The sequence below is a fragment of the Thalassophryne amazonica genome, unplaced genomic scaffold (assembly GCF_902500255.1).
Source record: "Thalassophryne amazonica unplaced genomic scaffold, fThaAma1.1, whole genome shotgun sequence".
NCBI classification, from domain to species: Eukaryota; Metazoa; Chordata; class Actinopteri; order Batrachoidiformes; family Batrachoididae; genus Thalassophryne; species Thalassophryne amazonica.
The window spans coordinates 232,753-517,549 of record NW_022986238.1 but is presented as its reverse complement, the minus strand read 5'-3'; the positions used below and the strand labels follow the sequence as shown (position 1 = coordinate 517,549).

The window sequence follows — 284,797 nt, the reverse complement described above, 5'->3', positions numbered from 1 at the left end:
TTTGTTTTTCCACTGCTTTAATGAGATTTATATGTTTACTGCAAGGTGGACAAACACCTATTTGTTTTTCACCATTTGGCCAAGTAAATAAATAAAATAAAATTTTGTCAGAGTTCCAATCTTTTATTTTCTTCTTCTTTCAGCTCTTCCCATTAGGGGGCGCTACAGCAGATCAATCGTTTCCATCTCACCCTGTCCTCTGTATCTTCCTCTGTCACACCAACCACCTGCATGTCCTCCCTCAGCACATCCATGAACCTCCTCTTTGGTCTCCCTCTTCTCCTCCTGCCTGGTGGCTCCATCCTCAGCATCCTTCTCCCTATATACCCTGGGTCCCTCCTCTGCACATGTCCAAACCATCTCAATCTCGCCTCTCTGACTTTGTCTCCAAACTGTCCCACCTGAGTTGTCCCTCTGATATGTTCATTCCTAATCTTGTCCATTCTTGTCACTCCCAAAGAGAATCTCAACATCTTCAGCTCTGTTTCCTGTCTTTTTGTTAGTGCCACCGTCTCTAAGCCGTCCAACATAGCTGGTCTCACTACTGTCTTGTAAACTTTCCCCTTCACTCTTGCTGATATTCTCAACTTGCTCTCTACTCTCACTACAGATCACAATGTCATCTGCAAACATCATAGTCCATGGGGACTCCTGTCTGATCTCATCTGTCAACGTGTCCATCACCACTGCAAACAAGAAAGGACTCAGAGCTGATCCTTGGTGTAATCCCACCTCCACCTTGAATGAGTCTGTCATTCCGACTGCGCATCTCACCGCTGTCACACTATTCTTGTACATGTCCTGCACTACCCTAACATACTTCTCTGCCACTCCAGACTTCTTCAAACTGATAAACTTTATTGTTTTTGTGCAAATATTTGCTCATTTTGAAATGGATGCCTGCAACATGTTTCAAAAAGCTGGGACAGTGGTATGTTTCCCACTGTGTTACATCAACTTTCCTTCTAACAACACTCAATAAGCGTTTGGGAACTGAGGACACTAATTGTTGAAGCTTTGTAGGTGGAATTCTTTCCCATTCTTGCTTGATGTACGACTTCAGTTGTTCAACAGTCCGGGGTCTCTGTCGTCATATTTTGCGCTTCATAATGCGCCACACATTTTCAATGGGTGACAGGTCTGGACTGCAGGCAGGCCAGTCTAGTACCTGCACTCTTTTACTATGAAGCCACGCTGTTGTAACACGTGCAGAATGTGTCTTGGCATTGTCTTGCTGAAATAAGCAGGGATGTCCCTGAAAAAGACGTTGCTTGGATGGCAGCATGTGTTGCTCCAAAACCTGGATGTACCTTTCAGCACTGATGGTGCCATCACAGATGTGTAAGTTGTCCATGTCATGGGCACTAACACACCCCCATACCATCACAGATGCTGGCTTTTGAACTTGGCGCTGGTAACAGTCTGGATGGTCTTTTTCCTCTTTTGTCCAGAGGACACAACGTCCATGATTTCAAAAAACAATTTGAAATGTGGACTCATCAGACCACAGCACACTTTTCCACTTTGCGTCTGTCCATTTCAAATGAGCTCGGGCCCAGAGAAGGCGGCGGCGTTTAAGATAAGATAAACTTTATTGATCTCATAGAGGAGAAATTCACATGTTACTTCAGCTCTTTAAAAAAAACACACAAGGTGGATGCAAGGAGAGGAAAATGTTCATCGAACAGCATGTGCAAGGATAAGCAATAATAATAATAATAATACTTGTAACAGTACAAGACATAAGAAATGAGGTAGGAATAGAATATATATGTACGTATAAATATACACACACACACACACATATATATATAAAGTATGTATGTGTGTGTGTGTGTGTATATATATATATAAATAAGTATATAAGTACATATGCATATATATAAACATGATTGGGATTGAAAAGGAGATAGGAGCATCTTATTTACAATATGTGAAGTGGAGTTTAGGTGTGGTAAGGTGACATTAGTGCAGGGATTTGTAAACGAGTTGTTGTGGACATATTAATATTGCACGTGATTTGTAGACGAGTTGTTGTGGACATATTAATATTGCACGTGATTTGTGGACATTAATACTGCACGTGATTTGTGGACATTAATACTGCACGTGATTTGTGGACATATTAATACTGCACATGATTTGTAGACATATTAATACTGCACGTGATTTGTGGACATTAATACTGCACGTGATTTGTAGACATATTAATATTGCACGTGATTTGTGGACATATTAATATTGCACGTGATTTGTAGACATATTAATATTGCACGTGATTTGTAGACATTAATATTGCACGTGATTTGTGGACATTAATATTGCACGTGATTTGTAGACATTAATATTGCACGTGATTTGTAGACATTAATATTGCACGTGATTTGTAGACATATTAATATTGCACGTGATTTGTAGACATAATATTGCACGTGATTTGTGGACATTAATATTGCACATGATTTGTAGACATATTAATATTGCACGTGATTTGTGGACATTAATACTGCACGTGATTTGTAGACATATTAATATTGCACGTGATTTGTGGACATTAATATTGCACGTGATTTGTAGACATATTAATATTGCACGTGATTTGTGGACATTAATACTGCACGTGATTTGTAGACATTAATATTGCACGTGATTTGTGGACATTAATATTGCACGTGATTTGTGGACATTAATACTGCACGTGATTTGTGGACATTAATACTGCACGTGATTTGTGGACATTAATATTGCACGTGATTTGTGGACATTAATACTGCACGTGATTTGTGGACATATTAATACTGCACGTGATTTGTGGACATTAATATTGCACGTGATTTGTGGACATTAATACTGCACGTGATTTGTGGACATTAATATTGCACGTGATTTGTGGACATTAATACTGCACGTGATTTGTGGACATTAATACTGCACGTGATTTGTGGACATATTAATACTGCACATGATTTGTAGACATATTAATACTGCACGTGATTTGTAGACATATTAATACTGCACGTGATTTGTGGACATTAATACTGCACGTGATTTGTGGACATTAATACTGCACGTGATTTGTGGACATATTAATATTGCACGTGATTTGTGGACATATTAATATTGCACGTGATTTGTAGACATTAATATTGCACGTGATTTGTGGACATTAATATTGCACGTGATTTGTAGACATTAATATTGCACGTGATTTGTGGACATTAATATTGCACGTGATTTGTAGACATTAATATTGCACGTGATTTGTAGACATATTAATATTGCACGTGATTTGTAGACATAATATTGCACGTGATTTGTGGACATTAATATTGCACATGATTTGTAGACATATTAATATTGCACGTGATTTGTGGACATTAATACTGCACGTGATTTGTAGACATATTAATATTGCACGTGATTTGTGGACATTAATATTGCACGTGATTTGTGGACATTAATATTGCACGTGATTTGTAGACATATTAATATTGCACGTGATTTGTGGACATTAATACTGCACGTGATTTGTAGACATATTAATATTGCACGTGATTTGTGGACATTAATATTGCACGTGATTTGTGGACATTAATACTGCACGTGATTTGTGGACATTAATATTGCACGTGATTTGTAGACATTAATATTGCACGTGATTTGTAGACATATTAATATTGCACGTGATTTGTAGACATATTAATATTGCACGTGATTTGTGGACATTAATATTGCACATGATTTGTAGACATATTCATATTGCACGTGATTTGTGGACATTAATACTGCACGTGATTTGTAGACATATTAATATTGCACGTGATTTGTGGACATTAATACTGCATGTGATTTGTAGACATATTAATATTGCACGTGATTTGTGGACATTAATATTGCACGTGATTTGTGGACATTAATATTGCACGTGATTTGTAGACATTAATATTGCACGTGATTTGTGGACATTAATACTGCACGTGATTTGTAGACATTAATATTGCACGTGATTTGTGGACATTAATATTGCACGTGATTTGTAGACATATTAATATTGCACGTGATTTGTAGACATATTAATATTGCACGTGATTTGTGTACATTAATATTGCACGTGATTTGTGGACATTAATATTGCACGTGATTTGTGGACATTAATATTGCACGTGATTTGTAGACATTAATATTGCACATGATTTGTGGACATTAATACTGCACGTGATTTGTAGACATTAATATTGCACGTGATTTGTGTACATTAATATTGCACGTGATTTGTGGACATTAATACTGCACGTGATTTGTGGACATTAATACTGCACGTGATTTGTGGACATTAATACTGCACGTGATTTGTGGACATTAATACTGCACGTGATTTGTAGACATATTAATATTGCACGTGATTTGTGGACATTAATATTGCACGTGATTTGTGGACATTAATATTGCACGTGATTTGTGGACATTAATACTGCACGTGATTTGTAGACATATTAATATTGCACGTGATTTGTGTACATTAATATTGCACGTGATTTGTGGACATTAATACTGCACGTGATTTGTGGACATATTAATATTGCACGTGATTTGTGGACATTAATATTGCACGTGATTTGTGGACATTAATACTGCACGTGATTTGTGGACATTAATATTGCACGTGATTTGTGGACATATTATTGCATGTGGTTATTTCACAGTGTTATTGTACAGTCTGACAGCAGCAGGGAGGAACGACCTGCAGTATCGTTCCTTCTTGCACTGAGGGTGCCTCAGTCTGCCACTGAACGAGCTTCCACTTTGGTCCGGTGCAGATTTTATTTTTTCCTTGCCTATTTTTTATTGTAAACATTTATTACACTTATAAAACACAACAAAAGCATATATATTCTGAAAGCACAGGTTGTCCTGAAAAAAAGAGACATAAAACTTGATTGTGAGATGCAGGGAGAGCTGTTAAGAGCAATAATAAAACATTTATGCCAGGCGAGTGAACTGTCCAAAAAATGCCCTCAGACCCCAGAAGGTTAACATACTCTTCCTTTAAAATGACCCCAACACCTTTTCTCTTCCTGTCCTTACCATGGTACAACAACTTGTACCCACCGCCGATGCTCCTGCTCTTACTTCCCTTCCACTTGGTCTCTTGCACACACAGTATGTCTACCTTTCTCCTCTCCATCATATCAGCCAGCTCTCTCCCTTTACCAGTCAGACTAACAACATTCAAAGTCCCCACTCTCACTTTCACCCTTCTAGTTTTCCTCTTCTCCCACTGTCTGTGGACACGTTCTCCTCCTCTTCTACACCCAGGAGTAGCCCAATTTCCGCCAGCACCCTGTTGGGCAACAGCACCAGTGGTGACTGCTGTTAATCCAGTGTCGCAGACCGAATGCCCCCCCACTAAAAATTGGTCCACCCTGCCTTCACTGTACAGGCATCATTTTGGATCACAACAGTACGTCTGAGGCTGACTCGCTTCACCAAAAGCGATCAAAGGGAATAATGTGATTATTAACCATCAGATGACAAAGTAAAACCTCTTAAATCATTCTAAGGTCAGTTTTAAGCAGAAACGAGGTGATGATCACAGTCACTCCATGATGCTTTGAAATGACATAGGTGCAGTGAACGCAGCAGCAGCAGCTTGTTTGGCTGCGGCGCTCTGATCGCTTCCTCCGTCTTTTATGATGAAATAATGCTGAATTTATGTGGAAATGATTGTTGTACAAAAGCTTCAGACATCTGTCGCTGAGAGAGATGATGACTGAAGGCAGTTTGAAGCAGAAACTGTTGGGAAAGTGTGGGAACACGGACCCACAACAGGGGGCGCAAATGAACGGACAATGGAGTAAGTCAAAATAACAACGCTTTACTGTTGTGAATGTGCACAACGAATACAACCAATTACAGAAATGGACAACAGTCAATACACAAAAGTGTCGTGTGGGCAGGCTCGAAGATAGGAGACGCCTCTCCAAGGTAAGACCGGAACCACACGGCTTCCTCCGCCACAGGACCCCGGGAATACTGGAGCCGCCAAGTCCCGAACTCCCAGGTGGCCACTGCCTCCGCGTGTCGGACCTGGTACTGCTGGCGAGGGAAAAAGAACAGTTAGATGGGGGCGCGTTTGCACCCAGAACTCCGAACGGCAGGAAAGGTACCTCCACCTCTCGTTGGAACAGTAATCCAATAAACTAGCTCAGTCAAGAATATGTACTCTGTATGCTTCGATAAGTTACCTCTCCGGTAGAAACGATATCTCGGCGATGAGGTGGAGATGCCGTCCTGCTGATATACCCCAGTGATAATTGCCGTCAGCTGTCTCAGGTGATGGGTGACAGCTGTTACCGAGGCTGCTCCTGTGGGGCGGCGGCGCCCTCTGGTGCCTGGAGCCCGCACTCCAGGCAGGGCGCCCTCTGGTGGTGGTGGGCCAGCAGTACCGCCTCTTCAGCGGCCCACACAACAGAAACAAGGTGATAATCAGTGAAATACTGCTGATGACGCATGCACAGTGAAGGCAGGGGGGACCAATTTTTAGGGGGGACTGTTCAATCAGAGGCGACACCAGCACTCAGCGTGGACTGTACACTCTCATGACCGCCACTAGCTTAGCTTATGGCAAGCTCAAAGTGGATGCTCTCATTTTGGCTTCTAGCCAGTTTCTGTATATTCTGTGTTAGTACGCGCCTGCGACAAACATGCTTGGCGAATTCCTGCGCAAAAAGTAGTTCCCAGATAATTGTGATTATTCCTGAGAGATAATGAGTATATCTAATCTAAATTAATTCTAAAATTTACCAGTACTAAAATTATAAAGGTAACTTAAGTTTTAAGAGTGGCCGTAATAAATATTTAAGAAACTTAAAGTTTATGAGCAACTTCACCTGTTATTGCGCAAGCACACTGTAAACATTGACAAGTTTGATGCGGAAGAGTTGAGAAAGATACGATTAGAATGTTTTGATGACCATTTACAGTTGGCAATGAAAGACTTGGGTGTTAAAGTCAGAACTGAAAGACATCTATCTGGGACAAAGAGACACATTCTGTATGTTATCGCTCCAAAGAGAGCGGCACCCTGAGCAGGGTGAGTGTACCATACTGGCTGAACATCCTATGTGACTCACTGATCTGTATATGTTACTGGATCGCTCATTAGCCCACACACACACGCAGTACAATCTGCTGAAGCAAACTGGTGGCCATCTTGCCACTCCCACCTTATGCGTCCGCACATAGACGTCAACAATTTCAAGTAATAACTGAACTGATTCTCTCATTTACTTATTTTTGTTCTTCGGATAATGTAAGATTGATCCCTCCTAATCTATGTCTGCCATGATTAGCTATTTATTTTCTTTCTTTCTTTCTTTCTTTCTTTTATTTCTTTGACACTTTCTTCCGTTCTATTCACTGGGACAAATATGATCATTCTTTAATTAAACTTTATACAAGTTCTATGGAATCATCAGCAAGCTTTTGTGTATATTATATACATGTATACACACACTCAACAAAAATATAAATGCAACACTTTTGGTTTTGCTCACATTTTGTACAACCCCTGGCAAAAATGATGGAATCACCGGCCTCGGAGGATGTTCATTCAGTTGTTTAATTTTGTAGGAAAAAAAAGCAGATCACAGACATGACACAAAACTAAAGTCATTTCAAATGGCAACTTTCTGGCTTTAAGAAACACTATAAGAAATCAAGAAAAAAAGATTGTGGCAGTCAGTAACGGTTACTTTTTTAGACCAAGCAGAGGGAAAAAAATGGAATCACTCAATTCTGAGGAAAAAATGATGGAATCATGAAAAACAAAAGAACGCTCCAACACATCACTAGTATTTTGTTGCACCACCTCTGGCTTTTCTAACAGCTTGCAGTCTCTGAGGCATGGACTTAATGAGTGACAAACAGTACTCTTCATCAATCTGGCTCCAACTTTCTCTGATTGCTGTTGCCAGATCAGCTTTGCAGGTTGGAGCCTTGTCATGGACCATTTTCTTCAACTTCCACCAAAGATTTTCAATTGGATTAAGATCCGGACTATTTGCAGGCCTTGACATTGACCCTATGTGTCTTTTTGCAAGGAATGTTTTCACAGTTTTTGCTCGATGGCAAGATGCATTATCATCTTGAAAAATGATTTCATCATCCCCAAACATCCTTTCAATTGATGGGATAAGAAAAGTGTCCAAAATATCAACGTAAACTTGTGCATTTATTGATGATGTAATGACAGCCATCTCCCCAGTGCCTTTACCTGACATGCAGCCCCATATCAATCAATCAATTTTTTTTTTAGATATAGCGCCAAATCACAACAAACAGTTGCCCCAAGGCGTTTTATATTGTAAGGCAAGGCCATACAATAATTATGTAAAACCCCAACGGTCAAAACGACCCCCTGTGAGCAAGCACATGGCTACAGTGGGAAGGAAAAACTCCCTTTTAACAGGAAGAAACCTCCAGCAGAACCAGGCTCAGGGAGGGGCAGTCTTCTGCTGGGACTGGTTGGGGCTGAGGGAGAGAACCAGGAAAAAGACATGCTGTGGAGGGGAGCAGAGATCGATTACTAATGATTAAATGCAGAGTGGTGCATACAGAGCAAAAAGAGAAAGAAACAGTGCATCACGGGAACCCCCCAGCAGTCTAAGTCTATAGCAGCATAACTAAGGGATGGTTCAGGGTCACCTGATCCAGCCCTAACTATAAGCTTTAGCAAAAAGGAAAGTTTTAAGCCTAATCTTAAAAGTAGAGAGGGTGTCTGTCTCCCTGATCTGAATTGGGAGCTGGTTCCACAGGAGAGGAGCCTGAAAGCTGAAGGCTCTGCCTCCCATTCTACTCTTACAAACCCTAGGAACTACAAGTAAGCCTGCAGTCTGAGAGCGAAGCGCTCTAATGGGGTGATATGGTACTACGAGGTCCCTAAGATAATCAATCAATCAATCAACTTTTTTTTTATATAGCGCCAAATCACAACAAACAGTTGCCCCAAGGCGCTTTATATTGTAAGGCAAGGCCATACAATAATTATGAAAAACCCCAACGGTCAAAACGACCCCCTGTGAGCAAGCACTTGGCTACAGTGGGAAGGAAAAACTCCCTTTTAACAGGAAGAAACCTCCAGCAGAACCAGGCTCAGGGAGGGGCAGTCTTCTGCTGAGACTGGTTGGGGCTGAGGGAAAGAACCAGGAAAAAGACATGCTGTGGAAGGGGGCAGAGATCGATCACTAATGATTAAATGCGGAGTGATGCATACAGAGCAAAAAGAGAAAGAAACAGTGCATCATGGGAACCCCCCCACAGTCTACGTCTAAAGCAGCATAACCAAGGGATAGTCCAGGGTCACCTGATCCAGCCCTAACTATAAGCCTTAGCGAAAAGGAATGTTTTAAGCCTAATCTTAAAAGTAGAGAGGGTATCTGTCTCCCTGATCTGAATTGGGAGCTGGTTCCACAGGAGAGGAGCCTGAAAGCTGAAGGCTCTGCCTCCCATTCTACTCTTACAAACCCTAGGAACTACAAGTAAGCCTGCAGTCTGAGAGCGAAGCGCTCTAATGGGGTAATATGGTACTACGAGGTCCCTAAGATAAGATGGGACCTGATTATTCAAAACCTTATAAGTAAGAAGAAGAATTTTAAATTCTATTCTAGAATTAACAGGAAGCCAATATAGAGCAACAAACTCTTTTTCCAGGCTAAGTGAAGATCTTCTAAATTAGTTAGACGCCATTTCCTCTCCAACTTACGGGTTATCTGCTTTAAGCTACGAATTCTATTCTAGAATTAACAGGAAGCCAATGAAGAGAGGCCAATATGGGTGAGATATGCTCTCTCCTTCTAGTCCCCATCAGTACTCTAGCTGCAGCATTTTGAATTAACTGAAGGCTTTTTAGGGAACTTTTAGGACAACCTGATAATAATGAATTACAATAGTCCAGCCTAGAGGAAATAAATGCGTGAATTAGTTTTCAGCATCACTCTGAGACAAGACCTTTCTGATTTTAGAGATATTGCGTAAATGCAAAAAGCAGTCCTACATATTTGTTTAATATGCGCTTTGAATGACATATCCTGATCAAAAATGACTCCAAGATTTCTCACAGTATTACTAGAGGTCAGGGTAATGCCATCCAGAGTAAGGATCTGGTTAGACACCATGTTTCTAAGATTTGTGGGGCCAAGTACAATAACTTCAGTTTTATCTGAGTTTAAAAGCAGGAAATTAGAGGTCATCCATGTCTTTATGTCTGTAAGACAATCCTGCAGTTTAGCTAATTGGTGTGTGTCCTCTGGCTTCATGGATAGATAAAGCTGGGTATCATCTGCGTAACAATGAAAATTTAAGCAATACTTTCTAATAATACTGCCTAAGGGAAGCATGTATAAAGTGAATAAAATTGGTCCTAGCACAGAACCTTGTGGAACTCCACAATTAACTTTAGTCTGTGAAGAACATTCCCCATTTACATGAACAAATTGTAATCTATTAGACAAATATGATTCAAACCACCGCAGCGCAGTGCCTTTAATACCTATGACATGCTCTAATCTCTGTAATAAAATTTTATGGTCAACAGTATCAAAAGCAGCACTGAGGTCTAACAGAACAAGCACAGAGATGAGTCCACTGTCCGAGGCCATAAGAAGATCATTTGTAACCTTCACTAATGCTGTTTCTGTACTATGATGAATTCTAAAACCTGACTGAAACTCTTCAAATAGACCATTCCTCTGCAGATGATCAGTTAGCTGTTTTACAACTACCCTTTCAAGAATTTTTGAGAGAAAAGGAAGGTTGGAGATTGGCCTATAATTAGCTAAGATAGCTGGGTCAAGTGATGGCTTTTTAAGTAATGGTTTAATTACTGCCACCTTAAAAGCCTGTGGTACATAGCCAACTAACAAAGATAGATTGATCATATTTAAGATCGAAGCATTAAATAATGGTAGGGCTTCCTTGAGCAGCCTGGTAGGAATGGGGTCTAATAGACATGTTGATGGTTTGGATGAAGTAACTAATGAAAATAACTCAGACAGAACAATCGGAGAGAAAGAGTCTAACCAAATACCGGCATCACTGAAAGCAGCCAAAGATAACGATACGTCTTTGGGATGGTTATGAGTAATTTTTTCTCTAATAGTTAAAATTTTGTTAGCAAAGAAAGTCATGAAGTCATTACTAGTTAAAGTTAATGGAATACTCAGCTCAATAGAGCTCTGACTCTTTGTCAGCCTGGCTACAGTGCTGAAAAGAAACCTGGGGTTGTTCTTATTTTCTTCAATTAGTGATGAGTAGAAAGATGTCCTAGCTTTACGGAGGGCTTTTTTTTATAGAGCAACAGACTCTTTTTCCAGGCTAAGTGAAGATCTTCTAAATTAGTGAGACGCCACTAATGAATGAACTGACTCTTAACTGTTACCATTTGTTGATATCGACCATGATGAGCGGAGCTCTGATATTCCCTTCCACTTGGTCTCTTGCACACACAGTATGTCTACCTTTCTCCTCTCCATCATATCAGCCAGCTGTCTCCCTTTACCAGTCAGACTACTAACATTCAAAGTCACCATTTCCACCCTTCTGGTTTTCTTCTTCTCCCGCTGTTTGTGGAAACATTCTCCTCCTCTTCTTCATCGTCTTTGCCCAGCAGTAGCCCAATTAAAATATAAATTAAAATACCCCTTAAAAATATAGCCCCTTAAAAATATATTTGACGACATTTACCAATAAACGGACTGTAGCCCCTTAAAAATATATTTGACGACATTTACCAATAAACAGACTGTAGCCCCTTAAAAATATATCTGACATTTACCAATAAACGGACTGTAACCCCTTAAAAATATATCTGACATTTACCAATAAACGGACTGTAGCCCCTTAAAAATATATTTGACATTTACCAATAAACGGACTGTAGCCCCTTAAAAATATATTTGACATTTACCAATAAACGGACTGTAGCCCCTTAAAAATATATTTGACAACATTTACCAATAAACGGACTGTAGCCCCTTAAAAATATATTTGACGACATTTACCAATAAACGGACTGTAGCCCCTTAAAAATATATTTGACGACATTTACCAATAAACGGACTGTAGCCCCTTAAAAATATATTTGACATTTACCAATAAACAGACTGTAGCCCCTTAAAAATATATTTGACGACATTTACCAATAAACAGACTGTAGCCCCTTAAAAATATATTTGACGACATTTACCAATAAACGGACTGTAGCCCCTTAAAAATATATCTGACATTTACCAATAAACGGACTGTAGCCCCTTAAAAATATATTTGACATTTACCAATAAACGGACTGTAGCCCCTTAAAAATATATTTGACATTTACCAATAAACGGACTGTAGCCCCTTAAAAATATATTTGACATTAACCAATAAACGGACTGTAGCCCCTTAAAAATATATTTGACATTAACCAATAAACGGACTGTAGCCCCTTAAAAATATATTTGACATTTACCAATAAACGGACTGTAGCCCCTTAAAAATATATTTGACATTTACCAATAAACGGACTGTAGCCCCTTAAAAATATATTTGACATTTACCAATAAACTGACTTGTAGCCCCTTAAAAATATATTTGACGACATTTACCAATAAACTGACTGTAGCCCCTTAAAAATATATTTGACGACATTTACCAATAAACTGACTGTAGCCCCTTAAAAATATATTTGATGACATTTACCAATAAACAGACTGTAGCCCCTTAAAAATATATTTGACGACATTTACCAATAAACGGACTGTAGCCCCTTAAAAATATATTTGACATTTACCAATAAACAGACTGTAGCCCCTTAACAATATATTTGATATTTACCAATAAACAGACTGTAGCCCCTTAAAAATATATTTGACATTTACCAATAAACAGACTGTAGCCCCTTAAAAATATATTTGATATTTACCAATAAACAGACTGTAGCCCCTTAAAAATATATTTGACATTTACCAATAAACAGACTGTAGCCCCTTAAAAATATATTTGACATTTACCAATAAACGGACTGTAGCCCCTTAAAAATATATTTGACGACATTTACCAATAAACGGACTGTAGCCCCTTAAAAATATATTTGACGACATTTACCAATAAACGGACTGTAGCCCCTTAAAAATATATCTGACATTTACCAATAAACGGACTGTAGCCCCTTAAAAATATATTTGACATTTACCAATAAACGGACTGTAGCCCCTTAAAAATATATTTGACATTTACCAATAAACAGACTGTAGCCCCTTAAAAATATATTTGACGACATTTACCAATAAATGGACTGTAGCCCCTTAAAAATATATCTGACATTTACCAATAAACGGACTGTAGCCCCTTAAAAATATATTTGACATTTACCAATAAATGGACTGTAGCCCCTTAAAAATATATTTGACATTTACCAATAAACGGACTGTAGCCCCTTAAAAATATATTTGACATTAACCAATAAACGGACTGTAGCCCCTTAAAAATATATCTGACATTTAACAATAAACGGACTGTAGCCCCTTAAAAATATATTTGACATTTACCAATAAACAGACTGTAGCCCCTTAACAATATATTTGACATTTACCAATAAACAGACTGTAGCCCCTTAAAAATATATTTGACATTTACCAATAAACAGACTGTAGCCCCTTAAAAATATATTTGATATTTACCAATAAACAGACTGTAGCCCCTTAAAAATATCAATCAATCAATCAATCAATTTTTTTATATAGCGCCAAATCACAACAAACAGTTGCCCCAAGGCGCTTTATATTGTAAGGCAAGGCCATACAATAATTATGTAAAACCCCAACGGTCAAAACGACCCCCTGTGAGCAAGCACTTGGCTACAGTGGGAAGGAAAAACTCCCTTTTAACAGGAAGAAACCTCCAGCAGAACCAGGCTCAGGGAGGGGCAGTCTTCTGCTGGGACTGGTTGGGGCTGAGGGAGAGAACCAAGAAAAAGACATGCTGTGGAGGGGAGCAGAGATCGATCACTAATGATTAAATGCAGAGTGGTGCATACAGAGCAAAAAGAGAAAGAAACAGTGCATCATGGGAACCCCCCAGCAGTCTACGTCTATAGCAGCATAACTAAGGGATGGTTCAGGGTCACCTGATCCAGCCCTAACTATAAGCTTTAGCAAAAAGGAAAGTTTTAAGCCTAATCTTAAAAGTAGAGAGGGTGTCTGTCTCCCTGATCTGAATTGGGAGCTGGTTCCACAGGAGAGGAGCCTGAAAGCTGAAGGCTCTGCCTCCCATTCTACTCTTACAAACCCTAGGAACTACAAGTAAGCCTGCAGTCTGAGAGCGAAGCGCTCTATTGGGGTGATATGGTACTACGAGGTCCCTAAGATAAGATGGGACCTGATTATTCAAAACCTTATAAGTAAGAAGAAGAATTTTAAATTCTATTCTAGAATTAACAGGAAGCCAATGAAGAGAGGCCAATATGGGTGAGATATGCTCTCTCCTTCTAGTCCCCGTCAGTACTCTAGCTGCAGCATTTTGAATTAACTGAAGGCTTTTTAGGGAACTTTTAGGACAACCTCATAATAATGAATTACAATAGTCCAGCCTAGAGGAAATAAATGCATGAATTAGTTTTTCAGCATCACTCTGAGACAAGACCTTTCTGATTTTAGAGATATTGCGTAAATGCAAAAAAGCAGTCCTACATATTTGTTTAATATGCGCTTTGAATGACATATCCTGATCAAAAATGACTCCAAGATTTCTCACAGTATTACTAGAGGTCAGGGTAATGCCATCCAGAGTAAGGATCTGGTTAGACACCATGTTTCTAAGATTTGTGGGGCCAAGTACAATAACTTCAGTTTTATCTGAGTTTAAAAGCAGGAAATTAGAGGTCATCCATGTCTTTATGTCTGTAAGACAATCCTGCAGTTTAGCTAATTGGTGTGTGTCCTCTGGCTTCATGGATAGATAAAGCTGGGTATCATCTGCGTAACAATGAAAATTTAAGCAATACCGTCTAATAATACTGCCTAAGGGAAGCATGTATAAAGTAAATAAAATTGGTCCTAGCACAGAACCTTGTGGAACTCCATAATTAACTTTAGTCTGTGAAGAAGATTCCCCATTTACATGAACAAATTGTAATCTATTAGACAAATATGATTCAAACCACCGCAGCGCAGTGCCTTTAATACCTATGGCATGCTCTAATCTCTGTAATAAAATTTTATGGTCAACAGTATCAAAAGCAGCACTGAGGTCTAACAGAACAAGCACAGAGATGAGTCCACTGTCCGAGGCCATAAGAAGATCATTTGTAACCTTCACTAATGCTGTTTCTGTACTATGATGAATTCTAAAACCTGACTGAAACTCTTCAAATAGACCATTCCTCTGCAGATGATCAGTTAGCTGTTTTACAACTACCCTTTCAAGAATTTTTGAGAGAAAAGGAAGGTTGGAGATTGGCCTATAATTAGCTAAGATAGCTGGGTCAAGTGATGGCTTTTTAAGTAATGGTTTAATTACTGCCACCTTAAAAGCCTGTGGTACATAGCCAACTAACAAAGATAGATTGATCATATTTAAGATCGAAGCATTAAATAATGGTAGGGCTTCCTTGAGCAGCCTGGTAGGAATGGGGTCTAATAAACATGTTGATGGTTTGGATGAAGTAACTAATGAGAATAACTCAGACAGAACAATCGGAGAGAAAGAGTCTAACCAAATACCGGCATCACTGAAAGCAGCCAAAGATAACGATACGTCTTTGGGATGGTTATGAGTAATTTTTTCTCTAATAGTTAAAATTTTGTTAGCAAAGAAAGTCATGAAGTCATTACTAGTTAAAGTTAATGGAATACTCAGCTCAATAGAGCTCTGACTCTTTGTCAGCCTGGCTACAGTGCTGAAAAGAAACCTGGGGTTGTTCTTATTTTCTTCAATTAGTGATGAGTAGAAAGATGTCCTAGCTTCATGAAGGGCTTTCTTATAGAGCAACAAACTCTTTTTCCAGGCTAAGTGAAGATCTTCTAAATTAGTGAGACGCCATTTCCTCTCCAACCTACGGGTTATCTGCTTTAAGCTACGAGTTTGTGAGTTATACCACGGAGTCAGACACTTCTGATTTAAAGCTCTCTTTTTCAGAGGAGCTACAGCATCCAAAGTTGTCTTCAATGAGGATGTAAAACTATTGACGAGATACTCTATCTCCCTTACAGAGTTTAGGTAGCTACTCTGCACTGTGTTGGTATATGGCATTAGAGAACATAAAGAAGGAATCATATCCTTAAACCTAGTTACAGCGCTTTCTGAAAGACTTCTAGTGTAATGAAACTTATTCCCCACTGCTGGGTAGTCCATCAGAGTAAATGTAAATGTTATTAAGAAATGATCAGACAGAAGGGAGTTTTCAGGGAATACTGTTAAGTCTTCTATTTCCATACCATAAGTCAGAACAAGATCTAAGATATGATTAAAGTGGTGGGTGGACTCATTTACTTTTTGAGCAAAGCCAATAGAGTCTAATAATAGATTAAATGCAGTGTTGAGGCTGTCATTCTCAGCATCTGTGTGGATGTTAAAATCGCCCACTATAATTATCTTATATATTTGAAATATATTTGAAATTTACCAATAAACAGACTGTAGCCCCTTAAAAATATATTTGACGACATTTACCAATAAACGGACTGTAGCCCCTTAAAAATATATTTGACATTTACCAATAAACGGACTGTAGCCCCTTAAAAATATATTTGACATTTACCAATAAACGGACTGTAGCCCCTTAAAAATATATTTGACATTTACCAATAAACAGACTGTAGCCCCTTAAAAATATATTTGACATTTACCAATAAACAGACTGTAGCCCCTTAAAAATATATTTGACATTTACCAATAAACGGACTGTAGCCCCTTAAAAATATATCTGACATTTACCAATAAACGGACTGTAGCCCCTTAAAAATATATTTGACATTTACCAATAAACGGACTGTAGCCCCTTAAAAATATATTTGACATTTACCAATAAACAGACTGTAGCCCCTTAAAAATATATTTGATATTTACCAATAGACAGACTGTAGCCCCTTAAAAATATATTTGACATTTACCAATAAACAGACTGCAGCCCCTTAAAAATATATTTGACATTTACCAATAAACAGACTGTAGCCCCTTAAAAATATATTTGACATTTACCAATAAACAGACTGTAGCCCCTTAAAAATATATTTGACATTTACCAATAAACAGACTGTAGCCCCTTAAAAATATATTTGACGACATTTACCAATAAACGGACTGTAGCCCCTTAAAAATATATTTGACGACATTTACCAATAAACGGACTGTAGCCCCTTAAAAATATATCTGACATTTACCAATAAACGGACTGTAGCCCCTTAAAAATATATTTGACGACATTTACCAATAAACAGACTGTAGCCCCTTAAAAATATATTTGACGACATTTACCAATAAACGGACTGTAGCCCCTTAAAAATATATTTGACATTTACCAATAAATGGACTGTAGCCCCTTAAAAATATATTTGACATTTACCAATAAACAGACTGTAGCCCCTTAAAAATATATTTGATATTTACCAATAAACAGACTGCAGCCCCTTAAAAATATATTTGACATTTACCAATAAACAGACTGCAGCCCCTTAAAAATATATTTGACATTTACCAATAAACAGACTGTAGCCCCTTAAAAATATATCTGACATTTACCAATAAACGGACTGTAGCCCCTTAAAAATATATTTGACATTTACCAATAAACAGACTGTAGCCCCTTAAAAATATATCTGACATTTACCAATAAACAGACTGTAGCCCCTTAAAAATATATCTGACATTTACCAATAAATGGACTGTAGCCCCTTAAAAATATATTTGACATTTACCAATAAACGGACGGTAGCCCCTTAAAAATATATTTGACATTTACCAATAAACAGACTGGAGCCCCTTAAAATATATATTTGACATTTACCAATAAACAGACTGTAGCCCCTTAAAAATATATTTGACATTTACTAAAAAACAGACTGTAGCCCCTTAAAAATATATTTGACATTTACCAATAAACAGACTGTAGCCCCTTAAAATATATATTTGACATTTACCAATAAACAGACTGTAGCCCCTTAAAAATATATTTGACATTTACCAAAAAACAGACTGTAGCCCCTTAAAAATGTATTTGATATTTACCAATAAACAGACTGTAGACCCTTAAAAATATATTTGACATTTACCAATAAACAGACTGTAGGCCCTTAAAAATATATTTGACATTTACCAATAAATGGACTGTAGACCCTTAAAAATATATTTGATATTTACCAATTAACAGACTGTTACTGTTATGTGGGCCGCTGAAGAGGAGGTACTGCTGGCCCACCACCAGAGGGCACCCTGCCTGAAGTGCGGGCTTCAGGCACTAGAGGGCGTCAGAGCAACCGGGAGTGACAGCTGTCACTCATCAACAGCACCAGCTGTCACTCATCATCACCACATCACCATAAAAGCCGGGCAGCAACTCCACCTCGCTGCCGAGATATCATCTACCAAACTAGGTAATATTCTCTGCTGAGTCTGAACGCTGACTTACATATGATCTGTTTGCAGCTGTTGTCCTGTGGTGCCCTGTCAGCTGGGTTGGCGGTCTGTGAGAGTGCCGATGTCTTCGCCTCTCACTCCAACCAGATAAGTGGTAACAGGAGCTGCTGACGTATTCCTATTTCGGAGGTGGAGGTGCTCCCTCCTGGAGGAACTGTTTTCTGTGTCTGAGGATTTACTGGGTGTGTATCCACACACCCACCATTAACTGTCTCTGCTTCCTGCCAGCAGTACCAGGTCTGACAGCTGGAGACGGTGGCCACCTGGAGATTCAGGGCTTGTCGGCTCCGGTGTTCTTCAGATCCGTTGGCAGTGGAAGCTGTGTGGGACCTGGCTCTTCTCTGGACGGACGTCTTCTATCCTCGAGCCTGCCCACACGTCACTTTTCGTATAATTGATTATCATTCACAAACTGCATTTGTCTGTATTCCGTTGTGCACAGTTTGCAACATTAAATTGTTATATTTTGGCTTATCCATTGTCCGTTCATTTACGCCCGCTGTTGTGGGTCCGTGTCACTACACTTTCCCAACAGAACATCTCGGCCAACGTCATGGATCCCGAGGGGCGTCAACCATTGGATGAACCACCAATGGAAACGCTAGGTGCACAGGCGCCAGCAGGAGGCGTGTTAGGTGAGCTGCAGCAAATCTTAACCGCCTTCACTGCTCGGTTGGACTTGGTAACCGAGCAGAACGTTATACTCAATCGGAGGATGGAGGCTCTCACCACTCGGGTGGAAGCGCACACACAGGGTGCTGCTGCAGCGCCTCCTCCTGCTGACCAAGTGCAAAATACAGACATTCCAGTGGTCGTTCAACAAACCCCCCCCAGTCCCCTGAAGCATACATAAGCCCTCCGGAGCCGTACGGAGGTTGTGTCGAGACGTGTGCAGACTTCTTAATGCAGTGTTCGCTCGTCTTTTCAAAGCGTCCCGTCATGTACGTGTCAGATGCATGCCAGGTGGCTTATGTAATAAATTTGCTTCGAGGAGAGGCACGCGCCTGGGCTACGGCGCTCTGGGAGCAGAATTCGCGTCTCCTAACAACATTAAAAAAAATGAGGTGGGCTTCATAGATAATTGGCAAAGCTTCTGGGGAAAACCTGGTCTTGTTAGGAGAGACGGCATCCATCCCACTTTGGATGGAGCAGCTCTCATTTCTAGAAATCTGGCCAGTTTTCTTAAATCCTCCAAACCGTGACTATCCAGGGTTGGGACCAGGAAGCAGAGTTGTAGTCTTACACACCTCTCTGCAGCTTCTCTCCCCCTGCCATCCCCTCATTACCCCATCCCCGTAGAGACGGTGCCTGCTCCCAGACTACCAATAACCAGCAAAAATCTATTTAAGCATAAAAATTCAAAAAGAAAAAATAATATAGCACCTTCAACTGCACCACAGACTAAAACAGTTAAATGTGTTGTATGGCTGGGGGGGCCTGGCTGCCTTTTTGTTTCTGTCTTTTGTCCTGTCTTTTGTTTTTCCTTCCAGGTGGCTTGCATTTGGGACTGAGTGGCTGTGTAGCTGAGTTTATCAGGACCTCACCCTGATCACCTGCGGCTCGTCAGGACTCACAGTTGTGGTGCATCTACAATGGATTGGAACATGGTGGCATTTAAGACTGGAGTACACAGTGTGTATTTGCCAGAGACTCGACCTTGTGACCAGACGGGTGAGATCGTCGTCTCGGGAGCCATCTCATCATCAGTGGATGCAGAGAACGTCCAGGTTTGATGCATGGTCTGTGAAAGAGGAGAGGGTGAGGTCTCACGCTCGTCAGCACACTTCCTGAGGTACGTTAGATTTTGTGACTAACATTTATACAGTCAGTAAATGTGGTGTCCCTCACACCTTATTATATTGAGCTGTATGTTGGTCGTTTAAATCAGCTTCCTCTGCAGTGGAGTTTTGTGAACTGGATGTTCCATGCCTGCAGGGTGGGAAGCTGATTAGTAATTAAGCCAGGAAGTGTTTGCTGTTTGTGCACCTTTGAGCGTTCTCTCTGTGTGTTGAGTGTGGACTCACATAATGATTCCTTCTTTCACAGACTCGGTTTGTCGCGGCCACCTGGGGGGTGTCGGCGGGGTCCTTGGGTCCGAACCAGTTCTGGCTCCGGACCGTTAGCGCTGCTGGGAGCGCACCACAATCCACCACGCCAGACCGCGCACTTTTATATTTTTCACAGCACTGTTATGTTCATTAAACTCTGTTATCCTTTGTACCGTGCTCTGCTTATTTTATACTGGGTCCTTCAAACGCTGGTCGGTTCTCCGGGCTGCGTCCGACACATAACAGTAGTCTCTGGCCAAACATCACGGACCCAGCGGTAGCAGAGACGGTAACGCGCCGGGAAGGCGGCAGCAGACGTTCAGAAGTTATCCGGATCAGTTGCGGGTGCTCTCCGCCCGGATGGTGCGCGTTGGAGAACCCATTACTGAATACTGATTTGAGCGCTCATGCAGCCGTGTTCCTGTGTGTGCCTTATCCGAGGGTCGTGGTGGAGTGTGACTGGCGACGGCTTCGCGTCACGCTCCGACCGGATAAGAGGTTTAAACGGGAGCTGCAAGAGTGTGTCTGTAATGGGTGCACGTGGACGGCGGAGCTCTGTGGCACGGGTCGCTGTGCTTCCCGTGTGACAGTTGTAGCCCCGTTTCCCCGGATGAAGATAACTACTGCGTCTGTTGTGTCAGCTCCGGTGTTATTTAGTTAAATCACATTTTTGGTTGTGTTGCTCACAGGAAAAGCAGCATGAATTATTTTCTGTCACCAAAGGGGGTTTTTCATTTTTAGCACTCTGGCTCCCTCTGTTGGTGACTGAGTCACATTACCGTCAAGCTCTTAAGTTGGAACAGGTGTGTTCCATTTGTTTGAGCTTGACGGTATAAATCACTTATTTGTTTTGTGTTAGTTCATTTTGTGTGGGTGTTTTTTGAGTTGGTTTTTGTGTGGGATTTTTTTTTTTACACTATTAGTGTCTGGGGTTGTGACCCTGCAGCCTGTTTGGAGCAACAAAACAGGACCCAAGCAACTTTATGTTAGTCTGTTAGTCTTTCTTTTAATTTTTTTTAGTTTCACCTCCCCAGGGTTTGATGGGACGGTCCCCTGGGGGGTGATGGGGTGGTAATTGGGTTGTTTTTTCTTTTTTCTGTTTGTTTTTTGTTATGCCCTCTCTTCTCCTCTGACTCCAGCCGGGTGTGCCGTACGTGTCGGCGTCGCTGGAGTGGTGCAGTTTGGTTATGCTGGGCGTTTCCCAGGTAACCTCTGCACCCGGGAGGGGGGGGGGGGGTTTGGGGTATTTTCTTTTTGTTCCCTCTCTTCTCCTCTGGCTCCAGCCGTGTGAGCCGTAGTGTCGGCGTTGCTGGAGTGGTGCAGTTTGGTTATGCTGGGCGTTTCCCAGATAACCTCTGCACCTGGGGGGGGGGGGGGGGGGGTTCGGGGTGTTGTTGTTTGTTTTTTTTTTGTTTGTTGATTCCCTGTTCCACCTCCGGCTTCAACGCGCCTTTGAGCCGTCTGCCATCGGCGTGGCCGAGGTTTGGGGCAGTGGGATATACCCGCAGCTGGTGGCTGGTTTAGAAGTCGGAGGAGTGGCGCCGTTTTGTGCCGTCTGCCATAACCGCTGTTCCACTCCTCCCGGTTGGCTTCTGGGGTATAGTCACTGTTGGTGACACTGGACGTGCTTCCAGTTTCCACTGCGCCAAGGGGGTGGGGTTGGGGTTGGGGTTGTTTTGTTTGTATGTTTTTTTTTTCTCCTTTTGTTTTTCCCCCCAGTTTCCGCCCTCAGGGTTTGACTGTGGTGTCCTCTGGGGGGGAAAGGGCTGTGGGTCCATCTAGCCATAGACCGCCGGGGCTGGGTCCGTTGGTCATAAGGGGAGGCGTCTCCTGGGGTTGATGGAATGGTCCTCTGGGAGGCGCTGGGAGTCCCCGTGGGTGACATTGGATCCCAGAGGGACCTCGGCTGTGGTTATTACTCCTGGAGCTGGCGGGATGTCCTCTGGGGGGTGTTGGTCCCTACATGTCGTTAGGGGGGGGGGGTGTTAGTGTTTTTATTTGTTAGCTTAAGTTTGGGTTGTTTTTCTTTTCTCCCCTTCCTGGGGTTTGATGGAACGGTCCTCTGGGGAGGGGGGGGGGGGTGTTAGCGTTTTTATTTGCAAGTTTAAGTTTGGGTTTTTCTTTTCTCCTCCTCCCGGGGTTTGATGGGACGGTCCCCTGAGGAGGGGGGGGTGGTTTGGTTGTTTGTGTTTGTCTTTTTTGTTTTATGACTAACCAGACTGTGAACATGGTTGGACAAAGGCTCAACTCACCCCTCCTTTACCGCAAACCAGGTGACTACAGCACTGCGACATCTCCACCCTAGGAAGGCTGTGGGACCTGACTTGGTTTGTCCGAGGCTCTTGAAGGCCTGTGCTGTGGAGCTGGGAGAACCGCTGCAACAGGTCTTCAACCTGAGTCTGCGGCTGGAGAAGGTTCCCTTACTATGGAAAACATCCTGTATTGTGCCAGTTCCCAAGATCAGTCGCCCTTGGGAGCTCAATGACTACAGGCCAGTCGCTCTCACGTCACACGTGATGAAAACATTGGAGCGACTGGTTCTGCAGTTCATACAGCCCCAGGTGCAGGCAGTGAGGGATCCTCTCCAATTTGCCTACAGGGAGAGGATGGGTGTTGAGGATGCGGTCCTCTATCTCCTACACCGTGCTCTTAAGTACCTGGATGGGGGGGGGGGGGGGGATGCACTGTATGCACTGAGAATGCTATTTTTGACTTCTTGAGTGCTTTTAATACCATCTACCTCAGCCTTCTCCAGGATAAACTCAACATCATGGCTGTGGACCCCCATTTAGTGAGCTGGATCTCAGACTACCTTAGCAATAGGCCGCAGTTTGTCTGGGTGGGGGACTGCAGGTCTTCAACTCTGACTTGCAGTACTGGAGCACCTCAGGGCACAGTGCTCTCTCCTCTCCTCTTCACCCTGTACACCACGGACTTTCGTTACAACTCCAATACATGTCACATGCAGAAGTTCTCAGATGACACTGCAATTGTGGCATGTATTTGGGAGGGGGATGAGAGGGAGTACAGAGGCCTGGTGAAGGACTTTGTGCAGTGGCGCCGGCTGAATAAGCTCCAGCTGAACACCACTAAAACAAAGGAGATGGTGTTGGACTTTCGCCGTGCTCCACCCTTTCTGCAGCCCATTAACATCGGTGGAGCGGAGGTGGAGGTGGTCTCCACGTATAAGTACCTGGGACTACATTTGGACAATAAGCTGAACTGGGCAGCCAACATGGACGCTATGTTTCTGTGTAGGCTCTCAGTTGTCCAGGTGGTTTCCATAGTAGAGAAGCTTGAATCTTCGACTGGACTGGGTTGCTTGACGCGAGGACGTTTTGCTTCAAATTGCAGAAGCTTCCTCAGCTAAAATTCTTGCTCTGGAAGTCTGAGTTCTGTCTGACTCTTGTAGAGATGAATAAACAGAAAGCCACAAAAGCTGGAGTTTTAAACCTAACCAGAACACACAAGATTTTGTGAACAAAATCAAGGACCTGCAGCTGGAGGCAGATGAAACATTCGTGTCATTTGATGTGACTTCGTTGTTCACCTGCATCCCCACCGCTGAGGCCGTCTCAGCTGTGAGGCAGAGACTGCTGGAGGACATGTCTCTACTTGAAAGGACCAAACTCACACCAGACCACATCTGCCAACTCTTGGAGATCTGTCTTAACACCACGTATTTCCTGTTTAGGGGGAATTACTACAGGCAGATTCACGGTTGTGCGATGGGGTCTCCGGTATCCCCCATTGTGGCCAATCTGTACATGGAGCGAGTGGAGAAGACAGCCTTGATGTCTTTCACGGGCATCTCTCCCAGTCACTGGTTCAGATATGTTGATGACACATGGGTTAAAATCAAGCAACAGGAAGTTGAGGACTTTACAGAACACATCAACTCGGTGGACGCCAATATCAAGTTCACACGTGAGGATGCCAGAAACAACCATTTAGCCTTCTTGGACTGTGATGTTACCATTGGAGAGAACAGGCAGCTCCAGACAGGGGTTTACAGAAAACCAACTCACACTGATCAATATCTGCTCTTTGGCTCAAACCACCCCCTTGAACACAAGGTCGGGGTGATCAGGACACTTCAACACAGAGCCCTACAGGTGCCCACAACTGCAGAGTGAAGGGCTAAAGAACAACAACGTGTCCGGAAAGCCCTCACAGTATGTGGGTACCCACGATGGTGCCTGGACAAAGTGCAGAAGTGCCAGAGAACAAAGAGACCAGATAGACAGGAGACGGAGATAAGAAGAAGAGGAGTATCTCTCCCTTATTTAGCAGGAGTAGGGGAAAAACTACAGAGGATCTTCAGACAGCACAAAATCCCAGTTTACTTTAAACCGGTTAACACCTTGAGACAGAAATTAGTTCACCCTAAGGACATGATCCCTAGTTACAAACAGAGCAATGTAGTGTATTCTATCAGATGTCAGGAAAACTGTAACGAACACTACATAGGTGAGACTAAACAACCTTTACACAAAAGGCTATACCAGCACCGCAGAGAGGGCGCCAGTGGACCTCAGTCTGCAATTCATCTCCACCTTAAAGACACTAACTGTTGTGTGTTGGGGGGGCGTGGCTGGCTGTGTTGGTGTTCTTTTCTTTTCTTTGCTCTCCAGGTGGCATGAGGGCTGATTTGTCTGTGGAGAAAGTGCTGGCTGAAGAGTCCTCACCCTTATTAGCGTCATGTGGAACACCTGTGGCAAGGGCTCACGTGCGGCCTTGAAGACTTGCAGCTGAAGCAGATAATTGGATGGCGTTCTGCATATAAGTCATGTGTGATTTGAGCAGAACTGCCGGGAACTCGACCTTGTGACGTTCGTTTGTGAGACGCTGAGGACCGCGCCTGGGTTTGACATATCGAGCCCGTGAAGCAGGGAAGGGTGAGGACACATGCTGTCAGCACACGCTAAAGGTAATTAAGTGATTAAGTAACTGTTGATAGTATCTTGGTGTTTTGTTACACAGTAAACTGAGATTGTGAAGAGAGTTGTGCAGCTTGCTTCTCACTGCGGTGGCGTGCAGGATAAGTGATCCTCCACTTGTTGTGAGAGGCTGCTCATTTGTATAAAGTTAAAAAGAAACATTGACCTGAGTGTGTTGCTGATAGCGTGTGTTATGCGAAAGATAGAGTTGTATCTGCTGACTCACCTCACCTTCTCTTTGCCCCACAGAGAATCGGTTCATCGTGTCCACCTGGGGGGTGTTTGGCGGTGGTAGTGAGTCCAGGAGCGCCGGGCTTTAATCCTTGTGGGTGCTGGAGAACGTGCCACTTATCACTCCACCAGAGGGACGCTTTTTATGTTTTACATTTGTAAGCACAGGTGAAAAATAAATTGTTTCTGTTGGGAACCGCCTTCTGGTTATCTTTACCGCTGGGTTCTGTCAGACGCAGGTCCGCTCCTCAAACCACGTCAACACACAACAGTAGAACAGTAGTTCCCGGCCATTCCATAATGGACCCAGCGGCAGAGGCGGTTCCTTTTGCCGAAAAGGTGCAAGAACACTTGGAGAAAATATGGGAGCAATTACAGCATCTCGCAAATCGACTTGAACAAACAGACGCCCGTGTTACGGAGCTTGCAGTGCAAACCGTTCCGCTTCCTGCAGCTCCAGCTGTGGGATCATCGATACCGGGGCAGATAACTCCGTCACCCAGGGATTCGGTGTTCGAACCGGTTATTTGTCATCCGGAGCCTTATGCGGGAGACGCCGAAGCTTGCGCTTCGTTTCTGATGCAATGTTCTTTGGTCTTTACTCAGCGACCGGCTTCCTTCTCTTCCGATGGAAGTCGTGTTTCCTATGTAACAAAGCTGCTCCGGGGCGACGCCTTGGCTTGGGTCACTGCATTGTGGAGTAACAACTCGCCATTGTTAGGGTCCTTTAAGGATTTCTCCCGGGAGTTCCGATTGGTTTTTGACCATCCGGTGAAAACGAATACCGGTGCCCAACGGTTGCTGAATCTCAGGCAGGGGAGGCGGAGTGCGGCAGAGCATTCCGTGGATTTTCGGATTTTTTCTGCTCAATCCGGTTGGAATGCCGTAGCTTTACGGGGCGTGTTTGTAGACGGGTTAAATGAGGCACTAAAAGACGAGTTGGCGGTCCGTGATGAGCCAAACGATTTAGATGAGCTAATATCATTGGTGATTCGTCTGGATGATCGGATGAGGGAGCGTGGACGCGAGAGAGGACGCCCATCAGAGCGGTTTTTTTTGTCTCGGGGCTTTCCCCGACACAGGTCTGGGCCGCCTCTTCTTCGCCCCACTGAGGCTCCTCCGACGGGACCTCCAGCTCCTCCTGTTGACGAGCCCATGCAGCTCGGACGAGTAGAGATGTCTGTATTGCCCCGACACGTAAGCGTCAAGAGAAATAACGGCGTCGTAACTCCAAGTGTTCTGGGACAGGCAAAATAACACAAAAAAAAAAAAAAAAAAAAAAAATTCCAGCACAAGTAAACATTTTGTTTTCTTTAATTAGGGGTTATGAGTGTTTGGGGAGTTAGGGGCGTATCTGGTGGAGTGATTGATGGGCTCACTTAATTGTCAAGTTTGTATGTGGTTTAGGTATTTTTCATTTGGGTTGTTGGGTCGTTTTATTTTGTTGTTTTTTATTTCTCTACATCCCTAACCACGACCTCACTTGCCCCAAGACCGTTCGTCTTGTGGGTTGTGGGGTGGTGCAGGTTGGTCACGCTGAGCATTCTCAGAAGACCTCTGCACCTAGGGGGGGGGGGGGGTGTTAGAGGCGTTTCTTTGGTTTGGTTAGGGCCCGGTTCCACTCCAGCCTCGGTGAGCCTTTGTACCGTTCGTCATTGGTGTTGCCGGGGTGTGGTGCAGCGGAGACGTACCGCAGTCGGAGGGGTGGGCCGATCTGTTGCCGTTTGCCATTTCGGCAGTTCCACCCCTCCCGAGAGGCTGGGGTATGGTCAAGTTGTGGCACTGGACGCATTTCCAGTTCTCTGCTGCGCCTTGGGGTTGAGCTGGGTTAGTTTTTTCCTTGTTCCCTTCTCCGGCTTACTATTTTTGGGCCGTTTGCCAAAATTGAGCCGCCGGGGGGCTCTGGGAGGGACCTGGGGTCTTTCGGGGTGCTGGGGAAGGTAACGGGATTTATGGTCGTTTATATCCCCCCGGGGTTGTTTTTGGTTGTCCTCCGGGGGTTGGTTTTTGATTTCGTTTTGTTTTCCTTCCTTCATGTAAATGGGGAATCTTCTTCACAGACTAAAGTTAATTATGGAGTTCCACAAGGTTCTGTGCTAGGACCAATTTTATTCACTTTATACATGCTTCCCTTAGGCAGTATTATTAGACGGTATTGCTTAAATTTTCATTGTTACGCAGATGATACCCAGCTTTATCTATCCATTAAGCCAGAGGACACACACCAATTAGCTAAACTGCAGGATTGTCTTACAGACATAAAGACATGGATGACCTCTAATTTCCTGCTTTTAAACTCAGATAAAACTGAAGTTATTGTACTTGGCCCCACAAATCTTAGAAACATGGTGTCTAACCAGATCCTTACTCTGGATGGCATTTCCCTGACCTCTAGTAATACTGTGAGAAATCTTGGAGTCATTTTTGATCAGGATATGTCATTCAAAGCGCATATTAAACAAATATGTAGGACTGCTTTTTTGCATTTACGCAATATCTCTAAAATCAGAAAGGTCTTGTCTCAGAGTGATGCTGAAAAACTAATTCATGCATTTATTTCCTCTAGGCTGGACTATTGTAATTCATTATTATCAGGTTGTCCTAAAAGTTCCCTAAAAAGCCTTCAGTTAATTCAGAATGCTGCAGCTAGAGTACTGACGGGGACGGGGAGATCGTCGTCTTCCTGTTCCGGAGCACAGCGGTGTTCTGCTGTATCTGTTAACTGTTTGAACTGAGCTGTTTGAGTTCTTTGAATTAACAGTCTTTTTCAAGACTTTTTTACTTTTTTTTTTTTTTACTTTTTCACCGTGCTCCAACGCCTAAAGAAGACCTCTAACGGTCGAAACATCGCGACGGAGCACTTTTATCAGCTAACTTTCATCAGCGTTGGCAAGCTAACTAGCTTGCTAATGCTTTCGTTTTTATTTTTATTTTATTTTTTAGCACTGTTGTCGTGCTGCTCCACAGCTTGCCTAGTGGATTTTTATTTTATTTTTTAGCACTGTTGTCGTGCGTTACCTGTGCTGCTCCACAGCCTGTTCAGTGGATTTTTATTTTATTTTATTTTAGCACTGTTGTCGTGCGTTACCTGTGCTGCTCCGCAGCCTGTCTAGTGGATTTTTATTTTATTTTTTACCACCGTTGTCGTGCGTTACCTGTGCTGCTCCGCAGCCTGTCTAGTGGATTTTTATTTTATTTTTTACCACCGTTGTCGTGCGTTACCTGTGCTGCTCCGCAGCCTGTCTAGTGGATTTTTATTTTATTTTTTACCACTGTTGTCGTGCGTTACCTGTGCTGCTCCGCAGCCCGTCTAGTGGATTTTTATTTTATTTTTTACCACCGTTGTCGTGCGTTACCTGTGCTGCTCCACAGCCTGTCTAGTGGATTTTTATTGTTTTTTGCCACCGTTGTCGTGCGTTGCCTGTGCTGCTCCGCAGCCTGTCTAGTGGATTTTTATTTTATTTTTTGCCGCCGTTGTCGTGCGTTACCTGTGCTGCTCCGCAGCCTGTCTAGTGGATTTTTATTTTATTTTTTACCACCGTTGTCGTGCGTTACCTGTGCTGTTCCACGGCCTGTCTAGTGGATTTTTATTTTATTTTTATTTATTTATTTATTTATTTTTTTTACCACCATTGTCGTGCGTTACCTGTGCTGCTCCGCAGCCTGTCTAGTGGATTTTTATTTTATTTTTTGCTGCCGTTGTCGTGCGTTACCTGTGCTGCTCCACAGCCTGTCTAGTGGATTTTTATTTTATTTTTTACCACCGTTGTCGTGTGTTACCTGTGCTGTTCCACGGCCTGTCTAGTGGATTTTTATTTTATTTTTATTTATTTTTTTACCACCGTTGTCGTGTGTTACCTGTGCTGCTCCGCAGCCTGTCTAGTGGATTTTTATTTTATTTTTGCACCGTTGTCGTGCGTTCGCTGTTGCCGTGCGTTACTTGTGCTGCTTCATGGCCTGTCTGGTGCCTTAACTAAAGCACTCCTTCTGCTGAATCACCTCTAAATTATTTACACATTATTCACTTTGCGTGTTTTTAGGAATCCACTAGGTTGCGTAGCTACTAGCTTTTAGCCGATTTAGCATGGCGGCTTCTCCTGTCTCTCCCGCACTTTTCTGCTCTGGTTGTGAAATGTTTAGCTGTTCCTCGGCCTCCTTTAGCAGTAACGGTACTTGTAATAAGTGCAGCTTATTCGTAGCTTTGGAGGCCAGGCTGGGCGAATTGGAGAATCGGCTCCGCACCGTGGAAAATTCTACAGCTAACCAGGCCCCTGTAGTCGGTGCGGACCAAGGTGGCTTAGCCACCGTTAGTTCCCCCCTGGCGGATCCCGGGCAGTCGGGAAAGCAGGCCGACTGGGTGACTGTGAGGAGGAAGCGTAGCCCTAAACAGAAGCCCCGTGTACACCGTCAACCCGTGCACATTTCTAACCGTTTTTCCCCACTCGACGATACACTCGCCGAGGATCAAACTCTGGTTATTGGCGACTCTGTTTTGAGAAATGTGAAGTTAGCGACACCAGCAACCATTGTCAATTGTCTTCCGGGGGCCAGAGCAGGCGACATTGAAGGAAATTTGAAATTGCTGGCTAAGGCTAAGCGTAAATTTGGTAAGATTGTAATTCACGTCGGCAGTAATGACACTCGGTTACGCCAATCGGAGGTCACTAAAATTAACATTAAATCGGTGTGTAACTTTGCAAAAACAATGTCGGACTCTGTTGTTTTCTCTGGGCCCCTCCCCAATCAGACCGGGAGTGACATGTTTAGCCGCATGTTCTCCTTGAATTGCTGGCTGTCTGAGTGGTGTCCAAAAAATGAGGTGGGCTTCATTGATAATTGGCAAAGCTTCTGGGGAAAACCTGGTCTTGTTAGGAGAGACGGCATCCATCCCACTTTAGATGGAGCAGCTCTCATTTCTAGAAATCTGGCCAATTTTCTTGGATCCTCCAAACTGTGACTGTCTAGCGTTGGGACCAGGAGGCAGAGCTGTGGTCTTATACACCTCTCTGCAGCTTCTCTCCCCCTGCCATCCCCTCATTACCCCATCCCCGTAGAGACGGTGCCTGCTTCCAGACCACCAATAACCAGCAAAAATCTATTTAAGCAAAAAAATTCAAAAAGAAAAAATAATATAGCACCTTCAACTGCACCACAGACTAAAACAGTTAAATGTGGTCTATTAAACATTAGGTCTCTCTCTTCTAAGTCCCTGTTGGTAAATGATATAATAATTGATCAACGTATTGATTTATTCTGCCTTACAGAAACCTGGTTACAGCAGGATGAATATGTTAGTTTAAATGAGTCAACACCCCCGAGTCACACTAACTGTCAGAATGCTCGTAGCACGGGCCGGGGCGGAGGATTAGCAGCAATCTTCCATTCCAGCTTATTAATTAATCAAAAACCTAGACAGAGCTTTAATTCATTTGAAAGCTTGTCTCTTAGTCTTTTCCATCCAAATTGGAAGTCCCAAAAACCAGTTTTATTTGTTATTATCTATCGTCCACCTGGTCGTTACTGTGAGTTTCTCTGTGAATTTTCAGACCTTCTGTCTGACTTAGTGCTTAGCTCAGATAAGATACTTATAGTGGGCGATTTTAACATCCACACAGATGCTGAGAATGACAGCCTCAACACTGCATTTAATCTATTATTAGACTCTATTGGCTTTGCTCAAAAAGTAAATGAGTCCACCCACCACTTTAATCATATTTTGGATCTTGTTCTGACTTATGGTATGGAAATAGAGGACTTAACAGTATTCCCTGAAAACTCCCTTCTGTCTGATCATTTTTTAATAACATTTACATTTACCCTGATGGACTACCCTGCAGTGGGGAATAAGTTTCATTACACTAGAAGTCTTTCAGAAAGCGCTGTAACTAGGTTTAAGGATATGATTCCTTCTTTATGTTCTCTATTGTCATATACCAACACAGAGCAGAGTAGCTACCTAAACTCTGTAAGGGAGTTAGAGTATCTCGTCAATAGTTTTACATCCTCATTGAAGACAACTTTGGATGCTGTAGCTCCTCTGAAAAAGAGAGCTTTAAATCAGAAGTGTCTGACTCCGTGGTATAACTCACAAACTCGTAGCTTAAAGCAGATAACCCGTAAGTTGGAGAGGAAATGGCGTCTCACTAATTTAGAAGATCTTCACTTAGCCTGGAAAAAGAGTTTGTTGCTCTATAAAAAAGCCCTCCGTAAAGCTAGGACATCTTTCTACTCATCACTAATTGAAGAAAATAAGAACAACCCCAGGTTTCTTTTCAGCACTGTAGCCAGGCTGACAAAGAGTCAGAGCTCTATTGAGCTGAGTATTCCATTAACTTTAACTAGTAATGACTTCATGACTTTCTTTGCTAACAAAATTTTGACTATTAGAGAAAAAATTACTCATAACCATCCCAAAGATGTATCGTTATCTTTGGCTGCTTTCAGTGATGCCGGTATTTGGTTAGACTGTTTCTCTCCGATTGTTCTGTCTGAGTTATTTTCATTAGTTACTTCATCCAAACCATCAACATGTTTATTAGACCCCATTCCTGCCAGGCTGCTCAAGGAAGTCCTACCATTATTTAATGCTTCAATCTTAAATATGATCAACTTATCTTTGTTAGTTGGCTATGTACCACAGGTTTTTAAGGTGGCAGTAATTAAACCATTACTTAAAAAGCCATCTCTTGACCCAGCTATTTTAGCTAATTATAGGCCAATCTCCAACCTTCCTTTTCTCTCAAAGATTCTTGAGAGGGTAGTTGTAAAACAGCTAACTGATCACCTGCAGAGGAATGGTCTATTTGAAGAGGTTCAGTCAGGTTTTAGAATTCATCATAGTACAGAAACAGCATTAGTGAAGGTTACAAATGATCTTCTTATGGCCTCAGACAGTGGACTCATCTCTGTGCTTGTTCTGTTAGACCTCAGTGCTGCTTTTGATACTGTTGACCATAAAATTTTATTACAGAGATTAGAGCATGTCATAGGTATTAAAGGCACTGCGCTGCGGTGGTTTGAATCATATCTGTCTAATAGATTACAGTTTGTTCATGTAAATGGGGAATCTTCTTCACAGACTAAAGTTAATTATGGAGTTCCACAAGGTTCTGTGCTAGGACCAATTTTATTCACTTTATACATGCTTCCCTTAGGCAGTATTATTAGACGGTATTGCTTAAATTTTCATTGTTACGCAGATGATACCCAGCTTTATCTATCCATGAAGCCAGAGGACACACACCAATTAGCTAAACTGCAGGATTGTCTTACAGACATAAAGACATGGATGACCTCTAATTTCCTGCTTTTAAACTCAGATAAAACTGAAGTTATTGTACTTGGCCCCACAAATCTTAGAAGCATGGTGTCTAACCAGATCTTTACTCTGGATGGCATTTCCCTGACCCTCCCTGAGCCTGGTTCTGCTGGAGGTTTCTTCCTGTTAAGAGGGAGTTTTTCCTTCCCACTGTTGCCAAGTGCTTGCTCACAGGGGGTCGTTTTGACCGTTGGGGTTTTTCATGATTGTTGTATGGCCTTGCCTTACAATATAAAGCGCCTTGGGGCAACTGTTTGTTGTGATTTGGCGCTATATAAAAAAAAAGTTGATTGATTGATTGACTAGAAGGAGAGAGCATATCTCACCCATATTGGCCTCTCTTCACTGGCTTCCTGTTAATTCTAGAATAGAATTTAAAATTCTTCTTCTTACTTATAAGGTTTTGAATAATCAGGTCCCATCTTATCTTAGGGACCTCGTAGTACCATATCACCCCAATAGAGCGCTTCGCTCTCAGACTGCAGGCTTACTTGTAGTTCCTAGGGTTTGTAAGAGTAGAATGGGAGGCAGAGTCTTCAGCTTTCAGGCTCCTCTCCTGTGGAACCAGCTCCCAATTCAGATCAGGGAGACAGACACCCTCTCTACTTTTAAGATTAGGCTTAAAACTTTCCTTTTTGCTAAAGCTTATAGTTAGGGCTGGATCAGGTGACCCTGAACCATCCCTTAGTTATGCTGCTATAGACGTAGACTGCTGGGGGGTTCCCATGATGCACTGTTTCTTTCTCTTTTTGCTCTGTATGCACCACTCTGCATTTAATCATTAGTGATCGATCTCTGCTCCCCTCCACAGCATGTCTTTTTCCTGGTTCTCTCCCTCAGCCCCAACCAGTCCCAGCAGAAGACTGCCCCTCCCTGAGCCTGGTTCTGCTGGAGGTTTCTTCCTGTTAAAAGGGAGTTTTTCCTTCCCACTGTAGCCAAGTGCTTGCTCACAGGGGGTCGTTTTGACCGTTGGGGTTTTACATAATTATTGTATGGCCTTGCCTTACAATATAAAGCGCCTTGGGGCAACTGTTTGTTGTGATTTGGCGCTATATAAAAAATTGATTGATTGATTGATTGATTCCTTCCGGGTTCCACCTCCGGGGTTGATGGGACGGTCCCCTGGGGGGGAGTTGGCTTGGGACCGCCCAGCCATGTATGACCAAGTCTGGGGTTCCGGGGTTGTGGGGTGGGTACCTCCTGGGGTTGATGGTACGGTCCCCTGGGGGGGGCGCCGTGTTGCTCCATGTGCACCTGGGGACCTTTGTTGGGCTTATGGTTTTGGCTGTTCCTCCTGGAACTGGCAATGAAGGCCTTCTGGGGGGGGGGGGGTTGGGCTCTGCAGGTCATTCTGGGGGGGTTTGTTATTCTTCTTTTATGCATTTTCGTTTGTATTGTGTTTGAGGGACTGTGTTGGGGGTTTTGCGTTTGGGAGTTTTTCTTTTCTTCCCGGGGTTGATGGGACGGTCCCCTGGGGAGGTTGTTGGGTGGGTTTTTATGTTTTTTTTTTTTTGTGTGAGTGACCTTGTTTTTGGGGAATGTTTTGGGGGCTTTTGTTGATTCCAGCCGGCCTTCCTGCTGCGGTGCCTGTCCTGCTTTCTGCCGTGGACCCTGGAGGGGGGTGCTGTTCTCGGGCCTGGTTGGTTCGGTCGCCGGGAGGCTTCCCGTTGATGGGGGGGTACTGTTGTGTGTTGGGGGGGCGTGGCTGGCTGTGTTGGTGTTCTTTTCTTTTCTTTGCCATCCAGGTGGCATGAGGGCTGATTTGTCTGTGGAGAAAGTGCTGGCTGAAGAGTCCTCACCCTTATTAGCGTCATGTGGAACACCTGTGGCAAGGGCTCACGTGCGGCCTTGAAGACTTGCAGCTGAAGCAGATAATTGGATGGCGTTCTGCATATAAGTCATGTGTGATTTGAGCAGAACTGCCGGGAACTCGACCTTGTGACGTTCGTTTGTGAGACGCTGAGGACCGCGCCTGGGTTTGACATATTGAGCCCGTGAAGCAGGGAAGGGTGAGGACACATGCTGTCAGCACACGCTAAAGGTAATTAAGTGATTAAGTAACTGTTGATAGTATCTTGGTGTTTTGTTACACAGTAAACTGAGATTGTGAAGAGAGTTGTGCAGCTTGCTTCTCACTGCGGTGGCGTGCAGGATAAGTGATCCTCCACCTGTTGTGAGAGGCTGCTCATTTGTATAAAGTTAAAAAGAAACATTGACCTGAGTGTGTTGCTGATAGTGTGTGTTATGCGAAAGATAGAGTTGTATCTGCTGACTCACCTCACCTTCTCTTTGCCCCACAGAGAATCGGTTCGTCGTGTCCACCTGGGGGGTGTTTGGCGGTGGTAGTGAGTCCAGGAGCGCCGGGCTTTAATCCTTGCGGGCACTGGAGAACGTGCCACTTATCACTCCACCAGAGGGACGCTTTTTATGTTTTACATTTGTAAGCACAGGTGAAAAATAAATTGTTTCTGTTGGGAACCGCCTTCTGGTTATCTTTACCGCTGGGTTCTGTCAGACGCAGGTCCGCTCCTCAAACCGCGTCAACACACAACACTAACCACACGTTTGAGGACAAGGAAGTTAAAATATTAGCCAGAGAGAAGAAATGGTTTGAGAGAGGGGTCAAGGAGGCATTCTTTGTGAAACGTTTAAAACCCAGCCTTAACCGGGGAGGGGGTCTGAGACACGCTTTATCCCTGTTTACAATGGGGTACTCAGGTCAAAGGAGTTTCAGTCTTTTGTTCATGGTAATAAGTCATTCACGTCATCAGGAGAGTCATCAAGGGAGCCATCATGATAGGCATCCATCCCATCATTAGGAGGGACAGCTGCCCTGTCATTAGAAGAGTGCTAACTAGAGCACAATAGTTGCTAATTAGAGCTATTGTTTAGTCACGAGCCAATAGCAGTCTGCCTCTCAGTAGGAGGGGTCTAGTTAGGTTTAAAACTCCAGCTTTTGTGGCTTTCTGTTTATTCGTCTGTACAAGAGTCAGACAGACATCAGACTTACAGAGCAAGAATTTTAGCTGAGGAAGCTTCTGCGATTTGAAGCGAAACGTCCTTGCAGCAAGCAACCCAGTCCAGTCGAAGATTCAAGCTTCTCTACAACATGGACGATGTTTATAAGAAGGGCCAGAGCAGAATGTATTTTCTCAGAAGGCTGGCCTCGTTCAGAGTCTGCCCTAAGTTAGTGCACCTGTTTTATCTGGCTATTGTGTCCAGTGTTCTTTTTTATGCCACAGTGTGTTGGTGGAGCAGTGCTTTTAAGAAGGACATTCATCGACTGAACCGGCTCATTAAGGGGGCCGGTTCTGTAGTGAGTCTGGGCTTGGACTCTGTGGAGACAGTGGTGGAGCAGAGAACACTCACAAAGACCCATGCCGTCCTGTCTAATGAGAGTCACCCTCTGAACTCTGTCTTCTCCATCCAGAGAAGCTCAGTAAGCTCGAGATTTCTCTCATTGAGATGTTCTACAGAGAGATTGAGGAACTCATTTGTTCCTTGTGCCATCAGGCTGTTTAACGAGGCCTCTGCTGGGAGGAGCAGGAGGGAGAATGTGCTTTAGCAGCTAGTTTTTAGTTATTATTTATTTATTTTTGTGGTGGGCTTTGTTCCTTCCATTTTATTGTATCTTTTAATTCTATCTATCCTTGGAGCACGGACAATGCACAATTTCCCTTTGGATGGATGGATGGATCTATCTATCTATCTATCGACTGTAGCCACTCTATCGACTGTAGCCACTTAAAAATATATTTGATATTTCCCAATAAACAGTCTGTTTCTGCTTTAAAATATATATTTGATATTTCCCAATAACCAGACTGTAGCCCCTTAAAAGTATAGTTGATATTTACCAATAAACAGACTTTCTGCTTAAAAATATAGTTGATATTTACCAATAAACAGTCTGTTTCTGCTTTAAAATATATATTTAATATTTACCAATAACCAGACTGTAGCCCCTTAAAAGTATATTTGATATTTACCAATAAACAGACTTTCTGCTTAAAAATATAGTTGATATTTACCAATAAACAGTCTGTTTCTGCTTTAAAATATATATTTGATATTTCCCAATAACCAGACTGTAGCCCCTTAAAAGTATATTTGATACTTACCAATAAACAGACTTTCTGCTTAAAAATATAGTTGATATTTACCAATAAACAGTCTGTTTCTGCTTTAAAATATATATTTAATATTTCCCAATAACCAGACTGTAGCCCCTTCAAAGTATATTTGATATTTACCAATAAACAGACTTTCTGCTTAAAAATATAGTTGATATTTACCAATAAACAGTCTGTTTCTGCTTTAAAATATATATTTAATATTTCCCAATAACCAGACTGTAGCCCCTTAAAAGTATATTTGATATTTACCAATAAACAGACTTTCTGCTTAAAAATATAGTTGATATTTACCAATAAAGTCTGTTTCTGCTTTAAAATATATATTTAATATTTACCAATAACCAGACTGTAGCCCCTTAAAAGTATATTTGATATTTACCAATAAACAGACTTTCTGCTTAAAAATATAGTTGATATTTACCAATAAACAGTCTGTTTCTGCTTTAAAATATATATTTGATATTTACCAATAACCAGACTGTAGCCCCTTAAAAGTATATTTGATATTTACCAATAACCAGACTGTAGCCCCTTAAAAGTATATTTGATATTTACCAATAAACAGACTTTCTGCTTAAAAATATAGTTGATATTTACCAATAAACAGTCTGTTTCTGCTTTAAAATATATATTTGATATTTACCAATAACCAGACTGTAGCCCCTTAAAAGTATATTTGATATTTACCAATAAACAGACTTTCTGCTTAAAAATATAGTTGATATTTACCAATAAACAGTCTGTTTCTGCTTTAAAATATATATTTGATATTTACCAATAACCAGACTGTAGCCCCTTAAAAGTATATTTGATATTTACCAATAAACAGACTGTAGCCCCTTAAAAGTATATTTGATATTTACCAATAAACAGACTTTCTGCTTAAAAGTATATTTGATATTTACCAATAAACAGTCTGTTTCTGCTTTAAAATATATATTTGATATTTACCAATAACCAGACTGTAGCCCCTTAAAAGTACATTTGATATTTACCAATAAACATACTTTCTGCTTAAAAGTATATTTGATATTTACCAATAAACAGTCTGTTTCTGCTTTAAAATATATATTTGATATTTACCAATAACCAGACTGTAGCCCCTTAAAAGTACATTTGATATTTACCAATAAACATACTTTCTGCTTAAAAGTATATTTGATATTTACCAATAAACAGTCTGTTTCTGCTTTAAAATATATATTTGATATTTACCAATAACCAGACTGTAGCCCCTTAAAAGTACATTTGATATTTACCAATAAACATACTTTCTGCTTAAAAGTATATTTGATATTTACCAATAAACAGTCTGTTTCTGCTTTAAAATATATATTTGATATTTACCAATAACCAGACTGTAGCCCCTTAAAAGTATATTTGATATTTACCAATAACCAGACTGGAGCCCCTTAAAAGTATATTTGATATTTACCAATAACCAGACTGGAGCCCCTTAAAAGTATATTTGATTCTTCTTCTTCTTCTTTGTCTTTTGGCTGTTCCCCTTCGGGGTCGCCACAGCAGATCAATCGTTTCCATCTCACCCTGTCCTCTGTATCTTCCTCTGTCACACCAACCACCTGCATGTCCTCCCTCAGCACATCCATGAACCTCCTCTTTGGTCTCCCTCTTCTCCTCCTGCCTGGTGGCTCCATCCTCAGCATCCTTCTCCCTATATACCCTGGGTCCCTCCTCTGCACATGTCCAAACCATCTCAATCTCGCCTCGCTGACTTTGTCTCCAAACCGTCCCACCTGAGCTGTCCCTCTGATATGTTCATTCCTAATATTGTCCATTCTTGTCAATCAATCAATCAATTTTTTTATATAGCGCCAAATCACAACAAACAGTTGCCCCAAGGCGCTTTATATTGTAAGGCAAGGCCATACAATAATTATGTAAAACCCCAACGGTCAAAACGACCCCCTGTGAGCAAGCACTTGGCTACAGTGGGAAGGAAAAACTCCCTTTTAACAGGAAGAAACCTCCAGCAGAACCAGGCTCAGGGAGGGGCAGTCTTCTGCTGGGACTGGTTGGGGCTGAGGGAGAGAACCAGGAAAAAGACATGCTGTGGAGGGGAGCAGAGATCGATCACTAATGATTAAATGCAGAGTGGTGCATACAGAGCAAAAAGAGAAAGAAACAGTGCATCATGGGAACCCCCCAGCAGTCTACGTCTATAGCAGCATAACTAAGGGATGGTTCAGGGTCACCTGATCCAGCCCTAACTATAAGCTTTAGCAAAAAGGAAAGTTTTAAGCCTAATCTTAAAAGTAGAGAGGGTGTCTGTCTCCCTGATCTGAATTGGGAGCTGGTTCCACAGGAGAGGAGCCTGAAAGCTGAAGGCTCTGCCTCCCATTCTACTCTTACAAACCCTAGGAACTACAAGTAAGCCTGCAGTCTGAGAGCGAAGCGCTCTATTGGGGTGATATGGTACTACGAGGTCCCTAAGATAAGATGGGACCTGATTATTCAAAACCTTATAAGTAAGAAGAAGAATTTTAAATTCTATTCTAGAATTAACAGGAAGCCAATGAAGAGAGGCCAATATGGGTGAGATATGCTCTCTCCTTCTAGTCCCCGTCAGTACTCTGTACTTTCTGAATGGTAGCTGATTTCTCGGCGGGGAGGTGGAGTTGCAGTCCGGCCTTTATGGTGATGTTGTTGAGTAGTGGATGAGTGACAACTGGTACGGATGATGAGTGACAGCTGTCACTCCCGGTCGCTCCGACGCCCTCTCGTGCTTGAAGCCCGCACTTCAAGCAGGGCGCCATCTTGTGGTGGTGGGCCAGCAGTACCTCCTCTTCAGCGGCCCACACAACAGAACCTTGGGGTAATTTTTGATCCTTCGTTGTCCTTTGGCCTCCACATTAGAAATATTACTAGGACTGCTTTCTTCCACCTGCGAAATATAGCGAAGATTCGTCCCATCCTGTCTATGGCTGATGCTGAGACCCTGATCCATGCATTTATCTCTTCTAGATTGGACTACTGCAATGTTCTATTTTCTGGTTTACCACAGTCTAGCATTAGGGGTCTCCAATTGGTTCAAAATGCTGCAGCCAGACTTTTGACACGAAGCAGAAAGTTCGACCACATTACACCCATTTTGGCGTCTCTTCACTGGCTTTGTGTCCCAGTGAGATCAGATTTTAAGGTTCTGCTACTAACCTATAAAATTATTCATGGACTGGCACCTCCCTACCTAGCTGACCTAATTAAACCTTACGTACCGGCCCGGGCTTTATGTTCTCAGGGTGCAGGACTACTTTGTGTCCCTGAGGTGAATAAGAAGTCTGCGGGTCACAGAGCTTTCTCTTATCGTGTCCCTGTTCTGTGGAATGATCTCCCTGCATCAATAAAACAGTCAGATTCTGTGGAGACTTTCAAGTCCAGACTTAAGATGCACTTATTTTCCCTTTCATATGGCTAGCATACTGGTACAGTTTTGTTTTATGCTTTTTAGTCTTTTAATTCATTTATTCAGTTGTGAAAGTGAATCACTACAGTCCTCTTCTGAAAACTGTCCAACTCCAAAGCAAATGATATCTATAATATAAATTCCTGCTTTCTCAAATGTTATAGTAACTTGTTAGTTAAACCTTTGACATACCTTATTTGTCCATTACAAAATGTAAATTTCCTTTAGGCTGGAAAAAAGCTGTGATTGTCCCAATTTTTAAATCAGGAGTCCAGGACTCTATGCACAACTACAGGCCGATAGCAGTTTTACCTGTATTGTCAAAACTTACTGAAAAAGTTGTGGCAGCTCAACTGACTGACCACTTGGAGGCCAACCATCTCCTCCATTCGCAGCAGTTTGGCGTTAGAGCAGGGTATTCAACTGAGATCGCCAACTGCTGCTTCATAGAAAACATTAAAAATTCACTAGACAAGGGTGAAGTGGTAGGAGCTGTGTTTTTGGATCTTAAAAAGGTGTTTGAAACAGTCAATCATAGCCTTCTTTTAGCCAAAATGTCCACATTTAACATTTCCTCGGAGGCGATGCAGTGGTTCACCTCTTTCCTGCAGGATAGGGAGCAGTGTGTGAGAGTGGCCCAGGATAAATCCTCCCTGATAAACATCTCGATGGGAATACCTCAGGGCTCCATACTGGGACCACTGCTTTTTGGTCTCTTTATAAATGACCTTCCACTATCTTGCCCAGGTGTTTGCTGCCAACTTTACGCGGACGATGCAGTTTTTTATGCACCCGCAAAGACACCAGAGCAAGCTGCAGATGTTTTATCTGCATGTATGGCTGAGGTTAGTCAGTGGCTTTTCAAAAATCATTTAGTCCCTAACCTCACTAAAACAGTGTCTATGTGCTTTTCAATCAAAAAACAACAATTAGAACACAATTTTAAAATAGTTTTCCAAAACAGCGAAATACAACAAGTAAATGAAATGAAATATCTGGGATTGGTTCTTGACCCGCAACTAAAATTTGATGAACACATAAAGAAAATATCCAAAACAATACAAAGAAATATAAATTGTTTTAGACTTATCAGGCACTTCATTCCAAACCAGGCGGCCCTGCTGTACATGCATGGGATGATATTCTCTCATATTTCCTATTGCATGACAGCATGGGCCCAGGCAGCTCCCTCAGCCACAAAGCACATTGGTTCACTTTACAATCAAACAGTCAAAATTATGGACAGAAAACCAATCTGTCATCATCACTGTCAAATCCTCCACAAACATAACTTATTGAGTTTTGACAGTTTTAGCAATTTCTGTTTTCTAAAATTATTTTTTAAATGCTACCACAATTTGGCTCCAGAACCACTTAGGGAATGTATATGGAAACCAAACAGCAGCAGGACAAAAAGAGGTAGCTTCAATCATAACTGTACCATCCCCAAGTGCAGAACCTCGTTTGGACAGTCAGCCTTTTCTTACAAAAGCTGTAAACTCTGGAACTCACTGCCCAGTTATTAAGGCCGTCAGCGAGTTGAAAATGTTCACCTTTAAACTTAAATCTTGGCTTAAATCAAACCAAAACTGTACCCACCAGTAAACATATGAGAGTGAATGAATGAGATGAGAGTTTGAATTGCACTGTTCTATTTATTATAGATGTTCAAATGTAAATTAAGATGTTTTTTAGGTTGTGTTAGAGTAGAAAAGCCTAACCAGGGACGGGAGTTGTAAATTAGCACTTGTTGCTATACTCTGTATGCATCACATCAGCTGCAAGCTTTGATTTGTAGCTATGTCTGATTGTATTGTCCCTGTCAAATAAACTAATAAATAAATAAATAAATAAATAAATTAGTAATTGGAGCGGGCTGCGGCCTCAACTTTACCTAAATTCTGGGTCTTTTAGTGAAGTTTAGTGCTAGTGGCTGGCGATCACCTTAGTATTTCTCTGTTTTTCTTGTTTAATGCTGGCAAATTATAATGTATTTTTTGTCTTTCTGATGCCTGATTCTGTTTTTTCTCTCTGTTTAAGGTGCAGCTCCATCCAGAGATGGGAGTTGTGTTCGTGTTGGTGATCCTGTCCTGTGCACCAATAGCATTTCGTGTATATTTGTCCGTGAATTGTTCTGTGAATTGTTTCTGTAATTTATGTTTGTATCATGGCCCAAGCAGAGGGTCACCCCTTTGAGTCTGGTCTGCTTGAGGTTTCTTCCTCAGATGGAGTTTGTCCTTACCACTGCTGCTCTGGGGGTTGGTAAGGTTAGACCTTACCTGTGTGAAGCACTTTGAGGCAACTCTGTTGTGATTTGGCACTATATAAATGAAAATAAATTGAAAATTGAAATTGAACTTTCTTCATCTCTCCGACTATCCCAAACCTTTTTCACCAACCTCTTTCTCCTTATGCTTTCTCTCCCTCACCACATCTGCAGTACTTTTCCAGTTGTCCAAACTTGCTTCCCCTCCATCCAGTGCTTCTCTCACCTGCTCGCTAAATTTCACACAACAGTCTTCCTCCTTCAGCTTCCACCATCTGATCCTTTGTTGAGCTCTCTCTCTTCTTCTTTACCTCTAAAGTCATCCTACAAACAACCATCCTATGCTGTCTAGTGACACTCTCTCCTGCTACCACCTTACAGTCTGTGATTTCTTTTAGCTTGCATCTCCTATAAAGAATGTAGTCCACCTGTGTGCACCTTCCTCCACTCATATGTTACCCTGTGCTCCTCCCTTTTCTTAAAGTAGGTATTCACCACAGCCATTTCCATCCTTTTTGCAAAATCAACTACCATCTGTCCTTCCCCATTCCTATCCTTGATACCATATCTACCCATTACTTCCTCATCACCTCTGTTCCCTTCACCAACATGCCCATTGAAGTCTGCTCCTATCACCACTCTTTCATGCTTGGGCACACTCTCCACCACCTCATCTAACACACTCCAGAAATCTTCTTTCTCCTTCATCTCACAACCTACCTGTGGGGCATATGCACTGATGATATTCATCATCACCCCTTCAATTTCCAACTTCACACTCATCACCCTGTCAGACACTCACTTAACCTCCAACACACTTTTAACATACTCTTCCTTTAAAATGACCCCAACACCATTTCTCTTGTACCCACCGCCAATGCTCCTGCTCTTACTTCCCTTCCACTTGGTCTCTTGCACACACAATATGTCTGCCTTTCTCCTCTCCATCATATCAGCCAGCTCTCTCCCTTTACCAGTCATACTGCCAACATTCAAAGTCCCCACTCTCATTTCCACCCTTCTGGTTTTCTTCTTGTCCCGCTGTTTGTGGAAACGTTCTCCTCCTCTTCTTCGTCGTCTTCACCCAGCAGTAGCCCAATTAAAATATAAATTGAAATACCCCTTAAAAATATACAAATACATTTGATATTTACCAATAAACAGACTGGAGCCCCTTAAAAATATATTTGATATTTACCAATTTTGTTGTGGTTTGCCCCTGGTCTGCTGGTTTGTCTGTCTGTGTTTCCAGGTGAAGTTGAGGTGGAGCTGCTGGGTGAAGTGGCCACGGGTGTGTCAGCTGTGGATTACACCAGGGCTCCAACTTGTCATGTTACTCATGGGCCCCGCCCCATCTGTCAAGTCAGTGCATGGAGTGACAGAGCGACGTCTCACAGCTGACTTTCATTCTGCTGAATGGAGCCTCGCAGCTGAATCTGATGGCAGCTCATCATCATTCTGCATTTAACCTTGGTGCTTCAGCCGGTTCTGGGCCAAATTCTCTCCTCACCTACCTCACCATCTCCTGAAGAACCTCCACGTTCCTCCTGGTCAGAACCGGGTTGCCACGGGTAGTGATGGGCAAATGAAGCCCCATTCAAGACTCGAGGCTTCTCATCAAACGTTTCGATACGTCTCGAGGCCTCACGCAGCGCTTGGTTTGCTGTTCTGCCATCAAGTGGAGAAAGAAATGCACAGGATGAATTTACTCTGACGACCCCCTGGATTTGATGTTTGAACTTAAATTGTGCAAATAAATACTTGAAACAATAATTTAATAAACCAAAAATAATATTGTTCATTAACATAGTGAATTAAACAAATGACTGAGTGAATTAAACAAATAAGGCCCTAGACATATTATTTTTGAGACATATATTAATGTCATTTTTTTAAATGGGTGGTTTCAAATAATAATTTATAACAATGAAAGACTATTTTGGGGAGAGAGGGGCTGCTAAGTCCATAATCAACAATTTAAAACAATCCATAAAATTTCATCCCAGCTGCAGGCATTGAACCTGTCAATCACTCTCCTCCACACGCTGGACCGGGCAAGCACCAAACCAGGGTCGGACTGGGAACAAATTTCGGCCCTGGCATTTTTCCTCTGGACCAGCTCACTATTGGCCCGATGAATCCACCCCCAAACACGCACACCCAGCCGTCCATACCGAACCCCCAATGAACAAATACTATACACCTAAACACCATGAACACACACCTAAACACACACTTTCACTGTCATTTCACCTTGATCATAGTACAAAACGGGTTCCCGGCGTCGTGATAACATTAAAGGCAATTACATATTTTGACAAAATTACAAGTTTAAATATATATATATATATATATATATATATATATATATATATATATACACGAGGGCTGTCAATAAAGTAACGGTCCTTTTTATTTTTTTCAAAAACTATATGGATTTCATTCATATGTTTTTACGTCAGACATGCTTGCACCCTCGTGCGCATGCGTGAGTTTTTCCACGCCTGTCGGTGACGTCATTCGCCTGTGAACACTCCTTGTGGGAGGAGTGGTCCAGCCCCTCGTCGGAATCCCTTTGTCTGAGAAGTTGCTGAGAGACTGGCGCGTTGTTTGATCAAAATTTTTTCTAAACCTGTGAGACACATCGAAGTGGACACGGTTCGAAAAATTAAGCTGGTTTTCAGTGAAAATTTTAACGGCTGATGAGAGATTTTGAGGCTTTCAGCTTGAAACAGGCTGATGACGGCGGCTGAGAGCGCTGAGCGACGTCTCGCACCGTGTGAAGTCTTTAAAGCGACAGAATCACCTCAAAATCTCTCATCAGCCGTTAAAATTTTCACCAGCTTAATTTTTCGAACCGTGTCCACTTCGATGTGTCTCACAGGTTTAGAAAAAATTTTGATCAAACAAAGCGCCAGTCTCTCAGCAACTTCTCAGACAAAGGAATTCCGACGAGGGGCTGGACGACTCCTCCCACAAGGAGGGCTCACAGGCGAATGACGTCACCGACAGGCGTGGAAAAACTCACGCATGCGCACGAGGGTTCAAGCATGTCTGACGTAAAAACATATGAATGAAATCCATATAGTTTTTGAAAAAAATAAAAAGGACCGTTACTTTGACAGCCCTCGTATATATATATATATATATATATATATATATATAAAACATCATGAGGTTTATGTCACAGAAATCCTACTTTACAATCACACTGCAGTCATTGTTAAATTATTTCCTTTTGCATTTATAATAAACATTTGTATTTATTTAGTGTTTGTTTTTCTGGTTAAAATAAGATATAAATAATCTACCAGACTTCAAAAAATATACAAGTTTCCATGTTATTTTATTTGTCTAAAAATAAATGCCTGAGGTTCCTTATGTTAAACAAGAAATGATCTAATATGAAATAACAGGTGGTTTTAATACAGATGAAAGGTTTCTAAAGAACCATTTATTGATTTATTTACCTATTTTAATTACAAGTGTTCTAAACTTTTTTAACAGTAATCAGAAATTTTGAGTTAACAACAAAAAAACATTTCCAATTATTTTTCTTCAGAAAACTGCTCTCTAAATGAGATCAGTGGTTTCTGCACCAATCGGATTGGTCCAATCCATTTTGTAGAGATCAGTGGTTTCTGCCACGAGTCTTCCATGTTTTGGCCCGACGCGTCGTTCCTATTGGACAATGCGAAGGTACGTCACAGCTCAGAGTGTCAAAAGTTGGCGCACCTCATCTCGACAGAACATCAGCTGTGTGGTATGTAGGAGATCACACTCTATGTTAGTCTCTTACAACGGTGCAGCGTAAATACACGAGCTTTCCAGGAGCGCACGTCTCCTCCGGTGCGCACTTTTTTGGGGGGGGGCGACCCCGCCCCCTGTGATAAACTTATCGCCCCCTTAATATATTTTTTTATCTGGCGCCGGGTCTGACAAAACGGAAGCAAATGCACACGTGTGTGAGTGAGTGAGAGAGGGGTAATGTGTAACCACTGCTAGGATTCACACAGCAGCAAATTAAGGAGCTGAAGTCCGTAGCTGTTGCATTTAAAGATTAACAAAAGTAAAGCACAGTTAATTAAGATAAAAGAAACGATTCCAACCTTGTATCAGTAGAAGAGCAGAGAGAAGTCCAGGCGCCGAGGACTCAATCCATTCACAGGGGCGGGAGCGGCCGCCTGCTCTTCCTGCAATCTGATTGGCCACCCTGTATGCTTCTCCATTGTCATTGGCTGTTGGTCATGTCAATCGTGCTCAATGTAAGTCTTTGTTGTGTGATCAAATCCTCATGTTGACAGCAGCGCGCGGTTCGAGAACACTGTATATTTCCATAATCTCTATAAATATGGGAAGGCCGGCCCGCGCACGTCTAAACGTGCAGCAGCCCACCGGGCAAATGCCCAAAATCAGATTATCAGTCCGAGCCTGCACCAAACGTTTCCTGCATTTTTCGAGCGCTTTTCAGCGAATTGATTCGCTCAACGAAGCAGTCACGTGGTTTCAGGAAACGAGGCCTCGTTTAGCTGTAGTCACGTTGTTTGATACAGGCCTCGAAGCGGGGCTTCATTTGACACGCCCCCTTTTGCTCGATACAGCCTTTGGAGCCTCGCTTCATTTCGCCCAACACTAGTCACGGGTGCCCAGCTGTGCCATTCCATCGCTCTCAGCCGGTAACCTTTATCTTCTGTTTTGTTTGGCGTTCCATCTCCACTACTGAAGCTCTTGAGTTTTTTTTCGCTGTGAACGTCCAAGCTCTTCATTTTTCCAGACTGGAGTCTCTGCACTCCCTGCTTCCAGGCGCAGAATGTAATTCCTCCTGGTTTTTTTTTCCCCCACAGGAGCTTCCAGGCGCAGTTTATGACTTGTAGTGTTTTTCCTCCCGTGGCAGGCTCGGACTGATAATCTGTGATTTTGGGCATTTGCCCTTGTTCTAGTAGTCTATGATGACATTTTCACCTTTTTTCAGCATCATTATATGCAAATATTGCCGTTTTGTGCTTGTCCCACACCCAGACTTTTGATCTTCAATGATAAAAATGGTAAAGAAACGTTTTTTCTAATGTTTTAAAATATCTCTGAATAAAATATCAGTAAAATAATCAAAACATAATTGGGGTATTCAATGTCATACAACTGTTGTGATTTTTTTTAAACAAAATGTAGTTGTCCCACACTATTGCCGTAATTTCCACCACAACACTGTAATGTCCCTTTAAACAGTTTGTATGAAAGATTGTTTGGGTAGTTTCTATGGAGATAAACAGTGACATCAGAGCACATGTATATAGCGCCAAATCACAACAAACAGTTGCTCCAAGGCGCTTTATATTGTAAGGCAATGGTGTGGTGGAAATTACATTTACAAGGCCAATAGTGCCCGTAGTTAAAGAATCACCCAGGTACGGAAGAGGCAGAGTGCAGGGAGGTAGTTTCCACAGAAAAAAAAAAAAAAAAAAATCAATAATAATTAAAATACTGATGAATAAAATTAACTCAGATGAAATTTACTCAAAATACTTAAATTAAATGACAAATTACAGTAACACAATTTGGAAATTCTAATTGATAAGCTGCATTTTTTTTATAACTGTTACACCCACCCCCACTGAATTTTATCACACAGTATACATCAAACGAACCTCTTCAAGTTCACAAAGTACGAGGGGTCAACATGAAATCCAACACTAAATGTATCCCATAAGGATGAAGTGGTATGAGAGCGCTTATCCCTCAATCCAGAAACTGGCAACAGGGTGCCTTATACAACCCACAAAACCCCATCACATAGTTTAGTTTAAACCCATGATACAGTAGAAAATGAAAACAATAGAATATTATACCACTACAGCAACTAACAGGCCCCAAAGGGCACAGGCTATCCATTTAAAGTTTTAGTCAGCAAAAGCCTGGAACACAGATTTACAAACAGGTTTGACACTAAACTTGTCTTGAACAACATCCTGTCTGGACATGGTTTGAATGAGTCTGTTCACAGGTTTGACCAGACGACCAAATCTTGACCTGTGTATGTGCATCAGAATTACCACAGTGTGTGGGTGAGGTCTGGTCAACAGTCTGCAGAGTGTCTGATGTATTGTTTGTATGTGTCGTAACACAGAGTCAGGTTTGGCTATCTCACACTGTCTGGAATATCCACAGCAGTCACAGGAGCAGAGTCACAAGTCACAAACTGATCGGTCAGACAATCCTGTGGTAAGACTGGGCAGGTCTGGGGGTCAGAGGTCACGCTTGTAATGTCAGAAACATCTGCTTCTGACAGACTTGGTGAAGACAGCTGCGTAATCCATTCTATGGTTCTCCTCTCAGAGTCCACAGGTTCTGGATCAGTTAAGGGGCCCTGTCCCTCTTCCACAATCACAGGTGAGTTCTTGTCACTTCCAGAGTTAAAGCTCTCATTAGCTCCACAAAGAGTCCCACTTTCACCATCAAACAAGGTCCCTTCATCCTCTGGAATGCCATCAGTACCTGAACCTGAGAATCCTGTGACAGGTATGGATGAAGCAGGGTCAGATATTTCACATGTGACCTCCACAGGAAAGAAATTTGCCAGCATCAGCAGGTTCCTGTGGATCACCTTCTCCTGTCCAGTGATTGTGTCATGGATTCTGTATGTGTGTGTCTCAGGGTTCATGTCCACCACAGTGTAGACAGTTGATTCCCACCGGTCAGCAAGCTTCTTCTTACCCCTTTCCTTCCTGTTTGCCAAGAGCACCCTGTCACCAATGTCAATGTTGAATCCCTTCACCTTCCTGTTGTACAGCTGAGTATGCCTTCTCTGCTCTTTGACAGCACGGCCCTGTGCAATCACCATCGCCTCCTTCAGATCATTAGCAAGGCATGTCACATACTTATCATAACTCGTCACTGCAGAGTCATGAAGGACAGCACGGAAGAGGACATCAACAGGTAGGCGGGGGACTCTGCCAAACATGAGGTAAAAGGGGGGGTAGCCTGTTGTCTCATGGGCTGTGCAGTTATACATGAAGGTCAGCGTCTGCAGGCGTCGTGGCCAATCCACTTTCTCTTCAGGGGACAATGCACGAATCATGCCACCCAATGTTCAATTGAACCGTTCCACACTCCCGTTTCCCATAGGGTGGTAGGGTGTTGTGTGTGACTTCTTGACACGCGATACTCGGAGGAGCTCACTTATCAGCTGACTTTCGAAGTTAGCGCCTTGGTCGCTGTGAATCCTCACAGGAAAGCCAAAGACACAGAAATACCGGTTCCACAGAACCCTTGCCACCTGCTTAGCTGTCTGGTCTTTACATGGAAATGCCTGAGCTAGCCTTGTAAAATGGTCTGTTATCACTAAGACATCAACAGACTTGTTTCTGGAGTCTTCGGCAGACCAAAAGTCAATACAGACCAACTCCAATGGCTTAGTTGACGTTATAGTCTCCAGGGGAGCCCTTCCCTCAGGCTCAATTGTCTTGCTGACGATGCATCGCTGACTATGACGGACATAGTCCCTAACATCTCTGTCAAGATGTAGCCACAAAAACCTCTGTCTCGTCAAGCTGAGGCTCCTGGACTGAGTCTGATGACCTGCTCCATCGTGAACTCCTTGCGGAACCTTAGTCTTGAGAGAGTCAGGTACGACATATTGGAAGCGTTTAGCCTTGGTTTTCAGGTCCCTTGAAATCCTGTACAGCACACCGTTTGTCACAGTCAATTTATCCCAGTGTTTCAAGTATTTAGTGACAGAGACAGAGTCCTTGAACCTCTCTCTTCTGGAAGGCCTACGATGTCTTTCAACATACTACAAGACCCGAGAGAGAGTCCTGTCCTCCAACTGCCTGTCATGGAGGTCTTTTTCTGTGTAGGCAGGTAAGGTGTCCTGTCCAGGTGGAACCAACTGAGGTAGATAATGCAACACTTCAACAGCACGGGACCTTGGACCAGCATCCCACTCAAGGAGCGACTGTAGTACAGCAGACACATCCTCCATTGCAACAGACTGAGTGTGCATCTGTAAGGGACTGTATGTGAACTGTGCATTGATCCTCACTGTAGAGGGTGTCTTGTGACCACTGGATGACCGAAAGGCATTCCGCACTGAAGAACTTGACACATCTTTGACCACACTGAGAAGGCCTTCATTGTGTTGTGTATTTACACAGAAAGAAAAAGAGAAGAAAAAAAAAATAGATACACTTTTGGAGCAGACAAACGGGTGAACTGTTAGCTCAAAAATACTATAAACAGCAGTAAGTACAAAAAAAAAAAAAGATTCACTGAGGCTAACACTTTCAAGCAGAGTGCCCTAAACCCCACTTTCATAAACCTAACCACATAAAATCTTGAAAGTAGCTTCTAATGACGGCACAGCATCCACGGCGATGAACATCAAGCTCATCCAGAAATCCAAAGGGTCACGGCACCATTGTCACAGATGTTATGGATAGGCACCACAGGAGATCATGGACAGTAATCACTGGCATTTATTGGGTCCTGCAGAAGACATAAAACATTTTTTTATATCTTCTGGACTCTCCCATCTGCATCTCTGCCCCCTCAGCAATGCAAAAAGGCACTGTGTGATTTCCATCTTTTTTTTTTCTTCCAAAAATACATTATGAACTATCTCAACATTACATTTTTAAATTTTTTTTTCTCTAATATTTTACTCTGTCAGGAGTTATGAAACTTTATCAAAAATATCCGATAACAGTATATTTCAAGAGCAAATATAACATTCATGAAAAACGACATACCAAAAAAAAAAAGAGAACAGTGCCACCGTGTGGCTGAAACACAACAGCATGGGGTGGAGTAGCTTAGCTGTTAATGACAAAATTTACAACAAAAATTGAAAGACATACCTGCAGAAGACATAAAACGTTTTTTATATCTTCTGGACTCTCCCATCTGCATCTCTGCCCCTAAACATGCAAAATACTTGGGTTTACACGACGAATTACAAGCTACGCTGCTTTGGTCACATGACAATGCAAATTGCGCCAAAAAAATGCAACTAAAAACGTCCATACAAGTTAAATTAGTGGTAAAAACGAAACAAAAATGACTGCCAATGCAACAACATTCATCAACAAACAATACTGATCAGAAGTTATGAATTAATTGGCTCATTTAGCAAAGAAACCAATGTAATATAGCGGCAACGTTCTCCACACCACTTACCCTCAGCAATGCAAAAAGGCACTGTGAGGGGTAGAAGGGAGGGGCTACGGAAGCCCAGGAGGTACGGAAGAGGCAGAGTGTAGGGAGGTAGTTTCCACAGGAAAAAAAAAAAAAAAAAAATCAATAATAATTAAAATACTGATGAATAAAAATAACTCAGAGAGATAAAATCCACTCAAAACACTGAAATTAAATGACAAACATTTACAGTAACACAATACTGAGTAGTTTTTTTTTTTTCTACTGACTGAACTGTTTAACCATTTGGTGTCTTCTGTGAGCAGATCCACTTACCGAACACCTCAACAGCTAAGGTCCTGAGACTAATATATTGGTTATCTGAGTGCAGCACAAAAAACCTCAACACAGACACTTGATCCTGAACTGAACTTTGGTTTTGAACTATATTCTCATCATTTGGACTTTGACTTTTAACTTAACTTTGGATTTGAACTCTGTCGTCTTTTGGAACTCTGTCCCTGAGCTGCAGCTGAAGGAACTATTTCAGTTAATGTTGAGTTTCATGTCTAATGGTGCACTTGCACATATTCATCAGCCCTCTCATCTCCCTTGCACTTCATCCAGCCCCAGTAGCTCCACAGGCTCACTTCACCTGGTCCCTGTCCAGTGTCCAGTCAGTTCCGGGTCCCAGTCCGGTCCGTCCTTGGTTGGTCCTGTTGTCCTCCTGGTCCGAGTCTTGTTGGTCCCTGGTTCGGGTCCCGGTCTCCGGTTGGTCCCAGTCCAGTCAGTTCCTGGTCCCAGTCCAGTTGCCCCATCTGTCCTGTCTACTGTGCAGTCTCCCCTGTTTGGTTAAATAAACTTTTGGTTGTTCCTCCAGTCTTTGTCTTACTGCTCCTGCACTTGGGTCCAACACGCAACCCAGTCCCCAACCAGACTGAAGCCCCTTAAAAATATATTTGATATTTACCAATAAACAGACTGTAGCCCCTTAAAAATATATTTGATATTTACCAATAAACAGACTGCAGCCGCTTAAAAATATATTTGACATTTACCAATAAACAGACTGCAGCCCCTTAAAAATATATTTGATATTTACCAATAAACAGACTGAAGCTGCTTAAAAATATATTTGATATTTACCAATAAACAGACTGCAGCCGCTTAAAAATATATTTGATATTTACCAATAAACAGACTGCAGCCGCTTAAAAATATATTTGACATTTACCAATAAACAGACTGCAGCCGCTTAAAAATATATTTGACATTTACCAATAAACAGACTGCAGCCCCTTAAAAATATATTTGATATTTACCAATAAACAGACTGAAGCTGCTTAAAAATATATTTGACATTTACCAATAAACAGACTGCAGCCGCTTAAAAATATATTTGACATTTACCAATAAACAGACTGCAGCCCCTTAAAAATATATTTGATATTTACCAATAAACAGACTGCAGCCCCTTAAAAATATATTTGATATTTACCAATAAACAGACTGCAGCCGCTTAAAAATATATTTGATATTTACCAATAAACAGACTGCAGCCCCTTAAAAATATATTTGACATTTACCAATAAACAGACTGCAGCCCCTTAAAAATATATTTGATATTTACCAATAAACAGACTGCAGCCCCTTAAAAATATATTTGATATTTACCAATAAACAGACTGAAGCTGCTTAAAAATATATTTGATATTTACCAATAAACAGACTGTAGCCCCTTAAAAATATATTTGATATTTACCAATAAACAGACTGCAGCCCCTTAAAAATATATTTGACATTTACCAATAAACAGACTGCAGCCCCTTAAAAATATATTTGATATTTACCAATAAACAGACTGCAGCCCCTTAAAAATATATTTGATATTTACCAATAAACAGACTGAAGCTGCTTAAAAATATATTTGATATTTACCAATAAACAGACTGAAGCCGCTTAAAAATATATTTGATATTTACCAATAAACAGACTGAAGCCCCTTAAAAATATATTTGATATTTACCAATAAACAGACTGCAGCCCCTTAAAAATATATTTGATATTTACCAATAAACAGACTGAAGCTGCTTAAAAATATATTTGATATTTACCAATAAACAGACTGAAGCCGCTTAAAAATATATTTGATATTTACCAATAAACAGACTGCAGCTGCTTAAAAATATATTTGATATTTACCAATAAACAGACTGCAGCTGCTTAAAAATATATTTGATATTTACCAATAAACAGACTGCAGCCCCTTAAAAGTATATTTGATATTTACCAATAAACAGACTGAAGCTGCTTAAAAATATATTTGATATTTACCAATAAACAGACTGCAGCCCCTTAAAAATATATTTGATATTTACCAATAAACAGACTGAAGCTGCTTAAAAATATATTTGATATTTACCAATAAACAGACTGCAGCCCCTTAAAAATATATTTGATATTTACCAATAAACAGACTGAAGCTGCTTAAAAATATATTTGATATTTACCAATAAACAGACTGAAGCTGCTTAAAAATATATTTGATATTTACCAATAAACAGACTGCAGCCCCTTAAAAGTATATTTGATATTTACCAATAAACAGACTGAAGCTGCTTAAAAATATATTTGATATTTACCAATAAACAGACTGAAGCTGCTTAAAAATATATTTGATATTTACCAATAAACAGATTGCAGCCCCTTAAAAATATATTTGATATTTACCAATAAACAGACTGAAGCCGCTTAAAAATATATTTGATATTTACCAATAAACAGACTGAAGCTGCTTAAAAATATATTTGATATTTACCAATAAACAGACTGAAGCCGCTTAAAAATATATTTGATATTTACCAATAAACAGACTGAAGCTGCTTAAAAATATATTTGATATTTACCAATAAACAGACTGCAGCTGCTTAAAAATATATTTGATATTTACCAATAAACAGACTGCAGCTGCTTAAAAATATATTTGATATTTACCAATAAACAGACTGCAGCCCCTTAAAAGTATATTTGATATTTACCAATAAACAGACTGAAGCTGCTTAAAAATATATTTGATATTTACCAATAAACAGACTGCAGCCCCTTAAAATATATTTGATATTTACCAATAAACAGACTGAAGCTGCTTAAAAATATATTTGATATTTACCAATAAACAGACTGCAGCCCCTTAAAAATATATTTGATATTTACCAATAAACAGACTGAAGCTGCTTAAAAATATATTTGATATTTACCAATAAACAGACTGAAGCTGCTTAAAAATATATTTGATATTTACCAATAAACAGACTGCAGCCCCTTAAAAGTATATTTGATATTTACCAATAAACAGACTGAAGCTGCTTAAAAATATATTTGATATTTACCAATAAACAGACTGAAGCTGCTTAAAAATATATTTGATATTTACCAATAAACAGATTGCAGCCCCTTAAAAATATATTTGATATTTACCAATAAACAGACTGAAGCCGCTTAAAAATATATTTGATATTTACCAATAAACAGACTGCAGCCGCTTAAAAATATATTTGATATTTACCAATAAACAGACTGCAGCTGCTTAAAAATATATTTGATATTTACCAATAAACAGACTGAAGCTGCTTAAAAATATATTTGATATTTACCAATAAACAGACTGAAGCCGCTTAAAAATATATTTGATATTTACCAATAAACAGACTGCAGCCGCTTAAAAATATATTTGATATTTACCAATAAACAGACTGCAGCTGCTTAAAAATATATTTGATATTTACCAATAAACAGACTGCAGCCGCTTAAAAATATATTTGATATTTACCAATAAACAGACTGCAGCTGCTTAAAAATATATTTGATATTTACCAATAAACAGACTGCAGCCGCTTAAAAATATGTTTGATATTTACCAATAAACAGACTGAAGCTGCTTAAAAATATATTTGATATTTACCAATAAACAGACTGAAGCCGCTTAAAAATATGTTGATATTTACCAATAAACAGACTGAAGCTGCTTAAAAATATATTTGATATTTACCAATAAACAGACTGCAGCCGCTTAAAAATATGTTTGATATTTACCAATAAACAGACTGAAGCTGCTTAAAAATATATTTGATATTTACCAATAAACAGACTGAAGCCGCTTAAAAATATGTTTGATATTTACCAATAAACAGACTGAAGCTGCTTAAAAATATGTTTGATATTTACCAATAAACAGACTGCAGCCGCTTAAAAATATGTTTGATATTTACCAATAAACAGACTGAAGCTGCTTAAAAATATATTTGATATTTACCAATAAACAGACTGCAGCCGCTTAAAAATATGTTTGATATTTACCAATAAACAGACTGAAGCTGCTTAAAAATATATTTGATATTTACCAATAAACAGACTGCAGCTGCTTAAAAATATATTTGATATTTACCAATAAACAGACTGCAGCCGCTTAAAAATATGTTTGATATTTACCAATAAACAGACTGAAGCCGCTTAAAAATATATTTGATATTTACCAATAAACAGACTGCAGCTGCTTAAAAATATATTTGATATTTACCAATAAACAGACTGAAGCTGCTTAAAAATATATTTGATATTTACCAATAAACAGACTGCAGCCGCTTAAAAATATATTTGATATTTACCAATAAACAGACTGCAGCTGCTTAAAAATATATTTGATATTTACCAATAAACAGACTGCAGCCGCTTAAAAATATGTTTGATATTTACCAATAAACAGACTGAAGCCGCTTAAAAATATATTTGATATTTACCAATAAACAGACTGCAGCCGCTTAAAAATATATTTGATATTTACCAATAAACAGACTGCAGCTGCTTAAAAATATATTTGATATTTACCAATAAACAGACTGAAGCTGCTTAAAAATATATTTGATATTTACCAATAAACAGACTGCAGCCGCTTAAAAATATATTTGATATTTACCAATAAACAGACTGCAGCTGCTTAAAAATATATTTGATATTTACCAATAAACAGACTGCAGCCGCTTAAAAATATGTTTGATATTTACCAATAAACAGACTGAAGCCGCTTAAAAATATATTTGATATTTACCAATAAACAGACTGCAGCCGCTTAAAAATATATTTGATATTTACCAATAAACAGACTGCAGCTGCTTAAAAATATATTTGATATTTACCAATAAACAGACTGAAGCTGCTTAAAAATATATTTGATATTTACCAATAAACAGACTGCAGCCGCTTAAAAATATATTTGATATTTACCAATAAACAGACTGCAGCTGCTTAAAAATATATTTGATATTTACCAATAAACAGACTGCAGCCGCTTAAAAATATGTTTGATATTTACCAATAAACAGACTGAAGCTGCTTAAAAATATATTTGATATTTACCAATAAACAGACTGCAGCCGCTTAAAAATATATTTGATATTTACCAATAAACAGACTGCAGCTGCTTAAAAATATATTTGATATTTACCAATAAACAGACTGCAGCCGCTTAAAAATATATTTGATATTTACCAATAAACAGACTGCAGCCGCTTAAAAATATATTTGATATTTACCAATAAACAGACTGCAGCCGCTTAAAAATATATTTGATATTTACCAATAAACAGACTGCAGCCGCTTAAAAATATATTTGATATTTACCAATAAACAGACTGCAGCCGCTTAAAAATATATTTGATATTTACCAATAAAAAGACTGAAGCCCCTTAAAAATATATTTGATATTTACCAATAAACAGACTGCAGCCGCTTAAAAATATATTTGATATTTACCAATAAACAGACTGCAGCTGCTTAAAAATATATTTGATATTTACCAATAAACAGACTGCAGCCACTTAAAAATATATTTGATATTTACCAATAAACAGACTGCAGCCGCTTAAAAATATATTTGACATTTACCAATAAACAGACTGCAGCTGCTTAAAAATATATTTGATATTTACCAATAAACAGACTGCAGCCGCTTAAAAATATATTTGATATTTACCAATAAACAGACTGCAGCCGCTTAAAAATATATTTGACATTTACCAATAAACAGACTGCAGCCGCTTAAAAATATATTTGATATTTACCAATAAACAGACTGAAGCCCCTTAAAAATATATTTGATATTTACCAATAAACAGACTGCAGCCGCTTAAAAATATATTTGATATTTACCAATAAAAAGACTGAAGCCCCTTAAAAATATATTTGACATTTACCAATAAACAGACTGCAGCCGCTTAAAAATATATTTGATATTTACCAATAAACAGACTGCAGCCGCTTAAAAATATATTTGATATTTACCAATAAAAAGACTGAAGCCCCTTAAAAATATATTTGATATTTACCAATAAACAGACTGCAGCCGCTTAAAAATATATTTGATATTTACCAATAAACAGACTGCAGCCGCTTAAAAATATATTTGACATTTACCAATAAACAGACTGAAGCCCCTTAAAAATATATTTGACATTTACCAATAAACAGACTGCAGCCGCTTAAAAATATATTTGATATTTACCAATAAACAGACTGCAGCCGCTTAAAAATATATTTGACATTTACCAATAAACAGACTGCAGCCGCTTAAAAATATATTTGATATTTACCAATAAACAGACTGCAGCCGCTTAAAAATATATTTGACATTTACCAATAAACAGACTGCAGCCGCTTAAAAATATATTTGATATTTACCAATAAACAGACTGCAGCCGCTTAAAAATATATTTGACATTTACCAATAAACAGACTGCAGCCGCTTAAAAATATATTTGATATTTACCAATAAACAGACTGCAGCCGCTTAAAAATATATTTGACATTTACCAATAAACAGACTGCAGCCGCTTAAAAATATATTTGATATTTACCAATAAACAGACTGCAGCCGCTTAAAAATATATTTGACATTTACCAATAAACAGACTGCAGCCGCTTAAAAATATATTTGACATTTACCAATAAACAGACTGCAGCCGCTTAAAAATATATTTGACATTTACCAATAAACAGACTGCAGCCGCTTAAAAATATATTTGATATTTACCAATAAACAGACTGCAGCCGCTTAAAATATATTTGACATTTACCAATAAACAGACTGCAGCCGCTTAAAAATATATTTGATATTTACCAATAAACAGACTGCAGCCGCTTAAAAATATATTTGACATTTACCAATAAACAGACTGCAGCCGCTTAAAAATATATTTGACATTTACCAATAAACAGACTGCAGCCGCTTAAAAATATATTTGATATTTACCAATAAACAGACTGCAGCCGCTTAAAAATATATTTGACATTTACCAATAAACAGACTGTAGCCCCTTAAAAATATATTTGACATTTACCAATAAACAGACTGCAGCCGCTTAAAAATATATTTGACATTTACCAATAAACAGACTGCAGCCGCTTAAAAATATATTTGACATTTACCAATAAACAGACTGTAGCCCCTTAAAAATATATTTGACATTTACCAATAAACAGACTGCAGCCGCTTAAAAATATATTTGACATTTACCAATAAACAGACTGTAGCCCCTTAAAAATATATTTGACATTTACCAATAAACAGACTGTAGCCCCTTAAAAATATATTTGACATTTACCAATAAACAGACTGCAGCCGCTTAAAAATATATTTGACATTTACCAATAAACAGACTGTAGCCCCTTAAAAATATATTTGACATTTACCAATAAACAGACTGCAGCCGCTTAAAAATATATTTGATATTTACCAATAAACAGACTGAAGCCCCTTAAAAATATATTTGATATTTACCAATAAACAGACTGCAGCCGCTTAAAAATATATTTGATATTTACCAATAAACAGACTGCAGCCGCTTAAAAATATATTTGATATTTACCAATAAACAGACTGAAGCCCCTTAAAAATATATTTGATATTTACCAATAAACAGACTGGAGCCCCTTAAAAATACATTTGATATCACATGTTTATTTTGGGAGTAATGAGTTATGCTGGTGATAATGGTTATACTGGTTATACTAGTGATTCTGGTTATCTGAACTGATCCATGAGCAGAGAATTCGTCAATAAACGTTTCAAACCTGATGTTCATTTATGGGACAGTGCATTTGATCAGAAAGTGGAGAAAAATTATTAGAAGTTTTTCAAACTTTAACATTTTGTTTTAAATGCTGATCTGAAACAAGCTGAATCCCTCAGTCAGATCCTTCAGGATTTAGTGACTGTGTGTGAGAACTGTTGAAGTCACACAGTGTGACCTGGGTTTGTTTGGGCCATGTTGTAAATCTGGCTCCACTCCTGGACCTGAAGCCAGACCCCTGCCGGATGTTTGTGGCCCAAAATGGCTAAAAGCTGCTCCCGGCTCAGAGCTGCATAAACACTGTTCTGTCAGAGCTTCTGAGGTTCTAAATCTCAGATTGTACGTGTCAGATTCCCAGCAGCCATCTGTTTGCACAGCACACTCATTCTTTTCCTGATAATCCAGAAGCCAAACACAGCTGAAAGAACTGAGACAAACAAACAGACCAGCGGGATGGAGGTTCCAGCCTGGTTCCTTGAAGGTCACCAGAATATGTGAGATGGAGCTGCAAAGTGTCCAACAGCAGGTAGAAGTTACAGGATCAAAGACTGCTCCAGCTCAAAGACAAATTCCTGAAAACTGGAGAAGTTATTTATGGAAAATGTAAATAAAATAAAATAATAATAATAATAATAATAATCCTGCAGTGATTTTTTTTTTTTTTTTTTTTTTTTTTTTTTTTTTTTACATTTTCTTTGTCTTGTGTTTCATTACAGACAGAATGAACTCAAGATATTTTTTTCTTCTGGTCAACTTCATTTCATTTGTTTATTTTTGCATTTCAGGTCTGCAACACTAAAGAATTTAACAGTTTGTAATGTTTTTGTTTCTTCTCAAAACACCTAAAAGATGTTTTAACATTGACATCAAGTGATGAAGTGTCTCAGGTGTTATTTTGTCCCATTTTTCCTGCAAACACATCTTAAGGTGCCATTGTTGCATTTTTCATTTCAAAGTTCTCACAGTCTCTCTTGGGGACGGGTCAGGACTGCAGGCAGGACAGTCCAGTGCCCAGGCTTTCTTCTTCTGCAGCCACGTGTTTGTAATGTGCACAAAATGTGGTTTTGTATTGTCTTGGTGAAAAATGCATGTTTAACCTCTGCATTGTTTCCCCGCCTCAGGGTGCAAATTCATGATCTCCCAGACAGGAGGCAGGCCTTGATAACTGACCTTCTTCCTGGGGCCGCCGTGGCTTGCTATGCCTGACGGCCTCCACCCTACTGGGGAAGGCGTCACCATCTTGTCTGCGAACATAGATAGCACTCCATAAGGAGGGTAACATTAGGAATTTACAGCAGGCCACGGAGCACGTGATTAGAGATCCTGCAAGACTTATGACAAATGTGGATGTGGAATCCATTAGCTTAGTGGGGAAACTAGTCAGAAAATCCACTATGGTGATAGTGCAGTTTATGTGGCTGGCTCACAGATCTGGCAACTTGCTTCCGACAGACTATTTGCTGTTTTGACACTTTCCCCTCCTCCTCGGGCCTAATTTTATGTATGTTTTGGTTGCTTTTTTTGTTGGTTTGCTGTTTATGTTGTTTTGGTTTGCAGTGTTTTTTTGTATTTAATTTGTTTTTTGTCTGAGCTGGACCCTTGCTCATCCAATATAAAATCTGGTTGAAGGTGAATAATTTAACTCTGTTAAGTGCAATATAAGATCTGGTTGAAAACTGAACAATTTAATTCTGTGCAATATAAGGTAAATGTGAAAAGCAGTGCCATGAAATGTTTAACACTTATTTTGGTTTTTAACTACAGTCCTCCTGTTGTGAATCACTAGCAGTTAGCTTGTGTTAGCTAGATTGACCCCCCATCGTTTATTTTATTGTTTTTACCAGTCCAATACTTCTGTTACTTTTTCTGTGTAACTGCTGTGAATTTTAGCTCATTATTTTACTCCTGTGTGAGGGCTGTACGCTTGAATTTTCTGGTGCACAAAGTACACTACTTTATCCATCCATCCATTTTCTTCCGCTTTATCCGGAGTCGGGTCGCGGGGGCAGCAGCTCAAGCAAAGCCGCCCAGACCTCTCGATCCACACACACCTACTTTATGTCCTACTTTATGTCCTGGCCTCTACTGGTGGTTGTCTCTCACTGCGGTATTGTATCACTTCCTGTTCCGGAGCACAGCGGTGTTTTTCTGTATCTGTTAGCTGTTTAATCTGTGCAGTTAGATTGATCTAGTTATCTAGATAACGATTTGTTTCCCAGTGTAATCGTCACGTGCCTTAACTAAAGCACTCCTTCTGCTGAATCACCTCTAAATTATTTACACATTATTCACTTTGCGTGTTTTTAGGAATCCGCTAGCTTAGCGCAGCTACTAGCTCTTAGACGATTTAGCATGGCGGCTTCTCCTGTCTCTCCCGCACTTTTCTGCTCTGGGTGTGAAATGTTTAGTTATTCCTCGGCCTCTTTTAGCAGTAACGGTACTTGTAATAAGTGCAGCTTATTCGTAACTTTGGAGGCCAGGCTGGGCGAATTGGAGACTCGGCTCCGCACCGTGGAAAATTCTACAGCTAGCCAGGCCCCTGTAGTCGGTGCGGACCAAGGTAGCTTAGCCGCCGTTAGTTCCCCTCTGGCAGATCCCGAGCAGCCGGGAAAGCAGGCCGACTGGGTGACTGTGAGGAGGAAGCGTAGTTCTAAACAGAAGCCCCGTGTACACCGCCAACCCGTTCACATCTCTAACCGTTTTTCCCCACTCGGCGACACACCCGCCGAGGATCAAACTCTGGTTATTGGCGACTCTGTTTTGAGAAATGTGAAGTTAGCAACACCAGCAACCATAGTCAATTGTCTTCCGGGGGCCAGAGCAGGCGACATTGAAGGAAATTTGAAACTGCTGGCTAAGGCTAAGCGTAAATTTGGTAAGATTGTAATTCACGTCGGCAGTAATGACACCAGGTTATGCCAATCGGAGGTCACTAAAATTAACATTGAATCGGTGTGTAACTTTGCAAAAACAATGTCGGACTCTGTAGTTTTCTCTGGGCCCCTCCCCAATCGGACCGGGAGTGACATGTTTAGCCGCATGTTCTCCTTGAATTGCTGGCTGTCTGAGTGGTGTCCAAAAAATGAGGTGGGCTTCTTAGATAATTGGCAAAGCTTCTGGGGAAAACCTGGTCTTGTTAGGAGAGACGGCATCCATCCCACTTTGGATGGAGCAGCTCTCATTTCTAGAAATCTGGCCAATTTTCTTAAATCCTCCAAACCGTGACTATCCAGGGTTGGGACCAGGAAGCAGAGTTGTAGTCTTACACACCTCTCTGCAGCTTCTCTCCCCCTGCCATCCCCTCATTACCCCATCCCCGTAGAGACGGTGTCTGCTCCCAGACTACCAATAACCAGCAAAAATCTATTTAAGCATAAAAATTCAAAAAGAAAAAATAATATAGCACCTTCAACTGCACCACAGACTAAAACAGTTAAATGTGGTCTATTAAACATTAGGTCTCTCTCTTCTAAGTCCCTGTTGGTAAATGATATAATAATTGATCAACATATTGATTTATTCTGCCTTACAGAAACCTGGTTACAGCAGGATGAATATGTTAGTTTAAATGAGTCAACACCCCCGAGTCACACTAACTGTCAGAATGCTCGTAGCACGGGCCGAGGCGGAGGATTAGCAGCAATCTTCCATTCCAGCTTATTAATTAATCAAAAACCCAGACAGAGCTTTAATTCATTTGAAAGCTTGTCTCTTAGTCTTGTCCATCCAAATTGGAAGTCCCAAAAACCAGTTTTATTTGTTATTATCTATCGTCCACCTGGTCGTTACTGTGAGTTTCTCTGTGAATTTTCAGACCTTTTGTCTGACTTAGTGCTTAGCTCAGATAAGATAATTATAGTGGGCGATTTTAACATCCACACAGATGCTGAGAATGACAGCCTCAACACTGCATTTAATCTATTATTAGACTCAATTGGCTTTGCTCAAAATGTAAATGAGTCCACCCACCACTTTAATCATATCTTAGATCTTGTTCTGACTTATGGTTTGGAAATAGAAGACTTAACAGTATTCCCTGAAAACTCCCTTCTGTCTGATCATTTCTTAATAACATTTACATTTACTCTGGTGGACTACCCTGCAGTGGGGAATAAGTTTCATTACACTAGAAGTCTTTCAGAAAGCGCTGTAACTAGGTTTAAGGATATGATTCCTTCTTTATGTTCTCTAATGTCATATACCAACACAGTGCAGAGTAGCTACCTAAACTCTGTAAGTGAGATAGAGTATCTCGTCAATAGTTTTACATCCTCATTGAAGACAACTTTGGATGCTGTAGCTCCTCTGAAAAAGAGAGCTTTAAATCAGAAGTGCCTGACTCCGTGGTATAACTCACAAACTCGTAGCTTAAAGCAGATAACCCGTAAGTTGGAGAGGAAATGGCATCTCACTAATTTAGAAGATCTTCACTTAGCCTGGAAAAAGAGTCTGTTGCTCTATAAAAAAGCCCTCCGTAAAGCTAGGACATCTTACTACTCATCACTAATTGAAGAAAATAAGAACAACCCCAGGTTTCTTTTCAGCACTGTAGCCAGGCTGACAAAGAGTCAGAGCTCTATTGAGCCGAGTATTCCTTTAACTTTAACTAGTAATGACTTCATGTGTTGTGTGGGCCGCTGAAGAGGAGGTACTGCTGGCCCACCACCACCAGAGGGCACCCTGCCTGGAGTGCGGGCTCCAGGCACCAGAGGGCGCTGCCGCCTCACAGGAGCAGCCGGGGTGACAGCTGTCACCTACGGCAGCTGTTACCAATCATCTGATCCGCATCGGTATATCAGCAAGACGTCATCTCCACCTCTTTGCCGAGATATCGCTCTACCAAGGAGGTAACGTATCCAGCCAATTGTGTTGTCTTTTTTGACCATCAGTACTTTTTTGCCTTACGCAGATAGTGAGTAAAACAGCAGGAGGCTGTATTGGACCATTCGGATAAGTACTCACATTCCTGCACTAACAGTGTTTTCCTGACGAGAGGTGGAGGTGGTTTTTCCACCATACGTGTTGCTGGGTGCAGGCGCACCCACATCTGACTGTTTCTGTTCCTCGCCAGCAGTACCAGATCCGACAAGCGGAGGCAGTGGCCACCTGGGAGTTCGGGACTTGGCGGCTCCAGTATTCCCGGGGTTCGGTGGCGGAGGAAATCGTGTGGTTCCGGCTCTGCTTTGGACAGACGTCTTCTATCTTCGAGCCTGCCCACATGACACCTTTGTGATTCGACTTTATTGTCTATTATTGTAATCGGTTGTGTTTGTTGTGCTTATTTCACAACAGTAAAAGTGCTATTTGACTTCCTCCATTGTCCGTTCATTTGCGCCCCCTGTTGTGGGTCCGTGTTCCTACACTTTCACAACATCATGACTTTCTTTGCTAACAAAATTTTAACTATTAGAGAAAAAATTACTCATAACCATCCCAAAGACGTATCGTTATCTTTGGCTGCTTTCAGTGATGCCTGTATTTGGTTAGACTCTTTCTCCCCGATTGTTCTGTCTGAGTTATTTTCATTAGTTACTTCATCCAAACCATCAACATGTTTATTAGACCCCATTCCTACTAGGCTGCTCAAGGAAGCCCTACCATTATTTAATGCTTTGATCTTAAATATGATCAATCTATCTTTGTTAGTTGGCTATGTACCACAGGCTTTTAAGGTGGCAGTAATTAAACCATTACTTAAAAAGCCATCACTTGACCCAGCTATCTTAGCTAATTATAGGCCAATCTCCAACCTTCCTTTTCTCTCAAAAATTCTTGAAAGGGTAGTTGTAAAACAGCTAACTGATCATCTGCAGAGGAATGGTCTATTTGAAGAGTTTCAGTCAGGTTTTAGAATTCATCATAGTACAGAAACAGCATTAGTGAAGGTTGCAAATGATCTTCTTATGGCCTCGGACAGTGGACTCATCTCTGTGCTTGTTTTGTTAGACCTCAGTGCTGCTTTTGATACTGTTGACCATAAAATTTTATTACAGAGATTAGAGCATGCCATAGGTATTAAAGGCACTGCACTGCGGTGGTTTGAATCATATTTGTCTAATAGATTACAATTTGTTCATGTAAATGGGGAATCTTCTTCACAGACTAAAGTTAATTATGGAGTTCCACAAGGTTCTGTGCTAGGACCAATTTTATTCACTTTATACATGCTTCCCTTAGGCAGTATTATTAGACGGTATTGCTTAAATTTTCATTGTTACGCAGATGATACCCAGCTTTATCTATCCATGAAGCCAGAGGACACACACCAATTAGCTAAACTGCAGGATTGTCTTACAGACATAAAGACATGGATGACCTCTAATTTCCTTTTAAACTCAGATAAAACTGAAGTTATTGTACTTGGCCCCACAAATCTTAGAAACATGGTGTCTAACCAGATCGTTACTCTGGATGGCATTACCCTGACCTCTAGTAATACTGTGAGAAATCTTGGAGTCATTTTTGATCAGGATATGTCATTCAAAGCGCATATTAAACAAATATGTAGGACTGCTTTTTTGCATTTATGCAATATCTCTAAAATTAGAAAGGTCTTGTCTCAGAGTGATGCTGAAAAACTAATTCATGCATTTATTTCCTCTAGGCTGGACTATTGTAATTCATTATTATCAGGTTGTCCTAAAAGTTCCCTAAAAAGCCTTCAGTTAATTCAAAATGCTGCAGCTAGAGTACTGACGGGGACTAGAAGGAGAGAGCATATCTCACCTATATTGGCCTCTCTTCATTGGCTTCCTGTTAATTCTAGAATAGAATTTAAAATTCTTCTTCTTACTTATAAGGTTTTGAATAATCAGGTCCCATCTTATCTTAGGGACCTCGTAGTACCATATCACCCCAATAGAGCGCTTCGCTCTCAGACTGCAGGCTTACTTGTAGTTCCTAGGGTTTGTAAGAGTAGAATGGGAGGCAGAGCCTTCAGCTTTCAGGCTCCTCTCCTGTGGAACCAGCTCCCAATTCAGATCAGGGAGACAGACACCCTCTCTACTTTTAAGATTAGGCTTAAAACTTTCATTTTTGCTAAAGCTTATAGTTAGGGCTGGATCAGGTGACCCTGAACCATCCCTTAGTTATGCTGCTATAGACGTAGACTGCTGGGGTGTTCCCATGATGCACTGTTTCTTTTTGCTCTGTATGCACCACTCTGCATTTAATCATTAGTGATCGATCTCTGCTCCCCTCCACAGCATGTCTTTTTCCTGGTTCTCTCCCTCAGCCCCAACCAGTCCCAGCAGAAGACTGCCCCTCCCTGAGCCTGGTTCTGCTGGAGGTTTCTTCCTGTTAAAAGGGAGTCTTTCCTTCCCACTGTAGCCAAGTGCTTGCTCACAGGGGGTCGTTTTGACCGTTGGGGTTTTACATAATTATTGTATGGCCTTGCCTTACAATATAAAGCGCCTTGGGGCAACTGTTTGTTGTGATTTGGCGCTATATAAAAAAAAATTGATTGATTGATTTATGTAAATTCTGCATGATGCTGGCAGATAGGGTGGCTCTTTTAAAGAGCCATGTTTGTAAGATTGAACAGCTTCTTAGCTCAGTGGAATTAGATGTTACGGGCACTCCAAATGAGGTTAGCGTTGGGCTGGCTAGCGTGCCCATGATCATCAGCCTACAAATGCCAGTTGTGGCGGACAGCTTTCGGACTGTGGTTAGGTGGAGGAAGTCACATAGGGCTTGGTGCCCAGTTGTGGTACCCCGATCACACTTGCCATTGTGAACTGGTTCTCTCCCTTGGATATGCCTGATGTGAGTTCTTTGAGCCCACCGGTGACTTCCACTCCTATCTCCAGGCTGAAACACCAGGGTTTAGTGATAGGGGATTCTATCACCCACAAAGTCAGGTTACAGCCGCCGGCTGATGTTAAATGTATTCCTGGGGCCAGAGCTCCCGACATTACATTTCATCTTAGGGTGCTGACGCTGCAGAAGGGAAGACAGACTAAGGAACATGACACAAGATAAAGTCACATAGTTATTCACGTTGGTGCCAATGATGTCAGGATCACAAAAATGGACATAGAGAGGACTTGTGACCTTGCCAATAAGATGTGTTGGTATCGATTAATAGTCTCTGCTCCTCTCCTGGGGTAATGATGAGGCATTTAGCAGGCCGACATCATTAAATAGGTGGCTGGTGCTATTTTGTAGACAGCAAGGCTTTAGTTTTATTGATAACTGGCCTTTGTTCTGGGGCTGCTGTAGTTTGCTGATGCCGGATGGCCTCCACCCTACTGGGGAAGGTGCCGCCATCTTGTCTGCGAACATAGATAGAGTTCTACAAGGAGGTTAACATTAGGAGTTTACAGCAGGTCACGGCGCAGGTGATTAGAGACCCTGCAAGGCTTATGACAAATGTGGATGTGGAATCCATTAGCTTAGTGGGAAAACTAGTGCAGAAAATCCACTATGGTGCCAGGGAAGGAAATTCATCAAGTTGAGACTGTGGCCTGCTTCTGTAGACGTGTCCATAAAAATCATAGAGGGATACGCTTTGCAAACTTAATACCCATTACTACATTGGATAACGTTGAAATTGAGGATGGCCCAGTGGTTGTTCCAACAATATCAAATATTTCGTGTCTGGTACCTACAGCCCACATGGAATGTCTCAAGCCTAAGCCTACTTCCAGGCATCTTATATATGCGACTCTGGAACCACCCCTAAATCCAAACAATCCAACTGTCAACCCCAATGAGGTCCTTAGTCTGGGTCTCATTAACATAAGATCACTGTCTTCAAAATCATTGTTGATTAATAATCTAATTACTGATCATCACTTAGATATGATTGGGTTATGTGAAACCTGGCTTAAACTTTAAACCTACAACTGTCCTCCCCCTAAATGAGGCCTGCCCACTGGCGTACACATTTGCTGTAGATACGTCCCTCATGATGCAAAGCAAAACAGGGTGTTGCTCTTATTTATAAATCTAGGTTTAGCTTATTCGCTGTAGGGGGTGACAAATCTAAATCATTTGAACATCTGATTCTCTGCTCTGCCCACGATGACACATATTGCCAAGGTCAGAAAATCAGCTGTATTACTTTGTCACTGTATATATAGGCCTCCTGGCCCATATTCTGAATTCTTAGATGAATTTGATGTGTTCATTTCTAACTTGTCAACTAGTGTAGATAACACCGTGATTATTGGTGACTTCAACATTCATATAAATACGCCTTCTGATGCCCTCTGCAAATAATTTATGGAAATTGTGTATGCATTAGGATTTCAGCAATGCATTCAGGACTCGACACACATTAGTGGAAATACCCTGGATTTGGTTCTCACACGTGGTATTGCTGTCACGAATATTAACATCATGCCTTTTACATCAGTGGTCTCTGATCACTCACTTATTAAGTTTACAGTTTTGTTACCGTGTTTAGTGGAACAACAACCTTATTTATCACTGCGGCGATGCATCAACTCCTCAACTACAACTGAACTCAAAGCTAGACTGCCTTATATCTTAGCTTCACATTTGGAAAATACCCAATCAGTAGACAGTCTTGTGGATAGTTTAAACTCAGCACTCAAAACTACACTTGACATGATTGCGTCACGTTTATTAATTACGGGACCTTGCTCACCTGGCTCCAGTCTCATTTACTCATGGATTTCAGTTCTCTTACAAGACTGGCTCAGGAACCTGCAGCTCCCGAACTTCCATCACTTCAAGCGGGCTGACTCTCCACTCTGCAGGCATCCCCAGTGCAGCATTACCATTTGTTTATTTATTGTAAATAAATCTCTTTTCATTCACAACCAGTTCTCTTCCTTGTTGCCTAGCATTTGGGTTTATAGCCTATGCTGGTTCAGTCTTATCCAGACCTCTAACCACAACGGAAGAAAGCCATCAAGCTCCATGGTCAGATCCTGGGAGACCTTCAGCATGGGTACTATCTGGACTATCACTATCAGTGCCCAGGTCCAGAACCTCTCAGCACAGGTGAAGCACTCTGATACTTGTTTTACTCAGTTAGCAGTTCAGGTCACTCACTCAGACACGCGCATTACACAGCTCACTGATCAACTCACACAGATCACTGGTCAACACTCAGAATTCCTAGCCTCCTCTGTTTCAGCCCCACCTCCTCCTGCGCAGTCTGATTCTTCCTCCGTGTCAGTTGCTGAAACTCCTGAACTGTTGATTAGTCATCCTGAACCATATTCTGGTTGTGTGGAAACATGCGCTGCTTTTTTGATGCAGTGTTGTCTCTTTTTTCCTCCCAAAAAGGAGAGAATGTGCTGCTTGGGACTCCGGTGAGGGCGTTCGCATCTCCTCCTCTCTCCTCTCCTCTGTCTCTCTCCAACCTTCGAAGTCCCAACTTCACCAGACTATGAATTCTTCAAATTGCATTCGGAATAACCATGGAATTGATCAGCTGGTCTCTCAACGCTATTGACACCATCTTTTCAACACGGAAATCGGGGCTGGGGGACCCTGCATACCAAGAAGGAACCTATCCTGTGGGATATGTTCTTGACATCTGGAAGGAGTGGCACGTGGCATGCTTGGCACCACTCTTCGTGGAAAACATTGAGGATTTATTCTTATTTGTCTTTATGGTAGCTGGGCTTTTGCTGTTAGGATTATGCACTGCCCTGATCTACCAGAAAATTGGCAAGACGACTGGCACCAAACCACAACCCCACGTCTGTCTGTCATGATTATTGAGGTGGGCAAGGCTGTACAGTCTCAGACTCCATTGACTCGTGAACAGAAACGCAAGGTGGAATTAATCTCGGAGCAGCTGTCTGCCCTGCAAAGGCATTGATGTTGGATACCAGTTGTTTTTTAGTTTTTAGTGAGCACTTCTCCTTTGCTGAGATAATCCATCCCACCTCACAGGTGTGCCATATCAAGATGCTGATTAGACACCATGATTAGTGCACAGGTGTGCCTTAGACTGCCCACAATAAAAGGCCACTCTGAAATGTGCAGTTTTATCACACAGCACAATGCCACAGATGTCGCAAGATTTGAGGGAGCGTGCAATTGGCATGCTGACAGCAGGAATGTCAACCAGAGCTGTTGCTCGTGTATTGAATGTTCATTTCTCTACCATAAACCGTCTCCAAAGGCGTTTCAGAGAATTTGGCAGTACATCCAACCAGCCTCACAACCGCAGACCACGTGTAACCACACCAGCCCAGGACCTCCACATCCAGCCTGTTCACCTCCAAGATCGTCTGAGACCAGCCACTCGGACAGCTGCTGAAACAGTCGGTTTGCATAACCAAAGAATTTCTGCACAAACTGTCAGAAACCGTCTCAGGGAAGCTCATCTGCATGCTCTTCGTCCTCATCGGGGTCTTGACCTGACTCCAGTTCGTCGTCGCAACTTTGCACAGCCATTGAAGAGGAGTGGACCAACATTCCACAGGCCACAATTGACAACTTGATCAACTCTATGCGAAGGAGATGTGTTGCACTGCATGAGGCAAATGGTGGTCACACCAGATACTGACTGATATCCCCCCCCCCCCCCCCCCCCCCAGTAAAACAAAACTGCACCTTTCAGAGTGGCCTTTTATTGTGGGCAGTCTAAGGCACACCTGTGCACTAATCATGGTGTCTAATCAGCATCTTGGTAAAGCACACCTGTGAGGTGGGATGGATTATCTCAGCAAAGGAGAAGTGCTAACTATCACAGATTTAGACTGGTTTGTGAACAATATTTGAGGGAAATGGTGATATTGTGTATGTGGAAAAAGTTTTAGATCTTTGAGTTCATCTCATACAAAATGGGAGCAAAACCAAAAGTGTTGCGTTTATATTTTTGTTGAGTGTATTTCTGCATTCTCGCTGCAGAGGTGGGTTGGAATTCAGTAGCGCTCCAAAGCATGTTCATCCGGGGTCTGAACAATCCGCTTAAAAATGAACTAGTGGTTCGTGATGAACCAGAGGATTTAGACAAGCTCATTTCACTGGTCATCCATTTAGACCGCCGTCTGAGGGAAAGACGCCAAGAGAAAAGCAGAGGGTCGGACTGGACTGCCTCCATTTGGGCTCCTCCCCGTACACATCTGGCTCTGTCTGTCCCAAGCTCCATTGGGATTCCCCACTCCGGCTCACCAGCTCCCCCTGTTGAAGAGCCTATGGAGCTCGGCAGGGCCAGATTATCTGCTAAAGAGAGAAAGCAGAGACTGGTAGCTGGAGCTTGCATCTATTGCGGTACGAAGGGACATGTCCGCATTAACTGCCCTGTATGGGCCAAGAGGTTGTACTTACCCGTCAGATCTGGGCTGTGGGTGAGACATACTAAATTCATGGATAGGTCATTGGGGTGCATGAAAATCCCAGCTATGATCCTTTTTCAAGATACATCCATTTCTATTTCTGCACTGGCAGACACTGGAGCTGAGGGCAACTTTTTTGACGAGAGAGTTGTTGCCCAAGCTCATATTCCTGTTCTTCCTCCTCTGGTTCCTCTTGCCATGACTTCCCTGGATGGAACCCCACTTCTGTAAGTCACACATCAGAACCGATCACTTTAATTGTATCAGTAAACCATCAGGAAGTGATTCAATTCTTTGTTATTCCCTCCATGTGTTCTTTAGTTCTTGGGCACCCTTGGTGCAAATTTCTTTACTGCACTCAATTCATCTAATATCTCATTCCAATGGTCACTACAAGCTCACACTGCATTCAATCTGTTAAAGCAATGTTTCTCCTCAGCACCCATACTCACCCAACCTGATCCTGAGAAGTAGTTTATTGTGGAGGTAGACACTTCAGAGTTAGGGGCTGGTGCAGTTTTATCACAGTGGGCTGAGAGAGACAGCAGGATAAACCCATGCGCCTTCTATCTGAACACCAATTCAGTCATTTCATGTTTCTGTCCAACGGACAGCTTCTCTGTTCTCACTGAGTGTGACCCTTTCAAGATGGCGCCGCTGTGTTTGGTTCGCCGTCCTCGTCTGCTAGACTTACTTTTGATTCTGGGTTTTGTTTTGCTTGTCCTACACAATATATCATGTCTGATTGTGTATGATCGCCTGACACTGCTAAAAATACGTGATACCTTGAACTGTTTGCCTGGCTGTACTAAAAACGGACAATTGAAGTTACCTCCACCACCACTCCTAGCTTCTGTACCTCTCTACCTGAGGCATCCTGCTTGTATGTTGCCTGGCAGGCCTCGCAGCAAGAAGCGTAGATGTGGATGAGAGGGGGATTACATGTCAGGATTAAAACCTACCTGGCCTTCTCTGGAGGGAAACATCTTGACTGCCAAACAGTGATGTCTATGGAGCGTGACGGTTTTGGTCTATGCCGCTCCGGATGCCGCTGGCGATGGCTCTGGATGGTCATTCCCAGCGCCGAGTATCCGCCTCCATCTTGCCGGCAAACGAGGACTCAGCGCTGGGGCTGCGTGCAGGAGAATCTTCGCCCGCTCAATCATGAACAAGACGTTTGTCTTAAATGACTTCATTTCCTCCCAGAAATTGGATCTGTTCATGCTCACGGAGACCTGGCTAAAGCCAGGTGACAACAGTGCTTTCTCTGAGTTCCTCCCCTCTGGTTACTGTTTCCTGAGTGCGCCCCGTACAACGAGCCGTGGAGGCGGGCTTGCTACTGTGTACAAACAGACCATCAGCTGTCGGCCCATTCTCTCTAAAGTCTACAGTAGTTTTGAAGTGCAATCATTTCTGCTTCAACTGTCACGTCCCATACTGGATGCTGTAGTTTATCGTCCTCCCAAATACAACAAGGATTTCATCTCTGAAATGTCAGATTTTCTCTCAGAAATAATACCAATTTATGACAGTTTTTTCATTTGTGGGGACTTTAACATTCATGTCTGTTGTCCTTCCAGTCAGCTGACAAATGAGTTTAAAAGCCTTTTGGCCTCTTTAGATCTGACTCAGTTTGTAAATGCTCCCACACATCAGCGCGGCCATACATTGGACCTAGTTATCTCCTACGGTCTCCCATTGTCTGTCTCTGAAATATGTGACACCTGTATCTCTGACCATTTCCCATTATATTTAATTTCACTGTCTGTCCCCCAGCAACTAAAACACTTGCCCCTGCCTGTGGTTGCCGTACCATCACTTCAGACACAGTTAAAAAATTAATTGCAGCCTTTGTGAACTCCAATATACATGTTGAACCAACTTCCCAATCCCCGGACGAATTCCTTGCCTCATTCTATTCCACCTGTTCTGGAATTCTGGACACCATTGCGCCTGTCAAATTTAAATCCACCAAACCTACACCAGACCCCTGGTTGAATGACACCACCCGGGCTCTGCGGTGTTGATGGTCTGCATTTCAGACCATCAACACCTGTATGGATGACATCAAGCACTGGCTCACATAGAATTTCCTGAGTCTAAATGAATCCAAAACGGAATTCTGTCTATTCGGCACCACAAGCCCACTTGCCGCTGTCTCAAACGGTCACTCACTTCCTCACTATAACACCGTAATCAGAAACTTGGGAGTTCACTTGGACACTGGCCTAAATCTCCATAAACAAATTGATTCTGTTGTTAAGACAAGCTTCCTTCAGCTCCGCATTCTCACAAGAGTGAAACCCTTCCTCAGTTGTTGTGACCTGGAGAAAGCAATCCACGCATTCATCAGCTCACGCTTGGACTACTGCAATGCTTTGTACATTGGACTCAGTCAAACATCTTTACACAGATTACAACTGGTACAAAATGCTGCTGCCCGGCTCCTCACAAATTCTCGTAAACATCACCATATCACACCTGTTCTGCGCTCTCTCCACTGGCTGCCAGTGCAATACAGGATCCAATACAAACTTCTCCTGTTTGTTTTCTGCTCCATCCACAGCTTCGCACCTGCGTATCTATGTGAGATTCTGACCCTTCACCAGCCCAGCAAATTTCTACGATCTGCACAGCTCTACTTGTTGGAGCAGCCCAGGTCTCAAAGCAAACAGTGGGGTGATCATGCTTTTGCAGTAGCAGGTCCTAAACATTGGAACTCGCTGCCCCTCGACTTGCGTGCCATCTCGGATCTGCCCCTTTTTAAAACAAAACTCAAAACGTATTTGTTTAGATGTGTTTATGATACTTAGTCTTTTTAGACTTGGGAATAAAATGAATCCGTGTTCCTCTTTTTAACTATATTTTAAATGCGATTTTTATATGTACAATGCTTTGGTCAACTTAGGTTGGTGTAAGGCGCTTAACAAATAAAATTTGATTGATTGATTGATTGATTCTACTCTCGGCACTTAACACCCGCAGAGAAGAATTACTATGTAGGCAATCGGGAGCTATTAGCAGTGAAAGAAGCCCTGTTAGAGTGGAGATATTGGCTGGAGGTAGCTGCAGTGCCATTCGTGGTATGGACTGACCACAAAAACCTCGAGTACATAAGATCAACAAAACGGCTAAACTCCCGGCAAGCCAAGTGGGCACTATTGCCCACTAGTGGAGTGTTTTAAGTCTCGTCTGAAGACCCACTTTTATTCTCTGGCTTTTAGCTCTGCATGAGTTGTATGGTCCTCTGTTGTCTTTGGCCCAGTGTTTTATTTATTTATTGTTTTATTGTTTTTATGTTTATTTATTTATTAGTATCTGAGTGGGTTTATTGTTTTGTATAGTTGTATAATCATTTTTATGTGCAGCACTTTGGAAACTGTTCTGTTGTTTAAATGTGCTATATAAATAAAGTGGATTGGATTGGATTGGATTATTGTTTGGCCGTTTTTAGTTCTCAATCAGCTATCAGCCAGAGAAGAAGAACGGGAAGGCCTATATCCTTTCCAGACACCCTTGGGCACATATTACAGCGTTTTGGGATTACCTTTCACTGCTATGCTGATGATAACTACTTATACATTTTGATAACTGCTGGTTGTTGTGTGGGCCGCTGAAGAGGAGGTACTGCTGGCCCACCACTAGAGGGCACCCTGCCTGAAGTGCGGGCTTCAGGCACGAGAGGGCGCATCCGCCCCGCAGGAGCAACTGGGAGTGACAGCTGTCACTCATCATCAACGCCAGCTGTCACTCATCAACCACCACCATAAAAGCCGGGCAGCATCTCCACCTCACTGCCGAGATATCGTCTACCAAACAGGTAAACTCTCAGCCATTTTCTGGTGCCAAACGCACACAATTGTCTGGATTCCTTGCAGGCGTACCTGAGTATTATCTGCAGCTGGAGGCTGGGGTTTGGGGATCGTGAGGGAGACGACGGACTTCGCTCCTCACACCAAACTAGGATAAGTCATCAGGAGCTGCACGTTGTTGTACTGTGTTTGAGGTGGAGGTGTTATTCCCACCTGAAGAACGTGTTTGTTGACTGTTTACTGGGTGTGTACACACACCCACTATTAACTGTTTCTGCTTCCTGCCAGCAGTACCAGGTCTGACAGCTGGAGACGGTGGCCACCTGGGGACTCAGGACTTGGCGGCTCCGGTGTGCTTCAGACCCATTGGCAGTGGAAATCGTGTAGGGCCCGGCTCTTCTCTGGACAGACGTCTTCTATCCTCGAGCCTGCCCACACGTCACCTTTGTATATTGATTGCATACAAATTCTGATTGTCTGTATTTCGTTGTGCACATTCACAACAGTAAAGTGTTATACTTTTGGCTCATCCATTGTCCATTCATTTATACCCCCTGTTGTGGGTCCGTGTAACTACACTTTCCCAACACTGGTAATCTTATTCATATAAAATCCTTAGAAGATTGCATCAGTGAGAAGCTGGATGTCTAGCAACTTCCTATCACTGTTAAACTGAACACTCCATTTTAATACAATAAGTTAATGTAACTCAAACTTTGAAAAAAGTTATAGTCACTCATTTCCATTAATTAAACTAACTCAAAAATGAATTGTTGTCATAACAGCCCAGTTCCTTTAAGTGCATTTAAAGTTTTGGGGCATTTAAGTATTGGTGATGTATTGCCAGTGCATTCCATTCACTCATTTTAATTGAGTTTATGTAACGGAGGCCAGAAGGTGTCGCTGTGCATATGTAGCAGTGGTGGGCACAGATAACCAAAAAATTAACTTCAGTAACAGGTAACAGGTAATCAGATAACTGAAAAGTTATTTTTGATAAAGTTAAAACGATAAACCACCCAAAAATGTATCGGAAGTTACAGATAACCGATAACCGATAAATTCCAGTATTGTCACCGGTACACTTACAACTACTAACAAGCTGATTTTGAGTTTAACTGTTATGTGGGCCGCTGAAGAGGAGGTACTGCTGGCCCACTACCACCAGAGGGTGCCCTGCTTGGAGTGCGGGCTCCAAGCACGAGAGGGCGCCAGACCCAGAGGAAGTGACAGCTGTCACTCATCACACCAGCTGTCACTCATCTACACCACTACTTAAGCCGGACTGCAACTCCACCTCCCCGCCGAGAAATCGACTACCATTACAAAGGTAATTTCTCTGCTGACAGACACTTTGTGTGTAATAACCTGAACTTCTATTGCAGCCGTTTTCCTGGAGTGTTGCCTTAAACTTTGATGTCTTCCATCGAGAGTTTTTGTAAAAGCTTCTGTTTACATTTTGCTTCTGGAAACACGAGTCCGACATGTGGTTTTTGAACATACAATGTGTGTGAGAACATAAATTGTGCGCTCTGAACTTTTACACCGTGTGGTTCTGTGGTACAGTTTGAGCTGGAACTGAGTACAGTGATTGAAAATATTAGCCCAGCTTCAGTTTGAATACTGCCATGAACACTACTGGCCATTAGATGGCAGTAGAGACTTGCCAAAACAAAATTCCAGATAATCCGTGTCTGCTATGTCACGTGCCCGTGGCTCAGAGGACAGTGACAAGGAAGAGACACAAACGAGAGGATTAGAAAAATAGAAGTATTTATTTACAATAGTTTAAGTCAATAAATTAAAAGATGCAAAGATGTGCAGCTGTGCAAAAAGGCGCTCTGTTACCGGTCGGCGCAGCGAGACGTCCTAAAAAGAGAGAGGGAGAGAACAAAATGAATTAGCTTGGCCCACTTAAATAAGAGACAGGGACACCGGGCCCAGGTGCCCCTGATTATGGGCCCGCCCCGCTACAAGAGGGCGGGGCAGTCACACCCTCCCCCTTCAAAAGGGAAGTCCACCTAAGGACTTTCCAAACCAATTGCAAACAGCACAGTTTTTTCTTTTGTTTTTAGTAGTACTACATTATATTTTTTGTTGCACCAAAATTATAATATTTACAGCTTACCTATATTCAGCTATACTTTTTTTTTCTTTACAAACTACTTTAAAATCTGATAGGACTAAGTTTTTTCTTCCATTATCAAACAAGAGAAATTCTACCATTTACAAGGAATCAAATTAGACTTAGCTATACAAGGCTAAAGATGACACCAATTAGTAAAGTCACAAACTTAGCACACATGTCCTCTGCTGCACCTCCTGAGTTCCGGCGCCTGAAACTGAGGAGAGGCAGAAAAGAGACAGGCACAAAAATTAAGGCAACTTTGCTTTTTCCTTTTTTAAACTGGCGCACGTGACAAAGCATCAGCCAACAAGTTATCAGAACCTTTAATATGACGAATGTCTAAACTGAACCCCTGTAAAAAACACTTTCACCTCAGTGACCAGAGTCATCACGGGCAACTCTGAGCACATCGTCAAGAAACATTTCAGGAACAACAATCTGAAAAATGGGCTCACCAACGAAGTCACCATAACATGGGACCCACTTGCGCACCAGCAGACCCTCCTGCATGAAGTACCCATGAGCAGCACTCTGTACCTTGTCACCTGGAAGAACATTTTCAAACAAAACTGAAAGAGTTGGATCAGACTTTTGATGCTGACTCCATTCCTTCACAGAGACAGATGCGGGGAGCTCGGGCAACAAGACTGAGCTCTCAAGCACATCCGACTCAGACGCACGAAATTGAGCGCACGTCACGACACAAGCCGGAAACACCTCTGGACACTGCTCTTCAAGCAGAGACAATGAGCGTGGCTCAGGGGTCACCACGGGCAAAGGAGACCTCGGCCACACCGCACTACCAACCAAATCATTGCCCAAAATCAATGAAACCCCAGGAAGCGGCAGAGCGGGGCGCATGCCTACAATCACCAGACCATTAATAAATCCACATTCTAACATAATTGTGTGCCTCGGCACGGAGACCACACCCAGCTCCATCCCATGCATAAGGACAGAGTCACCCGTTTCTGTAGCGAAGGAGAATGGAAGCACGGAAGCCACTATAAATGAATGTTTAGCCCCTGTGTCACGCAGCATCTTAATATGAACACGCTGCTCGCTCCCCACAACGGACACATACGCATCATGGATAAAAGGAGCAAAAGCTTTATCGAACTTTTTCCTGAACTTATTGTTTGAAGCTGACAGAGCAGGAGCTGAAGGTACGTACATTTTACGCCTGCTTTTAGACTTGAGCACAAGACACTGAGACTTCCAGTGGCCCATTGCCTGACAGTAATTATACCTGCTAGAGTGCCCTCTGAATGAAGCAGAGCTGTTATGTGTCGACGCGGGTTGAGGAGCGGACCTGCGTCTGACTGAACCCAGCGCTAAATAACCAGAAAGCGGTTCCAAAAAAAACAATTTTATTTTCCCCCTTCTGTGCAATACAAAGTGTACAAACGTAAAATGCGTCTGTCTGGCGGAGTGAAGGACGGTGCGCTCTCCATCGCCCAAAAGGATCGAAGCCCGGCCCTTCTGGACCCACGTTCACCGCCAAACACCCCCCCGGTGGACACGACAAACCGACTCTGCGAAGGATAGAAAAGGTGAGGTAAGTCAGCAGCTACAACTAATATCCTTCAAAGGCACACACTATCAGCAACACATTCAGGTCTGAATTTAAGCTTTATGTAAATGAGCAGCTTCTCACAACAGGTGGAGGATCATCAGTCCGCACGCCACGGCAGTGAGAAGCAAGCTGCACAACTCTCATCAATATTCACATATACTGCGTAACAAAATACCAAGTTACTGTTAACAATTATTCAGACAATCAAATCACCTCTGATGTGTGCTGACAGCATGTGTCCCTCACCCGTCCTCCTTCACAGGCACGATGTGTCAAACCCAGGCGCGGTCCTCAGCGTCTCACAAACGAACATCACAAGGTCGAGTTCCCGGCAATTCTGCTTGAATCACACATGGCTTAAATGCAGAACGCCATCTCATTATCTGCTTCAGCTGAAAGTCTTTAAGGTTGCACGTGAGCACCATCCACAGGTGCTGCACATCACGTTGATGAGGGTGAAGGACTCTTCTGCCAGCACCTTCTCCACAGACAATAAATCAGTTTGCATACCACCTGGAGAGCAAAGAAAAGAAAAGAACACCCAAAAGTCCAGCCAAACCCCCCAACACACAACAAGAGCGACCCTGCGCAAAGGTCTGCGAGTAGGAGCGACTTTCACTGACTATAGGCTTGGTTCTAGATGGAAAAATTTCACCCATAGCCCCCTTGTGAGTCAGGACAAAATCATCTGCCAGCTCAGCTGCCTTCAGAGCGGTGCTGGGTTTCTGTTCAGTAACATAAGTAGCTACATGCTGAGGAATACAGTTCTTAAACTGCTCCAAGATCATCAACTCTGACAAACCCTCAAAAGTGTCAATATTCAAAGCAGAACACCAACGATTAAATTGACAGGTTAAATCGCTAACGAATTCCACATGAGTTTTACGTTCATTTTTCTCAAAATTCCTGAATTTCTGACGATAAGCTTCTGGGACTAATTCGTAGGATTTTAGAACCGAAGCCTTTATTTTGGCATAATCCAGACACTCTGCAGCGCTTAACGCAGAATAAGCCTCCTGGGCACGACCAGTAAATACGGACTGCAACAACAAAGCTCTATCACAATCCGCCCAATTTTTAACATCTGCAATGCGCTCAAACAGAATGAAAAAAGTATCTGGATCTTTTTCATTAAACTTTGGCATTAGGTGCAGACTAGCACCCCGGTCAAACGCATTAGGAGCAGGCCTACAAACAGCAGAGGAAAATGATTCTTCACTCACCTCGCCTATAACCTTACCGTCCCGAATCAAATTCAGTTTATAGTGTTCAATTCCAATATCATTTTTTTCAGGCTCTTGTCTGACACGTTCCAATTGAACCTCTTTTTCAGCTTCAGTTCTCAGTCTCATTTGTTCCAATTGAAGCTCAGCATCTTTTCTGCTTTTCTTTTGTTCAATTTGCAGCAACATTAATTCCTTACGCTGCTCAAAACTCAGTCCATCAAATGAAACAGACAGCTCAGGTTTAGAATTGACATATAAACCCCACTGTTGCTCTCCCCCTCTCAGGACGCCTTTATTAAAGAGCGCAGCAGTGATTATATCTCTAACATCATCTTTGTGTGTATTATTTCCCACTGTAATGCCGTAGTGTTTAGCTATCTGCAATAAATGTTTCTTTTGACAGTTTTCCAAAAAACCTTTCAGGAGGAGTGGAGAAAAAATGCGAAACAGAAACCATGGTTACAAAAAAAAGTAATGTGAACCGAACTGAATACAAACTGCCAAACTCACATAACCGAGGCTGAGGGCCAGCGCGTCCCTCGGAGTCCCCCGCCCTGAACTACTTAACCCAAATCTACCTGCTTAACCTAGTCTTCTTGCGGTCTCATATGGTGGGTATTTATGCGCTAAAACCCGATGGGTCTGAGCAGCGACCAGCAAGCTGACAAACCCCAGAACACCACGGACGCGCTCCCAAGCCGAAGCTTGTAGCCACGTTCACCGCTAAATAAAAGCAGGCAAATCTCCTTCTGAGAAAAGCCACTAAAGCCTAACGAAGGACTCCGAAACACCATGCAGCACGAGACAGCACTTACCTTCATCTCGGATCAAAAAACACACAATTTGGCTTCAAACCTCTCGCGTGTCCCCACAAACAAACAAATGAACGAGCAATCAGCAGGTGCACACCAGATTCTAATCATGTAATCAGCGTGCGGCAAAGCCCCAACACAAAAAACAGGCCTAAAAACAAACTTTAACCAAATAAATTTACAAAAACTAAACGCGCTGACTACAAAAATTTAATTTAAAGGACGAGCCCCCACTCTTGTCACGTGCCCGTGGCTCAGAGGACAGTGACAAGGAGGAGACACAAACAAGAGGATCAGAAAAATAGAAGTATTTATTTACAATAGTTTAAGTCAATAAATTAAAAGGTGCAAAGATGTGCAAAGGCGCTCTGTTACCAGTCGGCGCAGCGAGACGTCCTAAAAAGAGAGAGGGAGAGAACAAAATGAATTAGTTGGGTCCACTTAAATAAGAGACAGGGACACCGGGCCCAGGAGCCCCTGAATATGGGCCCACCCCGCTACAGGACAGCGGGGACCGTCACAGCTACATTTAAGATGCGTGGAATTTAATAAACGCAAACACAATAACGTCTATAAACCCAGAGAATATACACTGAAAAAAGTGCTACTTTGGATCAACTTAAAAAAATTGATATAATTTGTTACAGCTATTTTTTTTAGTTTCTCACAATGTATAATTAATGATTTTGTAAAGTGATTCCAGCAGATTTAAACTGGAAACCACAATTTTCCATTAGACCAATGTAAATAAGTACTTTGAATGAAGTGCACTGTGTTTCACTTTTTTCAGTGTATTCACGAGAGTTTTAGGCACTAGAGTTTAATGCTGTTGTCCGTGGAGCCTGATCAGAGTGTCTCAAATGCATTTTTCATGTCGTGAATGTACTGAGATTAATTTAAATAACTTGTCCGAAATTAGTTTGGTTAAAAGTCTGTTTCTGGTTTCTCGTGAAGTCTGTGATTAGCTCCTTGGTTTTGGATGTGTTCAGGAGCAGGTTATTTTCTCTACACCACACCGTCAGCTCGTCCACCTCCTTGGATTGTAGTGGTGGTCAAGTCTGGTCCAAAAAGTCCAGGGCCAAATGACTGCTCCAGGCCAGCCCTGGGGCAGTAATTATTGTCCCAGGGCTGACAATGTCCTATTGTCCTAGGATGACACCACTGTGGTGTCATCAACATAATTAATGAAGATGTTGCTAGTGTGGACAGGTGCAGTCAGAGGTGCAGAGGATGAAGAGCAGTGGGCTCAGCACACAGCCTGGAGGGGAACCGGTGCTGAGTGTGAGAGCTGTGGATATGTGGGGCCAATCCTGACTCTCTGTGAGTGAACCGACAACCCTGTAGTCACACACCCACTGCTCGGTGCCCACACGTCAGCGCACTTCAGTTTTGGACACCATTTTCTGCGGTTTATAACTACTCCCTTTAATGATTTCCATTAATCTGCAGAAGAAGCAGAAATTCAGCAAAGTCTGGGCAGTTTAATTTCCCTCTGTAGCTGGAAAATGCATGATGTGCAGACTCGGTGGTGAAATGTTTTTCATTGTTTCAGCTTTTCCTGGTTTGCTCAGATTTCCAGCATGTTAATGAACATCAGCAGTGAGACGGCCGATCATCTCTACACTGCTGGTTTACACAAATAAACATTCAGTCCATGCAAGTATGGAAGAGTGGGGGAGCCAGAACACATCCCCGAGGAACACAAGAATTTACTGGTAATGTCACTGTGCTGGCACACCACAGTATCTGTCCAGTAAATAACATCCATCCACCCATTTTCCATACCCATTTACTCCAATTAAGGGTCACAGGGGGCTGGAGCCTATCCCAGCAGTCACAGGGCGTGAGGGGGGTTCAACCTGGACACATACACACAAACAAACACATTCACACCTACGGACACTTTAAAGTTTCCAGTCCACCAAACCTGCATGTCTTTGGAGGTGGGAGGAAGGTGGAGCACCCGGAGGGAACCCACACAGACACAGGGAGAACATGCAAACTCCACACAGAAAGGCCACAGGTGGGAATCGATCCCAGGGCTATCTACTAAGCCACCGTGCTGTCCCTGGCAACCAACAATCACAATAAAAAAAGGATTGGCCAAAAACTAAAAGACCTCAGGTGTCTTCTTGATGTTTCAGGTGTTGAGGAGGTGGAGGTGATGGTCTAGTTGTTAAACAGTGGTCTTCAGACCAGAGGATCCTCGGTTCAAAACCCAGCCAGACTGGAAAATCACTAAGGGTCCTTGGGCAAGGTCCTTAATCCTGTAGCTGCTCCCAGTGTGTAGTGAGTACCTTGTATGGCAGCACCATGACATTGGTGTGCGAGTGTGTCTGTGTGGCATCATTGTAAAGCGTTTTGAGCTCCTGACACAGATGGAAAAGCACATTATAAATGCAGTACATTTACCATCCAATACAGTCCCATTTTCCTCTACAGAGAAAAAGCTCTTCAGTTTGTCAGCCACAGATAGAGGACGCTGCAGAAACAATGTGAAAACAAAAGGAATCAAGCAACATAAAGGGCCCTATCTTGATAATCTTGGGTTTTGTTTGGACTGCCAGTTCAAATCAGGTTTATTGCGAATCAGTCCACATTACACATGACAAATGATGAAATCCGATCTGTGTGTTTGGTAGAACAAGCTCTGATCCATATTGGTTATTATTTAACGGCTGAGTGGATCCTTGTCATTTGATTGATGCTTTGTATGTCATGTGACATGGATAAATCCACTGAGCTGTATAGCGCCATGGCCATTATATGACATTATAATGGCTTCACTTCAGAATTTTAGCTTCTCCAGGTCAGGAGAACCCAAACTTTATGATCAAACTAAGGCAGGAACCTCTCAAGACTGCAAAACTTCCCCCACAACAAGATGTGGCCATAAATCTTTGAGTCTCTCACTAGCTACTTTCTTTGTTCTAAGTGAAGAAAGACATTCTTCTAAAATAAAATAAATATGACAGTATTCTTTTATTTTTATCAGGCTCGGTGTTGACAACTGGCTGGACACAAATGCAGAACACAAACTCACCGAACTGTAGGCTTAACTCTTTTACTGGGTTGAGTAGCAGGGGTCGGTACACGGTAAGGCAGTCAGACAGGAGCAAAAGTACAACAATCATCAGGCGAGAGACGTGGTCGAGGAAAACTAGCAGGTGGTCACAAACACAATGAGGCAACACGAAGCAAGGCAGTGGTACAAGAAAAGGCTGGAAAGAAGGCTCTAGGCACATCGATCTGGCGAAGGACCAGAGCAAAGAGAGCGTCTTAAATCCACCCAAGTGACGAGCAGCAAATCAAGGACAGGTGTGAGGGGAGGCGACTAGAACAGGGGTGTGGTCAGACAAAGGGAAACGCCCACCACCAAAAGAAAGACAGAGAGAACCCAAGCAGAAAGCAACAGACAAAGAGCCGACAACCCCCCCAAAAATAAGACAAAATATACAATAAAACGGAGCACAAACCCAAAACCTGACAATTTTATATATAAAAAGAAAAAGACTTATAATGTTTGTTTGTATTGATTATTCAAACAAAATGTGTTGTGAAAGTGTAGTGACACGGACCCACAACAGGGGGCGCAAAGGAACGGACAATAGAAGAAGTCAAATCTGAACACTTTACTGTTGTGAATGCCACAACTACACACAACAGATTTCAGAATGAATACAAAGTCAATCAATCAAGGTGTCGTGTGGGCAGGCTCGACGATAGGAGACGTCCGTCTGGAGAAGAACCGGAACCACACGATTTCCTCCGCCACCGAACCAGGAGAATACTGGAGCTGCCAAGTCCCGAGTTCCCCCAGGTGGCCACCGTCTCCGCGTGTCGGATCTGGTACTGCTGGCGAAGAGCAAAAACAGTCAGCAAGTCAGGTGGGCAAACACCTCCACCTTAACACCAGAAAGCTGGCACGTGCAGTAGTAAGTGTACTTATCAAAGGTTTGGAGTGAAGACGTCAGTCCAAACCCAGCCTCCAGCTACAAACACTCACAAAACCTACTGCAAAAATAACACAAGCAAATACTGTCTGTGGTAGACAAAACAATGGCTGAGAACAAATTACCTCCTTGATAGGACGATATCTCGGCGACGTGGTGGAGGTGTCGTCCTGCTTTTATCAGGGGTGAGGCGTAGATGATTGGTGACAGCTGGCATAGCCGATGAGTAACAGCTGTCACCTCAGCCGCTCTTGTGGGGCGGCAGCGCCCTCTCGTGCCTGAAGCCCACACTTCAGGCAGGGCGCCCTCTGGTGGTGGGCCAGCAGTACCGCCTCTTCTGGCGGCCCACACAACAAAAATGCTTTGCATGTAATCATTCCAGTTTATTGACATGTGCTCATTTTAACTGATGTGTGTGTGTGTGTGAGACCTTTCTGCATCATCTAAAATGTTGAGATTGAAGTATTTTGTTTATCCAAAGGATGTGTTTAAGTGATGATGAATAATGTGTCCATTTGAGTGTCTGAGTATTTTCAAATTAATTAATGTGTTTAAATAGTTGAATAATTTGAGTCTGGTCTGAGGACATGAAGTTTCTGTGAGATTACACACACCCTAAATGGGCGGAGTTTGGTGACGTCAGTCCCCCTTTAAGAAGTTAGGACAGAGCCTCACTCCTTCCTTCGCCTTCCCCTTCTCCCTTCGGCCTCCCTCTCTCTCTGCTTTCTTCTTTGTAAATGCTTAATTGTTATCTTTGGGCCAAGGCCCATTGCTAAGCTAAGCTAAGCTACCATGTGGCATGCATTCATTCTTTCATTCTTTGACAAACTTAAAGTTTAACCTGACACTTTAAGGCACATCAAGTCTTTTGAATTTTTAAGAGAACTTCCGAGCTGAGCTTTTCAAATTAAGAGCCAATTTACAGAAAAGCGACTGTAACCCCCGTTACAAATATGGTTCTAATAAATATGAATAAATACATAATTAAAATGTGCACTTAAAAACAGTTAAAAACTACATGATACATAAATAAATAGTGACTGCATAAATAATTCATAAGTTATTATTTTATTTAAAAAAGAAATAGCAAAGAGAGAAACGTTAACCCAGAGCATGCCCCTCCCCCACCTGCCGAGGCCCAGTGCACCCGCAGCCAGCAGAGAGACGCAAAGCCGCGGTTTGCTATCAAAGACACTTAGAAAACTACTAAAGTTTGGTGAAAACGTAAAACCTGGCCTGTAAGGAGGAGGAGTGCACTCTGGTTTTTAAGTAGCCTTCTGGAGGCAATTTGGTGAGTTTTGTTTAAGGAATACCGCTTTTCTCAAAGTTTTCTGTTAAGTAGCTAACGTTAAGCCTCGGTCCCACCGAGTGAAGAAGGAGCCACGCACCCTGTTTTTTTTTTTGTTTGTTTGTTTCGTGAGCTATCGTGGCAGTATAGTGGCTCAGAGTGGCTCTTAGAGGCATTATCTTCAGTTAACGAGGCTCCTCTCTGAGTGTGGCGCTAATTTCAAGATGTTCAAAATTTAGCAACAACAGCGTGGCGCAGTTTGTGTTCGAGTTACTGCGACGGCTTAGAAGCATTTGAGTGGTGCTTACGAGTCTGCAAAAAGCCCACTGTCCGTGCGCCTGGCACCTTCGCAGGACCTGAGAGGTCAGTGCATCTCTCGCCACATAAAGGTTCCCCATGAGGACAACAAAATACAGTTTTAAAAGGTGATTTGAATCACATTTCAAACTGCCTGAAAATTAGCCTAGAAAGGGATTTGGAGAAAATGGATCTGTTGAGCTGTTCAGACTTGCAGCAAGAAATCAGATTCAAATCAGATGTGCATATAAATCATATTGCTCCTGTCAGTCTGAACATGCTACGCTCATCACAAAGATAAACTTGGAAAACCCTTATCGGGAATGTCTGACTTCCAGAATGTGTGCGTTCACATAAAGGACATGGAAAACAACATGGACCCCTGTAGGAACATATTTTTGCTTTGCCGGTGTCTTTAGAAGGAACACGTGACGTCTCTCAGCTGCAGGTGAAACAGACGGAACATGTCTCAGGTGAGTAATTCTGCCTGTGGTCTCCACTTAAACACGGGCGACTTCCAAAATATATAGGATGACCCTACAAAGGACCTCTGTATAAAACCCAAACGTATCACAAACTAAACTCAGTTATTTAAAGAGTATTTATAACATTAATGTCTCAAAAGGCAGGACGGAGGATGCCATGAGTGTCACTCTTACGATGTCAGCAAACTCAGAGCTTCTTCCACTTCCTGACATGCAGGTTTGAGGACTGTAGGTCTGAGTGTGTCTGTCCAAGTGTCCGTGCGATGGACTAGTGTCCTGTCCAGGCTGAACCCTGCTTCTCGCCCAGTGACTCCTGGGATAGCCCCCCGTCAGTGACCCTTGATTGGTGTAAATGGATACAGAAAATGAATGTATGAACTGAGACTCTAAATTTCCAGTTCCAGTTATGGATTCTGCCAGACTGTAGACCTGGGTTCAAATCCCACTCAGGATGCCTGTCTGTGTTCTTGGACAAGACACTTTATCTATGTTGTCTCAGCTGTAAGTGAGTGCCGGTGTCGCAGAACAAACTGCGCATGCTTCATTAGCCGCGGTTCACTAATTATCACCTTGTTTCTGCTTCAAACTGAATTTAGAATGATTTAACAGGTTTTACTTTTAGTGGAGCAGATATGCGCAATATTTGAGGTGAATCGTGACTTTGATGATAAAAGCATGAAATTTGGCACACAGTTAACCCCTTAATGCCTGAATTTATCATTTTTTAATAACATTTACATTTACTCTGATGGACTACCCAGCAGTAGGGAATAAGTTTCATTACACTAGAAGTCTTTCAGAAAGCGCTGTAACTAGGTTTAAGGATATGATTCCTTCTTTATGTTCTCTAATGCCATATAACAACACAGTGCAGAGTAGCTACCTAAACTCTGTAAGGGAGATAGAGTATCTCGTCAATAGTTTTACATCCTCATTGAAGACAACTTTGGATGCTGTAGCTCCTCTGAAAAAGAGAGCTTTAAATCAGAAGTGTCTGACTCCATGGTATAACTCTCAAACTCGTAGCTTAAAGCAGATAACCCGTAAGTTGGAGAGGAAATGGCGTCTCACTAATTTAGAAGATCTTCACTTAGCCTGGAAAAAGAGTCTGTTGCTCTATAAAAAAGCCCTCCGTAAAGCTAGGACATCTTTCTACTCATCACTAATTGAAGAAAATAAGAACAACCCCAGGTTTCTTTTCAGCACTGTAGCCAGGCTGACAAAGAGTCAGAGCTCTATTGAGCTGAGTATTCCATTATCTTTAACTAGTAATGAGTTCATGACTTTCTTTGCTAACAAAATTTTAACTATTAGAGAAAAAATTACTCATAACCATCCCAAAGACGTATCGTTATCTTTGGCTGCTTTCAGTGATGCCGGTATTTGGTTAGACTCTTTCTCTCCGATTGTTCTGTCTGAGTTATTTTCATTAGTTACTTCATCCAAACCATCAACATGTTTATTAGACCCCATTCCTACCAGGCTGCTCAAGGAAGCCCTACCATTATTTAATGCTTCGATCTTAAATATGATCAATCTATCTTTGTTAGTTGGCTATGTACCACAGGCTTTTAAGGTGGCAGTAATTAAACCATTACTTAAAAAGCCATCACTTGACCCAGCTATCTTAGCTAATTATAGGCCAATCTCCAACCTTCCTTTTCTCTCAAAAATTCTTGAAAGGGTAGTTGTAAAACAGCTAACTGATCATCTGCAGAGGAATGGTCTATTTGAAGAGTTTCAGTCAGGTTTTAGAATTCATCATAGTACAGAAACAGCATTAGTGAAGGTTACAAATGATCTTCTTATGGCCTCGGACAGTGGACTCATCTCTGTGCTTGTTCTGTTAGACCTCAGTGCTGCTTTTGATACTGTTGACCATAAAATTTTATTACAGAGATTAGAGCATGCCATAGGTATTAAAGGCACTGCGCTGCGGTGGTTTGAATCATATTTGTCTAATAGATTACAATTTGTTCATGTAAATGGGGAATCTTCTTCACAGACTAAAGTTAATTATGGAGTTCCACAAGGTTCTGTGCTAGGACCAATTTTATTCACTTTATATATGCTTCCCTTAGGCAGTATTATTAGACGGTATTGCTTAAATTTTCATTGTTACGCAGATGATACCCAGCTTTATCTATCCATGAAGCCAGAGGACACACACCAATTAGCTAAACTGCAGGATTGTCTTACAGACATAAAGACATGGATGACCTCTAATTTCCTGCTTTTAAACTCAGATAAAACTGAAGTTATTGTTCTTGGCCCCACAAATCTTAGAAACATGGTGTCTAACCAGATCCTTACTCTGGATGGCATTACCCTGACCTCTAGTAATACTGTGAGAAATCTTGGAGTCATTTTTGATCAGGATATGTCATTCAAAGCGCATATTAAACAAATATGTAGGACTGCTTTTTTGCATTTACGCAATATCTCTAAAATCAGAAAGGTCTTGTCTCAGAGTGATGCTGAAAAACTAATTCATGCATTTATTTCCTCTAGGCTGGACTATTGTAATTCATTATTATCAGGTTGTCCTAAAAGTTCCCTAAAAAGCCTTCAGTTAATTCAAAATGCTGCAGCTAGAGTGCTGACGGGGACTAGAAGGAGAGAGCATATCTCACCCATATTGGCCTCTCTTCATTGGCTTCCTGTTAATTCTAGAATAGAATTTAAAATTCTTCTTCTTACTTATAAGGTTTTGAATAATCAGGTCCCTTCTTATCTTAGGGACCTCGTAGTACCATATCACCCCAATAGAGCGCTTCGCTCTCAGACTGCAGGCTTACTTGTAGTTCCTAGGGTTTGTAAGAGTAGAATGGGAGGCAGAGCCTTCAGCTTTCAGGCTCCTCTCCTGTGGAACCAGCTCCCAATTCAGATCAGGGAGACAGACACCCTCTCTACTTTTAAGATTAGGCTTAAAACTTTCCTTTTTGCTAAAGCTTATAGTTAGGGCTGGATCAGGTGACCCTGAACCATCCCTTAGTTATGCTGCTATAGACGTAGACTGCTGGGGGGTTCCCATGATGCACTGTTTCTTTCTCTTTTTGCTCTGTATGCACCACTCTGCATTTAATCATTAGTGATCGATCTCTGCTCCCCTCCACAGCATGTCTTTTTCCTGGTTCTCTCCCTCAGCCCCAACCAGTCCCAGCAGAAGACTGCCCCTCCCTGAGCCTGGTTCTGCTGGAGGTTTCTTCCTGTTAAAAGGGAGTTTTTCCTTCCCACTGTAGCCAAGTGCTTGCTCACAGGGGGTCGTTTTGACCGTTGGGGTTTTACATCATTATTGTATGGCCTTGCCTTACAATATAAAGCGCCTTGGGGCAACTGTTTGTTGTGATTTGGCGCTATATAAAAAAAAAATTGATTGATTGATTGATTGATTTATATAGCTGTATATAAAAAAAAATGTTTTGTGTGTGTTTTTGCCTTTAAGTAGATGGTAAATAATGTTGAGATTATTAATTTCACTTTTGCACAAAAAATAAATAGAAATTTTGGTATTTTGGTAATAATTTATGTTATAATGTTATAATAATGGTATGTTGCAAATTTGTGACAACAGGCATAGAGGTCAATTTGGTATGTTGCATATTTGAGTCAAATACTGTAGCATATATGCGACAATAGGCATTAAGGGGTTAAAACAACTAGAGTGCCTTTATTAGAGAGAGTTGCAATATGACAAGTTGAAAAAAATTGGTCACATCATCATCATCAATTTCATCATCAATTTAATTTATATAGCGCCAAATCACAACAAACAGTTGCCCCAAGGCGTTTTATATTGTAAGGCAAGGCCATACAATAATTACGTAAAAACCCCAACGGTCAAAACGACCCCCTGTGAGCAAGCACTTGGCTACAGTGGGAAGGAAAAACTCCCTTTTAACAGGAAGAAACCTCCAGCAGAACCAGGCTCAGGGAGGGGCAGTCTTCTGCTGGGACTGGTTGGGGCTGAGGGAGAGAACCAGGAAAAAGACATGCTGTGGAGGGGAGCAGAGATCGATCACTAATGATTAAATGCAGAGTGGTGCATACAGAGCAAAAAGAGAAAGAAACACTCAGTGCATCATGGGAACCCCCCAGCAGTCTAAGTCTATAGCAGCATAACTAAGGGATGGTTCAGGGTCACCTGATCCAGCCCTAACTATAAGCTTTAGCAAAAATGAAAGTTTTAAGCCTAATCTTAAAAGTAGAGAGGGTGTCTGTCTCCCTGATCTGAATTGGGAGCTGGTTCCACAGGAGAGGAGCCTGAAAGCTGAAGGCTCTGCCTCCCATTCTACTCTTACAAACCCTAGGAACTACAAGTAAGCCTGCAGTCTGAGAGCGAAGCGCTCTATTGGGGTGATGATGGCACATGACTCATGGTGCCATCTTTGGTTCAAAATAGCATTCGCTGTTAATCTGTCTACATGTAAATCCGGCTATTTTATTTATTTATTTGTTGAAAATGCCAGTGTTACAGACCAAATGGTCCGCCCTTAAAAAGCGGTCCGACTTTTGCATCTGCGCATGCATCATTTCGGACCACAGCAGTACGTCTGAGACAGAGTCTCTTCACCCAAAGTGATCAAATGGATTAATGGGATTATTAACCATCAGATGATAAAGGTAAAACTTCTAAAATCATTCTAAAGTCAGTTTGAAGCAGAAACGATACAAAATTCTGTGATATTTTGAAATGTCAGACGCGCCGTGAACGCATCAGCTAGCAGCTCGTTTAGCCGCGGTGCTCTGATCACTTCCGCCGCCTTTTATGATGAAATAATGCTGAATTTATGTGGAAATGATTGTTGTAGAAGCGCTTCAGATGTTTGTCGCTCAGACAGATGATGACTGGAGGCAGTTTGAAGCAGAAACGAGGTGATAATCAGTGAACCGCGTCATCAGGGAGATTGATTTTTAGGGGGACTTTTCGGTCTGTGACACCAGGTTGTTGTGCATTTGGAGGCACAAATAGACACAACAAGGGCTTCAAGATGTACAGTGTTGTGGCTGGCGTGCCTGGCTGGCTTTTGTTTGTCTTTTGTTTCTGTCTTTTGGTTTTCCTTCCAGGTGGTGCGCATTTGGGACTGAGTGGCTGTGTGGCTGAGATATCAGGACCTCACCCTGATCACCTGCGGCTCGTCAGGACTCACAGCTGTGGTGCATCTACATGGATTGGAACATGGTGGCATTTAAGACTGGAGTACACAGTGTGTATTTGCCAGAGACTCGACCTTGTGACCAGACGGGTGAGATCGTCGTCTCTAGAGCCATCTCCCATCAGTGGATGCAGAGAACGTCCAGGTTTGATGCATGGTCTGTGAAAGAGGAGGGGGTGAGGTCTCACGCTCGTCAGCACACTTCCTGAGGTACGTTTGATTTTGTGACTAACATTTATACAGTCAGTAAATGTGGTGTCCCTCACACCTTATTATATTGAGCTGTATGTTAGTCGTTTAAATCAGCTTCCACTGCAGTGGAGTTTTGTGAACGGGGTGTTCTATGCCTGCAGGGTGGGAAGCTGATTTGCAATTAAGCCAGGAAGTGTTTGCTGTTTGTACACCTTTGAGTGGTCTCTCTGTGTGTTGAGTGTGGACTCACATAATGATTTCTTCTTTCACAGACTCGGTTTGTCGCGGCCACTTGGGGGGTGTCGGCGGGGTCCTTGGGTCCGAACAGTTTTCTGGCTCCGGACCGTTAGCGCTGCTGGGAGCGCACCGCAATCCACCACGCCAGACCGCGCACTCTTTTGTTGTTTTCGTATCACTTCACTGTTATGTTTATTAAACTCTGTTATCCTTTGTACCGTGCTCTGCTTATTTCATACTGGGTTCTTCAAACGCTGGTCGGTTCTCCGGGCTGCGTCCGACACATAACAGTAGTCTCTGGCCAAACATCACGGACCCAGCGGTAGCAGAGACAGTAACGCGCCGGGAAGGCGGCAGCAGACGTTCAGAAGTTATCCGGATCAGTTGCGGGTGCTCTCCGCCCGGATGGTGCGCGTTGGAGAACCCATTACTGAATACTGATTTGAGCGCTCATGCAGCCGTGTTCCTGTGTGTGCCTTATCCGTGGGTCATGGTGGAGTGTGACTGGCGACGGCTTCGCGTCACACTTCGACCGGATAAGAGGTTTAAACGGGAGCTGCAGGAGTGGGTCTGTAATGGGTGAACGCGCACGGCGGAGCTCTGTGGCACGGGTCGCGGTGCTTCCTGTGTTACAGTCGTAGCCCCGTTTCCCCGGGTAATGATAGCTACTGCGTCTGTTGTGTCAGCTCCGGTGTTATTTAGTTGAATCACATTTTTGGTTGTGTGTTGCACACAGCTGCGCACAGAAAAGCAGCTCGTTTGTTTTCTCTGTCACCAAAGGGGGTTTTTCATTTTTAGCACTCTGGCTCCCTCTTGTGGTGACTGAGTCACATTACCGTTAAGCTCTTAAGTTGGAACAGGTGTGTTCGATTTGTTTGAGCTTGACGGTATAAACCACTGATTAGTTTTGTGTTGGTTCATTTCTTGTGGGTGTTTTTTGAGTTGGTTTTTGTGTGGGATTTTATTTTTAATTTTTTCCACTATTAGTGTCTGGGGTTGTGACCCTGCAGCCTGTTTGGAGCAAACAAAAAGGACCCAAGCAACTTTATGTTAGTCTGTTAGTCTTTCTTTTTATTTCTTTTATTTTCACCTCCCCAGGGTTTGATGGGACGGTCCCCTGGGGGGTGATGGGGTGGTAATGGGGTTGTTTTTTCTTTTTTCTTTTTTTTTGTTTGTTTTTTGTTATGCCCTCTCTTCTCCTCTGACTCCAGCCGGGTGAGCCATATGTGTCGGCGTCGCTGGAGTGGTGCAGTTTGGTTATGCTGGGCGTTTCCCAGGTAACCTCTGCACCCGGGAGGGGGGGGGGGGGTTGGGGTATTTTCTTTTTGTTCCCTCTCTTCTCCTCTGCCTCCAGCCGTGTGAGCCGTAGTGTCGGCGTTGCTGGAGTGGTGCAGTTTGGTTATGCTGGGCGTTTCCCAGGTAACCTCTGCACCTGGGGGGGGGGGGGGGGGGGGGTTTGGGGTGTTGTTGTTTTTTTGTTTGTTTGTTGATTCCCTGTTCCACCTCCGGCTTCAGCGCGCCTTTGAGCCGTCTGCCATCGGCGTGGCTGAGGTTTGGGGCAGTGGAATATACCCGCAGCTGGTGGCTGGTTTGGGAGTTGGAGGAGTGGCGCCGTTTTGTGCCGTCTGCCATAACCGCTGTTCCACTCCTCCCGGTTGGCTTCTGGGGTATAGTCACGGTTGGTGACGCTGGACGTGCTTCCAGTTTCCACTGCGCCAAGGGGGTGGGGTTGGGGTTGTTTTGTTTGTATGTTTTTTTTCCTTTTGTTTTTCCCCCCAGTTTCCGCCCTCAGGGTGTGACTGTGGTGTCCTCTGGGGGGGAAAGGGCTGTGGGTCCATCTAGCCATAGACGGCCGGGGCTGGGTCCGTTGGTCATGAGGGGAGGCGTCTCCTGGGGTTGATGGAATGGTCCTCTGGGAGGCGCTGGGAGTCCCCGTGGGTGACGTTGGATCCCAGAGGGACCTCGGCTGTGGTTATTACTCCTGGAGCTGGCGGGATGTCCTCTGGGGGGTGTTGGTCCCTACATGTCGTTGGGGGGGGGGGGTGTTAGCATTTTTATTTGCAAGCTTAAGTTTGGGTTTTTCTTTTCTCCCCTTCCCGGGGTTTGATGGGACGGTCCTCTGGGAGGGGGGGTGGTTTGGTTGTTTGTGTTTGTCTTTTTTGTTTTATGAGTGATCAGACTGTGAACATGGTTGGACAAAGGCTGACCGCACAGGTTTAAGAACTCCTGGCCATACCTGTGCTAATTGACAGACAGAAACAAAGGCAAAGATGCAGCCAGAGGAGAAGACATCAACCGTTCTGTTGGATGAAGATACGGTTTCCAGCCATGGTCCCTGGAGGGGGGTGTTTCTCCTGGGCCAGGTTTGTGTGGTCGCCGGGAGGCTTCCCGTGAGGGTGGGGTGCTGTTGTGGCTGGCGTGCCTGGCTGGCTTTTGTTTGTCTTTTGTTTCTGTCTTTTGGTTTTCCCTCCAGGTGGTGCGCATTTGGGACTGAGTGGCTGTGTGGCTGAGATATCAGGACCTCACCCTGATCACCTGCAGCTCGTCAGGACTCACAGCTGTGGTGCATCTACATGGATTGGAACATGGTGGCATTTAAGACTGGAGTACACAGTGTGTATTTGCCAGAGACTCGACCTTGTGACCAGACGGGTGAGATCGTCGTCTCTAGAGCCATCTCCCATCAGTGGATGCAGAGAACGTCCAGGTTTGATGCATGGTCTGTGAAAGAGGAGGGGGTGAGGTCTCACGCTCGTCAGCACACTTCCTGAGGTACGTTTGGTTTTGTGACTAACATTTATACAGTCAGTAAATGTGGTGTCCCTCACACCTTATTATATTGAGCTGTATGTTAGTCGTTTAAATCAGCTTCCACTGCAGTGGAGTTTTGTGAACGGGGTGTTCTATGCCTGCAGGGTGGGAAGCTGATTTGCAATTAAGCCAGGAAGTGTTTGCTGTTTGTACACCTTTGAGTGGTCTCTCTGTGTGTTGAGTGTGGACTCACATAATGATTTCTTCTTTCACAGACTCGGTTTGTCGCGGCCACCTGGGGGGTGTCGGCGGGGTCTTTGGGTCCGAACAGTTTTCTGGCTCCAGACCGTTAGCGCTGCTGGGAGCGCACCGCAATCCACCACGCCAGACCGCGCACTCTTTTGTTGTTTTCGTATCACTTCACTGTTATGTTTATTAAACTCTGTTATCCTTTGTACCGTGCTCTGCTTATTTCATACTGGGTCCTTCAAACGCTGGTCGGTTCTCCGGGCTGCGTCCGACACATAACAGTACAGATTCCCTTCAGATCCGAACAAAAGAAAAATTTGGGAAAATAAAGTCGACTGTGTTGGATGGAAGAGACTTCATCACCAAAGCTTTGAGAGGTAAATTTCTTTTGTTCAGTCCATGTAGAGTAAAACTCAACGAAACTGTCATCGTATAAACCAGATATTCAGTCACAGGACAAAAAAGTCCCAGAGTTTTTGCATTGTTTTCCATGTAATGAACATCGCATATTTTGTACAACAGATTTTCGCTCACATCTGATAAAATGTCCCGTCTGATCGCAATGTATTTCCATGAAACCCCGAACATATGCGACTGGAGTCATTTCTGTGATTAAAAGTCCGACCGTTTATTTTTTCACACGGTGCTCAGACTCAGAGCCACAGCCTGATGTGCATCTGTTAAATCCTCATGCTGTGATTTCACACATTGCTGCTTTCACTCCTTCATCTCTCATCATATTTTAATAGTTTTTCCAGTGTGCACACCAGACATGGGGTTAAATACTTTGCATTGTATTTAAATACAAATACTTTAGATTTTTCTCCCCTCAGCCCCAACCAGTCCCAGCAGAAGACTGCCCCTCCCTGAGCCTGGTTCTGCTGGAGGTTTCTTCCTGTTAAAAGTGAGTTTTTCCTTCCCACTGTCGCCAAGTGCTTGCTCATAGGGGGTCGTTTTGACCGTTGGGATTTTTCTGTAATTATTGTATGGCTTTTGCCTTACAATATAAAGCACCTTGGGGCAACTGTTTGTTGTGATTTGGCGCTATATAAATAAAATTGATTTGATTAGATTTTTGAATTCCAAATACAAATACTTCAGATTTTTGAATTCCAAATACAAATACTTTGTACTTTTTCAAATACAAATACAAATACAAATACTTTATATTTTTAGTATTTCAAATACAAATACAAATACTTTCTATGAACTATAAACAGCAAATCAACACAAAAACTGATAAACCGGTGACAATTTACTGTGAAAATAGCATGACCAAATACTATTGATAAGTAAAGGATTGAATGTTTTATCACAAATTCACTATTATAATATCACAGGCAATAATCAATCTATCACAATATATATTCTGTTTCCATCAATATTGCATCCTTTTGTATCCACCATATCACAAAACAATAACAAAATGTCATATCTGGTGTGTCTCAACATGGTGTCACAGAGATTCCCCAGTTTGAAAAGTATTTGAAAAAGTATTTGTAAAAGTATTTGGAACTACTTGGGATCGGCGATGTATTTGAAATACAAATACTTTGAATTCAAAATCAGAAAATACAAATACAAATACTCCGAAAAATGTATTTAAGTATTTTCAAATACAAATACTTGTAATACAAATACCATGTCTGGTGTCTTTAAACATCTTCAAGTCTTGGTTAAAAACCCATTTGTTTGCTCTGGCTTTCGACTCAAGCTAGCCGATTCCTGATTTGGTTGTGATTATCATTTTAGCCATTTTGTTCCTGCTGTGTTTTTATTATTATTATTATTATTATTATTATTGGGTGTGTCCAGCACTTTGGGCAGTTTTTCTGTATTAAATGTGCTATATAAATAAATTTGACATTGACATTCACATTGGTGCACGCTGATAACAATTTGAAAATGGATCAAATACCTTTGGCTGAAAAAAAAATTCAGAGGAAATTTTGACCCGGGCTATCAAGTAGAATATGATGATCCACTGTATCAAATGCGGCACTGAGAACTAACAGCAACAGAACCGTAGTGGTGTCTGAATCCATTGTAAGCAAAAGGTCATTCACCACTTTAGTGAGAGCCGTCTCTGTGGAATGATATTTTCTAAAAGCAGACTGCAGTGGCTCAAAGAGATTATTCTCAGTAAGACAGTCTACGAGCTGACGTGACACCACTTTTTCCAGACTTTTAGAACAAAATGATAGATTTGATATGAGCCGATAGTTTTTCAATACACTAGGGTCAAGATTAGGTTTCTTAAGTAATGGTTTAATCACTGCAGATTTGAAATGTTTAGGAACAGATCCAGAAGTTAAAGAAAGATTAATAATTTCCAGCACAATCGGCCCAAGAGTGGGCCACAAGTCCTTAAACAGTTTTGCTGGTATAGGATCAAATAAACAGGTTGTGCTTTTTGTTGATGTTACAAGTTTTGTCAGCATGTCTAGAGAGACACCATCAAATTCTGTAAATCCCAAAAAACAGTTTTATTTGTTATTATCTATCGTCCACCTGGTCGTTATTGTGAGTTTCTCTGTGACCTTCAGACCTTTTGTCTGACTTAGTGCTTAGCTCAGATAAGATAATTATAGTGGGCGATTTTAACATCCACACAGATGCTGAGAATGACAGCCTCAACACTGCATTTAATCTATTATTAGACTCTATTGGCTTTGCTCAAAAAGTAAATGAGTCCACCCACCACTTTAATCATATCTTAGATCTTGTTCTGACTTATGGTATGGAAATAGAAGACTTAACAGTATTCCCTGAAAACTCCCTTCTGTCTGATCATTTCTTAATAACATTTACATTTACTCTGATGGACTACCCAGCAGTGGGGAATAAGTTTCATTACACTAGAAGTCTTTCAGAAAGCGCTGTAACTAGGTTTAAGGATATGATTCCTTCTTTATGTTCTCTAATGCCATATACCAACACAGTGCAGAGTAGCTACCTAAACTCTGTAAAGGAGATAGAGTATCTCGTCAATAGTTTTACATCCTCATTGAAGACAACTTTGGATGCTGTAGCTTTAAATCAGAAGTGTCTGACTCCGTGGTATAACTCACAAACTCGTAGCTTAAAGCAGATAACCCGTAAGTTGGAGAGGAAATGGCGTCTCACTAATTTAGAAGATCTTCACTTAGCCTGGAAAAAGAGTCTGTTGCTCTATAAAAAAGCCCTCCGTAAAGCTAGGACATCTTTCTACTCATCACTAATTGAAGAAAATAAGAACAACCCCAGGTTTCTTTTCAGCACTGTAGCCAGGCTGACAAAGAGTCAGAGCTCTATTGAGCTGAGTATTCCATTAACTTTAACTAGTAATGACTTCATGACTTTCTTTGCTAACAAAATTTTAACTATTAGAGAAAAAATTACTCATAACCATCCCAAAGACGTATCGTTATCTTTGGCTGCTTTCAGTGATGCCGGTATTTGGTTAGACTCTTTCTCTCCGATTGTTCTGTCTGAGTTATTTTCATTAGTTACTTCATCCAAACCATCAACATGTTTATTAGACCCCATTCCTACCAGGCTGCTCAAGGAAGCCCTACCATTATTTAATGCTTCGATCTTAAATATGATCAATCTATCTTTGTTAGTTGGCTATGTACCACAGGCTTTTAAGGTGGCAGTAATTAAACCATTACTTAAAAAGCCATCACTTGACCCAGCTATCTTAGCTAATTATAGGCCAATCTCCAACCTTCCTTTTCTCTCAAAAATTCTTGAAAGGGTAGTTGTAAAACAGCTAACTGATCATCTGCAGAGGAATGGTCTATTTGAAGAGTTTCAGTCAGGTTTTAGAATTCATCATAGTACAGAAACAGCATTAGTGAAGGTTACAAATGATCTTCTTATGGCCTCGGACAGTGGACTCATCTCTGTGCTTGTTCTGTTAGACCTCAGTGCTGCTTTTGATACTGTTGACCATAAAATTTTATTACAGAGATTAGAGCATGCCATAGGTATTAAAGGCACTGCGCTGCGGTGGTTTGAATCATATTTGTCTAATAGATTACAATTTGTTCATGTAAATGGGGAATCTTCTTCACAGACTAAAGTTAATTATGGAGTTCCACAAGGTTCTGTGCTAGGACCAATTTTATTCACTTTATACATGCTTCCCTTAGGCAGTACTATTAGACGGTATTGCTTAAATTTTCATTGTTACGCAGATGATACCCAGCTTTATCTATCCATGAAGCCAGAGGACACACACCAATTAGCTAAACTGCAGGATTGTCTTACAGACATAAAGACATGGATGACCTCTAATTTCCTGCTTTTAAACTCAGATAAAACTGAAGTTATTGTACTTGGCCCCACAAATCTTAGAAACATGGTGTCTAACCAGATCCTTACTCTGGATGGCATTACCCTGACCTCTAGTAATACTGTGAGAAATCTTGGAGTCATTTTTGATCAGGATATGTCATTCAAAGCGCATATTAAACAAATATGTAGGACTGCTTTTTTGCATTTACGCAATATCTCTAAAATCAGAAAGGTCTTGTCTCAGAGTGATGCTGAAAAACTAATTCATGCATTTATTTCCTCTAGGCTGGACTATTGTAATTCATTATTATCAGGTTGTCCTAAAAGTTCCCTAAAAAGCCTTCAGTTAATTCAAAATGCTGCAGCTAGAGTACTGACGGGGACTAGAAGGAAAGAGCATATCTCACCCATATTGGCCTCTCTTCATTGGCTTCCTGTTAATTCTAGAATAGAATTTAAAATTCTTCTTCTTACTTATAAGGTTTTGAATAATCAGGTCCCATCTTATCTTAGGGACCTCGTAGTACCATATCACCCCAATAGAGTGCTTCGCTCTCAGACTGCAGGCTTACTTGTAGTTCCTAGGGTTTGTAAGAGTAGAATGGGAGGCAGAGCCTTCAGCTTTCAGGCTCCTCTCCTGTGGAACCAGCTCCCAATTCAGATCAGGGAGACAGACACCCTCTCTACTTTTAAGATTAGGCTTAAAACTTTTCCTTTTTGCTAAACCTTATAGTTAGGGCTGGATCAGGTGACCCTGAACCATCCCTTAGTTATGCTGCTATAGACATAGACTGCTGGGGGGTTCCCATGATGCACTGTTTCTTTCTCTTTTTGCTCTGTATGCACTCTGCATTTAATCATTAGTGATCGATCTCTGCTCCCCTCCACAGCATGTCTTTTTCCTGGTTCTCTCCCTCAGCCCCAACCAGTCCCAGCAGAAGACTGCCCCTCCCTGAGCCTGGTTCTGCTGGAGGTTTCTTCCTGTTAAAAGGGAGTTTTTCCTTCCCACTGTCGCCAAGTGCTTGCTCACAGGGGGTCGTTTTGACCGTTGGGGTTTTACATAATTATTGTATGGCCTTGCCTTACAATATAAAGCGCCTTGGGGCAACTGTTTGTTGTGATTTGGCGCTATATAAAAAAATTGATAAAAAAAAAATGATTGATTAAATCTAGGTAATACCTCAGTAGTGGTGCCCACCTCAATAGCAGGGTGTAGTGGCTGGATTAAGGCATGCTGGGATATATTTAACCTAATGTCTTCTATTTTCTTCCCAAAGTAATCCAGGAAATCTTGTGCTGTAAAAGGAGAGCGAACTACAGGTGGTTGTCCATGAATAAGTGTTGCCACCGTGTGGAACAAGAACTTTGAGTTATGCTTGTTTTTGTTGATCAAATCAGAGTAGTAAGTCTGCTTTGTAGCCAATAATGCATGCTTATAGTCTAAGATAGCATCACGCCACGCAAGGTGAAATACTTCTAATTTTGAGCAATGCCATTTCCATTCTAGACCTCTTGCTTTATGCTTATCATAATAATTGCTTTATAATAATCATTGAACCAATGTGACTGTGTTTTGGGGAGCGCGGTTTTAACACAGGTGGTGCAATCATGTCGAGTGTAGTTTTGAGCACTGAGTTTAAACTATCCACAAGTCTGTCTACTGACTGGGTGTTTGTCAGATGTGAAGCTAAGACATCAGGCAGTCTAGCTTCGAGTTCATTCTTAGTTGAGGAGTTGATGCATCGCCGTAGTGATATATAAGGTTGTTGTTCCACTAAACATGACAGCAAAACTGTAAACTTAATAAGTGAGTGATCAGACACCATTGATGTAAGAGGCATGATGTCAATATTCGTGACAGCAATACCATCAATCAGTCAATCAATTTTATTTATATAGCGCCAAATCACAACAAACAGTTGCCCCAAGGCGCTTTATATTGTAAGGCAAGGCCATACAATAATTACGTAAAAACCCCAACGGTCAAAACGACCCCCTGTGAGCAAGCACTTGGCGACAGTGGGAAGGAAAAACTCCCTTTTAACAGGAAGAAACCTCCAGCAGAACCAGGCTCAGGGAGGGGCAGTCTTCTGCTGGGACTGGTTGGGGCTGAGGGAGAGAACCAGGAAAAAGACATGCTGTGGAGGGGAGCAGAGATCAATCACTAATGATTAAATGCAGAGTGGTACATACAGAGCAAAAAGAGAAAGAAACACTCAGTGCATCATGGGAACCCCCCAGCAGTCTAAGTCTATAGCAGCGTAACTAAGGGATGGTTCAGGGTCACCTGATCCAGCCCTAACTATAAGCTTTAGCAAAAAGGAAAGTTTTAAGCCTAATCTTAAAAGTAGAGAGGGTGTCTGTCTCCCTGATCTGAATTGGGAGCTGGTTCCACAGGAGAGGAGCCTGAAAGCTGAAGGCTCTGCCTCCCATTCTACTCTTACAAACCCTAGGAACTACAAGTAAGCCTGCAGTCTGAGAGCAAAACGCTCTATTGGGGTGATATGGTACTACGAGGTCTACTACGAGTATTGCACAAAAGGGGGAAAATAAAATTGTTTTGTTTTTTCTGGAACTGCTTTCTGGTTATTTAGCGCTGGGTTCAGTCAGACGCAGGTCCGCTCCTCAACCCGCGTCGGCAGATAACACTGTGGTACATAGCCAACTAATAAAGATAGATTGATCATATTTAAGATCGAAGCATTAAATAATAGTAGGGCTTCCTTGAGCAGCCTGGTAGGAATGGGGTCTAATAGACATGTTGATGGTTTGGATGAAGTAACTAATGAAAATAACTCAGAAAGAACAATCAGAGAGAAAGAGTCTAACCAAATACTGGCATCACTGAAAGCAGCCAAAGATAACGATACGTCTTTGGGATGGTTATGAGTAATTTTTTTCTCTAATAGTTAAAATTTTATTAGCAAAGAAAGTCATGAAGTTAAAGTTAAAGGAATACTCGGCTCAATAGAGCTCTGACTCTTTGTCAGCCTGGCTACAGTGCTGAAAAGAAACCTGGGGTTGTTCTTATTTTCTTCAATTAGTGATGAGTAGTAAGATGTCCTAGCTTTACAGAGGGCTTTTTTATAGAGCAACAGACTCTTTTTCCAGGCTAAGTGAAGATCTTCTAAATTAGTGAGACGCCATTTCCTCTCCAACTTACGGGTTATCTGCTTTAAGCTGCGAGTTTGTGAGTTATACCACGGAGTCAGTCACTTCTGATTTAAAGCTCTCTTTTTCAGAGGAGCTACAGCAAATCGTTATCTAGGTAACTAGATCAATCTAACTGCACAGATTAAACAGCTAACAGATATAGCAAAACACCGCTGTGCTCCGGAACAGGAAGTGATACAATACCGCAGTGAGAGCCAACCACCAGTAGACCACTAATGTGTGTCAAGTCCTGAATGCATTGCCGAAATCCTAATGCATCCACAATTTCCATAAATGATTTGCAGAGGGGATTATTTATATGAACGTTAAAGTCACCAATAATCAGAATGTTATCTGCACTAGTTGACAAGTTAGAGATAAACGCATCAAATTCATCTAAGAATTCAGACTATGGGCCAGGAGGCCTATATACAGTGACAAAGTAATACGGCTGATTTTTATTCTTCTGATCTTGGCAATGTGTAATATCCTGAGCAGAGCGGAGAATCAGATGCTCAAAGAAGTTATATTTGAGACCCCCAGCAGCTAATAAGGTAAACCTAGATTTATAAATCAGAGCAACACCTCTGCCTTGCTTGACATCATGAGGGACGTGACTAAATGTATATGCTGGTGGGCAGGCCTCATTTAAGGGGAGGACAGCTGTAGGTTTAAGCCAGGTTTCGCATAACCCAATCAACCCCGATCTAAGTAATGATCAATAATTACATCAATCAATCAATCAATCAATCAACTTTTTTCTTATATAGCGCCAAATCACAACAAACAGTTGCCCCAAGGCGCTCCATATTGTAAGGAAAGGCCATACAATAATTATGAAAACCCCAACGGTCAAAGCGACCCCCTATGAGCAAGCACTTGGCAACAGTGGGAAGGAAAAACTCCCTTTTAACAGGAAGAAACCTCCAGCAGAACCAGGCTCAGGGAGGGGCAGTCTTCTGCTGAGACTGGTTGGGGCTGAGGGAAAAAAACAGAAAAAAGACATGCCGTGAAGGGGGGCAGAGATCGATCACTAATGATTAAATGCAGAGTGATGCATACGGAGCAAAAAGAGAAAGAAACAGTGCATCATGGGAAACCCCCCACAATCTACGTCTAAAGCAGCATAACCAAGGGATGGTCCAGGGTCACCCGATCCAGCCCTAACTATAAGCCTTAGCGAAAAGGAAAGTTTTAAGCCTAATCTTAAAAGTAGATCATTGTTGATTACATCAGTAATCAACAATGATTTTGAGGACAGTGATCTTATGTTAGACCCAGACTAAGGAGCTCAGTGGGGTTGACAGCTGAACTGTTTGAGTTTAGGGGTGGTTCCAGAGTAGCATATATAAGATGCCTAGAAGTAGGTTTAGGTTTGAGACATTCCATGCGAGTTGTAGGTAGCAGACACGAAATCTTTGATATTGATGCAACAACCATTGGGCCATCCTCAATTTCAACATCATCCAATGTAGTAATAAGATAAGATAAGACTTTATTGATCTCACAGTGGAGAAATTCACATGTTACGTCAGCTCTTAATAAACACACAAGATAAGTGCAAGTAGAAGAAAATGTGCATAGAATAGAATAGAAAGCCTTTATTGTCATTATACATGGCATACATAGTATACACAGTACAACGAAATTAAAAAGCTACTCCTTGAAAAGTGCACTCAGCACAATATGTAAATAAAAGACTAAAAAAACAATAAATGAGACACAAATACAGATAGACAGATAGATAAACAGATAAAAATGGTGCAATATGTCAATTCAGTGTAAATTTGAATTTAACATGGTGATAGCTTTGGGAAAGAAACTGTCCCTGAGTTTGTTTGTTCTGGCCAGTATGGACCTGTAGCACCTGCCAGAAGGCAACAGATTAAAGAAGTGGAAGCTGGGGTGAGTATTGTCCTTTATAATGTTCCTAGCCCTTCTGAGACAGCGAGAGTTGTAAATGGTGGATATGGAAGGTAAAGGACAACCAGTGATTTTCTGCGCGGTGTTGGTCATCCTCTGCAGCCTCTTCCTGTCAGCCTCTCTGCAGCTGGAGTGCTACACTGACACAGCATAGGTCAGCAGGCTCTCGATGGTGGAACGATAGAAGGTCACCAGAAGGTGTTTGTGTAGTTGCTCCTTAGTAAGCACCCTCAGGAAGTGCAGCCGCTGCTGGGCCTTCTTGACCAGTGCTGAGGTGCTGACTGACCAGGAGAGGTCTGCAGAGATGTGAACCCCAAGAAATTTGAAAGACTCCACTCGCGCCACACATTCGCTGTTAATGTACAGGGGGGCAAGGGCGGCACTGTTCCGCTGGAAGTGCAAGATGAGTTCCTTAGTCTTGGCGATATTCAGTGCCAGGTTGTTAGATGCACTCCACTCACAAAGTTTCAGGACCTCATCTCTGTAAGTCGCTTAATTTCCCCCTGTTATCCACCCCACCACTGTTGTGTGATCAGCAAATTTCACAGTGATGTTTTCTGGGTGGGCGAGAATGCAGTCGGACGTGTAGAGCGAGTAGAGAAGTGGGCTCAGCACACAGCCCTGGGGGCAGCCAGTACTGAGAGTACAGACGGAGGAGAAGTAAGGACCCAGTTTCACCTGCTGGGGCCGGTTAACCAGAAAGTCTTTAATCCAGGAGCAGGTGGATAGTGGGAGCCCCAGGTTGACTAGCTTGGGGATCAGAATGTCCAGTATTATTATATTGAAAGCTGAGCTGTAATCAATGAAAAGCACCCTGATGTAGCTCCCCTGTTTCTCCAAGTGACACAACGCTGAGTGGAGGGCGGTGGTTATTGCATCTGTGGATCTGTTAGTCCGGTATGCAAACTGATGCGGGTCCAGGGTAGGGGGGAGACAGGCTTTGATGTGTTTCAGAACCAATTTCTCAAAGCACTTGGTGATGACTGGGGTGAGTGCTACCGGGCGGAAATCACTGAGGCTGGTTGTGGGTGATTTTTTTGGGGACTGGGATGAAAATGGCAGATTTTAGGCAGCCTGGGATGACGGCTTGTTTAAGTGACAGGTTGAAAATGTCAGTGAAGACCTGTGCTAGCTGGTCAGCACATGCCTTGAGCACTTTCCCTGGTACTTCATCCGGGTCTGTAGCCTTCCTGGGGTTAACAGAACGGAGCACCCGTCTCACGTCCTCAGCCGCAAGGGTGAATGGAGGGAAACTGGAGACTGGAGTGGATTGTGGTGGGGGTTGAGGTGGTGTGGCTGAGTGCTGTGCCTAGGACTCAAAGCGGGCATAGAAGCTGTTCAGCTCCTCTGCCAGTGCCACATCCGAGTCCCCGGGTGTCGCAGCACAGCCCCTGTAGTTGGTGATGGACTGTATGCTCCGCCACACCTTCTTCTTCTTCTTCGTCTTTCAGCTGTTCCCGTTAGGGGTCGCCACAGCAGATCAATCGTTTCCATCTCACCCTGTCCTCTGTATCTTCCTCTGTCACACCAACCACCTGCATGTCCTCTCTCAGCACATCCATGAACCTCCTCTTTGGTCTCCCTCTTCTCCTCCTGCCTGGTGGCTCCATCCTCTGCATCCTTCTCCCTATATACCCTGGGTCCCTCCTCTGCACATGTCCAAACCATCTCAATCTCGCCTCTCTGACTTTGTCTCCAAACCGTCCCACCTGAGCTGTCCCTCTGATATGTTCATTCCTAATCTTGTCCATTCTTGTCACTCCCAAAGAGAACCTCAACATCTTCAGCTCTGCCACCTCCAGCTCTGCCTCCTGTCTTTTTGTTAGTGCCACTGTCTCTAAACCGTACAACATAGCTGGTCTCACTACTGTCTTGTAAACTTTCCCCTTCACTCTTGCTGATATTCTTCGGTCACAAATCACTCCTGCCACCTTTCTCCACCCACTCCACCCTGCCTGCACTCTCTTCTTCACCTCTCTACCACACTCTCCATTACTTTGAACAGTTGACCCCAAATATTTAAACTCATCTACTTTCACCACTTCTACTCCTTGTAACTGCACTATTCCACTGGGCTCCCTCTCGTTCACACACATGTACTCAGTCTTGCTTCTACTGACTTTCATTCCCCTTCTCTCCAAAGCATATCTCCACTTCTCCAGACTAGACTGAACTTGCTCTCTACTTTCACTACAGATCACAATGTCATCTGCAAACATCATAGTCCATGGGGACTCCTGTCTGATCTCATCTGTCAACCTGTCCATCACCACTGCAAACAAGAAAGGACTCAGAGCTGATCCTTGGTGTAATCCCACCTCCACCTTGAATGAGTCTGTCATTCCGACTGCGCATCTCACCGCTGTCACACTATTCTTGTACATGTCCTGCACTACTCTAACATACTTCTCTGCCACTCCAGACTTCCTCATACAATGCCACAACTCTTCTCTTGGCACCCTATCATAAGCTTTTTCTAAGTCCACAAACACACAATGTAACTCTTTCTGTCCTTCTCTGTACTTTTCCAACAGTATTCTCAGAGCAAACATTGCATCTGTAGTGCTCTTTCTCAGCATGAAACCATATTGCTGCTCACAGATCTTCACCTGTTTTCTAAGCCTAGCTTCTACTACTCTTTCCCATAACTTCATGCTGTGGCTGATCAGTTTTATGCCTCTGTAGTTACTGCAGCTCTGCACATCACCCTTGTTCTTGAAAATAGGAACCAGCACACTTTGTCTCCACTCCTCAGGCATCCTCTCACTTTCCAAGATTTTATTAAACAATCTGGTTAGAAACTCTACTGCCATCTCTCTAGACATTTCCATGCCTCCATTGGAATGTCATCTGGACCAACTGCCTTTCCACTCTTCATCCTCTTCATAGCAGCCCTCACTTCTTCCTTGCTAATCTCTTTTACTTCCTGATTTACTCTCGCCACATCATCCAGCCATTTCTCTCGCTCATTTTCTTTATTCATCAACTCTTCAAAATATTCCCTCCACCTTCTCAGCACACACTCCTCACTTGTCAGCACATTACCATGTGCATCTTTTACCACCCTAACCTGCTGCACATCCTTTCCAGCTCTGTCCCTTTGTCTGGCCAATCGGTACAAGTCCTTTTCTCCTTCCTTACTATTCAACTTCTTGTACAGCTCGCAATATGCCTTTTCCTTTGCTTTTGCCACTTCTCTTCTCGCCTTACGCCGCATCTCCTTGTACTCCTGTCTACTTTCTTCATCTCTCCGACTATCCCAAAACGTTTTCACCAACCTCTTTCTCCTTATGCTTTCCTGGACCTCTTCATTCCACCACCAAGTCTCCTTGTCTTCCTTCCACTGTCCAGATGTCATACCCAGCACTGCCCTAGCTGTCTCCCTCACCACATCTGCAGTACTTTTCCAGTTGTCCAAAATTGCTTCCCCTCCAACTAGTGCTTCTCTCACCTGCTCGCTAAATTTCACACAACAGTCTTCCTCCTTCAGCTTCCACCATCTGATCCTTTGTTGAGCTCTCACTCTCTTCTTCTTTACCTCTAAAGTCATCCTACAAACAACCATCCTATGCTGTCTAGTGACACTCTCTCCTGCTACCACCTTACAGTCTGTGATTTCTTTTAGCTTGCATCTCCTATAAAGAATGTAGTCCACCTGTGTGCACCTTCCTCCACTCTTATATGTTACCCTATGCTCCTCCCTTTTCTTAAAGTAGGTATTCACCACAGCCATTTCCATCCTTTTTGCAAAATCAACTACCATCTGTCCTTCCCCATTCCTATCCTTGATACCATATCTACCCATTACTTCCTCATCACCTCTGTTCCCTTCACCAGCATGCCCATTGAAGTCTGCTCCTATCACCACTCTTTCATGCTTGGGCACATTCTCCACCACCTCATCTAATACACTCCAGAAATCTTCTTTCTCCTTCATCTCACAACCTACCTGTGGGGTATATGCACTGATGATATTCATCATCACCCCTTCAATTTCCAACTTCACACTCATCACCCTGTCAGACACTCGCTTAACCTCCAACACACTTTTAACATACTCTTCCTTTAAAACGACCCCAACACCATTTCTCTTCCTGTCCTCACCATGGTACAACAACTTGTACCCACCGCCGATGCTCCTGCTCTTACTTCCCTTCCACTTGGTCTCTTGCACACACAATATGTCTGCCTTTCTCCTCTCCATCATATCAGCCAGCTCTCTCCCTTTACCAGTCATACTACCAACATTCAAAGTCCCCACTCTCATTTCCACCCTTCTAGTTTTCTTTTTCTCCCGCTGTTCGTGGCAACGTTTTCCTCCTCTTCTTCGTCCTCTTCGCCCAGCAGTAGCCCAATTTCCACCAGCACCCTGTTGGGCAATAGCACCGGTGGTATGCTCTGCCACACCTGCCGAGGGTTATTGAGGTGCTCCTCTATTATTCTCTTGTACTCTGCTTTGGCAGTCTTGATGCCTCTCCTCAGATCGGCGCGAGTGGCGCTGTATAGTGCTCTGTCACCTGATCTGAAAGCTGCATCACAGGCCCGAAGAAGCGTGCAGACCTGGCTAGTCATCCATGGTTTTTTGTTTGGAAACACCCGGATATTCTTTTCCACAGTGACCATTCCAATGCAGTACCCGATGTAAGACAGTACAGTGTCTGTGAATGTAGCCAGGTCTTCATGGTGAAAGGGTTCCCACTGTGTTTGATCAAGGCAATCCTGCAGTTGGGCGAGGGCATCGTCAGGCCAGGTGCTAATGGTCAGCTTTTTAGGCTTTGTTTGTAGGCTGAAGGAGGTATATGAGGGGGCGAGGAACAGGGAGAGGTGGTCTGACTGGCCCAGATGGGGGAGGGGTATGGCTCTGCATGATGTTAGAATATACATGGTCCAGTGTTCTCCCCTCTTGTTGGGCATTTCAAGTGTTGATAAAATTTGGGTAAAACAGTTTTGATATTTGCCTTATTAAAGTCCCCGGCAATGATATGAACGCTATTTGGATAGGCACGCTGATGGTTATTGATAGCATTTAGCAACAGAGAAAGAGCTATTTTTACATTAGCATCCAGTGGTATATAAACTGCAGTGATGACAACAGCAGCTAGCTCTCTAGGCAAGAAAAATGGCCTGCATCTCACCGACATGAAGTCTAAGTCGGGAGAACAGTATCTGTCCAGTGCTGTTATTGCACCAACCTTCATGCACGTAGATGCAGAGCCCCCCTCCTCTGTTCTTCCCGGAGTCGCTGTTTCTGTCTCATCTGTGTAGCGTGCCGCCAGCTAGCTGCACTGAAGCATCGGGGATTTGTGCGTGTAGCCATGTCTCTGTGATAATAAGCACGTAGCATTCTCGAATGCAGCGATTTCTACATAGCTGTAATTCCAAATCATCCGTTTTGTGTAACATAGATCTTTGCATCAAACAGCGTGTGCAAAGATAAGCAATGGGTATTAAGTTTGCAAAGCATATCCCTCAGTGATTCTTATGGACACGTCTATGGAAGCAGGCCACAGTCTCAACTTGTTGAATTTCCGTCCCTGGCAGATAAACTGCATGATCACCAGAGTGGATTTTCTGCACTAATTTCCCACTAAACTAATGGATTCCACACCCACATTTGTCATAAGCCTTGCAGGGTCTCTAATCACCTGCTCCATGACGTGCTGTAAATTCCTAATGTTAGTCTCCCTGTAGAGCTTTAGCTGATCTCATGTGATGGTTAATAATCCAATTATTCCCTTTGATTGCTTTGGGTTAAGAGACTCTGTCTCAGATGAGCTGCTGAGCTCCGAAATGATGCATGCGCAGTGGAGGCAAGGCGGATCGATTTTTAGTGGGGACCCTTCGGTCTGCAACACTGGCCTCCGCTGGGGAAGTAACCTGCGTCGTCCTGTTCATCTCACCCTCTTCATGCTCCAAAATCTGGAGATAAGCAGTGACACCAATGGGCCTGAGGGACAATATGGGACTGACTTCAACGTCCTCAGAGACAGGGGACTTGATATGACCTGATGTGGAGCGTGGCGGATATGGACGCTGCCGGCGGCGGTGGAGGTGTCCCATCCCGTTGTTTTTCCACGTGGCAGAGATGCTGCAGGTCTTCCTGTTCCCTGCTGACTTCCTCTTCCTCTCATTCTGCTCCAGAGCAAAGACACAAAGACACACAGACCAACAATGTCCCCAGCAGCTTTTTGACTGATTTAAGATGTTCTTGTGTCAGTGTGCTTTGACCCTTAACCTCTGCTGAGGATTTTGTTGTTGGTTTATATGGAAATATGAAGAATAACAACAAACAACTTCATCCACATCCAAACAGACTCAGACTGAGCGGACAGAGAAGAGAGTGAAGGGGCGGGGCCACAGAGCTCCTCCTCTTCTGAGGGGTCAGCTGTTTGACAGACAGACAGACACACACACATACAGACTTCTGCAGGACGACAGAGAGGAAGTGTTTGTGTCCTGACACACAGCTCATATCAGAACCACGAGAGGACAACACACTGTCTGTGCGGTGAGTCCCTCAAACCTACAGACACACAGACAGACAGACACACACAGACAGAGACAGACACACAGAGACACACAGACACACAGACAGAGACAGACACACAGACAGAGACATACAGACAGAGACAGACACACAGAGATTCACAGACAGACAGACACAGACGCACACAAACAGGGACACAGACAGAGACACACGTCTAAATTTATTTATTCAAGACGGAACGGCCACAGTCGGGCGGGAAGTTAAAGGCGATCGGAGTTTAAGAACTCCTTATTTCACATTCATGATAGCTGCTCGAGTGATTTTCATTATTGAAAATTGGCATATTTTACCATTCACTATTTTCAGGGGTGGACTGATCGAAGGTTTTGCAGACACGACACTGACAGAGAAAAAACAGGAAAAACACACGTGCTGACGTGGACTTCTGTATTTTTGTTTTTATTCTGTCTTGAATTTGCAGGGTTTTGTTTATCATCCCGCCCTACAGAGAAAATTACCAAGACTGCAAAAATGATTTCCATCATGCCCATAATTCACACACACAGAGACACACAGACAGACAGAGACAGACAGACAGACAGAGACAGACACACAGACAGAGACAGACACACAGACAGAGACACAGACAGAGAGATACACACACACAGACAGACACAGACACACACGGACAGAGACACAGACAGACAGGCAGAGACACACAGACAGAGACAGACACACAGACAGAGACACAGTCAGACAGAAAAAGACACAGACACACACAAACACAGGCAGACAGAGTCATACAGACAGAGACACAGACACACACAAAGACACACACAGACAGAGACAGACACACAGACAGAGACAGACAGACAGACAGAGACACACACACAGACAGAGACAGACACACAGACAGAGACACAGACAGAGAGATACACACACACAGACAGACACAGACACACACGGACAGAGACACAGACAGACAGGCAGAGACACACAGACAGAGACAGACACACAGACAGAGACACAGTCAGACAGAGAAAGACACAGACACACACAAACACAGGCAGACAGAGTCATACAGACAGAGACACAGACACACACAAAGACACACACAGACAGAGACAGACACACAGACAGAGACAGACAGACAGACAGAGACACACACACAGACAGAGACAGACACACAGACAGAGACACAGTCAGACACACACAAACACAGGCAGACAGAGACACAGACAGAGACACACACAGACCAAGACACACACAGACACAGACACACATAGACAGAGACACACACAGACATAGACAGACACAGACAGAGACACACACAAACACAGACAGACAGAGACAGACACACAGACATAGACAGACACAGACCGAGACACACACAGACACACACAAATACACACAGACAGAGACACACACAGACACACACAGATACACACAGACAGAGACACACACAGACACAGACAGACAGAGAGACACACAGACATAGACAGACACAGACCGAGACACACACAGACACACACAGATACACACAGACACACAGACAGAAACACACACAGACAGAGACACAGACAGACACACACACACACACACACACACAGACAGAGACAGACACACAGACAGAGACATACATACAGACACACAGAGACACACAGACAGAGACACACAGACAGAGCCACATACAGAGACACACAGACAGAGCCACAGACACACACAGACAGAGCCACACAGACAGACAGAGACAGACACATAGAGACACAGAGACAGACACACAGACACACACAGACAGAGACAGACACACAGACAGGGACACAGACAGAGACAGATAGACACACACCCACAGACAGACACAGACACACACCGACAGAGACACACATGGACAGAGACAGACAGACAGAGACACACACAGACAGAGACACAGACACACACAGATACACAGACACACACAGATACACACAGACACACAGACAGAAACACACAGAGACACAGACACACACACACACACAGACACACACAGACAGACACAGACACACAGACAGAGACATACAGACAGACAGACACACAGACAGAGACACACACAGACAGAGACACACACAGACAGAGACACACACAAACAGAAACACACAGACAGAGACACAGACACACACACACACACAGAGACACACAGACAGAGACACACAGACAGAGACACACACAGACAGAGACACACAGACAGACACAGACACACAGACAGAGACAGACAGACACACAGACACACACACACACACACACACACACACAGAGACACACAGACAGAGACACACAGACAGAGACACACACAGACAGAGACACACAGACAGACACAGACACACAGACAGAGACAGACAGACACACACACACACACAAACAAAGTTGTGTTTTTTGAAATTTTTTTTTTTATTTATATTATAAAGTAATTAATTTTGGACTTACTCCTTTTTTACCCACTCGAGGTCATCACATCAGATCTGATATGGATCTGAATGTAGATTTGGCTCAGGTTTACACCGGCTGGGCACGGGGGGGTGTTCTTGAACCAGGAACCTTCGCTGCCCTAATCAGCATTCTAAAATACTGAGTGCAAATCTGTTAGGCATCGGATATTTTACCGGACCCAGCAAACTTACAGCTAGCAATATTTTGCCGGATCTCCTATCTGACTGGCTAATTCAAATGACATCATCGGTACAAGAACCTGTGATGAAATCAGCTCCAGCAAAGTTGAACTGGACGATATTTCGCCGTACGTGGCTTGCGCTTTTTTGCTGGCCGTCTAAATGTATTTATTCAAGATGGAACGGACGCGGTCGGGCGGGAAGTTAAAGGCGATCGGAGTTTAAGAACTCCTTATTTCACATTCATGATAGCTGCTCGATACTGGTGATTTTCATTATTGAAAATTGGCATATTTTACCATTCACTATTTTCAGGGGTGGACTGATCGAAGGTTTTGCAGACACGACACTGACAGAGAAAAAACAGGAAAAACACACTGTATTTTTGTTTTTATTCTGTCCTGAATTTGCAGGTTTTGTTTATCATCCCGCCCTACAGAGAAAATTACCAAGACTGCAAAAATTATTTCCACCGTGCCCATAATTCTTTTCACCGCGTGGTGAAAATTGCCGGTGGAAATAATTTTCAACACACTGTGGAGAGAATTTCGGGCACGGCTATACCACGATTTGAGCTGCTTTTACTGTTCGAGAATCCCTCCTCCAGTAGGTGATTTTCTGTTCCGATTCAAATGACTTTATGGCACCCAAAACGGCATTTAAAGATGAAAAATTTGCACCAACACTAAATAAACTCTACGATGATGTCATTTGAAGTAACCAATCAGCGAGGAGATCCGGTTAAATATCGCTAGGTGTGTATTTGCCATGTCCGGCAAAATATCCACTGCCAAACTGTTAAGAATGTGTATTTTTTCCCCACTGATTTAAAGATGGAGGGCTTGTATGGAAGACAGGCAGTTCACATGACCAGCTCAATCTCACTTTTTCTATGATGTCGTTCAAAATGATAGCTGTGATGTCAGGAACACGCCCATATGTAATGTGGTTGTGGCAGACAGTCCGTTGTTACCTTGGAGAGGTGGGGAAGGTCTGGTTGTCTGTTCGGGTGATCATCGCCCGGGTGGGTGGTTCAGTTCTGCGGTGACACTCTGCACCAGACGTGAGGAAACTTGATGCCATTTTTGAAACCATTTTTAAAGTCGCCCACGGTGATGTTACAGCCACAAAACAAAACTTTCACCAAACATTTGTCTTCACAGGTATGGACTATCTTAACTCCACCCACCACACCACCAACCAATCAGACTTGAGCAGCGTCTTTACCCGCCAGGTCCTCCCGGTGCTCTACGCTGTGCTCTGTGTGGTGGGCGTGTCCCTGAACAGCGTGGCGGCCTGGATCTTTTTCCGCGTGTCCAGTGACTCGGGCCTGGTGGTCTACCTGAAGAACATGGTGGTGGCTGACTTCCTTATGCTGGTCACGTTCCCCTTCAGGGTGGCAGCTGAGATGGGCCTCGGTGGGTGGCGCCTTCACGTGGCTGTGTGCCGCTACAGCGCCGTGCTCTTCTACTCCTCCATGTATGTGGGAATCCTCTTCATTGGCCTCATCAGCCTCGAGCGCTACGTCAGGATTGTGCATCGCTCCTCCTCCTCATGTGCGTCCAGGATGGGTGGACCGTCGTTGCAGAACATCCTGCAGAGCATCAGCTTTGCCCGGGTTCTGGCGCTGGTCATCTGGAGCTTCCTCCTTCTCTGCGTCCTGCCCAACGCGGTGCTCACCAGCCGGCCGGCCGACGAGGAGAACGCTCGCCGCTGCATGCAGCTGAAGACGCCACTGGGTGTCCAGTGGCACCGGGTCTCCACTCTCTTCAGCGTGGCCCTCTTCTGGGTGACGCTGCTGGTCCTCGCTTTCTGTTACACCGCTATCGCCTGGAGAGTGTACTGCTCCTACCGCCAGGTGCGCCGGGATGGCAGACATGTTTGCCGCAAGTCCAACCGCAGCATCTTCAGCATCCTGGCCGTGTTCTTTGTGTGCTTTGTGCCATACCACGTCTGCCGTGTGCCGTACACCCTCAGCCAGATGCCGGCGTCAGACTTTGGCGAAGCCGCCCGCTTCCTCTTGTTCCAGGTGAAGGAGGGGACACTCTTCCTGGCGGCGTTCAACGTTTGCTTGGACCCAGTCATCTACTTCCTGATGTGCCGCACCTTCAGGGAGTCCCTGCTGAGGAAAGTTATAGGACAGGAGAGGAGACAGAGATCGCCGAGCGGCGCTCAGAGTCTGAGCAACATTTAGGAGGAGACTAGGAGAGGAGACAGGAAAGGAAACAAGAACAAGAGGAGCAGCAGAGATAAAACCAGAAAGGAACCAACAAAGAGAGTGATGAGGAAACCTGAGAAAGTGATGAGGAAAGCAAAGGAAGAGAGGAAACAAGAAAGGAGGAGACAAAACAGGAAAGGAAATAAGGACAAGAGGGTACAGGAGAGGAGAAGAAATAAGAAAGGAGATGTAGCAAAAAAAAATAAAAAATAAAGAAATAAAGAGGATGGAAAGAAGCTGGGGAGAAGAAGAGAAAAAACAGGAGCAAAGAGAATAGGAAACAAGGAGACAGAATAAGGAGAGAGGAGAACCAGGAACAGAGAGATGTGAGGAAAGGAGATAAACAAACATAAAGAAACTACCAGCTGATAAGGGAAGGAGAAAGGAGATCTCTCACAATGCTAACATCTGAGATAGGAAGAGATAAAAGAGAGCTAGGAAGCAAGGAGACATGAAAGAAGGACAGAGACAAAATAGGACAGACGATAAAAGGAAAAAGGAAGGAAACAAGGAGGAGAGGAAACAAAAATTGTTGAAAAATGAGAGGAGATAAGGAGATAAGGGTCAAGGAAAGAGGAGAAACAAAGAGCAGACAAGGAAGGAAGGGAGCACTGAGATGAAGTGAAAAGAAGGGAAGATTAGAAAAACAAGAATTTGAGAAATTACAAAGAAAAAATAAGCAAGAGAGTAAACATAAATAAATTGGCAGGATTGATTGAGTTCATTTTGTAAAATCAATGTAAACACAGAAGCGTGAATATATCAATCATACACAGACGACACAATAAAACATAAAGCTTATTTCCACTGTTAGTTAACCGCAACGAGGAGAGGATGAAGGACAGGAACCAAGGAAAGAGGAATTAAAAAAATGCAGCAACTGAAGAAATGAAAAAAGAGAGATGAGGTGAGAAAATGAAGGAGAAGAGAAGATGAAAAGAGGAAGAAGAGTAAATGTCAAAGGAGACGAAGAGATGACAGTCTGTGGAAGTGAAACTGTACACTGAACATCAAAGCATCAAAATGAACAAAAAAATTCATAACCTTTGACATTTAGTTCTTTTTCACATGACGTATGACTCACTGCTTACAAATCCATTCAAACAGCTGTTCTGGTTCTGGTTCTGACAGCGTCTCATCTCTTTTCTTCATTGAAATCTGTATTTTCACAGTGATTTTTCTTCTTCTGACTTTATATATTATTTGACTTTTTCTTGTCATTTTTCAGTGTGCAGTAACATAATTTTATGAATATCATAACTTCATTCTTGCAAGACAATTGCACCTTTATTGTCATTTTTGTGAATTTTATCTTAACCTCTCTTCATTTAAAAAGAACTTTCGATAATTTCATAAAACTTTTTACACATATACTGTTTTATTTTTGCAAAGTGACTTTTTTTTTAATGAAAGTCAATGAATGGCAGCACGGTGGTTTAGTGGTTAGCACTGTTGCCTCACAGCAAGAAGCTCATGGGATTGATTCCCACCTGTGTCCTTTCTGTGTGGAGTTTGCGTGTTCTGTTTGTGTGGGTTCCCTCCCCATCCAAAGACATGTAGGTTAGGTGGACTGGAGACTTTATCATAGTGCGTAGGTGGGAATGTGTTTGTTTGTCTGTATGTGACCCTGTGACAGACTGGTGTCCTGTCCAGGGTGAACCCGAGTCACACCCTCTGACTACTGGGATAGGCTCCAGCCCCCCATGACCCTGAGTTGGAGTAAGCAGTTGAAGATGAGCAAGCAAACACTTTACTTTGTTTTAGTTTTGTATTATATGTTTGTTTTGTAAATTATGAATTTTTCATTAAAAAAATACACTTTTATTCTTCTTATGTTGTCATCGTAAATTTGTCTTTACTTTCTTTTCTAAAATTGAATTCTGAGGTTTTTGTTTGTAAACGATGTAACCTGCATAGGACTGTCATCCAGGCCACGGAAAGTATTTGCAAAAGATGGAATAGTCCATGATTTGCAAATATTCTTTCCATTGTACAAATGGAAAACTGTTGTGGTTAGGGGTCTGGACGGGACCGGACTGTTCAGGAACTGGCCCCAAATGCAGGGAACAAGGAGGAGAGCGGGTGAACGAAAGGAGATTTATTCACAATAACTTGTAACAGAAAGAGTCAATTCATCAGGAAGCCTGGAGAGTGCAGATAGGGCCCACTCCAAGCTGTGGAAAGCTGTGAGCTGTGGTGCACGTGTGACACAGTTCAGGACACAGTTCTGCTGCAGCGCTCTGATTAGAGTGGCTCAATTAAGGCACTCTAGCTCTGATCGCCTCTCACCCCCGTCTTTTATGATGAAATAATGGTGAATTTATGTGGAAATGATCGTTGTACAAAAGCTTCAGATGTCTGTCGCTGAGATAGATGATGACTGGAGGCAGTTTGAAGCAGAAACAAGGTGATAATCGGCGAAATGCTGCTGAGCCCCGAAATGACACATGTGCAGTGAAGGCAGGGCGGACTGCTTTTAGGGGGGACCGTTCGGTCTCCGACACCGGACCATCCAGTGGAGTGAAACATATGAATCAAAAATTGACGGTCAATGACGACAGTCACACATTAAGCCATTTTTCTGTACAGCTGATATGTTTGCTCCAGGAAACATCCTTCATACTGTCACAAAGTTGTAACTCTGACAACAAAAAACATAAAACACACCAAACCAAAATGTCCTGTCAGTAATATATTCCATGAGCCAGAAGTCAGTTTTGACCTAATCAGTATCACTTCAGGGGACTAAACCACACTTAAACCCCCGTCACACGTAGAATCCAGAATCATGCAGAATGGCGTCAGAATGATGAACTGGCACACATCCGAAAAGTGTTGGCTTCCAGTTCCAAAACATTCTGGCAGCCATCTGCGAGAGTCCACGCAGTTGGTCAAAATTGGCCGGTGGCCCCGAGTATGATGCAAATATTCAAAACCCTCCAGGCACTGTTGAGATGGGACACCTATCTGACAGTGGTCCATGTGTAATCTGAGGACCATCTGACCGCAATTTACATATTCTGATGGCAGCAAAACAGGATCTGAAAAGATTTGAGCGCATACAAGGGAACCTCGAGTTGGATCTGGCAAAGCCTGCTGGTATGACCTGCACGCGCCACGTATAATAATGTCCACCCCCCACCCCCCCTGCCCGGAGCACAAGGAACTGTTGAAATGTATGGGGTACGCTTCATCATTATAATAATTATGAATTATTATCATGTACAGTGAATGTGAACAGCGGCTAACAAACCAAAAGCACTGTGCACTACTGTGCGCACGCTGCCATGAATCTGAACAGGCTGTTATATCCATAATAGACCTTACAGCACAGATATTTGTCCATTCCTTCCCATGGGTGACATAAAGAATGTGAACTATTGTCTTGATCATATCTGTATATAACACAGGTGCCTCTCCATGATGCGCAGTAATGCGTCATTGCACGCGTCAGGCAGGGAGCTGAACGGATCTCACTGCTGAAATATATGATCACCTTCTAACTCTGTAGAAGATATGACATGGAACTGTTGTGCCAGGCAGTGACAGTATTAATAAACACAAATCTCACCTCCAACAGCGGTCCAGGAGTGTTTCACAGCGCGGGCGTGGAGCCAGACTGCAGCCTGTGGTTAAAATCCTCTCACCTGGCTCCTGTGTGCTGGAATCAACCATGCAAAAATAAATCCTATGTGATAATCCAACCATCACAGTGTCCACAGTTGTGTTGTGCTCCTGAAGCGAGCAACAAAGAAAAAGTTCCCTGGAAAGGCTGTGTCTGACGCACGGTGTGACTACGGGCCCACTGCCAGCAAACTTTCAGCAAAGCTGTCCAGTGGCGCGTGTGCTTAGTGGCTCATGCAGCATTATGCGCCCACCCCCCCCCCACACACACACAAAAGTTTGCAAATTAAACATCAACATGCACAGGAGTCAATCCCAATCACATGACTTGCATTATTACACAGTTATAAACAACTGCAGAAAAAACAATGGAAGAATAAAACTGATGGACAAGTTAAAAATTTTTTTCTTGGTTTTTACTATATTCACACAAGAAAACTGCAGATGAATTCACAATTCACTTTGGTGTGAACTTGTTGTGTGGGCCGCTGAAGAGGAGGTACTGCTGGCCGACCACCAGAGGGCGCCCTGCCTGAAGTGCGGGCTTCAGGCACGAGAGGGCGCTGGAGCAACCGGGAGTGACAGCTGTCACTCATCAACAGCACCAGCTGTCACTCATCTTCACCTCAAACCACTTCACCATAAAAGCCGGGCAGCATCTTCACCTCGCTGCCGAGAAATCGTCTACCTGTCAGGTAAACCGCTCAGCCTGAGTAAACACAACAGTAGTAACGTCTTTGCTTCTGTGTGTAACATTACTTTTGCAGACGAACCTGTTTGTACGTAAGGAGTAGTCATGTGTTGGGGAGTTGGCATACTCCGCTCCTCGGTTGGGGACTACTAAGTATACCAACAGGATCTGCACTTAATTCTGGAATATTGTGATTAAGAGGTGGAGGTGTTTCCCACCCTCTTCTGACTGTTTGCTGGGTGTTCACGCACCCACCATCACCTGTCTGTTCTTTCTGCCAGCAGTACCAGATCTGACAGCCGGAGGCAGTGGCCACCTGGGGACTCAGCGCTTGGTGGCTCCGGGGTGCTCCAGATCCGCTGGCAGTGGAAAGCGTGTGGGATCCGGCTCTTCTCTGGACAGGCGTCTTCTATCCTCGAGCCTGCCCACACGTCACCTTGAATTATTGAGTGCTGTTCTAAATTGTGTTGTCTGTTGTGGACATTCACAACATTAAATTGTTGTATTTTGGCTTATTCCATTGTCCGTTCATTTACGGCCCCTGTTGTGGGTCCGTGTCCCTACACTTTCACAACAGAACTACAGTCAGATCTGTCAGTATTTGGACTGTGATACAATTTTTTGCAGTTTTGTGTTACGTGTCGGACGCAGCCCGGAGAACCGACCAGCGTTTGAAGGACCCAGTATAAAATAAGCAGAGCACGGTACAAAGGATAACAGAGTTTAATGAACATAATCAATCAATCAATCAATCAATTTTTTTTATATAGCGCCAAATCACAACAAACAGTTGCCCCAAGGCGCTTTATATTGTAAGGCAAGGCCATACAATAATTATGTAAAACCCCAACGGTCAAAACGACCCCCTGTGAGCAAACACTTGGCAACAGTGGGAAGGAAAAACTCCCTTTTAACAGGAAGAAACCTCCAGCAGAACCAGGCTCAGGGAGGGGCAGTCTTCTGCTGGGACTGGTTGGGGCTGAGGGAGAGAACCAGGAAAAAGACATGCTGTGGAGGGAAGCAGAGATCGATCACTAATGATTAAATGCAGAGTGGTGCATACAGAGCAAAAAGAGAAAGAAACAGTGCATCATGGGAACCCCCCAGCAGTCTACGTCTATAGCAGCATAACTAAGGGATGGTTTAGGGTCACCTGATCCAGCCCTAACTATAAGCTTTAGCAAAAAGGAAAGTTTTAAGCCTAATCTTAAAAGTAGAGAGGGTGTCTGTCTCCCTGATCTGAATTGGGAGCTGGTTCCACAGGAGAGGAGCCTGAAAGCTGAAGGCTCTGCCTCCCATTCTACTCTTACAAACCCTAGGAACTACAAGTAAGCCTGCAGTCTGAGAGCGAAGCGCTCTATTGGGGTGATATGGTACTACGAGGTCCCTAAGATAAGATGGGACCTGATTATTCAAAACCTTATAAGTAAGAAGAAGAATTTTAAATTCTATTCTAGAATTAACAGGAAGCCAATGAAGAGAGGCCAATATAGGTGAGATATGCTCTCTCCTTCTAGTCCCCGTCAGCACTCTAGCTGCAGCATTTTGAATTAACTGAAGGCTTTTTAGGGAAGTTTTAGGACAACCTGATAATAATGAATTACAATAGTCCAGCCTAGAGGAAATAAATGCATGAATTAGTTTTTCAGCATCACTCTGAGACAAGACCTTTCTGATTTTAGAGATATTGCGTAAATGCAAAAAAGCAGTCCTACATATTTGTTTAATGTGCGCTTTGAATGACATATCCTGATCAAAAATGACTCCAAGATTTCTCACAGTATTACTAGAGGTCAGGGTAATGCCATCCAGAGTAAGGATCTGGTTAGACACCATGTTTCTAAGATTTGTGGGGCCAAGTACAATAACTTCAGTTTTATCTGAGTTTAAAAGCAGGAAATTAGAGGTCATCCATGTCTTTATGTCTGTAAGACAATCCTGCAGTTTAGCTAATTGGTGTGTGTCCTCTGGCTTCATGGATAGATAAAGCTGGGTATCATCTGCGTAACAATGAAAATTTAAGCAATACCGTCTAATAATACTGCCTAAGGGAAGCATGTATAAAGTGAATAAAATTGGTCCTAGCACAGAACCTTGTGGAACTCCATAATTAACTTTAGTCTGTGAAGAAGATTCCCCATTTACATGAACAAATTGTAATCTATTAGACAAATATGATTCAAACCACCGCAGCGCAGTGCCTTTAATACCTATGACATGCTCTAATCTCTGTAATAAAATTTTATGGTCAACAGTATCAAAAGCAGCACTGAGGTCTAACAGAACAAGCACAGAGATGAGTCCACTGTCCAAGGCCATAAGAAGATCATTTGTAACCTTCACTAATGCTGTTTCTGTACTATGATGAATTCTAAAACCTGACTGAAACTCTTCAAATAGACCATTCCTCTGCAGATGATCAGTTAGCTGTTTTACAACTACCCTTTCAAGAATTTTGAGAGAAAAGGAAGGTTGGAGATTGGCCTATAATTAGCTAAGATAGCTGGGTCAAGTGATGGCTTTTTAAGTAATGGTTTAATTACTGCCACCTTAAAAGCCTGTGGTACATAGCCAACTAACAAAGATAGATTGATCATATTTAAGATCGAAGCATTAAATAATGGTAGGGCTTCCTTAAGCAGCCTGGTAGGAATGGGGTCTAATAAACATGTTGATGGTTTGGATGAAGTAACTAATGAAAATAACTCAGACAGAACAATCGGAGAGAAAGAGTCTAACCAAATACAGGCATCACTGAAAGCAGCCAAAGATAACGATACGTCTTTGGGATGGTTATGAGTAATTTTTTCTCTAATAGTTAAAATTTTGTTAGCAAAGAAAGTCATGAAGTCATTACTAGTTAAAGTTAATGGAATACTCAGCTCAATAGAGCTCTGACTCTTTGTCAGCCTGGCTACAGTGCTGAAAAGAAACCTGGGGTTGTTCTTATTTTCTTCAATTAGTGATGAGTAGAAAGATGTCCTAGCTTTACGGAGGGCTTTTTATAGAGCAACAGACTCTTTTTCCAGGCTAAGTGAAGATCTTCTAAATTAGTGAGACGCCATTTCCTCTCCAACTTACGGGTTATCTGCTTTAAGCTACGAGTTTGTGAGTTATACCACGGAGTCAGACACTTCTGATTTAAAGCTCTCTTTTTCAGAGGAGCTACAGCATCCAAAGTTGTCTTCAATGAGGATGTAAAACTATTGACGAGATACTCTATCTCCCTTACAGAGTTTAGGTAGCTACTCTGCACTGTGTTGGTATATGGCATTAGAGAACATAAAGAAGGAATCATATCCTTAAACCTAGTTACAGCGCTTTCTGAAAGACTTCTAGTGTAATGAAACTTATTCCCTACTGCTGGGTAGTCCATCAGAGTAAATGTAAATGTTATTAAGAAATGATCAGACAGAAGGGAGTTTTCAGGGAATACTGTTAAGTCTTCTATTTCCATACCATAAGTCAGAACAAGATCTAAGATATGATTAAAGTGGTGGGTGGACTCATTTACTTTTTGAGCAAAGCCAATAGAGTCTAATAATAGATTAAATGCAGTGTTGAGGCTGTCATTCTCAGCATCTGTGTGGATGTTAAAATCGCCCACTATAATTATCTTATCTGAGCTAAGCACTAAGTCAGACAAAAGGTCTGAAAATTCACAGAGAAACTCACAGTAACGACCAGGTGGACGATAGATAATAACAAATAAAACTGGTTTTTGGGACTTCCAATTTGGATGGACAAGACTAAGAGACAAGCTTTCAAATGAATTAAAGCTCTGTCTGGGTTTTTGATTAATTAATAAGCTGGAATGGAAGATTGCTGCTAATCCTCCACCCCGGCCCGTGCTACAAGCATTCTGACAGTTAGTGTGACTCGGGGGTGTTGACTCATTTAAACTAACATATTCATCCTGCTGTAACCAGGTTTCTGTTAGGCAGAATAAATCAATATGTTGATCAATTATTATATCATTTACCAACAGGGACTTAGAAGAGAGAGACCTAATGTTTAATAGACCACATTTAACTGTTTTAGTCTGTGGTGCAGTTGAAGGTGCTATATTATTTTTTCTTTTTGAATTTTTATGCTTAAATAGATTTTTGCTGGTTATTGGTAGTCTGGGAGCAGGCACCGTCTCTACGGGGATGGGGTAATAAGGGGATGGCAGGGGGAGAGAAGCTGCAGAGAGGTGTGTAAGACTACAACTCTGCTTCCTGGTCCCAACCCTGGATAGTCACGGTTTGGAGGATTTAAGAAAATTCTTCTAACATAACAGTGCTGTGAAAAATATAAAAGTGCGCGGTCTGGCGTGGTGGATTTCGGTGCGCTCCCAGCAGCGCTAACGGTCCGGAGCCAGAACTGGTTCGGACCCAAGGACCCCGCCGACACCCCCCAGGTGGCCGTGACAAACCGAGTCTGTGAATGAAGAAATCATCATGTGAGTCCACACTCTACACACAGAGAGACCGCTCAAAGGTGTACAAACAGCAAACACTTCCTGGCTTAATTACTAATCAGCTTCCCACCCTGCAGGCATAGAACACCCTGTTCACAAAACTCCACAGCAGTGGAAGCTGATTAAACGACTACATACAGCTCAATATAATAAGGTGTGAGGGACACCACATTTACTGACTGTATAAATGTTAGTCACAAAATCTAACGTACCTCAGGAAGTGTGCTGACGAGCGTGAGACCTCACCCCCTCCTCTTTCACAGACCATGCATCAAACCTGGACGTTCTCTGCATCCACTGATGATGAGATGGCTCTAGAGACGACGATCTCACCCGTCTGGTCACAAGGTCGAGTCTCTGGCAAATACACACTGTGTACTCCAGTCTTAAATGCCACCATGTTCCAATCCATGTAGATGCACCACAGCTGTGAGTCCTGACGAGCCGCAGGTGATCAGGGTGAGGTCCTGATAAGCTCAGCTACACAGCCACTCAGTCCCAAATGCAAGCCACCTGGAAGGAAAAACAAAAGACAGAAACAAAAAGGCAGCCAGGCCCCCCAGCCATACAACAGTTTTGCTTCTGTATGTAACCTTAATGGAGGTGAAATAAAACAATGCAGATCATCATGTTACTAGTGTTGTTGACTTTGAGCCTTAGTTCAATGGATGCAGAGTTTTTACGTGGAGATGGTCAGAGGTCCATTGTTTTTATGTAGCGATAGACCAGACAACTTCATTTCACCAAGTTCTGGTTGAAGTACACCTCCATTCCGAGAACCAGCTGAGACTGGATGTAGTTCCTGTCTATGTACATCTTCAGATGAGCATGGCTGCACACTGCCCCTAGTGGTTGGATTGTGTCTAACTGTCATCAATCAAGAAAATCTATTGAAATCTTATACTGATAACAAATACAGGTACTGAGTGATCCTTCTCCCTCAGCCTGCAGCTGACCTCTGACCTGGTGGGGTATGTGCCCCCTCCTTTTTTACGATGTCCTGTCTTTTTCCCACTGATATCTATATAACCCTGATATCTATATAACTATGATCTCTATATAACTATGATCTCTATATAACCCTGATATCTATATAACTATGATCTCTATATAACTATGATCTCTATATAACTATGATATCTATATAACCCTGATCTCTATATAACTATGATCTCTATATAACCCTGATATCTATATAACTATGATCTCTATATAACTATGATCTCTATATAACTATGATCTCTATATAACTATGATCTCTATATAACTATGATCTCTATATAACCCTGATCTCTATATAACTATGATCTCTATATAACCCTGATATCTATATAACTATGATCTCTATATAACTATGATCTCTATATAACCCTGATATCTATATAACTATGATCTCTATATAACTATGATCTCTATATAACTATGATCTCTATATAACCCTGATATCTATATAACTATGATCTCTATATAACTATGATATCTATATAACCCTGATATCTATATAACTATGATCTCTATATAACTATGATCTCTATATAACCCTGATATCTATATAACTATGATCTCTATATAACTATGATATCTATATAGTATTGTAGTTCCTAGGGTTTGTAAGAGTAGAATGGGAGGCAGAGCCTTCAGCTTTCAGGCTCCTCTCCTGTGGAACCAGCTCCCAATTCAGATCAGGGAGACAGACACCCTCTCTACTTTTAAGATTAGGCTTAAAACTTTCCTTTTTGCTAAAGCTTATAGTTAGGGCTGGATCAGGTGACCCTGAACCATCCCTTAGTTATGCTGCTATAGACGTAGACTGCTGGGGGGTTCCCATGATGCACTGAGTGTTTCTTTCTCTTTTTGCTCTGTATGCACCACTCTGCATTTAATCATTAGTGATCGATCTCTGCTCCCCTCCACAGCATGTCTTTTTCCTGGTTCTCTCCCTCAGCCCCAACCAGTCCCAGCAGAAGACTGCCCCTCCCTGAGCCTGGTTCTGCTGGAGGTTTCTTCCTGTTAAAAGGGAGTTTTTCCTTCCCACTGTCACCAAGTGCTTGCTCACAGGGGGTCGTTTTGACCGTTGGGGTTTTGCATAATTATTGTATGGCCTTGCCTTACAATATAAAGCACCTTGGGGCAACTGTTTGTTGTGATTTGGCGCTATATAAAAAATTGATTGATTGATATAACTATGATCTCTATATAACTATGATCTCTATATAACCCTGATCTCTATATAACTATGATCTCTATATAACCCTGATCTCTATATAACTATGATCTCTATATAACCCTGATCTCTATATAACTATGATCTCTATATAACCCTGATATCTATATAACTAATATCTCTATATAACCCTGATCTCTATATAACTATGATCTCTATATAACCCTGATCTCTATATAACTATGATCTCTATATAACCCTGATATCTATATAACTAATATCTCTATATAACCCTGATCTCTATATAACTATGATCTCTATATAACCCTGATCTCTATATAACTATGATCTCTATATAACCCTGATCTCTATATAACTATGATCTCTATATAACCCTGATATCTATATAACTAATATCTCTATATAACCCTGATCTCTATATAACTATGATCTCTATATAACCCTGATCTCTATATAACTATGATCTCTATATAACCCTGATCTCTATATAACTATGATCTCTATATAACCCTGATATCTGATTGGCTCGCAGGTTCTGCAGACGCTTACAGTTTATTAGAACGTCTATGTCAAGTAATAACTGAGCTGATTCTCTTATTTCCTTATTTCTGTTCTCCAGATAATCTCACCTTCATCTGTGTCTGCCATCATTAACTATTTGATTTATTTCCTTTCTTTCATTACTTTGACACTTTCTCTCCTTCTATTCTCACTTACTCACTGGGACAAATACTCAGCTATAAAAATAGTGATTCTTTAATCAAAGTTTATATATATATATATATATATATATATATATATATATATATATATATATATATATATATATAAAATGTACCATATCATGAACAAAAGTGAAAAAGACGGAAGTGGACGGATAACAAAAGTCATGATGGATAATATAGCAAGAGTGGATTTTTTTTTTTTTAAAGTTGCACTGAAAGAGTAAAAGAGCACTTAAGTAGTTACAGGAGAGGTGTTTTTTCTTTGTAATGTGAAAATTTATGACACACAGCTCTGTGAACGTCAGCGTAATATTAAATATTAAATATTAAAGCTCATAGCTCCTAAAGGTCCAAAACGCACAAATGTCTTCAAATACTTCGTCCAACACAAAACTCAACATGTGGCTACACACAAGCCGCTTATTATTATTATTTGAATTCTGCGCTTCATAAACGTGTTTTAATGTGACAGGATCCGGATTCGGGGACCCCCCCCCCCCCTCCCCCTCCCGGTTTTCCGTCCGACCCGTGACAGGAAGTCATCAGTCCAGGACCAGGACCAGGACCAGGACCAGGACATGGAGTGAGGGCGGTGCTGTTCGGAGGACTTTGTGGACATGTTGGGTCCGGCGCGGAGCGGAGACATCATCCACCTGAACGTTGGCGGGAAACGGTGAGCGAGCTAACTGCTATTAGCAGCTTCCATTATCGGACACATCCGGTTCCGCTCTCAGAGCCAGAAAACGCTTCGAAACCGATTCACGACAAGAATCCCGCCTGAAAGCACCAACCCACTTTAGATTCATGGTTCAGCTACAGAAAAAAAAAATGTGGATTTGAACAACTAATAGTACCTAGAACCGTCTTGGGTCCGAAATCAGGTGGGGACGTGGGCGTGTCCATGGGCTCATCCAATGGCAGGGGTCCTCAGCACTGAGGCACCTGAGCCTCCCTCCACAACCTTTGACCCACAGTCATTCCTGCACTCATAAGGTTTCAGGTTAATCCAAAGTCTCGTCTCGGTTCCTGGGACAGGTTCTGGTAGTTCGTGACGTCTTTGAAAACCGTTCAGTTGCAGCTGTACAGAATAGAGGAAAACGTGGAACCCCACCAGAGTTGAGCACATAGACCTGCATTTTATTTCTTGTATTTCTAAGGATGGTAACAGTTCTTTGCCCTCTACAGCTCCAGGGGACGGACAGACAGACGGACTGCTGGGGGTTTTGCGCCATCGTACGCCTGTTTGGTGATGGGTTTTTGGGAAGAGAAACGTATTCAGCATTGAAAATAACCCCTTCCACTCAAAAATATAATTATGGTGTAGGTATACTGATGATGTCCTCCTAATTTTGAGGGGCACATTTGATGAGTTACATCAATTTCTGAATTATGTTAATTCCACCTTAATTCCACCACAGATGATCTTTCTTTCACTATGAATTAGAATTTTTACTCCATTGATATATTTTTTTTTTTTAGATTTCACTATTTATAAGGATGGTAACAATTCTTTGCAATCGACTATTTACCGTAAACCCCTCAGTAGAAACACTTTATTGAGAGCAGACAGTAACCGTCTGCCTCATTTAGGTTGTAACATACCAGTGGGTCAGTTTTTGTGAGTTAGAAGAAACTGTAGTACTATTACTGATTTCATGTCAAAAGCAGCTCTTGTAGCACATCGGTTTGAACAACGTGGTTTTAATAAAATTGATATCATCAAAGCATGGGACAGAGCTCTAAATACTGATCGTGCCTCTTAAGAAGAAATCCAAATCTTCATCTAAATTGTTTTTTTTATACCTGCTATACTCCACTGGCGGGAATAATAAAAACATAATTTACAAAAATATTGGCACGTTCTTAAGAGTGATCCGACACTTAAAGACATCTGTGCCAAGCTGCTCAAATTTATATTCAGACTTGCCCATAATATTTGTCATCGACTGGTTCATTCAGATAGGACCACTCCCTTCTCGACGACTTGGCTCTCGAGTGCACCAAAAGGTTTCTTTAGATGCAGTAATTGTGTGCAGTGTTCTAATTCCACCAATGCAAAGTGCTTCTCTCATCCCTGTACTGGTAAGCAATCTTCCATTTCTTCATTTATCAACTGTAACACTACACGTAGTATACCTCCTAAAATGTCCTTGGGGATTGGCATATATAGGCCAAACAAATGTCAACTCAAATTATGGATAGCTGAACATAAAACAGCAATGTTTCTGTGTAGGCTCTCAGTTGTCCAGGTGGTTTCCATAGTAGAGAAGCTTGAATCTTCGACTGGACTGAGTTGCTTGATGCGAGGACATTTTGCTTCTAATCGCCAAAGCTTCCTCAGCTAAAATTCTTGCTCTGGTAGTCTGACTTCTGTCTTGACTGTTGTAGAGAATAAACAGAAGCCAGCAAAAGCTGGAGTTTTAAACCTAACCAGACCCCTCCTACCAAGAAGCAGACTGCTATAGACTAGTGACTAAACACTAGCTCTAATTAGCACCTATTGTGCTCTAGTTAGCACCCTCCTAATGACAGGGCAGCTGTCCCTCCTAATGATGGGACGGATGCCTCTCCTGATGGCTCCCTTGACAACTCTCCTGATGACGTGAATGACTCATTACCATGAACAAAAGACTGAAACTGCTTTGACCTGAGTACCCCATTGTAAACAGGGGTCAAAGCGTGTCTCAGACCCCCTCCGACCTCATCAGGAGAGTCGTCAAGGGAGCCGGCAGGAGAGGTGTCTGTCCCGTCATTAGGAGGGACAGCTGCCCTGTCATTAGGAGGGTGCTAACTAGAGCACAATAGGTGCTAATTAGAGCTATTGTTTAGTCACTAGCCTATAGCAGTCTGCCTCTCGGTAGGAGGGGTCTGGTTAGGTTTAAAACTCCAGCTTTTGTGGCTTCTGTTTGTTCTTCTCTACAAGAGTCAAGCCAGAAGTCAGACTACCAGAACAAGAATTTTAGCTGAGGAAACTTCTGGGATTTGAAGTGAAACGTCCTCGCGTCAAGCAACCCAGTTCAGTCGAAGATTCAAGCTTCTCTACTATAAAACAGCAATCTGTACTCAGAATCTAACTTACACCATGGCCAGGCATTATAAACAAGCCGGTCATGGCTCTCCAGCATCTTTAAAATTGTGGGGGATTGAGAAAATTACAGTTCCACCCAGAGGAGGTGACATCATTAAAAACTTTTATGTAGAGAAGCATTTTGGATTTATAGTTAGGGCACTTTGGAACTATTTGGTTTGAATGAAGAATTGAACTTTACTTGTTTTCTTTAACACTAATATTTATGGTTTTTACTCTGGGTTATTGTCATTTTGTTTCTTTTTTAATTGGGACAGTGTGTCTCTAATTATCAAATCAAATCAATTTTATTTATATAGCGCCAAAGGCGCTTTATATTGTAAGGCAAAGCCATACAATAATTACGCAAAAACCCCAACGGTCAAAACGACCCCCTGTGAGCAAGCACTTGGCGACAGTGGGAAGGAAAAACTCCCTTTTAACAGGAAGAAACCTCCAGCAGAACCAGGCTCAGGGAGGGGCAGTCTTCTGCTGGGACTGGTTGGGGCTGAGGGAGAGAACCAGGAAAAAGACATGCTGTGGAGGGGAGCAGAGATCAATCACTAATGATTAAATGCAGAGTGGTGCATACAGAGCAAAAAGAGAAAGAAGCAGTGCATCATGGGAACCCCCCAGCAGTCTACGTCTATAGCAGCATAACTAAGGGATGGTTCAGGGTCACCTGATCCAGCCTTAACTATAAGCTTTAGCAAAAAGGAAAGTTTTAAGCCTAATCTTAAAAGTAGAGAGGGTATCTGTCTCCCTGATCTGAATTGGGAGCTGGTTCCACAGGAGAGGAGCCTGAAAGCTGAAGGCTCTGCCTCCCATTCTACTCTTACAAACCCTAGGAACTACAAGTAAGCCTGCAGTCTGAGAGCGAAGCGCTCTATTGGGGTGATATGGTACTACGAGGTCCCTAAGATAAGATGGGACCTGATTATTCAAAACCTTATAAGTAAGAAGAAGAATTTTAAATTCTATTCTAGAATTAACAGGAAGCCAATGAAGAGAGGCCAATATGGGTGAGATATGCTCTCTCCTGCTAGTCCCCGTCAGTACTCTAGCTGCAGCATTTTGAATTAACTGAAGACTTTTCAGGGAACTTTTAGGACAACCTGATAATAATGAATTACAATAGTCCAGCCTAGAGGAAATAAATGCATGAATTAGTTTTTCAGCATCACTCAGACAAGACCTTTCTGATTTTAGAGATATTGCGTAAATGCAAAAAAGCAGTCCGACATATTTGTTTAATATGCGCTTTGAATGACATATCCTGATCAAAAATGACTCCAAGATTTCTCACAGTATTACTAGAGGTCAGGGTAATGCCATCCAGAGTAAGGATCTGGTTAGACACCATGTTTCTAAGATTTGTGGGGCCAAGTACAATAACTTCAGTTTTATGAGTTTAAAAGCAGGAATTAGAGGTCATCCATGTCTTTATGTCTGTAAGACAATCCTGCAGTTTAGCTAATTGGTGTGTGTCCTCTGGCTTCATGGATAGATAAAGCTGGGTATCATCTGCGTAACAATGAAAATTTAAGCAATACCGTCTAATAATACTACCTAAGGGAAGCATGTATAAAGTGAATAAAATTGGTCCTAGCACAGAACCTTGTGGAACTCCATAATTAACCTTAGTCCATGAAGAAGATTCCCCATTTACATGAACAAATTGTAATCTATTAGATAAATATGATTCAAACCACCGCAGCGCAGTGCCTTTAATACCTATGGCATGCTCTAATCTCTGTAATAAAATTTTATGGTCAACAGTATCAAAAGCAGCACTGAGGTCTAACAGAACAAGCACAGAGATGAGTCCACTGTCTGAGGCCATAAGAAGATCATTTGTAAGCTTCACTAATGCTGTTTCTGTACTATGATGAATTCTAAACCCTGACTGAAACTCTTCAAATAGACCATTCCTCTGCAGATGATCAGTTATAATTATGAACTAATTATAAATTAAGTGAATGCCTTGATTGACGGATGGTCACACCCCTTTTACGCATTATGACACCTGGCTCCTGTTTTATATTTAGGCTGCACCATCCAGGTCTTTTCAGGACTCTGGTGAAGATGTGATTTGCACATCGAAACATTAGTCTTTATCTATGTTTTCAGCACCTTATTAAACTTTTCAGGACCTACTTCTGTGTTGCACCAGCTGCTTTCCTTTTCTACAAGTCAGTCCTACCTGGTTGTACTGGATTTTTTGTGCTGTACAGAAGTGCGGAGAACTCTCCTTTTTTGTTACTCCTTAGAACCTGTCTGAACTTCTAAATCCTTCATGACACAGCACATTGATCTGTGATCAAGAACTGATCTTTTCTATAGACCCTGTCGTTGTGCTGGACTCTGGTTCCAGCAGCTCATAGTCCCTGACTGTTCCCACTGTCCAGAACCAGTACTAGATCCATGAGGACCACCCTAACAGACCCGGTGTCACCGCCTGAACGGTCGCCCTAAAAATTGGTCTTCCTCAGAAAAGGCGGCAGAAGCAATCAGAGTCAAACGAGCTGCTAGCTGATGCGTTCATGGCGCGTCGGACATTTCAAAGTGTCGCGGAATTTCGCCTTGTTTCTGCTTAAAACTGACTTTAGAATGATTTAAGAGGTTTTATCTTTATCATGTGATGGTTAATAATCACATTAATCCATTTGATTGCTTTGGGTGAAGAGACTCCGTCTCAGATGTGCTGCTGTGGTCATAAATGACGCATCCGCAGATGCAAAAGGCGGGCCGATTTTTAGGGGCGGACCATTAAGTCTGCGACACCGGACAAGGTGAACTGAGCAGGGTGACCATGTGAGAAGAATCCGGTCCTGATTATGATCTTGCTCCGTTCACTCAGACAGCATCCAGCTTTCTAGACCTCAGTGAAGCTGCGACTTTGGGGTTTGAACTGTTCCTGGTTTTGGCTCTTGTTCTGCCTGATGTGTCTTAATGAGGTGAGGTGTGTTTGTTTCACAGGTTCAGTACATCCCGGCAGACCCTGACCTGGATTCCGGACTCCTTTTTCTGCAGGTGGGTGAAGAAAACGTGTGTGCTTTATCTGACTGAAGGCCTGAAACACATTCAAAAACTTTGAGATGGAGGGAGTTTATTCTAAATATCAGGACTAAATCATCACTTTTACAGCCAGGTTCCTTCAGGGGATGAACACATGAATGTTTCCACGTCCCTGAATCTCTCTCAGACTTCATCAATCATTAAGAAATACAAACGGTCTGGGATTGTGTAGGAAATCCACGTCAAGTAGGCAGTTCTCAAAAACTGAGTGACCATTCTGGAAGAAGACTGGTGAGGGAATGTGAGGGGTTAATGTGAGACATTATTGTAAAGTGCTTTGAGCTTCTGATGCAGATGGAAAAGCACTATATAAATACAGTCCATTTACCCTTTACTGGTGAGGGAAGCCACCAAGACGCCCACTCAGCTATGAAGGAGGGAGAGACTTCTGTGGCTGTGAGTGAAGAAACTCCACATCCACAGCTTCATGTTGGAGCAGAAACGGAATGTAAAACAGGAAGACAGATCATATCTAGGCTCAGGTTTCCCATGTGCCTTCTGGCAAACAGCAGCTGAAATTTCACATATTCTTTTTAAGAAAATTCTCTTCTGTTCTACTTCATCATGAAACTGTAGAACTGCTGATGGAACAGACAGAAGTTGAACTTTGCACAGTTTCTCCACTCACATCCACAGAAGCCTGGAACTCCTTTAGAGCTGTCTGGACGTCTGGGCATCTGGACCTCTGGGCATCTGGATGTTTGGACCTCTGGACGTCTGTGCCTCTGGGCATTCTGACGTCTGGACCTCTGGGCATGTGGATGCCTGGACCTCTGGGCGTTTGGATCTCTGGGCGTCCGGATCTCTGGGCGTCTGGATCTCTGGACATCTGGACCTCTGGGTGTTCAGACCTCTGGGCATTTGGACCTCTGGGCATCTGTACCTCTGGGCGTTTGGACGTCTGGGCATCTGGGCGTGTGGATGCCTGGACCTCTGGAACTCTGGACTGTTACACCCTGGCTCTTGGAGTGCAACGTAATGGAAGACAAAACTAAGCAAAAGGTTAAACAAATTTATTGTCACAAAAATCTAGGGGAATTAACAACAAACATAATGAGGGTAAAAAGAAGAAAAAGATTGGAGCTGCTGCTGTCTTGTTGCCAGGTGGAGTGTGAGCGACCAAGGGCAGGTTCAAGGCAGGCTTTTATGTGCTCCAGGACTCTGCAGGTTGGAAAACCTGGAAACTGGAGCAAACAATTACTCTCCCACATAACACCCCCTCCCATAAGCACATTGATTTTTATCAACATGCAACATCATACAAACAAACTTACAACCTGGATAGAGCATCAGCCAAGATGTTACCACATCCTCGGATGTAGCTGATGTCCAGTGAGAAGCCCTGCAAAAACAGGCTCCATCTCATGAGGCGTTGGTTCATGTTCTTCATACATCCCAGAGCCACCAGTGGATTGTGGTCAGTATGAACCACGACAGGCCAACTGGAAGAGACATATATTTAAAAATGCTCGAGGGCAAGGATCAGAGCTAAGGCCTCCTTTTCCATAGTGGAGTATCTGCACTGATGGACATTAAATTTTCTTGAAAAATAGCAGACAGGATGTTCTGCTCCAGCTCTATCCTGTAGGAGGACAGCTCCAGCACCAACCTCACTGGTATCCACTGCTAGTTTAAAGGGCTGACTAAAGTCAGGAGCAGCCAAGACTGGAGCAGTGGCCAACAAAGCCTTCAGATTGTCAAATGCTACCTGACAGTCTTGGGACCAAATAAAAGCAACTTAAGGACTAAGTAGGTTAGTGAGTGGAGAAGCAACCATAGCAAAATTTTTGCAAAAACTGCTATAATACCCTGCCATGCCTAAAAATCGCTTAAGGTCACGTCTAGTAGTGGGAACAGTGTAGTTTACAATGGCTTTGATTGTAGCGCCAACAGGACACATCGTTCCACAGCCCACAGTTTTACCCAAAGTGTGGTTTGGGCAGGCTACTGTGACCTACACAGTAGCCTGCCCAAACTCACACTTTGCAAGATTTAGTGTTAAATTGGCAGCTACTAGTCCTGAAAAAACATCAAGTCTTGACAGATGGTCAGACCAAGAGGAACTACAGATGACCAAGTCATCCAAGTAGGCCTCACAACCATCAGCACCTTTCAGAATTGTATTGACAAGACGCTGAAAAGTGGCTGGTGCATTCCTCATACCAAAGGCCATGACAGTATATCAACAAAAATCATCTGGAGTAACAAAGGCCGAGATCTCACATGCCCTGGCAGTCAACGGAACCTGCCAATAGCCTTTTAAAAGATCTAATTTAGAGACAAAAATGGCAGAACCTACCCTGTCAATACAGTCATCAAGGCGAGGTAACAGGAAGCAATCAGGCTTAGTGACAGCATTCACTTTTCTGAAATCAGTACAAAACCGAGGTGACTCCATGGACTGGAACTGGGCCGGGCAATACCATGGTGCAGCATATAATGTACCTCTTTTTTCATCATCTGGCACGTCTCAGGATTCACTCTGTAGGGGTGTTGCTTTATGGGAACTGCATCATCAACATCAGTGTCATGGTGCAACACACTGGTACAGGTGGGAACATCTGAGAAGAGTTCAGTATGCCTGCGAATAATGGCCACAATGTCGGCATGCTTGTCACAGTCTAAATAGGAAAGATGAACATCCAGGCTTGACAGTAACTCAGAGTTTGACAATCTTCTTTCAGGAACATATTTTTTTCCCAACCACACCAACTGTATCCTCCTGTTCTGACCCTGTGGTAGTCAGCACAGCAACAGATTTCTGACCGGACAGGACATCGTTCCTGTTAAAATAAGGCTTAAGAAGATTAATATGGCACAAATGTACTTTCCTCTTCCTATCAGGGGTCTTGACCAAATAAACAGTATCACTGACTTTCTACTCAATGTCAAGAGGTTTACTTTATCCCCTGGGGAAAACACTGTATTTAGCTTTCTTGACAAATCTGTTTCATCTTTCCTTGAGCCTTCTCCAGGTTTGCCTTGGCAAGCTCACATGCCCTCTGGAGTCTGGATCTGAAACTGCACACAAACTGCAAGAGACCAGACTGAGCAGATGAGTCCTCTATCCATCTCTCTTTCAAATAAAATCAATTTTATTTATATAGCGCCAAATCACAAGAAACAAACAAGTGGCCCAAGCCACTTTATATTGTAAGGCAAAAGCCATACAATAATTACAGAAAAACCCCAACGGTCAAAACGACCCCCTGTGAGCAAGCACTTGGCGACAGTGGGAAGGAAAAAAAAGCTGGGTATCATCTGCGTAACAATGAAAATTTAAGCAATGCTGTCTAATAATACTGCCTAAGGGAAGCATGTATAAAGTGAATAAAATTGGTCCTAGCACAGAACCTTGTGGAACTCCATAATTAACCTTAGTCTGTGAAGAAGATTCCCCTTTTACATGAACAAATTGTAATCTATTAGATAAATATGATTCAAACCACTGCAGCGCAGTGCCTTTAATACCTATGGCATGCTCTAATCTCTGTAATAAAATTTTATGGTCAACAGTATCAGAAGCAGCACTGAGGTCTAACAGAACAAGCACAGAGATGAGTCCACTGTCTGAGGCCATAAGAAGATCATTTGTAACCTTCACTAATGCTGTTTCTGTACTATGATGAATTCTAAACCCTGACTGAAACGCTTCAAATAGACCATTCCTCTGCAGATGATCAGTTAGCTGTTTTACAACTACCCTTTCAAGAATTTTTGAGAGAAAAGGAAGGTTGGAGATTGGCCTATAATTAGATAAGATAGCTGGGTCAAGTGATGGCTTTTTAAGTAATGTTTTAATTACTGCCACCTTAAAAGCCTGTGGTACATAGCCAATTAATAAAGACAGATTGATCATATTTAAGATCGAAGCATTAATTAACGGTAGGGCTTCCTTGAGCAGCCTGGTAGGAATGGGGTCTAATAGACATGTTGATGGTTTGGAGGAAGTAACTAATGAAAATAACTCAGACAGAGCAATCGGAGAGAAAGAGTCTAACCAAATACCGGCATCACTGAAAGCAGCCAAAGATAACGATATGTCTTTGGGATGGTTATGAGTAATTTTTTCTCTAATAGTTAAAATTTTATTAGCAAAGAAAGTCATGAAGTCATTACTAGTTAAAGTTAAAGGAATACTCGGCTCAATAGAGCTCTGACTCTTTGTCAGCCTGGCTACAGTGCTGAAAAGAAACCTGGGGTTGTTCTTATTTTCTTCAATTAGTGATGAGTAGTAAGATGTCCTAGCTTTACGGAGGGCTTTTTTTTATAGCACAACAGACTTTTTCCAGGCTAAGTGAAGATCTTCTAAATTAGTGAGACGCCATTTCCTCTCCAACTTACGGGTTATCTGCTTTAAGCTGCGATTTTGTGAGTTATACCACGGAGTCAGGCACTTCTGATTTAAGGCTCTCTTTTTCAGAGGAGCTACAGCATCCAAAGTTGTCCTCAATGAGGATATAAAACTATTGACGAGATACTCTATCTCACTTACAGAGTTTAGGTAGCTACTCTGCACTGTGTTGGTATATGGCATTGAAGAACATAACAAAGAAGGAATCATATCCTTAAACCTAGTTACAGCGCTTTCTGAAAGACTTCTACTGTAATGAAACTTATTCCCCACTGCTGGGTAGTCCATCAGAGTAAATGTAAATGTTATTAAGAAATGATCAGACAGAAGGGAGTTTTCAGGGAATACTGTTAAGTCTTCAATTTCCATACCATAAGTCAGAACAAGATCTAAGGTATGATTAAAGTGGTGGGTGGACTCATTTACATTTTGAGCAAAGCCAATCGAGTCTAACAATAGATTAAATGCAGTGTTGAGACTGTCATTCTCAGCATCTGTGTGGATGTTAAAATCGCCCACTATAATTATCTTATCTGAGCTAAGCACTAAGTCAGACAAAAGGTCTGAAAATTCACAGAGAAACTCACAGTAACGACCAGGAGGATGATAGATAACAACAAATAAAACTGGTTTTTGGGACTTCCAATTTGGATGGACAAGACTAAGAGACAAGCTTTCAAATGAATTAAAGCTCTGTCTGGGTTTTTGGTTAATTAATAAGCTGGAGTGGAAGATTGCTGCTAATCCTCCGCCTCAGCCCGTGCTACGAGCGTTCTGGCAGTTAGTGTGACTCGGGGGTGTTGACTCATTTAAACTAACATATTCATCCTGCTGTAACCAGGTTTCTGTAAGGCAGAATAAATCAATATGTTGATCAATTATTATATCATTTACTAACAGGGACTTACAAGAGAGAGATCTAATGTTTAATAGACCACATTTAACTGTTTTAGTCTGTGGTGCACTTGAAGGTGCTATATTATTTTTTCTTTTTGAATTTTTATGCTTAAATAGATTTTTACTGGTTGTTGGTGGTCTGGGAGCAGGCACCGTCTCTACAGGGATGGGGTAATGAGGGGATGGCAGGGGGAGAGAAGCTGCAGAGAGGTGTGTAAGACTACAACTCTGCTTCCTGATCCCAACCCTGGATAGTCACGGTTTGGAGGATTTAAGAAAATTGGCCAGATTTCTAGAAATGAGAGCTGCTCCATCCAAAGTGGGATGGATGCCGTCTCTCCTAACAAGACCAGGTTTTCCCCAGAAGCTTTGCCAATTATCTATGAAGCCCACCTCATTTTTTGGACACCACTCAGACAGCCAGCAATTCAAGGAGAACATGCGGCTAAACATGTCACTCCTGGTCCGATTGGGGAGGGGCCCAGAGAAAACTACAGAGTCCGACATTGTTTTTGCAAAGTTACACACCGATTCAATGTTAATTTTAGTGACCTCTGATTGGCATAACCGGGTGTCATTACTGCCGACATGAATTACAATCTTACCAAATTTACGCTTAGCCTTAGCCAGCAGTTTCAAATTTCCTTCAATGTCGCCTGCTCTGGCCCCCGGAAGACAGTTGACTATGGTTGCTGGTGTCGCTAACTTCACATTTCTCAAAACAGAGTCGCCAATAACCAGAGTTTGATCCTCGGCGGGTGTGTCGCCAAGTGGGGAAAAACAGTTAGAAATGTGAACGGGTTGGCGGTGTACACGGGGCTTCTGTTTAGGGCTACGCTTCCTCCTCACAGTCACCCAGTCGGCCTGCTTTCCCGGCTGCTGGGGATCTGCCGGGAGGGAACTAACGGCGGCTAAGCTACCTTGGTCCACACCAACTACAGGGGCCTGGCTAGCTGTAGAATTTTCCAAGGTGCGGAGCCGAGTCTCCAATTTGCCCAGCCTGGCCTTCAAAGCTATGAATAAGCTACACTTATTACAAGTACCATTACTGCTAAAGGAGGCCGAGGAATAACTAAACATTTCACACCCAGAGCAGAAAAGTGCGGGAGAGACAGGAGAAGCCGCCATGCTAAACCGGCTAAGAGCTAGTAGCTGTGCTAAGCTAGCGGATTCCTAAAAACACGCAAAGTGAATAATGTGTAAATAATTTAGAGGTGATTCAGCAGAAGGAGTGCTTTAGTTAAGGAACGTGAAGATTACACGGTGAAACAAATTGTTATCTAGTTAACTAGATCAATCTAACTGCGCAGATTAAACAGCTAACAGATACAGAAAAACACCGCTGTGCTCCGGAACAGGAAGTGATACAATACCGCAGTGAGAGCCAACCACCAGTAGAGGTAGTAGTCTATACATTAGTGATTGATCATTAGATCAATGCAGAGTGGTGCATACAGAGCAAAAAGAGAAAGAAACAGTGCATCATGGGAACCCCCCAGCAGTCTACGTCTATAGCAGCATAACTAAGGGATGGTTCAGGGTCACCTGATCCAGCCCTAACTATAAGCTTTAGCAAAAAGGAAAGTTTTAAGCCTAATCTTAAAAGTAGAGAGGGTGTCTGTCTCCCTGATCTGAATTGGGAGCTGGTTCCACAGGAGAGGAGCCTGAAAGCTGAATGTGGCAGTTACACTCCCACCAAATCTCACAACCTTTATGTGGGATTTCCATAAACTAAACTGACACTTAACTTTGAACATGAAACAAACTCAAAGGTTACTCTGCTTCAAGTAAAACAATAACCTTATGTACAGGTCGGTCAAGTGAAACTGTTTTAGTCATGTGTTTACCATGTCTGTCAAGTGTACTCTCACTGATCAAAAGCCCAACCTTTCTCACTTTTCCATCTTCTCCAGGGTAAACCTCTATGACTTTGGCTAGTTTCCATTCATTGCGTAGAGCAAGATTTTCTTTTAGTAGAACAATGTAATTAATCTTTAAGTCTCTCTTAGACACATTCCACTTCTGTCTCGATTCCAAGTTGAGTAAGTACTCCTTTCTCCATCTGATCCAAAATTCATTCACCAAGTACTGCACTCTTCGCCATCTCCTTTGTAGGTACAGGTCTTCTTTAATAAACTGCCCTGGTGGAGGTTGAATAATGGTAGACTTCATTGTCAGAATATGATTAGGTGTTAATGGTTCGGGTCCAGTGGGATCATTTAGATGTTCTGCAGAGAGTGGCCTGCTGTTATTAATTGCCATAACCTCGTACAAGAATGTTCTCAACGATGTTGTGTCTAATCTTCTTGCTGATTGGTCGAGGATAACAGAAAGAACACTCCTTATTGTCCTTGTCTGTCTTTCCCATGCTCCTCCCATATGACTCGCTGATGGGGGATTCATGAGGAATTCACATCCAAACGCTTTGATTTTTTCTTGATCCATGTCTTTCATCAACTTTGCAGACTCTCTCTGAGCTCCAACAAAATTGGTTCCCTTGTGACATCTCAGCTGACGAACATTTCCTCTGATGGCAATAAACGTTCGTAGAGCATTCATAAATGCGTCTGTACTTAGGTCATCTACCACTTCTATGTGGATTGCTCGTGAACATAGACAAGTTAGTATCAATCCATATCTCTTCAGCTCTTTACGTCTATCCTCAACATAAATTGGTCCAAAACAATCTATTCCAACATATGTAAAAGGTGGAGTTGGTTCTGTTCTGTCAGATGGTAAATCTCCCATCTTCTGTACTTCAGTACTTCTTCTGTACTTACGACACTTGACACATTTGTAGATGTGAGACAAGACTGCACTGCTACATCCAAGGATCCACAGTCCATTAGCTCGCAGTTTGTTAGTCGTCATTCCACGTCCTTGATGCTGAACTTTCTCATGAAAATGTCTGATAAGTAGTGTAGAGATATGACTGTTTCTTGGTAGTATTGCCGGATGTTTCACATGCAGATTGAGTACAGCATGACTCCAACTCTGAGTATTCCTTCTTCATCCAAAAATGGACTCAGTTTATACAACTTACTGTCTTTGGTCTTTGCAAGTGTTTTTTTTGCTTTCAAACTCTTTATCTCCTCTGAGAATGCTTTTGTCTGAATCAGCTTGATGACTACTAGCTCAGCTTCCTTCCTTTCTTCCAAACTTGTATTCATGGCATTTCGTGTCATACCTTTGTATTTTTTGATCTTTCGCCTCAGCCTTGCTATAGCTTTGATTAGTCTGGACCAATCTGAAAATTTCTCGAAGCGATCTAGCATTGTCCTCTGTTCCTTTGCTTGGGTGTTGCATACAAATGCTTTCCGTAGTTCGGGATCATCTTCTCTAATCTCTCCCACCTTGATATCTCTTTCAGGTAGTCTGCTTTGCCAAAGAAACTTTGGTCCTATGAACCAATTAGATGACTTCATTTGCTCTGCAGTTAGACCGCGAGAAGCATGATCTGCAGGATTGTCTTCTGAAGCGATGTGAGCCAATTGTTCTGGGGTTGTACTTGACTTGATCCTCTGTATGCGATTAGCTACAAACACTTGAAATCTTCTGGCATCATTATTTATGTAGCTAAGGACGACTGTGGAATCTGTCCAGAAGAACTCTTGTAGGTCTTGAATTTCCAGTTCAGCTCGTAGTAGATCACTCACTCTGACTGCAACAACTGCCACTGAAAGTTCAAGTCTTGGAATAGTCAGGATGCTGTTCGGTGTGACTCTTGACTTGCCCATTAGTAGACAACAGTGGACTTGGTCTTGTTGATTAATGACTCGCAAATAAGTACATTCGCTGTATCCTGAAATGCTGGCATCTGCAAACTGATGTAGCTCATATTTTTTGACTTGTCCAAAATCTGGGGGAATGATACATCTCTTGATTTGTACATCAGCTAGTCTTGGCAGATCTTTGATCCATGCCTCCCACTGTGGCTTCAGATGCTCTGAAAGTTCTTGATCCCAACCCATTTTGTCTCTGCACATTTGCTGGAGTATCTGCTTGCCAAGGAGGACAAACGGTGCAATGAAGCCTAGGGGATCGTAGATTGAGGCAACCGTGGAAAGAACACCTCTTCTTGTTAGCGGATTAGCTTTGACTTGGACTCTGAATTTGAATGAGTCAGATGTAATGCACCATTCAACTCCGAGAGCTCTTTCGATGTGTGGCAGACTTAGAGACATGTCTTGATTTTTAACTATTGCACGCTCTTCTTCTGGAATTGTTGACATAACCTTTTCACAATTTGACACAAATTTGTGGAGTCTTAACCTTCCCATGGCACATAGCTCTCTTGAGTCTTTCACAAGCTGGATAGCTTCACTTTCTGTTGAAACACTTGCTAAGCCATCATCGACATAGAAATTTGTTTGAATAAAGCGGATGGCATTCTCATTGAACAGACTTTGTCCTTGTGCTGCTAGATGTTTCAAGCCAAAGTTGGCGCAGCCAGGGGATGATGCCGCTCCAAACAAATGGACCTTCATTTGGTAGACTGATGGTTTTGTGTCTAGGTTTTCTTGCTCCCACCATAAAAAGCGTAGGTATTCCTGATCTTCTTCTTTTACATAGAACTGGTGAAACATTCGCTCGATGTCACACATGAATGCGATTGACCCTTTGCGAAAGCGACAAAGAACTCCGACCAATGTGTTTGTCAAATCTGCACCAGTCAACAGATGGTCGTTGAGGGATGTGTCTTGATACTTGGCCGAACAGTCGAACTCCACTCGGATTTTCCCTGGTTTGTGTGGGTGATAGACCCCATGGTGTGGGATATACCACACTGGACTGTTGTCTAATTATTCTTCAGAAATCTTTTCTGCATCACCTTGGGAGATTATATCATCCATAAAGTTGATGTAGTCATTGTAGTATGTTTCATCCTTTCTTAATCTCTTCTCCAAACATTTCAAACGATGCATTGCACATATTTTGTTGTCCGGTAACTTAGGTTTTTCATGACGAAATGGCAATGGCATTTCATAGTGACCACTTTCACTCTGTTTGATGCCTTCTCTGAGTTTTGAGAGAAACTTGAGGTCGTCTTGAGACACGTGATTGTCGTCAATAGCCTTCTCTGAGAAATCTAACTCCAGTGCTTTCACAATTTCTGAAGGAGTGACATCCCTTACTTTAGTTCTGTTTACGTAGTGAACTTCACTGTGAAGATCAACAGAAGGATTTAGATCTGGAATAACTTTCCTCACAATGATGCGATGACTGACACCGATGGCATCTCCATAGGTCAGGCATGGACTGCTTTGCCCAACTATGCTCCAGCCGAGATCTGTACGCTGAGCGTAAGGTTCGTCCTCTTCACCTGACACAATTTCTCTTGGAAGTAAGGCTTGAGAGCAGTTATATCCAATTAACAGACCTACTTCACATTCTTGCAAAGGAGCTATTTCTGCTTGGAGATGTCTGAGATGTGGCCAAGCTCTTGCTGTCTCGTTTGTCGGAATGTGATCTTTGTTAGCCGGGATAAACTCTCGTGTGAATGTTGGCGGTAGACTGAGCCTTTTGTTGGAGTAGAAGCCACGTACTTGTAAATCTTTTAGTCTTTGAGACTGGACAACTGTAACCTTTGACGTCATGGTAGACAATTCAAGTTTGACTGATTCTTTAGTGGTGTCTAAAGATTCTGCAACTTCACTAAGAACAAAGGTTGTATCACTTTGAGAGTCCAATAAGGCGTATATGAGAAATTCTTGTGTGGGTTGTGTAATAGATGAAAGCCAAACAGGAATTATTGCTGATGTTTGCATCTTACATCTTTGACGTATGACTCTGTTTGTTGTAGCTGTGGTCGTTGCTTCTTGGGTTTGACCTTGATTTCTTTGGTTTGTTCTTTCAGTATTTGTCTTATTTTGTGGTGACCTTTGTTCTTCTTTGTTACGATCTTCGTGAAGGCAGGTAGGATGTCCTTTGTTGCAGTTATCGCAGACACTTCTGTTGTTACAGTTTTTTGAATGATAGCCATATTTAAGGCAACCAAAACATAGCTTTTCAGTTTGAATAAACGTGACTCTGTCTGTTACAGCCTTTTCCAGAAAGCTCCTGCATTTCTCAAGAGTATGTTTGGGCTTCTTGCAGAACAGACATGTTAAGGCTGTCTTCTCTTGTGAAGTTGTAGCAAATGTTTTAGCTCCAATATTTCTTTGTCTTGTAGCTCTGACTTTATCTGAATTGTCAGGTTCACTTTGCTGCAGCGATTGTAGCGATGTAACAGGGTTACAAGCGATCTTTGCTTTTCTTGTTAGGAATGAAACAAATTGACTGAAAGTGGGAAACGTATTGGTCTCTTCTTCGATTTCGATAACCTTGCGGTTCCAGCTAACTGCGATCCAATCTGGTGACTTGGAAAGAATATTTCTGTTCTCGTTGCAGTCATTTAAGATCTCTAATGACTTGATGTGAGTCATGGCTGCTTCACAACTACGTAGGAAATCTGAAAAGTCTGAGTTCAACACTGTCCTTTGATGTGATTTTGGGCCATGCTTGAAGCTTATCTCTGTAGGCTTTTGCAGTTGAGAATGGATTGCCATATCTTTCATCTAGGATCCTCCACGCAGCAGCATAGGCAGAGTCAGTTCCAAGCAGGAAGTATCCATCCAGTGCACTCTTTGCTTGTCCACTCACATATCTGCGAAGATAGAATATTTTCTCATTTTCTGGAATGTTGTTTTGGTCGATGAGTGTGTTAAATGAGAGCTTCCAATCACTATATCTTAATGGATCTCCACTAAAGATTGATGGTTCAGGGACAGGTATCCTACTAGCATTTAATGCACCTGCTAGAGCTTTAACAAGTTCTGCTGTACCATCATTTACAGGGGTGGTTGCAGCTTGTGTGGTGTTGTGCCTTTGCAGTGTAGGAACAGTTACATGTTCAATGGCTCTTCTTTCTGTTGCTGTTTTTGTTATGACCATCTTTGGCTCTTCTGTTACACTTATTTAATCATACACTTGCATTCTTGCTTGAGCTGCACGTAGATCTTTCACCTTTTCCAAGTGCTGCAACTTTCTTTTTCTTTCGAGTGATCTTTGTAGGGCTGCATACTCTTCCTCTTGTTTAGCTTTAAACTTAGCTTCATCCTCTTCTCTTTGCATTTTCATCTTAAGCTCCTCTGCTTCTCTTTCTAAACAAAGTCTTTTGGTTAAGGCTTCTTGTTCTGCTGCCTTTCTTTTAACTTCAGCTTCGAGTCTTTCGATTTCTATTTGTTCAATTTCTTGTTCTTCTAACACTTTTAGAACAGCTTGACTTGCAGCTGCTTCTGCTGCAGCTTCTTGGTGTCTCACAGAGGATTTACTAGAATGCTCAGAGATGGGTGACTTACAGATAGATGAGTCAAATAGAGAGCCTACATCTGGCCAAACTTGTTCCTCTTCTGTAGGGTTCTCGTCAATATAACTTGTTGTCTTGGATACAATAAACTTGGAGATCTGTATGCAGACATCTACTTTGCGACGTGTTTCTTGATCAGGAGGTGTTAGTTGGCGTAGCTCGTTGTATGCTAGCTGAACATCTGCAGAAAGGCCTGTAACATCACCAATAATATCATTACGCAGGTCCTCAGTTAAGAGTTCTGATTGTGACAGTGGCTGCTTAGCTGATTTTTCACATGTTCTCCATTTTTTTCAAAATTGTAGTTAAATCTCTGTTGAAGCCCTTTAATCCTTTTATCCTGCATTTCCTTCCCTTTCTCTGTTAATGTTTTGACTGTTGTACTTTTCCTTGGTTGAGTCGCAGGTTCTTGTGGGACTTCAGGGTTAGTAACTTCTTCCTCTTCTGTGTTAGGCTTGGGTTGGTCTTGGGTCTGATTTGGTTCAGTCATGTTAAATGTCAAAATTAAATAAATTTGTCAGTAAAATAGTAGTAAAGAGTGTCTCCTTTTTTTTTTTTTTAAACGTCTGATAGTCAATTGTAAGTATGATGAAGTATCAATATAAGTATGAAATAGTCGTAATATTAATGTAACCTTTAACTGTAATAGTATTTAGAATAGAAACCCAAATAGTCTCAAATTAATGTATAATGCACAGTCAATGTAACTAGTCACTGTAATAGTGTTTAGAATAGAGTCAAATTAACTTGTATAATGCTTAGTAGCCTTTCAGAAACATGTGAAAATAACATTAACCAAAATGCTTGAAAATAAAATGTACCAATATTAAATTAATATACTGGCCCTTTAACTTGAATACTTTTAACTTAACTTATACCAGCGGGGAAGCTGTCAATAATATGAACAAATGAACCAAAATGTGCTACACAGGGCTTGTTTTGAATCACAGTTTGCTTAGCAAACTTTCAACCTTGCCTCTTTTGCTTAGACCTCCTTAACTTATGAGTGTCCAAGCTTCTTATGGCCTTATCTTGAACGTTGCCTCCCAAACTGCGCTCTCCTCTGTGTGTGCTCCCGGCTCAAGCGTCTCCTCGTAGCTCCGCCACTTGCACGTGCTGTTCATGCCCCGACAAGTCTGCTGGTCCGCCGGTCCTGCTGCCTCGCCATGCACCCGCCACTTGCGCCAATGAACAGTACGAGTTTTCACTGTAATTCCCTCGAAGCACTTCCAGACACAAGTGGTTTCCTCAAACTGATGTTTATTGCAAACACAAGGTGCTTGCAACAGGTATAAACCACATCGTGAAAACTAAAGAGAAAGATTTTCAAAGTTATGGTGAAATAAAACCTAAATTAGAAAGCAAAATACAATCACAAATAAAAACATACCTCGTTGGCTGTGTGCTATCAAAAGGAATTAGATTAATTCTTCTTTTTAACTTCGTTTTTCTTGTTAAAATGTCCGTTCTTAATCAAGCTATTCTTTTCGCTGGCTTCTTCGTCTTCTTCTTCTTCTTCTTCTTGTTTAATGGCGGTTGGCAACCAGCGGCAATGGAGCATTACCGCCACTAACAGGACTGCAGCGTAGGTCAGGATTCTAACAGCTCCGCTGGCTTCTTCTGCAGGCTATACCACATACACGCTCACAGCGCCCTCTAGCGGTAGGGTGTAATAGTTACATTAAACAACACAGACCATAAGAGGCATGGAAATGAAATTAAATAAAATAGAATGTAGCAGTTACAAGAGGTCATCCATGTCTTTATGTCTGTAAGACAATCCTGCAGTTTAACTAATTGGTGTGTGTCCTCTGGCTTCATGGATAGATAAAGCTGGGTATCATCTGCGTAAGATTGAAAATTTAAGCAATGCTTTCTAATAATACTGCCTAAGGGAAGCATGTATAAAGTGAATAAAATTGGTCCTAGCACAGAACCTTGTGGAACTCCATAATTAACCTTAGTCCATGAAGAAGATTCCCCATTTACATGAACAAATTGTAATCTATTAGATAAATATGATTCAAACCACCGCAGCGCAGTGCCTTTAATACCTATGGCATGCTCTAATCTCTGTAATAAAATTTTATGGTCAACAGTATCAAAAGCAGCACTGAGGTCTAACAGAACAAGCACAGAGATGAGTCCACTGTCTGAGGCCATAAGAAGGTCATTTGTAACCTTCACTAATGCTGTTTCTGTACTATGATGAATTCTAAACCCTGACTGAAACTCTTCAAATAGACCATTCCTCTGCAGATGATCAGTTAGCTGTTTTACAACTACCCTTTCAAGACTTTTTGAGAGAAAAGGAAGGTTGGAGACTGGCCTGTAATTAGCTAAGATAGCTGGGTCAGGTGATGGCTTTTTAAGTAATGGTTTAATTACTGCCACCTTAAAAACCTGTGGTACATAGCCAACTAATAAAGATAGATTGATCATATTTAAGATCGAAGCATTAATTAATGGTAGGGCTTCCTTGAGCAGCCTGGTAGGAATGGGGTCTAATAGACATGTTGATGGTTTGGACGAAGTAACTAATGAAAATAACTCAGAACAATCGAAGAGAAAGAGTCTAACCAAATACCAGCATCACTGAAAGCAGCCAAAGATAACGATATGTCTTTGGGATGGTTATGAGTAATTTTTTCTCTAATAGTTACAATTTTATTAGCAAAGAAAGTCATGAAGTCATTACTAGTTAAAGTTAAAGGAATACTTGGCTCAATAGAGCTCTGACTCTTTGTCAGCCTGGATACAGTGCTGAAAAGAAACCTGGGGTTGTTCTTATTTTCTTCAATTAGTGATGAGTAGTAAGATGTCCTAGCTTTACGAAGGGCTTTTTTATAGAGCAACAGACTCTTTTTCCAGGCTAAGTGAAGATCTTCTAAATTTGTGAGATGCCATTTCCTCTCCAACTTACGGGTTATCTGCTTTAAGCTGCGAGTTTGTGAGTTATACCACGGAGTCAGGCACTTCTGATTTAAGGCTCTCTTCAAGAGTCTGGCCTCTTTCAAGAGTTTTAATGGCCCACACACTGTATGACCAAACATGAGCTCAGCTGGGTTAAAACCCAATGACTCCTGAGTCACTTCCTGAGCTGCATAGAGAAGCAAGGGAACACCATCATCCCATTCCTTCTCAAACTCCTTGCAGTCAGCTCTCAACATGTTTTCCAAAGTTTGGTGGAACCTCTCCAGGGCCCCCTGGGACTCAGGGTGGTATGCAGAGGATGTGCAATGTTTGATTGACAACTGCCGAAGCACCTGAGAGAAAATCTTGGACATAAAATTGGACCCTTGGTCAGTCTGCACAACCTTTTAGAAGGTCAAACAGAGTGGAAAAACCTAACGAGGGCCTTAGAGACAGTGATGGTTGTAATAAATGTGAAGTTAGCGACACCAGCAACCATAGTCAATTGTCTTCCGGGGGCCAGAGCAGGCGACATTGAAGGAAATTTGAAACTGCTGGCTAAGGCTAAGCGTAAATTTGGTAAGATTGTAATTCACGTCGGCAGTAATGACACCCGGTTACGCCAATCGGAGGTCACTAAAATTAACATTAAATCGGTGTGTAACTTTGCAAAAACAATGTCGGACTCTGTAGTTTTCTCTGGGCCCCTCCCCAATCAGACCGGGAGTGACATGTTTAGCTGCATGTTCTCCTTGAATTGCTGGCTGTCTGAGTAGTGTCCAAAAAATGAGGTGGGCTTCATAGATAATTGGCAAAGCTTCTGGGGAAAACCTGGTCTTGTTAGGAGAGACGGCATCCATCCCACTTTGGATGGAGCAGCTCTCATTTCTAGAAATCTGGCCAATTTTCTTAAATCTTCCAAACCGTGACTATCCAGGGTTGGGACCAGGAAGCAGAGTTGTAGTCTTACACACCTCTCTGCAGCTTCTCTCCCCCTGCCATCCCCTCATTACCCCATCCCCGTAGAGACGGTGCCTGCTCCCAGACCACCAATAACCAGCAAAAATCTATTTAAGCATAAAAATTCAAAAAGAAAAAATAATATAGCACCTTCAACTGCACCACAGACTAAAACAGTTAAATGTGGTCTATTAAACATTAGGTCTCTCTCTTCTAAGTCCCTGTTGGTAAATGATATAATAATTGATCAACATATTGATTTATTCTGCCTAACAGAAACCTGGTTACAGCAGGATGAATATGTTAGTTTAAATGAGTCAACACCCCCGAGTCACACTAACTGTCAGAATGCTCGTAGCACGGGCCGGGGCGGAGGATTAGCAGCAATCTTCCATTCCAGCTTATTAATTAATCAAAAACCCAGACAGAGCTTTAATTCATTTGAAAGCTTGTCTCTTAGTCTTGTCCATCCAAATTGGAAGTCCCAAAAACCAGTTTTATTTGTTATTATCTATCGTCCACCTGGTCGTTACTGTGAGTTTCTCTGTGAATTTTCAGACCTTTTGTCTGACTTAGTGCTTAGCTCAGATAAGATAATTATAGTGGGCGATTTTAACATCCACACAGATGCTGAGAATGACAGCCTCAACACTGCATTTAATCTATTATTAGACTCTATTGGCTTTGCTCAAAAAGTAAATGAGTCCACCCACCACTTTAATCATATCTTAGATCTTGTTCTGACTTACGGTATGGAAATAGAAGACTTAACAGTATTCCCTGAAAACTCCCTTCAGTCTGATCATTTCTTAATAACATTTACATTTACTCTGATGGACTACCCAGCAGTGGGGAATAAGTTTCATTACACTAGAAGTCTTTCAGAAAGCGCTGTAACTAGGTTTAAGGATATGATTCCTTTATGTTCTCTAATGCCATATACCAACACAGGGCAGAGTAGCTACCTAAACTCTGTAAGGGAGATAGAGTATCTCGTCAATAGTTTTACATCCTCATTGAAGACAACTTTGGATGCTGTAGCTCCTCTGAAAAAGAGAGCTTTAAATCAGAAGTGCCTGACTCCGTGGTATAACTCACAAACTCGTAGCTTAAAGCAGATAACCCGTAAGTTGGAGAGGAAATGGCGTCTCACTAATTTAGAAGATCTTCACTTAGCCTGGAAAAAGAGTCTGTTGCTCTATAAAAAAGCCCTCCGTAAAGCTAGGACATCTTTCTACTCATCACTAATTGAAGAAAATAAGAACAACCCCAGGTTTCTTTTCAGCACTGTAGCCAGGCTGACAAAGAGTCAGAGCTCTATTGAGCTGAGTATTCCATTAACTTTAACTAGTAATGACTTCATGACTTTCTTTGCTAAAAAAAATTTTAACTATTAGAGAAAAAATTACTCATAACCATCCCAAAGACGTATCGTTATCTTTGGCTGCTTTCAGTGATGCCGGTATTTGGTTAGACTCTTTCTCTCCGATTGTTCTGTCTGAGTTATTTTCATTAGTTACTTCATCCAAACCATCAACATGTTTATTAGACCCCATTCCTACCAGGCTGCTCAAGGAAGCCCTACCATTATTTAATGCTTCGATCTTAAATATGATCAATCTATCTTTGTTAGTTGGCTATGTACCACAGGCTTTTAAGGTGGCAGTAATTAAACCATTACTTAAAAAGCCATCACTTGACCCAGCTATCTTAGCTAATTATAGGCCAATCTCCAACCTTCCTTTTCTCTCAAAAATTCTTGAAAGGGTAGTTGTAAAGCAGAGGAATGGTCTATTTTAAGAGTTTCAGTCAGGTTTTAGAATTCATCATAGTACAGAAACAGCATTAGTGAAGGTTACAAATGATCTTCTTATGGCCTCGGACAGTGGACTCATCTCTGTGCTTGTTCTGTTAGACCTCAGTGCTGCTTTTGATACTGTTGACCATAAAATTTTATTACAGAGATTAGAGCATGCCATAGGTATTAAAGGCACTGCGCTGCGGTGGTTTGAATCATATTTGTCTAATAGATTACAATTTGTTCATGTAAATGGGGAATCTTCTTCACAGACTAAAGTTAATTATGGAGTTCCACAAGGTTCTGTGCTAGGACCAATTTTATTCACTTTATACATGCTTCCCTTAGGCAGTATTATTAGACGGTATTGCTTAAATTTTCATTGTTACGCAGATGATACCCAGCTTTATCTATCCATGAAGCCAGAGGACACACACCAATTAGCTAAACTGCAGGATTGTCTTACAGACATAAAGACATGGATGACCTCTAATTTCCTGCTTTTAAACTCAGATAAAACTGAAGTTATTGTACTTGGCCCCACAAATCTTAGAAACATGGTGTCTAACCAGATCCTTACTCTGGATGGCATTACCCTGACCTCTAGTAATACTGTGAGAAATCTTGGAGTCATTTTTGATCAGGATATGTCATTCAAAGCGCATATTAAACAAATATGTAGGACTGCTTTTTTGCATTTACGCAATATCTCTAAAATCAGAAAGGTCTTGTCTCAGAGTGATGCTGAAAAACTAATTCATGCATTTATTTCCTCTAGGCTGGACTATTGTAATTCATTATTATCAGGTTGTCCTAAAAGTTCCCTAAAAAGCCTTCAGTTAATTCAAAATGCTGCAGCTAGAGTACTGACGGGGACTCCTCTCCTGTGGAACCAGCTCCCAATTCAGATCATGGAGACAGATACCCTCTCTACTTTTAAGATTAGGTTTAAAACTTTCCTTTTCGCTAATGCTTATAGTTAGGGCTGGATCGGGTGACCCTGGACCATCCCTTGGTTATGTTGCTTTAGACGTAGACTGTGGGGGGGTTCCCATGATGCACTGTTTCTTTCTCTTTTGCTCCGTATGCATCACTCTGCATTTAATCATTAGTGATCGATCTCTTTTTCCTGGTTCTTTCCCTCAGCCCCAACCAGTCTCAGCAGAAGACTGCCCCTCCCTGAGCCTGGTTCTGCTGGAGGTTTCTTCCTGTTAAAAGGGAGTTTTTCGTTCCCACTGTGGCCAAGTGCTTGCTCATAGGGGGTCGTTTTGACCGTTGGGGTTTTTCATAATTTTTGTATGGCCTTGCCTTGCAATGTGGAGCGCCTTGGGGCAACTGTTTGTTGTGATTTGGCGCTATATAAGAAAAAAGTTGATTGATTGATTGACTAGAAGGAGAGAGCATATCTCACCCATATTGGCCTCTCTTCATTGGCTTCCTGTTAATTCTAGAATAGAATTTAAAATTCTTCTTCTTACTTATAAGATTTTGAATAATCAGGTCCCATCTTATCTTAGGGACCTCGTAGTACCATATCACCCCAATAGAGCGCTTCGCTCTCAGACTGCAGGCTTACTTGTAGTTCCTAGGGTTTGTAAGAGTAGAATGGGAGGCAGAGCCTTCAGCTTTCAGGCTCCTCTCCTGTGGAACCAGCTCCCAATTCAGATCAGGGAGACAGATACCCTCTCTACTTTTAAGATTAGGTTTAAAACTTTCCTTTTCGCTAAGGCTTATAGTTAGGGCTGGATCGGGTGACCCTGGACCATCCCTTGGTTATGTTGCTTTAGACGTAGACTGTGGGGGGGTTCCCATGATGCACTGTTTCTTTCTCTTTTTGCTCCGTATGCATCACTCTGCATTTAATCATTAGTGATCGATCTCTTTTTCCTGGTTCTTTCCCTCAGCCCCAACCAGTCTCAGCAGAAGACTGCCCCTCCCTGAGCCTGGTTCTGCTGGAGGTTTCTTCCTGTTAAAAGGGAGTTTTTCCTTCCCACTGTGGCCAAGTGCTTGCTCATAGGGGGTCGTTTTGACCGTTGGGGTTTTTCATAATTATTGTATGGCCTTGCCTTGCAATGTGGAGCACCTTGGGGCAACTGTTTGTTGTGATTTGGCGCTATATAAGAAAAAAGTTGATTGATTGATTGACTAGAAGGAGAGAGCATATCTCACCCATATTGGCCTCTCTTCATTGGCTTCCTGTTAATTCTAGAATAGAATTTAAAATTCTTCTTCTTACTTATAAGGTTTTGAATAATCAGGTCCCATCTTATCTTAGGGACCTCGTAGTACCATATCACCCCAATAGAGCGCTTCGCTCTCAGACTGCAGGCTTACTTGTAGTTCCTAGGGTTTGTAAGAGTAGAATGGGAGGCAGAGCCTTCAGCTTTCAGGCTCCTCTCCTGTGGAACCAGCTCCCAATTCAGATCAGGGAGACAGACACCCTCTCTACTTTTAAGATTAGGCTTAAAACTTTCCTTTTGCTAAAGCTTATAGTTAGGGGCTGGATCAGGTGACCCTGAACCATCCCTTAGTTATGCTGCTATAGACGTAGACTGCTGGGGGGTTCCCATGATGCACTGTTTCTTTCTCTTTTTGCTCTGTATGCACCACTCTGCATTTAATCATTAGTGATCGATCTCTGCTCCGCTCCACAGCATGTCTTTTTCCTGGTTCTCTCCCTCAGCCCCAACCAGTCCCAGCAGAAGACTGCCCCTCCCTGAGCCTGGTTCTGCTGGAGGTTTCTTCCTGTTAAAAGGGAGTTTTTCCTTCCCACTGTAGCCAAGTGCTTGCTCACAGGGGGTCGTTTTGACCATTGGGGTTTTACATAATTATTGTATGGCCTTGCCTTACAATATAAAGCGCCTTGGGGCAACTGTTTGTTGTGATTTGGCGCTATATAAAAAAATTGATTGATTGATTGATTGATTGAATCCTTGTGAGGGGAACAGCCTCAGGGAAACGAGCAGCCATACACATAACTGTTAGAAGATATTGATGACCAGATTTTGTTCGAGGAAGAGGTCCTACACAATATACCAAGATGTGTTCAAAAGGCTCTCCAATAACTGGAATAGGATGTAATGGAGCTTTGGGAATCGTCTGGTTAGGTTTACCCACAATCTGACACACATGACAGGTTTTACAATAGTGTGAAACGTCAGACTTAACCCCAGGCCAATAGAAGTGTCTCCTCACTCTATCTAGCGTTTTCTTTACACCCATATGTCCCACTAAACTATGGTCATGAGCAAGTTTGAGAATCTCAGTATGATAAACTTCAGGAACAACAATTTGATAAACAGAACTCCATTCATCCTCACAGGTCAACCCTGGAGAGGTCCACTTTCTCATGAGAACCCCATGGCTGATAAAATAAGCACAAGGGAGCTTCTTAATTTCACTCTCAGAAACAGCATTGTCAAACAAGGCAGTAAGTCCAGAATCTTTCTGTTGAGCGGACCTCAGCTCATTGTGAGAACGAAAATGTTCAGTAAAACCAAAGTATTCCCTTTGGCTAGGAATGTGTCAGACAGATCAACCTCAACGTCACTCAGTCGAGAGTTGTTTAGACATGGCACGAGTGATCGCACAGGCAGGAAAAGCATCAGGATATTGCTGCTGCATTTCACCTGGGAACTCGCACAACGTAGGAGTGGAGACCACCACAGGGGCGGCCAAAACCTAGTCACCGGCTAAGTCATTTCTGAGAATCATGGACACACCCTCCATGGGAATGGAGGAGCACACAGCTACAGGAACATTTCCAGAAACTAATGCAGTGTGCAGGTTCACAGTATGTAGAGGCAAAGCCCCCAAAACCCTGCACAATCGCACTACATTTGAAATCTGACAGCTCAGAAAAGGGAAGGACATCCTGCAAAATTACTGACTGAAAAGCTCCACTACTCTCCAGATTTTTATTGGGCACTTAGTGTTAGAATCTGAAACTAGGCACACAAAACCATCCATTAAAAATAAAGGGGAACAGGCCACTTCACTACTCGACTCGGACACAACCTTCTGACTCAAACTGAGACCTTGTTCAGTCTTTAGAAAAGCCAAAGGTTTAGATTTCTTTTTACTTAGGCTGTGACAGTCAGCAGTCAGGTGGCCAGGTTTCTTACAATAGAAACAAAGGTTCTCATTGAAGCCATTTTTAAACCAACCTTTTTAAAGCCGGGACCACGAGGTGAAGAGTTCGGCCTAAAAGATTTCAGTTTAGACTCATTCTGCTCAACGTTAAAACTTGATTTATGAGTCAACACAAACTCATCACTCAGCACTGCAGCTTTGGAAAGAGTGTTAACTTTCTGCTCGGTGATGTATGTGCAAACCAATCCATGCAAACAGTTTTTAAAGTCCTCTAAGAGAATCAACTGTTTCAACTCATCTACTGATTCAAAAACAAATTCTCCCCAAAACACACACTGAGTGTACAACATACAAATGGTCCCCTGCTACCTACCTAACCAGGACTAAAGCCTAAGCTATCTTCTGAGGAGTGCCGGGCAAGAGGTGGCTTTAAAAGCAAACATCAGTGACCGCAAGGCCCTCACTCGCTTACCCTTGACAGGGATGGATTCCCCACCCAGGATTTCCTCAAAAATAAAAAAGGCAAAACAACAAATGAGTGGCCGAAGGAAAGATGACAGTCAATCTAGCTGGCACACTCCCTGGTCTAACCAGAGGGACCAAACCAAAGGGAGACTTACCTGACATCTAACAAAAGACAACAGCACCCCAACCAAACTAACAAACTTACCATGGGAAAACTGAAAATACTAACCCAAGAACAATAAATCCCAGATGAGCCCCCGATATGTTACACACTGGCTTTTGGAGTGCAACGTAATGAAGACAAAACCAACCAAAAGGTTAAACAAATTTATTGTCACAAAAATCTAGGGGAATTAACAACAAACATAATGAGGGTAAAAAGAAGAAAAAGATTGGAGTTGCTGCTGTCTTGCTGCTAGCTGGAGTGTGAGCGACCAAGGGTGGGTTCAAGGCAGGCTTTTATGCTGCAGGAGTCTGCAGAACTGGAGCAAACAATTACTCTCCCACATAACACGGATGTCCGGACCTCTGAGCGTTGACTGGACGTCTGGACCTCTGGGTGTCCAGGCCTCTGGGTGTCTTCCCTCACAAGACTAATTCCATCATGATCAGTTCTTGAAAACTGCCTACTTGACAGATTCCTTGAGGTAAATGATTTAATCCTGATATTTAGAATAAACTGTCCCCAACTTATTCTGGAAAGTTTTGCAGGTCTTAAATGCAGGAAGTTGACCAGAAAAAAACATGAAATATCTGAAAGTCAACGTGAGAATCACTGACTTATTGTTGTTATTGTTTGTTTTTTCCATTTTGTCCCATGCTTTTCTGATTGGTTGTTGTAACTGTAGAGTCCATTGTTCCTCCTGCTGCTACTGGTGCAGCTGAACCCTCACTATCCATCATGTTTAGGTCGTCTCTGATCGGATCCCTTCAAAATTCAAGGTTTTCCTTCAAAGAAAGATAAAGAACCACTCGTCGCTTCTGTCTGTCTGTTGATCTGAGGTCTGGTTGACACTCAGCTGTCAGAAAACTGTCTTCCTGGAGTCTATTTTGGATCTGTCCTGGAGGATCTCACCTGTTTAAAACTGTTCTTTGTTCAGGAAACATGATCAAAAACATCAAAAGTATCTTTAAAACACTTGAGATTTGTTTGCAGCATTTACAAAGTATTTAAATAACATGACCGTGGGATGGGCTCCTTCCCCACGCTGGGTCGGGCTCATTGGCGACTCCAGAGTTTTTTTTCTGCAGGTGCTATGAGCGTGGCATTTTTATGATGGTGCTATGGGTTCGTGTGTTGCGACACCATATTCACGTGCGTGCATACACATTGCCACATTCTGATCTGCGACAGTCACTAATGACATACAGAATGACCAAAATCACACACAAACCTAGGCTACTGTTCAGTACAAATTTCCACAGACGGACACATCTAACCCAAGCCTACAGCCTTATGCTGCATTCACACCGGACGACACGTGAGCGATGGCGTGGCGACAGGTCGCCATGTAATCCTTATGGAAGGACGCGTTGTGGCACCACAAAAGTTCAAGCCACGCAATGCGAAGCAATGGACGTGAATGAAGCGACGTGAATGAAGCGATTTTGAGCGATTGGTGCATTTGTAGCACGATGTCGCGTCGCGTTGCCCGCTCCCCAAGTTGAAAAATCTGAACTTTTTCGTCTTGTCGCATCGCGATGACCTATCAGGGACTGGATATGTAGTGACATCCGTGAAGATTATTTTATTTATTAACTACACAGATGTATAATAAAACAAATGGTGACTGGTTTATAACACAATTATGAGAGAGTTTGAGGGGAGAGCGCAGCAGCACATGCTCTCTTCCACAGCATGTCTTTTTCCTGATTCTCTCCCTCAGCCCCAACCAGTCCCAGCAGAATCAATCAATCAATCAACTTTTTTCTTATATAGCGCCAAATCACAACAAACAGTTGCCCCAAGGCGCTCCATATTGTAAGGCAAGGCCATACAATAATTATGAAAAACCCCAACGGTCAAAACGACCCCCTATGAGCAAGCACTTGGCCACAGTGGGAAGGAAAAACTCCCTTTTAACAGGAAGAAACCTCCAGCAGAACCAGGCTCAGGGAGGGGCAGTCTTCTGCTGAGACTGGTTGGGGCTGAGGGAAAGAACCAGAAAAAAGACATGCCGAGAAGGGGGGCAGAGATCGATCACTAATGATTAAATGCAGAGTGATGCATACGGAGCAAAAAGAGAAAGAAACAGTGCATCATGGGAACCCCCCCACAGTCTACGTCTAAAGCAACATAACCAAGGGATGGTCCAGGGTCACCCGATCCAGCCCTAACTATAAGCCTTAGCGAAAAGGAAAGTTTTAAGCCTAATCTTAAAAGTAGAGAGGGTATCTGTCTCCCTGATCTGAATTGGGAGCTGGTTCCACAGGAGAGGAGCCTGAAAGCTGAAGGCTCTGCCTCCCATTCTACTCTTACAAACCCTAGGAACTACAAGTAAGCCCGCAGTCTGAGAGCGAAGCGCTCTAATGGGGTAATATGGTACTACGAGGTCCCTAAGATAAGATGGGATCTGATTATTCAAAACCTTATAAGTAAGAAGAAGAATTTTAAATTCTATTCTAGAATTAACAGGAAGCCAATGAAGAGAGGCCAACGGGTGAGATATGCTCTCTCCTGCTAGTCCCCGTCAGTACTCTAGCTGCAGCATTCTGAACCAACTGAAGGCTTTTTAGGGAACTTTTAGGACAACCTGATAATAATGAATTACAATAGTCCAGCCTAGAGGAAATAAATGCATGAATTAGTTTTTCAGCATCACTCTGAGACAAGACCTTTCTGATTTTAGAGATATTGTGTAAATGCAAAAAGGCAGTCCTACATATTTGTTTAATATGCGCTTTGAATGACATATCCTGATCAAAAATGACTCCAAGATTTCTCACAGTATTACTAGAGATCAGGGAAATGCCATCCAGAGTAACGATCTGGTTAGACACCATGCTTCTAAGATTTGTGGGGCCAAGTACAATAACTTCAGTTTTATCTGAGTTTAAAAGCAGGAAATTAGAGGTCATCCATGTCTTTATGTCTGTAAGACAATCCTGCAGTTTAGCTAATTGGTGTGTATCCTCTGGCTTCATGGATAAATAAAGCTGGGTATCATCTGCGTAACAATGAAAATTTAAGCAATGCCGTCTAATAATACTGCCTAAGGGAAGCATGTATAAAGTGAATAAAATTGGTCCTAGCACAGAACCTTGTGGAACTCCATAATTAACTTTAGTCTGTGAAGAAGATTCCCCATTTACATGAACAAACTGTAATCTATTAGACAAATATGATTCAAACCACCGCAGCGCAGTGCCTTTAATACCTATGACATGCTCTAATCTCTGTAGACTGCCCCTCCCTGAGCCTGGTTCTGCTGGAGGTTTCTTCCTGTTAAAAGGGAGTTTTTCCTTCCCACTGTCGCCAAGTGCTTGCTCACAGGGGGTCGTTTTGACCGTTGGGGTTTTTCTGTAATTATTGTATGGCTTTTGCCTTACAATATAAAGCGCCTTGGGGCAACTGTTTGTTGTTATTTGGCGCTATATAAATAAAATTGATTTGAGTTGACATGCGTGCATGAACGGGACAGGAAGTCCTCAAATGGAGTCCTGGAGAGGCAGAAGTACCGCTGAAAGTGGCTGTCATCCAGATGCAGCTCCTGCAGCATTGCGTGGCGTCTGGTGTGAACGCGGCTCAAGCAAAGCGACGGGCGATGGTGGCGCGTTCATCGGCAGGCAAGAGATGCGAATTTGTGGTGTCGCATGGCGTGCAGTGTGAACGCAGTATTACACTTGCACGACTTTGAGCCATGCACATCGTCGTGCACACGTCATCATCACAGGTCTTCATATCAAACCACGGTCCTACGCACGGGCGGTAACAGATGAGAGCGGAGGGGAGCCCAGTGAACAGGAGGTCAGCTCTGTGGAAAAACAGGTTGCTGATTTCCTCCTATCTAAAGGTATAGAAATGGATTTAAATAACATTGAAGCGTGCCACCCTCTGCCCCGGAGAAATGACGGTGATAAACGAACCGTCATCATGAGATTCATCAACAGAAAACACAAAACAGCACTGTTAAAACAAGGAAGAAAACTGAAAGGGACAAACGTATTCATCAATGAACATCTCACCAAACGGAATGCCGACATCGCCAGGAAAGCACGCTTCTTGAAGAAACAGGGAAAAATCCAGCACACATGGACTTCAAACTGTAAAATATTCATCAAACTGAACGGATCACCAGAACAAGCAAAAGTCATGGCAATAAGGAACATCGAGGAGCTGGACAAATATGAACAATAGTGTTTCTTAAAGCGAGGATCTGGACAAATATGACCAATAAGGTATGAGGACACAAACACATCACAACACCATGACACAGACCAGAGGAACCTATTCATCTACTACCTATTCATCTACATCTGGAGACAAGAAGGATATAACTCAAAGGATTGCTGATCATGGAAAAGTAGAACTGAGAACATTTAAATACACAGACCACAATGTACTGGACTTGGAGCACGATATCGATCCGGACAATAATTTCTTCTCAAATATCAATGACAGTTGTTGCTATTATACAGATGAACAGTTTAATCGGATCATTAAAAGGGATAACAAATTATCAATAATCCATTTCAACAGCAGAAGTCTATATGCAAACTTTAACAACATTAAAGAATATTTAAGTCAGTTTAAAAAAATATTTAACATAATTGCTATATCAGAAACATGGATCAATGAAGATAAAGGAATGGATTTTGAACTGGATGGATATGAATTTAATTGTGTAAACAGAAAAAATAAGAGTGGAGGAGGAGTGGCTGTGTATGTGGATAAGAACATGGATTATAAAATAGTAGACAATATGACAACTGTGATTGATAACTTATTAGAATGTATAACTATTGAAATATGTGAAGAAAAAAGCAAAAATGTATTAGTCAGCTGTATATATAGAGCACCAGGATCTAGTATTGAAACATTCACTGACTGTATGGGAAAAATGTTCTCAAAAACTAATCAAAAAACTGTGTTCATTTGTGGTGACTTAAATATTGATCTGCTCAATCCAAATAAGCATAAAATAACAGATGAATTTATCAGTATAATGTACAGTATGAGTTTATATCCAAAAATCACCAGGCCAAGCAGAATTACATCCCATAGTGCCACCTTAATTGATAATATATTCAGCAATGATATTGAGAATAACACTGTGAGTGGATTATTAATCAATGACATTAGTGATCATCTACCAGTTTTCATCGTTTATAATAGAAACCATCGGCGGAATCAGCCAGAGGAGAAAATAAAATACAGGCGAGTGCGGACAGAGGAAAACATGAACACACTAAAGAAGGATTTACAGGAGCAAAACTGGGAAAAGGTATACAGTGAAAGTGATGTTGATAGTGCATATGAAACTTTTTACAAATATTTACATCATTATATGATAAAAATTGTCCAATTAAACAAGACTACAGAAAACAAAAAATCCAAGCTCGACCATGGATGACGAAAGGGTTACGAAATGCATGTAATAAGAAAAATACACTGTATAGAGAATTCATAAAACTAAAGAATAAAGAGGCAGAAAATAGATATAAGAAATACAAAAATAGATTAACTAATATGATACGGGTATGTAGGAAGGAATATTATAGTAACATATTATATAATAACAAAAACAATATTAAAGGAATATGGGATATATTAAATAGCATTATCAAAAATGGTAATAAAAAACAGAGTTACCCTCAGTATTTCATTGATAATAATGTCAAGAAGGAAAATAAGGATGAGGTAGTCAACGGTTTTAATAATTTTTTTGTAAATATTGGACCAAGCTTGGCAGAAAAAATTCCCGATTCCCAACCTGAGGATTGGGATAATAATCTCATAGAAAGAAATCCCTGTTCAATGTTCCTCACAGCAGTGGATGGAAATGAAATTATAGACATTGTGAATAATTGTAAATATAAAACATCTACCGATTTAAATGAAATTGATATGGTGGTGGTAAAACAGGTCATTGAATGGATTGTAGAACCATTAACATACATCTGTAACTTATCATTTCAAACCGGTAAATTTCCCAATCAAATGAAAATAGCTAAGGTTGTGCCGCTGTATAAGACTGGGGATAGACACCACTTCACAAATTATAGACCTGTTTCTTTGCTTCCACAATTTTCCAAATTATTAGAAAAGTTATTCAATAATAGATTAGACAAATTCATAAATAAACATAAATTACTTACTGATAGTCAATATGGATTCAGAGCACATAGTTCAACATCACTTGCATTAATAGAATCAGTTGAGGAGATTACAAACGCCATAGACCACAAATTACATTCAGTTGGAATATTTATAGACCTTAAAAAGGCTTTTGATACAATCAATCATGACATATTAATCAATAAACTTGAACAGTATGGGATTAGGGGGTTGGTGTTGCACTGGGTGAGAAGCTACTTAAGTAACAGAAAACAGTTTGTGAAGTTGGGGGAATATACATCATCATGCTTGGACAATGCTTGTGGCGTCCCACAGGGGTCAGTATTGGGTCCAAAACTGTTTCTAATTTATATAAATGATATTGTCAATGTTTCCAAAATATTAAAATTAGTATTATTTGCAGATGACACAAGCATTTTTTGTTCAGGGGGGGATTTGCAGGAGTTACTGAGGAGGATCAGTATAGAAATGGGAAAATTGAAAATATGGTTTGACAGAAACAAATTATCATTAAACTTAAGTAAAACAAAATACATGTTATTTGGCTATTGTAATACACACATACAGGTTCAGTTACAAGTCGAGGGGGTAGATATTGAAAGGGTACATGAAAATAAGTTTCTGGGGGTGATAATAGATGATAAGATAAACTGGAAGACTCATATAAAACATATACAAAGTAAACTGTCAAGAAGCATTTCAGTTCTAAACAAAGCGAAACATATTCTGGACCACAACTCACTCCGCATTCTTTACTGCTCACTGGTTTTACCATATTTACAGTACTGTGCAGAGGTATGGGGTAATACTTATAAAGGTACAACACAATCACTATCAGTAATGCAGAAAAGAGCTATAAGAATTATTCATAATACTGGCTATAGAGATCATACAAATCCACTATTTTTACAATCCAAATTCTTAAAATTCACAGACTTGGTTCATTTTCAAACAGTACAAATTGTGTATAAAGCAATAAACAATTTACTTCCAGCAAATATTAAAAATATGTTTTTTAACAGATCAGGGGATTACAGTCTGAGGGGGAAATTTAATTTAAAGCATCAGTGGGCACGAACAACATTAAAAGGTTTCTGTATTTCTGTCTGTGGGGTGAGGATGTGGAACAGATTGGGAGTGGGGCTCAAGCAATGTCCAAGCATGAACCAGTTCAAACAGCGGTACAAAAATATGTTTTTTTCTGGGTATAGGGAGGAGGAAGGGTAATGAGGGTTAGGGTGTTTTTGTTTTTTGCTTCGGCTTGTAAATATATAGTATTTTGTATGTAAGTAGGTATGTGTAGGTGTATATTTATGTTTGTGTATGTATATGTGTGTATATGTGTATGTATGTTGATGTGTGTATGTATATATGTATGTGTATATATATGTATATATATATATATTGATATCGGTTTAGGTGTGTAGGAATCTATGTGTATATGTGGCAAAGGGTATTACTGGTTGTGGGGAAGAAGGTGTAGGGATAAATAAGCTGATGCTTCACCCTACCCCTTTTCGGACATGTTGGGTACACAGTAGGAACTTTTTTGTTGTTGTCTTTACTGATCTATCTTGTAATTGTTGTTGTATCAAATGTTCGAAATAAACAGTTTTCATTCATTCATTCATTCATTCAAAAACAGTTGCATTTTCATTTCTTCTTGTGTGAAGCTGTAAAAGTACATTCATGACAGATTTAACATCTCGTTATAATCGTTCAGATGAGCTGCACACTGATGTGGTGCGTCGATGCAATCGCTCGCACTCACAAAGTGTTTTTGAGTTGTTTGCGTAATGTTCATGTGAAGTTCATGTAATTAATGCGTGATGGAGATTTTGAACATTTCAAAATTTTCTTTGCGCACTTGCACGAAGCTGTGCACAGTTTACAAGTTTGAGACGAGTTTACGCTCATGAACAGCAGAGTGCGTGCAAGTGTCAGGGGGCCTTCACCCAGAGCAGACAAACGCTGAGGGGCTTATTTAAAAAAAAAAAAAAAAAACCCTTAACAAGTAATGTCCATCATAAGGAATTAACACATTTCCAGACGTCATCTTCCAAAACAAGAGTGTCATGTGGAGAACAACTTTCATCTGTGATGATGAATCCAGGCAATAGGTCTGATTTAAAAAAAACAAAACAAAAAAAAACAAAGACTTTATTTAGTCCCTGAGCTGATTTGTAAAGTTTTAGCTTTTGTTCGTACATTGATTAGCCCCACGTTGTCTTCTCCATTTTTTTGTAGTTGCAGCGCTACACACAGGCCGAGCATGTGTACTACAGCATTTTCCCACCGTTTCACAGGATCTGTGAGAATGGAGACATTTCTTGAATGGAACACTTTTTGAAAATTACAAAGAAAAAGACTGTGTACCAGAGGTTCAGTTTCAGTGTAGACAAGGACATAAAAACACGGGATGAAATTAAATTAAAATAATAAATGAGGAATTCTTTTCTTGGGGGTGCTATGGGGGTGATATGACAAATCCAGGGGAAGCTCTAGCACCCCTAGCTCCCCCCTGGTGCTGCCCATGGACAGGCTTCAGCAAATATTCTCTCATTGTCTTAATAACCGACAGCGTTGACAGCAGTCGTATGGTTGATCACGGTGCAGTGAATCGTTTTAGCCATGAAGTCGTCATCATGTTGGCTTCTGTGTAATTCTGACGTGCATACAAGAAAAACATGTTTGATGGTTGTTTTTTTTTTTGCTTTCAGTCTCTTGAGCGGTCGGATTTCAACGCTGAAAGATGAGACCGGAGCTGTAAGTACCACAGCTGCTTTTGGACATCCGGAAATGGTTTTTAATCACTGACTGAGCACAGAACGCAGTTAGACCATGTGACTGACGTAAACCCGTAGGGATTACGCTAGCTGCTAGTGACTCAAGGCGCTAGCTAGCCTGGCTCTGTAGTATTTAGCTCATTTGAAAACAAGCATAGCCCTTTTGAAGGTGGTGGTCAAGGGGTTAAAGCAGTGGACCTGTGCCCAGAGCATCCTCTGTTCAAATCCCTGTCAGACTGAAAAATCACAAAGGTCCTCAGTGCTGAAGGTGCCTTGTGAACGGGTGAATGTGACTGTAAATCACTTTGCTTGGTGCCAGGGGCGTAGCACCAAATTCTGGTCCCTAGGTACTAGCCATATTCAAGCCCCCCCACTGTTATTTTCTTTTTTATTAATGGAAACACAAGATTTCTAATGCGTAGTCAAACCAGGTCTAAATCATGTATACTTTAGATCACACCTGGGAGTCAGAACTCTTTTTAAAAATGGGGGAGCAATATTGAGTTGGGGGGTCTGGGAGACCAAATTGCACCATTTTCTAGAAAAATGGTGCAGTTATATCTAATTTAACACAATTTTCCAAAATAAGTAATTAAATAAAAGTAAGTGTAATTCATGGCTTAACCTTTGTAAAAAAAAAAAAAAAAAAAATACATAATACAATATTCTACAATCAAAACATTAAAGAACAGATTATTCATCTTATGTCATTCAGTAAACTCAGTCCATAGTATAATTATTTTATATAATTATTGTATGGCCTTGCCTTACAATATGGAGCGCCTTGGGGCAACTGTTTGTTGTGATTTGGCGCTATATAAGAAAAAAGTTGATTGATTGATTGATAGTAAGTCCCTTCAGCTGCTCCCTTGTTTGCACAGCAAATCCAAGGTCGATCTGCATGTTGAATTGGCACAGGTTTTACGCCGGATGCCCTTCCTGACTCAACCCCACATTACATGGAGAAATGTGGCAGGGGTGGGATTTGAACCCGGAACCTTCTGAACTGAAACCAAGCGCATTAACCACTTGGCCAGCACCCCTGCTAAACTCATTCCATATTAATAACAAACAGACTTTTCAGAATACACACACACACACACACACACACACACACACACACACACACACACACACACACACACACACACACACACACACACTCATCTTCAACCGCTTAGTCCAGTTAAGGGTCGCAGGGGGCTGGAGCCTATCCCAGCAGTCATAGAGCGCGAGGCGGGGTACACCCAGACTTTCAGAATATTACTTCCTTAACCTACAACTTGTAGGTTAAGGAATTACTGGACTGTCTTATGAGGTAATATAAAATAATGTCAAAATAATTACATTTTATAACAATGTATTTGAAAAAGAAGGTAATTCTAGTTATTTCTTAACAATATTAGACTGAATAAATCAATGCAGTATATTTTTGTTTGTTAAAAAATAAGGAAAAAGGTTAATTCATATGTATATACTCTGTAGCAGAATCAGGAAGAATACGAGGTCTGTGAGAAAAGTATCGGACCTTTTTATTTTTTTTCAAAAACTATATGGATTTGAATCACGTGCGATTACATCAGACAAGCTTGAACCCTCGTGGGCATGTGAGAGTTTTCTCACGCCTGTCAGTTACGTCATTCGCCTGTGGGCAGGCTTTGAGTGAGCACTGGTCCACCCCCCTCGTCGGAATTCCTTTGTCTGACTTCTTCCTGAGAGACTGGCGCTTTGCTTTATCAAAATTTTTTCAAAAACTGTGAGGCAGATCGAAGTGGACACCATTCGAGAAATTCAGCTGGTTTTCGGTGAAAATTTTAACGGCTGATGAGAGAGTATGGAGTGTTGCTGTCGCTTTAAGGACTTCCCCCGGAGCGGGACGTCGCGCTGCGCTCTGAGGCGCCGTCGTCAGCCTGTTTCGAGCTGAAAACCTCCAAATTTAAGCCTCTGTTGACCCAGGATGTCGTGAGAGAACAGAGAACTTTCAGAAGAGGTTGGGATCAGCAGTTTATCCGGACATTCCACTGTTAAAGGAGATTTTGTAATGAAAGACGTGCGGACGGATTGGCACGTCGGCAGGCAGCCGGCGCTGCGTGCCGCCACAGGAAAAACACCTCCGTTGGAAGCCTTAAGGACAAGTTGGAACATGTTCAGCTGTTAAACAATTTCTCAGATACTCACTCTACTGAAAGCCATCAAAAGCCGCCTGGTTTTTACAAATGGTTATCAACACGGAGGTGTTTTTCCTGTGGCGGCACACCGCGCCGGCTGCCTGCCAACGCACCAATCCGTCCGCACATCTTTCATTACAAAAACTCCTTCAACAGTGGAATGTCCAGATAAACTGCTGATCCCGAGCTCTTCTGAAACTTCTCTGTTCTCTCACGATGTCCTGGGTCAACAGAGGCTTAAATTTGGAGGTTTTCAGCTTGAAACAGGCTGACGACGGCGCCTAACCCTAACCCTAACCCGTCCCGCTCCCTAGGAAGTCCTTAAAGCGACAGTAACACTCCATAATCTCTCATCAGCCGTTAAAATTTTCACCGAAAACCAGCTGAATTTCTTGAATGGTGTCCACTTCGATCTGCCTCACAGGTTCCGAAAAAATTTTGATAAAGCAAAGTGTCAGCCTCTCAGGAAGAAGTCACACAAAGGAATTCCGACGAGGGGGGTGGACCACTCCTCACTCAAAGCCTGCCCACAGGCGAATGACGTAACCGACAGGCGTGAAAAAACTCACGCATGCGCACGAGGGTTCAAGGTTGGCTGATGTAATCGCACGTGATTCAAATCCATATAGTTTTTGAAAAAAATAAAAAGGTACGTTATTTTTCTCGCAGACCTTGTATAATATGTGTTTTAGGATATTTGAAATTATCACTGGTGGATAATTTTACCTCAAATACTGGGGGCACCACCTATGAATGAATGATGTTATAACAAGGTTATAATATCGCTGAGTTTAGGGTCAGTCGATAGGAAATATTAAAATCAGTCTCTAATCTTCAGGAGTAAGTTCTGCATGTCAGATCCGACACCCTCTGTAAAACCATACAAAATCACAGACAACTCCACGTTTAAGATATTTATTTAACTCTGGCAGGAGTTAAATAACAGGACATAACCACCGTAAGCAGTTTGATGATGATGAAATTCAATGAGCAGTGATTATATGACGTTCAGATAATTTGGTTTCGTAGTGGGACTTTTAGGAGTTAAATTCATTCTAATCAGCAGGGAATTTACGAGGTCTATTAGATAATAAACCGACCTTTTTATTTTTTCAAAAACTATATGGATTTGAATGACGTGCGATTACACCAATCATGCTTGAACCCTCGTGCGCATGCTTGAGTTTTTTCACGCGTGTCGGTGACGTCATTTCCCTGTGGGCAGGCCTTGAGTGAGATGTGGTCCCGCCTTCTCGGCTGAATTCCTTTGTTTCACACGCTGCTCGAGACGGCGCGCGTTGCTTTATCAAAATTTTTTCTGGACCTGTGAGGAATATCTGAGTGGATACTATTCGAGAAATTAAGCTGGTTTTCGGTGAAAAGTTTAACGGCTGATGAGAGATTATGGGGTGTTTCTGTCGGTGTAAGGACTTCCCACGGAGTGGGAAGTCGCGCAGCGCTTCCAGGCGCCGTCGTCGGCCTGTTTCGACCTGAAAACATCCTAATTTAAGGCTTAATTCACCCAGGACATCGTGAGAGAACAGAGAAGATTCAGAAGAGGCCGGCATGAGGACTTTATGCGGACATTCCACTGTTTAAGGACATTTTTAATGAAAGACGTGCGCGCAAATTCGCCGAGTCGTTTCCGTGACGACTCGGCAAATCTGTGTGCGCCGCGACAGGAAAAACACCTCCGTGTTGAAAACCATTTGTAAAATTCAGGCGGCTTTTGATGGCTTTCAACAAGTGAGTAACTGAGAAATTGTTTAACAGCTTGGGCATGTTCCAACTTGTCCGTTAAGATTTCCAACGGAGGTGTTTTTCCTGTCGCGACCCCCCGCGGTCGGGTCCGGCCCGACATGCGACTCTGCCCGCACGTTCTTTCATTACAAAATGTCCGTTAACAATGGAATGTCCGAATAAACTCCTCATGCCGACTTCTTCTGAAAGTTCTCTGTTCTCTGACGACTTACTGGGTCAACAGAGCCTGAAATGTGGAAGTTTTCAACTTGAAACGGTGAGACGCTGCCGCCTCGAAGCGCAGATCGCCGTCAGGCGCCGTGGGCCGTCCTTACGGCGACACTACCAGACCAAAATCTCTCATCAGCCGTTAAAATTTTTACCGAAAACCAGCTGAATTTATCGAATGGTGTCCACTCAGTTGTGCCTTACAGTTTTGAAAAAATTTTGATCAAACAAAGCAGCAGTCTCTGAGCCATTCCTAAACAATGAAAAAATCGACGAGAGGGTGGGCGACTCCTCACTCAAAGACTGGCCACAGGCGAATGACGTAACCGACAGGCGTGAAAAAACTCTCGCATGCCCACGAGGGTTCAAGCATGTCTGATGTAATCACACGTGATTCAAATCCATATGGTTTTTGAAAAAAATAATAAGGTCGGATACTTTTCTAATAGACCTCGTACTTTGGTATTTATTAACATGAGAGAAGCTTAATGATTTTGAATAGAATTAAATGAAGCCACTCTGTTTATCTCTGACATGCCCCGGTCTTACTTGGAGGCGCAGTGCAGCTGGTCTCTGTGAGGTCCGATGCTGGAAGCCGTCTGGTCAGTCGAGGAACCGTCCCTCTGCACAGCTGTCTCTGGTACTTTGCAAAGAGACTCTGTCGGTCACCGCGCCCGGTTTAGTGGGTTACCAGGGGCGCTTTCCATTGTAATTGCTGTGACTTGCGACTCACTCTCTGTTGCGGCTTAGCTGACCTGCACGTTTTTATCTCTGCAGCGCTCGTAGTCTGGGCCGTCAGAATAGAGGTTTGAGCATTTTATTTTCTATTCACAAAAACAAAAATTCGTCTTCCGCCGTCATTTTTAGAAGCCGGACCAAATCACAAAAATCGCTACAAAAATAGTTGAATTTGTGAAAGCAGAAGTATGTTTCGCAACATTTATACATTCATTCTAATTATATTCTTTTACAACATGAATTGTATGGACATTAATAACATCCAACACAAAAATGTCAGTTTTTTGTTGGGCTCCCCCATATTCTGGCTCCCCTGGGTACATAGTACCCTTTACCCCCCAGTCTGACGCCCCTGCTTGGTGCCATGCCGTCCTCTGCCTTCTACAAACTGTGTATTTGTTCTTAGTCCCTCATTTCCCAGTCCCAGCAGAGGACTGCCCCTCCCTGAGCCTGGTTCTGCTGGAGGTTTCTTCCTGTTAAAAGGGAGTTTTTCCTTCCCACTGTAGCCGGGTGCTTGCTCACAGGGGGTCGTTTTGACCGTTGGGGTTTTACATAATTATTGTATGGCCTTGCCTTACAATATAAAGCGCCTTGGGGCAACTGTTTGTTGTGATTTGGCGCTATATAAAAAAAAAATTGATTGATTGATTGATTGATTTGTGTTCGTAGATCTTCATCGACAGGGACCCCTCGCTGTTCGCCACCATCCTCAACTTCCTGCGGACCAAAGAGCTGTACCCCAGATCCATTAATGTGCACATGCTCATGCACGAGGCCGAGTTCTATGGTATCACGCCGCTAGGTGAGACACAGACATCAGCTGGGTTCATTATAACCAATTAAAACGCGTCAACAGACCGACTTGTGTTTTGGCTCAAAAAAACAACAAAAAAAAAACCAACAAAAAAACATACAAAAAAGGCATTTTGGAGAAAATCCAAGACTACAAAATTTTGAGACACCACATCATTATGAGAAATGATGTCTACACATAGTCCCCCAACAGACACAGTAACAGACGTGTAGTTTTATATGATTGGAGGAGTCAGCTGAACATTAAATAATGTAGATGCCACCCAAAGGACAGGAAGCCTCCAAAACACTTGACCATGTTTATTAAGACGGTCTCTGCCGCGATGCAGCGGGACTTCCTGTCAGATCGCAGGAGGTCACGACCAACACCCACATTTATCAAGTCAGGCACAACCCTCTGATAGCTGGATGGACTAAGACTGTCCAAGTAGACAGACAAGGTGACATGTCCGGGAATCAAACCCAGCTTGAACGTCAGATAGTCCAGTTTTACAAAGTTCTGCTCAGCCAAAGTCCAAGCTGGTCTGAAAATGTCCTGTTACAAATGGACAGTCTGAGCGTAGATACAACTCACTGTGTCTCTGTGTTAGTGCGGAAGCTGCAGCTGTGTGAGGAGCTGGACCGATCCTCCTGTGGAACCGTACTGTTCAACGGCTACCTGCCACCTCCAGGTACCAAACGCCCCGCCTCCACCCTCTGCCCCACTCCATCATGACAAAATGCCCCGCCTCCACCCTCTACCCCATTCCATCATGACGAAATGTACCGCCTCCACTCTCTACCCCACTCCATCATGACAAAATGCCCCGGCTTCACCCTCTACCCCACTCCATCATGACAAAATGACCCTACTCCACCCTCAACCCCACTCCATCATGACAAAATGTACCGCCTCCACTCTCTACTCCACTCCATCATGACAAAATGCCCCGGCTTCACCCTCTACCCCACTCCATCATGACAAAATGTCCCGCCTCCACCCTCTACCCCACTCCATCATTACAAAATGCCCCGTCTCCATCCTCTACCCCACTCCATCATGACAAAATGTCCCGCCTCCACCCTCTACCCCACTCCATCATTACAAAATGCCCCGTCTCCACCCTCTACCCCACTCCATCATGACAAAATGCCCCGTCTCCACCCTCTACCCCACTCCATCATGAGAAACGCCCCATCTCCACCCTCTACCCCACTCCATCATTAGAAACGCCCCGTCTCCACCCTCTACCCCACTCCATTATGAAAAATGCCCCGTCTCCACCCTCTACCACACTCCATTATGAGAAACGCCCCATCTCTGTGAGGTCCGATGCTGGAAGCATCATCTCATCATCTGGTACTTGTAATAAGTGTAGCTTATTTGTAGCTTTGGAGGCCAGGCTGGGCGAATTGGAGACTCGGCTCCGCACCGTGGAAAATTCTACAGCTAGCCAGGCCCATGTAGTCGGTGCGGACCAAGGTAGCTTAGCCGCCGTTAGTTTCCCTCTGGCAGATCCCGAGCAGCCGGGAAAGCAGGCCGACTGGGTGACTGTGAGGAGGAAGCGTAGTTCTAAACAGAAGCCCCATGTACACCGCCAACCCGTTCACATTTCTAACCGTTTTTCACCCCCCGACGACACACCCGCCGAGGATCAATCTCTGGTTATTGGCAACTCTGTTTTGAGAAATGTGAAGTTAGCGACACCAGCAACCATAGTCAGTTGTCTTCCGGGGGCCAGAGCAGGCGACATTGAAGGAAATTTGAAATTGCTGGCTAAGGCTAAGCGTAAATTTGGTAAGATTGTAATTCACGTCGGCAGTAATGACACCCAGTTACGCCAATCGGAGGTCACTAAAATCAACATTGAATCGGTGTCTAACTTTGCAAAAACAATGTCGGACTGTGTAGTTTTCTCTGGGCCCCTCCCCAATCGGACCGGGAGTGACATGTTTACCCGCATGTTCTCCTTGAATTGCTGGCTGTCTGAGTGGTGTCCAAAAAATGAGGTGGGCTTCATAGATAATTGGCAAAGCTTCTGGGGAAAACCTGGTCTTGTTAGGAGAGACGGCATCCATCCCACTTTGGATGGAGCAGCTCTCATTTCTAGAAATCTGGAGTTGTAGTCTTACACACCTCTCTGCAGCTTCTCTCCCCCTGCCATCCCCTCATTACCCCATCCCCGTAGAGACGGTGCCTGCTCCCAGACCACCAATAACCAGCAAAAATCTATTTAAGCATAAAAATTCAAAAAGAAAAACTAATATAGCACCTTCAACTGCACCACAGACTAAAGCAGTTAAATGTGGTCTATTAAACATTAGGTCTCTCTCTTCTAAGTCCCTGTTAGTGAATAATATAATAATTGATCAACATATTGATTTATTCCATCCAAATTGGAAGTCTCAAAAACCAGTTTTATTTGTTATTATCTATCGTCCACCTGGTCATTACTGTAAGTTTCTCTGTGAATTTTCAGACCTTTTGTCTGACTTAGTGCTTAGCTCAGATAAGATAATTATAGTGGGCGATTTTAACATCCACACAGATGCTGAGAATGACAGCCTCAACACTGCATTTAATCTATTATTAGACTCAATTAGCTTTGCTCAAAATGTAAATGACTCCACCCACTACTTTAATCATATCTTAGATCTTGTTCTGACTTATGGTATGGAAATTGAAGACTTAACAGTATTCCCTGAAAACTCCCTTCTGTCTGATCATTTCTTCATAACATTTACATAACATTTACATTTAATCTGGTGGACTACCCAGCAGTGGGGAATAAGTTTCATTACACTAGAAGTCTTTCAGAAAGCGCTGTAACTAGGTTTAAGGATATGATTCCTTCTTTATGTTTTCTAATGCCATATACCAACACAGTGCAGAGTAGCTACCTAAACTCTGTAAGTGAGATAGAGTATCTCGTCAATAGTTTTACATCCTCATTGAAGACAACTTTGGATGCTGTAGCTCCTCTGAAAAAGAGAGCTTTAAATCAGAAGTGCCTGACTCCTTGGTATAACTCACAAACTCGCAGCTTAAAGCAGATAACCCGTAAGTTGGAGAGGAAATGGCGTCTCACTAATTTAGAAGATCTTCACTTAGCCTGGAAAAAGAGTCTGTTGCTCTATAAAAAAGCCCTCCGTAAAGCTAGGACATCTTACTACTCATCACTAATTGAAGAAAATAAGAACAACCCCAGGTTTCTTTTCAGCACTGTAGCCAGGCTGACAAATTTTATTACAGAGATTAGAGTATGCCATAGGTATTAAAGGCACTGCGCTGCGGTGGTTTGAATCATATTTATCTAATAGATTACAATTTGTTCATGTAAATGGGGAATCTTCTTCACAGACTAAGGTTAATTATGGAGTTCCACAAGGTTCTGTGCTAGGACCAATTTTATTCACTTTATACATGCTTCCCTTAGGCAGTATTATTAGACGGCATTGCTTAAATTTTCATTGTTACGCAGATGATTCCCAGCTTTATCTATCCATGAAGCCAGAGGACACACACCAATTAGCTAAACTGCAGGATTGTCTTACAGACATAAAGACATGGATGACCTCTAATTTCCTGCTTTTAAACTCAGATAAAACTGAAGTTATTGTACTTGGCCCCACAAATCTTAGAAACATGGTGTCTAACCAGATCCTTACTCTGGATGGCATTACCCTGACCTCTAGTAATACTGTGAGAAATCTTGGAGTCATTTTTGATCAGGATATGTCATTGAAAGCGCATATTAAACAAATATGTAGGACTGCTTTTTTGCATTTACGCAATATCTCTAAAATTAGAAAGGTCTTGTCTCAGAGTGATGCTGAAAAACTAATTCATGCATTTATTTCCTCTAGGCTGGACTATTGTAATTCATTATTATCAGGTTGTCCTAAAAGTTCCCTGAAAAGCCTTCAGTTAATTCAAAATGCTGCAGCTAGAGTACTTACGGGGACTAGAAGGAGAGAGCATATCTCACCCATATTGGCCTCTCTTCATTGGCTTCCTGTTAATTGTAGAATAGAATTTAAAATTCTTCTTCTTACTTATAAGGTTTTGAATAATCAGGTCCCATCTTATCTTAGGGACCTCATAGTACCATATCACCCCAATAGAGCGCTTCGCTCTCAGACTGCAGGCTTACTTGTAGTTCCTAGGGTTTGTAAGAGTAGAATGGGAGGCAGAACCTTCAGCTTTCACGCTCCTCTCCTGTGGAACCAGCTCCCAATTCAGATCAGGGAGACAGACACCCTCTCTACTTTTAAGATTAGGCTTAAAACTTTCCTTTTTGCTAAAGCTTATATTTAGGGCTGGATCAGGTGACCCTGAACCATCCCTTAGTTATGCTGCTATAGACTTAGACTGCTGGGGGGTTCCCATGATGCACTGAGTGTTTCTTTCTCTTTTTGCACCACTCTTTTTCCTCTTTTTGCACCACTCTTTTTCCTGGTTCTCTCCCTCAGCCCCAACCAGTCCCAGCAGAAGACTGCCCCTCCCTGAGCCTGGTTCTGCTGGAGGTTTCTTCCTGTTAAAAGGGAGTTTTTCCTTCCCCTGTCGCCAAGTGCTTGCTCACAGGGGGTCGTTTTGACTGTTGGGGTTTTTACGTAATTATTGTATGGCTTTGACTTACAATATAAAGCGCCTTGGGGCAACTGTTTGTTGTGATTTGGCGCTATATAAATAAAATTAATTGATTAATTGATTGATTGATCTCCACCCTTTACCACACTCCATCATTAGAAACGCCCCCTCTCCACCCTCTACCCCACTCCATTATGAAAAAATGCCCCGTCTCCACCCTCTACCCCACTCCATCATAACAAAATGCCCCTTCTCCACCCTCTACCCCACTCCATTACAAAACGGCCCGCCTCCACCCTCTACCCCACTCCATCATGACAAAATGTCCAGCCTCCACACTCTACGCCACTCCATCATGACAAAATACCCTGCCTCCACCCTCTACCCCACTCCATGACAAAATGCCCCGCCTCCACCCTCTACCCCACTCCATCATGACAAAATACCCTGCCTCCACCCTCTACCCCACTCCATCATGACAAAATACCCTGCCTCCACCCTCTACCCCACTCCATCATGACAAAATGCCCCGTCTCCACCCTCTACCCCACTCCATCATGACAAAATGCCCCATCTCCACCCTCTACCCCACTCCATCATAACAAAATGCCCCTTCTCCACCCTCTACCCCACTCCATCATGACAAAATGCCCCATCTTCACCCTCTACCCAACTCCATCATTACAAAAAGGCCGGCCTCCACCCTCTACCCCACCCTATCATGAGAAACGCCCTGTCTCCACCATCTACCCAACTCCATCATTACGAAACGGCCCGCCTCCACCCTCTACCCCAATCCATCATGAGAAATGCCCTGTCTGCACCCTCTACCCCACTCCATCATTAGAAACGCACCATCTCCACCCTCTACCCCACTCCATCATTAGAAACGCCCCGTCTCCACCCTCTACCCCACTCCATTATGAAAAATGCCGCGTCTCCACCCTCTACCACACTCCATTACAAAACGTCCCGCCTCCACCCTCTACCCCACTCCATCATTAGAAATGCCCCATCTACACCCTCTACCCCACTCCATCATGACAAAATGCCCCGCCTCCACCCTCTACCCTACTCCTTCATTAGAAATGCCCCATCTACACCCTCTACCCCACTCCATCATTAGAAATGCCCCATCTACACCCTCTACCCCACTCCATCATGACAAAATGCCCCGCCTCCACCCTCTACGCCACTCCATCATGACAAAATGCCCCGCCTCCACCCTCTACCCCACTCCATCATGAGACATGCCCCGTCTCCATCCTCTACCCCACTCCATCATGAGACATGCCCCGTCTCCATCCTCTACCCCACTCCATCATTACAAAATGCCCCGTCTCCACCCTCTACCCCACTCCATCATGAGACATGCCGCGTCTCCATCCTCTACCCCACTCCATCATTACAAAATGCCCCGTCTCCACCCTGTACCCCACTCTATCATGAGAAACGCCCTGTCTCCACTATCTACCCAACTCCATCATTACGAAACGGCCCGCCTCCACCCTGTACCCCAATCCATCATGACAAAATGCCCCGTCTCCACCCTTTACCCCACTCCATCATGACCAAATGCCCCATCTCCACCCTCTACCCCACTTCATCATAACAAAATGCCCCATCTTCACCCTCTACCCAACTCCATCATTACAAAAAGGCCGGCCTCCACCCTCTACCCCACCCTATCATGAGAAACGCCCTGTCTCCACCATCTACCCCACTCCATCATTAGAAACGCCCTGTCTCCACGTTCTACCCCACTCCATCATTAGAAACGCCCCGTCTCCACCCTCTACCCCACTCCATTATGAAAAATGCCCCGTCTCCATCCTCTACCCCACTCCATCATGACAAAATGCTCCGACTCCACCCTCTACCCCACTCCATCATGAGAAACGCCCCATCTCCACCCTCTACCCCACTACATCATTAGAAACGCACCATCTCCACAATCTACCCCACTCCATCATTAGAAACGCACCATCTCCACCCTCTACCCCACTCCATCATTAGAAACGCCCCGTCTCCACCCTCTACCCCACTCCATCATGACAAAATGCCCCGCCTCCACCCGCTAACCCACTCTATCATTACAAAATGCCCCGTCTCCACCCTCTACCCCACTCCATCATGACAAAATGCCCCGTCTCCACCCTCTACCCCACTCCATCCTAACAAAATGCCCCTTCTCCACCCTCTACCCCACTCCATCCTAACAAAATGCCCCTTCTCCACCCTCTACCCCACTCCATCATGAGAAATGCCCCGTCTCCACCCTCTGCCCCACTCCATCATTAGAAACGCACCATCTCCACAATCTACCCCACTCCATCATTAGAAACGCCCCGTCTCCACCCTCTACCCCACTCCATTATGAAAAATGCCCCGTCTCCACCCTCTACCACACTCCATTATGAGAAATGCCCCGGCTCCACCCTCTACCCCACTCCATCATTAGAAACGCACCATCTCCACCCTCTACCCCACTTCATCATTAGAAACGCCCCGTCTCCATCCTCTACCCCACTCCATTATGAAAAATGCCGCGTCTCCACCCTCTACCACACTCCATTACAAAACGTCCCTCCTCCACCCTCTACCCCACTCCATCATTAGAAATGCCCCATCTACACCCTCTACCCCACTCCATCATGACAAAATGCCCCGCCTCCACCCTCTACCCCACTCCATCATGACAAAATGCCCCGCCTCCACCCTCTACCCCACTCCATAATGACAAAATGCCCCGCCTCCACCCTCTACCCTACTCCTTCATTAGAAATGCCCCATCTACACCCTCTACCCCACTCCATCATGACAAAATGCCCCGCCTCCACCCTCTACGCCACTCCATCATGACAAAATGCCCCGCCTCCACCCTCTACCCCACTCCATAACAAAATGCCCCTTCTCCACCCTCTACCCCACTCCATAATGACAAAATGCCCCGCCTCCATCTTCTACCCTACTCCTTCATTAGAAATGCCCCATCTACACCCTCTACCCCACTCCATCATGACAAAATGCCCCGCCTCCACCCTCTACGCCACTCCATCATGACAAAATACCCTGCCTCCACCCTCTACCCCACTCCATCATGACAAAATACCCTGCCTCCACCCTCTACCCCACGCCATCATGACAAAATACCCTGCCTCCACCCTCTACCCCACTCCATCATAACAAAATGCCCCTTCTCCACCCTCTACCCCACTCCATCATAACAAAATGCCCCTTCTCCACCCTCTACCCCACTCCATCATAACAAAATGCCCCATCTCCACCCTCTACCCCACTCCATCATAACAAAATGCCCCATCTCCACCCTCTACCCCACTCCATCATAACAAAATGCCCCATCTTCACCCTCTACCCCACCCAATCATGAGAAACGCCCTGTCTCCACCATCTACCCAACTCCATCATTACGAAACGGCCCGCCTCCACCCTCTACCCCAATCCATCATGAGAAACGCACCATCTCCACCCTCTACCCCACTCCTTCATTAGAAACGCCCCGTCTCCACCCTCTACCCCACTCCATTATGAAAAAGTCCCCGTCTCCACCCTCTACCACACTCCATTATGAGAAACACCCCATCTCCACCCTCTACCCCACTCCATCATGAGAAATGCCCTGTCTCCACCCTCTACCCCACTCCATCATTAGAAACGCACTATCTCCAGAATCTACCCCACTCCATCATTAGAAACGCACCATCTCCACCCTCTACCCCACTCCATCATTAGAAACGCACCATCTCCACCCTCTACCCCACTCCATCATTAGAAACGCCCCGTCTCCACCCTCTGCCCCACTCCATCATTAGAAACGCACCATCTCCACAATCTACCCCACTCCATTATGAAAAATGCCCCGTCTCCACCCTCTACCCCACTCCATTATGAGAAATGCCCTGGCTCCACCCTCTACCCCACTCCATCATAACAAAATGCCCCATCTTCACCCTCTACCCAACTCCATCATTACAAAAAAGGCCGGCCTCCACCCTCTACCCCACTCCTTCATTAGAAACGCCCCGTCTCCACCCTCTACCCCACTCCATTATGAAAAATGCCCCGTCTCCACCCTCTACCACACTCCATTATGAGAAACACCCCATCTCCACCCTCTACCCCACTCCATCATGAGAAATGCCCTGTCTCCATCCTCTATCCCACTCCATCATTAGAAACGCATCATCTCCAGAATCTACCCCACTCCATCATTAGAAACGCCCCGTCTCCACCCTCTACCCTACTCCATTATGAAAAATGCCCCGTCTCCACCCTCTACCACACTCCATTACAAAACATCCCGCCTCCACCCTCTACCCCACTCCATCATGACAAAATGCCCAGCCTCCACACTCTATGGCACTCCATCATGACAAAATACCCTGCCTCCACCCTCTACCCCACTCCATCATGACAAAATGCCCCGCCTCCACCCTCTACCCCACTCCATCATGAGAAATGCCCCATATCCACCCCTTCCCCAACTCCATCATTCGAAATGCCCCATATCCACCCTTTACCCCTCTCCATCATTATAAATGCCCCATGTTCACCCTCTACCCCACCCCATCAAATCAAATCAATTTTATTTATATAGCGCCAAATCACAACAAACAGTTGCCCCAAGACGCTTTATATTATAAGGCAAAGCCATACAATAATTACGGAAAAACCCCAACGGTCAAAACGACCCCCTGTGGGCAAGCACTTGGCGACAGTGGGTTGGGGCTGAGGGAGAGAACCAGGAAAAAGACATGCTGTGGAGGGGAGCAGAGATCAATCACTAATGATTAAATGCAGAGTGGTGCATACAGAGCAAAAAGAGAAAGAAACACTTAGTGCATTAGGGGAACCCCCCAGCAGTCTAAGTCTATAGCAGCATAACTAAGGGATGGTTCAGGGTCACCTGATCCAGCCCTAACTATAAGGTTTAGCAAAAAGGAAAGTTTTAAGCCTAATCTTAAAAGTAGAGAGGGTATCTGTCTCCCTGATCTGAATTGGGAGCTGGTTCCACAGGAGAGGAGCCTGAAAGCTGAAGGCTCTGCCTCCCATTCTACTCTTACAAACCCTAGGAACTACAAGTAAGCCTGCAGTCTGAGAGCGAAGCGCTCTATTGGGGTGATATGGTACTATGAGGTCCCTAAGATAAGATGGAACCTGATTATTCAAAACCTTATAAGTAAGAAGAAGAATTTTAAATTCTATACTAGAATTAACAGGAAGCCAATGAAGAGAGGCCAATATGGGTGAGATATGCTCTCTCCTTCTAGTCCCTGTCAGTACTCTAGCTGCAGCATTTTGAATTAACTGAAGGCTTTTCAGGGAACTTTTAGGACAACCTGATAATAATGAATTACAATAGTCCAGCCTAGAGGAAATAAATGCATGAATTAGTTTTTCAGCATCACTCTGAGACAAGACCTTTCTAATTTTAGAGATATTGCGCAAATGCAAAAAAGCAGTCCTACATATTTGTTTAATATGCGCATTGAAGGACATATCCTGATCAAAAATGACTCCAAGATTTCTCACAGTATTACTAGAGGTCAGGGTAATGCCATCCAGAGTAAGGATCTGGTTAGACACCATGTTTCTAAGATTTGTGGGGCCAAGTACAATAACTTCAGTTTTATCTGAGTTTAAAAGCAGGAAATTAGAGGTCATCCATGTCTTTATGTCTGTAAGACATTCCTGCAGTTTAACTCATTGGTGAGACTTAGACTTAGACTGCTGGGGGGTTCCCATGATGCACTGAGTGTTTCTTTCTCTTTTTGCTCTGTATGCACCACTCTGCATTTAATCATTAGTGATTGATCTCTGCTCCCCTCCACAGCATGTCTTTTTCCTGGTTCTCTCCCCTCAGCCCCAACCAGTCCCAGCAGAAGACTGCTGGAGGTTTCTTCCTGTTAAAAGGGAGTTTTTCCTTCCTACTGTCGCCAAGTGCTTGCTCACAGGGGGTCGTTTTGACCGTTGGGGTTTTTCCGTAATTATTGTATGGCTTTGCCTTATCAATCAATCAATCAATTTATTTTTATATAGCGCCAAATCACAACAAACAGTTGCCCCAAGGCGCTTTATATTGTAAGGCAAGCATTAGTGAAGGTTACAAATGATCTTCTTATGGCCTCGGACAGTGGACTCATCTCTGTGCTTGTTCTGTTAGACCTCAGTGCTGCTTTTGATACTGTTGACCATAAAATTTTATTACAGAGATTAGAGCATGCCATAGGTATTAAAGGCACTGCGCTGCGGTGGTTTGAATCATATTTGTCTAATACATTACAATTTGTTCATGTACATGGGGAATCTTCTTCACAGACTAGGGTTAATTATGGAGTTCCACAAGGTTCTGTGCTAGGACCAATTTTATTCACTTTATACATGCTTCCCTTAGGTAGTATTATTAGACGGCATTGCTTAAATTTTCATTGTTACGCAGATGATACCCAGCTTTATCTATCCATGAAGCCAGAGGACACACACCAATTAGCTAAACTGCAGGATTGTCTTACAGACATAAAGACATGGATGACCTCTAATTTCCTGCTTTTAAACTCAGATAAAACTGAAGTTATTGTACTTGGCCCCACAAATCTTAGAAACATGGTGTCTAACCAGATCCTTACTCTGGATGGCATTGCCCTGGCCTCTAGTAATACTGTGAGAAATCTTGGAGTCATTTTTGATCAGGATATGTCATTCAAAGCGCATATTAAACAAATATGTAGGACTGCTTTTTTGCATTTACGCAATAGCTCTAAAATCAGAAAGGTCTTGTCTCAGAGTGATGCTGAAAAACTAATTCATGCATTTATTTCCTCTAGGCCTTACAATATAAAGCGCCTTGGGGCAACTGTTTGTTGTGATTTGGCACTATATAAATAAAACTGATTTGATTTGATCATTATATAATGCCCCGTCTCCACCCTCTACCCCACTCCATCATGAGAAACGACCCATCTCCACCATCTACCCCACTCCATCATGAGAAACGACCCGTCTCTGCCCTCTACCCCACTCTATTTGAGAAACGACCCATCTCCACCCTCTACCGCACTCCATCATGAGAAACGACCCATCTCCACCCTCTACCCCACTCCATCATTTTATAACGCCCCATCTCCACCCTCTACCCCACTCCATCATGACAAAATGCCCTCTCCCCACTTAACCAGGTCTTGCTGTGGCAATCCCCTTCCTTTCTAACTCCATGCTTTGTTGACCAGTCTACCCAGCAAAGCGACGTAACCGTCATAGCGTGGCGGGATCCCAGCTCACAGTGGGCCGAGTTGTTCCTGTGGAACGAGTGCCAGTCAGACGCAGCAACACCATGCCGCCAAACCTGGGGAACTCTGGGATGCTTGGCAGAGTTGGTCCTGAGGAGAAGATGTCTGGCGGTAACAAAACACTGATCTAATCTTTGTCTGTGTTTGCACTCTTCTCATTTCTGCTGATGTGTGTGCAGGTCTGGCACTGGATCCAGGCATGGTTCGGATAATATGCGGCCATCATAACTGGATTGCTGTGGCCTACGCTCAGTTTGTCATCTGCTACAGGTAAACCACCTGGTAGGTGGATTCGCAGTCTGTGGGTCCTACCTAAACACAGAGAAGTAAAATATTCTCACATTACATTGTGTGTCAGGTTTAGTTTGGTCATAGTTCATATTTCATTTGTCTGACGGCATATTAATCAGGAAAGCAGGTGATGCGTCTGAGCTCAGTGAGGTGCAGAAAGAGTCTATGTGTCATTCTGTTGACATCATCACCTTCTGATGCAATGCCTGAAAAGGTGGCTTGTGTGGATTATTATTCTCTTGTACAAAATAATAATAATAATAATTAGTTGTTATGGCCTATAATAAAGCATGTCTGTGTTTTTGCTCTGGGGGTTGGTAAGATAAGACCTTACTTGTGTGAAGCACCTTGAGGCAGCTTTGTTGGGATTTGGCGCTATATAAATGAAAATAAATTGAAAAATGAAATTAAATAATACTGCTAATAATGATAATAATAACATTAAAGTAAAGTCCCTTCGGCTGCTCCCTTGTTTGCACTCGGGGTCGCCACAGCAAATCCAAGGTGGATCTGCATGTTGAATTGGCACAGATTTTACGCCGTATGCCCTTCCTGACACAACTCCACATGACATGGAGAAATGTGGCAGGGGTGGGATTTGAACCTGGAGCCTTCTGAACTGAAACAAAGCACATTAACCACTTGGCCACCACCCCTGCCTAATGATAATAATAACATTCATGGTAATAATATGATACATAGTAGTAGTAGTAGTAGTAGTAGTAGTAGTAGTTGTTGTTGGGAAAGTGAAGTACACGGATCCACGACAGGGGGCGTAAATGAACGGCCAATAGAAAGTCCGAATAAATAATTTATTCTGCAAATGTGCACAACAACCAAATATGCTTTTAGTCTGTCAATCAATCTATACAAAAGGTGACATGTGGGCAGGCCCGAGGGTAGGAGACGCCTATCCAGAGAAGAGCCGGGACCCACGAGGTTCCAATGACAACTGAGACCTGCAATACACCGGAGCCGCCGAGTCCTGAGTCCCCAGGTGGCCACTGCTTCCAGCTGTTAGATCCGGTACTGCTGGCAGGAACAGACACAGGTTAAAGGTGGGTGTGTATACACCCAGCAAACAGTCAGCAAAAATACAGTTCCTTCCTGAGGGAAAACCCTCCACCTCCAAACACAGGAACACAGAGTACGTGCAGTGCCTTATGAATCACTTAATCAAAGTCTGAAGTGAGGAGTGGAGACGCCAACTCCTCCAACTTCCACAAACTCGGCTACAAGCTGCAAGTGTTCAAAAAGGTTAACGACTGCAAAAAGCTCTGCTGCAAAAACGTGTGCGTACGGCACAAAACAGCTGAGTAAGTTTACCTGACGGGTAAGCTGATAACTCGGCAGAGTTATGTCTCTCCCAGGCTTTTATGGATGTGATGTGATGAATGAAGATGTGTGACAGCTGTCAGCTCCGAGCACCTGGCGGACTCCTGTGGCGACTGCGCCCCCTGGTGCCTGAAACCCGACGACAGGCAGGGCGCCCTCTGGTGTTGGGCCAGCAGTACCTCCTCTTCGGGTTGGCCCACACAACAAGTAGTAGTAATTTTAGGCATGTATTATAATAATAATAGTAATTGTTATTTCTTCTTCTTTCGGCTGCTCCCATTAGGGGGCGCTACAGCACATCAATCGTTTCCATCTCACTCTGTCCTCTGTATCTTCCTCTGTCACACCAACCACCTGCATGTCCTCCCTCAGCACATCCATAAACCTCCTCTTTGGTCCACCTCTTCTCCTCCTGCCTGGTGGCTCCATCCTCAGCATCCTTCTCCCTACATAATAATAATACATTTTATTTCTAGGCGCCTTACAAAAACTCAAGGATACATTACAATGCAGCAATAAACAAATTTAAAAACATAATATACAAATTAGAAGTAAAAACTTAAAAGGAGGACATTAAACAGTTAAAAACAAATTATGTAACAATTTACAAACAGAGGTCCTGCAGTACAGTGAGTGGAACTCACAGTGAACAGGCTTTTTTGAACAGGTGTGTTTTGAGACGTGATTTGAAAATGGCCAGTGAGTCGGTGTTACCGATGTCAGGTGGGCGGGAGTTGGAGAGGTGGGGGGCTGAGCGGCTGAAGGCTCTGGACCCCATAGTGGTCATGTGGGGAGGAGGAATGGTGAGGCTGAGAGAGGAAGATGATCTGAGGTTGCGGCTGGGTGTGTTTATGTGGAGAAATTAAATGAGGTACGGAGGGGCGCGGTGATGGAGGGCCTTGAAGGTCAGGAGGATGGTTTTATAGTCAATGCGGTGAGTGATTGGAAGCCAGTGACGTTGAAGAAGGGGGTGATGTGGTGAATAAATGGTGTTGCTGTGATAATCCGAGCTGCTGCATTCTGAACCAGTTTGAGCTTATGAAGAAGACTTTGGGGGAGACCAAAGAGAAGAGAGTTGCAATAATCCAGGCAGGAGGTGACCATAGAGTGGACCAGGATGGCAGCGCTGACAGAAGTGAGGGACGGACAGAGACGGTTGCCGTTTCAAAGATGGAAATAAGCAGACCGGGTGACGTTATTGATGTGAGTTTGGCATGACAAAGTACCATTGAGGACGACACCCAGACTCTTGACCTGAGGGGAGGGGGAGGATTTCAATTTCAATTTATTTTATTTATATAGCGCCAAATCACAACAAAGTTGCCTCAAGGTGCTTCAAACAAGTACGTTCTAACCTTACCAAACCCAGAGCAGCAGTGGTAAGGAAAAACTCCATCTGATTATTTGAGGAAGAAACCTCAAGCAGACAATACTCAAAGTGGTGACCCTCTGCTTGGGCCATGCTACAGACATAAATTACAAAACATTTCACAAAATTAATATACAGGAAGTGTTGCTGGTGCACAGGACAGGAGGGTTTCAGGAACAGATGCCACACCCCTCTCAAGAATAATGGTGAAACAGTTTTGTCACTGAGTTTGATAAAGTTGGAGGAGAACCAGGAATTGATTTCCTGTAGGCAGTCACAGGGGGAGAGAGGTGGGAGGGAGAGTGGAGGTGGGTTTGGTGGAAAGATAGAACTGGGTGTTGTCTGCATCGCATTGAAATTGAATTTTTTGTTTCCAGAATATATGGCCTAGGGGGAGAAAATAGATTATGAAAGAGATGGGACTGAGGACAAAGCCTTGGGGAACACCGGAAAAGAGGGGAGATAGCTGGGATGTGAATGTTTTTAACTGAATGAACTGAGTGCAGCCAGAGCAATATGATGAAAACCAGTCGAGGGGTGTGCGTGACAAACCAATAGATGCCAGTCTGTGGAGGAGGATGGAATGGGAGATGTAATGTACCCTGGGTCCATCCTCTGCACATGTCCAAACCATCTCAGTCTCTCCTCTCTGACTGCCTCCACCTGAGCTGTCTCTCTGATATGTTCATTCCTAATCTTGTCCATTCTCGTCACTCCCAAAGAGAATCTCAACATCTTCAGCTCTGCCACCTCTAGCTTCACCGTCTCTAAGCCGTCCAACATAGCTGGTCTCACTACTGTCTTGTAGATTTTCTTCTTCACTCTTGCAGATATTCTTTGGTCATAAATCACTCCTGCCACCTTTCTCCACCCACTCCACCCTGCCTGCACTGTCTTCTTCACCTCTTTACCACACTCTCTATTACTTTGGACAGTTGACCCCAAGTATTTAAACTGGTCTACTTTCACCACTTCTACTCCTTGTAACTGCACTATTCCACTGGGCTCCCTCTTATTCACACACATGGACTCAGTCTTGCTCCTACTGACTTTCATTCCGCTTCTCTCCAGAGCATACGCGGTCTGTTAGAAAAGTATCGGCCCTTTTCATTTTTTGCAAAAACCTGATGGATTTGAATCATGTGTGCTTGCATGAGCCAACCTTGAACCTTCGTGCGCATGCGTGAACTTTTTCACGCCTGTCGATGGCGTCAGTTGCTGGTAAGCAGCCTTTGTGTGAGGACGTGTGTTGTGCTCTCTGCGGATTTTCGTTGAATGGAAAATGACGGAAGGACTGGAGCAGTGCTACTGAATCAAATTTTGCCAGAAACTGGGCAACAGCCAGGTGGAAACCATTCGGAAGATTCAGACGGCTTTCGGTGACTTTTCATTCGTGTGACTATCCAAGAAATTGTGGAAGAGGTGGACATCATTTCCAGCATGTCCTGTGAGACTTCAACATGAAGGTGCTTTTGCTCCGCCGTCAGCTTCGGCACGAATTTCACCTCCGCTCTTTTCATGGCCAAATCTTCGGTCACAGTGGAATTTGCCGAAAAAGTGCTGATGTCCACCTCTTCCGCAATTTCTCGGATAGTCACACGATGGTCCCGCATCACCACAGCGTTCACTTTGGAAATGATCTGGTCATTTCAGCATGTTGATGGCCGGCCAGAGCGTGGCTCACTCTCCACCATTGTGCGACCGTCTATAGCGTCGTCACCGAAAGTCGTCTGAATCTTCCGAATGGTTTCCACCTGGCTGTCGCCCAGTTTCTGGCAAAATTTGATGCAGTGCTGCTCCAGTCGTTCCGCCATTTTCCTTGCAATGAAAATCCGCCGAGAGCACTACACATGTCCTCACACAAAGGCTGCTTACCAGCAAATGACACAATCGACAGGCGTGAAAAAGTTCACGGACGCGCACGAAGGTTCAAGGTTTGCTCATGCAAGCACACGTGATTCAAATCCATCAGGTTTTTGCAAAAAATAAAAATGTCCGATACTTTTCTAACAGACCTCGTATCTCCACCTCTCCAGGCTAGACTCAAGTTGCTCTGTACTCTCACTACAGATCACAATGTCATCTGCAAACATCATAGTCCATGGGGACTCCTGTCTGATCTCATCCATCACCCTGTCCATCATCATTGCAAACAAGAAAAGATTCAGAGCTGATCCTTGGTGTAATCTCACCTCCATCTTGAATGAGTGTCATTCCCACTGTGCATCTCACCGCTGCCACACTGTCCTTATACATGTCCTGCACTACCCTCACATACTTCTCTGCCACTCCAGACTTCCTCAGGCAATACCGCAACTCTTTTCTTGGCAAAAGCTTTCTCTAAACCCACAAACACAATGTAACTCCTTCTGTTCTTCTCTATACTTCTCCAACAGTATTTTCAGAGCAAACATTGCATCTGTAGTGCTCTTTCTTGGCATGAACCCTTATTGCTGCTCACAGATCTTCACCTGTTTTCTAAGCCTAGCTTCTACTATTCTTTCCATAACTTTGTGCTGTGGTTGATCAAGTTTATGCCTGTGTAATTACTGCAGCTCTGCACATCACTATTTTTCTTAAAAATGGGAACCAGTACACTTTGTCTCCACTCCTCAGGCTCGACCCACTCCTCGTCTCAATTTCCAAGATTTTATTAATCTGGTTACAAACTCCACTGCCATCTCTCCTAAATATTTCCATGCCTCCACTGGAATGTCATCTAGATCAACTCTCTTTCCACTTTTCATAGCAGCCCTCACTTCTTCTTTACTAATCTGTTGTACTTCCTGATTTACTCTCACCACATCATCCAGCGTTTTCTCTCTGTCGTTTTCTTCATTCATCAGCTCCTCAAAATATTCCTTCCACCTTCTCAACACACTCTCCTCACTTGTCAGCACTTTACCATCGGCATCTTTTACCACCCTAACCTGCTGCTCTTCCTTTCCAGCACTGTCCCTTTGTCTGGCCAATCGGTACAAGTCCTTTTCTCCTTCCTTACTATTCAACTTCTTGTACAGCTCGCTAAATGCCTTTTCCTTAGCTTTTGCCACTTCTCTTTTCACTTTTCACCGCATCTACTTTCTTCATCTCTCTGACTATGCCAATTATTTTTCACCAACTTTTTTCTCCTTATACTTTCCTGAACATCTTTGTTCCACCACCAAGTGTCTTTGTCTTCTTTCCGCTGTCCAGATGTCAATTTCAACTTATTTTAATTTATATAGCACCAAATCACAACAAATGTGCCTCAAGGTGCTTCACACAAGTAAGGTCTAACTTTACCAACCCCCAGAGCAAGAACACAGGCGACAGTGGTAAAGAAAATCTCACACAGATGTCATACCCAGTACCTTCCTGTCTGTCTCCCTCGCCACATCTGCAGTACTTTTCCAGTTGCCCAAAATTGCTTTCCCTCCATTCAGTGCTTCTCTCACCTGCTTGCTAAATTTCACACAACAGTCCTTCAGCTTCCACCATCTGATCCTTTGTTGAGCTCTCACTCTCTTCTTCTTCCTATGCTGTCTAACAACACTCTCTCCTGCCACCACCTTACAGTCTCTGATTTCTTTTAGCGTGCATCTCCTATAAAGAATGTAGTCCACCTGTGTGCACCTTCCTCCACTCTTATATGTTACCCTGTGCTCCTCCCTTTTCTTAAAGTAGGTGTTCACCACAGCCATTTCCATCCTGTCCTCCCCATTCCTATCCTTGATACCATATCTACCCATTACTTCCTCATCACCTCTGTTCCCTTCACCAACATACCCATTGAAGTCTGCTCCTATCACCACTCTTTCATGCTTTGGTTCACTCTCCACCACCTCATCTAACACACTCCAGAAATCTTCTTTCTCCTTCATCTCACAACCTACCTGTGGGGCATATGCACTGATGATCCAATCCACTTTATTTATATAGCACATTTAAACAACAGAACAGTTTCCAAAGTGCTGCACATAGAAATGATTATACAACTATACAAAACAATAAACCCACTCAGATACTAATAAATAAATAAACATAGAAACAATAAATAAATAAAACACTAGGCCAAAGACAACAGAGGACCATACAACTCATGCAGAGCTAAAAGCCAGAGAATAAAAGTAGGTCTTCAGACGAGACTTAAAACACTCCACTGTGGGGGCTGTTCGAACGTGGAAAGGCAGAGTGTTCCAGAGTCTGGGCCCAGCCACAGAGAAGGCCCTGTCCCCCCTGGTCTTAAGTCTCGTCCTAGGCACCACAAGCTGGAGCTGGCCCTCAGACCTCAGAGCACGCGCTGGGGAGTAAATTTGGAGGTCTACAATATATTGTGGGGCCAGTCCATTTAAAACTTTAAAAACAAATAATAAAATTTTAAAATCAATTCTAAAATTAACAGGGAGCCAGTGCAAAGACGCAAGAATAGGTGTAATATGTTCATGTTTTTTGCTCCCAGTTAAGAGGCGTGCAGCAGCGTTCTGGACTAACTGCAATCTGTGAAGTGTATTTTGATTAATTCCATAAAAAAGTGAATTGCAGTAGTCCAGGCGTGAAGAAATAAAAGCATGCATGACGCGCTCCAAGTCAGAAAAGGATAAAATTGATTTAATTTTGGTTAAAAGACAAAGCTGATAAAAGCTGGATTTAACAACCGCCTTGACCTGCCTGTCCAGTTTAAGATCAGATATTCATCATCACCCCTTCAATTTCCAACTTCACACTCATCACCCTGTCAGACACTCGCTTAACCTCCAACACACTTTTAACATACTCTTCCTTTAAAATGACCCCAACACCATTTCTCTTCCTGTCCTCACCATGGTACAACAACTTGAACCCACCGCCGATGCTCCTGCTCTTACTTCCCTTCCACTTGGTCTCTTTCACACACAGTACGAGGTCTGTCCATAAAGTATCGTACCTTTTTATTTTTTTCAAAAACTATATGGATTTCATTCATGTTTTTACGTCAGACATGCTTGAACCCTCGTGTGCATGCATGAGTTTTTCCACGCCTGTCGGTGGCGTCATTCTCCTGTGAGCACGCCTTGTGGAAGGAGTGGTCCCACCCCCTCGTCGGATTTTCATTGTCTGGAAATGGCGGAATGAAAAGGAATTTTTTCAGAAGCTGTTAGAGACTGGCACCTGGAAACCATTCGAAAAATTTATATGGCTTTCAGTGAAAATTTTACAGGCTTCACAGAGAATAAGGACTTTAACTACAGGTTTAAGGACCCCTTTAAGGACGGTCGGTGCGCCACGCTGTGACGATGTGGCACAAACCACTGGATTATTTCTAAGCTGATGGCTCTGTGGATACAAGACCGTCGTGTGCTCTTTCTCTGGTTATCACAAGACCTGGACATCAGCCATTTTCCGGCAGATTTCACTTTTAACAAGAGATTTTGTCATGGAAAGCCGCACGGAGGCTTCACGCGTTACGACCGATTCGCTGATGAAGCGAGACAAAGGAATATCTCCGTTTCGGAGTGTTAGAGGACAAGTTGGGACATGTCCAGCTCTCCACAAGTTCTTTTATACTCACTCGACTGGTATGCACTGAAAGCCGAGATAGACATGTCCGTGAAGATTATTTTATTTATTAACTACACAGATGTATAATAAAACAAATGGTGACTGGTTTATAACACAGTTATGACAGAGTTTCAGGGGAGAGAGAGCGAGGACCTACGGTGCCCTGGGAAGTGTCATCGCAAAATGTTTTGCATGTGGAGAGAATGTGCGCACGTTTTATTATATCGTGCATGTTTTATGATATTGTGTGCTTGTTTTATGATACTGTGCGCACGTTTTAAGCATTGTTTGAGTAAAACAAGGGCACAATCTACTTAAATGTGGCCACAATTTGTAAAACGTGCACTCAGTATTGTCTTGACACATAAATGCTGACTATTAGCCAACAAACCAGCAGACAGTGTAACACATTTCCCCATTAGAAATGGATCTGGTCAGAGTGTATCATCATGGTTTGGGCGCACAAGGACATAGAGAGAACTCCAGCTGCCCAGCATGGCATCATCTGGAGTTTAAGCACATTAAAAAGGATGCTGAGGGTGAAGCATCTCCCCATCGTCAGGATGACAATTTAGGTCATATTATGGAGTTCATTTTGAACGAAAGGAAAACGTGCGCATGTTTTATTAATTCGAGGGCTCAATTAAAGGAAAACGTGCGCACAAATTATCATGGCCAAAAAAAATATAACATTTTAAGTGACCTCTCCCGGGTTCCGTAAAGGAACCGCAGTGGCAGCCAGTTTTTTTTTTCAAGTGCGCGTGTGCGAACTAATCGTCCATGAAGATAATTTTATTAACTACACAGACGTATAATAAAACAAATGGTGACTGGTTTATAACACAATGATGACACCGCAGCCAGATTTTTTTTTCTTTGTTTATATGCGTGCGCGCGAACACAACAAATGGAGCACAGCAACTCACTCCGTGTGTCTGAGTCATAAAATGCTGGAAGACGAAGACAACACACTGGAAATTGTTTTTTTATTTATTTATTCCTTTATTGGTTCATTCTACTGGTGCTTATAGTTGATAAAGCTTGGATAAAGTTACTTGCACTTGTGCAAGTGCAGTATAAAATTGCGTGCACAGCTCAAATAATACGTGCACAAACTAGCATATGCACGTACTATTTCGAGCCCTGAACTGCCAACATTCAAAGTCCCCGCTCTCACTTCCACCCTTCTAGTTTTCCTCTTCTCCTGCTCTCTGTGGATACATTCTCCTGTTCTTCGCCCAGCAGTAGCCCAATTTCCACCAAGACCCTGTTGGGCAACAGCATCGGTGGCGGTTGTTGTTAACCCGGGCCTTGACTGATCTGGTGTCGCCAACCAAACGCCCCCCCCCCCCCCCCCCCAAAAAAAAAAATTGGCTGGACCCGCTTTCACTGCGCATGCGTCATTTGCGTCAGCAGTATAATTTTTGAGTGTCAGGACCGATTCACTGATTATCACCTCATTTCAATTTTTCAATTTATTTTCATTTATATAGCACCAAATCACAACAAAGTTGCCTCAAGGTGCTTCACACAAGTAAGGTCTAACCTCACTATGCCCCAGAGCAACAGTGGTAAAGTGGTAAAAAACTCCCTCTGAGGAAGAAACCTCAAGCAGACCAGACTCAAAGGGGTGACCGTCTGCCATAGGTATTAAAGGCACTGCGCTGCAGTGGTTTGAATCATATTTGTCTAATAGATTACAATTTGTTCATGTAAATGGGGAATCTTCTTCACAGACTAAGGTTAATTATGGAGTTCCACAAGGTTCTGTGCTAGGACCGATTTTATTCACTTTATACATGCTTCCCTTAGGCAGTATTATTAGACGGTATTGCTTAAATTTTCATTGTTACGCAGATGATACCCAGCTTTATCTATCCATGAAGCCAGAGGACACACACCAATTAGCTAAACTGCAGGATTGTCTTACAGACATAAAGACATGGATGACCTCTAATTTCCTGCTTTTAAACTCAGATAAAACTGAAGTTATTGTACTTGGCCCCACAAATCTTAGAAACATGGTGTCTAACCAGATCCTTACTCTGGATGGCATTACCCTGACCTCTAGTAATACTGTGAGAAATCTTGGAGTCATTTTTGATCAGGATATGTCCTTCAATGCGCATATTAAACAAATATGTAAGACTGCTTTTTTTACATTTGCGCAATATCTCTAAAATTAGAAAGGTCTTGTCTCAGAGTGATGCTGAAAAACTAATTCATGCATTTATTTCCTCTAGGCTGGACTATTGTAATTAATTATTATCAGGTTGTCCTAAAAGTTCCCTGAACTTTGCAGCTCCATCCATCTCTGGATGGAGCTGCACCTCAAACAGAGAGAAAAGAAAAAGCAGAATCAGGCATCAGAAAGACAACAAATACAGTGCAATTTGTCAGCATTAAACAACAAGAAAAACAGAAGAAATACTAAGGTGATCGCCGGCCACTAGCCCTAAACTTCACTAAAAGCTCTGTTTCCTAATAAAATGAATTAAAAAGAGTAAAAAGCATAGTATCATACTATGCCAGTATGCTGGCCATACAAAGGGAAAATAAGTGCGTCTTAAGTCTGGACTTGAAAATCTACACAGAATCTGAGTGTTTTATTGATGCAGGGAGATCATTCCACAGAACAGGGGCACGATAAGAGAAAGCTCAGTGACCCACAGAGCTTTCTCAATTTCTGCTTTAAACTGCCTCCAGTCATCTGTCTCAGCAACAGATATCTGAATCATTTGTACAACAATCATTTCCACATAAATTCAGGATTATTTCATAATATAAGATGGGGGAGGTGATCAGAGTGCAGCAGCAGCACGTCAGACTCAGACACCTACGTCATTTCAAAGCCTCAGTAGCGAGTCACCAATTATTGTCTCGTTTTCTGCATAAAGCTGACTTTAGAATGATTTAAGAGGTTTTACTTTGTCATCTGACGCTTAACAATCACATATTTGTCTAATAGATTACAATTTGTTCATGTAAATGGGGAATCTTCTTCACAGACTAAAGTTAATTATGGAGTTCCACAAGGTTCTGTGCTAGGACCAATTTTATTCACTTTATATATGCTTCCCTTAGGCAGTATTATTAGACGGTATTGCTTAAATTTTCATTGTTACGCAGATGATACCCAGCTTTATCTATCCATGAAGCCAGAGGACACACACCAATTAGCTAAACTGCAGGATTGTCTTACAGACATAAAGACATGGATGACCTCTAATTTCCTGCTTTCAAACTCAGATAAAACTGAAGTTATTGTACTTGGCCCCACAAATCTTAGAAACATGGTGTCTAACCAGATCCTTACTCTGGATGGCATTACCCTGACCTCTAGTAATACTGTGAGAAATCTTGGAGTCATTTTTGATCAGGATATGTCATTCAAAGCGCATATTAAACAAATATGTAGGACTGCTTTTTTGCATTTACGCAATATCTCTAAAATCAGAAAGGTCTTGTCTCAGAGTGATGCTGAAAAACTAATTCATGCATTTATTTCCTCTAGGCTGGACTATTGTAATTCATTATTATCAGGTTGTCCTAAAAGTTCCCTAAAAAGCCTTCAGTTAATTCAAAATGCTGCAGCTAGAGTGCTGACGGGGACTAGAAGGAGAGAGCATATCTCACCCATATTGGCCTCTCTTCATTGGCTTCCTGTTAATTCTAGAATAGAATTTAAAATTCTTCTTCTTACTTATAAGGTTTTGAATAATCAGGTCCCATCTTATCTTAGGGACCTCGTAGTACCATATCACCCCAATAGAGCGCTTCGCTCTCAGACTGCAGGCTTACTTGTAGTTCCTAGGGTTTGTAAGAGTAGAATGGGAGGCAGAGCCTTCAGCTTTCAGGCTCCTCTCCTGTGGAACCAGCTCCCAATTCAGATCAGGGAGACAGACACCCTCTCTACTTTTAAGATTAGGCTTAAAACTTTCCTTTTTGCTAAAGCTTATAGTTAGGGCTGGATCAGGTGACCCTGAACCATCCCTTAGTTATGCTGCTATAGACGTAGACTGCTGGGGGGTTCCCATGATGCACTGTTTCTTTCTCTTTTTGCTCTGTATGCACCACTCTGCATTTAATCATTAGTGATCGATCTCTGCTCCCCTCCACAGCATATCTTTTTCCTGGTTCTCTCCCTCAGCCCCAACCAGTCCCAGCAGAAGACTGCCCCTCCCTGAGCCTGGTTCTGCTGGAGGTTTCTTCCTGTTAAAAGGGAGTTTTTCCTTCCCACTGTAGCCAAGTGCTTGCTCACAGGGGGTCGTTTTGACCGTTGGGGTTTTACATCATTATTGTATGGCCTTGCCTTACAATATAAAGCGCCTTGGGGCAACTGTTTGTTGTGATTTGGCGCTATATAAAAAAAAAAATTGATTGATTGATTATTCCCTTTGATCGCTTTGTAGGCCAGTCAATATGGTGACATGACCTCCAACTAATTCCAACAGAAATTATTCCACTTGCAATCATTCAGTAAAGGGGTCTCAAACAACATATTAAAATTGTAGGAGCGTGAAAAATAGGGATCATGGTAAAGTATGCTAATTTATGTTAATTAGCCCGCGTCAATGGAAAAATCTTCAAATGCCCATAAAACATAAAAAAAATCACCCTATGAATGCAGTCAAGGTGTCTAAACATATGTTTTCGGGGTCAAGGAATTCATTTCAGGTGGTTCCAAGACTATTACTGGCATTGCATTGTGGGAAATATGCAAATTACGCTCTACAAACCATGCCATATCTTGGAAAATCTCAGATTATTTGCTGAACTACTTCAGTTTCAGCTAGAAAATAATTATTAACCATTTAAATGTCTTTCTCATGCTTTCTGGTATCCAAAAAGATCTCAGTTTGCAGGGAAAGTGTTCATTAAGGAGGTTTAACTCTAAAAGCTGAATCAGTCAGTTATGTGCTACTTTCGTAATGTGTTTTAACCTCCTAAAATGTAAAAATAACACATGCTCTGGTCTATTAATCAGACACTTCATCATCATCATTGTCTGTTTCAGTTATCATGTGCAAGTTCGTGCAGTCAAGTCCCTTGCAGCTGCCACAGGCAGACGTACACTCTAGTCCATGCTTACGACATGTGCACCTCATAGTGTTACATCCCGTTTTACAGGCACAGCGAAATAGCTCAATGAGTTTCGATGGTGTTGCTGGTAGATCAGTTGTGACAGGTAGCAGTTGCCCGCCACTTTCTTTCCAGCCCCATTCCTCTGGCTCTAGACTGGTGTTTCCTTTCCAAACATTTATTTGGAGAAAGACTCTCAAACTGTGGTAATGTGAAGCTGCCGACGTTGGTGGGAGGCATTTTGCTTCCACTGCCTTTGATCCTGATTTTACTTTCTCACAAAACCGCCTGTAGCGGAGGCTGTCAAGGCTGTCTTCCTCAGACCCATTGTAAAGATGAACCAGAACATCTTCTCCTGCCTTGACTATGGCTTCCTTTGATGTAGTATCTGCATCACCACAGAACAAATGTGCAAGACACAAGAACTGTTCATTGTTTGTAACCATCTTGAGTGCTGAGGTTTTGCCAATTCCATGCAATCTGGATATCGTATCACAGCCAAGGATTGCATGGACAAAAAGAATGACTTATATGACCTTATCACCAAGCACTGTTTTTGTTTTCCTTAGGTCCCAAACCTTGTGCTTTGCAGTGTTGGCCTTAGGCTCTGGTTGAAAAAAGACATCGTGTGAACTAAACTCATAATGAGAGCATAGTAACACTTTGAGACCCTTTAAGAGGTCGTCCTCGTTTTGCTTTCTTAGCCACATCGTCTGAACAAAACTGCCACGGTATTTCACATCCTATCCTGAAATTGACGCTGCATGTTTGATGGTACACTGCCTCTTCAGATGGCAGGTCATTCACATAAGCAAGTCGCCCAGCTACAATTTGAGACCAACTGTCTTCACTATTTTTACTCTGCTGCTTTCTGCAGTCTTCTAAAACTGTTTTTTTTATTTTATTTTAATGTCCGTACACAATAAACATCAACCCCCCTTTTGTTACACTTATGATATTTTGCCGGAGTACCACAGTATAAACAGTGTTCTTTAAAGTCAAACTTCGGAGACTCAGACCTTAAAACATTAGGGACTGCAGAGTGAGATTCATCTGGCCGATGCAAATCTCGTTCTATGCAGAGAGGATTCACATGCTGTTGCCGACAATCCTCGTGAACCATTTGTCCAGGCTGGGTTACGACATTACAACTGCATTTTTCACTCGCTCCCCTTTTGACGAAGAACAGTTGTCCGCCTCCCATCTGATAAACTCTCGGAACAAATTGGACAGTCTTCCATCTTGGTCTTTTGTGTGAAACAACCTGAAATAGAAAATACAGGTCTTGAGCAAAATTATTTACTCCAGAATTTTACTTGCTATATTCAGATACAAAAAAGCAAAGAAGAATTCAAGGCTTAGGCTGCATTGTCAGCCTCAAAATTGCTCATGGTTTTATCCTTTTTAAGCAACAAAGGCGTTCCTGGGGATGAAATGTCTATCTGACATAAACTTTTCCCTTTACATGATTAATGTACAAGCGGCTTTCCATATATCTCAAGGAGCTGAAACCACATGTTTTTTAATTGGATCTACAGATTAAGTCTAGATTGAGATGTAATGCTTTCAGTTTTCACTATCTAAAGCTTACCTGCATGGTCTACATGTTTAGGCCATGAATAGGGTCTATTCTTTGACCAAGTAACCGGACTTGTTTTGATTTTTTTTCTTCAAATTTGGTATATGTAATTAAACTATTGTCTTAAAATAATTCACCATCAAAATCACAGATGGCAGCACCATGCAAGCTAAACCCATGGGGAGCCAATACCAACAAAACTTTTGAAAAAAAGAAATTAATCACAACTGGCAGATACTTTTAGTTTATTCACACTCCTCCTCCATGTCACATGGTTTCTTACCGGTACTAATGATAACTTTTGTACACTTGCACAATACATTCCAGGTGCTAGTGCCTTCAACAATTAACACACTGATTGAATCAAAACTACATTTTTATTACAAAAATACTTATGATGAACCTGAAAATAAATTTTAAATGTTAACTTATATCATTGCAAAAAATGTTTGGTTTATCAAAAAATTATCATTTTTTCATGGTAATTTGCATATTTCCCACAATGCAATGCAGACAGTCCACTTTAAACCATCTAAAATGAATTCCTTGCCCCTGAAAACATAGGTTTAGACACCTTGACTGCATTCATAGGGTGATTTTTTTTTTTTTTTTTTTTTTTTTTTTTTTATGTTTTATGGGTATTTAAAGATTTTCCAATTGTTGCGAGCTAATTAACATAAATTAGCATAATTTACCATGATCCCCATTTTTTACACTCCTACAATTTTAATATGTTGTTGGAGAACCATTTCCTGAATTATTGCAGGTGAAATCATTTCTGTTGGAATTAGTTGCAGGTTGAGCCCCAATATTTGCTAGATTGACTGGCCTATTAGGTGAAGAGAGTCAGACTGAGAGAGTCAGACTAAGAGTCAGTCTCAGACGCAGGTGCAGTGAAGGCAGGGCGGACCATTTTTTAGGGGCAGATCGTGCGCTTTGTGGCACCGACACTCAGAATGTACTGGCTGCACACCCCATGTAGCCGAGTTAATAATAATAGTTGTTGTTGTCGGTAAGAATAATCAGTTATTATGGTTCATAATAATAATAAAATTGTCATAATGATGATCACTTGTCATCCAGCATCTTGAAAAATAAAGTGATTTTTGGCTAAATCACATCTTTATGAACATTGTTAATCAGCTGCAGTGTTTTAAGACACATGGCGAACTGTGAGTCATCTCTGTTTCGTTGTTCATCTCGTCTCAGGGTGAAGGAGTCAACGGGGTGGCAACAGGTCTTCACCTCCCCTCGTCTGGACTGGGTGATTGACAGGGTCGCCCTCAACGCCAGGGTGATGGGTGGCTCGCTGGGAGACAATGACAAGATGGTGGCCGTCGCTTCAGTTACTGAGATTATTTTGTGGGCAGTCTGCCCAGATGGCACTGGAAATGAAATTGGTGAGAAAATGTTTGACTGCCACCTGTCTGTGGACAAGATTCTTTGTTTGGAGCACTGGGAAGAACTGATGAACTTTTGTGGCTGAGCTTCATCTTGATCCAAGTTTTGTTTTGTTCTGTTTTTTTTTCCCCTGTTTTCCATGACTTGTAGAATAGGTAGCTCAGTGACACGAGGAGCTGGACTCGTGACATGTAGACCTGGGTATGATTCCTGGTCACACTAGCCGTCTGTGTCCTTCATCTATCTGCATTGTTTCAGTCCACCCAGCTGGAAATGGGTACTGAGCTGTCATGGACTGGAGTCCCCTCCAGGGGGTGCTATAGATGTACATCCACTTCACACTACAGAATCAGAGTTAAGCACCTGGATCAACGGGCCTCAGGGCCCAGATAGGAGTTACAGGAGTTCTACTTCTGAGTTCAAGTTCTTTGACTTTTTTCTTTATATTCTTTGAATTTGTGTTCTTGTTCTTCTTCTTTGAGTTCTTCTTTAGCTTGTCTTGTTCTTCTTGTTCTTTTTCACATTTATCTTCTAGTTCTTTTGCTCTTTCTTTTCCACCACTTGAGCTTAAGCAGAACTCCAGCAGGCAGCATGAGGGTTGTGAAAACGAGAGTTACGAATGTAACTACGGTTCTATGAATTCCGGATGACTGCCAGAGGGCGGTGCTTTAGCACCTGGATAACTACATGTGCGCAGCACAGAGGTCGAGAATATATACCAACAAAGTCACACCATTGAATGTGACCTGGGTGACGTCACTGGTTGTCTTTATATACCAGACGCACCCAGCGCTCGCTTCTTTTCGGAATGAACTCTCAAGACTCTGAGTGACAAGCAACTCTGGCGGTCATCCGGAATTCATAGAACCGTAGTTACATTCGTAACTCTCGTTCTATTTCATTCCTCCTGACCGCCAGAGGGCGGTGCTTTAGCACCTGGATGACTTAATACCAACAAGGTCACAAAGAGTCACTCTCACCTCGCATCAGCAGTGGGGAGTGGAGGCAGACAACACCGCCGAAGTCACCGCAGGAGGAGCGGCCACATTCAGTCTGTAATAGCGGGCGAAGGTACAGGACGAAGCCCACGTAGCAGCAGCACAAATATCACTCAAAGGGACACCTCTCAGTGCAGCCCAGGAGGTGGACACCCCTCTGGTGGAATGGCACGTAACCTTAGGAGGCTGAAGACCTCTGGACCTGTATACTTGTAAAATGGCATCCACGACCCAATGCGAGAGTCGCTGCTTTGAGACAGCACAGCCTCTTTTGTGATCACCGTAACACACAAACAGGGCATCCGTTTTCCGGATCCCGGCAGTCGCACTAATGTACTGCTTCAACATTCGGACAGGACACAGGGAACCTGAAACAGATAATCCTGGATCAGAATGCGGGTGTAACTTTTGTTTCTCACACCACCGCGCAAACAGCTTCCATCTGTTGTCATACAAAGCCCTGGTAGAAGCAGCACGTGAATTAAGGATAGTCTGAACAACAGCCTGGTCACAAGAACTTAACAAGGAGTCTGGCCCCTCAACGGCCACACATACAGTTGAAGGCGTTCTGGGTGAAGGTGCCAAATCCTCCCCTGTAGCTGTGACAACAAATCCTTCCTCTCCGGGAGAGCCCAAGGTTCTCCCTCGAGGAGTTTGTAAATCATGGGAAACCAAATCCTCCCAGGCCAGAATGGAGCAACCAGCAGCACCCTGTGGCTGCTTGGATCTATCCTGTGCAGTGTCAACATCAGCAGCGGGAGAGGAGGGAAGGCATAAAGGAGGCAATCCGGCCACGGGTGAGCCAATGCATCCTGCCCCAGCGGGCTGTCTGGTTCCAAGAGGGAGTACCATCGTGGGCAATGTGTCGAGGTGCTTGAAGCGAAAAGGTCCATTTCCGCTGCACCATATTTCTGCCAGATCATTTGGACCACAATCGGGTTCAGTCTCCACTCTCCCAGTGGTGGTTTCTGTCTGGAGAGTAAATCCGCTGCACTGTTCTGTACACCGGGCAGATGAACTGCTCCGACACTCTGAAGGCGAGGCCACGCCCATAAGAGAAGCTTCCGAGTTTCTGCCAATGAGTGATTGGACCTGGTGCCCCCTGATGGTTTATGTGATAGACTGTTGACGTGTTGTCCGACCGGACAAGAACATGTCTTCCTCTCAGGGCTGGGAGGAAATGCTTGAGAGCCAGTTGCACAGCGCGAAGCTCCAGCACGTTTATGTGTTGGAGTCTCTCCTGGGGACTCCAGACACCCCTCACCATCCTGTGATTCCACACGGCCCCCCAACCTTTGAGTGATGCATCTGTAACAACCACCTCTCGGCGAGAAGGAACAGAGCCTAGAGGGACACCCTTGCAGATGAAGTCCACGTTCCCCCAGGGTTTGAGGTGCAGAAGGCACTGGTTGGAGAGTCGTACAAGCCTGTGCTGATGCAACTTCGAGTTGAGGCCTAGGTTGTTGATCCAAATCTGTAGGGGACGTAAGAACAAAAGTCCCAAAGGTACCACTAGCGCCATTGCAGTCAATTTGTCCATCAACCGGAGCAGCAAACCAAAAGGCAGCGTCACAGCCCGTTGAATGTGTGAGACGAGACGAATTACATTGTCCACTCTCTGCGGGGAAGGCGATGCAGTCATAGTCAGGGAGTTGATGGCAATGCCGATGAAGGTCGTTTGTTGACTGGGAACAAGAGAACTCTTTGCAAAATTCACTGTGAGTCCTAAATGAGAGACATGGTTCAGTAGAAGAGCTGTGTCGTTGTGCGCCTGCTCCTGAGTCGGAGCGCAGACAAGCCCATCGTCTAAATAGGGTAGGATTCTTAATCCAAGAGCTTGCAGTGGAGCTAGTGCTGCAGCCATACATCTGGTAAATGTACGAGGGGCAAGAGAGAGGCCAAAAGGAAGCACCCTGAACTAGTATGCCTGACCTTCGAAAGCAAAGCGGAGAAACTGCCTGTGATGAGGCGCCACTGGCACATGGAAATAGCCGTCTTTTAAGTCGACACTTGTGAACCAGTCTCCTGGTGTGATAGTTTGAAGGACGTCTACTGTGCGGAGCATGTGAAACTGCAGCACTTTGATATAACGATTCAGACGTCGGAGATCAAGGATAGGATGAAAGCCACCATCCTTCTTTGGAACAAGGAAGTAAATTGAATAGAACCCCCTGAGCTGGTCTGATCTGTGAACTGGCTCTAAGGCCCCCTTCTCCAGGAGTTCCAAAATCTCCCGTTGTAGGGCAGCAGACTGTACCGAGTTGGAAACAACAGTCATCCTCACCCCATTGAACTTTGGAGGACGACATCCGAACTGAATTCTGTAACCTTCGAACAAGGTTGAAATGACCCATGGGTCTTGAACTTGAGCCTCCCAGTGGCTGAGTTGATTTCGTGAAAAACGGCTGGGGGCCAAACATTGGCAGTCAGACCCGACCACCTCTGCCTCGCATCCCTGAGGACCTCTGGGCGCGATTACTGGAAGCTCTGCAAAACCGTTCAGTTCTGGGGGGTCTGCCCATAGGCTCACGAAAGGCAGGCTGCTGGGAGAGCTGGCCCTCAACTGCAAAAGCACGTGCAGCTCTGGGAGTCGGCGGAAGCCTGGATGTAGAGTGAAAAGCTGTAGCACGTCTGACTGGCTGAGGTCTGGAAGAGCGGTGTAGGTCAACAAACTGTTGCAGAGATTTACTAGCCTCGACAGCATGCTCTAAAGTTTGTTGGGCCGCAGGTCCAAATACTTGGCCTGGAAGAACCGGCAGCAAACGGAGTGTGCCTCTGCAGGATTCGGAAAGGGGGGACTGCGCAAGCCACACCTGACGTCTAGTGATGGTAAGGGTTGACATCAGTCTGCCAAGCTCTCTGGACATATAAGCAAAGGTTTGGAGTGAGGCATCACTAAGACTTTGCGTAGCATCATCAACCTCTGCCTCCCTCAAAGACTTTGAGAGGGCAAGGGCTAAATGGGACAGTGAGTTGCCTAGGCGACCGATGTGAGCAGCTATGTCATAGCTTTTGGTGAGGAGGTCATCAATGACCCTACACTGAGGGCATGGGCAGCGGGCATCCGGCCGAGCAGCATCAGCTGGAGCCACAACCAGGTTCGCAATAATGCTGTCAACGGCGGGCATATGGTTCAGACCATACTGCGCTGAATCACACATAGAGCTAAGGGCTCTGCAGTCATGTGATAGATGGGTCAATGATTTGGGGTCCGCCCAACATCGGTGGAGCTCCTCGATATATGGTTGTGAAACTGGAACGTTGAACTCAGGCTTCTGAGTGACTTTGAAAAAGGCCCTTGAAGCCGTGGTTTCCGCAGGGGGATTGTCGACCCCAAGCCTGGATAAAGCCAACTGAACAGCTTGCTTGACAAAGGATAGTCCAGGTTCGGTTTGCGGCATGGACTCTGCCTCGGAGGTATGAGAGCCCACTAATGAATGGCTTGGAGAAAGACTTCTCTCATCCTCATCCTCCACACAGTTGATATCACTTGTCATGTACAAGGAATCAGTTGCAGCAGTAGACATGACATCGTCCTCCTGCTGAGTAACTACATTGGTCTGATCAGCCTCATTAGGGACAACAGGAACTGTCAGTGCATCCCTAGGCTGTAGATTCAGAAGCAAGGACTTAATCTGAGCAAACTCAGAAGTCAACGTTTCGACCTTTTCAGCCAAAGCATGGTCATGAGTAACCTTCTTAGCAGAAGGGGCTCCTGCATGTGGGCGTTTACGGCGCTTTGGGTCCTTCCTGGGGCTGGAGGCCAAAGTCGCACTAGATATTCCACTTTCCAATGCCGCAAGTCTGGCAGATCTCTCTGCCAGTGGCATGCTGGCACAATTAAGGCAGGCATCGCCAGTCAGGGCTTCCCTCAGGTGTCCGATCCCAAGACAGGAGGGGCAAAACATATGTCCATCATCTGGGCTCAGGGGAGCCAAACAGGTACTACAGCCATGCAACAAAGGCCCTGTCAACATTGTGGACTGTGTGCAGATGGCTAACGCAAGCCCTGATGGTTACAAATGGAAAGACAAAGCGTGAATCACACGCAGTGTAAATAGTAACACGAGGCATGGAGCGTGAAGCACTCACAGCCGTCGACTTGACACGAGGCACAGAGCGTGAAGCACTCACAGCCGCAGACTCGACACGAGGCACGGAGCGTGAAGCACTCACAGCCGCAGACTCGACACGAGGCACGGAGCGTGAAGCACTCCAGCCGCAGACTCGGCACGAGGCATGGAGCTTGAAACACTCACAGTGTAAAAGCTAATACAAGGCCCGGAGCGTGAAACACTCACAGCCACAGTAATAACACGATGCACACAGCCGAAAAAAACTCACAGCCCAAGTGCTAAGTCACTTAGAGCAACGACGACAACACTAGCTGCTAGCAGAGCTGTTAAACTTAGCAAATGGCGGCAGTGCAGACGAAGTACTTCAAGGAGTGGAAAACACTCACGGCAAGCCCAACACAGTACACTATACTGGTTCTGATACACACACTACCACGTAGTTAACGGGGTTAGCGACACAACTAAACAAATAGCCAGCTTTCATCGAAACAGCACAGCTAATGTGCACAGAGTAAAATATCCAGCAGGGCAGCGGCAAGGTGCGCACCCGGCGTTTAGGAAGGTGTACTCACGACAGGCGTCAAAGAATACAAAAAACGGTGAAGCCGTGTCTCGCAGCCTCTGGAGGACGTGTGCAGTGCACGTAGCTCCAACCGAAGGTGGGTTGCGAGGCTACAAGCGAGAGCGGCAATCACAGCTAAATGCGTTCTCAACCTCTAAGAATGCGAGAATGTAGAAAAGAAGCAAGCGCTGGGTGCGTCTGGTATATAAAGACAACCAGTGACGTCACCCAGGTCACATTCAATGGTGTGACTTTGTTGGTATATATTCTCGACCTCTGTGCTGCGCACATGTAGTTATCCAGGTGCTAAAGCACCGCCCTCTGGTGGTCAGGAGGAATGAAATAGAACTTCAGCTTCACATAAACCCTAAAAATTCACTTTTCACATTTGTGTCATCACTTTTTGATTGAATGAACTGTTGAGGTCTGATTTTTAAAAGAAGTCATCATGTGAAAAAGCTCCACCATTCTGAGAACAAGGTCAGAATTTTGGGTAAGAACTCATGCTGACACATGTAGATTTTTTTGCTGGTAACTTTCCAGCTGCGTTTCAACTGTTGAAAATGAATTTTTGATTTATACCTCTAACAGAGATTTGTGACGTCAAAATGCAGTGGTGGGCACAGCTAACCAGAAAGTTAGCTTCGATAACAGATAATCAGCTAACTGAAAAGTTATCTTTTATTCACCTTATTCAGCCCCGCCCACTTTTACAACAGAGGCATTTCCCTTTTGTCTTAGGACTTCCGGTGAGCGGTGTTTTCAATACAGAACAACAGAAAATATTAGATGGGTAGAAACAAAAATCTTTTTGAAAAACTCAAAGGAATCGACTCTGGCTCACCCACGGGTCATAACAGAGCAGGAAGAGGACATGAAAAAGTGACCCTCGATTATTTTTAACTACTTTGTGTTGTCACTTGGCGTGGACGGTTTGGCTATGAGGAAGTACGTGCTCCGTGCCGCACAGAGCTGCTGAAGCTCATATAAAAGCACAATCAAGTTAAAATACTACCTGATAAGTAGTACCACCGTAATGCCAAGATTACGTAACGTTAATATACGTATGATGTTATTTCATGCAGTGCTTGGTTGTATCAAACACCAGAAAATGCTACAAACCTACAAACACAGCTTACCTGTTTGTCCCACTGGCATCCGCCGTGGCATCTTCAACGGAGCGTTGTAGTCCAACCATTTCTCTGGGTAAAGATCCAGTGGTGTGGGTTTTGTTCTCCATAAAATGAAAAGAACAGACATAGTGACGTCTGGGTGGATTTTTCAAATTCAGCGCCTTTAGCGAGCACCGGAGAGCCTCATCTTTCGATGGAGGAGGGAACAAGTTTAATGCTCGTCCACAGCACTCAGATCTCTACTTTCCATGTTCAAAACATTGCTCTGAAAGTGATAGTTTCCTCTTGTTCCAGTTGTTGTGGCACCCACGAACTGAACAATTTATGCTGATCACGCTTTGACACTTCTAACGTACTGTGTTCCTACGTAGCTATCATCGACACAGTAGCAAGCAGGAAGTTGCTTGACAAAATGGAGCCGCCCACCCTGACTTCCTGAATAAGGTGAATAAAGCTAAACCAATAAACCACCCAAAAAGTTATTGGAAACTACATATAACCGATAACTTCCAGTATTGTCTCCGATACACTTGCAACTACTAACAAGCTGATTTTGAGTTTTAGCACCATGATCGCTTCTGGTAGCATCAAAGGCGACCACAGAACCAAACAATGAGTCAGCACTTCTGTCTTTGAGCGTCCTGCCCCCTGCTGGAAGCTCCTGTTTACTACATGGCTCCTCGCAGTGAAGCAGTTGAGAGGAGCAGTGAAGCTCAACTCTCTACTCAATAACAGTGTCACCGTGAGGCAGAGGTCTTGGAAAATAAAGCAGTGCTGACTTATGGTTTGGTTTATAAATAAAATTAATACCAATAGAATAACTCCATTAATGTCAATTCTGTCATATGTACAAAGTTAAAATATAACGCATATCTTTTAATTTTAAATAATGCACTAATTCTGCAGTTCTGTAACAAACACAGACAGACGCCAAAGGGATTATGGGAAAATGAGCCTTCACTAACACTGATTGGTTGACTCATTCATTCTACATATGTAAAAACCAACACGTTAATGTGACGTGACGTGTGTGTTGGTATTTAAATGTGCTTTTGTAAAATATGCCATTTTAATTATATGTAAAAAAAAAAAAGAAAAAAAGAAGCAATTTGTTAAAGCCATAACTAAGTCAAGTTGTGATTTGACAACCGTCTGATGCAACTGGGGTCAAAATGCATAGAACACTGCCATCTACTGGTGCCCAGCTGCTCAGACACTTACCCATAATCCTTTGCATACAGTTTTGTTTTTGGTTTTTTTTTTAGCGCCAGAGAATTCTGCGGTTTAAACAACAGAATCCATGACAACAATTGTAAATGAACATTATCCATCCAAAATGTAGATTTTTTTCTTTAGCTGCAGCAAGAGGCTGCAACAACTATCAGGCGCGCAAAGAATTATAATTTATGGGATATCTCAATACATAGGGCGAATACTGCCATAAACACTACTGGCCAGTAGATGGCAGTAGAGACTATAGAGCAAACAGGAAAATATTAGATAAGCAACCTGAGCTTCTTCTGACATTTAAAACAAATACAATAACAAGTAACGTCTATAAACCCAGAGAATATATTCATGAGTGTTTTAGGCACAATATACAAAGAGTTTAATGCTGTTGTCCATGTGGAGCCTGATCAGAGTGTCTCAAATGCATTTCTCCTGTTGTGAATGTACTGAGATTACCCACAATGCACCACTTGAACACAGCATGTCCACACTAAAACCTTCAAAATTAGTGCAGTACTTTAAAACTAAAACATATAGCTGATATTTTCGCTTTATAAAACTTCAGAAGTGACGTTAATTTAAATAACTTGTCCAAAATTTGTTTGGTTAAAATTTTAACCATAAGTTAAAACTGTATGCCTCTGGATGACTTGGGTGATATTGCCAGTGAGTTGGTATGGTGTCATGAGGAATGATCTTGTGACCAGTTCTTCTCTGACTGCAGAGGATAGAGTGGTTTCTGCTGAAACTAGCTCTCCTCTGTTTACAGTGAATAGAGCAGTTTTTTGACTACAAAACCTTTAACAGGCAAGCACTGAAATCTTTGATATCAGACTTAACAAAGGTTTTTAACTGTTAATGCTTGATTAACTTTATCTGCTAAAACATATTAGCGATTTAAAAATTATCGGACCAAAATTTATCGGAAGATAATTGGTCCGATGATGCTTTTCAAAGTTATCTGAAAAGCTAATCCGATAATGAAAACATTAGCTTCGATAATTAGTGGTTAGTGGATTAGCGGAACTGTGCCCACCACTGTCAAAATGTAACAGAAAAACTCTGTGTTGTAGATACTGAAGATAAAAGCTAAATATCTGAGGTGGGTTCAGAACACTATCATTGTAGTCGATGAGCATCAGAGGCGAGTTTACATGCTCCGCCCTCTTGATCTCATTTTTGATTTTTTTTGATTTTTTTTTAGTAAATATCAGATCTCTTCCTTTTCAAAACGGTGTCTTTTTCCACAGGTGTCTTCAGTCTGAATGTGCCAGTGGAGGCGCTCTTCTTTGTTGGTAACCAGCTGATTGCTACCAGCCACACCGGGAGGGTCGGTGTGTGGAACGCAGTCACCAAACACTGGCAGGTGGGCATGGAGGGAACAACTGGCATGATGGGTGTGGCCACTCTGATGAAACAGTTCAGATAGGATCACTCGAGTCCTCATTAAGGCCAGGTCACAGAGACTAAACGTACCCTGAAGTGTACAGGTGAACCAGACTAACACATGGCGAGATGGAGAGTAGCTGACTGTAAATAAATCAAACTCTGAGTAATACGTTACAACAGACTGAAAAATTCCATTGGTCAGAGTCAGGCAATACTGACGTGTCCGACGGGTTCATCGACTGGTCAATGAACAGTCTGCCAGTAAGATGCCAATAAGTGCATCTGGAAAGTATTCACAGCCCTTCACTTTTTACACATTTTGTTATGTTACAGCACATTTTTTTTTCACCTCAAAATTCTACACACAACACCCCATAATGACAATTTTATTTTTTTAGATTTTTGCAAATTTATTAAAAATTAAAATTCACATGTATGTAAATATTCACAGCCTTTGTTCAATACTTTGTTGATGCACCTTTGGCAGCAATTCCAGCCTCAAGTCTTCTTGACTATGATGCCACAAGCTTGGTGCACCTATCTTTGAGCAGTTTGGTCCGTTCCTCTTTGCAGCACCTCTCAAGCTCCATCAGATTGGATGGGGAGCGTCGGTGCACAGACAGTTTCAGATCTCTCCAGAGATGTTCAGTGAGATTCAGGTCTGGGCTCTGGCTGGACCACTCAAGAACATTCACAGAGTTGTCCTGAAGCCACTCCTTTGATATCTTGGCTGTGTGCTTAAGGTCATTGTCCTGCTGAAAGATGAACCATCACCCCAGTCTGAGGTCAAGAGCGCTCTGGAGCAGATTTTCATCCAGGATGTGTCTGTACATTTCTGCATTCATCTTTCCCCCAATCCTGACTAGTCTCCCAGTTTCTGCTGCTGAAAAACATCCCCACAGCATGATGCTGCCACCACGCTTCACTGTAGGGATGGTGTCTGGTTTCCTCCAAACATGATGCCAAAGAGTTCAATCGTTGTCTCATCAGACCACAGAATTTAGTTTCTCCTGGTCTGAGAGTCCTTCAGGTGCCTTTTGTCAAACTCCAGGTGGGCTGCCATGTGCCTTTTGCTAAGGAGTGGCTTCTGTCTGGACACTCTACCATACAGGCCTGATTGGTGGATTGCTGCAGAGATGGTTGTCCTTCTGGAAGGTTCTCCTCTCTCCACAGAGGAATGCTGCAGCTCTGACAGAGTGACCATCGGGTTCTTGGTCACCTCCCTGACTAAGGTCCTTCTCCCCCGATCACTCAGTTTAGATGGGCGTCCAGCTCTAGGAAGAGTCCTGGTGGATCTTCTTCCATTTACAGATGATGGAGACCACTGTGCTCATCGGGACCTTCAAAGCAGCAGAAATATTTCTGTCCCCTTCCCCAGATTTGTGTCTCCAGACAATCCTGTCTCTGAGGTCTTCAGACAATTCCTTTGACTTCATGCTTGGTTTGTGCTCTGACTGTCAACTGTGGGACCTTATATGTAGACAGGTGTATGTCTTTCCAAATTATGTCCAATCAACTGAATTTACCCCAGGTGGACTCCAGTTAAGCTGTAGAAACATCTCAAGGATGATCAGTGGAACCAGGAAGCACCTGAGCTCAGTGTTGAACTTCATGGCTGTGAATACTTATGGGCACGTGATTTTGTTAGGGTTTTTTTTCTTTAATAAATTAGCAAAAATCTAAAAAACAAAAAAAAAAACCTTTTTCACATCGTCTTTATGGGGTATTGTGTGTCGAATTTTGAGGGAAAAAAGAATTTACACCATTTTGGAATAAGGCTGTAACATAACAAATTGTGTAAAAAGTGAAGCGCTGTGAATACTTTTTGGAGGAACTGCACCAGCAATTTATAAACCGTATGGAGGTTCAAGAAACAAGCTAGATACCATAAGGTTGTGAGGTCAATCACCCACCCAGGAAGACAAAATATTGCTGGGGAAAGTGAAAGAACAGCAGAATCTGTGAACGAGAGAATGTCAGCTTCCTCACAAAGTGCTCCGATTTACAGTGAAGCAACCATAACTCAACAGATTTGATGTGACCATTTGTCTGTCGACGTGAAGTAACACTGAAAATAATTGTGCCGACTTTCTTTATGTTCCCCACAGAACCAGGATGTGGTTCCGATCAGCAGTTACGACACCGCTGGGTCCTTGTTGATCCTGGGCTGCAACAATGGATCCATCTACTACATTGGTGAGACACCTGGAGTCACCTGACCCACATTGCGGCGTGGAGGTCGACTCTTCATAAACAAAACCCCTGTGTTATGTGTCGGACGCAGCCCGGAGAACCGACCAGCGTTTGAAGGACCCAGTATAAAATAAGCAGAGCACGGTACAAAGGATAACAGAGTTTAATAAACATAACAGTGAAGTGATACGAAAACAACAAAAGAGTGCGCGGTCTGGCGTGGTGGATTGCGGTGCGCTCCCAGCAGCGCTAACGGTTCGGAGCCAGAAAACTGTTCGGACCCAAGGACCCCGCCGACACCCCCCAGGTGGCCGCGACAAACCGAGTCTGTGAAAGAAGAAATCATTATGTGAGTCCACACTCAACACACAGAGAGACCACTCAAAGGTGTACAAACAGCAAACACTTCCTGGCTTAATTGCAAATCAGCTTCCCACCCTGCAGGCATAGAACACCCCGTTCACAAAACTCCACTGCAGTGGAAGCTGATTTAAACGACTAACATACAGCTCAATATAATAAGGTGTGAGGGACACCACATTTACTGACTGTATAAATGTTAGTCACAAAACCAAACGTACCTCAGGAAGTGTGCTGACGAGCGTGAGACCTCACCCCCTCCTCTTTCACAGACCATGCATCAAACCTGGACGTTCTCTTCATCCACTGATGGGAGATGGCTCTAGAGACGACGATCTCACCCGTCTGGTCACAAGGTCGAGTCTCTGGCAAATACACACTGTGTACTCCAGTCTTAAATGCCACCATGTTCCAATCCATGTAGATGCACCACAGCTGTGAGTCCTGACGAGCCGCAGGTGATCAGCCTCAGGTGATCAGGGTGAGGTCCTGATAAACTCAGCTACACAGCCACTCAGTCCCAAATGCGCACCACCTGGGAGGAAAACCAAAAGACAGAAACAAAAGACACACAAAAGCCAGCCAGGCACGCCAGCCACAACAGCACCCCACCCTCACGGGAAGCCTCCCGGTGACCACACAAACCTGGCCCTGGAGAAACACCCCCCTCCAGGGACCATGGCTGGAAACCGTATCTGCATTGGTCTTCCAACAGAATCTTCATTTAACAGAACGGTTGATGTCTTTTCCTCTGGCTGCATCTTTGCCTTTGTTTCTGTCAGTCACTTAGCACAGGTGTGGCCAGGAGTTCTTAAACCTGTGCGGTCAGCCTTTGTCCAACCATGTTCAGTCTGATTAGTCATAAAACAAAAAAGACAAACAAACAACCAAACCACCCCCCCCCCCTCCCAGAGGACCGTCCCATCAAACCCCGGGAAGGGGAGAAAAGAAAAACCCAAACTTAAGCTTGCAAATAACAATGCTAACACCCCCTCCCCAGAGGACCGTTCCATCAAACCCCGGGGAAGGGGAGAAAAGAAAAAACCCAAACTTAAGCTTGCAAATAAAAATGCAAACACCCCCCCCCCCCCCAACGACATGTAGGGACCAACACCCCCCAGAGGACAGCCCGCCAGCTCCAGGAGTAATAACCACAGCCGAGGTCCCTCTGGGATCCAACGTCACCCACGGGGACTCCCAGCGCCTCCCAGAGGACCATTCCATCAACCCCAGGAGACGCCTCCCCTCATGACCAACGGACCCAGCCCCGGCCGTCTATGGCTAGATGGACCCACAGCCCTTTCCCCCCCAGAGGACACCACAGTCAAACCCTGAGGGCGGAAACTGGGGGGAAAAACAAAAGGAAAGAAAAAAAAACAAACATACAAACAAAACAACCCCAACCCCACCCCCTTGGCGCAGTTGGAACTGGAAGCACGTCCAGCGTCACCAACTGTGACTATACCCCAGAAGTCAACCGGGAGGAGTGGAACAGCGGTTATGGCAGACGGCACAAAACGGCGCCACTCCTCCGACTTCCAAACCAGCCACCAGCTGCGGGTATATCCCACTGCCCCAAACCTCAGCCACGCCGATGGCAGACGGCTCAAAGGCGCGCTGAAGCCGGAGGTGGAAAAGGGAATCAACAAACAAAAAAAAAAAAACAACACCCCCCCGAACCCCCCCATCCCCCCCCCCAGGTGCAGAGGTTACCTGGGAAACGCCCAGCATAACCAACCAGCACCACTCCAGCAACGCCAACACATACGGCTCACACGGCTGGAGTCAACTTCAATCAACTCAATCAACTTTTTTCTTATATAGCGCCAAATCACAACAAACAGTTGCCCCAAGGCGCTCCACACTGTAAGGCAAGGCCACACAATAATTATGAAAAACCCCAACGGTCAAAACGACCCCCTATGAGCAAGCACTTGGCAACAGTGGGAAGGAAAAACTCCCTTTTAACAGGAAGAAACCTCCAGCAGAACCAGGCTCAGGGAGGGGCAGTCTTCTGCTGAGACTGGTTGGGGCTGAGGGAAAAAACCAGGAAAAAGACATGCCGTGAAGGGGGGCAGAGATCGATCACTAATGATTAAATGCAGAGTGATGCATACGGAGCAAAAAGAGAAAGAAACAGTGCATCATGGGAACCCCCCCACAATCTACGTCTAAAGCAGCATAACTAAGGGATGGTCCAGGGTCACCCGATCCAGCCCTAACTATAAGCCTTAGCGAAAAGGAAAGTTTTAAGCCTAATCTTAAAAGTAGAGAGGGTGTCTGTCTCCCTGATCTGAATTGGGAGCTGGTTCCACAGGAGAGGAGCCTGAAAGCTGAAGGCTCTGCCTCCCATTCTACTCTTACAAACCCTAGGAACTACAAGTAAGCCCGCAGTCTGAGAGCGAAGCGCTCTAATGGGGTAATATGGTACTACGAGGTCCCTAAGATAAGATGGGACCTGATTATTCAAAACCTTATAAGTAAGAAGAAGAATTTTAAATTCTATTCTAGAATTAACAGGAAGCCAATGAAGAGAGGCCAACACGGGTGAGATATGCTCTCTCCTGCTAGTCCCCGTCAGTACTCTAGCTGCAGCATTCTGAACCAACTGAAGGCTTTTTAGGGAACTTTTAGGACAACCTGATAATAATGAATTACAATAGTCCAGCCTAGAGGAAATAAATGCATGAATTAGTTTTTCAGCATCACTCTGAGACAAGACCTTTCTGATTTTAGAGATATTGCGTAAATGCAAAAAGGCAGTCCTACATATTTGTTTAATATGCGCTTTGAATGACATATCCTGATCAAAAATGACTCCAAGATTTCTCACAGTATTACTAGAGATCAGGGAAATGCCATCCAGAGTAACGATCTGGTTAGACACCATGCTTCTAAGATTTGTGGGGCCAAGTACAATAACTTTAGTTTTATCTGAGTTTAAAAGCTGGAAATTAGAGGTCATCCATGTCTTTATGTCTGTAAGACAATCCTGCAGTTTAGCTAATTGGTGTGTATCCTCTGGCTTCATGGATAGATAAAGCTGGGTATCATCTGTGTAACAATGAAAATTTAAGCAATACCGTCTAATAATACTGCCTAAGGGAAGCATGTATAAAGTGAATAAAATTGGTCCTAGCACAGAACCTTGTGGAACTCCATAATTAACTTTAGTCTGTGAAGAAGATTCCCCATTTACATGAACAAACTGTAATCTATTAGACAAATATGATTCAAACCACCGCAGCGCAGTGCCTTTAATACCTATGACATGCTCTAATCTCTGTAATAAAATTTTATGGTCAACAGTATCAAAAGCAGCACTGAGGTCCAACAGAACAAGCACAGAGATAAGTCCACTGTCCGAAGCCAAAAGAAGATCATTTGTAACCTTCACTAATGCTGTTTCTGTACTATGATGAATTCTAAAACCTGACTGAAACTCTTCAAATAGACCATTCCTCTGCAGGTGATCAGTTAGCTGTTTTACAACTACCCTCTCAAGAATCTTTGAGAGAAAAGGAAGGTTGGAAATTGGCCTATAATTAGCTAAGATAGCTGGGTCAAGTGATGGCTTTTTAAGTAATGGTTTAATTACTGCCACCTTAAAGGCCTGTGGTACATAACCAACTAACAAAGATAGATTGATATTTTTTGCCGCCGTTGTCGTGCGTTACCTGTGCTGCTCCACAGCCTGTCTAGTGGATTTTTATTTTATTTTTTACCACTGTTGTTGTGCGTTACCTGTGCTGTTCCACGGCCTGTCTAGTGGATTTTTATTTTATTTTTTTTTACCACCGTTGTCGTGCGTTACCTGTGCTGCTCCGCAGCCTGTCTAGTGGATTTTTATTTTATTTTCTACCACTGTTGTCGTGCGTTACCTGTGCTGCTCCACAGCCTGTCTAGTGGATTTTTATTTTATTTTTGCACCGTTGTTGTGCGTTCGCTGTTGCCGTGCGTTACTTGTGCTGCTTCATGGCCTGTCTGGTGCCTTAACTAAAGCACTCCTTCTGCTGAATCACCTCTAAATTATTTACACATTATTCACTTTGCGTGTTTTTAGGAATCCACTAGGTTGCGTAGCTACTAGCCTTTAGCTGATTTAGTATGGCGGCTTCTCCTGTCTCTCCCGCACTTTTCTGCTCTGGTTGTGAAATGTTTAGTTGTTCCTCGGCCTCCTTTAGCAGTAACGGTACTTGTAATAAGTGCAGCTTATTCGTAGCTTTGGAGGCCAGGCTGGGCGAATTGGAGACTCGGCTCCGCACCGTGGAAAATTCTACAGCTAACCAGGCCCCTGTAGTCGGTGCAGACCAAGGTGGCTTAGCCACCGTTAGTTCCCCCCTGGCGGATCCCGGGCAGTCGGGAAAGCAGGCTGACTGGGTGACTGTGAGGAGGAAGCGTAGCCCTAAACAGAAGCCCCGTGTACACCGTCAACCCGTGCACATCTCTAACCGTTTTTCCCCACTCGACGATACACTCGCCGAGGATCAAACTCTGGTTATTGGCGACTCTGTTTTGAGAAATGTGAAGTTAGCGACACCAGCAACCATTGTCAATTGTCTTCCGGGGGCCAGAGCAGGCGACATTGAAGGAAATTTGAAATTGCTGGCTAAGGCTAAGCGTAAATTTGGTAAGATTGTAATTCACGTCGGCAGTAATGACACTCGGTTACGCCAATCGGAGGTCACTAAAATTAACATTAAATCGGTGTGTAACTTTGCAAAAACAATGTCGGACTCTGTTGTTTTCTCTGGGCCCCTCCCCAATCAGACCGGGAGTGACATGTTTAGCCGCATGTTCTCCTTGAATTGCTGGCTGTCTGAGTGGTGTCCAAAAAATGAGGTGGGCTTCATTGATAATTGGCAAAGCTTCTGGGGAAAACCTGGTCTTGTTAGGAGAGACGGCATCCATCCCACTTTAGATGGAGCAGCTCTCATTTCTAGAAATCTGGCCAATTTTCTTGGATCCTCCAAACTGTGACTGTCTAGCGTTGGGACCAGGAGGCAGAGCTGTGGTCTTATACACCTCTCTGCAGCTTCTCTCCCCCTGCCATCCCCTCATTACCCCATCTCCGTAGAGACGGTGCCTGCTTCCAGACCACCAATAACCAGCAAAAATCTATTTAAGCAAAAAAATTCAAAAAGAAAAAATAATATAGCACCTTCAACTGCACCACAGACTAAAACAGTTAAATGTGGTCTATTAAACATTAGGTCTCTCTCTTCTAAGTCCCTGTTGGTAAATGATATAATAATTGATCAACGTATTGATTTATTCTGCCTAACAGAAACCTGGTTACAGCAGGATGAATATGTTAGTTTAAATGAGTCAACACCCCCGAGTCACACTAACTGTCAGAATGCTCGTAGCACGGGCCGGGGCGGAGGATTAGCAGCAATCTTCCATTCCAGCTTATTAATTAATCAAAAACCTAGACAGAGCTTTAATTCATTTGAAAGCTTGTCTCTTAGTCTTGTCCATCCAAATTGGAAGTCCCAAAAAACAGTTTCATTTGTGATTGTCTATCGTCCACCTGGTCGTTACTGTGAGTTTCTCTGTGAATTTTCAGACCTTCTGTCTGACTTAGTGCTTAGCTCAGATAAGATACTTATAGTGGGCGATTTTAACATCCACACAGATGCTGAGAATGACAGCCTCAACACTGCATTTAATCTATTATTAGACTCTATTGGCTTTGCTCAAAAAGTAAATGAGTCCACCCACCACTTTAATCATATCTTAGATCTTGTTTTGACTTATGGTATGGAAATAGAAGACTTAACAGTATTCCCTGAAAACTCCCTTCTGTCTGATCATTTTTTAATAACATTTACATTTACCCTGATGGACTACCCTGCAGTGGGGAATAAGTTTCATTACACTAGAAGTCTTTCAGAAAGCGCTGTAACTAGGTTTAAGGATATGATTCCTTCTTTATGTTCTCTATTGTCATATACCAACACAGAGCAGAGTAGCTACCTAAACTCTGTAAGGGAGTTAGAGTATCTCGTCAATAGTTTTACATCCTCATTGAAGACAACTTTGGATGCTGTAGCTCCTCTGAAAAAGAGAGCTTTAAATCAGAAGTGTCTGACTCCGTGGTATAACTCACAAACTCGTAGCTTAAAGCAGATAACCCGTAAGTTGGAGAGGAAATGGCGTCTCACTAATTTAGAAGATCTTCACTTAGCCTGGAAAAAGAGTTTGTTGCTCTATAAAAAAGCCCTCCGTAAAGCTAGGACATCTTTCTACTCATCACTAATTGAAGAAAATAAGAACAACCCCAGGTTTCTTTTCAGCACTGTAGCCAGGCTGACAAAGAGTCAGAGCTCTATTGAGCTGAGTATTCCATTAACTTTAACTAGTAATGACTTCATGACTTTCTTTGCTAACAAAATTTTGACTATTAGAGAAAAAATTACTCATAACCATCCCAAAGATGTATCGTTATCTTTGGCTGCTTTCAGTGATGCCGGAATTTGGTTAGACTCTTTCTCTCCGATTGTTCTGTCTGAGTTATTTTCATTAGTTACTTCATCCAAACCATCAACATGTTTATTAGACCCCATTCCTGCCAGGCTGCTCAAGGAAGTCCTACCATTATTTAATGCTTCAATCTTAAATATGATCAACTTATCTTTGTTAGTTGGCTATGTACCACAGGCTTTTAAGGTGGCAGTAATTAAACCATTACTTAAAAAGCCATCACTTGACCCAGCTATTTTAGCTAATTATAGGCCAATCTCCAACCTTCCTTTTCTCTCAAAGATTCTTGAGAGGGTAGTTGTAAAACAGCTAACTGATCACCTGCAGAGGAATGGTCTATTTGAAGAGGTTCAGTCAGGTTTTAGAATTCATCATAGTACAGAAACAGCATTAGTGAAGGTTACAAATGATCTTCTTATGGCTTCTGACAGTGGACTTATCTCTGTGCTTGTTCTGTTGGACCTCAGTGCTGCTTTTGATACTGTTGACCATAAAATTTTATTACAGAGATTAGAGCATGTCATAGGTATTAAAGGCACTGCGCTGCGGTGGTTTGAATCATATTTGTCTAATAGATTACAGTTTGTTCATGTAAATGGGGAATCTTCTTCACAGACTAAAGTTAATTATGGAGTTCCACAAGGTTCTGTGCTAGGACCAATTTTATTCACTTTATACATGCTTCCCTTAGGCAGTATTATTAGACGGTATTGCTTAAATTTTCATTGTTACGCAGATGATACCCAGCTTTATCTATCCATGAAGCCAGAGGACACACACCAATTAGCTAAACTGCAGGATTGTCTTACAGACATAAAGACATGGATGACCTCTAATTTCCTGCTTTAAACTCAGATAAAACTGGTTATTGTACTTGGCCCCACAAATCTTAGAAGCATGGTGTCTAACCAGATCTTTACTCTGGATGGCATTTCCCTGACCTCTAGTAATACTGTGAGAAATCTTGGAGTCATTTTTGATCAGGATATGTCATTCAAAGCGCATATTAAACAAATATGTCGGACTGCCTTTTTGCATTCACGCAATATCTCTAAAATCAGAAAGGTCTTGTCTCAGAGTGATGCTGAAAAACTAATTCATGCATTTATTTCCTCTAGGCTGGACTATTGTAATTCTTTATTATCAGGTTGTCCTAAAAGTTCCCTAAAAAGCCTTCAGTTAATTCAAAATGCTGCAGCTAGAGTACTGACGGGGACTAGCAGGAGAGAGCATATCTCACCCGTGTTGGCCTCTCTTCATTGGCTTCCTGTTAATTCTAGAATAGAATTTAAAATTCTTCTTTTTACTTATAAGGTTTTGAATAATCAGGTCCCATCTTATCTTAGGGACCTCGTAGTACCATATCACCCTAATAGAGCGCTTCGCTCTCAGACTGCAGGCTTACTTGTAGTTCCTAGGGTTTGTAAGAGTAGAATGGGAGGCAGAGCCTTCAGCTTTCAGGCTCCTCTCCTGTGGAACCAGCTCCCAATTCAGATCAGGGAGACAGATACCCTCTCTACTTTTAAGATTAGGCTTAAAACTTTCCTTTTCGCTAAGGCTTATAGTTAGGGCTGGATCGGGTGACCCTGGACTATCCCTTGGTTATGCTGCTTTAGACGTAGACTGTGGGGGGGTTCCCATGATGCACTGTTTCTTTCTCTTTTTGCTCTGTATGCATCACTCCGCATTTAATCATTGGTGATCGATCTCTGCCCCCCTCCACAGCATGTCTTTTTCCTGGTTCTTTCCCTCAGCCCCAACCAGTCTCAGCAGAAGACTGCCCCTCCCTGAGCCTGGTTCTGCTGGAGGTTTCTTCCTGTTAAGAGGGAGTTTTTCCTTCCCACTGTTGCCAAGTGCTTGCTCACAGGGGGTCGTTTTGACCGTTGGGGTTTTTCATAATTATTGTATGGCCTTGCCTTACAATATAAAGCGCCTTGGGGCAACTGTTTGTTGTGATTTGGCGCTATATAAAAAAAAAGTTGATTGATTGATTGATATTTAAGATTGAAGCATTAAATAATGGTAGGACTTCCTTGAGCAGCCTGGCAGGAATGGGGTCCAATAAACATGCCGATGGTTTGGACGAAGCAACCAATGAAAATAACTCAGACAGAACAACCGGAGAGAAAGAGTCTAACCAAATACCGGCATCACTGAAAGCAGCCAAAGATAACGATACATCTTTGGCATGGTTATGAGTAATTTTTTCTCTAATAGTCAAAATTTTGTTAGCAAAGAAAGTCATGAAGTCATTACTAGTTAAAGTTAATGGAATACTCAGCTCAATAGAGCTCTGACTCTTTGTCAGCCTAGCTACAGTGCTGAAAAAAAACCTGAGGTTATTCTTATTTTCTTCAATTAGTGATGAGTAGAAAGATGTCCTAGCTTTACGGAGGGCTTTTTTATAGAGCAACAAACTCTTTTTCCAGGCTAAGTGAAGATCTTCTAAATTAGTGAGACGCCATTTCCTCTCCAACTTACGGGTTATCTGCTTTAAGCTACGAGTTTGTGAGTTATACCACGGAGTCAGACACTTCTGATTTAAAGCTCTCTTTTTCAGAGGAGCTACAGCATCCAAAGTTGTCTTCAAAGAGGATGTAAAACTATTGACGAAATACTCTAACTCCCTTACAGAGTTTAGGTAGCTACTCTGCTCTGTGTTGGTATATGACATTAGAGAACATAACGAAGGAATCATATCCTTAAACCTAGTTACAGCGCTTTCTGAAAGACTTCTAGTGTAATGAAACTTATTCCCCACTGCAGGGTAGTCCATCAGGGTAAATGTAAATGTTATTAAAAAATGATCAGACAGAAGGGAGTTTTCAGGGAATACTGTTAAGTCTTCTATTTCCATACCATAAGTCAGAACAAGATCTAAGATATGATTAAAGTGGTGGGTGGACTCATTTACTTTTTGAGCAAAGCCAATAGAGTCTAATAATAGATTAAATGCAGTGTTGAGGCTGTCATTCTCAGCATCTGTGTGGATATTAAAATCGCCCACTATAATTATCTTATCTGAGCTAAGCACTAAGTCAGACAAAAGGTCAGAAAATTCACAGAGAAACTCACAGTAACGACCAGGTGGACGATAGATAATAACAAATAAAACTGGTTTTTGGGACTTCCAATTTGGATGGACAAGACTAAGAGACAAGCTTTCAAATGAATTAAAGCTCTGTCTAGGTTTTTGATTAATTAATAAGCTGGAATGGAAGATTGCTGCTAATCCTCCGCCACGGCCCGTGCTAGGAGCATTCTCACAGTTAGTGTGACTCGGGGGTGTTGACTCATTTAAACTAACATATTCATCCTGCTGTCAGAGGAGAAGAGAGGGCATAACAAAAAAAAAAAAAGAAAAAACAACCCACTTACCCCCCCATCACCCCCCAGGGGACCGTCCCATCAAACCCTGGGAAGTGAAACTAAAAGAAATTAAAAGAAAGACTAACAGACTAACATAAAGTTGCTTGGGTCCTTTTCATGCTCCAAACAGAACTGCAGGGTCACGACCCCAGACACTAAATAGTGTAAAAAATAATCCCAGACAAAAACCAACTCAAAAAACACCCACACAAAATGAACCAACACAAAACAAATAAGTGACGTATACCGTTAAGCTCAAACAAATGGAACACACCTGTTCCAACTTAAGAGATTAACGGTAATGTGACTCAGTCACCACAAGAGGGAGCCAGAGTGCTAAAAACGAAAAACCCCCTTTGGTGACAGAAAATTATTCATGCTGCTTTTCCTGTGAGTAGCTGTGTGTAACACACAACCAAAAATGTGATTCAACTAAATAACACCGGAGCTGACACAACAGACGCAGTAGCTATCATTACCCGGGGAAACGGGGCTACGACTGTAACACAGGAAGCACCGCGACCCGTGCCACAGAGCTCCGCCGTGCGCGTTCACCCATTACAGACCCACTCCTGCAGCTCCTGTTTAAACCTCTTATCCGGTCGAAGTGTGACGCGAAGCCGTCGCCAGTCACACTCCACCACGACCCACGGATAAGGCACAAACACAGGAAACACGGCTGCATGAGCGCTCAAATCAGTATTCAGTAATGGGTTCTCCAAAGCGCACCATCCGGGCGGAGAGCACCCGCAACTGATCCGGATAACTTCTGAACGTCTGCTGCCGCCTTCCCGGCGCGTTACCGTCTCTGCTACCGCTGGGTCCATGATGTTTGGCCAGAGACTACTGTCATGTGTCGGACGCAGCCCGGAGAACCGACCAGCGTTTGAAGGACCCAGTATAAAATAAGCAGAGCACGGTACAAAGGATAACAGAGTTTAATAAACATAACAGTGAAGTGATACGAAAACAACAAAAGAGTGCGCGGTCTGGCGTGGTGGATTGCGGTGTGCTCCCAGCAGCGCTAACGGTCCGGAGCCAGAAAACTGTTCGCACCCAAGGACCCCGCCGACACCCCCCAGGTGGCCGCGACAAACCGAGTCTGTGAAAGAAGAAATCATTATGTGAGTCCACACTCAACACACAGAGAGACCACTCAAAGGTGTACAAACAGCAAACACTTCCTGGCTTAATTGCAAATCAGCTTCCCACCCTGCAGGCATAGAACACCCCGTTCACAAAACTCCACTGCAGTGGAAGCTGATTTAAAGGACTAACATACAGCTCAATATAATAAGGTGTGAGGGACACCACATTTACTGACTGTATAAATGTTAGTCACAAAACCAAACGTACCTCAGGAAGTGTGCTGACGAGCGTGAGACCTCACCCCCTCCTCTTTCACAAACCATGCATCAAACCTGGACGTTCTCTGCATCCACTGATGGGAGATGGCTCTAGAGACGACGATCTCACCCGTCTGGTCACAAGGTCGAGTCTCTGGCAAATACACACTGTGTACTCCAGTCTTAAATGCCACCATGTTCCAATCCATGTAGATGCACCACAGCTGTGAGTCCTGACGAGCCGCAGGTGATCAGCCTCAGGTGATCAGGGTGAGGTCCTGATAAACTCAGCTACACAGCCACTCAGTCCCAAATGCGCACCACCTGGGAGGAAAACCAAAAGACAGAAACAAAAGACACACAAAAGCCAGCCAGGCACGCCAGCCACAACACCCTGTCCTTTGTGTCCAAAGTACTCGAGCTAAAAATCACAAAGACATCATTGTAGTACTCAGTAGTACTCTGTGTATGTTTGTGCAGATGTACAGAAGTTTCCCCTGAGGATGAAGGATAACGACCTGCTGGTGACTGAACTTTACAGAGACCCAACTGAAGATGCCATCACTGCCCTCAGTGTCTACCTCACACCCAAAACCAGTAAGAAACTACAGTACCATGACTGAACAAAACATTAAGGAACTGCATGCAGGAACACTGCTGCATAACACTACTAGAGAACAACAGTACTACCCCGATCAGGTCAGAAAGCATGTCCTGGTGCTACTTGTTGGTACATCTACCACACTACAGAACCGCCTTGGGTCCTTGATGGCAACCCTGCAGACAGATAACTGGTCCATCCAAACCTCTCCAAAGTATCCATCTGTCTGCTGCGCTACATGGATCTTATGTGGCTTGACATGGATCATATATGGTGACATGAGCCAATCGAGGCTGGACGGGGCTCAAATGACAGGTCGGTCTTGGCTGATTAGAGGCTGATGCCTGGCACATGCGAGGGTCCTGGCACATGCGAGGTACTTAGAGGCACATAGAGGCTTCTTAGTAGCACATGCTTTTTGTTGTGCGCCATTGCGGCTCCGTCCCGACGCGCGAATTCCTCCGCACGTCTTTCATTACAAAATCTCCTGTAACAGTGGAATGTGCCGCAAAAGTGCTGATGTCCAACTCTTCCACAATTTCTCTGGTAGTCAGACGACGTCCCGGATCAACACATCCTTCACTTTGGAAATGATCTGGTCGTTTCAGCCTGTCGATGGTCGCTCGGAGCGCGGCGTGCCCTCTGCCACTGTGGGCCGTCTTTAATATGGTTGTAATGCTCCTTAATCTGTGTGACGCCCAGAGTATCTTCACCGAAAGCCGTCTGAATCTCCCAAATGGTTTCCACCTGGCTGTCTCTCACAGTTTCTGGAAAAATTTGATTCAGCGCTGCTCCAGTCGCTCAGCCATTTCCCTGACAATGAAAAGCCGACGAGGGGGGTGGACCAGTGCTCACTCAAAGCCTGCCCACAGGCGAATGACGCAACCGACAGGTGTGAAAAAACTCACGCATGGGCACGAAGGTTCAAGCTTGGCTGATGCAAGCGCACATGATTCAAATCCATATAGTTAAAAAAAATATATATAAAGGTCGGATAGTTTTTTAACAGACCTTGTATTTACTGGTAGCTCAACAACATCAAAGTTTTGTAATGTTTCGATAAATTTGGATATGATGAGTGGTGGGCACAGCTAACCAAAAAGTTAGCTTCGATAACTACGAATTCGCTAACTGAAAAAAAAAAAAAATAAAAATTAGCGGCAGTTACAGCTAACCGCTAACTTTTAGTACTGTCGGTTACTGATAAGCCACTTTCAAGTTTAAGCACTGCCAAGGCTTCTGAGTAAAGTCAAAAGCGATCACAAACCCAAAATCAATCAATCAATCAATCAATTTTTTTTTTATATAGCACCAAATCACAACAAACAGTTGCCCCAAGGCGCTTTATATTGTAAGGCAAGGCCATACAATAATTATGTAAAACCCCAACGGTCAAAACGACCCCCTGTGAGCAAGCACTTGGCTACAGTGGGAAGGAAAAACTCCCTTTTAACAGGAAGAAACCTCCAGCAGAACCAGGCTCAGGGAGGGGCAGTCTTCTGCTGGAACTGGTTGGGGCTGAGGGAGAGAACCAGGAAAAAGACATGCTGTGGAGGAGAGCAGAGATCGATCACTAATGATTAAATGCAGAGTGGTGCATACAGAGCAAAAAGAGAAAGAAACAGTGCATCATGGGAACCCCCCAGCAGTCTACGTCTATAGCAGCATAACTAAGGGATGGTTCAGGGTCACCTGATCCAGCCCTAACTATAAGCTTTAGCAAAAAGGAAAGTTTTAAGCCTAATCTTAAAAGTAGAGAGGGTGTCTGTCTCCCTGATCTGAATTGGGAGCTGGTTCCACAGGAGAGGAGCCTGAAAGCTGAAGGCTCTGCCTCCCATTCTACTCTTACAAACCCTAGGAACTACAAGTAAGCCTGCAGTCTGAGAGCGAAGCGCTCTATTGGGGTGATATGGTACTACGAGGTCCCTAAGATAAGATGGGACCTGATTATTCAAAACCTTATAAGTAAGAAGAAGAATTTTAAATTCTATTCTAGAATTAACAGGAAGCCAGTGAAGAGAGGCCAATATGGGTGAGATATGCTCTCTCCTTCTAGTCCCCGTCAGTACTCTAGCTGCAGCATTTTGAATTAACTGAAGGCTTTTTAGGGAACTTTTAGGACAACCTGATAATAATGAATTACAATAGTCCAGCCTAGAGGAAATAAATGCATGAATTAGTTTTTCAGCATCACTCTGAGACAAGACCTTTCTGATTTTAGAGATATTGCGTAAATGCAAAAAAGCAGTCCTACATATTTGTTTAATATGCGCTTTGAATGACATATCCTGATCAAAAATGACTCCAAGATTTCTCACAGTATTACTAGAGGTCAGGGTAATGCCATCCAGAGTAAGGATCTGGTTAGACACCATGTTTCTAAGATTTGTGGGGCCAAGTACAATAACTTCAGTTTTATCTGAGTTTAAAAGCAGGAAATTAGAGGTCATCCATGTCTTTATGTCTGTAAGACAATCCTGCAATTTAGCTAATTGGTGTGTGTCCTCTGGCTTAATGGATAGATAAAGCTGGGTATCATCTGCGTAACAATGAAAATTTAAGCAATACCGTCTAATAATACTGCCTAAGGGAAGCATGTATAAAGTGAATAAAATTGGTCCTAGCACAGAACCTTGTGGAACTCCATAATTAACTTTAGTCTGTGAAGAAGATTCCCCATTTACATGAACAAAAACGAACAACAAGCCAGAGCTTCTGTCTTATGTAGTCAGACAGCTGTGAGCTCAGTCCTCCTTCACAGAAGAGAGTGGCGCGGGCTGCTGAAAAGCTAAGCTGCTAACAAAAAAGATAGCTTTGCTAATCAGCTTTTAGCAGATTAGCGGAACTGTGCCCACCACTGGATATGATAAATATCAGTTGTTTTAACATAAACATAAGAATATTGTAGAAATACTTAAAATGAAGACTAGCAGCTGCTACCAGTTAGTTCAGAACTTAATAAGTGCTTTTTGAATGAAAACAGATTAACACAAAAAATGACTGAAAATGCCACAATGCAGTGTCCAGAGAATGACTTTACTGCAGCTTTAGCAGTAGCTTCATTTGTCCACTTGTAGCTGTCCAGCTCATGCAGTAGCTGGTTCATTGAGCTACCAGTAAATATCCATATATCTGAATGAAACTTGTAGCAGTTAATATGCTTCATAAAAGGAAAAAAAAAATTAGGGGGTTGGACCTGGAAAATGTTTAAATTTTTGGGGGTATAATATTGAGTGGCACCCTACAGGACAGTTATTAACAGGGATTAAAGTTCTCCGTCGCTATGGTGGATTTCTGTCAACTGGTCAAAGCAGAGTTTGTACTGATGCAAAATCACGGCTTGATGCATGATATAAAATTTACCACATCCACAGGCCACATGCTCACCATGTTCAAAAACTTTCACAAATTGATTTTTATACTAAAATCTTTTGTTTTTCTCCTCATTGCTGTCAGCGAGTTCCTGTGTCTGTCCCCTTGTGTCTGTTCCTCTGTGTTTGAGTGTCTCGCAGCGCAGCAAATAGCAGAGTTTCACAAACATGTTTTTAAATGTTTTTCTTTTCTTTCAAAGTTTGCTCTGAGTGTCTGTCTGTGTGTCCTCGCTGTGGTTAAACTAAAAACATAGCTGCAGACCTGCAACGCATTAACATCAAACAGTAGTGCTCTATAATCTCTGACTGAAGACGGCATGATGAAAAATGCACAAATACAACCTTCTTACTTGCCAACCAGGTTGTGCTTTACACAAAAAATACACAAATTCTTGATTATTCCTGCTCGGAGACTGTAAACCAGGGGCACATCCAGATGGAAAGAGGGTGTTGTGGGGGACGTGCCCTCCTAGTGCAGCAGATAACTGAAACAATCCTTCACTTGGTGATACAAGCATTAGATTTGGCATGAATGTTTTTCATAAATCAGTGTTTGAGAAAAAAGTGCGGGCCACTTGAAAATCCAATTTGGCGGCCAGGTTGGGGTCAATGAAGAATTACACAGGGGTCTGTTGGGTATTTTCTCCTCCAAACATTTTTAAAACCTTTAACAAGACAGAGTCAAGAAACACCAGTGAGACAGAAAGTCAAATTTTACGCGCGGAGTGCAGTCAGGCTGTACACCAAGGCTACACTAAAGTCTGGCCTGCTTTTCCGCTCTTTTTATTAAGAGACGCCCTCATCACATAAACAAAAAACTTGTCCTAAGGGTGGGGGTGATGACGCAAGACAAGTTTCTTCCCGTAACATAAACGCATACGTCAATAAGTGCAGCTGTAAGGAAGAACACTTTCTTTTACACAGGTCAGCACATCTCGTTCGTCTGTTGCAGTTATCAGCTGTTCTGCATCTGCCTGAAGTGTCCTGTCCTTCACACTCCTTCACACTAAGCACCACATCACAACAGTCAAAACGTTCTCTTACTCCCAGTCGTTAGAGGCTGCGAAAACAAAGTTATATTATAATAATAAGTACATCCAGCCCTTCATTCCCAGCTCAGATTGACCCCAGAGTGCTAAAACAAAATTGAATTCTCAGGCTTGGTTAAGACAGGTGCAAAACAGCACAACACCGTTCTCATGAGAAAGAAGACAAAGCTAAAACAAGGTTGAATAACACGTACATTCTCAGGGTGAAGTGCAAAACAGCACAACACCGTTCTCATGAGAAAGAAGACAAATGTACAAATGTTTAACAGTGATAACATATATACAAAATCTTTAACATTCCCCTCCTGTTTATCGCCTGTTAAACATACAGTAGGCATCACTCAGCTTAGCACTTCTTTTTGAGATTTTCACTAAGAGGTTCATCATGGTATGTTTTCTCTATAGGCTTACACCCCAGAGGTGATGTCATCATTGTCACCATCATCGGTGTCTGGGTCATCATACTTCCATTGGTCTGGGTACAGGTCAGGAGAGCCATCGTCCTCCTCGTCGTCGTCTGTCCCCAGAAGTGGATATGATGCCGGACCCCCTCCTGGTCCTGGACTTATTGCTGTGGTTATCATTCTATTTACAAGGCCTCGGAGACATGGAATACAACAACATCCACACAATGTTAGAATTGCAGTAAATACTGCTATAGACACTAATAGTGAAGAAATCAAAGACCTCCATTTTCCCATCCCTTCCAGCCACCAATCCCAGCCTTCGGTGTTTACTCCACTGTGCTCTTTCATCTTCCTGTTCAACGTCCTCAGCCCGTCAATGGCTTGAGTGAGACTGCCGTCTGCAGCCGTGTTGTTGGGAATGAATGTGCAGCATTGTTCTCCGAACATGGCACAAACACCTCCTTTCTCTGCCAACAACATATCCAGAGCAATACGATTCTGGAAGGCCATAAGGGACGTGGCTTCTAACTGTGAATGGACAGCCTTAAATCCTTCCTCAGTCCAATTTCCTAATTTCTGTACATTGTAGTGGATGTAGTTTATTCTGTCCACGTTTTTATTAATTGAACACCACCAACAGATGGAAGATTCGAATCCAGCTGCTATTTGATCAACCAGTTTATACTCGTCAGGCACTCCCCTGGGGACTCCTATTGCGTCAATATATGTTGGATTTCCCACTCCTTTCCAATCTCTTTTCACTCTATGTCTGGCTATGCCTTTCTGCCAATCTTCAGGAATAAGAGAGGCTGCATATGTCGTAACGTCTTCAGGGGTCATGGGTATGGCTTCAACTGGTAACAATAATGATATTAATGCACAATAACCTGACACATTCCGTGGCAGTCTGTCAAAGATTCTGTTATCCCCACACCACCACCATACGTCACTCCTCCCAACAGGTTTGAATGTGGGAGTACTATGGACCACATTCTTACACCAGGCGGTGTGGTTTAAGCTACCCAAAGTCTTACTTGTCCCTGTCAAGTGTACACATGTATGGTTAGCATGCCCAACTTTGCTTGAGAATAAAGGTTTAATCTTAGTCAATTTGGTCACTGGATAGATCATGTCCCACTTAGAACAATTGTTGTTTGCCGCAATGTATGTCTGTGTCATAGCAGTCAGTAGACAGTCTTTGGGTAATGCTGCCGGTATTACCTGTAATATAGGTCTGGGTCCCATACACACAACACAGTCCTTCTTTGCTGCTAGTCCTGCTTGTTCTGCCATTAAAAGCCAATTGTTATTTTGTCCACTAATTCCTGTAGTTACTAGGAACCAGTCATCTGCCTTCATGTCTTTTGTGCCTTGTACAGACACCCCCTTTGCTTGTATGGGCACCCCCTTTGCTTGTATGGACACCCCCTTTGACGTACTTAATTCGGTCAATATTGGTTGCTGTACTCTATCTGTTTCACAGAGGAAGAAATGGAAATACGGATCTTTTCCTTGTTTGTATACCCAAAGCAGGAACAACCAACAGTCTCCCTCTATATCAGGTGGGAATATGGTTCCTTTTTCTGTGGTATTCACCACTATAGACAGCTTATCATCTGTTTGATACATTTTGAGAATTTGACTCTGGTACTTAGCCCACTCGGTTTGTGCCCATCTTGGTGTCCATCTACTCCATTCATCGGCTACCAACGTTTCCCATCTCCTATCTTGTTGATCGTTGGTCATATACCAGGAGAAACTATTTCCGTAATTAGTCCCTCTGTCACCATCCGGCATTCCATGGGTAAGACCACTATATGGTACATAGATGATCACAGAAGTATTTCTAGGAATGCAGGCTTGTACACCAAATCGGTACGCATTATTCCCATTACAGCTATGTACTGTGGCATTTATTATCAGACTGGGGTCTTCGTTACTTCTTTTTGGTCTCTGCAATCTGCGGATGTGATCCTTATTATCATGTCCCATGCTTATGGCTTTTAATAATAATCCCAATTCAAAAAAGAAAAGTAGCATAACAAGGACTGTCCGTGGGGTCCAGAAACCCTCGTTCTTTTTATTTTTTCCTTTTGCCATTTCTGCACACTACAGCACACCTATGTTCAGAACAGTGGCTTCTTAATGTCTTCTGCTAGCTTTCGTGTCTAACCTGGATCTTAACACCAAGCTCACACACTATTACTAGTCTTGTCCTACTGTTCTTACTGTTTGTCTGTGTCTGCAGAAATGACTTTCTTACAGTGAGTTAAATGAATCCATGTACTTCTTTCCCCAATTTTCAAAGCTGTGGGTGTTGTGAGTAGTACTTGATAGGGCCCTTCCCATTTAGGTGAATGCCAGTGTTTTCTCTTGATGCTTCTTATCAACACCCAGTCTCCAGGTACCACTTTAGGGTCCTCCTGTGGAGAAATGGGATCATCAGTGTTTGGAACTCTCCCTCGTTGTCCTTCTAACATTTTTCTCATGTAATCCGCCAAATTTGCTTCCTCAGGTACATCCCAAATTTGTCCATAATATGGCAATTGATATTTTCTGCCAAACAATGTTTCATACGGTGTCAACCCCATGGTACTAGTTATGTTTATATACATTTTTACCAAATCTACACAATGCGTCCATGGTCTGCCTGTTTCCTCCATTGTCTTTCTAAGTCTGTTTTTTACTGTTCCATTCATCCTTTCCACTAATCCGGCGCTTTGTGGATGATAAGCACAATGATTTTTGAGATTAACCTGTAGTGCTTCTCCCACGTATTGCACTATTGTATTAACAAAATGCGCTCCATTATCTGAATAGACTGTTTCTGGTATTCCAAATCGTGGGATGATGTCTTTGCATAATGCTTTAGCCACTGTAAGTGAATCTGCATGTTTTGTAGGGAACAATTCTACCCATTTTGAGAAGGCATCAATTATGACTAAACAAAATTCCTTCCCTTCATGTTTACTCAGCTGTATATAATCCATATGAATCACTTGAAAGGGATATTGTGTTGGAAATTTACCTCTTTGGGGTCTCAAATTGCCTTGTGAGTTGTGTTTTGCACATATCATGCATGCTCTACAATGCTGTTTTGCATATGCATCGAACCCATAAAGACAAAAAATAGATTGCAATTGCGATATCATACCCCCTGATGAGACATGCGTCACGCCATGGCTCATAATAGCTGCCCATTTAAACATATTTTTTGGCAATATGGGTTTCTTTTGTGGTCATACGTACAAGTCATTTGCATACGTAGCTCCTTTAGCTATCCACATTTGTTTTTCTCTGTCTGTTGCCTGCTGTTGCATGTCAGCAAGCAGTGTATGACCTAAATGCAAATCTGGAGTAGTTTCCTGTACAACAAAAATAGAAGAAGCTGCTGCTGCCTCTTTTGCTGCTCTGTCAGCAAAATCATTTCCTTTTGAAACACTGTCAGAGCCATTGGTGTGAGCCGCACATTTGCATATAGCAATTTGTTGAGGCAACTTCACAGCTTGCAGTAGGGCAGTTAGGAGAGTGGCATGAGTCACTGGCTTTCCAGATGATGTCACCATTCCACGCTCCTCCCACAGTTTTGCAAACACATGCACTGTGCTGAAAGCGTACTGCCTGTCTGTATAAATTGATACGGCCATACCTTGAAACAGATAGCAAGCTGCAGTTAAAGCAACTAATTCAGCTGCTTGTGCTGAAAATGACGATGGCAATGAAGCAGAATCTAATACTTCTGAATTTGTGACGACAGCATATCCAGATTGCGTTTGTCCATAAGCATTTTTAGTGGAAGAACCATCCACATACACCATTGTACTGTTTGGGATGGGTGTGTCCCGGAGGTCTGGGCGTGCTTTCGTACAGACTGTTGCTACATCAAGACAATTGTGCGGCTCACCATCCTCAGGTAAAGGTATCAATGTGGAGGGATTCAATGTTGTACAGCGCTCTACCGTAAGGTGTGGTTGTGATAATAGCAAGGACATGCACGAAAGATGTCTTGCTGGGGACAAAAGGCTCATGTTTGTCTGCAACAGAAGTGCAGAGACTGCATGTGGAACTTTCAATGTCAGCTGATGGAATAGAACAACATTACTGCTACTTTGAACAGCCATAGAGGCTGCAACAACAGCCTGTACGCATGGTGGTAAAGCACTTGCTACTGCATCCAATTTAGATGAGTAGTAGGCAACTGGCCTCAATTTTGAGCCATACACTTGAACCAAAACACTAGTCATGAACTTATTCTTACAATCAACTGTTTGAATGAATGGTTTACTATAATCTGGTAGTGCCAAAACTGTGGATGACACTAATGTTTGTTTTACTTTTACAAAAGCTTCCTCAGCTTCTTTGTTCCATTCCAACACGGTTGACATTGAAATATCATCTTTGTACATCAAATCAGAAAGTGGACTAGTCAACTCTGCATAGCAGGGAATCCATGCCCTGCAGTAATTTGTCAATCCAAGAAATGACATCATCTGCTTTTTGGTTTGTGGTTTTGGAGCGTGCAAAATTGCTTCCTTCCTGTCAGACAGGATCGTGCGCCCTGTGGCTGATAACTCATGTCCTAAATATTTTACTTTATACCTACACAACTGAACTTTGTTTCTACTCACTCTGTGGCCATTATCAAATAAGAAACATAATAATGCTACTGTGTCAGTTATGCAGTTTTCTCGTGTGTCAGAGGCAATCAAAATGTCATCAACATACACTAATAGTTGGCTATCTGCCGGTGGAACGAAATTGGCTAAACATGCTGACATGACTTGAGAATAAATAGTTGGGCTCTCTGCGTAACCCTGCGGTAATCTGGTGAATGTATATCGTTGTCCTTTAAAGGTAAAAGCAAACCAGAATTGACTATCTGGGTGTACTGGCACAGAGAAAAATGCATTATTTATGTCAATTACTGAGAAACTATTAGAATTTGGTCTCAGCGAATTTAACAAGGTGTGTGGATCTGGGACACATGGTGCTCTTTTAATCACAGCAGCATTTACTGCCTGCAGATCTTGAATCATTCTCCACCCCACTGAGGGCGGAGCCTTTTTTACAGGAAATATGGGTGTGTTACATGGTGAATCTGGACATGGCACTATTACTCCTGCTGTTAATAAATCCTCTATTACTGGCCTGATTCCGTCAATTGCATCAGGTTTCAATGGATACTGTCTTACACATGGTCTGTATTCTGTTTTTGGCCTTATAACTACAGGTTGTGCATTTTTAATCAGTCCTACGTCTGAAGGACCTGTTGTCCACAATCCTGACGGTACTGAAGAGAGAAGAGCATCTTCTTCAGGACTCAACTGAAACACTCAGGATTGTGAAGTGGACACATCAATGTGTGTTCCAGCTGCCAGCACCAATGAGACATTAACTGGCACTTTATACAACTTGGTTGATGGACTGAACTCCGTTCGTGGTCCAACTCTGCTCCAATCAGAGGCTGACAAAGCTGTTATGACTGTCAGTCCCAATTCTTGCCATTCTGTCAAATATGGCTTACAAAGTGACATATGTAATGGCATACCTGTGAATCTCAATTTTGATACATCTTCAGTGGCGCCTGTTACTGTTATGACAGCTGTTGAGTTGCCATCATGAATCAAATCGGTCATTGTCAGTTTCACAGGTGAAACATTTTTCAATTTGTTTTCATAGTCACCATCCGGACCTGGAGGATCTTTATGCCACATTGTGACATGCAGGTCAGGTGGTGACATCTGTTGTTCAGGATTTTTCAGTAGGGCTGTCGCTTGCAAGACGACATCTTTACCCCATCCTGCAGCATCTTCTTCTGAAATGTCAAATGTATAGTAATAGTGGAATGTGGGGTCATCGCTTTCTTCTCTTACCATGTTAACGCCTCCTGTGCGTTCAACAACTAATTTCCCTTGTTCCACAATTATGGACAAGCCCAATGCAGTCAATCCGTCTCGTCCTAGGAGGTTAACTGGACATTGTGGCATGCTCAACACTGACATAGTACACGTCAGGCCAAATGGATCTGTCAACGTTATGGGTTTGGTGATAGGGACGTCTGATGTTTGTCCATTTGCAGAGCGAACCCTAAAGATTTCGTTGCTTAATTGATGGACAGGTATGTTGTCATTACATGTGGTTCTACATGCTCCTGTATCACAAAGGAATGTCACTGGTCGTCCATTTACCAACAAAGTCACTTCTGGTTTTGGTACCGGATTTCCCAGCAAGGCACACAGATCCATATCACAATCAGACTGCCTATCTGATGTGGAATCATGGATTATGGATTCTAGTCATTGTGGATACTGTGGCTGCGGAGGATTATTCCGTTGTGGAATTCTCCCTGCTGCTCCCTCAGTAGGTGGATTCGGACAATTTCTATACATATGTCCCTCTCTTCCACAGTTCCAACAAATCAGGGGACCACGTGGTGGCCCTCCCTGTCTGTGCTGCTGTTGTGGTTGCCAGGGTCCTTGATGTTGTGGCTGTCCACCTTGTCTATTTTGCCATGGCTTTTTGGGGCGTTTGTACTGCTTCTGCTGTCTTAAGTTACCCTGCTGGTAATATATTTCATCATCTCCATGTGCTACATACACTCCTTTGTCGCTGTTTCTTGTCTTTTTCTGTTTTAAGACTTCTTCTGCATGACAGCAGTGTGTATGTGTTTCTTCCAATGTGCCTGTAGGCAATCCAATCCAATGTTTCTGTATCCAAGCTTTTATATCCTTATTGGAATGTTGGATCAGAGCGTTTTTCAATTGTTGTTCATACACAGGTGTTCCTGGCAATATGCCACTATGGACCCTAAATACATTCTCAAATCTGCACCTAAACTCTGTCCATGGCTCTCCTTCTTTCTGAGTTGTCCTGGTAATTTCAGTATAATTTATCTTTGGTCCTAACACTCCTTTTGCACGTGTAATCATAGCTTCCACTCTTGTGTCTAAGACTATATCATCATGTGTCAGTGGTACGCCTTGTTGATCTGCAGGATTCCAGTCTCCGCGTACCTGACTCCATTTAGGGCCACATGCTTTCATCCACACCTGTTGGACTTCAGGTCCATTAAGGTGGTAAGATGTTCTAATGTTTTCTATATCCTGCAGAAAGCCCTCGATATCGACATGTGGCGATGGTATCATGTCGACTGCTGCTTTGATATCATCAGCATTCCATGTCCGATAAACGAGCATGGTTGATAGCTGTCCTGCTGTTCCTGCACGAGGATTTGGTACTTCTATCATAGGATAGGCACCTCCCTGATCACTATGTTCCACCATGGGAGGGGCTGTAGGCACTTTCGCTTGACTGCGTGTTTGTGGTTTTTCTGGTTTTTCTCTTTTTACCTTAGGTTTTACTGCCAAATCATACTGTGGTGGCGGTACATCGTCATCCTCTGGTAGAGGAGATAAAGGTCTCTTTGTCACCGACGATCCAGCCGGCGGTGATTGTTGAGGCTGTTCTGGCTCTCTGTGCTGAATTATCACATCTTCTTCTGCCTTACCTACAGCTTTCTTTTTCCTTGCTTTCTCTAATCGTCGCTTCTCTGCTCCCTTCTGTCTGTTCTCTGCTTCCTCCTCCCAAAATGCCACTAAATCTGCCCCTACTTTCTGCATCTTTTTCTCATCACCTTTATGTTCCTGTTCTAACTCCTTCTTCAGCTTTTGTATGCTGATCAGGTTCAGTCGTCCGTCAAAGTCATGTTTATTTATCCAGGTCTCCAATTTCTTTGTTGCTTTTGGATTTTTTGCCTCCATAAATTTCCAGTCGTCAGTTGATAAGTTTTCCTTATTTTTAGACGTCTTACCCCCCATTTTTATTATATTTTTTATCCCTTGTTATAATTTGGACTTCAGACGGGGGCACACCTAGGGTGTTCTAAATCTGAAGTTTTCACACTTTCTTTGGACGTGACAATTAATTTGCCGTCGTGTGGTTGATTCCTTTCACCTCCCCGTAGGAAGCGGAATCACTTGCCTCTGCTTCCACCCGCACGGTTGTCACTAACGTTGTCCAAAGTATTACACTTTCACACAGTTATTTACACTTACACAAAACACTATTTACACATGGAAACACTTTTAATAATCGTACGCGTATTCTTATGCCAGGGGAGCTCGCCCTCCCGTGAAATTTAACTAATGTCCTGCAGTAGGGGACTCCGCCGTCCCTGCCAAATTTAACTGCTTTTTTACAGTGCACGTATTTCTACCCGGGATTTCCTTTACGTATTAAAACAGAGGAGTCCGTATCCTCCTTCCGGAATTTAACTACGTGCGTCCCTCGCAACCGTAGAGGAGTCCGCCCTCCTTACAGAGTTTAACTGTGTTTCATTAACAGACGATTCTGTATCATCGCTTACGGAGTTTAACTGTTTTATGTGATCACTTTTATCCCCTACCGGTACGCGTATATAATCAATCAATCAATCAATCAATTTTTTTATATAGCGCCAAATCACAACAAACAGTTGCCCCAAGGCGCTTTATATTGTAAGGCAAGGCCATACAATAATTATGTAAAACCCCAACGGTCAAAACGACCCCCTGTGAGCAAGCACCTGGCTACAGTGGGAAGGAAAAACTCCCTTTTAACAGGAAGAAACCTCCAGCAGAACCAGGCTCAGGGAGGGGCAGTCCTCTGCTGGGACTGGTTGGGGCTGAGGGAGAGAACCAGGAAAAAGACATGCTGTGGAGGGGAGCAGAGATCGATCACTAATGATTAAATGCAGAGTGGTGCATACAGAGCAAAAAGAGAAAGAAACAGTGCATCATGGGAACCCCCCAGCAGTCTACGTCTATAGCAGCATAACTAAGGGATGGTTCAGGGTCACCTGATCCAGCCCTAACTATAAGCTTTAGCAAAAAGGAAAGTTTTAAGCCTAATCTTAAAAGTAGAGAGGGTGTCTGTCTCCCTGATCTGAATTGGGAGCTGGTTCCACAGGAGAGGAGCCTGAAAGCTGAAGGCTCTGCCTCCCATTCTACTCTTACAAACCCTAGGAACTACAAGTAAGCCTGCAGTCTGAGAGCGAAGCGCTCTATTGGGGTGATATGGTACTACGAGGTCCCTAAGATAAGATGGGACCTGATTATTCAAAACCTTATAAGTAAGAAGAAGAATTTTAAATTCTATTCTAGAATTAACAGGAAGCCAATGAAGAGAGGCCAATATGGGTGAGATATGCTCTCTCCTTCTAGTCCCCGTCAGTACTCTAGCTGCAGCATTTTGAATTAACTGAAGGCTTTTTAGGGAACTTTTAGGACAACCTGATAATAATGAATTACAATAGTCCAGCCTAGAGGAAATAAATGCATGAATTAGTTTTTCAGCATCACTCTGAGACAAGACCTTTCTGATTTTAGAGATATTGCGTAAATGCAAAAAGGCAGTCCTACATATTTGTTTAATATGCGCTTTGAATGACATATCCTGATCAAAAATGACTCCAAGATTTCTCACAGTATTACTAGAGGTCAGGGTAATGCCATCCAGAGTAAGGATCTGGTTAGACACCATGTTTCTAAGATTTGTGGGGCCAAGTACAATAACTTCAGTTTTATCTGAGTTTAAAAGCAGGAAATTAGAGGTCATCCATGTCTTTATGTCTGTAAGACAATCCTGCAGTTTAGCTAATTGGTGTGTGTCCTCTGGCTTCATGGATAGATAAAGCTGGGTATCATCTGCGTAACAATGAAAATTTAAGCAATACCGTCTAATAATACTGCCTAAGGGAAGCATGTATAAAGTGAATAAAATTGGTCCTAGCACAGAACCTTGTGGAACTCCATAATTAACTTTAGTCTGTGAAGAAGATTCCCCATTTACATGAACAAATTGTAATCTATTAGACAAATATGATTCAAACCACCGCAGCGCAGTGCCTTTAATACCTATGGCATGCTCTAATCTCTGTAATAAAATTTTATGGTCAACAGTATCAAAAGCAGCACTGAGGTCTAACAGAACAAGCACAGAGATGAGTCCACTGTCCGAGGCCATAAGAAGATCATTTGTAACCTTCACTAATGCTGTTTCTGTACTATGATGAATTCTAAAACCTGACTGAAACTCTTCAAATAGACCATTCCTCTGCAGATGATCAGTTAGCTGTTTTACAACTACCCTTTCAAGATTTTTTGAGAGAAAAGGAAGGTTGGAGATTGGCCTATAATTAGCTAAGATAGCTGGGTCAAGTGATGGCTTTTTAAGTAATGGTTTAATTACTGCCACCTTAAAAGCCTGTGGTACATAGCCAACTAACAAAGATAGATTGATCATATTTAAGATCAAAGCATTAAATAATGGTAGGGCTTCCTTGAGCAGCCTGGTAGGAATGGGGTCTAATAAACATGTTGATGGTTTGGATGAAGTAACTAATGAGAATAACTCAGACAGAACAATCGGAGAGAAAGAGTCTAACCAAATACCGGCATCACTGAAAGCAGCCAAAGATAACGATACGTCTTTGGGATGGTTATGAGTAATTTTATCTCTAATAGTTAAAATTTTGTTAGCAAAGAAAGTCATGAAGTCATTACTAGTTAAAGTTAATGGAATACTCAGCTCAATAGAGCTCTGACTCTTTGTCAGCCTGGCTACAGTGCTGAAAAGAAACCTGGGGTTGTTCTTATTTTCTTCAATTAGTGATGAGTAGAAAGATGTCCTAGCTTTACGGTGGGCTTTTTTATAGAGCAACAGACTCTTTTTCCAGGCTAAGTGAAGATCTTCTAAATTACTGAGACGCCATTTCCTCTCCAACTTACGGGTTATCTGCTTTAAGCTACGAGTTTGTGAGTTATACCACGGAGTCAGACACTTCTGATTTAAAGCTCTCTTTTTCAGAGGAGCTACAGCATCCAAAGTTGTCTTCAATGAGGATGTAAAACTATTGACGAGATACTCTATCTCCCTTACAGAGTTTAGGTAGCTACTCTGCACTGTGTTGGTATATGGCATTAGAGAACATAAAGAAGGAATCATATCCTTAAACCTAGTTACAGCGCTTTCTGAAAGACTTCTAGTGTAATGAAACTTATTCCCCACTGCTGTGTAGTCCATCAGAGTAAATGTAAATGTTATTAAGAAATGATCAGACAGAAGGGAGTTTTCAGGGAATACTGTTAAGTCTTCTATTTCCATACCATAAGTCAGAACAAGATCTAAGATATGATTAAAGTGGTGGGTGGACTCATTTACTTTTTGAGCAAAGCCAATAGAGTCTAATAATAGATTAAATGCAGTGTTGAGGCTGTCATTCTCAGCATCTGTGTGGATGTTAAAATCGCCCACTATAATTATCTTATCTGAGCTAAGCACTAAGTCAGACAAAAGGTCTGAAAATTCACAGAGAAACTCACAGTAATGACCAGGTGGACGATAGATAATAACAAATAAAACTGTTTTTTGGGACTTCCAATTTGGATGGACAAGACTAAGAGACAAGCTTTCAAATGAATTAAAGCTCTGTCTGGGTTTTGGATTAATTAATAAGCTGGAATGGAAGATTGCTGCTAATCCTCCACCCCGGCCCGTGCTACGAGCATTCTGACAGTTAGTGTGACTCGGGGGTGTTGACTCATTTAAACTAACATATTCATCCTGCTGTAACCAGGTTTCTGTTAGGCAGAATAAATCAATATGTTGATCAATTATTATATCATTTACCAACAGGGACTTAGAAGAGAGAGACCTAATGTTTAATAGACCACATTTAACTGTTTTAGTCTGTGGTGCAGTTGAAGGTGCTATATTATTTTTTCTTTTTGAATTTTTATGCTTAAATAGATTTTTGCTGGTTATTGGTAGTCTGGGAGCAGGCACCGTCTCTACGGGGATGGGGTAATGAGGGGATGGCAGGGGGAGAGAAGCTGCAGAGAGGTGTGTAAGACTACAACTCTGCTTCCTGGTCCCAACCCTGGATAGTCACGGTTTGGAGGATTTAAGAAAATTGGCCAGATTTCTAGAAATGAGAGCTGCTCCATCCAAAGTGGGATGGATGCCGTCTCTCCTAACAAGACCAGGTTTTCCCCAGAAGCTTTGCCAATTATCTATGAAGCCCACCTCATTTTTTGGACACCACTCAGACAGCCAGCAATTCAAGGAGAACATGCGGCTAAACATGTCACTCCCGGTCCGATTGGGGAGGGGTCCAGAGAAAACTACAGAGTCCGACATTGTTTTTGCAAAGTTACACACCGATTTAATGTTAATTTTAGTGACCTCCGATTGGCGTAACCGGGTGTCATTACTGCCGACGTGAATTACAATCTTACCAAATTTACGCTTAGCCTTAGCCAGCAGTTTCAAATTTCCTTCAATGTCGCCTGCTCTGGCCCCCGGAAGACAATTGACTATGGTTGCTGGTGTCGCTAACTTCACATTTCTCAAAACAGAGTCGCCAATAACCAGAGTTTGATCCTCGGCGGGTGTGTCGTCGAGTGGGGAAAAACGGTTAGAGATGTGAACGGGTTGGCGGTGTACACGGGGCTTCTGTTTAGGGCTACGCTTCCTCCTCACAGTCACCCAGTCAGCCTGCTTTCCCGACTGCTCGGGATCTGCCAGGGGGGAACTAACGGCGGCTAAGCTACCTTGGTCCGCACCGACTACAGGGGCCTTGCTAGCTGTAGAATTTTCCACGGTGCGGAGCCGAGTCTCCAATTCGCCCAGCCTGGCCTCCAAAGCTACGAATAAGCTACACTTATTACAAGTACCATTACTGCTAAAGGAGGCCGAGGAATAACTAAACATTTCACACCCAGAGCAGAAAAGTGTGGGAGAGACAGGAGAAGCCGCCATGCTAAATCGGCTAAGAGCTAGTAGCTACGCTAAGCTAGCGGATTCCTAAAAACACGCAAAGTGAATAATGTGTAAATAATTTAGAGGTGATTCAGCAGAAGGAGTGCTTTAGTTAAGGCACGTAAAGATTACACTGGGAAACAAATCGTAATCTAGATAACTAGACCAATCTAACTGCGCAGATTAAACAGCTAACAGATACAGAAAAACACCGCTGTGCTCTGGAACAGGAAGTGATACAATACCGCAGTGAGAGCCAACCACCAGTAGAGGCAAGCAAGAGGTTAGATCAAGATATAAACAGAGGAGTCCGCACCCTCCTTACAGAGTTTAACTGCTTTGCATTAACAGACGATTCTGTATCATCGCTTGCGGAATTTAACTGTTTTATGTGATCTGGTCACCACTCACTCAGTACTGTTTGCAAAGAAATTTTACTCACTGACTCGACTTCCTGTCTGTCTTCTTCGGGAAAATCTTGTCAACCAGACGATGCCAACGGTGGTCGACAATTGCAGACACGATCAATCGATTGATCGGACCTTGGCCAAGGATTTACGTCTGGACTTGACGACCTCCGCTGGACACCTCCGGTGTTGTTGAAATCCCGGACGAGCTTCCAGTCAATGTTGGGTATTTTCTCCTCCAAACATTTTTAAAACCTTTAACAAGACAAACAGAGTCAAGAAACACCAGTGAGACAGAAAGTCAAATTTTACGCGCGGAGTGCAGTCAGGCTGTACACCAAGGCTACACTAAAGTCTGGCCTGCTTTTCCGCTCTTTTTATTAAGAGACGCCCTCATCACATAAACAAAAAACTTGTCCTAAGGGTGGGGGTGATGACGCAAGACAAGTTTCTTCCCGTAACATAAAATCTTTAACAGGGTCAACATTTAAAAATGCTCCAATCATATTGAAAGTTATACCACATTATGTGACTGATCACAAAGATTCCAAAAAGGTATAGTTTGGACTGTCTAAGACTGAATGTTCTGGAATTCTGGTGTAAAAACAGCAAGAATGGTCAATTTCAGTTTGCACAGGAGTCAAAAGTTAAATTTGCTCCAATTTTGGTAAAAGGTGGTGCAAATTATTGGTTGAGCTAATAGGATTAATAAATGGAACAGTTTTGACTGTGTTGAATGTTTGGTTTGCAAAGTACATGTCAGACAATGTCGACGTCCACTGGATTCTGTGGCATATGTTCCCCTGTAATGTGACAACTGAGCATGACACTTGGTGCAAACTATTCCTTTTTAAAACCCTATTAACTCAACCAATAATTTTCATCACATTTTACAAAGACTGGAGGAACTTTAACTTTTGACCCCTGTACAAACTGAAATTGACCTTTGCCACCATTCTTGCTGTTTTTACCCCATACCTCCATAACATTCAGTCATAGATTGTCCAAACTATACTTTTTTTGGAATCTTTGTGATCAGACACATAATGTGGTATAGCTTTCAATATGATTGGAGCATTTTTAAATTTTGACCCCTGTGTAATTCTTCACTGATAACTCAGCCACATGGGGTGTGCAACTAGTACATTTTGAGTGCCGGTCCCAAGCCTTGATAAATGAGGAGGGTTGCGTCAGGAAGGGCATCCGGCGTAAAACAAGCCAACCAAACTATGTAGACTATGAATCGAATTTCCATACCGGCTCGGTCGAGGCCCGAACAACGTCCGCCACTGGTGCTGTTGCCCAACAGGGTGCCGGTGGAAATTGGGCTACTGCTGGGCGAAGACGACGAAGAAGAGGAGGAGAATGTTTCCACACACAGTGGGAGAAGAAGAAAACTAGAAGGGTGGAAATGAGAGTGGTGACTTTGAATGTTGGTAGTATGACTGGTAAAGGGAGAGAGCTGGCTGATATGATGGAGAGGAGAAAGGTAGACATATTGTGTGTGCAAGAGACCAAGTGGAACGGAAGTAAGAGCAGGAGCATCAGCGGTGGGTACAAGTTGTTGTACCATGGTGAGGACAGGAAGAGAAATAGTGTTGGGGTCATTTTAAAGGAAGAGTATGTTAAAATTGTGTTGGAGGTTAAGCGAGTGTCTGACAGGGTGATGAGTGTGAAGTTGGAAATTGAAGGGGTGATGATGAATATCATCAGTGCATATGCCCCACAGGTAGGTTGTGAGATGAAGGAGAAAGAAGATTTCTGGAGTGTGTTAGATGAGGTGGTGGAGAGTGTGCCCAAGCATGAAAGAGTGGTGATAGGAGCAGACTTCAATGGGCATGTTGGTGAAGGGAGGTGATGAGGAAGTAATGGGTAGATATGGTATCAAGGATAGGAATGGGGAAGAACAGATGGTAGTTGATTTTGCAAAAAGGATGGAAATGGCTGTGGTGAATACCTACTTTAAGAAAAGGGAGGAGCACAGGGTAACATAAGAGTGGAGGAAGGTGCACACAGGTGGACTACATTCTTTATAGGAGATGCAAGCTAAAAGAAATCACAGACTGTAAGGTGGTAGCAGGAGAGAGTGTCACTAGACAGCATAGGATGGTTGTTTGTAGGATGACTTTAGAGGTAAAGAAGAAGAAGAGAGTGAGAGCTCAACAAAGGATCAGATGGTGGAAGCTGAAGGAGGAAGACTGTTGTGTGAAATTTAGCGAGCAGGTGAGAGAAGCACTGGTTGGAGGGGAAGCAATTTTGGACAACTGGAAAAGTACTGCAGATGTGGTGAGGGAGACAGCTAGGACAGTACTGGGTATGACATCTGGACAGTGGAAGGAAGACAAGGAGACTTGGTGGAATGAAGAGGTCCAGGAAAGCATAAGGAGAAACAGGGTGGCGAAAAAGTTTTGGGATAGTCGGAGAGATGAAGAAAGTAGACAGGAGTACAATGAGATGCGGCGTAAGGCGAAAAGAGAAGTGGCAAAAGCGAAGGAAAAGGCATATTGCGAGCTGTACAAGAAGTTGGCCAGACAAAGGGAAAGAGCTGGAAAGGATGTGCAGCAGGTTAGGGTGGTAAAAGATGCACATGGTAATGTGCTGACAAGTGAGAAGTGTGTGCTGAGAAGGTGGAGGGAATATTTTGAAGAGCTGATGAATGAAGAAAATGAGCGAGAGAAAAGGCTGGATGATGTGGTGAGAGTAAGTCGGGAAGTACAAGAGATTAGTAAGGAAGAAGTGAGGGCTGCTATGAAGAGGATGAAGAGTGGAAAGGCAGTTGGTCCAGATGACATTCCAGTGGAGGCATGGAAATGTCTAGGAGAGATGGCAGTAGAGTTTCTAACCAGATTGTTTAATAAAATCTTGGAAAGTGAGAGGATGCTCGAGGAGTGGAGACAAAGTGTGCTGATTCCTGTTTTCAAGAACAAGGGTGATGTGCAGAACTGCAGTAACTACAGAGGCATAAAGTTGATCAGCCACAGCATGAAGTTATGGGAAAGAGTAGTAGAAGCTAGGCTTAGAAAACAGGTGATCTGTGAGCAGCAATATGGTTTCATGCTGAGAAAGAGCACTACAGATGCAATGTTTGCTCTGAGAATACTGTTGAAGTACAGACGGCTGACGTTAAATATATTCCTGGGGCCCGAGCTCCCAACATTGCATCTCATCTTAGGGTGCTGACGCTGCAGAAGGGAAGACAGATGAAGGAACATGACATGAGATATAGTCACATAGTTATTCACGTTGGCACCAATGATATCAGGATGAAGCACTCAGAGGTAACAAAAATGGACATAGAGAGGACTTGTGACCTTGCCAGAAAGATGTGTCGGCATTGATTAATAGTCTCTGGTCCCCTCCCCTCCCGGGGTACTGGTGAAGCGTTTAGCAGGCTGACATCGTTAAATAGGTGGCTGGCGCAGTTTTGTAGACAGCAAGGCTTTAGCTTTATTGATAACTGGTCTTTGTTCTGGGGCCGCCGTGGCTTGCTGATGCCGGACGGCCTCCACCCTACTGGGGAAGGCACCGCCATCTTGTCTGCGAACATAGAGCTCTACAGGGAGGGTAACATTTGGAATCTACAGCAGGCCACCGAGCAGGTGATTAGAGACCCTGCAAGGCTTATGACAAATGTGGGTGTGGAATCCATTAGCTTAGCGGGGAAATTAGTGCAGAAAATCCACTATGGTGATAGTGCAATTTATTTGCCAGGGAGGGAATTTCAACAAGTTGAGATTGTGGCCTGCTTCCGTAGTCGTGTCCATAAAAATCATAGAGGATATGCTTTCCAAACTTAATACCCATTACTGTATTGGATGATGTTGAAATTGAGGATGGCCCAGTGGTTGTTCCAGCAATAGCAAAGATTTTGTGTCTGCTACCTACAACGTGCGTGGAATGTCTTAAACCTAAACCTACTTCTACACATCTTATATACGCTACTCTGGAACCACCTCTAAACCCAAACAGTTCAACTGTCAACCCCACTGAGTTCCTTAGACTGGGTCTCATTAACATAAGATCACTGTCCTCAAAATCATTTTTGATCAATGATCTAATTATTGATCATCACTTAGATATGAGTGGGCTATGTGAAACCTGGCTTAAACCTACAGCTGTCCTCCCTTTAAATGAGGCCTGGCCACCAGCTTATACATTTAGTCACATTCCTCGTGATGCGAAGCAAGGTGGGGGTGTTGCTCTTATTTATAAATCTAGGTTTAGTTTATTAGCTGTTGGGGGTCACAAATATCACTCATTTGAGCATCTGTTTCTCCACTCTGCTCAGGATATTACACATTGCCAAGGTCAGAAGAATAAAAATCAGTCGTATTACGTTGTCACTGTATATAGGCCTCCTGGCTCATATTCTAAATTCTTAGATGAATTCGGTGCGTTCATCTCTAACTTGTCAACTACTGTAGAAAACATTCTGATCATTGGGGACTTTAACATTCATATAAATAAGCCTTCTGATCCCCTCTGCAAATCATTTATGGAAATTGTGGATGCATTAGGATTTCGGCATTGCATTCGGAATTCGATGCACATTTGTGGAAATACCCTGGATCGCACGTGGTATTGCTGTCACGAATATTGACATCATGCCTCTTACATCAGTGGTGTATGATCACTCACTTAAGTTTACAGTTTCGCTGCCGTGTTTATTGGAACAACAACCTTATACACTCAACAAAAATATAAACGCAACACTTTTGGTTTTGCTCCCATTTTGTATGAGATGAACTCAAAGATCTAAAACTTTTTCCACATACACAATATCACCATTTCCCTCAAATATTGTTCACAAACCAGTCTAAATCTGTGATAGTGAGCACTTCTCCTTTGCTGAGATAATCCATCCCACCTCACAGGTGTGCCATATCAAGATGCTGATTAGACACCATAAGTGCACAGGTGTGCCTTAGACTGCCCACAATAAAAGGCCACTCTGAAAGGTGCAGTTTTGTTTTATTTTGTTTTATTGGGGGGGGATACCAGTCAGTATCTGGTGTGACCACCATTTGCCTCATGCAGTGCAACACATCTCCTTTGCATAGAGTTGATCAGGTTGTTAATTGTGGCCTGTGGAATGTTGGTCAACTCCTCTTCAGTGGCTGTGCGAAGTTGCTGGATATTGGCAGTAATTGGCCGGTCCAGAGCATCCCAAACATGCTCAATGGGTGACATGTCCGGTGAGTATACCGGCCATGCAAGTACTGGGACATTTTCAGCTTCCAAGAATTGTGTACAGATCCTTCCAACATGGGGCCGTGCATTATCCTGCTGCAACATGAAGTGATGTTCTTGGATGTATGGCACAACAATGGGCCTCAGGATCTCGTCACGGTATCTCTGTGAATTCAAAATGCCATCAATAACCCCACCGCCACCATGGGTCACTCGATCCACAACATTGACATCAGAAAACCGCTCACCCACACGACGCCACACACGCTGTCTGCCATCTGCCCTAGACAGTGTGAACCGGGATTCATCTGTAAAGAGAACACCTCTCCAATGTGCCAAACGTCAGCGAATGTGAGCATTTGCCCACTCAAGTCGGTTACAATGACGAACTGGAGTCAGGTCGAGACCCCGATGAGGACGACGAGCATGCAGATGAGCTTCCCTGAGACGGTTTCTGACAGTTTGTGCAGAAATTCTTTGGTTATACAAACCGATTGTTTCAGCAGCTGTTCGAGTGGCTGGTCTCAGATGATCTTGGAGGTGAACATGCTGGATGTGAAGGTCCTGGGCTGGTGTGGTTACACGTGGTCTGCGGTTGTGAGGCTGGTTGGATGTACTGCCAAATTCTCTGAAACGCCTTTGGAGACGGCTTATGGTAGAGAAATGAACATTCAATACACGAGCAACAGCTTTGGTTGACATTCCTGCTGTCAGCATGCCAATTGCACGCTCCCTCAAATCTTGCGACATCTGTGGCATTGTGCTGTATGATAAAACTGCACCTTTCAGAGTGGCCTTTTATTGTGGGCAGTCTAAGGCACACCTGTGCACTAATCATGGTGTCTAATCAGCATCTTGATATGGCACACCTGTGAGGTGGGATGGATTATCTCAGCAAAGGAGAAGTGCTCACTATCACAGATTTAGACTGGTTTGTGAACAATATTTGAGGGAAATGGTGATATTGTGTATGTGGAAAAAGTTTAGATCTTTGAGTTCATCTCATACAAAATGGGAGCAAAACCAAAAGTGTTGCGTTTATATTTTTGTTGAGTGTATATCTTTACGGTGATGCATCAACTCCTCAACTAAGACTGAACTTGAAGCTAGACTGCCTGATGTCTTAGCTTCACATTTGACAAATACCCAGTCAGTAGACAGACTTGTGGATAGTTTAAACTCAGTGCTCAAAACTACACTCGACATGATTGCACCACCTGTGTTAAAACTGCGCTCCCCAAATCACAGTCACCTTGGTTCATTGATTATCTGCATGACCTCAAGCATAAAGCAAGAGGTCTAAAACGGAAATGGCGTAGTTCACAAGTATTTCACCTTGCGTGGTGTGATGCTATCTTAGACTATAAGCATGCATTATTGGCTACAAAGCGGACTTACTACTCTGATTTGATCAACAAAAACAAGAATAACTTCCAGATATCTTTATTGTGAAGCAAATTGTTTATATTAACAGTTGCCACGTAAGCTACAATGGCTTCATTTTTCTGTTTTGCAAACCTGAACACACAGAAACTTGAGTGAAACTATGTAACACATGCACAAAGACAACAAACAAACAAAAAAAAAAAACACACACACAAATAAAGGTGGTGGATTAAATAAAACAAATAAACTTCCCAAGTCATACCCATCCCCCATCCCAAGGGTGCTATCTCATCAGACCAATTCCAGGGTCATCTATACATAATACATCTTATTTCTCCATGTTCTCCAGGTGGATCCTCTCTAAGTGTAGAGTATTCGTCATCACTGAGATCCAGGCTTTTATGGAGGGGACTTCTGTCCCTTTCCAAAGCAGGAGAATCAGTCTTTTGGCACACATCAGTCCATAGGACAGGAGACAAAACTGTACACTCTTAAGTTTATGAGACTGTTCTGAATGTCCGATAATAATCCAAACCTGGTCAGGGTCCAGCTGCACGCTGAAAAACCTTGAAAAAAATTAAAATATGGCAGTCCAGAACAGGGTTCGATTTTAGCGGTTACCCGGGAACCCGTGGCACCCTACTTTGGGGACGGGCACACAACTCTCTGGAATCCACCTTTTTTATTTCATAACTGTACAGAAATCTATCAAATTTGGACAAAATTTGCGCAGAATTTGACTTTCTGAGACCGACACATACACAAAACGTCATCAAAAAATGTTCTTCTCCTCTGTTTGTAATGCCGCGTTTTATTATACACAGATCAAATGGAGCGTTTTTGAGGGAAGAGCGAACAGCAGCCAGCGGAGAGTTTTTTATATTTCTCTACGTGTGCGCGCGAGCAAGTCATCCGTGAAGATTATTTTATTTATTAACTACACAGATGTATAATAAAAGCGAATGGTGACTGGTTTATAAACACAATTATGACAGAGTTTTTGAGGGAAGAGCTGCCTTAGATTCTGAGCTTAATTCTGATTCTGAGGAAGAACACCTTGAAGTGCTGCAGAGAATGGCAGATGACCATGATGACTGCTAATAGATTTTCTGTAATCACAACAAGTGTAATCAACACTCATGGCAGCCATGATTGTTAATGGGCTGGATGTTTAATAAAACATCGGCAGCTGAGATGACCCCATGCCAATCTGCCTGTGCATATTGGCATGGGGTCATCTCAGCTTCTGACAAGGTTAGAAAATTTTGAAATTTCAGAAAATATTACTCCAAAAACACAAAAATTCCCTTCCATAATTTCATCCTGTCTGATGAAGGGCAAGGCCCGAAACATCACCTTTGGTGTGTTATTAAAGGCTTGTTTGGGAGCTAACTGGCTGTGCGAATCTTTTTCGTTTTTTTGTTCTTCCATAATTTCACCCCAAATCTGCCCAGATATCACCAGAATGCACAGTTTGCATCCTTTTATACCAACATTTTATGGGGGGCATGCCCCCAGACCCCCCTAGTTGCTTTGCCGCTATGCAAACCCTGCTAGGCATGCTGACAAAACTTGTAATGTCAACAAAAAGCACAACCTGTTTATTTGATCCTATACCAACAAAACTGTTTAAGGACCTGTGGCCCACTCTTGGGCCGACTGTGCTGGAAATTATTAATCTTTCTTTAACTTCTGGATCTATTCCTAAATGTTTCAAATCTGCAGTGATTAAACCATTACTTAAGAAACCTAATCTTGACCCTAGTGTATTGACAAACTATCGGCCGATATCAAATCTATCATTTTTCCCTAAAATTCTGGAAAAAGTGGTGTCACGGCAGCTTGTAGACTATCTTACTGAGAATAATCTCTTTGAGCCACTGCAGTCTGCTTTTAGAAAATATCATTCCACAGAGACGGCTCTCACTAAAGTGGTGAATGATCTTCTGCTTACAATGGATTCAGACACCACTACGGTTCTGTTGCTGTTAGATCTCAGTGCTGCATTTGATACAGTGGATCATCATATTCTACTTGATAGGCTGGAAAATCATTTTGGGATTACTGGGAGTGCCCTTGCATGGCTGATGTCATACTTGACGTTCTCACTGTGTTTTGTACAGTAACACTACCTCTAACCTTAGTGACATGATATTTGGGGTTGAATTTTAGGCCCCCTGCTTTTCTCCCTTTATATAGCACCCCTTGGGCACATATTGCAGTGTTTTGGGATTACCTTTCGAAGCTATGCAGATGATACTCAGTTATACATGCCGATAACTGCTGGTAATCTCGTTCATATAAAATCCTTAGAAGATTGCCTTGCAGCAGTGAGAAGTTGGATGTCTAGAAACTTCCTACTTTTAAACTCTGATAAGACTGAAATGATGGTTCTTGGTCCAGTGAGACATCGGCATCAATTTGACCAGTTAACGCTTAGCCTAGGCTCGTGTGTCATACATCACACTGACAAAGTGAGGAACCTTGGGGTGATTTTTGATCCTTCGTTGTCCTTTGACCTCCACATTAGAAATATTACTAGGACTGCTTTCTTCCACCTGCGAAATATAGTGAAGATTCGTCCCATCCTGTCTATGGCTGATGCTGAGAGGCCTGATCCATGCATTTATCTCTTCTAGATTGGACTACTGCAATGTTCTATTTTCTGGTTTACCACAGTCTAGCATTAGGGGTCTCCAATTGGTTCAAAATGCTGCAGCCAGACTTTGACACGAAGCAGAAAGTTCGACCACATTACACCCATTTTGGCGTCTCTTCACTGGCTTCCTGTCCCAGTGAGATCAGATTTTAGAAAATTCTTTTTATTGTGTTTTTATTATAATGAACAAAAACAGAAGAACAAAAGAACAACCCCCCTCTCCACTGCACCAGTGATTTAAAAAAAAAAAAAAAAAAAAATATATATATATAGAGAGAGAGAGAGAGAGAGAGAGAGAATATATTGATCTGCAATAAGACAGCAGACAAACCAAAACAAAAATAAATAAATACACTAAATAATTTTGAAAACAAATAAGTAAACAGACAAATAGAAAGATAGGGGGAAAAATAAATAAATAAAAATCATCAACATTACAGTCCTGGTTGTTTCAAGGATTCAATTCTACCATTATTTAATGCTTCAATCTTAAATATGATCAATCTATCTTTGTTAGTTGGTTATGTACCACAGGCCTTTAAGGTGGCAGTAATTAAACCATTACTTAAAAAGCCATCACTTGACCCAGCTATCTTAGCTAATTATAGGCCAATCTCCAACCTTCCTTTTCTCTCAAAGATTCTTGAGAGGGTAGTTGTAAAACAGCTAACTGATCACCTGCAGAGGAATGGTCTATTTGAAGAGTTTCAGTCAGGTTTTAGAATTCATCATAGTACAGAAACAGCATTAGTGAAGGTTACAAATGATCTTCTTATGGCTTCGGACAGTGGACTTATCTCTGTGCTTGTTCTGTTGGACCTCAGTGCTGCTTTTGATACTGTTGACCATAAAATTTTATTACAGAGATTAGAGCATGTCATAGGTATTAAAGGCATTGCGCTGCGGTGGTTTGAATCATATTTGTCTAATAGATTACAGTTTGTTCATGTAAATGGGGAATCTTCTTCACAGACTAAAGTTAATTATGGAGTTTCACAAGGTTCTGTGCTAGGACCAATTTTATTCACTTTATACATGCTTCCCTTGGGCAGTATTATTAGACGGTATTGCTTAAATTTTCATTGTTACGCAGATGATACCCAGCTTTATCTATCCATGAAGCCAGAGGATACGCACCAATTAGCTAAACTGCAGGATTGTCTTACAGACATAAAGACATGGATGACCTCTAATTTCCTGCTTTTAAACTCAGATAAAACTGAAGTTATTGTACTTGGCCCCACAAATCTTAGAAGCATGGTGTCTAACCAGATCGTTACTCTGGATGGCATTTCCCTGATCTCTAGTAATACTGTGAGAAATCTTGGAGTTATTTTTGATCAGGATATGTCATTCAAAGCGCATATTAAACAAATATGTAGGACTGCCTTTTTGCATTTACGCAATATCTCTAAAATCAGAAAGGTCTTGTCTCAGAGTGATGCTGAAAAACTAATTCATGCATTTGTTTCCTCTAGGCTGGACTATTTTAATTCATTATTATCAGGTTGTCCTAAAAGTTCCCTAAAAAGCCTTCAGTTGGTTCAGAATGCTGCAGCTAGAGTACTGACGGGGACTAGCAGGAGAGAGCATATCTCACCCGTGTTGGCCTCCCTTCATTGGCTTCCTGTTAATGCTAGAATAGAATTTAAAATTCTTCTTCTTACTTATAAGGTTTTGAATAATCAGGTCCCATCTTATCTTAGGGACCTCATAGTACCATATTACCCCATTAGAGCGCTTCGCTCTCAGACTGCGGGCTTACTTGTGTAAGCCCGCAAGTGCTTGCTCACAGGGGGTCGTTTTGACCGTTGGGGTTTTACATCATTATTGTATGGCCTTGCCTTACAATATAAAGCGCCTTGGGGCAACTGTTTGTTGTGATTTGGCGCTATATAAAAAAAAAATTGATTGATTGATTGATTGACTTGTAGTTCCTAGGGTTTGTAAGAGTAGAATGGGAGGCAGAGCCTTCAGCTTTCAGGCTCCTCTCCTGTGGAACCAGCTCCCAATTCAGATCAGGGAGACAGATACCCTCTCTACTTTTAAGATTAGGCTTAAAACTTTCCTTTTCGCTAAGGCTTATAGTTAGGGCTGGATCGGGTGACCCTGGACCATCCCTTGGTTATGTTGCTTTAGACGTAGACTGTGTTTCATAATTATTGTATGGCCTTGCCTTGCAATGTGGAGCGCCTTGGGGCAACTGTTTGTTGTGATTTGGCGCTATACAAGAAAAAAGTTGATTGATTGATTGAATGAGACATCCTTCTTCTTGACAACAACACAGAAAAGACTCAGATTAAAACAACTGACACATCCCAACCATCAGACAATCAAAACAGAGTCCATTTCTCCAACTGTCCTCAGAACTGGTTGCCAAATAGTCCTAAATTTTTTTGAGTTGCCCTGTAAAGAGTAACGGATGTGCTCCAAGGTCAGATGATACATGAGATCGGCGACCCAATGTTTAAATGTGGGCGGAGATTTATCCTTCCATTTTGTAAGAATTAATCGTCTTGCCAACAGAGTTGCAAATGCAATCACTGCTTTACTCCCAGCATTTAGTCTCAGTTTGGGTGATGTCACCCCAAAGATTATTGTGACAGCGGATGGTTCAATGTGAGTTTTTAACACAAGTGAGAAGAACTTAAAGATTGACTTCCAAAATTCAGCCAGCTTTGAGCAACTCCAGAACATGTGAGTTAGAGTGCCAGACTCTGAACGGCAACAGTCGCATGTATCATCCAAATTATGTTGTATTTGAGCAAGTTTGACCTTAGACCAGTGTAGGCGATGGACTACTTTAAATTGAATAACCCTATGTCTTTGACAAATTGAGGATAGGTGTATAGCATCAAGCGCATCTTGCCACACGTCATCAGACATTACTATATTTAGTTCCTCTTCCCACTTAGATTTCAATATGTCTAAGGGTTTTAAATTATCTGAGCTAATTAATGAGTACATTTTGCCAATAGTTTCTTTGAGCCAGGGGGGCATCCTGAAGATTTTATCTGATAGAGATTGAATTGAGCTTTATTGTCATTGCATAAAATACAGTGAAATTCCGTGTGGTACCTCTTAACAAAAGAACACAACATATGACAACAAAAGACAACAGAGGAAAACATACAACAGCATACAATAACATATTACAACAGAAGACAACACACAGCACTTTAGTATAATAAAATAGGGAAATAAAAATACAAAATAATAATAATTGCAACATACAAGTGGTGCAAAATGGCAGAGAGAAAGTAGTGCAAGATATGGAATTTAAATTGAATTGAGCTTTTATTGTCCTTATATATGATGCATCGAAATTCCGAGTAGTACCTCTTTAACAAAGGAAGACAACATATGACCGTATTTATTTTTAAGTTTTATGTAATGCAAAAGGAGTGAAGGATGATACAGCTCTGGGAAAGAAACTGTTCCTCAGCCTCCTAGTACAGTAGATAGAGATTCTACTGGAAGTGATGGGAAACATTTGAAATTAGTTGAAATAAAACTACAGAGCTGGAGATATCTAAAAAAAAATGTGAGCGAGGAATACCGTACTGTGTTACTAAGTATTCAAAAGTCACAAAAGTACCATTCAAATACAAATTTTTAGCCCTCTTTACTCCATTATCGACCCAGAGTTTAAAAGCTTTATCTGTTAGCGAGGGTTTGAACATATTATTCCTTACTAATGGGGTGTCTTTTAACATATCTGTCAGGGAAAATGCACGACAAAACTGGTTCCGTATTTTTAATGTATGTCTCACTACTGGGTTATTACTGTATAAGGACAAAGGTTCTGGAGGAGGTAACTTTGAACATGCTAATGCATTTAGAGAGACAAGTGAACATGAAGCATGTTCGAGTTGTAACCACTTTGGACCGCAGTCACCCTGAGGTAAATGGATCCAGTGCAATACATTTTTTATATTAGCAGCCCAGTAGTAATACTGAAAATTGGGCAAGGACAGCCCACCAAGCGAATGGTGACGTCGTAATGTTTCTTTTTTTATTCTGGGGCTCTTTTTGTTCCAAATAAAAGTAGATATAAGCTTGTTAATTGAGGAAAAAAAAGATTTTGTTAGGAAAAGGGGGATACATTGGAAAAGAAACAAAAAACGTGGCATAACATTCATTTTCACAACATTTATTCTGCCTCCTAAAGAAAGTGGTATCAGATTCCAGCGATCCAGGTCTTTTTTTAGGCTATTCAAAAGCGGAAGAAAGTTTGCTTGGTACAGGTCTTTAAACCGCTGAGTCACCCATATACCTAAGTACTTAATTCTATACTGACTTATTCTGATTGGAAGAGATAATGAGTGGAGCGGAGCCAGCTGACAAGTAGAACCAACTGGCATGAGTTCACTTTTCTGCAAGTTTATTTTATAACCTGAACTTTTTCCATACGATTTAAGCAGTTCTAATGCTTTTGGTAAAGTTACAGCTGGGTCGTTTAGATACAAAAGCATATCATCAGTATATTGCGATACTCTGTTTTCAATGCCACCTCTTACCACTCCTTTTATATCATTACTACCACGAAGAGCTATGGCCAGAGGTTCTATTGTTAAAGCAAAAAGAAGGGGGGACAGAGGGCAGCCCTGTCTAGTGCCACGCTGGAGCTGAAAAAATTTTGAGATATTATTATTAGTACGAACTGCTGCCATAGGGGGTGAGTAAAGAATTTCAATCCAGTGGATAAACTTCTGTCCAAAGCCAATGCGACTCAAAGTGTAGAAAAGGTAGTCCCATTCCACCCGGTCAAATGCCTTTTCGGCGTCAAATGCAATTATCACCTCTGTTGACTTAGATGGAGTGGGGTCATAAAGAACATTTAAAAGCCTGCGTATGTTGGAAGATAATTGACGATTTTTAATAAATCCTGCCTGGTCGTCTGGGATTAACATCGGTATCATATTTTCCAGGCGTTGGGCAAGCATTTTTGCTAGACGTTTACTGTCTACGTTTAACAAAGAAATGGGTCGATAGGAGCTACACTCTAATGGGTTCTTATGCTTTTTAAGAATAAGAGTGATTGTTGCTTGGCGCATAGTCTGAGGAAGCTTGCCAGATATAAATGCTTCCTGGTACACAGACAGCAAAATTGGGGCTAGCTGCTTACTGAAGGTTTTAAAAAATTCACTGGAGAATCCATCGGGGCCTGGACTTTTGCCATTTTGCATAGAATTCACAGCTGAAATGAGTTCTGATTCTGTAAATGGCTTGTCTAAAGTGGCTGCTCCCTGCTCATCAATAGTTGGTACATTTAAATGATCAAAGAAAGACTTGAATAAACTTGGGTCTTTTAAGGACTCTGAAGTATATAATTTAGAGTAAAACTTGTAGAAGTTCTGATTAATTTGAGAATGATTTGTATGTTTTATATTAAATTCGCCTTTTATTTCAGGAATACACTGAGATGCAGTTTTTTGACGTAATTGCTGTGCGAGAATGCGACCGATCTTTTCACCATACTCATAGCTTTTATGTCGTGATCTGTTTATTAAATAAATGGTATGTTTGGTTGACAAAAGGTTAAATTCAGTTTGCAGCATTATTCGTTGCTTTAATAAGTTCTGCGAAGGGGCGTTAGCTATCTGTATGTCTAAATTTAGAATGTCTTCTGTTAGTCTCTTTAGGTTTTTATGATGCTCTTTATTTTTTGGGCACAGTATGATATAATTTGTCCTCGCATGTAAGCTTTCAATGTTTCCCATACTGTCGAGATTGACATACCTGGTGTTCTGTTATATTCCAAAAATGATGTTATTTCAGATGAGATCAATTCTACGAAATCATCTGCAAGCCATTGATTATTCAGGCGCCAGGGGTGGTAAGAGGCTTGCGAAACAGGTATTTCTAATGTGAAAGACAATGGGGCATGATATGAGATAACAATTGCGTTATAATCACATTGGGTAATGAGGGGTATAAGGTTCTTATCTATAAAAAATAGTCTATTCGTGAATATGTTTTATGAACAGCAGAAAAAAAGGAGTATGACCTAGATGTAAGGTTTAGAAAACGCCAGGCATCGCAAATACCAAATGTACGAAGAAAGAGTTGAACTACCTGAGCAGCTTTAGTTAAGTGTAAAGTGTTGGTTGAGCTGCGGTCCAAAGTGGAAAGACAACAGTTGAAATCTCCTGCTAATATAAGATGTGATGGGAGTCCATATCAGGCAGCTGTGAAAAAAATTGGCAAAAAATGAATGATCGTCCCAGTTAGGTGCATAGAGGTTTGCTAAAATGACAGGTGTTTCATATAACTTTCCTGTAACTATAACAAATCTACCGTGGGAATCTGTTATGGTTTTAGACAGGGTAAATGGGATATTTTTATGAATTAGGATGGCTGTGCCTCTGGATTTGCTATTAAAACTGGAGTGAAATGATTGTCCTATCCACCCTCCCTGTAGTCTGGAATGATCTGCTATAAGCAAGTGTGTTTCCTGGAGGAAAGCAATATTTACATTAAGCCTGTTAAGATGAGTAAGTACCTTCTTATATTTCACAGGATGATTTAAGGATTTAACATTCCATTTTATAAGGTTAACTTGGCAACCCAAAGCGCTTTTCTTCATCTGACCTTTATCAACCATGTTCAATCTTTAGTGAAATAGTATAAAGTCATGCTTTGGCAAGAAGACACAGATTTCAGAAAAAAAAAAAGAAAAAACAAGAAAAATACATATTTTGGTACTGGTGCAGTTACAACCCTCCCTTTATCACCAATTCTAAGAACGTGGTGAAACCCAAACCCTACATGTTTAAATCCACACATATGTGCTTATTCCTGGGGACTCCAAGCACGGTACTCCACCAAACATCACCTTTAAAAGGTGTTCAATATGTCCATGTACATGAATAACTATAGCCCAACAGGTGCAAACATATTCAAGAATAAGTTTTTAGTAATATAATAGCTTTTGCCTTATTATATTGGTAGCCAATGTTTTTTTTTTTTGGAAAAGAAATGTCCACTTACTCACTCACCACTGACCATAAAATGAAAACAAAACTAGTCTTCCTCTGTAGTCGCAGCATCTGTGGCAATAATGTTCTTCTGAACAAAGGCCATCGCGGTCTTTGGATCTAAAAAGACTTTTTCGGTCCCGTTGTATGAGATGCGGAACTTCGCAGGGTGGAAGACTCCATATCGGACTCCAGTTCGACCCTTCAGCAGCTGCTTCACATCGTTGAAAGCGGATCTTGCCCGGGCCATGCTGGGAGGATAATCCGGGAAGATAGAGATAGATGCCTGGCGAAATTTGAGAGCGCCGCCTGTCTGACGTTGAAACTGTGGGGTACGGTATGACCAGTCAATCAAAACCTCCCGGTCCATGTTGAAAGCTTCTTTCAGGAGCCGCGTGACAGAGGACGGGGTCGAGTCGTTCTCCTCCGGGATGTTCAGTATACGGATATTTGAGCGTCTTATCCTTCCTTCCATGTCAATGCAGTTCTCTTGTAAATGTTTCACCTCAGTCTTGAGAGTGCTGACCGTGGATTGCAGGTTTGCTACATCGTTGGAGCACATTGTCAGGCTTTGCTCCATGTCTGTAACTTTTCCTCTCACAGAGTCCAGGTCCGAGCGCAGCAGTGCAATGTTACCAATGACTTCAGTTTTCACAGCTTTTATCTCACTTTTCATTTCCTCAAATTGGGTAGTCAGCATATCTTTCAACTCCGAACTGAGTAGCTCTGAAATATCTCCTCTTATTGCTGCGAGGATTTCTGCCTTAACGTCAGCCATGGTTTCTGTTTCGTCTTGTTTGTTAGTCTGCGCTGCCTCGGAGTTAGCTTTAGCCACTGCTCGGGTTAACTTTCCTTTAGGTTTAAGCAAAGTTTCGCAGGTCGGTCACCATCAGTCTCAAAAAAACATGCACAGGTGCTTAAAACATGGAACTCGCACCTGTTTGAAGTTAAGTCAGCACCAAAAAGGAATTTAATAAGAAGATTCAGTGGAGCTCCCCAAAATGCGACCTACTCCATTGGATGCTCACCAGCGCCCCAGTGAGATCAGATTTTAAGGTTCTGCTACTAACCTATAAAATTATTCATGGACTGGCACCTCCTTACTTAGCTGACCTAATTAAACCTTACGTACCGACCCGGGCTTTACGTTCTTAGGGTGCAGGAATACTTTGTGTCCCTAAGGTAAATAAGAAGTCTGTGGGTCACAGAGCTTTCTCTTATCGTGCCCCTGTTCTGTGGAATGATCTCCCTGCATCAATAAAACAGTCAGATTCTGTGGAGATTTTCAAGTCCAAACTTAAGACGCACTTATTTTCCCTTTCATATGGCAGCATACTGGTACAGTTTTGTTTTACGCTTTTTACTCTTTTTTTTTTTTTTTTTTTTTTTTTTTTTTAAAGAATTTTCTTTTGCAAGTCATCACAAAACACGAACGTTAACTGAGGGTGTACAGTTTTGACCATAACAGTATTCCATATACAAATATTAACGAATCATACAAATTCTGGCTTTCTTATCCTTACGTATGCTTTCCATTTTGCCCATATTTTTTCAAATTTTTCATTTTGAAGTCTGTTAGACATAGTGATTTTTTCCATTGTGTATATAGAATAGACAATGTTGTGCCAATCTTTCAGGGTTGGAGAGTTTGTTTTTAGCCAGTTTTTGGTAATCAATTTCCGAGCTGCCAAACTTAAAATTCCAAATAGACATTTTGTCTCTTTATTTGTGTCCACAGACTGCAAAAGGCCAAATAGCATCTCGGCCCAGTTTAAGGGTGATGGTACATTTAACATTATGCACACTTCAGATTGAATATTCATCCAAAAATGTTGTATTAGGGGACAAGACCAAAACAAATGTAAATGATTCGCTACCTGAGCCCCACATTTCCTCCAACAAATGGAAAGACCTGAGTAGTGTGAGCTTTGTACCAGTGTAATAAAGTATGTACTAAGTCATTTCCAACCAAAGTATCTCAAGGAAACTGAATTGGAATTTCTCCATTGGAATGCAGTGTATTTCAACCAAAGTTCGGTTGTCATTTTGGTATTTGTTTCCATTTCCCACTTTTGTTTAATATATTCTGTGTTTACATTTTTAATATCCTGGAAATCCTTGTATAATCTTGAAATCAATTTTAGACCAGAATCACCCTGGTAGGCCTTAATAAAAATCCTCAATATTGGCATCTCAAATACATTACTATTCTTTGATATAAAGCTTGTGATATAATGGTGGATTTGTAAAAATCTGTAAAAATCCTTGTTATTGAGCTGGAATAGTCTTTTTAGTGATTGAAAGTCCTTCAAAGTTTCCTTGGAAAAATAGGTACAGTATGAAGTTAGGCCCTTCCTTGTCCAGGATCCGTACGCCTTATCCATTCCGTTTGGTGCGAAATGTGGGTCATTGGAAGTCCAACGTAGTTCTCACCTGATCAAAAAATTTGTTTCTTTTAATAAAATTTAACCATAATTTTAATGGCAATTTAATCCATTGATTTCCTTGTTGAATCTGTCTTTTAATGTCTTCTGTCTCCTAAACTGGCTTGAATTGGACCATCTTCAGAAATTTTAGCTTCTGTTTCTGTCCATCTGGCCTCATAATCAATATTGCACCAACACACCAGAGTTTTAAATTGTGCTGCTATATAGTAATCCTTAAAACATGGCATGGCGAGGCCTCCCTTTTCCTTAGCCAATTGAAGAGTCTTCAACCTCAATCTTGGCCTTTTCCCCTGCCAAATGAACCTAGAAATTAATTTATCCCATTTATTCAATTGCATGTCACTAATTGGAATTGGGAGTGTTTGAAATAAATACAAGATCCTGGGTAAAATGTTCATTTTAACTGTATCAACTCTAGAATCAAATTAAAATTTGGCAGTAAACCCCATCTTTTTATATCACTTTTGATCTTCTGGCAAAGAGGATTCAGGTTTAAGTCGTACAGTTTTGATAAGTCTTTTGGAATATTCACCCCCAAATACCCTATATATTCCAAATTCCAGTCTGATTGAATTTTAGAAGTCAGTGATTGGGAAGGTTGATAATTAAATCTAAGTATCTGTGTTTTAGAGATATTTAATTTATACCCAGACACTGAGCCAAACGTATCCAAGTAGGAAAGGAGACTGGGAAGAGATGAGTCAGGGTGTGTCAATATCAATATCAGCACATCATCTGCAAATAATGAAATCTTATGTTCTTGACCACTCATGCTCACCCCAGTAATATTAGTATTTTGGGTAACACCTCGACTCAACGCTTCAATAAAGATGGCAAAGCACAATGGACTACTTGGGCATCCCTGCTTGTTTCCCCTTTCTAGTTTAAAGGACTTAGAAAGGGCTCCATTTACTTTGATTCTTGCCTTTGGACAGTTATACAGTGACTGTATCATTCTTACGAATGATTGGTGGAATTGAAATTTTTCTAAAACTTTATACAGAAATTTCCAGTTAACGCGGTCAAATGCCTTTTCAGCGTCAAGGCTCAACAACAACATTTTATTCTGGGTTTTAACTACATAATCAATAATGTGTAATGTTCGGCGAATATCATCTTGCCTCTGTCTATTTTTAATGAAGCCACTCTCGTCTAAACTTATTATTTCGGGTAAGATATTTTCTAGTCTCTTGGAAATGATGTGTGTAAATATTTTCTAATCTTGCTTAAGTACACTTATGGGCCGATAACTAGCACAGTCACTTTTGTCTTTTCCCTCTTTATGAATCAAAGATATGGTTGCCTCATTCCAAGATGGAGGTATTGATCCATATTTTAGTACATGATTAAATGAGAATGTCAGTATAGGGACAATAAGGTCCTTCATCTCCTTATACTACTCGGATGGAAACCCATCCGGTCCTGGTTGTTTGTTTGTTTTACAATCAGATATTGCTTTTTTGACTTCCTTTTCAGTAATTTCAGAGACCATGTGATTGTTTTGGTCCTCACTTACTACTGGTAAATTAACTGTATCCAGAAATGCAGTCATAAGGCTATCATTCACTCTTGGTTGGGAGTATAACTGACTGTAAAATGTCAAAAATGCCTGTTGGATATCTTCTGATTTTGAGACCATAATATTTGACTGGGGGTCCTTTATTTTGATACCCAGCTTTATCTATCCATGCAGCCAGAGGACACACACCAATTAGCTAAACTGCAGGATTGTCTTACAGACATAAAGACATGGATGACCTCTAATTTCCTGCTTTTAAACTCAGATAAAACTGAAGTTATTGTACTTGGCCCCACAAATCTTAGAAACATGGTGTCTAACCAGATCCTTACTCTGGATGGCATTACCCTGACCTCTAGTAATACTGTGAGAAATCTTGGAGTCATTTTTGATCAGGATATGTCATTCAAAGCGCATATTAAACAAATATGTAGGACTGCTTTTTTGCATTTACGCAATATCTCTAAAATCAGAAAGGTCTTGTCTCAGAGTGATGCTGAAAAACTAATTCATGCATTTATTTCCTCTAGGCTGGACTATTGTAATTCATTATTATCAGGTTGTCCTAAAAGTTCCCTAAAAAGCCTTCAGTTAATTCAAAATGCTGCAGCTAGAGTACTGACGGGGACTAGAAGGAGAGAGCATATCTCACCCATATTGGCCTCTCTTCATTGGCTTCCTGTTAATTCTAGAATAGAATTTAAAATTCTTCTTCTTACTTATAAGGTTTTGAATAATCAGGTCCCATCTTATCTTAGGGACCTCGTAGTACCATATCACCCCAATAGAGCGCTTCGCTCTCAGACTGCAGGCTTACTTGTAGTTCCTAGGGTTTGTAAGAGTAGAATGGGAGGCAGAGCCTTCAGCTTTCAGGCTCCTCTCCTGTGGAACCAGCTCCCAATTCAGATCAGGGAGACAGACACCCTCTCTACTTTTAAGATTAGGCTTAAAACTTTCCTTTTCGCTAAAGCTTATAGTTAGGGCTGGATCAGGTGACCCTGAACCATCCCTTAGTTATGCTGCTATAGACGTAGACTGCTGGGGGGTTCCCATGATGCACTGTTTCTTTCTCTTTTTGCTCTGTATGCACCACTCTGCATTTAATCATTAGTGATCGATCTCTGCTCCCCTCCACAGCACGTCTTTTTCCTGGTTCTCTCCCTCAGCCCCAACCAGTCCCAGCAGAAGACTGCCCCTCCCTGAGCCTGGTTCTGCTGGAGGTTTCTTCCTGTTAAAAGGGAGTTTTTCCTTCCCACTGTAGCCAAGTGCTTGCTCACAGGGGGTCGTTTTGACCGTTGGGGTTTTACATCATTATTGTATGGCCTTGCCTTACAATATAAAGCGCCTTGGGGCAACTGTTTGTTGTGATTTGGCGCTATATAAAAAAAAAATTGATTGATTGATTGATTGATTTTATTAATTGTATTTTCCAGTTGTTGTTTTCTTAATTTGAAAGCCAGTAACTTTGCAGATTTTCCTCCCGCTTCATAATAACGTTGCCTTACAAAGGTCATATTCTTCTTTATTTCACTGGCAAGAATCTCATTTATTTCATTTTGTTTTATTTATTTCTGTTTTCAAGTTCCTATTTGAGTTCAATTTGTGGGCATTTTGTAAAGTCTTTAATTGGGCTTGGAGAGTTGTTAGACGGTGATTCCTTTTCTTTTTTAAATTTGAACTGTAACCAATAATTTTGCCCCTAATAACCGCTTTTAATGCATCCCACACAATTATGGGCGTGACTTCCTTATTATCATTTTCAATTAGGTAATTCTCTATGTCTTTTCTAATTTGCTCCCTCATAGGCTGTAGAATACTTATATTTAATCTCCAGGATGTATCTCTTTTTTCACCGCTTATAATTATGTCCAAATAAACTGGGGCATGATCTGATAAGTCCATAACTCCTATTTTACAATTTATCACCCTATGAATATTATTTTGAAATATGAAAAAATAATCTAATCTAGAATAAAGATTATGAGGGTGTGAGAAAAATGTATAATCTCTTTGCATCAGGTTGAGTTCTGGCCAAACATCCAGGAGCCCAAGTTCTTTCATCGTTGCTTTAATGCTTTTAGTTATTCTACTTGCTCCCTGTGCCTGTGGGTTTGATGCATCAATCAGTGGATTGAGCCGGACATTCAGATCACCTCCCAGGATCAGAATTCCTTCTGCTTCTATGGAAAATAACTCAAAGATGTGTTTGTAAAATTTCCATTCAGAACCTGGAGGGGCATAAACATTTATAATTGTTATCAAAATACTCTCTAAATCAGTGATTTTCAACCTTTTTTGAGCTGCGGCACCCTTTTTATATTTACAAAATCCTGCGGCACACCACTGTCATGTGTCACGTGTCACGCACCACTAATTTGACTGTCTGTACACGGTGCGTTAGCACGTTAGCAACACGTGCGGTATAGATATGACGTAACATAGTATACTATAGTCATAGAGCTGTATATAAGAACTAGAGAGCGCAGTCCCAGTGCTGCACACTAAACGAAAACGTCCCTTCATGGACAGCGACATGACGTCTCCTAACCGGGCAAAATACTGACGAAGTACTCGGATGTTAATGTATTTTCAATGGAGATTCGCGACTGAACACACTCAGAAAAATGCTCGCAAAATACGTGTTAAAATGCCATTTTGACCTGGATATCGAGCCAGTAAAATTAAATTACATTAAATTATGTCAGGAAAGTATTAAACTTACTCTGACACTCACACATTCTCAAATATTAGTGTTGAAAGTTACATGGATCTGTGCTGATAAGCTCCGCTGCTCGGCTGAGCTGCTGCTGTTCAACACAGCGCGGCTCCTAAAACCATTAAAATACATTTATATATATTATATTTTTACACAATTAAACTTTATTGACTGAATTTCATTCATGAAGTCAGCGGTGTGTGTGTGCACATCTGTGTGTGTGGCAGCACAGCGCGGGTCATTAATCTCATTATTTTAAGATGCAAAAAAACAAAAAAACTCCCCAGTCTTCTCGAACAATTTTTAGACACTAACGACAAGAATTTTAACTAGACATTGGTCTAGCAGTGGAAAATATCAACTAGACATAAGTGAAATTAATGATCCGTGTCATCGGACGACACAGGTATGGCAGGAGACATACAGCTGTTTATCATCCAAATATCACAGTCAAAGTGACAATAAGAACCAAAACCACTTAATTATGGAAGGAAATATTGTCTCCCTTGTTCCTCCGTTTGTGACTTTGCTAACATGCGCAGCTTTCCGGCATATTCCACCTGTTTCTTGACTAGACTAAGTGCGCACAAATCACTAACTTGCCCGGAATTAAAATGGCGATCACGCCTCCTTGTCGGCACACGGCTCAGCGCTACTGCGCACTTTGCTCCCATCTACTGGAATAAAAGAGCATTACACCATCTGCCACACTATTACAGGACATACACCCGATAATGGTGATATTTGATAATTACCCACGGCACCCCTGACGATCGATCACGGCACCCTAGGGTGCCGCGGCACCCCCGTTGAGAATCACTGCTCTAAATAACCTTTAACAATCTTCATGTTCAGATGTAGGTAAATGTGTTTCCTGGAGCAGAGCCAGCTCAATTCCCTCCCTTTTTAACTTTGTCATAATCTTACTCCTTTTAACAGGATTTCCCCAACCCATTAACATTATATGTAGCTACCCTAACAGACTTAATATTTGCATATTTATGTGTTTTAATATTTCCTTTAAGCAAAACCTGTATCCCTTGAAACAAAGAACTAGTAACAGTACAACAAATAGTAGAAAAATAAAAGTAACACTGTGACTTCCAAAAAAGGGCCTCAATGTTGGCCATGGAGGAGGAAAGGGTTGCTCCGTCTTCTTGCGCTGGAGCGCCCTCTTTAGCCTGGTGGCTGTAACGTGGGTCTGTGATGTTTCTCATTCATCAGTATTGGTCCAACCAAAAAGTATTGTTGTTCCTGTAACTGAAAAGTACTCAACAAATAAAGGTAGCTCTCTGAGGTCCTAAAATCAGTCAACAAGATTATAACATTTTACCTCAGTTTCTGAATTTCTGGAAGCAAATGCTTCAAGCATTGTCATTCTGGAGTCGAAATTCCTGGAGTTTCTCCTTAAATCCTGGCGTCTGAGTCCCGACTCCTTTCTGTCCCTTTCTCTCATTCACCGTCTGCCACATTTGCTGCTTAAGTTTCTCCATCATTGAAACAGGGGTTTTGACCACGTCGACCGTCATCCCTCTCTTGATCATGTCCTCTGTTGCCTCTTGCGCAGAGTTGTAGGTCACTGTACCTCCGCTGTAATGCACTCTCAAATTGGCCGGGAAAGACGTTTGGAATCGAATGTTCTTCTCATGGAGTACTGCCTTTGCTGCTTTGTACTCCTTGCGCTTACATTGAACTTCTGGGGCATGGTCGTTGTCCATGTAGATCTTCTTGCCTTGAAAATCAAAGCCTTTTGTCTGCCACGCCCGACGTAAAATCTCCTCTTTCCTCTGGTAACTTGCAAACTTGACCACAAAGGACCGAGGCAGTGCTCCGGCTGGAGGCTTAGCTCTGGTAGCACGATGCGCTCTCTCAATACCAAGTGCAATAGACGTGGGAAAGCTCAAGCCATTTACAAGAAGATTTTCAACAAAATTAATCACAGATGGAGCCCTTTCCTCGGCCCCCTCATTCACTTCGTATATTCCGAGGTTATCGCGTCTGGAGCGACCATGTAAGTCCAGGAGTTGAGCTTCGATTTGAGATTGCAGTTTTGCTAGCTCCATTAGCATCTCTTCGGAGGTCTGTACGCATGATTCCACAGTCATTATTCGTTCCTCTGCTTCATCCATTCTCCTGCCAATTTTGCTCATGTTTTCTCTCATTGCTTCTAGTTGTTCTTTGTTTTCCCTCCTAAAATCGCGGAGCTCTTTTAGGATTAAGTCAGACTTGCCTTCCCCGTCTTTCATATTAGCATTTAGTAGTGTGTCGCTCTCGATGTCGCTATTGCTAGTAGCTTGCTGTTGCACCTCTTCCTCTGAACTTCGTTCCGTTAACTGCTGGTTAGTCCTCTTGTTGTTTTTCGACATTCTGTCTCACTTTTGTAACCCACTATCAACTGATAGTAGAGAAGCTTGAATCTTCGACTGGACTGGGTTGCTTGACGTGAGGACGTTTTGCTTCAAATCGCAGAAGCTTCCTTAGCTAAAATTCTTGCTCTGGTGGTCTGACTTCTGTCTTGACTCTTGTAGAGAAGAATAATCAAGAAGTCACAAAAGGTGGAGTTTTAAACCTAACCACACCCCTCCTACCGAGAGGCAGACTGCTATAGGCTAGTGACTAAACAATAGTGCTAATTAGCACCTATTGTGCTCTAGTTAGCACCCTCCTAATGACAGGGCAGCTGTCCCTCCTAATGATGGGATGGACCCTCTCCTGATGGCTCCCTTGACAACTCTGCTGATGATGTGAATGACTCATTACCATGAACAAATCAAAAAATCAAATCAATTTTATTTATATAGTGCCAAATCACAACAAACAGTTGCCCCAAGGTGCTTTATGTTGTAAGGCAAAGCCATACAATAATTACAGAAAAACCACAACGGTCAAAACATACAGAGTAAAAAGAGAAAGAAACACTCAGTGCATCATGGGAACCCCCCAGCAGTCTAAGTCTATAGCAGCATAACTAAGGGATGGTTCAGGGTCACCTGATCCAGCCCTAACTATAAGCTTTAGCAAAAAGGAAAGTTTTAAGCCTAATCTTAAAAGTAGAGAGGGTGTCTGTCTCCCTGAACAGAGTTGGGAGCTGGTTCCACAGGAGAGGAGCCTGAAAGCTGAAGGCTCTGCCTCCCATTCTGCTCTTACAAACCCTAGGAACTACAAGTAAGCCTGCAGTCTGAGAGCGAAGCGCTCTATTGGGGTGATATGGTACTATGAGGTCCCTAAGATAAGATGGGACCTGATTATTCAAAACCTTATAAGTAAGAAGAAGAATTTTAAATTCTATTCTAGAATTAACAGGAAGCCAATGAAGAGAGGCCAATATGGGTGAAATATGCTCTCTCCTTCTAGTCCCCGTCAGTACTCTAGCTGCAGCATTTTGAATTAACTGAAGGCTTTTCAGGGAACTTTTAGGACAACCTGATAATAATGAATTACAATAGTCCAGCCTAGAGGAAATAAATGCATGAATTAGTTTTTCAGCATCACTCTGAGACAAGACCTTTCTAATTTTAGAGATATTGCGCAAATGCAAAAAAGCAGTCCTACATATTTGTTTAATATGCGCATTGAATGACATATCCTGATCAAAAATGACTCCAAGATTTCTCACAGTATTCCTCACAGTATTTCTCACAGTAAGTCCTCAACTTCCTGTTGCTTGATTTTAACCCATGTGTCATCAACATATCTGAACCAGTGACTGGGAGAGATGCCTGTGAAAGACATCAAGGCTGTCTTCTCCACTCGCTCCATGTACAGATTGGCCACAATGGGGGATACCGGAGACCCCATCACACAACCATGAATCTGCCTGTAGTAATTCCCCCTAAACAGGAAATACGTGGTGTTAAGACAGATCTCAAAGAGTTGGCAGATGTGGTCTGGTGTGAGTTTGGTCCTTTCAAGTAGAGACACATCCTCCAGCAGTCTCTGCTTCACAGCTGAGACGGCCTCAGGGGTGGGGATGCAGGTGAACAACGAAGTCACAGGCCACTCAGGCCTATTGTGTGTAGCACAGATTCCATCACGTACAATTTGGCCAAGCACCTGAAGTGGATTTTGGCTCCTCTAGTGGGTAACTCAGACCACCATGTGGAGAACACGTGTGAACAAGATCAAGGACCTGCAGCTGGAGGCAGATGAAACAATCGTGTCATTTAATGTGACTTCGTTGTTCACCTGCATCCCCACCGCTGAGGCCGTCTCAGCTGTGAAGCAGAGAATGCTGGAGGATGTGTCTCTACTTGAAAATACCAAACTCAAAACCGGACCACATCTGCCAACTCTTGGAGATCTGTCTTAACACCACATATTTCCTGTTTACGGGGAATTACTACAGGCAGATTCATGGTTGTGCGATGGGGTCTCCGGTATCCCCCATTGTGGCCAATCTGTATATGGAGTGAGTGGAGAAGACAGCCTTGACGTCTTTCACGGGCATCTCTCCCAGTCACTGGTTCAGATATGTTGATGACACATGGGTTAAAATCAAGCAACAGGAAGTTGAGGACTTTACAGAACACATCAACTTGGTGGACGCCAATATCAAGTCCACACGTGAGGATGCCAGAAACAACCATTTAGCCTTCTTGGACTGTGATGTTACGATTGGAGAGAACAGGCAGCTCCAGCCAGGGGTTTACAGAAAACCAACTCACACTGACCAATATCTGCTCTTTGGCTCAAACCACCCCCTTGAACACAAGCTCGGGGTGATCAGGACGCTTCAACACAGAGCCCTACAGGTGCCCACAACTGCAGAGGGAAGGGCTAAAGAACAACAACTTGTCCGGACAACCCTCACAGTATGTGGGTACCCACGATGGTCCCTGGATAAAGTGCAGAAGTCCCAGAGAACAAAGAGACCAGATAGACACTAGACGGAGACAAGAAGAAGAGTGTCTCTCCCTTATTTAGCAGGAGCAGGGGAAAAACTACAGAGGCTCTTCAGTCAGCACAAAATCCCAGTTTACTTTAAACCGGTTAACACCTTGAGACAGAAATTAGTTCACCCTAAGGACAGGATCCCTAGTTACAAACAGAGCAATGTAGTGTATTCTATCAGATGTCAGGAAAACTGTAACGAACACTACATAGGTGAGACGAAGCAACCTTTACACAAAAGACTATACCAGCACCGCAGAGAGGGTGCCAGGGGACCTCAGTCTGCAGTTCATCTCCACCTTAAAGACACTAATCACATGTTTGAGGACAAGGAAGTTAAAATATTAGCCAGAGAGAAGAAATGGTTTGAGAGAGGGGTCAAGGAGGCATTCTTTGTGAAACGTTTGAAACCCAGCCTTAACGGGGGAGAGGGTCTGAGACACGCTTTATCCCCTGTTTACAATGGGGTACTCAGGTCTAAGCAGTTTCAGTCTTTTGTTCATGGTAATGAGTCATTCACATCATCAGCAGAGTCGTCAAGGGAGCCATCAGGAGAGGGTCCGTCCCATCATTAGGAGGGACAGCTGCCCTGTCATTACGAGGGTGCTAACTAGAGCACAATAGGTGCTAATTAGAGTTATTGTTTAGTCACTAGCCTATAGCAGTCTGCCTTTCGGTAGGAGGGGTGTGGTTAGGTTTAAAACTCCAGCTTTTGTGACTTCTTGATTATTCTTCTCTACAAGAGTCAAGACAGAAGTCAGACCACCAGAGCAAGAATTTTAGCTGAGGAAGCTTCTGCGATTTGAAGCGAAACGTCAACGCATCAAGCAACCCAGTCCAGTCAAAGATTCAAGCTTCTCTACTATGGAAACCACCTGGACAACTGAGAGCCTACACAGAAACTATCAACTGATCACAAAAACGGGTGATTCGAGTTTGTTTTCGGGTATTTTCCCGAATTAGCTGTCGGGAGCTTTCTTTTTACTCTGCCATTGCGTCTCCCATCAGACCGGAAGTCCGCTTTTTATTAGTAAACGCAGCGTGCCACGGCCTCAACTTTACCTAAATTCTGGGTCTTTTAGTGAAGTTTAGGGCTAGTGGCCGTCGATCACCTTAGTATTTCTCTGTTTTTCTTGTTGTTTAATGCTGACAAATTATACAGTATTTTTTGTCTTTCTGATGCATGATTGTTTTTTCTCTCTGTTTAAGGTGCAGCTCCATCCAGAGATGGGTGTTGTTTTCATGTTGGCGACCCTCCTGTCCTGTGCGCCAATAGAATTTCTTGTATATTCATCCGTGAATTGTTCTGTAATTTGTGTCTGTATCATGACCCAAGCAGAGGGTCACCCTTTGAGTCTGGTTTGCTTGAGGTTTCTTCCTCAGAGGGAGTTTTTTCTTACCACTGTTGCTCTGGGGGTTGGTAAGGTTAGACCTTACCTGTGTGAAGCGCTTTGAGGCAACTCTGTTATGATTTGGCGCTATATAAATGAAAATAAATTGAAATTGAAATTACAGAGAAGGCCAGAAAGAGTTACATTGTGTGTTTGTGGACTTAGAAAAAGCTTATGATAGGGTGCCGAGAGAAGAGCTGTGGTATTGTATGAGGAAGTCTGGAGTGGCAGAGAAGTATGTTAGGGTAGTGCAGGACATGTACAAGAATAGTGTGACAGCAGTGAGATGCGCAGTCAGAATGACAGACTCATGACTCAGCTCTGAGTCCTTTCTTGTTTGCAGTGGTGATGGACAGGTTTACAGATGACATCAGACAGGAGTCCCCATGGACTATGATGTTTGCAGATGACATTGTGATCTGTAGTGAGAGTAGAGAGCAAGTTGAGTCTAGTCTGGAGAGGTGGAGATATGCTTTGGAGAGAAGGGGAATGAAAGTCAGTAGAAGCAAGACTGAGTACATGTGTGTGAACAAGAGGGAGCCCAGTGGAATAGTGCAGTTACAAGGAGTAGAAGTGGTGAAAGTAGATGAGTTTAAATATTTGGGGTCAACTGTTCAAAGTAATGGAGAGTGTGGTAGAGAGGTGAAGAAGAGAGGGCAGGCAGGGTGGAGTGGGTGGAGAAAGGTGGCAGGAGTGATTTGTGACCGAAGAATATCAGCAAGAGTGAAGGAGAAAGTTTACAAGACAGTAGTGAGACCAGCTATGTTGTACAGCTTAGAGTCGGTGGCACTAAAGGGCTTTTCACACTGAAAGCATCAGACGCGTCTCTAAGCATAAAAAAGTCGGTCTAAAAAGCATTATTTTCAATGAGACACGTTGCTTTTTAGATGCGTCAGAAGCGTCGCGTCAAAAGCCGAGCTAAAACGACGGGAGCGCGCATTGCCGCTTATCGGCAGGCTGACATGGTCAAAGTTCAATCTAATCCAACTTTTGATATGCTGAGCCATGACATAGCTTCGCACTGTCCAATAGGAACGACGCGTCGGGCCAAAACACGGAAGACTAGTGGCAGAAACCACTGATCTGTACAAAAACAGAAACTTGTCAAAGGACTGCTCATTTATAGAGTTTTCTGAAGAAAAATCCTCGGAAATGTTTTTTGTTGTTGTTGTTTGTTACCTCAGAATTTCTGATTACTGTTTTAAAAAAGTTTAGAACACTTGTAATTAAAATAGCTAAATAAATCAATAAATGGTTCATTAGAAACCTTTCATCTGTAAATTAAAACCACCTGTTATTTCAGATTAGATAATTTCTTGGTTAACATAAGGAACCCTGGCCATTTATTTTTAGACAAATAAAATAACATGGAAACTTGTACATTTTTTTAAGTCTGGTAGATTATTTATATCTCATTTCAACCATAAAAACAGACACTGTAAATAAATACAAATGTTTATTATAATTGGCGACTCTGTTTTGAGAAATGTGAAGTTAGCGACACCAGCAACCATAGTCAATTGTCTTCCGGGGCCAGAGCAGGCGACATTGAAGGAAATTTGAAACTGCTGGCTAAGGCTAAGCGTAAATTTGGTAAGATTGTAATTCACGTCGGCAGTAATGACACCCGGTTACGCCAATCGGAGGTCACTAAAATTAACATTGAATCGGTGTGTAACTTTACAAAAACAATGTTGGACTCTGTAGTTTTCTCTGGGCCCCTCCCCAATCAGACCGGGAGTGACATGTTTAGCCGCATGTTCTCCTTGAATTGCTGGCTGTCTGAGTGGTGTCCAAAAAATGAGGTGGGCTTCATAGATAATTGGCAAAGCTTCTGGGGAAAACCTGGTCTTGTTAGGAGAGACGGCATCCATCCCACTTTGGATGGAGCAGCTCTCATTTCTAGAAATCTGGCCAATTTTCTTAAATCCTCCAAACCGTGACTATCCAGGGTTGGGACCAGGAGGCAGAGCTGTGGTCTTATACACCTCTCTGCAGCTTCTCTCCCCCTGCCATCCCCTTATTACCCCATCCCCGTAGAGACGGTGCCTGCTCCCAGACCACCAATAACTAGCAAAAATCTATTTAAGCATAAAAATTCAAAAAGAAAAAATAATATAGCACCTTCAATTGCACCACAGACTAAAACAGTTAAATGTGGTCTGTTAAACATTAGGTCTCTTTCTTCTAAGTCCCTGTTGGTAAATGATATAATAATTGATCAACGTATTGATTTATTCTGCCTAACAGAAACTTGGTTACAGCAGGATGAATATGTTAGTTTAAATGAGTCAACACCCCCGAGTCACACTAACTGTCAGAATGCTCGTAGCACGGGCCGGGGCGGAGGATTAGCAGCAATCTTCCATTCCAGCTTATTAATTAATCAAAAACCTAGACAGAGCTTTAATTCATTTGAAAGCTTGTCTCTTAGTCTTGTCCATCCAAATTGGAAGTCCCAAAAACCAGTTTTATTTGTTATTATCTATCGTCCACCTGGTCGTTACTGTGAGTTTCTCTGTGAATTTTCAGACCTTTTGTCTGACTTAGTGCTTAGCTCAGATAAGATAATTATAGTGGGCGATTTTAACATCCACACAGATGCTGAGAATGACAGCCTCAACACTGCATTTAATCTATTATTAGACTCTATTGGCTTTGCTCAAAAAGTAAATGAGTCCACCCACCACTTTAATCATATTTTAGATCTTGTTCTGACTTATGGTATGGAAATAGAAGACTTAACAGTATTCCCTGAAAACTCCCTTTTGTCTGATCATTTTTTAATAACATTTACATTTACCCTGATGGACTACCCTGCAGTGGGGAATAAGTTTCATTACACTAGAAGTCTTTCAGAAAGCGCTGTAACTAGGTTTAAGGATATGATTCCTTCTTTATGTTCTCTAATGTCATATACCAACACAGAGCAGAGTAGCTACCTAAACTCTGTAAGGGAGTTAGAGTATCTTGTCAATAGTTTTACATCCTCATTGAAGACAACTTTGGATGCTGTAGCTCCTCTGAAAAAGAGAGCTTTAAATCAGAAGTGTCTGACTCCGTGGTATAACTCACAAACTCGTAGCTTAAAGCAGATAACCCGTAAGTTGGAGAGGAAATGGCGTCTCACTAATTTAGAAGATCTTCACTTAGCCTGGAAAAAGAGTTTGTTGCTCTATAAGAAAGCCCTTCGTGAAGCTAGGACATCTTTCTACTCATCACTAATTGAAGAAAATAAGAACAACCCCAGGTTTCTTTTCAGCACTGTAGCCAGGCTGACAAAAAGTCAGAGCTCTATTGAGCTGAGTATTCCATTAACTTTAACTAGTAATGACTTCATGACTTTCTTTGCTAACAAAATTTTGACTATTAGAGAAAAAATTACTCATAACCATCCCAAAGATGTATCGTTATCTTTGGCTGCTTTCAGTGATGCCGGTATTTGGTTAGCTAAACTGCAGGATTGTCTTACAGACATAAAGACATGGATGACCTCTAATTTCCTGCTTTTAAACTCAGATAAAACTGAAGTTATTGTACTTGGCCCCACAAATCTTAGAAACATGGTGTCTAACCAGATCCTTACTCTGGATGGCATTACCCTGACCTCTAGTAATACTGTGAGAAATCTTGGAGTCATTTTTGATCAGGATATGTCATTCAAAGCGCATATTAAACAAATATGTAGGACTGCTTTTTTGCATTTACGCAATATCTCTAAAATTAGAAAGGTCTCAGAGTGATGCTGAAAAACTAATTCATGCATTTATTTCCTCTAGGCTGGACTATTGTAATTCATTATTATCAGGTTGTCCTAAAAGTTCCCTAAAAAGCCTTCAGTTAATTCAAAATGCTGCAGCTAGAGTACTGACGGGGACTAGAAGGAGAGAGCATATCTCACCCATATTGGCCTCTCTTCATTGGCTTCCTGTTAATTCTAGAATAGAATTTAAAATTCTTCTTCTTACTTATAAGGTTTTGAATAATCAGGTCCCATCTTATCTTAGGGACCTCGTAGTACCATATCACCCCAATAGAGCGCTTCGCTCTCAGACTGCGGGCTTACTTGTAGTTCCTAGGGTTTGTAAGAGTAGAATGGGAGGCAGAGCCTTCAGCTTTCAGGCTCCTCTCCTGTGGAACCAGCTCCCAATTCAGATCAGGGAGACAGACACCCTCTCTACTTTTAAGATTAGGCTTAAAACTTTCCTTTTTGCTAAAGCTTATAGTTAGGGCTGGATCAGGTGACCCTGAACCATCCCTTAGTTATGCTGCTATAGATGTAGACTGCTGGGGGGTTCCCATGATGCACTGTTTCTTTCTCTTTTTGCTCTGTATGCACCACTCTGCATTTAATCATTAGTGATCGATCTCTGCTCCCCTCCACAGCATGTCTTTTTCCTGGTTCTCTCCCTCAGCCCCAACCAGTCCCAGCAGAAGACTGCCCCTCCCTGAGCCTGGTTCTGCTGGAGGTTTCTTCCTGTTAAAAGGGAGTTTTTCCTTCCCACTGTAGCCAAGTGCTTGCTCACAGGGGGTCGTTTTGACCGTTGGGGTTTTACATAATTATTGTATGGCCTTGCCTTACAATATAAAGCGCCTTGGGGCAACTGTTTGTTGTGATTTGGCGCTATATAAAAAAATTGATTGATTGAATTGATTGATTGATAAATGCAACAGAAATAATTTAACAATGACTGCAGTGTGATTGTAAAGTAGGATTTCTGTGACATAAACCTCATGATGAATTTTTTTATACTAATTTCAAATTTTATGTCAAAATATGTAATTGCCTTTAATGTTATCAGGACAGTCATTTCTAAAATGAATTTGAGCACAATAAGTGGAGCGCTTCTACCTGTGCAAATGTCTTTGGAGTTTGATTTGTGGACATTTTTAAGGATCCGTTCATTTATTGTTAAAATATAAAATGAAACAGCATTTTAAAAAAATAATAAAATAGTTGTTTAAAGAGCCTTTTATTTAGAAGCAGGTGATGTTCTGCTGGATTCTCGGGACCAGATGAAGGTCTCTTCTGCAGCTTTGACCTCTGGTGGTGTTGCTGAAGAGCAGAGATGTTTTCTTTCGACTGGACTTCATGGTGTTCAGCTCATCAATGGAAGTTTGGTTGTCTACACAGCAAATGTTCCTGATTGGGACAAATAAAAATATTTCTTTAAATACAAAGAAACACTAAACAGTTTATATATATATAAAAAGGAAAAACAAAATGGGGGGGGGGGGGACAAAAAGATGGAAAAAAACGCTCCCCAAAAAATAAGTTATTTAAAGTTGAGCTTTTGTGGTGTCTGAAAAAAGCTGTAGCTTTATTTGGTAAAAATAAAAAAGACAACCATCTACAAATTAAAGCATTGACTCAGATCAACTGTGCTAAAAAGCTAAGCTAACGTTAGCCGATCATTAAACCTTCACAGCAGTTCAGTAAACGTCACGTTTTATTTTTACATTATTCTCACCTTGATAAAGCTACAGAACTAAACTCCGTTGGGCAAACTGGGACTTCACATATATCCAAAAAGTGGGAGATTTCGGACTGAGTGGGTTTGCTCCATCACCCCGGCTGCCTGCCTCGGTCTGCCCAGTGATGATGCCTGAAGGCCGGCTTCTCCCACCAAGTCGTCAGTTCTCCCTCGGTCGGCGTCACTCCAAAAAGTAGCTGAAAAAAAGCTTCTCCCAGCAGGGTGATGGAGAATCGTTCTATTGCTCTTTTTTAAAGGTTTTTTGTGGTTCAGGCGACGCAAATTCAAGATGGTGATCGCTGAACTTTTTTCAGATTGTGGAAACAGAGTGTGACATAGAAAACTCCGCCCCTTGCTGCTTCCAAAGCGTGTGACATCATGTGTCAGACGTGTTAAAGCATTGGGAGTCGTTATGAAGCTTTCAGTGTGAAATCCCTTAACAAAATGACTGGTGGTGGAGCTGAAGATGTTGAGATTCTCTTTGGGAGTGACAAGAATGGACAAGATTAGGAATGAACATATCAGAGGGACAGCTCAGGTGGGACGGTTTGGAGACAAAGTCAGAGAGGCAAGATTGAGATGGTTTGGACATGTGCAGAGGAGGGACCCAGGGTATATAGGGAGAAGGATGCTGAGGATGGAGCCACCAGGCAGGAGGAGAAGAGGGAGGACAAAGAGGAGGTTTATGGATGTGCTGAGGGAGGACATGCAGGTGGTTGGTATGAGAGAGGAAGATACAGAGGACAGGGTGAGATGGAAACGACTGATCTGCTGTGGCGACCCCTAACGAGAACAGCCGAAAGACAAAGAAGTAATTCTTCATTGAGCCCCTACCTGACCGCCATATTGGATTTTCAAGTGGCCCGCACTTTTTTCTCAAACACTGATTTATGAAGAACATTCATGCCAAATCTGATGCTTGTATCACCAAGTGAACAATTCTGGCCAAGAATCAAATTTATCTGCTCCACTATCCATAACACCTCTTGAATAATGGTCCACTTTTGAAGACATTTTTCATACTACTACTTATACTACTACTAATAACAGTAATAATAATTAATGATTTTAACAACTAAATGTTTAATCTGTATTACTCTGGGACTAAGATTAACTACAATTCTGGACTAAGTTTAGTTGATGAGCTATATGAACATAAGTTTACTTAAACCCTGCATTACTGGGTCTGTTTGGGGTTCCAGCTTTAAAATCAGGTCCGTTAGGATGAGGGAAGCCAAAAATATGAAAATGATTACGGCTCTTGTGGTTAATAATCTGATCAAACCAACATGTAGGTTGTTATATCAATTTTGGGTAAAGGCAAAGAAAAGGTGAAAATGAGCAAAACAAAATACAAATACAACACACATTAAGCACACTCACCTTCAACCGCTTATCCAAGATCGGGTCGTGGGGGGCTGCTGGAGCAGTCATAGGGCGAGAGGCGGGTTCACCCTGGAGAGGACACCAGTCTGTCACAGGGATTTTATTTATTTAACCTGCATGTCTTTGGATATGGGAGGAAGCCAGAGCACCCGGAGGGAAGACACACAAACACGGGGAGACCAGTGCAGCAGATAACAGAATATTTACAGGGGAATCTTTCAAATGGTGAAACAAGCACCAAGTCCGACACAAAGACTCCTTTGACATGAACTCTTGAAAAAAACAATTGGCCACTTGAATTTTCAATAGGCAGCCAGGTTGGGGTTAGGAGTACATACAGTAGTGTTCAGAATAATAGTAGTGCTATGTGACTAAAAAGATTAATCCAGGTTTTGAGTATATTTCTTATTGTTACATGGGTACCAGGAGATTCAGTAGATTCTCACAAATCCAACAAGACCAAGCATTCATGATATGCACACTCTTAAGGCTATGAAATTGGGCTATTAGTAAAAGAAAAGTAGAAAAGGGGGTGTTCACAATAATAGTAGTTTGGCATTTAGTCAGTGAGTTCGTCAATTTTGTGGAACAAACAGGTGTGAATCAGGTGTCCCCTATTTAAGGATGAAGCCAGCACCTGTTGAACATGCTTTTCTCTTTGAAAGCCTGAGGAAAATGGGACGTTCAAGACATTGTTCAGAAGAACAGCATAGTTTGATTAAAAAGTTGATTGGAGAGGGGAAAACTTATACGCAAGTGCAAAAAATTATAGGCTGTTCATCTACAATGATCTCCAATGCTTTAAAATGGACAAAAAAAAACAGAGACGCTTGGAAGAAAACGGAAAACAACCATCAAAATGGATAGAAGAATAACCAGAATGGCAAAGGCTCACCCATTGATCAGCTCCAGGATGATCAAAGACAGTCTGGAGTTACCTGTAAGTGCTGTGACAGTTAGAAGACGCCTGTGTGAAGCTAATTTATTTACAAGAATCCCCCGCAAAGTCCCTCTGTTAAATAAAAGACATGTGCAGAAGAGGTTACAATTTGCCAAAGAACACATCAACTGGCCTAAAGAGAAATGGAGGAATATTTTGTGGACTGATGAGAGTAAAATTGTTGTTTTTGGGTCCAAGGGCCACAGACAGTTTGTGAGACGACCCCCAAACTCTGAATTCAAGCCACAGTTCACAGTGAAGACAGTGAAGCATGGTGGTGCAAGCATCATGATATGGGCATGTTTCTCCTACTATGGTGTTGGGCCTATATATCGCATACCAGGTATCATGGATCAGTTTGGATATGTCAGAATACTTGAAGAGGTCATGTTGCCTTATGCTGAAGAGGACATGCCCTTGAAATGGGTGTTTCAACAAGACAATGACCCCAAGCACACTAGTAAACCAGCAAAATCTTGGTTCCAAACCAACAAAATTAATGCCTCGCAGATGTGAAGAAATCATGAAAAACTGTGGTTATACAACTAAATACTAGTTTAGTGATTCACAGGATTGATAAAAAAGCAGTTTGAACATAATAGTTTTGAGTTTGTAGCGTCAACAGCAGATGCTACTATTATTGTGAACACCCCCTTTTCTACTTTTTTTTTTACTAATAGCCCAATTTCATAGCCTTAAGAGTGTGCATATCATGAATGCTTGGTGTTGTTGGATTTGTGAGAATCTACTGAATGTGGTACCTTGTTTCCCATGTAACAATAAGAAATATACTCAAAACCTGGATTCATCTTTTTACTCACATAGCACTACTATTATTCTGAACACTACTGTATGTCACAAAAAACTCACTGCTCCCCACGTCCGTTTACACAGTCCTGTTTTTCACACCTCTTTATCTTTCTGCTCTGCTATTCCAATGTTTAAGGAGTGTCTGTGCCAGTTTTGGTGCTTGTTTACAGAAATGAACAATTGTTACAGTTATCTTTATCTGCTCCACTAGAACATGCAAACTACCACACAGATAGGCCACAGGTAGGAATCGATCCCATGACCTTCTCGTTGTAAGGCAACAGTGCCAACCAATTAACCACTGTGAATAGTGGAGTCAGAACACATCCCTGAGGAATGTCAGTTTTCCCTGGGAAAAAGCCTAAAATTCTGCCCCCATTAATAGAACACTCTTGGAGACCCTGCACATTCTAATTATGACCCAAAGAATGCAGCTTGATCAACTGAAACACTTTGATAAAATCAATGCAGGGTGCAATGAAGTATTGCCGATATCATCATCTTCTTTTTTCTTTTTTTGTCCAAAGAGTACTGGCAGAGCTCAGACACCTATGAAACCAGAATGTGTTCTCACTCAGCAGTAAGTAGCTGGACATGAATCCTATTGAGAATAATCCTGGGAAGCACCTTCCCTGACAAAGAGAGCAATGTGATACACCTTCAGTTGTTACAATCCATATCATCACCTTTTCCTTTCCAGACTACAATGACGACTTATTTCTTCCAGTCTGTAGGGACATCAGTCTCCCAGGTTGAAACACATTGTTTTTGTTGTGGAATTTCTGTGATGATGTCAGCATAAAATGAGACAGGTAACAAAGGAGCATTCAGGAGACAGACATGTCGATGCAGAGAGATTTATTTTTTGGTTGAAGCAGAAACAGATGCACCTGGAGAAGTTGGAAAAGTATCGCATGCAACGTACCCATCAAACCTTCTGACTTTCCATTCAGCAGAGAGCCATGGTAAGGACCTTCTGACATAACAAAATAAAATCATAATACAAACATACAGTAGCCTTTAGCCAGTCAGGGCCATGATTAGATGCTTAGTTGTACGTTGGAGGAACACAAAATGTTATATCACTACAAAGGAGGATGGCCCTGGGCTGGTACAGTTTTCACTGTCAGGAGCATCTCCACTAGCCTGGAGGAGCTCAGTGGTGATGTCATAGCTCCCTGGAACTTTCCCCACCCCCCAGCTGTTTCACAGTCTTTGTGATCTCACCAACATTTGATGGTTCACAGTTGATTAGAGAATCAACCACAAGAACTCTGGCACTGGAAAAGTCTAACATCCCAGCAGGAGGATCAGCTTGATACCACCGCTCAAAGTAGCTGGTCCAATGTGATAGTACAGCAGAGGCAGTGAGCGTACTAATACTAAACACAGTAAGAAGATACCATTGTACTTCTACAACCAGTCAGGAACTACAATACCTGACCCACTAAATCCTCTGCAATTCTACAGAGACAATAAGGATACGATACCTCCCAGTTGGGTGGGACTTCACCACCACTGTGCTGCTGTGTGCTTTGTGTCTCCAGGTGACAGTGGGAATTGGATTGAGATTGCATATGGGACCAGTTCTGGGACAGTCCGAGTCATCATTCAGCACCCGGAGACTGTGGGCTCAGGACCGCAGCTCTTCCAGACTTTCTCCGTACACCGCAGCCCCGTTACCAAGATCATGTTGTCCGAAAAACACCTCATCTCAGGTACGTGGAGCTGTCAGTCAGATACAGGTCAGGACCAAAGACCAAAAGTAATGGGACAGTTGTCTGCTGGGGTGTGTATTGTCCAGGTGTGTGTGTGTGTGTTATAAGTTATCCTCACCAGGCTGATCGACAGTTTCTGAGTAACGCAAGCAAACAGACAGATCCAGTTCCAGTTACAAATCTAAAGTCTTTGGATAAGATGAGTCTGTATCTGGTGAAATGGCGGCTCTCGAGCTGTTCTGCTCCTGACAGGACCGGATGCTGTTCCTCAGGGGCGGAGCTCCAGCCTCTGATAATGTTTGTATTTCCTGTGTTAGTTTGTGCAGACAACAACCACGTGCGCACGTGGACGGTGACTCGGTTCCGAGGGATGATCTCCACCCAGCCAGGATCCACGCCGCTCACCTCCTTCAAGATCCTCAGTCTGGACGACATTGATGGGCACGGAGGCTGCACCGCCGGCACAGAGATAGGTGACTGCAGCAGGGGTTAAAGGTCAAACATCAGTCTGCTGAGGGTTTATTTGTTGCCGCTGTGTTTCCGTATGTGAACGTTCACTGATCTCAGGAGGGACCTTCATGTCTCTGGGTCCTTGGCTTTTGATATCCAGAGACGCTTGGGGAGAGCTGTGAGGTCAAAGGTCAGAGGTGTTTGGTGATGCTGATATCTCTGCAGTCGAATGAAGGTCCAAGTTTTTAGGGTCCTGGTGCTTCCTGTCTTACTGTGTGGTTGTGAGACTTGAACCAGTGACCTAAGGTGGTGCCTGCCTTAGCTCTGACGAACAGTGGACTGACGGTTACTGTCAGGAGACTGCAGGTCTGACTGGGTGCTGTAGTCCCAGTTCTGATCCGTGAAAATGAACGTAATCACAGGAGTTGATGTCTTCTTATCGTCCTGTTCCTGGGTTTACTGGGTCAGACGTCAAAGGGGTCAGAGAAGTAATGAAGAGTTTTTTTGTGTTAGGGCCATATGGAGAGAGAGATGACCAGCAGGTGTTTCTTCAGAGAGTCGTCCCAGACACCAACAAACTCTACGTTAGACTGTCGTCCAACGGAAAGAGGTAGGATGCCGTGTGCCAAATGTGTCCTTGATTAAAGGAGAACTAAGTAAGTTTTTGACCTTAATTTTACAGCTTGGGAGGAATTCTGATGGTTAAATGACTTGGGGAATTACCCTGTTGTGTCTGATGATTTGCGGACATTAATGCTGGATTTTACGGTCGCAAATTGAGTTTTACCAGTGATGTGTTAGCAGAGCCGGTAAAAGGAGTTAACGGATATTCGTGACCGTAATCCAGCATTAACGCTCGCAAATCATCAGATACAAGGGAAGGGGGTTATTCCCATTCTAATCCAATTCCAACGTTTGCACGGATCCGTGTCCACCATTGAAGGCTACATCTTAATCCACATAATAGTACAGTTTGAGTAAACGCAGACAACGTCCAGAAGATCATGGGTTCAAATCCCCACCTGACTGGAAAATCACTAAGGGCCCTTGGGCAAGGCCTTTAATCCCGTATTGCTCCCGGTGTGTAGTGAGCACCTTGTATGGCAGCACCCTGACATCGGGGTGAATGTGAGGCATAATTGTAAAGCGCTTTGAGCGTCTGATACAGATGGAAAAGCGCTATATAAATGCAGTCCATTTACCAAATGCAGTCCATTACAAAGGGTGTGGTCGGCTCGTCAAAACTTACCATACAGCGTCTTCATCCCAAACTGGAAATTCTGTGAGCAGAATCCACATCAATACTTTCATATGGTAGTTTAAGTTAATCCATTTTGGCATCGTCGTCGCTCCAGCAGTTTCTCTGGCTGGCAGCTGGCAGTGCCATTATTTACATCTGTGTAGCAGCACACAGGGCAGAGTCTCGCTGTCAGCTGGCAGTGCCATTGCATAGCAGTGCACACGGACAGGGTGCAAAGAAACACATCAAATGTGAAATGGTCTGAATATTTTGCCACCCTCCACGCAATATTTTATGGTCTAAAATCTCACACGAATGACTAATCAGTCAGATTTGTGGAAAAAAATGTAATTGAATTAGAATTGTTTATATATACAGGGATGAGATTTTTCTGCGGATCTGCGGATTTGACAGTCCCGGGGGTCGATTCTGTGAAACGTCCAAATCCATTGAGAAAATTTTAGGGGGGGGGGGATAAGAATGCAAAAAAAAAAAAAACTAATGCCAGGAGTACCTTTGTTTAATA

The 284,797-nt window shown here is 42.6% G+C and overlaps 2 protein-coding genes across 2 annotated transcripts; both read left to right on the top strand.

Moving 5' to 3' along the window:
• Positions 1-112,478: 112,478 nt before the first annotated feature.
• On the top strand, positions 112,479-117,703 carry LOC117505735 (P2Y purinoceptor 14). The gene is made up of 2 exons (XM_034165287.1): positions 112,479-112,577; positions 116,362-117,703. Exon 2 carries the CDS (start codon positions 116,364-116,366, stop codon positions 117,390-117,392), a length of 1,029 nt encoding a protein of 342 aa, XP_034021178.1. The 5' UTR covers positions 112,479-112,577; positions 116,362-116,363; the 3' UTR covers positions 117,393-117,703.
• Positions 117,704-129,627: 11,924 nt separating this feature from the next.
• On the top strand, positions 129,628-283,654 carry shkbp1 (SH3KBP1 binding protein 1). The gene is made up of 14 exons (XM_034165286.1): positions 129,628-129,776; positions 135,150-135,203; positions 167,094-167,139; positions 172,703-172,835; positions 173,437-173,517; positions 184,664-184,834; positions 184,903-184,993; positions 201,109-201,299; positions 210,550-210,665; positions 212,797-212,884; positions 224,923-225,039; positions 282,411-282,581; positions 282,899-283,054; positions 283,545-283,654. The coding sequence occupies exons 1-14, from the start codon at positions 129,721-129,723 to the stop codon at positions 283,643-283,645; spliced, it is 1,572 nt and encodes a 523-aa protein (XP_034021177.1). The 5' UTR covers positions 129,628-129,720; the 3' UTR covers positions 283,646-283,654.
• Positions 283,655-284,797: the final 1,143 nt, after the last annotated feature.

Bases quoted from the DNA above. Each gene is read 5' to 3' on its own strand.
- LOC117505735 (XM_034165287.1), top strand. From the start codon at position 116,364: ATGGACTATCTTAACTCCACCCACCACACCACCAACCAATCAGACTTG.
- shkbp1 (XM_034165286.1), top strand. From the start codon at position 129,721: ATGTTGGGTCCGGCGCGGAGCGGAGACATCATCCACCTGAACGTTGGC. The intron at 135,204-167,093 runs GTGGGTGAAGAA...TTTTGCTTTCAG, and splicing joins CCGGACTCCTTTTTCTGCAG to TCTCTTGAGCGGTCGGATTT. The intron at 167,140-172,702 runs GTAAGTACCACA...TTGTGTTCGTAG, and splicing joins TGAAAGATGAGACCGGAGCT to ATCTTCATCGACAGGGACCC.